Source organism: Leptosomus discolor, chromosome 1, assembly GCF_034619465.1.
Source record: "Leptosomus discolor isolate bLepDis1 chromosome 1, bLepDis1.hap2, whole genome shotgun sequence".
NCBI classification, from domain to species: domain Eukaryota; kingdom Metazoa; phylum Chordata; class Aves; order Leptosomiformes; family Leptosomidae; genus Leptosomus; species Leptosomus discolor.
The window spans coordinates 81,743,650-82,032,007 of NC_141391.1; the positions used below are offsets into that span (position 1 = coordinate 81,743,650).

At 39.9% G+C, this 288,358-nt stretch overlaps 1 protein-coding gene across 2 annotated transcripts; it reads right to left on the bottom strand.

The window, feature by feature from the left end:
- Positions 1-99,608: 99,608 nt before the first annotated feature.
- MID1 (midline 1) lies at positions 99,609-196,695 on the bottom strand. 2 transcript variants are annotated; one of them, XM_086460726.1, is made up of 10 exons: positions 196,036-196,695; positions 165,414-165,497; positions 142,953-143,048; positions 128,475-128,582; positions 125,235-125,383; positions 121,446-121,573; positions 112,668-112,811; positions 103,941-104,102; positions 101,519-101,726; positions 99,609-99,957 (listed from the first exon to the last, which is right to left on the bottom strand). In XM_086460726.1, the coding sequence occupies exons 1-10, from the start codon at positions 196,693-196,695 to the stop codon at positions 99,609-99,611; spliced, it is 2,088 nt and encodes a 695-aa protein (XP_086316852.1). The 2 variants fall into 2 exon arrangements, with proteins under 2 accessions (XP_086316852.1, XP_009960500.2); XM_009962198.2 differs by lacking the exon at positions 165,414-165,497.
- Positions 196,696-288,358: the final 91,663 nt, after the last annotated feature.

Consider the following 288,358-nt stretch of genomic DNA (forward strand, 5'->3'; position numbering starts at 1 on the left):
ATTTATTTGCTACTGAATTATACCATTTTCATGAGGGAAAAAATTGTCCTATTTTAAAATGAAAAATTTTGTCAGCTTCGTTTCTTTTTGTAAAAGTTAAATGAATCAAGACTGGAGTTAAAGGAGCAAGAACATGCTTAAACACACTTTAAAATGTAATGTCCCCTGCTCCCTGCTTTAGCCCTTTGAATTTTATGTTTTAGCATTTCTATCAATCAACCTCCCTTTATTAATGTTGAAATGTGATTTATTTGTAAGGGTTTATTATTTCTCTATGCAATTTTGCATATAAGTACTGTAATATTTAGTATTATGTAGTTTGCTGTTGCAACAGGAAAAAGCATAGAAGCCCACGGAGATATTTTCAAAGGCGCTAAAGGGAGACTGGTATCCATCTCTCATCAATGTTAGTCACAAGAGACTGAATCCCTCACCTGTCTCCCCTTGTGTACATCATCATTTTTCACAAACTAATGAAATTCTGCATTGATTCCTGATTCTCCATTTAGTTCTTGCTATTTCTTGGCGTTTCTCTACCAAGAGATTGCTGAAGTTAATTTAACAGTCACCGACACTTATTCTGTAGCAGATCTACTCTTTATGCATCTGCCAGTCATAGGACTGTGGAATCCCTCTCCACAACACTGTGGCTGGATAAGATCAAAGGGACTGAGATTGCAAATGATGATAGCAGAGCTTTAATTATAGATCTGTTTGTAGTAAGAACACAAGATTTAACAGCCCCTGATAGCAATCTCCAAGTCACTCAGGTAAAAATGCTATATTTTCTTAAACCTTTGTTCTGGCCCTATGTGAGATGCACAGAGTCAATATTGTATGTGTTAACATACTAGCACTTTAGTCAATACTGCTATCACTGACAGAAGACCAAATTCTACTCTCAGTAACACATAATCCACACTGCAGTGTTTGCTTTATAACTATAAGTTTAAAGATTGGAGAGAGGTTGCATCCTAGGTTAAATGCCCTGAATCCCGTTCAGACCTTCTGAGAGCCTGGTCCCTTCATTTAGACGTCTAAGACCTCTGGTATTTTTGTTCAAATTCATACAGATACTGGTAGCTCGAGTCCATTGCATCCAGGCGGTCTTCATGGACAGAAATGAGTGGAGTCCTTTCATGCCAGAAGAGCTTGTTGCTTACTCCAGACAAAAGCTAGGCTGTTGATCCAACATGTAGGCAATGTGCATGATTATTGTGTCCCTGAACTGAAGCAAATAGCCAGGTGCACCCCAAGTTAGATGCCCAAAGTTGCATGTGACAGATTCCTCCTCTTATCTCCAGTGACCCTGCTTCCTTCTGGCATGTGTCCCACTGCGTTCACACAAAATATGTCCCAAATTGTTTAAGTAAAAGAAACAAAAGTGAAGGAATAATTTTAATCTGCTAAGTACTCCATTTAACAATAGTGTTTACAACAGACTGAGATAAATATATGCAGCTTTGGCCAAAGCCCATAAATATTTCAGTGTACACCTTTTGTTATATGAACATCTGCAGTACAGTATATTATTAAAGGGATATTGTTAAAACTATGTAAACTATAGAACTGAGCAACCCTTTCCACCTGAAAAGAGGAAATACAACATAATATTGTTGTTTCTTCTGTTTTTCTGTGAAGCTGTCATCAGCCAAACTCATTAAAAAAAAACAAGTCAACCACCAAACTCATAAATGTTGGATTTCCTCAGTTGAACAGAAATGCCATCATAAGATAAAATCAGTTCATTCTCACAACTAAACCGAAGCAGGACTTAGTACAAATAACAGTTTCTACCCAAAACTACTAGAATCTAAGGGGTTAGGACAAAGATACATAGGCTGAGAGCAATCTTGTTCTGAAATTAAATCTGAAGAACTGTGTTCTACTTTGCACTTTTATAGGTCTTAATACATACATGTTTGATGAAAACTTTCTCCATCTTCCTTTATGTTTACGCAGGAAACAAGAGTGCATACTCTCCCCACTTGAACACTTCTAAATACCTCTTTTGCTCATAAGCCAAGAGAATGTCCTGGTCCCTTCATTTAGACGTCTAAGACCTCTGGTATTTTTGTTCAAATTCATACAGATACCGGTAGCTCGAGTCCATTGCATCCAGGCATTTCATCCAGATGAAATCAAACTCAAGGCTTCACGTGTGTCAGGAAAAAGGAGAGGTCTAAAGCCTTCTCTGTTAGTGAAGGAGATTTTAGTCCATGTTGCATTATAATGTAATCCTCCTCAGAGCTAACTCTGAAGAGCATTCGTTGTAGTGTGGGCAGTGTTTGCTAACGGGAACCAGGATAGTGTATCAACAGTAAAAAACATTGTCATTTCCTGAGAAAAAGACATGGAGTCACCTAACTGAGGTTAAACTGGTCATGAATACAAACTCACTTGTGTATTGACTTGGGTTTTCAGCTTAAACTCGGCCCATGGCTATGCATAGACATAAACTTGTGTGGTTGATTCCCATTAATACCCAGAGGCCTGATCCACTAAACCCACAGTCAGCCCTGTGGTAGCTTGTTGCCTTGTCTTGTTCGACTGCATACGAGAAGCCCTCAGGGCTTAAAACCAGGAGCCATAAAACCAGCGTCATGGTTTTTAAGAAACAGCAACAGAAGGAACTGAGATTCACGCACTTAGTGCGGGTGCAGTTTGACCCTGGGACTACCATCCCAGCAGAAGGCAGGTAAATGGGTGTACAGCTCTTTTCTAACAAACCCGTTCCTCTTTAGATGGAATGGTTTAAATATCTAAGGGGGCATGGAAAAAAGCTTTGAATGTGTAACCATGTACTGCTGCTCTTTGTTCCAGTGTCTGTTCAAAATACTTTAAACGCCCTTAGAGCAGCGAATGATACCTAGCTCTCCAGAAATGGCATAGTCATAGCTAACTTCAGCTGCTTGGCATTATCAAGGCTGAGGTGATGCCACAATGACAAGGAGGGCTTTGAAATTGGACAGACTTTGGTAATTAGAAAACTTCCTCCATGCTACAGTCTTCATTGCTCTTAGCATGAGTGTCTGAATGGGGAACATTCTTATTATAAATTAATAACATGCCTTTATCAAAAAATGCAGTTATGATGTAATGATTTAATGTATTTCCCCATAACAAGCCCATTATCAGTCACTGTTTTCCATCTGTATTCCTAAATATGTCCCAGAAGTTACCGAATAGACCACAAGAGGCATAGATCTCAGCCTTAAGTGTTTATTTGAATTTTTAGAGCTCAAGAAAGTCACATAGACCGATCACTCTGAGAGTTACGTAAATACTTTTAACATATAGTGTTCACTTTATGCAACCTCAGTTCAGTCCTCATATTCAAGAAGTTGGACTTCAAAGATGTCAAAGTAAATAAGAAAATCAAAATCTTTGAATGATGCAAGTTCAGTATTGTACCTTTGTTTTGCATGAACTGTGTTCAGTTACATTCAGCTTCTGATGTGTACTTGAAGCAATTTGTACCAGAAAGTTTATTATTAAAGTACAGAACATGGATGACATTAGCCAGACCCTTTGGCTGTCACAGTGATACTAATTATTAATTCTTATGCTTTGATGAAGCAGAAAAAGAATGTTTAACAATTACAGGAGACCCACTGGTTCTGTGTTGGAATGACACTGTAATTATGACTATTGTTTTTGCTTTGGTTTTGTTTTTGGTTTTTTTTTTTTTTTATTGTAGAAAACAGTATATATGTTGCACCTTATAAAAAACAATGTTTGGACTCTATTTTTTAAATAAAACTGACTTACAGTATGGAAAGCTTTTCCTGAACATTTTATTGATTGGAGAAGTATTTCACTTAATGTCTCTGTATGATTTTGAGTTTTTCTTTTCCTACCTATAGGGATAACTCAAGCCTGATTAATGATTTAGGATATCTAATTCAGCTATGGATTAGCTAATATTAAGTAGGGATTTGGGAAAATTCACGCAGTGGACTTCAAAGAATCAGCCTTGACAGTTGTCTTCTTCAGAGAGAAATGTATTTTACTTCAGCATCTAAATCTAAAAAGAGAAAAGAGAAGATTTCTCCTATCGGGTTGTTCACTTTACAATAATCATGAAGCTTTTTTAAAGCTAGGTATTGCAAAGCCCTTATGATTTCAGGTTTTGTATATATTTTTCAGCAGCGCTTTAATACAGAGCTAAGCTCAAAGACTGAAAATGGCAGGTTCAGTTATACCCGTTTAATCAGATAAAACATCTCTTAAGTCTCTGTCAGAGTCTAACTTTTTAGGTAGCAGCTAAGAATATGGCCTTCATCCTCATTAATGTATTAATCAAGCAATTAGAAAGGCACTATGGCTTTGTGCAAATGAGACCTTAATCAATGGTTTATCCAAAAGAAGCATTACAGATTTCAAGACATGCTCCAGAGAACAAGTTTGATAAAACTGATATATCAGCAATATCCTAGTTTAAGTTAAATTACTTATTTCAGTGGCTGCTGCTGAACTCTCAGGGCCTCCAGCTTCTTCCATGGATTGCTTTGGCCCTAACACAGCCCAATGCACCCACCAAAAAGCCGGGAGGCATCAGGCATGCAACAAGCTAAATAAGTAGTAATAGTCCCTGTAGTTTGTATTTGGTCACGAGGGACTGAGCCTTAGACCTGCCTCTTATCACCTGTGATGGCACAGTTGGGAAACGGAAGAGAAAAAGTTGAGAGGAATTCAGTACTGCCCTATTACAGCTGGGCACCATGTATTGTGGCCTAGGTCCTCATTTTGTCTAAACCAGCCTATTGCCATCCATGTGCCTTCCTCCCCATATATTTCCTACAAGCAACATAATTCCCCTGTGATGTCCTGCTCTTCTACTCCAAATGGGATCTTGCTTCCAGCTCCTTGCCACTGTGGTGGCCCAGATGCCCACCAAGCACGGTCTTCCAGACTCTCCCACACAAGAAAGGTGCACCTGTGGTGGCTGGGCCCCTGACATGGCATGTGGGATTTTGCATTTTTGCCTGCTGGAGGACACAGCAAACACGGTGTTACTGGCACTGATACGCTGCACTGAGTTTTTTGATTGGTTTTTGGCTTGCTTTCTTAATGCAGTATCAAAAAGCTAGACCTTTCAGAAAAATAGCTGCTGTATTTGCACAGATCAACCTGTACATGTTCACCATCTCAATCAGTAACTAGTGACTCCACAGTGAAGGCAAGCAGGAGCTGGGACGTGACTGTGAGGACTGTATCCTGAAGCAGTTACGAGCTCTTAGGGAGAATGAGACAGGAATTGCTGACCTGTAGCTGCAGCTTTTGGTTGACTCTGCATCCCTCCTTTAATCTTTCTTGCGTTCTGCGCATGATTAATATGCTTGGTTTGAGCACATTACAAGCACAGTTTGAGCACAGTTAATGATTTCAACCCTTGCTGTCCTCAGAATTATCTCGTATAGTCAGGGTCAAAACAATCTGAGTGTTCCTGCAGATACAGCGCTTTCCCCAGCTACAGCAGTTAACTGGTTAGGAAGACACCACCATATGTAACAGCCAGATTGGGGAGAGTCAGTATTTGGCACTTCAGTTGTGTTTCATTTGAGAAATGATTCTGCAGCCTGAACAATCAGTGCATGGCTCTTTGTGGTGATTTGCAAAGCCCCTGCAGTCCGTTCCTGGCTTGCACAGCATTTGGAGTGATGTCTGTGTGGGCCAGCCATCATTATAAGAGCACATACCCTACAGATTAACCCGTCTTTCTTAATCCACAAAGATTCAGTAAAGGGCACAGAAAAAAAAATGTGCAGATTGCTTAGGAAACCAGACAGTCTACTACATTAGCTAGGCAGAGTCACTTCGTTGTCTCAAAGTTATGTCCACAGAGCCATCTGACTCTCAGGAGAGACCTCCCCTGAGAAGTGTTCACTGGCTAGTTGCGTGAGTAGGAAGGAGTAATACCTAAAATAAAACTAAAATAATATCTGTTCCTATCAAGTACTACCTATGTTACTATTTTTCTTTCCTAATGTATTCTAAAAGACAACTCCCCTTTGAAGTAAGCTTACTCTTTAAATATTTGCTAGTGAGAACCGGACCGTGATTGTGCTACACACAATTTGATGTGGAGTGCTGCAGAGCTGGTGTGTCAAATGCTAGCTGGGTGTTTCTCCTTTGATAAATGCAGAAGAAACGAGTGGCTACAATAATTGTGCCATGAGAAAGGACTATTCCAAGTTTCCCACCAGGTAACATGGAAAGGTATTTCTCTATCATGAAGCCTTATGATTTATAAGTTTTATATTTAGATCATTACCAAAATTGTATTTTGCCTAGAGACAAATTTTACTCACCTCTCACACTAGATGACCAAGCATGAAAATTTCTGACAGAATTAGAGGGGGCAATCAGACTCTTGAAGTCCCTAAGTTTGACTTAAGAGACACTTAAGCTCTGCTGCAATTTGGGGATGAGGAGGCAGACACAAACTCTACCAAAGGCGTCAAAAGGGCCCTGGTCAGCACTGAGTTTGAGAAAAAAACAAAGCACAGGTGCTCATTACCTACCCTTCACAGTAGTGTCATGGTTAGAGACTCTTGGGATCTGGTAAGGCTGGAATCCAGTTATAATGTTAGGTAAATATCCTAATCCCCATAATACAGGTCTTCTAGGCGTTGCACGGCACCTGACCTCCTGATGTAAGTGAAGCTCCCTCACCCCAGTGCAGCTCCTTCTTTGCTAACTGCTGCTCTGGTTGGCTTTCTGGCAAGGCAGAAGGAGCATTGTCCTACAAGCATTTGTAGACTTCTTAGAGATGTCTCAGCTGGCTATTCTGAGTGATGTTGAGATACAGGGTCTTGATTTTTATAGGGAATTTAGGCTCCTGCTTATACTCTCGTAATTACCACAGGAGGGGGTCCATCACATTTTTAGACCTTGCTGTATGTAACATGAACACGGCACTTGGCTTCATGTAAGTACAGTTAGAAGAACAGAATGGACAAAGTCTGAGTTTGCCTCTGTAAAATTTCTCACTTCCGAAAATCCTGATTTCCAGACTGCTAAAGAGTTGGTTCACAGTTTCTGATTCCTTAAGGTATTTCACTGGCAAAGAATATTCCAACAGTTGAAAAAAACCCAACAAACAAAGCCAAAGAACAGAACACCTAACACCCATTTGTCATTGACCAGAATATTTAATTTTCTTATGCACAGTCACTGCTTGAGATCAATCATCGTTTGGATTATTGTAGTAATTAATGATTTTAAATCTCTGTCCTACATTTAAGCACCTGTTTCATCATATTATGTATTTATTTATTCAATTAACTAATTCAAGTGATACTATAAATAGAGGTAGAACAAAAGTATAAACACAGTCTGGCTGAAGGTTTTCCACATCACAGATAATCAATATTGAATCTGAATTACGTTTTGGCCAGATCCAAACTTTCAAGGAACACTACCACAAAGCACTAGTCATGGGAGCACAAGGAATAAATCATAATCTCTGCTGCACCTCTCCTTTCCAAGCCTGCAGGAACATTCCCTTTCTCGCTGCCAAGCTGGGTTTAGGCACTAGAAATCCCTGCACTTTTGACAGCTACAGCAACTCCTGTTTAGGAAATCTTGCCATGCCAGACTGCCTCACTGTTCCAAGTGTACTAGTTTTTCCCTCTGCATAAGGATAACCAGGTAGGGCAGGTAACTAACACCCTCCTCCCCCTTCTCCTTTTCTCACTTCCTTGCTCTGCTCTGAACACTTCTGTCTTTCTCCCCATTCAACCTCCAGTCTCAGCCCACTCTGACTCCCTACTGCAGCTTTCTGTAATAACCACCAAAACCCTGAACCCCAACAAATCAACATATCTGCTCTTTCTGTTGAAGGACAACTGTGCAGAATGCAGATTTGCCAGAAACAAGGTCATTAACTGAGCACTAGTCTAGTTCCCAGCGTTATTTTCACTGAATAAACATTCAGTGATGGTGAATTGTAAAAGGAAGACAAGCTGTTGAGGGACCAGGACAAGAAGCCAGCTTGCTCATCTCTGTCCTGGTACATACAGATCATAGTACCATCTAGTTTCTCATTTTCTCTTCTTCTGGCTCCATGTTATAATTCTGTCTTCTTGATGTTCAAGCTTCAACAATATGGGGGGAAAGGAGGAATGCCAAGATCCCTTTTTCTCAGGAGAACGCCCCGTTCATGAGCCTATGAAGTATTTTGCTTCTGTTACTGAAGCTGTTTCATTCTCCATGAAAATATCCATTAGGCCAGGGAAGAGCACAGCCTTCTTAACAGTGGTCACATTTGCTCATTGGATGATGATACAAGAACTGAACCCAAGGCTCCTGTTTCCCATCTGCATCCCTGCTGAAACTATCAAGATGTTTGTGTTAGAAAGGTAAGTCTGTGTGTGCAGGGAAACGAGGGAAATGTGAGAAGTGGCTAGTGTAAGTGCCAAACTCAGATGTTATGAAATCCAGCTGGACGTCCTGTCCAGGATAAGACCTGTGGAAAGGCAAGGTTGAATGCACATCCATCCTCCGTGTTTCTAACAGGCAGCACCCCATCAAGATGACCAGCTCCTGCAGTTTCTATTGCACGTGCCTAGAGTTACACCAGACATCATATAGGATGCATGAGGTCTTCACATCAGCCTGTTAACACTGACCATCCTCTCCAGTGTAAAAACCTGTAACAGCTGTTGTCGATCGATAGGTACAGAGGGAGTGAGGGGCAAGACTAAAATGTTTTCCTGTGGCAAAGGGGCACGTTGGAGCACAGGCAACTGCCTTGTGGCCAGCACCTCACAGACAAGTACAGGACCTGCCCTTCTGTGGATCACACAATGTGGCTCTGCAAAAGGGTGAACCCCTCTTCCCACTGTCTTACAGAAGTTTACTCTTGCTTAAATGGAGGATTGCAACTCTCTCTTTAGACAAGGTAAGGGACAAGGAACAAGTGGTTGACCCTTTCCACTCTTGCCCCTACCAGGTTTGTGCCTTCATCCTGTATCCTCCCTCAGCAATACCTCTATGTATGCCTTTGCATGGTTCCTGACACAAAGACCCTCCAGCAAAGCCCAATCTGCACCACTCCTTTCCCTCAAACCACCATCACACTAAGCCCCACGCACAGAAACAGCAGGTGCTCTGCTCTACCAAGAGTGGCATGCAAACAGCAGTTAGAGCAGCAGTGCGGACGCCTCCTCTCCAGCACAGCTGGAGGCCACCACTGCCACCACCTCCTCCCATCTCCATTGTCCTGGCGCTGTAGGGCTCTGAGAACAGAAATGCACAGAGGAAAAAGGCGGAGAACTGTGATACTTGGCTGAGGATCCTCCGTGTCGGGACTGACCTTTTAGCTGATCCTCAGAAGGTCTGGCTGGCCATTTCCTTCCCACTGCTCCTTCCTGCTAAGCTCACAGCTTGTCAGGGGAGGAGTATTTGGTGAGTAACTGCATCACACAACACAGCCATACCAGGAATTGCAGTTAGGCAGACTTGCGTGCATCTGTAAGAAAATAAGCTTTCTCAGATCAATGGAAAACCAAACCCGTCATTGCATTCACCACAGCTTCATCTGCACTGAGCACGATGGGCTGGCAGTTTATCACAGCAGCCAGCCAACATCTATCCTTATATCTTTCCTGCAGGGCCAAAAGGGCCCCACAAATTGTCTTTGCATTTAGATTTTCTATGAGCTTCAAAGAGAAGATCTTTCCAGTTATAAGGATATTCAAGTACCAGAGGACACTTGAGAGAGGCCAACATCCTTGTGCGCAGCAGGAGAACTAGCAGGGGTGCACGGGCTGGAGCAGCAGATGACATTTTGGGCGCCCCTGCGACACGCTGGGGAAAACGCTCCTCTCACCCGCTGCTCCTGCTCCGATTGCTCGGGGTATTTTGTGATCCGTTGCTCCAGGCCATAGATTCGGTATTTATCAGTCAGATTCAGGGTAATGAGCAGGACTCTTAACTTCAGGGCTCCAGCGGGCTCCGGCGGCGAGGGCCACTAGGTGGCATCCGAACCCTGGCACGGCAGCGGCAGCAGCCCTGGTGCCACCAGCCACGCACGGGCTGACAGTGGCCATCGGGGTGTCCTTGCCTTCCGCCGACTACCGATTCCTGCAGGAATCAAAGCTGCTTAATTGTTTGCTCTAAGTGTGTGGTTTTTCCTCATGAATTTTAGGAGATACGCCAATTAAAAGCCAATATATGTATTTTAATTTATTTCCTTATATACTGATACTCCGGAGGGAAAGGGAGGGGAAAGAAAGAAATGTTTTTCTTTGTTTGGACTATTTGGCAGGGCTAAATCACAACTGTCTGCTTTGGCTTCTTAAACCACATATCACATCTGTAAAAACATAGTGGCAAAAGGAGGAAAAAATAATCTGCAATGCTTTCCTCGTTGTTTCTGTGAGGCTTTCTCGCAACCAATACACTTGCATCAATTATGCATTTAGGTCACCCGAATTGCTGGAAGAAGGAATTCCTTTGCCATTTCAAAGTTGCTGTCAGGAAGAAAATCTAGCCAAGCTGATGGAGCTAAAAGAAATGCAGTTTTGTTCTTCTGTCCTGATATTTTTCTTCTTCACTTTCTTCACCATCGTTCCTTATTTGCATAAACATTTCCCCTGGCATAGCAAAATCGGTGTAGGGAATGCACAGAGGCCCTTAGAGCATGGGAAGCTTTTATTTTGCAATGGCAATTCTAAAACACATGTAAACACCATTAGAGAATTGAGTAAAAGGCCTTCCCTTAAAGCATTTGGTCAGATCTAGAAAACAGCATATGCTCCTTGATGGGCAGCATTACTATATGTAACCTTTAGGCTCCTGTGCAATTTACAATGACAAATTGCGCTTAAATACCCCTTTAAAAATATAATGACAATGAAACCTAAGGAACAGGTTTCACTGTAACCACCACGCAGAGCAGGCAAAAGCTGATGTTAGCTACTGAAAAATACCAGAGAAGACCTTAAAATCTCCCCTCTTGCTAGTATTGGAGATCACAGGAGTCTCCTGTCCTGGATCATATGCCTGAGCAAATTCTCAGAGCATTTGCTCACTTTTTTCCTTGTGAAAAATATCTGAGAACTTGTGGAAATGCTTCTGGTGCTGTGGCCCACATCTTACACATGCTTAGAGCATTGGGCAGAAGCAGAAAATGAGGGGCTCAGTGCTTTCCACCCCCCACACTTCTTTTCAGGAGGCTGACACCACCCCCCAGCCACCCCAACAAAATTAACATGGGAAAGGCAGGAGGGAGAAGAGAGATACTACTGCAGTTCATAGAAGGAAGCTCTGCGGTCCCACTCCTTCACCCAACACTGCTCACGTGTTATTTTACTTACTTTTCCTAAGTGTACAATATATTACCAAGATTGGGAACAAGGACAGAATGGAAGTCTCCCATCTCTGAAGAAAATGCCACAGCAATTAGGCTAGAGAGTTCCCCTTTGCATACTGTGGCCCAGCTTCAGCAGGAAAGGCAAAGGCTGTTTTTCTCTTTGCTCTTTCCTAGTCTGAAGGTCAGGGCAGTCCCTTGCAAGATGAGGCTATGGCCACCAATCACTCCAAGCTGAGCAAGTTCTTACAGCCAGGTGATGCTTTTCTGGTGCATCACTTCTTCTTTGGGTCCTGTACCTGAAAGTAAGTAGGTTGTGACTTTCAGCAATGCCAGAGCACCAGCTCAGGCAGGGAGAAGCCAGATTTGTGAGCCTCAACAGGCTGCAGGTGGCTGCCGGAAGGCTGTCTTGGCTAAGACAAACCAAGTTCTCCCATGTGCTGGAGGCTGTCTCCAAAAGCTTAGGAAGTTATGGCAAAGCACAGCACATTTTAGAGAGCTGTAGCTGGTTCTGAAAGATATGGATCCTGAATAGGGGGCAACACAACTTGTTGCTTGGGCTAGCAACAACCCTGCCTCCTAGGAAGGATGCGGAAAAGATTAGTGGAGAGCAAGTGTACCTACAGAGCTAGAATACCCTGGGACCAGGTTTAGTGTCTGGCATAGTTCTGTATCAGCTTGTTTGGATCACCATGGCTGGTAATGGGTAAATCAATTCCTACTGACTCTGAGGGATCTGAGAGAGGTGACAGAGATTTTGTGAAACCTGAAGTTGTTAGGGACCAAAGCTGCTTATCAGAAAACAGGTACCTTTACAGCCCTGGACTGAGGTCTCTCTCTGCTAAGAGTCAAATACAGAGTGTGCCTCTTTAATCCAGATCAATTTTTATTCAGTTGATTTCATTTCTTAACGAAACAGCTAAGAACTACTTCAAAGGTTAAATTCAGCATATTTGTGCTATATATACACAATCATTTAGGATATTTAAATTGATTCTTAAAATAGTCTCCTCAGTAAGCAGAAAATTCTCCTAGCTGGCTTAAAAGAAAAAAAATGTTAAATTCTGCTATAATTAAGGTTACACATGCAAAAGTTAGCAGTTTGCTTATGTTTATGAAATAAATCTGTCCTATGAGACAGGGTATTTGGAGGCAGGGCTCTTTCATGCCTTCCTCTCGGGGGTGTCCTACTTTCCACAAATACTAAATATGCATTTCACAGAATGAGAGTGACTTTCTGGAACAACCTTTGGAATGACTTTTACCTAAGGCCTTTGGTTCTGCTGTTCCCTAGCTTTCTCTAGCAAATAATTAATTATTTAGTCAATGATGACCAGTAAGAACTGAAGACATTAAAGTTCCCTCTGATATCACCTGCTAGTCCTGAGGATGACTCCTAAATCACTGGGCTGCTGACTAGCATTAAGAAGTGAAAATGGCATCTTTGAGAGTAAAAGTCTTCATTTTCTTTACTTTTCTTGCAAAGACAATGAAATGGATCGTGCTGAATGAAAGAAAATCTTTTTGTGACATTTTCGTGAGGAAAGAGCAGTCAAAAAACATCGCAGTCTCCCCCCCACCCAAAAATTTAGTTTTATTGCTTAGGCAAAAGCGTCAGTCATTTCTACAGCCCCTCTTAACCCCTTGCAGGCACTTAGACTCAGATCTTACCATTTCTTCCAAGGCTGTATCTTACTAAATTGGTGGAATAAAATATTGTCCTTTGTTAGAGTAAGTACTAAACCATCCATTTACTTTGTGGAGCCTAAGATTTACAGCCTGTTTATGAAAGATAAGAAAAATCAGGCTTTGAAATTACTGCTAACAAATTTTGCAACAGTGGAAGTATTAGCTTTGCTCTTCTAGTCAATTCCTGGTTTGAATAGTTCTGGTTTACTTTGTTCTAAACCCTGTTTACTTTCTGTTTTCCAGCATTGCTTTTAGCTAGAAATTACCTTTCATCCTAGAACTGTATTTTTTCATTTCTGCACAATAGTATGTATTAAAGTGTCTTAAGTGCTTTTAAGCTATAGACTGGCAGGTGCTATATAAATATTTATCTTTGTTATGATTGCCTGAAGCAGAAGGCTCAGAGGTATATAAAAGAAAAAAAATTAAGTAGCCCCACCTTCTGCCCTTGGTTTTCATGTCTATTTCATAATCAATTCAGTGAGAGAAATACCTCACAGAAAGAAAACTGCCTTGCAGCACAAAACAAGGATAATTTTAATCCATATTAAATTCCCAGATTTACGGTCACAGTTGATTCAGTTTTGAAACGAGCTGCAAAACAGTTTATCCCACAGAAATGAAACTGAATAGTTTTGTAACAAAAAAAACTCCACACCCTTTCATAGTCTCTTCTTTGCAATCAACCCGAATTCTTTTTTCTTTCATTGTGTGGAGTTTATTCAGAATATTCCAGCAAGTGGGATGGTGGAAATGGGAAGGATGTCTTTCTTTGGGGAAAAAGACTGTGTGGCACTCAGCAGAATGTATACTTGCTGGATTGCTCTCACGCTATTGTTCCAGGATCACTAAGGTTTACTTAAAAACCCCAGAAGTTTCAGAGAGACCAGGTGCCTTATGTTATATGCTTGAGTGTCCTTCCTGACGGAGCTGCTTTTCCTGTTAGAATTTTGTCCTGTTCTCCATTTGAGGCTTGTTTCCTGTTCCTTTTCATTTCACCTTAGCTTTTCACTCAGTGACATCCAGATAGAAAGAGACAGTCATTGCCATGGTTTTCACTCTAAAACTGAACTTCCTGGCTTTTATGGCTTATAATCAACCCCATAATGTCCTGTGATTTCTATGTATGAGTGGCAAGAAGTAAAAGGGAGTTTATTTTGCCTGTATGCAGGCAGGCCAACTTTCACACATTAGGAGCAGCAACTAATCACCCACAACATTTCCTAAAGTTTATGGTGCTGGCAGACAGCTGTTTTCATTCTGATATGATGGTTTCTTTGCAGACGTCTGCTGCCAGCAGCGTCTCAACCACTTTACTAGTGCTCCATGCACCGCACATCCTGAGCTACTGCCTTTAAAACTCCTTTCTCCTTTATACACACAAAGGCAAACTAGACTGCCAACAAATACTAAGGAGACAGACATACTGTTACTTTAGCCATGTGCTGTACCAAAGGGAAATTTCAGTTAGCAGCACTTAGAACTAAAAGAAGAAAATGATGACATGTAGGCATGCATCCCAGGTCCCTCAATAAAAGCTTTTAACATTACTTTTTGAGTTGATTTTTTTCTTACCCTTTTAAATCTTGTCCCTTGAAGTGATAAAAATGCATTAACTCTACTGTTATGATATAGAAATTAAAAAAAAATTACCTATGTTCTTGGAAAGATAACCACTGTTACTGTAAATATGTGTATCCCACATCATAAATCTATACAAGTTTGGGCCTTACCTAAGTCATCATTGATAACAATATTTAACAGCTCTTTAATATTAAACTTGATTAATGTTGAGCTTAAAAGACTGGGGAGAGCATCCATTTCAGCTCTGCAATGGTGGTTACACAGCTGTGTCTGTAATCTCCTACCTGCAAACTTGTTCCAATGCTTCTTGTCTTCAAAGACTTCAAAAGTATGTTCTTGAGGCCAAGAAGACAACCCACTGTCAACCAACAGCCCAAATACCTGTCTTTAAACAGAACTAGTCTTGGAAGCCTGGCATCTTATGCCATGGATAGCATGAGGCTGAGTTCATAAATACTGGTGTGAGGCACCCAGAAACGTTCCCTTTAACCAGTTCAGTCTGATGATTGGCAGCCTGAAGATAAAATCTTCTAGGAATAAAACATGGGAAAACCTTAATGAATTCAGTAGATCTCTGAACTGCCATCAATTGTTAAATATGGGAGAAGAAATAAGTGGATTGGGGGAAGGAGAAGAGTTTGCTTTAATGAACCCCTTAAACAAATATTTATGAACTCTGAGTAATGAGGTATTAAAATCTGAACATTTGAAATATATTAACTTTCTTTCGCTCCCACTGATACAGACACATTTATAATTATGCACATTTGTTCAGTACAGTCATGCTGTTTTTAACTTCCATCTAATTATTATTTTTATGATTATAGTACCTAGGAGCTCACTCGCAGACCAGAAGGCTACTGTACTAAATGCAGAAGACATGTGAAAATATGTCTTGAACTCTAAAGATTGTAGGAAATCTGCCCATTAACTTCAATAAACTTTTCCAGTTGGTTTTATAATGCTTCTAATTAATCTGCTACACACAAAGACAGTAGCAAGCATAATTTTCTAAAAGTCAGCACAAAGAACAGATCTTAAACATGACAGGATTTGCCAAAGCATCTAAATCTCTATACTGCTCTGACAGTATAATGTAAGTTACATTTTAAAATCCATTGAAAATCTATAAGGATTTTGTTAAAATGCTTACCAACACAGGTTCAGCAAGTAATGGGTGAAGGCATTATTTTATTTGTCTTTTATGTGAGCGATTGTGCTTATATGAAAAAAAAAGAGCAAGTCTCTAATGCAGGAATTAGAGTGAAATTCGGTGGAGCCTCCATTATGCAAAAGCTCAAACTTGTCAGTTGTAATGGCCCTATCTTGTGTTACATCTGAGGTACATAGATTTAATGAAGCTTGAAATAGATGAATAAATAATGCTTCTTCTTGAAAGTAGCTAATGCACAAAAGAAAACATTGTCCCAAAAGACACCAAAGAGCACTTTTCTCAAATAGCGAAGAGCTGCTTGGCTCTTGCAGAGCTGCTGGGAAAGATTGTCAGAGCCTACTTAACTAGATGTCAAGAGATATCCTCTCTTCAGCTGACTTCTCCAACGACTCAAAGGCACTGCCATAGCTTCTGCCATGCTCCTTTTCACAATAATGATGCAGTTTTCTTGACTGGGGAATATCCACCACCTCAGCTGGAGAACAGCCTTTGGTCTCAGCAAGATCTAGTGCAATGTAATGTTATTGTGGGAACGGGTTTGATAATCAGATGGGAGTGAGGAAAGAAGATATGTTATAGCCATGTTTTAACTGCTAATCACAGGATACAGGGTAGCCGTAATTGTGGGTGCAAGCCTGGTAGGTACAGACAGGCACTGGAAACCGATTTGATATCATCTAGATCCCTGTTAAATGCGTTAAGTGTATTCATATTGGGAATGGTTCCTGGTGGCTTGTTTTAGAATTCAGGCCACATTAGCCAGAGCATCACTCCAGCCCCCAGTGAGACACAGCCCCTCCTTTGAGGCCAGCAAGCACAGCCCCAGCAGAGCTCTGTTGAGCATGACCTGTCCCCGCTCCCCTCCTGTGCTTCATGTTCAATCAGTGGACAGATATCCCCCTGCCCTAAGCAAGACAAACATCTCTAATGGTGCTCCTTCTGAAATCTCAGGGGTCCCCTGCTGTTAACTGTCTGCCTGAAGAAGGTCACTGCGGCCAGTGCCCCAGAAGTAAAAAATGTGGGCTCAGAATTAAAGACAAGAAGCAGTCACAGCTGAGGCCCTCCTATGGGGCCACATAACAGCATGCGTCCTATCCATCTGCACAAAGCAGGACAGGTAATCCTCGAGAGGCAAGTCTTTGCACCATTCATAGCTTGGGTGCCTGTACTCCTGGGACCCTCTTGCAGTCAAAAAGACCATGAGCCTTTCCTCTGAACTACGTGTTGGATGCATGTGCTGTTTCTGCACTGGCTGCCTAGGGAGCCAGCATCCCTCGTCTGGAAACATAAAGATTGTAAATGCCTTAAGTAGACAGTGTGAGAGACTCCCTCCTCTGCTCCGCCTCGACAGTGGGTTGGCAATTGACGGCAATGCACACGAGTGAGAGGAGAACAAAGGAAATCACCTTTATTTTTGGAAGAAGAAAAAGAATGTTCAATTTCTCTTTTAAAGTACACAGGATTACTGATTCATTTATTCATAGTACTTGGTTTTTAATCTGTCAGGGAATAATGACCCATTATTTTATACTTATGGGAAATGACACTTTCTAGTACCTGGTATTTGCAGCTGTCAAATTATATATGTCAGCATCTGTCACTCTGCAGCGGTGCTTAACGAATGAGTTTTGCATATCCCAATGAGCTTCTACTAGAACAGAGAAAAATATTAACACCTTTTCTGGCAACTGTAGGGGCTGACTGCTTTTTTGGCATATTCACTTCTGCTGCATACAGCCTGGCGTGCACGGCCTCTATGGTTGTAACAGGCCTGATTAAATACACTAACATACAGATTTCTGCCTGTAAACTGCAGAATGTAATAACTTCCATATCTTTCTTTCCTAATACAAATGCTTAATGAAAAATGAAAATAACAGCTTTAAAATGAAATATGGAATCCCTAACAGCATGAGGTGTGAATAAAAATTTAAAACCTTTAGGGCTTTGTTCAGTTAGTTTGGAGTAAAGACAGTCCTCTGTGGTCCTCAGGCCCTCCGTGAGGCCGTCCTGTCCAACTTGCACCCAAAACTTTAAAGAGGAAAAAGCAATAAGTCACTCATCACAAAAACAAGGTGGAAAGTAGCAGAAAATCACATATTTACATTTTAAATTTGCTACCCTAAGAACCTAGGAAGTTGCTCAATTATCACAAAGAAACCACCAAAATCCTATCCCAGATAAGCATGGCAATGCAGTGTCTACAGCATCAAACATTTCCAACTCTGAACAGCTTCGTCACTTTCAAGGATATCATGTCAAACTTATAGCTGATCCATACACAGAGACAAGAGCCTTCCTTGATAGATATTCTTTACACAAGCTCACAGAAAGAAACTTTTCCTTTTTTGTCACAAATTCTTCATCTTTTTTTTTTTTTTTTTACATTACAAACTGATACTTATTTTATAACAAGTTATCTGCTGCAAAATACAACAGTTTACCTAGGCATTATTTCACAACATTGAGTGGGCAAGCACATCATTAGCATACAGGAATAACCTGGCTTATAAGGCTCATTGCTGTCTGACAAGTCAGCCAGCAAAGACTAGGTGATGCTGCTCCAGGGAGGAAGTATACTATTCCCCCACTCAAAGGCATATTAGTATTTTTTTTTTTTTTTACTTTTTTTTTTTTTTTAATGTAAGAAAGGCTCCTATGGCAACTCATATTCTTCACTAACAAGCTTTCCAGGATTGCCAGGGTTTCTGAGCTCTTCATGTGATCTGTGGGCAGGACTCTGAACCTGTCTTAAAGATACAAATCCATCCTCAACCCAGAAACTTTGAAAAGGGCAACATATGGGACTTTGGTCTCTTTGCTGCAGGATGGGCCATAACATTACCCCTTGATTTTAGGGGTGACAACTGTGGTATATTAAAGCAGCTGTATTTTTCAGTATTTTGTTCTGTGTGTTCTAATATGTATATTAACTTTTCTTACTAAAAATTCGATGGGGGAGAAATGTTAATTCCTTGAGTGAGTCACATGGAGGAAACTTCATGCTGAACTTACATGCCAGACACAGCCGCTCCTCGTACTAGAAACAAAACCAAAGTATTTCAGAAACAGTCTTTATGTTTTAAATAAGATTCTGTTTGCTGGGATTCCCTGCCTCTGATGCATGGCAGTTGCCAAATCCCTGCACACTACAGGTACTTCACAAGTTTTCAATAGCTGAATGAGAAGTTGGCAAGAAGTAGGTATGTTCTACCAGGAGCCCATTTTCACCTTGTTTCCTGCTTAGACTGACTTTTCTACAGTTCTAATAGGCACCACAAAGGAATGCAAGTTACTGAATCTTTGCTTATACTGAGCAGAAACTGATATCAGCATAGTTGAGTCCTGGAGATTACACGAAGATTTCTGCTGATGAAATTTGTGTGTGCCACCCACAGGCAAGACAAATCCATACACTACAGACACTACAGGCCCTATGTAACAGACAGCTGGGAGCTGAAGCATGAGGGCAGTAAGACTCATTATCCTGCATAAAGTCCTAGAAACTAAAGCTGAATCCTAAGTCCAACTTAACTCATACCCACAAATACCTGTATTGTTACACAATATACTTAATCACAGAAATTAAGTTGCTCACTCGGTCATACCATTTTAATAACCGAGCAGAAAATGAGCCCAAATACCTTACTTTCCCCCATAGTATTACGTATGAAACAATCTGTGTCAATGAGCTAATAGCCAAAGTGGAAAGCCAAGATGAAGATAAAACAATATTACAAAGGAAAATAAATCAGTGCTGTCATGAGTTCACCAATCACTGCTGTTAAAGAAGAAAAATGATCTTCTGAAATTCTCCTTCCGTAGTTCCTCTGGCCAAAATTGGTTATCAGATTCAAACTGGATATATGAAATTAATTCGTTCCCTGAAAGTCAAGTTTTCAGCAAAATTGCTGTTCTTAAATAACACTTCTTAGTTTCTTAAAGCTTCCCAGAATTGTCTGATACACCCTAATAGCAGTGATTCCGGTTATTTGTTTTGGAGGCTGAATTATAAAAGGTTTTATTCCAAGCCCTTCTTTTATGCTTGTACTGATAATAAAAAGTACTGGTATTCACAGTGATTGGAACAGACCTTAGCAATATTTCAGATATTATCATGAATCATAGAATCATAGAATTGTTTGGGTTGGAAGGGACCTCAAAGATCATCCAGTTCCAACCCCCCCTGCCAAGGGCAGGGACACCTTCCACTAGACCAGGTTCCTCAAGGCTCCATCCAACCTGGTCTTGAACACTGCCAGGGATGGAGCATCCACAACTTCCTTAGGCAACCTGTTCCACCGTCTCACCACCCTTGGGGTGAAGAACTTTTTCCTTATACCTAGTCTAAACCTGCCCTCTCCCAGGTTCCAACCATTACCCCTCATCATATCACTGCAGGCCCTTTTAAAAAGTCCTTCCCCAGACTTCTTGTAGGTCCCCTTCAGGTACTGGAAGGCTGCTATAAGGTCTCCCCTGAGCCTTCTCTTTTCCAGGCTGAACAAGACCAACTCTCTCAGCCTGTCCTCATAGGGTAGGTGTTCCAACCCTCTGACCGTCTTGGTAGCCCTCCTCTGGACCCACTCGAACAGCTCCATGTCTTTCTTTTGTTGAGGGCTCCACAGCTGGACTCAGCATTTCAGATGGGGTCTCACCAGAGCAGAGTAGATGGGGAGAATCACCTCCCTCGTCCTGCTGGCCACACTTCTTTTGATGCAGCTCAGGATACAGTTGGCCTTTTGGGCTGCAAGCGCACACTGTTGGCTCATGTTCATCCTATGAGCCAGCAACACCCCCAAGTCCTTCTCCCCAGGACTGCTCTCAATCCACTCATCACCCAGCCTGTATCTGTGCTTGGGATTGCCTCAGTTCCAGGTGCAGGACCTTGCACTTGGTCTTGTTAAACTTCATGAGGTTGGCCTGGGCCCCCCCTCTCAAGGTCCCTCTGGGTGGCCTCCTTTTCCTCCATCATGTTGACCTTGCCACACAACTGGGTGTCGTCAGCAAAGTTAACCATGTTATTAATCTGACCAAACAGATTTCTGCACTGTAGTTGCCTTCTACGTCTGAAATATTCTGGCTTCCTCTGTATAGAAAGGAATAAAGGCGTCACAGCACAACACTTCTCATCCGAAAGTCAGCACCTACAATACATGTCCAGTGAATCTCACCACATATCTAACTCTCTCTGTTAATGAACGAAGAAAACATGGAGTAACGAGGAGAGCTGTAAGCATCCACGGGACAGAAATTTGTGAGTGAGAGGAATATGGATAACTACAGACCAGTCAGCCTCATGTCCATCCCTGGAAAGGTGATGGAACAGCTCATTCTGGCTGTTATCTCTAAACAAGTGGAGGAAAAGAAGATTATCAGGAGTAGTCAGCATGGATTCACCAAGGGAAGATCATGCCTGACCAACCTGATAGCCTTCTGTGATGGCATGACTGTCTGGGTGGACGAGGGGAAACCAGTGGATGTTGTCTACCTTGACTTTAGCAAAGCTTTTGACACTGTCTCCCACCACATCCTCATAGGTAAGCTTCGTAAGTGTGGGATAGACAAGTGGACAGTGAGGTGGATTGAGAACTGGCTGAAGGACAGAGAGTTGTGATCAGTGATGCTGAGTCCAGCTGGAGGCCTGCGACTAGCAGTGTTCCCCAGGGGTCAGTACTGGGTCCAGTCTTATTCAACATATTCATCAATGACCTGGATGAAGGGACGGAGTGCACCCTCAGCAAGTTTGCTGACATTACTAAACTGGGAGGAGTGGCTGATACACCAAAAGGCTGTGCTGCCATTCAGCGAGATCTGGACAGGCTGGAGAGCTGGGTAGAGAGCAACCTAATGAGGTTCAATAAGGGCAAGTGTAGGGTCCTGAGCCTGGGGATGAACAACCCCTTGCACCAGTACAGGCTGGGGGTCGACCTGCTGGAAAGCAGGTCTGCAGAGAAGGACCTGGGAGTTGGCCAGTAATTGGCCATGAGCCAACAATGTGCCTTTGAGGCCAAGAAGGCCAGTGGTATCCTGGGGTGCACTAAAGAGTGTGGCCAGTAGGTCGAGGGAGGTTATTCTCCCCCTCTATTCTGCCCTGGTGTGGCCACATCTGGAGCGCTGTGTCCAGTTCTGGGCCCCCCCAGTTCAAGAGAGACAGGGAACTACTGGAGAGAGTCCAGCAGAGGGCTTTGAAGATGGTAAGGGGGCTGGAGCATCTCTCTGACGAGGAACGGCTGAGAGACCTGGGGCTCTTAAGCCTGGAGAAGAGAAGACTGAGAGGGGATCTTATCAATGCTTCTGAATATCTCAAGGGCAGGTGTCAAGGGGATGGGGCCAGGCTTTTCTCAGTGGTGCTCGGTGACAGGACAAGGGGCAACGGGCACAAACTGGAGCACAGGAAGTTCCACCTGAACATGAGGAAAAACTTCCCTACATTAAGGGTCACAGAGGCCTGGAACAGGCTGCCCAGGGGGGCTGTGGAGTCTCCTTCTCCAGAGACAATAAAAACCCTCCTGGATGCGTTCCTGTGCAACTTGCTGTAGGTGAACCTGCTTTAGCAGGGAGTTCGGACTAGGTGATCTCCAGAGGTTCCTTCCCACTCCTGCCATTCTGTGATTCTGTGGATTCCATAGTCAGAAAATATTAACATGAATCAGGTTGCATTCAGTTTTATGGTGATCAGCTCAGTACTTATATGGAAACCTAAGTACTTGCTGCTCCTTTCTATCAAATGCTGTATGCAGTAGGGACTAGTTGAGCTACATGTTCAATGGGGAGTAACAGAGTGTGCTACATCAATAAAAATAAGTAACAAGAAAGCTCAACAACAAAAATGAGCGGGTGGAATGTTGAGCTCAGTTGGCAAGGGCTCAAATTAAAGCCCTTCAGAGAAATCACTGATAGTAACCCATGAAATTAGAGCCACTGACCTGAAGCACAGGCTAGACCTAGCATCACAACATTTTTACCCTTCTAAAATGCTTACAGACAGTCTTTCCTGTTTTAACTATTCGGACATTAATTCACCTTATTTTAGTGCAGTCACAAACCCTTATTCAATTGGGCAAATCACCAAAGTAGAATATAAACCAGAAGTGAACTAATGTAGTTTTTGTGGCATTAAAGAACACGCATGATAAATTTTGGGTTTTAAATACAATAAATCAGTCATTTAAATTTAATATAAGCTGCATAATTTCATTCTGCTTCATTAGCCTATATAAACACAATAAAACCTGTCAAATGCAAACAAAGGGCCTCCTAGAGGTGGTATTTTAATTGTAATAAAACTGTCATCTGGATTAAGAGGCCAGCTGAACAATTCATTTCTTCATAGAAGTTAATGCTATTCTAGAAAATGAGCATCAGGTTTAATTTCTCCTGATGCACCGGTGCTTAGGAAACAAGAACTTTGTTTCTGCTTTCTGCTGCAGAAAAATCTGCTCCATGGCCCTAGCATCAGATGGAAGAAAAAGCAGGAGAAAAAAAGAAGGGGAAGGGGCCGGGGGGGGCGGGGGGGCTGTGTTGCCTCTGCTGCCTCCTTCAGACTAATGCCTTTAACATCAGTGTGAGTTTGGCTTAGAGCTGGGATTCAGGGGAAGGCCCTCTAAGCTAGCCAAACATCCTCCAACATGCTTTGGTGAGGTAGGAAGACGGGTTTTTCCCTACTGCCCCCTGCACAGACCAGGGCACCAGCAATGTACACTCACCCTCCCCTGGCATCTTGCCTCCCACTGGAGTCCTCAGCAACACACACTTGCTGACAAAATCATACCTGTGTTTCCTTCCTGCTGCTAGTAAGAAGTATATTGTTTTTCTTGGTTTTGACCCTTAAAAATGTTAATACAACTCGTGGCTTATTTTAGCTGACTGAGAAGCAAAACACTCAGATCTTCCACTGATTGGCTTTAATTGCTTGACTAGATGTCTTTCAGCTGGTAGCTATGAAATATTCACAAGCGACATAATCTGATTCCAGCTGGGACAGCCGACTATCAGAAGCTTATTTTGCTGCTTTACCTCCCCTTTCCCTCTCTCCTCCATATACACTCGTGTGGCTCTTCCATAATTTATTACTTCACCTGAGACCCTGTGTAGCCTATACAGGGGAAAAAGCAGTGAGGGACTCTTTCATTAGCACTAACCTACTTGCACTGAAGGGAAAAATCATCTTTCATGGTGAAGAGTTATGTGCGATTGTTTACATTATCCTTTGAATTTTAATCCATAAAACCATCTCCTCCCTAAAGATAGAGCTCCGTATTTTCTAAGACAGCCATTTAGCAACCAGACAGAAAAACCACCAATGTGCCTTTGACTCTGATTTCTTAATATCACATTTTAAAAAGAAACATCTCAGCAGCTCCTCTAAGTGACTGAAGCAATGGAAAGCTTTAACAGGGGACAAGAGGCATCTTAATTTCTTCACTAAAGAAGAGAATTTGCCGGGGATTTTATGGATGTATTTACATTTCGTCATGAACTACTTCTTAAAACTGTGTCGGTATCTCTGCTGCATGCAGGGGCCAGTGGCAGCTCTTTCATTTGATTAATTGGGCACCTGCTTCTGCCAAAGCCATTAGCCAAAGCCTTTGTAGCTGCGAAGCAACAGTTACAGCTTTAATTTCTGAAGGCTGCGATTTCTAACACTGAAACATTTCTGAGGAGTCCCTCCTGCATTGCCCCCAGAGACTGCACACTTGCTCCCCGGCTGCGGGGGGGGGGGTGTGTCGGGGCAGAAATACCTCCTGTGGGACCCACGGCTGCCCTGGAGTCAGAACTGCTACCCTTTGTTTGGGGGGGGATGGGAGGGGTGTTTGCAAACATGCCCATGGAGCAAGGTTAGACACATTCTGAGGATCGCTACCGTGCCCTGGCGTCTTCCCTCCCTCACACAGCACAGAGCGCTCCCTGCCAGGTATTGCATCTTGGAGCAGAGAGATCATCCATCTTCCTACGACTCAGCTGGGCATTTTTAACAGGGGAATGTCTCGGATCAAACCCAGTTCCAGAATACAATGTGCCATATTGGTCTTACTAGAAAAACTAGTAAAGAAGTCTTTCACACATGTAAGATGTTTAATGAATCCAAACAAAACCATTTCCACATCTCTTTGAATTTCACTGTTAAGGTCTTCTTGGCCCCCAGAGGACTCTCTGATCTTCAGAAGTGAAAGGCCAGTGTATTAAAACAAATATCTTGAGGGGTTACCAGATTGCTGGGTATCACCCTTGTTTTGCAGATGAAGAGAGGGTAAAGACAGTTTGTTTGTGCAAAGAAAAAAAAAAAAAAAAAAAAGAAAGATGAAAAAAAGCCTTAAGAGACGAGGACAATTTTAATGAGTTCAAGATGATGCTTATCTGTTCCTGAGGAGCACAGCCAGGCAGCCGGTGTGCACAGCGGGAGGGAGAGGAGGATTGCTTCCCACCACAGCCTGCCGTCCCTCTGCCCCCAGGGCCACCTCCCCAGGCTCACCTCCTGATAACTCGGCTGTGCTTATTTCTTCACCCAGCACCAGCTCAGTACCTGCTAGGTTGGGAGGATGGAACAGGGGGGCTCGGGTGTCCCTCCTGCCTGTGCAGCCCTGCTCCGACAGCCCCGACCATTCCCAAATGTTTAAGTGTTTACAGAATCCAGGCTAAACCTGTAAGCCATTACAGATAATTACAGCCTCCACTGAAAACATAAAGGCTGTCTCTAAACTGGCTGCACCCCAGCTCCAGTGAGGAGTGGGGCGCAGGAGCACGCACTGGCCTGTGCCCCTTCCTCCTCCAGCCTGGCCGTCTGCCTGCAGACACAAATCTCCGACTCACAGCTGAGATGCCTCCAAACAGCTCTGCGCACAGCCCTGGGGCACATCTGCAGCGAAGCCCAAGACCCTCCCGTTTTGAGGCAGCTGAGCGCCTGAAACCAGCTTGGATCCAAAAAGCCTATGAAGTGCTTTGCCTGACAATAGTCCACCCGGCATCTTTCCACGTTGACATGATCGTATAGCTTTAGGAAGGGAGTTTGTTTTTAGCTAGCCACTTCAGACAGGAACCTGTATAAACACAGCCCTGTGCAAGTATATATAGCCTGTGCAAATATTGGGATATTATGCATGCAAACAACTGTATCATTTAGTTCTCTTCAAAGTCAAAGGTCCCCAGAGCAAACATTGATAATTGCCTATGTGAGAGCATGATGTCATTTTTCCAGTTGAATTTAAAGGCAGTAGCGAGCAACAGTAAAACTTAGCTTCCAAAAATTTGGTTTCAAAATGTATCATCACAGAGGCTGTCAATCTGTGGTCTGGTAGTGGTTTACTACAATTGAATAGAGATCAATACAATCTGCTAATGTCTTTGGACTTTATGAGGGTACTATCAGCTGAAATCAGTGGGTTTTAAGTCATTCATAAAAATACTATAATTGGAAAATATTTTTTCCTTTCTTTGTGCTGCCTTTTGTTTTCCTGGAGTTTAAAATTACCCTGTTTGTGTGGGCCTTTCATCCAGCAAGAGAGATACAAAATCATTTCTGCACCCTTTTATAGCAGGAGGTAGTCCTGAAAAAAAATGCAGTTATAAATCCATCATAAGAGTTTTAAGTTTGTCATAGCAAATTCTTCCTAAAATAGCTGTGAGTCGTTCATGTTCCCTTTGGCATCTTACAGTTTTTACCCGTTGGGAATCTTCACACACTCACTCACATACCTTTTGATTTAATGCTAGAATCCAACCAAAACAGCAGGGCAGCAACCAGCCATTTCCAATCAGTTGAAATTCAGCGAGTTTTTACTCTGATCGCTTAACACAACTGCAAGTCACTTGAGGTACCTGTATAATTAATAATGTGACTGGCGCTGTTAGGCAGAGTACCAGCAATGATAACTTTAAGCACTGACACTGGTATTCATATAATCTTTGGCTTTAGACACATAACAAGGCCTAATAAATGTATCATAAAATTCATTCGGCTGCATACAAACCCATGTAGCTCTGCAGTTCAGCAGCATCGAGGACACAGGGTTTGCTTTGCAGTTTAGAAGAAAAATCCCTGGCTGTAGCGTGATGGCTATTACGTATTTAACAGAGAAGAGATTTCTCCTGTTGCAGGACCTTCAGATAAAAGTTAAAATAGCTATATCTGGATCAATACTAATGAATAGTCTGCTATCTTTTGGCAGTAGAAAATCATATTTTCAGATAGTCAGTGGATGTAAGAGATGATGTAAGAGCAGCTCCTGCTAAATGATGAAATTTTTTGTACAGATATCATTGGATGAAGATTTCACTAATATGTCAAATGTAACTGTTAACAGCAGACCTGAGAAGGAAACTCTTTCCCAATCTTCTGACCATTTGTGAGGTTTTGGTTTGTTTTCCATCTAAAAACAAATTAGAGAATCACATTTTCTGAAATTTCCATTGTCCAGTAGCCCAAAGGACTTTATTTTGGGCAGGGAGGGAAGAAGAAAATGGGAAAAAAGGAAGATCAATAAAATGGAAATAAACCAGAACCAGGATACTGGCACAAATGTAAAAAGGCAAGGGATGTTTTCATAGAATCACAGAATGTTTTGGGGTGGGACCTCTAAAGATCATCCAGTTCCAGCCCCTCTGCCATGGGCAGGGACACCTTCCGCCAGACCAGGTTGCTCAAAGCCCCATCCAGCCTGGCCTTGAACACTGCCAGGGAGGGGGCAGCCACAGCTCCTCTGGGCAACCTCTTCCAGTGTCTCCCCGACCTTATTGTAAAAATTTCCTTCGATCTAGTCTAAATCTACCCTCTTTTAGTTTACAACCGTTAGCTCTTGTCCTATCACAACAGGCCTTACTAAAAAGTTTGTCCCCATCTTTCATATAGGCCCCCTTTAAGCATTAGAAGGCCCCAATAATGTCTCCCTGGAGCCATCTCCAGGCTGAAGAGCCCTGACTCTTTCAGCCTTTCTTCACAGGAGAGGTGTTCCAGCCCTCTGGCTATTTTTGTGGCCCTCCTCTGGGCCCACCCTAACAAGCCCATGTCTTTCTTTTGCTGGGGGCCCCAGAGCTGGATATAACTCTGTTTTCTGACAAAACATCTTATTATTAGTTAACTGCGTGAAAGTGCACCTATATAGGATGAGTCTAGGAACAACAGAAGGGAGAGCTAATGTCAAGGCCAACATTTCTTCCCTGGGCTCTTTCTAACGTTTCCCAGCATCATATATGTGATAAAGGGTGTATTAGGTTCTCTCAGCAGAATTGGTTCTGTCTACAGATGCTTAAAAGACAGTTTTTAACTTTGCATATATACATAGAGATATTTCAGTTTCAGCTGACTTCAGTATGGTTTGCTGGCTGCATGAGAGAATAGAATTTAAAGGCAAAAGCTTTGTATATACAACGGGAGTACAAGAAGGAAATGTAGGTTAAAACCAACAAAATCTCGCTGAGATTTCTCCTGTTTTGTTTTACCCCCACCTTTTCATGGCATAGTGCACAGGAAAACTCCTGGACTCAAACCAATCCTCATCCATCATCTAGGAAATACAGAAGCAGAAGTGTTGTGGGAAAATTCAAAGGTCTGGATTTTTCAGTTGTACTTGGATTTAGCAACATCTGGGATTTTCCTTGCAGATAAGCCAGTGGGAAAAAAATATACAGGGGGAATTTGGGGCAGATACAGTGGAAAAACTAATTAAAGAACACAGCTCTATCAAATATTGGGTGTGCTTATATTAAAGGGCAATGCAGTTTTACAGCTTGAGAGATGGGAATTTCATTATTTCCATAAAAGCCAGTTATACCAACTTAAATTACTTTTTAATTAATTCCTATATTTTACCATAGAAGGATTAGAAAACCCTTAAAAATGTTTAAAGAGGTATATTCAGGGATTTACAGTTGTTCCAAAAATTTTCTTCTTAATCCAGAACCGGACACCCCATACTTTATAAAAAAATGAATTGAAGGCAGCTTGTGTGTATTATGTGCTCTACAGTAGTCAAATATCTGTCCAAAGGAAGAAAAAAAACGTACTTGAAGAAAAAATACCTTTCTACTGAAGAAAATTAAGGTTTATGTGTCATTGAAGGTTATTAAATCTGGGCTCAATGCCATGTTTTGCCTTGATCCTTCAGATTCCAGTAAAAGATTGATTGTTTTTTTCCCAAAAATTAGACTCCCCTGCTTTCTTACAATCACGTAGAATGACACCAGTTAGACTAGTAATAAATTGCTTGTATTTTCCTGAGCATGAGGTCTGTTGATTTTGTAACACTAAGCATTTTCTTTTCCCTGTCATTTATTTTTGGCTATGATAAGCCATATGGAGAGTGTCGTGTATTTGCTACATGACAAATTTGCTATTCTTAGGGAAAACCACACTGGCTACGTTGGAGGTACAATATGTGGACAGGGGCCACTGTTCTGTGGCTTTACCTTCAACTTTTTCTGGTCATTGCTCACTAAGACAAAAAATTTTGCAGACAAAGCTATTTCTCTGAAAAACTGAACTGTTTTTCTTTGGATGGAGGATAGAACAAAGCCCCCAGCAGAAAAAACAGCAGTGCTGTGCAGGAAGCTGTTGTATGTGACTAAATGTAGGGATGAACAGTTTATTTTGCCACCTGTGAAGCACTACATGCCATAAATCTTTTTAGCTTTATGCCCACTGCTCTTGTCTTCCTCTTCCACACATCTTTTTGCCATTTTCTCTGAGTGGTTCATTGAAGTCCTTGGAGAAGGTGCCTCTTCTGGGCTGGCTCCCTCTGGTCAGTGCAAGAGGGAGTGAGGGAGAGCTGCAACTGAAGAGGGCCGTTCAGCAGGTCCTAAAACAGGTGTCCAAGAGAGGTGGCTGAATTACTTTCTAAAGGCTTCTAGCATTTTTTTAAGCAGAGCCTGAAAGGTTCGTGAAGATGGTTCCCACTTGGAATAAGCAGTATAGGCATAAATAACCTGTCCTGAACTGGTGAAGCCTGCTACAGCAATTCGTCTGGGCTTCAGACAGACTGAATTATAGAGATCTGGTTGTCATAGCACATGAGGTTGAGAAGAGCTTCAAAGCAGCTATTTCCCTCTTAGACTTCAGCACAAATTCAGTCAAAGTATGAAGGCTTGCAAATTAATAATTCCCAGATGGCATGAGAGGAGCTGCTAACAAAATTATTTTTTTTTCCTTCCTTCATCTCTGTAGTTACAAGTAAAGCATGGATAACCAGCTCAGACTGGGCGTCTAACCTTTAAACCAATACAGTTGTGTCCATTTTTCATCCATACTTCTAGCTGCAACAAAGCCTACAAGCTGATTTGGTAAGTCCCATATGCAGAATGACTGTCATATCAGATCTAACCATATCTCTCTCAGACAAAGCCCCTAGCGGTCCAAGAAAATCACAGTGGGAGTCAAAGAACAACCCTGCGGAAAAGCCAATGTTTTTTCAACATTTGCTGTCAGGCCTTACCATAGTCCAATCTTTTTATCCTCTATCCCACTGCTGGGCAGTTAAGAAATTTCATACCTCCCTGACACCAGTGGTTGCTGGAGTGGCTGCCCTCCTCTCCTGCTCTTTTTTGCAGCACCTTACATGTGTTGAGAAATGAATCTGCGTGTTGGGAAAGCATTGCTGTTCACACAGCTTGCTCCCTGGCCACTTGCTTCCTATTAGTGTAGCTGTAAGTCGCTTCATTATCTATGTACACATATAGAAACCCTGGTAAAGAAACTCCTTCACAGACTAAGTAGTAAGGGACCGTGGGTGAAAGAGTGAGCTGCTTTGTCTCACGTTTTTTTCAGAGATGGGGGTACTTGAGCTCTGGGAGCTTGAGCTGGAGAAAGCTTCCTGGAGATAAACTTGTGATCTTGCACAGGTTGGAATTTCTGTCTGAGAGACAGCAGATGCCTCTGGCTGGAAATTGCTCTCCTAAAGACTATTTTAGCACCTCAGGTTGTTGCAAACCTTCAACTCATCTTGCCTACCTACAATGTCTCCTATATGAAACATCTAAGCCTTGCATTATTAAAGCAGACTTGTGTACAGACTGGGTACTGAAATTTGCATCCACGATCTGCTTTGTCTTGTGTATTTTTTAATAACTCATTTGCTCAAGAAGGCAGGGTTATCAGCTGAATTCCTATTTTTCATCTTTATTGCATGATTCAGGTGGCTTCAAGACAACTAAAAGAAGATAGACAGAAAACACAAAAAATTAACATTGCTGCAAACGCTAATAGAGTCTTCAGTGAGTTGAATCATAAGCCTCTTCTAGGCTCATGCATATTCCTTTTTTAAAATGTATGTGTGAAAATGTGTATGTATTCTTTCCTTCCTTACCCCAAATATTTACAGCATTGCTTCTTGCATTAAAAATTCTCTTCCTTCCACCATTTTTTGACATAGTCCCCATGAAGTAAAAAATCAGAAAAAAATAATAGAGGGAAAGAGTTTTGGTAAGGACTCCTCTCATGTCACCTGGGGATTATTGGTTTACAAACCCTCAACCTTTGACCTGGTATTTTTGCTAAAGTCTGGGTGAAGAACAAGCTCCCTTTGAAGCTCTCCACATCATGTACTCAGGAATGCAGGATCGCCAGCACTTTGACTATTTAAAGCCTGGATGAGTTATTGTAGCAGGTTTCACTGGCTCAGAATGGGGGCAGGGCTTTTCCCCCTCGTGATCAATCAGGAGGGATCCATCTCATCTAATTCTTTTTTCCTCCATAAAAGCTGTCTATCTATTCTCAGTATTCATCAAGGCACCCTCTGTGGAGACACGGCACCCAGAGAGGGCATTTCAGCTGACATGATAGGATGTGCCTGGAGGTGATTATTTCTCTCTGCTGAACGCAGAGGGAGACCAGACAGATAAAGTCTGATCAGACAAAATCAGCCGAGCAAAGACTCCAGTTTATACCCACCGTTCGAAAGGAGGCCAAAACCTTGTTTCTTTAGTATCTGCAAAAACTCTCTGTTAAACAGCACCATCGCAGTCACCTGTACAGACAAAGGATTTGGCAATAAAGACTATTGCTCAAAAAGAAATATCTTTATCTAAGCATTTTAATATAAATGATTAAAAATAAAATCTTGGGGGTTTTTGCTTCTTCTTGTTCCAAATAAACAAAGAAAGCTGAGGGAGTCTTATTTCTTATCATTTGCAAAATATTAGTCAAAACTTGGTACTCTAAACAGCATTGCTAACTTTCACAGTTTCTGACAGATCTCACAATAATTCACACAATTTATGTCTTGAAATCATCCAATATGCAAGACTTTTTTTAAAAAAAGAGAAAATAATATTTTAGCCGTTATTATTGCAGAGAAAAGCTAAAATATGCATATGACTGAAGTACACTTTAAAAAGTCAAATGCTAAGATATCCAATATTAATTATATTGACATATTCATTCTGTTCTATTCTATTTTGTCCTGATGGCTTTATTCTATTCTACATATTTAAATTAAGACTCAGCCTTGTGATAATGTCTACATGTTTTCTGAAGAGGGAATAAATTAATTAAAACAAAATCAAGATCACAAGCAGTGCATAAAAAAGCAGTTGTGCTTGAAGAAGTAAAAGTATTCCAGATATGCAAGAGTGACAGCAGTTTCCCAGTTGCTTAACTGTGTATTCTAAAGATACTACTTCAAGGAGGTATATTTTCCCAAATATATCTATCAGTAAGCATATTTTTCAGAAATACGAGCTTCATTCCTGTGGGTTAGTGCAGATAGAAAGAAAAAGTATTGGGTGAAAAGAATTAGAGGTGTTGTTTGGAATGGCATTATATTTATTGCCATTTTACTGTACTAGAAAATTAAGAATTTCATAGAATTCATAGGATGGTCTGGGTTGCAAAGGACCTCAAAGATCATCTAGTTCCAACCCCCCTGCCATGGGCAGGGACATCTTCCACTAGGCCAGGTTGCTTAAAGCCCCATTCAACCTGGCCTTAAACACTGCCAGGGAGGAGGCAGCCACAATTTCTCTGAGCAACCTCTTCCAGTGTCTCACCACCCTAACAGCAAATAATTTCTTCTTGACATCTAATCTAAATCTGCCCTCTTTCCGTTTGAAACCATTACCCCTCATCCTACGTCTACACTCCCTGGAGAAAAGTCCCTCCCCACCTTTCCTGCAGGCCCCCTTTAAGCACTGGAAAGCTGCTAGAAGGTCTCCCTGGAGCCTTCCCTTCTCCAGGCTGAACAACCCCAACTCTCTCAGCCTGTCCTCATAGGGAGGTGCTCCAGTCCCCTGGTCATCTTCTCTGGATCAGCCCAGCCCTCCTCTGGACCCACTTGAGAAGGTCAATGTCTCTCTTACGCTGAGGACTCCAGAGCTGAACACAGCACTCCAGGTGGGGTCTGACCAGAGCAGAGCAGAGGGGCAGAATCACCTGCATGAACCTGCTGGCCACGCTTCTTTTGATGCAGCCCAGGATGCCATTGGCTCTCTGGGCTGTGAGCGCATGTTGCTGCCTCATATTCAGTTTTTCATCCACCAACACCCTGAAGTCTTTCTCCTCAGGGCTGCTCTCAATCCAGTCATTGCCCAATCAGTATCTGTGCCTGGGATTGCCCCAACACAGGTGCAGGATCTTGCACACTTTGTATTTGTATTACTCATTCCTACTTTGAAAAAGGACAAAAGGGTTGCGCTCTAAAATGGACCTAGCAATTCAATCATACTCTTAAAAATCTGGAACTGACTGAGTTTGAAAGAAGAGTGCCTTTTTGACAAGAAAACAGCCCAGAGTACTTCCCACTTCTCCCTGCCTTGTTTGAAAAGGAATCCTAGTTTAAAGCATCACAATATGTAAAGTTGAAGGGCACGGGAGCACTGGATGCAGGAGCCCTGTGTGATGAGACTGCCACAACCCTGGAGCAGCCTGGAGTGGCTTGCAGCCACAGATGCACAACCAGCTCCTGGGTCACTCCCTCCAGCACGAGCCAGCTTGGGACACCAGGCAGCTCTTACCTCCTCACAGCCACCCTCTTCAACAGCTGTCAGGTATAATAAGGCTTCCAATTTGTGGCACAGCCTGAATGATAAATCATCTTATGTTTTACCCAGGAAATATCCCAAAACGAGACAGAAATCCACTGTGTTGCACAAGACAACCTTGCTAATGCACTGAGGCTGAAATGGAGACAGTTCTGTCAAATGTGGTAAAAGAGGGAAAAAGCTTACAAGGCAGCACAGTTGGGAATACTAACAGAAAGGATGCATATGTGCTGAGTGCAGCTGAACACCTTTCAACCAAGGGGGAGTTGGGAATAGTAGTAATGTACCAGAAGGCAAAAAAAATCCCTTATCTACTAGGATTTATCTGATACTAACATATCTTTAATAAAAAAAGGCAAATAAAACCTGAACATAATGTTGGCCTGTTATGTTTTCTGTCAGAAAGGGAGAAGATAAGGACCATAGCTTCAAAGACAGAAGGTTTGATAATAAGTAATTATAATGTATTGATTTTTCTTGCCATTGGGCCTGTGACATAGTAAGTAGGAAAACACTTAAGAGAGTCAAGAAGACTTTTCTGTTTGAAAATAGCACTGCTTTTACCCTCCATCCCAAAAAACTGTGTGTGTTCTGTTTAAATGAGATTTGTTGTCTGGGGTACACTCTCTGCCATGGCATCACCAGCATTGCTTTAGAATTATAAAAGATAGGGATGAAAGAGTCCTGTCTTTCTTTTAGCAGCAAAAGAAGACTAATGGTGATTCTATGGTATGATATGGCTAACGTCGATGTGTTCTCTGTCATAAAAACATTTATACCTGGGTTGCTTACCCATACCTCTCTTCACAGTCAGAGAAAAGAAGCACTCCTAGGATTTGGCTCTTGTGGCACGTGTAGAGACACACTTTATGAAGGGAGGTACCTATTTCCAGATGAATTTCACCTGTTAAGTCCTTGCTAGGTAATAAAGCCAGATGACCAACTCAGATGTAAACATCTGCATCTGGTCAGATAAATCACATGTGAATGTCCTGTGGAATGAATGCCTACTGTACTGTGAAGAAAATGCATTGATATCTGCAAAAAGATGAAAGGGTTTAGAAAGAAACTGGAATTCTAAATCATGCCTACCTCATTTAGGAGTACAAAGTTTTCCTTCCTGGTGTAAGACACTTCAGCATTTTTCCAAATGTCTTATTTCATCCTTGATATTTGATTACATATGTAAATATGTTGCCCTTTGTTGGAAGCCCTTAGAAAGAAATCTTCTGTTGTTGAGGTGAAAATGGATTTTAGCAAGAAGAAATAAATTAATGGCTGTTGTGTTCCTGAATTGTTTATGTAATGTTTCTTTTCAAATGTCTACCTATTCTTCTGCAGGTTTGTTTTGTTCCTGACTTGTTGCTTAATAACCGTAATTTGTGACTACCATCTCATTTTAAAACCTGTAATCTGAATGCAGTAGGCAAATGACTGGTGTAACTGATAGGTCAGTGTTGCATACATTGGAAATAGTCTCTGAGTGTGGAATATTTGTTCTGACATTTAGAATGTAGTTTTGCTGCTGTGCCTGCCCTGGAACTATTGGAAGCAAATCCTGATGTCCTTACTCTATGTTATCATGCCTGTTACTGAACCACTGCTGTCCAACACTGAGACTTCTTGCTACAACAATGCATTGCCTTAGACTGTAACATTCATTTCTAAAAAGTACATGTACCTTACACGTTTCTAAAGCAAGTCCCAAGAGATTTAGGCTACTTTTTCTTCTCATTTCAAATCAGTTTTGTTCACATCTTCCCAATAATTTTTTATACTATTTCTTGCTTTATATGACTGTATTAAGAAGCAGAGAAAAATCAATATGGACTGGTTACAACATAATATTTAAAACCACAATATTAAAGAGTTAAAAACAATGAAAAAGAGGAAAGCATTTAAATGAAACAGACCAGGTGAAAAAGAAACACAGCGCATGATGCACAGAGAATGTGTTTATTGGAGTAGTCCCAGTTACAGATCAAAGATATTGTAATAGTGGCTGGAATCCATAAAGTGTTTTCAGTGCCAGTAAGTTTCACAAAACCATGCAGGGAAGTCTAGGGTGTTCTTTTTCAGTATCATATTAAAAGAGGGAAAAAAAAACAAAACCGAAAACCAAAAAACAACCCAGACCAGAAGATGTTAAATCTCTGATCAGGATTTCCTTTATCCTGTAATGTACTAGAAGACAGTTCTTTCAAACACAAATTCTGGTGTGAAAGAAACAAAAAGAAAAAAAAAAAGTTGGAATAAATGCTGTCTGCTGAACAGTAGCCAAAAACTGCAGCAGGAGACTCAGTATCAGAACCACAAGCAATCTCACACAGGTGCACACCAGATCAAGGGAACGACTTTGAAGCAGGACCTTACGTGTGTTTGCTGTGACCTGGAGTTCTCTTTGGCAGAGAAAAGAATGGAGCCCAAAGCAAGAACCTGGGCATGTCGAAAAGCTGTCTAGAACAGGGCATGGATAAGGCATTATCAGCTGTGTTGACTTTGGCTGCAAGCATATGTGATAGCTAGAAATTATAAACCTGTCAAAAGAAAGGATGTGAAAGATGAACTGAGAAAACCTGGTGCTGAGGTTTCTACTAAGCTGCCAAGGTCGCTTTGGGCTACTGGAATCAAATGTCAAGGAATTGGGATTTGTTTCTGAAATATTTCCTCTTTAGCAATGGGTAAAAGCGTGGACAAACAACCTAGATGTATGGAAATGACATCATCTATCACACCAAAGCATGAGAACTTGTCTATGTAGGAGATTGTCCCCATTCAGCTACACCTCATGCTGCTCCCTGGTAGCTCCAGCACAGCCACAGCTTAGAGCAGTGCTATAGAAACTCATTTTTGCAGCTGTCTTCCAAGTCATAATGTTAGATATCACTTTCCCCGGTTGAACATCAGACACTGACAACCTGAAGGAATGTAAACATAGCTACTATGCTTTAACTATGTTTTTGCAAGGTAACTTTCCTATTTGCCTCACTTGCTTTTGTTCTTAATATCAGAGTCAAAATACCTTTGCTTGGGAATTTTATCAATTTATAGTCCCAAAATTTCTTCTTGGCCCAGAACTCTCTGTGGCATTTAGTGTCTACTGAAAGGCAGAGAATAATGTGACTGAAATAAGAAGGGTGAAGTCAAAGCTAGATAAATTACTGCAAACTGCTAGATTTTATTAGACTGAATGTACCATTCTGAGTTTGTAAATTATCACTATGTGACATTTTAGATTTTGATTCATCTCCCCTAACTTGAGAACGACTTCCAGGGGCAGTTCTTCACTTCCAAAAATAGCTGTTTAATACAGGTAGGACAGCTTTGGGATAGGAAGACAGACTTTAATAACTCATCAATGGAATATAGAGTAAGCACAGTAAACAAGGCCAAATACTGATGTTTTATTCAGTTGATCTAGGGTGAAAGGTGTCATCCTTAAATGCCCATCTACATCCCTCATTGCGATTTTTCAACAGTCGCTTCCAGCTGCTCTCTGGACCTGGGAAAAATTCTGTATGCTGAACTATTTGGAAACATTCCCATTAAAAAAAAAAATATTGAAAATGCAGTATGTTGAGGTCAACATCTTTCATCTGAAAGTCTTTGGATTTGATGAGTATTTGAAAACAAATACAAGGTATGGTTTCTGAGGTAGTTTGGTCTGGATTTCTAACTGGTCAACCATCAAAAGTTGCATTGTTCAGACCAGGCACCCTCTTTGCACATATGGTATTGCTATGACTAATTAGGCTGAGTTTGTTTATTTTGCAGGAAGTTTAGGAGAAAACAAAATTTTCCGTGAAAGAGCTGTAGTTTCTGGCCAGCACTAGCAGTATGAGCTATATTACCAGTTATCATAAAGCTCTTCTGCCCAATAGCCTCCTGGCTTATTTCAATATTTGACCTCATCTCCATATTCTGCAAAGGCAGGCAAGTAGTCAGATATTTGGTATCACCCTTGTCTTACATCTCTTTGCTTAAAGTTTTACTTCAGTTATAAGGAACATGCACATACCTAAAGTGTTTTGAGCTGTTGCTAGTCACCTTTGCATTTATCTTCACAACTCTGTTCACACATAACACTACCTGCACCAGGCTGAGCAAGTGGGAGCTGAGCACAGTCACTAAGCAAACATCTCAGCAGAGACCATAAAGGTTTGACAGACTGTTCAGCCACCTGAAGAAGCCAAGCCCCCATTTCAGGAATGAAATATTCACATTCAGTAAGAAACCTCGAAATGTAATTTGTTTTTAAGCCCAAAGTTATCTCACTCAGCTCTGTTGATTTTAACAGTGAACTGAGATCAGAGACAGTAATACCAAAACTCCATAAGAAAAAAAACATTCTCACATGAAATTCAGAGGCAGCTAATGTCAGGAAATCTTACAGGAATGTTTGTCCCATGAAGATACATAACAAGACTCTCGAGCCAAAGAAGACAAAATTAGTATAATGAAAAACATCCAAGAAAAACTGTACCTTGTGCCCTCTGGAAGTTCATCTATCACTTCTGTGTCTCTTAGGCTTAAAAAAAAGGAAGTGATACATAGTTTACTTTTTGTACTGTTTTTGTAATTCTGCTAATAATTAGCAATTTCTCATTAAAAGAAATTCTCATTTGCATTTTGATTCATTAGCTAACCATGTAGATCTCAGCTTGCTGAGATTCAGTCTGAATATGCAGGGCTCTGAAAAAGAGCCATTTGGATAGTAATATCCATGAAAGATATTTTTGTCCTCTCTTTCTTCTATGCCTTCTTTGCTTTTGGGCAGGCAAGCATGTTGGCTGAAACAAACCTCATAGGCTTGTCAGTGAAGGTCTCTCTGTATTCAGACAGCTCTTTCTATGGAGCTTGTGCAAAAAATTGGTGTTCAGAAGTACTATTTTTTTCTCCAACGGCTTGGTCTATTTCCAGCAGAGGCCTGTGACTGGGGAACAACATTAGGACCTGCGTTTACATGTTTCCTCACAGTGTTTATACAGCTCAGCAGGTTTGGCTAGAAATTAATGTCTTTAATACAAGAACACATTCCTTGAGTCTGTGCCTTTCCATTAATAAAAGCAGAGCAGCTTCACAAGTACAGTACCTTTCAGTGAGATCCATCTCTCCTGACTCCAGATAGTAACAATGAAGATATCTGCACCTGAGATTATTTGATCGTCTTAAGCTTCATTTGCAGTCAACACAGAAAACCCCTAGGGTGTGATTCATCAGGCTTATATGTGATTTTACAAAATGATGAATTGCACTTAGAAGAACCTCTTTCTCTCTATTGGCTGCAAAGTAAGCCTGGGACGTTTACCTGAGGTGTAATTACCCACTGCTACAGCCTGTATCATAAAAAGAGAGAAAGAGGGAAAGAGGTGTCTTATTGGAATAATGCCAAGTACTGGTACTTCGGGCCTCATAACTAATACTTCTGACTATGATCTTTACATGTAGGATGTGGTATCTCTGCTGTCTCCTTGTAGCTTGTTTATTGGGTCACTTGTAAGAGCTTATTAGTTGCACTCTCTCCTCTTTTGACAACTGTTGGCTCAATTGTCCAAAACTGGTATAACCTGATTCATGACCTTTCTTGACCTGTCATTAGGATTACAGCTGGGCTCCAGTTTATCAGCAAAAGTCTGAAACAATTTTAATCAGTGTTGACCCCCACAGCCAAGCAAGCAACCCTATTAAAATTAATGAATTGGCAACCCTATGAGAGCAGGCAAGACTGACTGATGGGGAAGCTACCTGATGTCAGCAGAGTCTCCTCACAAATCAGATGCACTCAGGTGTCTTGTCAACTTTGCACTCACTTTATTTTACCACATGAGCCACCAGAAATAGACACATCTGTTTCATTCCACCTAGCACTCACTTCCTCAGGTAAACAACTGCCCAGAGCAATCCAGCCCTATTACTCTCAAAGGATCATATAGGAATTATGCAGCTACGCTGTGGCTACGTAATTCTGACAGTCTGAAGGAACAATTTGTAGGAGAGTGAGACGAAAAGAAAATGCTACAATAGGAGGTGGAATTTTCCTTAAAAAACTATCATTCCACAAGAAATAAAGATGTACAACATTTTTAATCTATGTATTTTTAAAAGCAGAATATTGATTGTTTATGTTTGTTGAAATTTCACATTAGAAATAGTGTATCTGGTACTGAAGAATGTTTGTAAAAAAATCTGAGGTAGCAGCAGTGTCTTCAGAGAATTGCATTTAGGCACTTCATGCTCTTTTACTCCTCAACTGGTCGAGGTCATCTTTCTTCAAAGCACATCACAGCAAGGGATTACTTTACTACTGAGAAGTAAGAAAATGAAGGATCATGCAAGTGAAGTCTGATAAAGAAGAAAATTTAGAGTGAAAATTGTTAAGATTCTCATAGGTACTGTTCTGAATTAAAACTTTTTAAAAAAAAAATATTTAATCGAAAGGTCTTTTTTCTTCCCCCCATGAAAGGGGAAGCTCTGTTTGGCAACTATTTGGAAACATTACAGAATGGCCTATAGATCCCATGCACATACAGCCCTGATTTAGGAACCTAATGAGGTTCAACAAGGGCAAGTGTAGGGTCCTGTACCTGGGAAAGAATAACCTCGTGCACCAGTACAGGCTGGGGGTCGACCTGCTGGAAAGCAGGTCTGCGGAGAAGGACCTGGGAGGTCAGAGGTGGACAGAAAGTTGACCATGAGCCAGCAACGGGCCCTTGTGGCCAAGAAGCCAAATGGTATTCTGGAGTGCACTAAAAAGAGTGTGGCCAGCAGGTCGAGGGAGGTTATTCTCCCCCTCTACTCTGCCCTGGTGAGGCCACATCTGGAGCACTGTGTCCAGTTCTGGGCCCCCCAGTTCAAGAGAGACAGGGAACTACTGGAGAGAGTCCAGCAGAGGGCTATGAAGATGGTAAGGGGGCTGGAGCATCTCTCTGATGAGGAAAGGCTGAGAGACCTGGGGCTCTTTAGCCTGGAGAAGAGGAGACTGAGAGGGGATCTTATCAATGCTTCTGAATATCTCAAGGGCAGGTGTCAAGGGGATGGGGCCAGGCTTTTCTCAGTGGTGCTTGGTGACAGGACAAGGGGCAACGGGCACAAACTGGAGCACAGGAAGTTCCACCTGAACATGAGGAAAAACTTCCCTACATTAAGGGTCACAGAGGCCTGGAACAGGCTGCCCAGGGGGTTTGTGGAGTCTCCTTCTCTGGAGACAATAAAAACCTGTCTGGATGCAGTCCTGTGCAACTTGCTGTAGGTGAACCTGCTTTAGCAGGGGGTTCGGACTAGGTGATCTCCAGAGGTTCCTTCCAACTCCTGCCATTCTGTGATTCTGTGATTTACCATCCTCTTTCAAGTCTTCCATGGCTTGGTATCCTGTCTCATGAAGCATCACACTAGACAAAAGAGGTCATTTTCACAGGAGCATGCTAAAGACTTGAGTCCAGTAACTCTTAGAACAAGGTTGGATTAACTCCACCGAAACTAGTAGAAAATGCTTCACATGTTGCTGATGTCTAATTCTGACCCCTCAATATATAAGACCCCAGCACATATTAGACATGGGAAATTCATGTTTCTTGGATGATGATAAGTGCTGCTGATTGGAGAATTCCTCTGGATAGCATCAGGGACAAAGCTGGTGGTCTCTGGTTTTCTTCAACTTTAATCCTTTAGCTGGTCACTAGAGCTATTTCAGAGAGTATTAGAGAAGAGTACATGGAAATGGGACAGAGGCCTCTGCGCTACGCAGCTTTCAAATCCCGAGGGAACAAACAGGTAGGCTGCAGGGGACCTTTGGAAGGGTGCAATTCATGGCAAAATTGTCAAAGCTTTCATTCAGGGTGACTGACTCCACAGTAAACTGGTGGAGAGCTGGAGAAGTAGCTCAGCGTAAAAGCATCTTATGTTTCTTATCAAACCCTCCAACAGCCTCACACATTTGTACCGGGGCTCCATTAAATGAGATTCCTTCCCCAACAACCCACACTGCCTACAAGTTTCTCTCAACAGCTTTTTGGCTGACCTTCTAGGTAATTGCACATGACCTATAATTGCAGAGTTGTTTTTTTCTTTATTTTAATTCAGTGAACAAAATTGTTTGCCTTAGGTTTTTCAAACTCAGCATCTTATTTTCAGGGGCTGACATTAATATTTAAATACTCTGTGGTTTGTGTAACCTTTATGTTTTGTGCATAGGCAACCTAAATAAAGGAGGGGGAAAGGCAAAAAAAGCAGCAACTATGGGATTGTTTTCAATTTTTAAATAAGCTGGAGCATATTTAGACACCAGTACTTTTTGCAATTGTTTTAGAAAGGAACCTTCGTAGATATTGTATCAGGTTTTGTATTATTTTTGCAAATTATAAAGAAAAATACCCCAGAACTCTGATGGATGCAGTGACCTTGAAATTTCCCATACAACTATACCACAGGCAGCTCCACCACCAGAGAAATATTATCCTTCAGTATTTCAGACTGAATACTTGTGAAGGCTAAACAGAGTGTCCCATTAGAAGTTCTGCAGCTCCATTTGTTAATGATCCATGGAGTGAGCTGGAGCAACCAAACTCAACCTTTGGTTGCAGAAAGGACAGGATGGTAAAAGTCACTCCTGAATATAACAGCTTGGGAAATTCTTCACAAGCAGATAGGAAAGAAGCAGAGCTGTGTTTCTGCAATCAGGAAAGATAACAGGACAACTGTAGATAAACATGGAGGATCCAGGCAGTGCTCTGCAGCATCTAATAATAGTTTGTTCCCTGCACCTGGAGAAAAGAAGACTGTGTTCTAGGGGGACAAAGCATAGAAGGGATGGAAGGCAAAGAGTGTCTAAAGGCAGTTTGCTGTATGGTGGTTTTTTTTTTTTAAATCTCCTGCTTCCCTCTCTTTCTTTCAAATCTGAGGTACTGAACTCTATTTCCTTCAGACAATGTGAGATAATCTCCCCATCACCCTCACATTCTCCCTCTCAAAATTAAGCGAGGAAACAAAAAGACGGGAACAAATAATCTGATCACTGAGGATGGGAAAGAGGAGTTAGGTCCTCTCTTCTATGATGGGTCTTGGCTTTGCACAGTATCTTTTTCCAGCCTTCTCAAGACTGAGTTATTGACATGGCCTAGAAACATGAGTCCTCTGCTGTTGGAGACTGAGACAATCTGCTTTGGGAAGGAAAGTCTGCAAACAACACTGGTGACTGTTGTCATTAAGATGAACATGGAAATGGAGAGTATTGCTGCACTGCGGGTGTGACAAGGGACTGTGAGTGGCTACCAAGTCACATGGCAACAGCACATCCCTCCTATGGCCCTTTTTCTCCTTCATTCAGTAAACCCATCTCTCGGGTGTAAATAAGAGACACTGCCATGAAGAGTCAAAAAAGAAAGCAGGATAGTAAGAGCAAAGAGCATAGAAGATACACTTTTCTGTTTTAAGCTAGTCATGAGCCAGAAAAACGAGAAAACTCATGCCTATTTATTACATTTCTTCAGTGAAACCCTGGAACAACATGTCTTTTAAACAACAGGACTCATAGCACAGCTGATATTGAGAGAAAATATGTGTGGATTTGACAGGGTGTGCTCAAAGAGCTGTGGGAGCTGTGGAGCACGTGTGACAATCTCCTTTCTGACAGCACCAAAATTTCAGCACTGCAACTCCTAGACACTCTGAAAAAGGGAGAGAAAGAGAGTCCTATGATCACCCCATTAGTGCTTTTCAGGGCCAGGGCAAGACAGCTGAGATGCTGTCAGCATCAGTTGCACTGACACTACGGGAGATTGCAGTGGTAATACGAATTAAAATTGATAGGGATTTGTCTGAAATAAAATGAGTTTCATTTCTGTCAGGGACCAGTATGAGACTAGGATCCCTTAGGATATAGGAAAGGGAGAAAGAAAGCACAAAGCAGTTTTAAGTTTTAACATCAGGTTGGCTACTTAATTCTGAACTAATATGTGGCTGGATGCAGAAATTAGGGAAGGAGAGGATGCTAGTCAACACTCTGCTGCTAGTAGTTGTCAACAGAGGAAAACCAGACTATTGGCATTGATTTTTATGATCAACTCTTACTCTCTTCTTGTCCTGGGGATTTAGTGTTCCTGAAACCTGGAGTAATTCACTCTGATTTTTTTGAGTAAGATTAGGAGTGGAGGGAATGCATAAAACCAGTTTGTGTTGATTTGTAATGTCATGCAGTCTTACTGTCTTTCAGTGTCTTAGGAAGAGATCAGTGCAAAATATTAAAAGTAGTTTCCTTGGGTTTAGGTGAGGATTTGGGTCTTTTTGTTTTCTTTTTGCATTTTTAAGTGCACTAAGTTAAATTGTACCATGTATCTCACTGAATTTTAGTTCTGCTTTATGGTGCTAGTGATTTTGAAGGCAATTTAGTTATGGATTGCAGTCTCAGCTATAAACAGAATTTAAATATTTAGATCACAAGTTGAACTGAATATTTTACATTAGGAAATATTTGCAATGTTTATTTTTATGTCAGCATTTTGGCCTAGTCAGGGGTGTTGGATATTTGTTCAGAATACTTTTCCCCGAGTACTTCTTTTTTACCTCTTCCTGTCCCTCTTACACACATATACACTTTGAAGACTTTCCAGGCAGGTTTTAAGCCACATAAAGGTAGTGTTCATTCAGCTAAGGCAGAGAGCTTTTAGTAATGATTTCTTGAAATAGTTAACTATTAACTAGTTGAATGCCTCATGAAGTCATACATTCTGCCTTAGGTTCTTAAACTCAATGAGTGAAATATTTTACTTTACTTAGAAAAAAAATCAGAATCTTTTCACAAAAAAAGTCAAGGATTTTATTTACCCCTATTTAGCCCATTATGCTCTGTGGCTCTGTTCAACTTCAGGCAACATGTAAATGATCAGCATTTTGGAGAAAAACCTAACAGAAAAAAACGAAGTAACTTATTTACATGCTTGACCAAAAAAATACTAGCCTGACTTGAAACAGTGTTAATCAATGCATATGTGATTCTCATTGCCTTCATTTTTACTCTCGCACCCTTGTTTCCCCTCCAAGTTAGTTCCTCTTCACCTCCCTTGTTCCTTCCTTCTTTACTGCACATCCCTTTATCTGATTATTGTGGGAATACGGTAACTACTTGATATGTTTCCTTGCAAATATATGCATTTATGTCTATCTGGATTTAATTCTTTTCTCTGCTTTCTGACAAAGGGACAATCTATTTAAGCACAGACTACACATTTCAAGCAGTTTCCAACAAGCCATAAGGGCTCAGAAACAGAATTCTCCACAGCAGCTTTGCTTAGGATTTGCTCCACTCCGTCTTCATGGGACTGCCTAACAAATGACATGCAGAAAGTCCATCCTGATGAGCTGCAGGCATACTGTCCAACGCAAACCCACCATGCCTACTCAGACAGATGGATTCTCACATATCACACAGGGTATTTCTCAAATATTCTGTGTCCACATTTGCTCATTTGTTACCTGCACAGACGCCTTCATCAAACAAGAGAGACACTCTCAGCATTACCTTCTATCTATCCTCCTCAATGGTGACCTAATTGTAAAAGGATAATTAGATGCCCACTCTGAGCTACAGCCTCACATTACTTCTTCACCTGAGACTGGCATCTATTCCCTTGGCCCAGGATCTCCTCTTTTACTGAAGCCCTGATATAAAATCAGACTCCAAAAGCTTATTTTTCACACCATTGAACCATTGTTTTCTTTTTGCTTCTTTAGAATTTAACTTCTTTAAGGTATTTGGTCTTCCTCTTAATTTGTCACCTACTATCATTCAGCAAAGAAAACATTTTTTCCATGAAACAATAGGGAGAAATATTCTGTCCTCTTCCTTTCCCAACACACCTAAAACCTGCCATAAGCCACAGCATGCTGCCTCTTGTACAGGACTCGAGACTGACATGTCCCACAACCTGGAAAAGCCCAAAGGTGTACAGGTTTGAGTAGGCAGTGATCTTGCGGGTCAGTCTTTACTGTCAGCTAGGTGATAGCATTAGAAAAGGAAGGAGTGCTTTTAAAGACTCTCTGAACTTATTATCTGGGCAGATAGCTTTGTGGAAGGCATTTTTTGTAAGCAACATACACAAAAGTTTGGATTTTTTAGTTTCTTTGGATGGAGGGAGACACAGAGAGTTTTCCATCCAGCAGGTCATGAGCAAGTTCCTTTTCTGTGATGGCCATACATTGCTGTATGTGATCATAGTAGAGATCCCTCCAGCCAGCCAGCATGGTGGGACAGCTTCCTGAGGAACTTGGCAGTGCTTCATGCCTACATTCACATTGTATTCAAAACTCCTAATCAAAGAAGAATTTCTCTTGATTAGAAACAAGTGTTACGAATCACAGACAGTTGCAAACAACTAAAACTGTGTTGTTTGAGGCTTAGAGCTAGAATAAACCGGAAAAAGAGAGTGAAAAAAAGGGTTTATGGACTCTTCTTTCTTTTATTATTCATCTGCTTGATGTTTTTTTCTTAAAGGAAAAGGATTTTAGCATATGAGGACAGTATTTACTCTGAGTGTACAGAGCCTTTTATGAACAATTTAGGTGCACTTCTCTGAAGACTGAAAAAAATGTGAAGTTTAAAAGCAATTTGAACAGGAGTAATGCACCAAAGTTTTTGCAGTCTCCTTTATTTTTCTATGTCAGGTCATTAAGTAAATTCACTTGTTCACTTTCATAACCAAGGTACCTCATAGTTTAAGACAATTTAGCTCTCTTTAATAATAATTCAGTGTTAAGTTCAGAGACAGAGAAATAAATTTTTAATGTTAATGAACTCACAGTTTGAAAAGGTACGATCTGAAAAGTGATCTACTTTGAAACAATGGGTGACAATCGCACATTACATTTTATATATTTAGAAAGCTGTACAACATATTACATAAGTGACCTTATTGCTATGAGATCAATAGGGGTTATCGTTCCTAGTTTCATAGGTGAGACAAATGTAGCATGGAGATCATGACTCATTCAATATAATATACTATACAAACATCAAGTTTGCCAGTAGATTTTCTAATGCTCTGAGCATGAAGGATCAGCTATGCTAAAGGCACCCAAGTACTTAGTATTTAAATTCACCTAAAAACGAGCTAAGAAACTGGGCCCATACCATTAAAAAAATTAAACAGTGTTTGACATAAATTATTAAATCAACCTGTAAAAGCCTAAAAAACAATGGTGTGGACAACAGAACAGTAAGAATGGAAGAGGGAAAGATTTATGTGGCATCAAGTACTCAATGATGTAAAATTCCTAGGACTTCAGTAGAAAATACTTATGAGATGCATCAGAGACATTCAGTCCAGAAAACATCCTCTGTCAAGTAGCTATCATAGGTCTGAACATGTTTTTTGAATAAAGCGCTGCAGCTTTCCTGATTATTGTAGTCAGACACAAAAACTTCCTGCCAAACATCCACAATGTTTATAATTATCTATTTTGAGAATTATTTGATAGCCATAATTGAAACAGTAGGTGAAATAAATTGTTGAAAAGTGTGTTCTTTAAAATAATGTTGTACATATCGATATCTGAAAAGATAAAATAGAATCATTATCAATCCACCAGCACATTCAATGAATTCATGCTAAAAATGCAACAAAAATAGTTTGCATTAAAGGATATTGGCAATGTTACAAGCACAGGAAAAAGTACAAATTCAATGTCCCCAATGTACTAAAGTTTTCCAGATGTTGACACTGTGTCTCAGATGACTAGACAAATGCTAATTCCAGTGCAAATGGCCAACCAATGAAAGAATACAGAAGCCATCTTATTATGCCCAGCCAAACTGTAGATGCAGTGCTGACAAGAATGTATTTGCTCAGGGAGAATAAAAAGCCACAGAGGAAGAGCCAGGAGTTATGTCTCCCTTGTGGGAGGCACTGTATACCCTTGTAATAAGAAGACTGTCTGCAACTCAGCGGGCTTACGTTTCATGCAGTTTGGCTGTAGACAGTGAAAAATAGGTTACTGCAGCCTTGTGAAGTTCCAATATTGTGTAACTCTTGGAGACATTAGAAAAAAATCACTGTGCAATTAACAGCTCATTTTAAGAGTTCTGAAGAAGCGTGGAAAAATTATATCATTTAATTTTTAAGTCTTGAAGACAATTCATATGGATACCTTCTCAAATGGGATACCTACCTGTGAGAGTAAAAAAGCACTGTAATGCACAGGGTTAATGGAGGAGGGCTGTAGTCTAGTTTTAACACACCTCCCTTTTGACCAGGTCAAAACCTTAAGAGCAAATCAGATATTTACTTCACACGATACTTAATAAGAATAGTGAAACTTATTGCCACAGAATGTTGTAAAAACCAGAATTGACTCCGACGACAAAGAAACTGGATAAATCAATGAAGGAAAAGACCATTGGTGACCATGAACCCAGCGCAGGTCAAGATGGAAAGAAGGTATATAATGATTCAGTCTACTTGTTGAGAAGATGGTTTAAGATGTCTACCTTGCACATGATTCAGAGTACTTTACATTCCTGTTTAAACACTGGAGAGAGTTAGGTGACTCCTGAAGGTCGTTCAAGTGCCTGAAGGTAAACAGTGCAAAGCCACTGGGATAGGTTTCATTACCACAGAATATCAGTGTTTTTAGTGCTCTATGCCCATGTGGCTAAATGGTGAAGCAACAATTGAAAGGCCTTGAAAATAAAAATCTTTTCAATTCTTTGCTTCACCCACCATGTAACTTACTCTCTAATAAGAAAGTGATATGAAGTTAAACTTTATCCTGTTTCACAAAGTTCATGTGCTAGTGTTTTCATTATGCAGCTTAATAAGCAGCGTCTCTCCCCCTGCAAAAGTCAAAAATCTTCTTCACAGTATACAGATCTACATGCACGCAGAGATTTTTTTCCCATACAAAGATAATTTCAAATGTAACCCTATCACATCCCTTTGTTAAGAGATGAACATTCATATCCAGTGTAGGGAAATGCAGTCATAAAAATTCGTTTTCTATAATAATTACTTCTTTAGGGAAAGAGTAATATGCTACATGTTTCAGTTTAAAATGTTATTGCTTTACCCTTCTTTTTCTGTAAAACATTGAGTTGTTTATTCTTTTGATGAGTGGTCAAAGTTTAAAACTAAGTTTTAAGAACAAATCCACTTCTTGATAAGCACCTGCTTTTTCGTTTAAAGAGCTCAAACCATAGTCCAAGTTAATCAGCATGTAGATTTGGGCTTCCAGATGCAGGACATGTTAAATCACTGCGGCTTTTGAGTATACAGGAAATTCTTTTGCAAATACTTGGTGCATATGGTACTTTTGAAGTTGTTAATTTTCTCTCTTCTCCTCCCCCCCCCCCCCCCCCCCCCCCCCCCACTTTCTCCTATGCTTTTTGTTTGTATTTTATAGGCCTTGGATGGTAATGCCGTGGACCTTTGAAGGTCATTTTGTTGCCTGGATACAGACACAGATTTCTGTGTCAGATGACATAGTTTACCCAAGATACATGTGTGGAAACAGCAGAAATGACATGGGACAGCTGGGAAACCTGCATCTTGCTGGAATAGCAGGAGATAGGTGGGACACCCAAACATGCCTAAAACTACACTGTGTGCCTGCATTCAGGCAGCTGAATCCTCCTGTAAATGTTGGCAGCATACTGCAGCGTACATCTACATCTATAGTCAGTGGTCAGAACTAGGCAGGATTCTATCCACTCTACAGCTGGCATATAAAATGCTGTGAGTCATGCTCAGAAGATCTCTGTCTCTCTGTTGACTATGAAAGGTGCAAACAACAAAAGCTAGGTGAGATGAGTGATAACTGAGCAATCTGTGAAACTCCTGGCCAAGTCAAGTGTTACTTTGTATGAACACAGCAAAATTTGGCCCTGTATTACCTCATTTTTATTTAAAATTTTCTGTGATTAATTGTAGTAATGAAATTTGTTTACTTTCCCTTAAGTAAGGCAAATGAAAGGTTTTCCCCTTTTCCACTCACATTTTCATTTGGCTAAATGTGTTTTTCAGGAGTAAGCAAGTAGCCCATACTAATTTGTGAATTATAGAAATATTCAGGATTATTTAACTGCTCAGGCTCTCACAATCAGTATTAAATTAATTCTAGGTTTCCACTACTAGAATTTTCTGTTTATTAGTATGTTTATGTGCCATGATGTGAATAGGATGCTACATGCTTTTTGCTGGGGAGTATATACTGCAGTTCATATATGGTACATGTACTTTTACAAACACTATAGTCATTGCAAATGTTTCACAGATTGAATTTACATGAGATCACAGAGTAACTCATTATATGAAAGAAGCTTTAAAATACTGCAGTCTTCAGTGTTGCTGTGTGAAATACGACATGCACTTTATGTAGTGTATGTGAAACATATGTCTGTCCCATATAAGAATTAAGGGTGCAGCGCTTACATAATAAACACCTGTTACCAATCTATCTAAAATATGACTATCATTATCACATGATCTGAAACCCTCTACCCTCATGGCGACTCCGTGGCACGCTGCTATCACCATTTTAGTGGATATGGGGACAGCACAGCATAGGCTGGTGAAGTGACACCCCAAGGCCACATGGGAAATTTAAGCTAATATGGGCACTGGAAACTTGATCACCCATCTTAGGCTGCACCATCCATGTTCTTCACTTTCCAGAAATATGCACTCTTAACCTGTATCTCTTACTTTTGTGGATTATGGGGTGATGTCTTTATCAGGAGTTTTATTAAACATTCTTCTAAAATCTTATTATAATGTTGCAATAATCTTAATCCTTGGAGCATGTATTACATGCAAGATAATGCTTACTACTTAAATTTGGTGACCATGATAATGTGTTCATAAAGGAGAAATTTAAAACTGCTTTTTTTAAAAAAAGTTTGCTTTGTATTAATAACTCATATGGGGTGACTATAAGAGGGTTTTGAAGTCTGCTGACAAAGGAATTAATTGGTTTGCACTAATCTGAACAAATTTAGCCAGGAAATCAACAATGCTGCAGTGGCCTCCCTTTAGGAGTGAAGGGAGAAAAAGCTCAGCTAGTTTGAGGATGGTTGCTCAGTTTACCAGAAAGGTTGCCTGAAATAGCAGAGGATCAGACCCAGTGACCCAGGAAGTCCTTTCCAAGCCTTTACTCCTCATTTGAACTTTCATATTTCCTGCCATTTGATTACTTTCTTTTTTAAACTTCTTACAGGAATTCTCCAACATTTTCCTTTCTAGCTTTTTATTTTTGTTTAAAGAATGAAAAGATTGCATTTAAAGGTTGAAGGTCTGAACTATCTTCTCTTGATTCCTTGCCTTACTCTCTTTCGAGTACTTATTGTCTTTGTGTTGGTATAATTTACTCAATTCCACTGAGTAGCTTTTCCTTTTAATTCTCTGCATTACTCATTCTTTCAAGGCATTATGTATCTGGAGGAGATGAAATATAATGCAGCTTCAGTGAAGCACTGTATTTTTTCTTCCTATCTTCTTCTACTCATCCACCTGATGTATGTGCATGGGGCACCAGCAGGAGATTCACATTCATAAAGAAAATCTAAGAGAAGACAAGTCACTTTTATTAAAGCCAAGCCTCTGGGATTTTTTTTTTAATCCAGGAAAGAGACAGGTTCCTGGTAAAAATCAGAAGTCAAAGGCTATGATTCATTCATCTTTGTAAGGTCAAAAGTAAACAAAACTCTCCCAGAGACAATATGAATTATTGGGACGTTATCCATCGGTGTAGCTGCTCAGCCCCGAGTGCTATGGAGTCAAGCAGAGGATCCAGAGCAGGAGCTCCTGTGACAATCCACAACACTCCTGTTCTGACTGGGAGGGTAGAGATAGAGGATGGGGGATCTGAACTGTTTGAACGAGGCTGTTTCAGATTCTGCTTCTCATTTACTGTTATTCACTACCGAAGTGGTGCAAACTGGGAGAGAGCTTCTTAATGCAGTGCAATAGACGCCAGTTTGGAAGACACTTTTTAGATCACTCTCCAGAACCAATGAACAGCAACCCTTTTCGACTAAAGGCAATAGTCCAGCTGTGATAAAAACATGGTCCAAGTCAGGTCTGAAAAGCATCAGCTGGATCATCATGCACTATTCAAATCTTGGAAACTGCCCTTCTTACACGAGTTATGAGTTGTGCTGATTCTCTGATCACAGCACAGATCTGGCCCATTGTGTTGCAGAATTTCCACAGAAAATGTGTGAAGATAAGGCCTGCGGCAACAAAGTACGGAGCAAAATCCATTCCTCATGACATCTATTCAACAGCAGTACAAATAGAGCCCATCATGTATCTGGGAGCAATTCAAAGGGAAATAATGAGAAACCTATGTGCTAGGCTTAGGAAGAAAAATTGAAAGTTACTGTATGAGAATGGAAAAGAAAATCTTCAAACTTGGCAGGTTTCACCTGTTTGGGTTTTTTTTTTGTTAGAAAAAATAACAAAAGTGGTTTTAACAGAGTATATTCTAAATAAAAATGAGTATTTCAAGCAGATCATGCATTAAAAGTAATCACACACATGCTTAGAAACCCAGCCCAACTGGCCTTGTTTGGGCAAAAGCCCATCCACCAACAGAGTAGTTCTTGCCTGAATAAAGCATGCTGGATTGACCCCTCTAGTATAACATAAGGTAGGATTCAGTTCAAGATCAGGACATCTGAAAAAAGATAGTATTAACAACAGGCATGCAGCTACCTGGTGGTAGATGTTCAAACATCATTTTAGGTGCTATAGGGCCTTCTTCATGGACCTGCATCTCCAGAATATCTCCCAAGACTTCTGCGTCATGCCTGCTGGTCCTTTATGGATACACTGGATGTTCTGGCACATCTCAGTTGAGATGAGGCACCTACCTTCAGGCTGAGTTTAGCAACTGATTTTCTTCTGTAGATCAAACATAGACACCTCAATTCACATGTCTTAATCCCAGGCTGAATCCTGCCTCCATATTGTCCAGTACATCACTGGAAAAGAGCCATGGTGATACTACCTGTGGAGTTCTAACAAAGCTATAAATCAAGCAAAGAGCAGGAGCGTTACTTAGTAACTGCAGTAATGACTGACAATAATTCAGCTGGAGTAATTGCACTGATCTGCAAGAAAAGAAGTGATGAGAGGTCAGTAAGACAGAAGAGATATGAAGCAGCAAGAGCATTTATTGACATTTTTCCTTAAACCACATGATTTAACAAGGAAAAACTTCTCTGAGAGTATAAAATACATAAACTGAAGACCAGGAGGCTTTCTGTTGTGTTTTTGGTGTTTGGTATATCACATCTGTCATTCAGGTATGAGGGCAACTCTGAAGAGCAGGAGGCACTCATGTGATAAAGCTTCACATAGCACAAAGTCCCTTTATTCATAAAACAAAGTTATTCATAAAACAAAGGTCATAGAAACAAAGGTAGGTTGATTGAAGGAAAGTAATAGAGATGTTCACATAAGAAAGTGTGCAGGACAGAGGCATGAATATTATTAGAAAAATTCATGATGAGTCCCTGTGGTGAAATGAGCAGCAGGTGCTAGACTGCTGCAGGGGAAATTAAGCAGGGAGTTTGAAAGGGCAGATAGATACCATAGCCATGGGACACATTCATTATAGCAGAGGAGATGTGAACGCTCTCCTAGCACATGCAATTGCACTCTGCTGATTTGAGAACTGCTGATTTTATTGTGAAAAATAAAGTAACGAGTAGCCAAAAAACCAAAAGAGCTCTTGGTATTTTGTGAGGGCAACAACTTTTCTATGAAAAGGAAGCACCAGACAAGACTGGAGCTGTTAAAGGAGTGCTTTGGGGAAGGCATGATTCTTAGATTTCAGGACAGAAGCAGTGGAGAGAGCTGGTCAGACAAAATTCCCCAAATCCAGAGGAAGGGGTTTTTTCTGAAGACAGTCATTGAAAAGGAGTAAGATGATTTAATAATACTGGTACTTCTACAGAATGAACACTTCAGTTTAGATTTTTCTTAAATGTCTCCAACATACTTCTCTTATAAGGTGGCAGATGAAATCCTGGTCTAGTGAACGCCAAATACTGCTCCCCAGGAGATAAATTGAGAATAAATTCACTGACCTCAGTGGAGCTAGTGTGGATTATACCATCATGTCATGAAATGAAAGTACAGTTTGGCTTTTGGTCTCCTAAGCAAGGGAACTGTCAACTTTATAAATGAAACCAGTCACATAGCAACAGCCTGGTTTCCCTCATCCAGCACACACTCTGCTTTTAATTTCCATTTGTATTACGGAAGGTTTATTTGGGTCATTAAGCATTTCTGTCTTAGCACATCTGCCTTTGACTATAGAAACCAGTGATATGGCTTCCAAAAGTAGCAGGCGTGTCAGCAGTGAAGGAAGAAAAGGGAAGTTCCAGGAGAACAGCTTTAAAATGTTGTAAAATGTGTTAGTTATAACTAATTATTTTAATCCATATATTAACTGGCTGAAAATACAAGATGAGTTGCGAGATTTTATAAATACATCAAAGACTTCTGCTTACATCAAAAGACACTCACATTCTTTATCTATTATGCTTAGGGCTTAAGGTTTCCTATTCAAACCAGTTGTCATTTTTTCCTTTGAAGAGCAGATGCTCTAAAAGAGCGTTGATACTTCAAAAGGATATACCTTGTACATGGGGTAACACTTAGTAAAAGTTTTGTCTTCTTCTTCTCTCTCCTCATCTTGCAGAAGAGAAACATGAAACTAGTTATTACTTACTGTCAAAAACTCTATTACCATTATGTTAAAAAGAAAATTCCTCATGTTTTGCCCCTATTCAGCCTGTTCTATGCTTGTTTGAGAAATAGGAAGGGCCTGGATTCACACCTACTTGGACAGAGGGGTGAAATCATTACCCTTGCACTAGTTTATGTTGCTAAGCCTCATGCTATATGTGGGAAACCTTATTGCTGTGCAGTCTTATTGAACTTTTACTGCTGGAATGGTCAATACATTGAAGAAGGTCAGAATTGCTCACCCGAAGCTGAAATCAAATCAGTGTTTTTGAGACCTTTCCCATAAAATCTTAGTTGGTCCCTCAAATGCTTCACAAGTCAAGCAGAACTGAGAATTACAGCATAGAAACATCACAAGGTAAGGGGAAATGCAATGCTTTTCCCCATCGGAGAATATTAAAAGGGCCATAGACTTTGGAATACAGTGGTGTCAAGAAACGTAACTAAGTGGGAGGCAATAAAGAGGTAGAGAAAGCTATATGACTGTAAGTGAAGAGCAAACCAAGTCAAAACTTGCCAAAGTGGCAAACCTGCTAAGGAAAGGTTGCTACAAAGATGATGGACCCAAGCCCTCTCAATTTAGGGTAAAGCAGAGGGCAATGCCCAGAGTGGGAGTTTAGTTTGGATGTTAGGAAACTCCGGAAGGCAGGATGTATGAAAAATCTAGGAGGGCAGTGCAGTGCTGGAACAGATGCCCAGGGATATTGTGGGATATTCCTCTCCAGAGGATTTCAAGATGTGGCAAGACAATGCCAGGGCTGACGACTGGCAGTTGCCCAGCTTTTTCAGCTAGATGACTCCAGAGGCTTCCTCCAAACACCATTTCTGCAACTGTATGCTTTGTTGACTGAAGGGCAGCATCTGATTAGTATCATCATGTATTTTCTTGGCATGAATCTTGCTTACAATATGGCAATATTTTGTTCATGCTGAGCATGAAAGGGCAGGTCTGGTGTACCGAGGTGTGTTTGTACTCAATATAAGCCTGTCACACTATCGGCATTTTGTCTGAAATTTGTGTAGTAGAAAGCTTCCAGTCAGCTTTTCCCAGCGTCCTTGACACCTATGGAGAGGTTTCACAAGGATTTTCGATTCCAGGAAAGAAAAAAAATATAAATTTAATCACAAATGGGAGCTGGCCTTGCAAGTCTTATTGGTTCCCCTAGCCAATGATGGTGAATACCTTACCTACTGTACTCATTATTCCAGAGAAATTGCTAATCTTAACATGAAACAGTCATTAAAAGGAAGCATAACTATTTCATATTTTTGTATAAGCTTTTTTCTGATGCCACTCCAACTCTTATCAGAGTAGGTAGCTACCAGCTTCACCTCTCTGCAGCAGAATTACCTAATTTTTCACAGGTCTAGCCTAAAGCATTTTGAATAATCTTGCAATACATCCAATAATATTAAACAAACAGTTTTTATTGACTGACAGGTTTACTAGGAACACCTAGTGTAACCTAAATACTTCACTGAGTTAATTTCTTCTCTAAGATAATGCACACATTTTAGAAATGCATGCAGTCTTGATTTTAAAATTGAAGCTGTTCCAAAGTTCACCTATTCTGGCTACTGCAATTTTGTGTTGTACTTCTAAGTTGATTTTATTTTGTTTCAGCTTCCGTTCACTGTATTTCATATTTGTGTATTTTGTATTTATATCAAAGGTTGTCTCTATATAAATAATGTCTAAACAGTGCCACTTCTTAGGTTAGTTTTCAAAGATTTATAAAAGCACATATTAACACTATGATTTTGTCTCTTATGTGCTTGAAATCATACAAACACTTTAAACACTGAATAGGAAAACCAATTCAGGTTTCTCTTCCCTCTATTATTACAAGTAAATGAATACCAAACAAACTAGAATGAGAAAAGAAATCTATGAGAGGAAGTCCAGTACACGTATGAAAGCTCCTTCACGTGAGTTTATAATGATGGTAACATTGGCTGGCTCATTTTTAATTTATATCAAAGGCATTATTTCGGCATATAGTGCAATTAGGCATCTAGTGCAATTCAGTCAATTGGAGATCAGAGTTTTGCCTGAACTGTTTAACTCTTCTATGAGTTTAGAAAGGAAGGATACCAGAGGTGCTTCTCTCCTGAGTAATGAGCAGAGGTTTAAACCCTCTGACTCATATCAAGTTTAATGCAAATTGTGTCCCCAGACTCCCATCTGTCCCTCCCCCACTCCCACTTGATAAGGATAGTATGTGTAAATAACAAGAAAGTGACTGACTTGCTTTGTTTAGGTTCCCATTGATGTCTGAAAGGGGCTATGGTTGGTCTTTATAAATATAATAACAAAAGAATTCCCATGACGAAGAAAATGTTATTTAGGTTAAGGAACTAATATAACCTGGCCATAAAGAAGCTTATGCTGATAATTAGAAAACTTCTAGACATTATTACAGGGAGAATCTGCAATACCTTTCTACTTGGAGGCATTAAGGAAAAAAAAAAACCCAAAACCTAATTAGCTGTAAAATGGAGCTTGATCAATTTAAACCTATGGGGTTACATGATGTGACTGCCAGAAATGACAGGGGACTGAACTCATTGAAGTTCCTCTACTGCTTTGATTCTTACTGGCGTATTTCAACCCCTCTCAGTTGTTCTCCTGCTTGGCCAGAATTCCTTGTGTGGGATACTAGCTGTATTCATGATATGAGAGAGAAGATAATTCCATGAGACATTTCAGCCCATTACATCATGTTCCTCTCTGACCCAAGACCTCCAGAGTGGTAGATTCATCATCCTTTTTCACAGCAAAGTGTGCACTTCTCCAACATCAGTGTGTCTCTCTAGAAGCATGTTCACTATGTAGGTGTAAATCTATAGGTACATTTACTACTCTGCCTGACCTCTTCCTCTACTAGTGACATTACCAACTCAAGAATTGCACAGATTTTTTTCAGTGATGACTTTCCCTACACTTTCCTGAGGAAAAGGAAAGTTTCCTCTGTCTTATTTTACTGCAGTTGGTAGACATACCCCATTTTGTCATGCTCAGAGTATGACCTCCTGTCATCTGCGCCTTTTACCTGACACAGGGCCAGCTGCCCATCTACAGCCCTATGCGCTCACATGTCCTCTTGCAGTGGAGAGCACTTCTGAACCTCAAGGATCCCAAGGAACCTGTGACCATGTATTTTTGTTACATTTTCCTCCACAGGGCTTATCAAGTATGTTAATGTTAACACCAAAGACAGCTGTCCAGCTGTATCTGTGTACCCAGCTGCAGACAAAGCAGGCACGTACTTCACAGGATTGCCATCACGAAGGTACTTTGGGACACCCCAGAGAAACACAGAGCTTCCCAACCTGACAAAACTTTTTACAAAGGACAGAGATACAAAATATCCCATGTCTCTTCTAAATTCACACATACAAAAATTACAGCTGGTGGCATGTTTAATAGTTTATATTTACTCTTTCTCTCTCCTACTTTATTATATGGAGTCATTAATCTTCTTGAAAATAGGTCTGTGCTATAAAGGAATGGCTGGCAAGAAGTTTTATTCTTCATACTTTTCTTAATTTGAAATGTTTTTGCATTCTTTGCATGTCAGGAATTTTGAAATAGAACAGAATAGGAATTTGATCTTACTATATTTTAATGTGTTTTAGGTTTGGATGGACACGGTTACCCTGGAAAGTGTTCTGGGCATGGTATCCTTCAAACATGCTTTAAACAGAATTGGATAACTAGGTAGAAAGAATTACCTGCATTCCATGGAGCCTTGTCTGTAGGCACTTACCTTATTCTACCCAATGAAAAAATGAGGCAGATCACCACAAAGGTAGACAGGGTGACAAAAATAAAATAGAAATTTATCTTTAGCTATTTGTGCCTTCTTTTACTGCACACTGTTTGGATTTTTCTGTTAGCTAGCTCTCATTTCCTCCTCCCAGCTTGCAGAATCCATTCACTTTAACAGGACATAAGCCACCCTAGAGCCATGAAGTTGAAGAGGTTACAGAATTTAATCAGTTTGTTTACATTATTCATGCTTTTAATTTTTAGCAGCCTACATTTTCTCTGTCATTCTCCCAGGGCATTATGGCAGCAGCAAAGCTTTTCCAAAGCTGCCAAGCCTGAGCTTTCAAAAGTTCTCCCTTCACAGCTCAGGACGAATGCCACTGTGGTCTTACTGGAGGAGGCTCCAGATCAAAACAGGAACTGTTTCAAGCTATAAGGTGGTCTACAATGGAAAAAAGGTTGAACTCACTGTGGAATTAGGATATCTCCTTGTTTTCTGGTCAGTCTGCATGGGATATATCCCAGGAACTTCTCTCCTGGTGCTTAGAGCTCCACTTTTGCTGAGGCCCCTGCCTCCTATGGAGGCTCTCCCCAGAGCTCACATGCCTTTCTAATCTATCCTGCTGCATCTCTCCTGGACAAGCAGTGACTGTCACTGCCATGCAGGATTTACCCTGGAGTCAAGGGGCCCGGGGGATATTGTTATTCTTTATCTTCCACTTGTAGCATATGCCATGGCAGAGAAGTTTTTGGGACGACAGGCACAGGAGAGAACGCACTCATAAGTGTGACATGCAGGGAGCTTATGGGAAGGGATAAAGAGCTCCTTCTTGGCTCCAGAAAGTATAACAAGAAACTAAGCAAAATAAAACCAGGAAGCGTTGGAGAAAGTCAGAAGAATTATTCTCTAAAAGAAGAATTCCAGTCTCTGATGCAGGGATTTGGGATTTTGCAATGCATAGCCTATGACTGTCAAAAACATGACTGTTTGTGAAGTAACGACCATCTGAGGAGCTGCAACCTCCTAGCGCTTCAAGCTATAAAAGCTGCAGATGTCAGGAGTATCTTGAAGGGAAATAGCTTTAAGAATGAAGTGTTTGAAGAAATCTTGTTGAGACATACCACGCTGAAGATAAATCAATGCAATCATTCCTGGAAAGCCTGGCTGACAAATTTCCCTATCGCATAGTTTGTGGGGATAGCATAAAGTGTTTCCTGCCTTACTCATGCAAACATTCCCGGTAATTTCAGTAAAACACAGACTAAGTCTCAGAATACGGAAAATAGCATTCAGCCAAGAGTTTTTTAGTGCTTATGAAAATTCCCCAGGAGTCAGAAGGAAAATTATAGCTGGTTTAAGGTAGCCTAGAATATAAGAGATAATGCTTGTTATGGACTTTTCAGGAGGATTTCTAATTTGATAGAAAAGGTGTTATTCTGATTAGATTCATTAGCTACAGACAGCAATTTCTACAATACTGCAGTGATTTTGGTTGGATAGTTTTTCCCCCATACTATGAAAACAGGTTTCTAGAAGACAAAAGTGAGGCATACAAGAATATGGTGTACAGTAATTGAAAAATTATGTGTCTCAGTCTCACATGCATTAAGCTGATATAACTAGACTCTTATTTACAAACCTTTAAAGATCTTCAGCAAGAGGTGATACAGTTGCATATCACAGATAATAAATATGTATACTGTGGAGGACGTTAGGTTCAGCTGCAAAACTACTAAACTACTCAGCAGACAGCACGGTTCTTCTGCGTAGTTTATGTCCCTTCCAACCAGTGGCGAATCAAGGCAATGCTTAAGCAAACAGCCTAGCCACCATTTATCCCATTTAGGGAACACGACTACCCGTGCAGATTGGAAGTTTATTTTTACTGCTGAAAGTATCATTCTTTCAGGACAAAGAAAGTTCAGTTCACAAAAAATTATCTGTTCTGTAGCAGCCTGGTGCCTCTAAAATACAAGTTGCCAGCAGTTCCCGGCAGCAAGCTGGATGCAGAAGACAGCTGAGGGGAATGCTGAGGGGAGGAGCCAGGCTCTGAAAAGGCAGTGCAGAGAGGCAGCATCTGGCAGTGGGGAGCTGTGACCCCAGCCTCTGGAAGCCACACACAGGGAGACACTTCCCAGCACTTGCAGTCATATCCTTTCCAAGGAGATCGGCAATTCTTGTTACGGACTTCCTTTAGGACTTCAGTAATCACCAAGACTTTTCTTCCCATTCACTGTTGAATCAACATCAGAAACAGAAAATATTTCATGACCCCTTGGGAATGCTTGTTTGCTACCTAAACAAAGACATGATATTACTGTGGGTATTGAGTCATTTCTTGGATCAGTTTTATTTTATTAGTGACATGTAAAGTTTTATCAGGGTGGTCACTTGCTCTAAGTCACACAGTAAGAATTAAAAAAGGAAAGAAAAAAAAAGTGTCGTTCAGGGTACAATTTCCAGCGGTAATTATTTTGGCCCAGTCAAAACATTATCTTTTTTTTCTAATATAAGAGGATGAAAAAAGACAACAGATTTCCCCATGGCACCTTTCTGTGCTTCCGCTGCATCAAGTTGACATGTCACATCTGCTATGCATCCCATAAGAGAAGACAGTCAGGATCCTAACCCAATTCATCCAAGAGCAAGAGACCCGAGACGCTTCTTTCTGTAACCCTGGAAGCAAAGTCATTATCATGGCCGAGGTATGTGACTGTTACTTACCTCCTAGACCTTTTCTCTGTACCTACAAGGATTCACATAATTTAATTTTCTTGGTTTTCCATTCCAGCATGTATAATAAGCTTTTTTTTCATAGGACTGCTAACCTGGTAACCAATATTTAATATGTACCACACAAGCATATGTATATACATCTAAGGCATAATCAAGAAAGGAAGTAAAAACGGAACCCGAAATTAGTCAATGAAATAAAAGAAAGCGTCTCAAGTTGCCAGAACTATTTCTAATAAGTGATAATAGATGTAATTTTTAGACTTTCAAACTAGTAGCTTTGGCTTTTGAAAAAAAGACTCTATCCCCCCAAACAGTTCGACCCTAAGTGGAAGAAGAAAGTTTTGGCTCAGTCCTGATCACAGCTTTTAAAAGAATCATTCAGCCTAATCCATTCTTCAGGAAGAACAAAAATTGTAATGCCAAATTTCTGTTTCTAGCCCAAATTGTTATACATAGCATGCCAAAAATTTGTCTAGAAGAACTACCTGCCTGAGGTTAAAATGTTTTCCCCGATTTACAAAGTTTAGTTAAAAATGTATTTAGGTCGATGACAAGCAAAGCAGGGTGTAATTTAATTTGAAAATAAATTAATCTAATGCTGTAAAACTTACTGAGAAAAGCCAGATTCGTAAAAGGTAAAGGGAAATGCTGACAAACCATAACTATCACAGTGTTAAAGAGTAAACTGGTGTTAAATAATGTGCGTATTTTGTGAGGTATTCTTTTTATAATTGACAGTAGAAACATGTATACTTTGCAAATTCTAATCATGGCAATCACTGCCAGATCAGCAAAGGTTTATATGTCACTTTATGTCCATAAAGCAATTGCAGTGGGCTTCATCCTGTCTAAAATTAATGAATTTACAGATCAAGCCAAATGTTCAAACCCCTGTATTTAAATGTCTACCCTACCCTCAGGATGCGAGTAAGGTGTTGCAGCGAGTTGAACCCAGTATCTAGAGTTACTTTTCATCAGCTGAACAGCTCTTTAGGGAGGGGGAAAGTTCAGTTGCCTGGACAGGCCTTTTGGGATGGTACATTTTTTCTCTGTTTAGGAGTTTTCAATCACTCTATGCGGTTGCAGCTGCTGTTGCAGAAAGTCATAGGTCAGATCTGCCAGCTCTGAGTGGTGAAGGCATCGGGTGCCCTAGGGCTTCTCATTTGGCACTAGGTGACAAAGTTTAGGTGACTGAGTCTCACCTTTTGTTTACTGTGGTTACTAGAGGCTCAATTCAGTTGCCTAAATAAGGGTGGCATAAAAATAGGCCATTTCAGAGGACTTGAGAGGTCAGGAAAATCTACTGAGGTACGGCAAATATGGGTCAGGCCTTACAAGCGACCCTCGCTATGATGGGCAGGCAGGTGGCCAAAATATCTTACCTAGGGCTAGGTGTTTAGTTGGGGTAACTGAATGGAGCTGCCAATTTTCATTAATAGTAACAAGAACACAAAAGTCTGAACCTGGAACTAAATTTCTGGCTGAGTCGTGTGTTTAAGCTGGTTATCTCAATTCCCTTCGTTGTCAGCAGAGAGACACGCTTCCAGGGTTCCTCGCTTTAGATGTCTATTTCAGTGTGGAATGAACCTTTCTGCAGGAAAACCTCCCTCACTCTGCCTTGATTAGAGGGGGAATCTGTATGAAAATCTTACAGGAAAACAACAAAGGGGAGATGAGAAAAAACCTGTGTTGTGTATTATTATTTCAGCACATCAGCCTCTTCCATTTGTATTGGTTCAGATAAGATCTACGGAGTTCAAAAGAAAATCCTTATGTTTTAAAGAGAGCAAATGTAGGTCCAAAGAGGCTTTGACTCACTGAACTTAAAAGGATTTCTGTGTAATAATATGCCAGGCTGTTCTGTTTTTATAGCCCACCTGTTGTAAGTGAAATACTTGGTGGCCCTGTATTGATAATGTATTGACTTTCTGGACAATTGTAACAGAACCACATTTCAGTACCAAATCCTTTTGCCTTTATATCCTTACACAGGCTGCCTAGAGATTAAATTGGCTGATTCTGTTCCTCTACAGTCCCTTACTATAATTTTCAGAAAACCTCTGCAAGGAGATGTAAATTCTCCTGCACGAGCAGGTCTCACTCCAGAAGTTGTCCAGAGGCAGAATCCTACCTCTGGTTATTGCTGTTGCCAAGCTATAATAATCCATTTTTAAAGCAAGGATGGTTCTACCTTTTAAAGCTATTTCAAGACAAGAGCTGTTTTTCCACCTTCTGAAAATTGGGGTGGGGAGTGTTGCTGTTGGGTTTTCAGCTTTTTTAAACACAGACAACCAAGCTACTTTTGTGACTGTTTCTAGACTATACTTTGATTACATGCCTCCCTTAAAAGTAAGATCTACAGCAGAAAACTGAAAGGGTCATCTTTGTTTCATGGGTTTTTTTACACACACACCCCCACCAAAAAAAACCCAAAGGAAAAAGCTGCTTGCTGCAGAAAAAAACACCTCTGCCTCTCTCCCTAAGACATAGATTTAAAAAAAAAATATTCCAGTTTTCTGGTATTTGAGCAGATGGACAGTTTAGACTAAGTGATGTGTCTTTACTTACCTAAAATATACAATTTCTAGGTGTCATAAAGCAAGTAAATGAAATCAACATGTACTCCTGTACTAAATTAATTTAAATTGCTCTGCTAATTAGTTTTCCTCGGTACTCCTGATTAGATTTCTATGGGTTTTACCACAAAAATACTGAATGTCATCCGTATTTTAGCACTAGTCCAGACTCATTCTGACTCAATTGTGAAGTATCTTGCTCTTAGGAAGCTCTCACACTGATGAAAGGTGTTCTCAAAATGGCAGTTCATCAAGTGATTTTGAACCTGCTATGGTCATACCGGGTAAAAAGCGCACATGGTTGATATAAGATACATACATTTTTAATGCTGTTTATCACAAAGGTGTATGACATCATTGCAGAGGGTAAGAGCTATGCACTGATATTATACACCTTTGTATTCAAGCGGTGTTTATTAAGATCAGTGCTACGATTTACTATGAAATTGGAACTGAGTTTTGTGTTGAGGCCTTGATGAACATGAGAATAAGATTGTGATTTGCTAAAATATGAGCTTGAGAGAACAAAATGTAAAGGAAGTTAGCAGTAGCATCTGGCTGAAAACAGGCATCTTAGTTTTAGCCTTTAGGAAAAGGAGAATACCTAATTTTGATTCAGAGCAGATTCATAATTCAGCTAAATCTTCAGACTGTACCTCTCCTTTTGAACCATTTGAATATGACAAAGGACTTCACTAGGGTGAGACAGCAGCTGAAGTCAAAACTTCATTATTATTTACTTTCCCACAGTGATCACACAGCAATGAGTGAAAGTGCCCTTGCAGTCTGTACCACCCAGCAGGAGGACAGGACAAGCCCCCCTCAGCAACCATCCTCTGGGGGAGGATTTATGGGAGCAGAACATCTTGTCCTGAGGAGAAGCTGACGAGATGCCTTTCAGCTGTTACAGTATTCCTCTCTGCAGCATGTTTCACAGCTGAGCAAGGACCTGGTAACAACTAACGGGCATCTAATGGCCCAATGTGGACAAAACCAGCAGTAGTGCACTTGTACTTAGTCATATTCTCTCCACTCTACTAGATGTTCTTGTATTGGCTCAGTTCTGAAAACTCACCGTTTGATGTTCTGATGTGGAAACAGAAACCAAACTAAATTGTGCGACTCTGGGAGGAGGAGCCAAAACATGCCAGTCCATCGAACCGCTGTGTACTACCTCAGCCTTTGCCCCAGAAAGGGTGATTTCATTCCTCTTCAAAACATATCCTCTAAATTGGTTTTAAACTCATACTTTTTAAAATATTGCCATTATGTAATTCTTTACTTTTTGCAAAATATGGGAAGGTGTGTTAAAGCCCCAAACACTACATTTTTGTCCCTGAAGATTTGATTTCCAACACTTGAAGCAATAAAGCCCCACCTCCACACCCCACGCATTTCAGTTTTATCCCTCTGTTTTTCACTTGCCCATGCATACAAATGAAGACCTAGGTAAACCTTTTCAGGATGCTAATGGCGAACTCTCTGGTTCCCACGACGGTGCTAGCAGGGTGCAAGGCTATGAGGAGAAAAGAAGGAAATTAGCCTGTCACTCTGGGAAAGAAATGCCTACTGATACAAGGAGCAGTCTAATCTCAGTAGTCTTTCTAAGTAGTTTACATGGAAAAACAACAAACAGAGGGAAGGAAGGAAGGAAGAAAAGGATTTCTGTTGTAAATTGACAGGAATGGCAGTATTTGGTTTCCGCTGATGAAATCTCTCCACAGCAAAGGGTTGGAAGGAATAAAGGAGGCTTTATGCTTTATTAGGGTGAGAGAAAACAAGACATAATAATGAAGGTGAATATGTAAGCAAGCTTCTCAAAACTTATGTGAATATTTGGGCATTTACACTTTATGTTTCTGGATAAGCAATACATCCATCAGTTTCTTTTTTTGGTAATTTTGGTGGAATTTTTTCTGTACATGGCTCAGATATTTATGAGTGTCCAAAACTATAGTTAGAGATGACAGCAACTCACTAGGATGTTTTAAATGCAAATTGAAAGTTACTGAAAGCAGACTGGATTCTGGATAACCATAGCAGTCGTGTGGTAGTAAGAGCAAGTTATTTTAATATAGGCCACACAAATCACATGTATATATACAATCCAAATGTTTGGTCTTTACTGTACCAGCAGTGTGCAAAACAGAATGTGTTTGAGAAATCCCTGGAATAAAGTAGAATGTATTTAGTACCAATAGACTCCACAGAAAAGAGAGGAACTTCCAGATGACCTTTTGGACATGAGATCAATATTCAATAAGAAGAGGGTAAAACCACGAAGTTTTAAAGAATACAAATGTGAAATTCCTTACATCAGTCTGCAGCCATGCAGTTCAGAGATACATTAAAATGTCAATATTGGAGCACTGGCACTTATGGAAATACTAGGTCAATGAATAAGTGGATCTGATTTGATGAACTGGATAACTGGATAACTTGAATATGATTTCCTAAAACAGCAAGAAAGACAATGAAAATATGAGGAGAAAACTTAAAGCTTTCAATAAGGAACATGATGACCCAGGGTACATCAATTAGATGTTCTGCCCTTAGGAAGATGCAGGACCTGTGCTTCTACAACATGAAGGCTCTGGCAGCAATACTGGGTGCAGGTATTCCCATTACTATCTTTTCCTGAGTTCATCTGCACAGTTTCTGGAATGGATAAACTGTGAATCAGGGAGCCAGTCAGTTTAACATATTTTTTGACAGGTTTTTAGGGTTTGATTGTTCGGGTTTTTTTCAGCTCAGAACAGCTGCACAAAGGCTTGTGCTGGAGCATTAGGCAGAGCTTCCTCCAGCCACTACTACTGTTTCACACTTTGTATTACGAAATCCATTAGCCTGTATGTAAAAGCTTAATATAGCAAAGCTGGTGTCTTGCTGATGAGAACAAAGGCATTGCATGAAACAAATGCATTAACACCAGTAAAAGATAATTACCCAGAAGCATTCTAAAGGTTTGAATGCCATCTTTGTCTCATACTCTCAGTCAACCACCCCACAACCTTAAATATGCAATTTCAGTTAGTACTTGCTTATCCTTTACTGATCATAGTTCTGACTGAGTTTAACCAGCCAATTTAATTTTAAAAGATAAGTTTTACATTCTTTGTAACTCCAAGGATTTGTGTGGGAACTTCAAAAGCTAATTTTACAATTTCAAGAAAATTTCCATGATATAATCAACCTCCTTGCATACCAGACATATTTCACTTATTGGAAATGCTTTCGCTAGGCTGCTACCCTGCATAACCAAACTGCCTGCCTGCATCTCAGAGCTTGTTGCTGCCCAGTATTTTTGGTGTTCTGGACATGACAAAAATTCACCAATAACCGGTTTAGAAATGCTGCTTCGGAGAACAAATTTCCTCAGGTTTAGCCAGCCATCCTAAAGTCCTAATTAACATGAGAAAAGTGGAACATAAATAATTTTATAATAACTGCAAGGATTAAAAAGTAATTATTATGTTTAAAGACAGATGCACGGAGATAGGTAAAAACCCTGCTTATTGACTCTGAGTTTTGGTAAGATCTGTAAGGGTTTCCTACTGCTATTTCAACTAAAAGGCTGTCAGCTGTCAGTGAGGATGCTTTTCTTCTAAACAGGGTAATGCACAGAGGCAAAAGTCCTCTCATATATTCAGTTCCATACAGAGTGATCCACTACTAAGGAACTTTTCCCAGCTCGTGCTTGTTATGATTAATGAACTTTCTCCAAGTGTCAGTTTTACCACATTTTGCAGCTGCTTGCTGACCATCAGTCTAGCTTCTCTTCTGCATTGAGATATTTTCAAAATTTGCTGGGTCAAAGCCAAGCAGAGAGCTTGCCTGTAAACACATCTATTTACGCAAGATAAATAAAATGTCCTGCTAATGGCCTAGTACTTCCGAGTTCTACTCACAATTTTCAGAGAACTACTGGCTTTCTATCAGTAAATTCAGTATTAACTTGTCTGTATTACCTTGCAATAAACAAATGGAGATTTATATTATTCCTTCCAAGACTCTTTATGTTTGTCATACCTATGTATAAATGCTACCCTGAGTGTCTTTATCAATCATCACCTTTCAGATATTCATTGTCTTTGGATCTCTGTTAAGGTCAGGAATAGCTTTTTGCAAGGAGTTTCAAACATGAGTTTAGAGGTACACTGAAGTGTATAGAGAAGTGCCTAATACACTTTAATGAATTATTTATTATTTATTGCAATAATTACCTCAAGTACTGCAAATGCAGAAATTATGATAAATAGGCAGTACAGCAAATAAGAGGTACTAATTCGAACCCTCTGAATCACAATGTGATGCAGATGTGAAATAAAGCAAAGCCAATGTATAGGCAGGAACAAATGGAATTCTTGCATCACAGAACAAATCGCCGTAGGAAACATCTGGAAATTATCAGGAAAAAACAAACAAACAAAGGGGTCCCCTTAAACCCTAGAGCTTGCTAATCACAGGCCATTGGTTAAAAGAAGCTGGAAAACAGAGGTACAGCAGGTATTGTGAACAGAAATCAGTATAACTAAACAAAGAAAGGATACGAGAATATTTGATGGTTGCTACGTATTGGATGGGATATAGTGTCCTCAAGGAGAGGCTGAGCAGTGTCAAGATGACAGTGCATCTCCGAGACATATGTGAACATGGCAAAAGACTGGTGTTTGCAAGGGTTAATTAGGCATATTCTAACATATTAAAGCACATAAGCAGACAAAGCAGAGCAGAGTTCAAAAAGGGCTGAGCTGTTCTAGTTGGATACCAGGGCATCATAAGCGCCTGTACACAGCAAACTGGATCGACGTAGATGTGAGTGCGCCTAACCCTCATGCAGCGTAGGAAACACACCCGTTCCTCTCTAGGTGCTCTGGAGGGGCAGGGTGCTGTGCTGGCTGAGGAATGCCCTCTGCCAGTCCTCTGCTTCCAGGCTCTGCTGCTCAACAGGGCTGTGCCCTCTATGGTGCTACTTGTACAGACACCTAGTCAAAGTGAGCCTCTTCACAAAGACCTGCTGTGTAAATGAAATCCCTGTTTCAGTTAGATTGGAGAAGAATATTTAGCTTTCTGAGTGACGAGTTGGAGTATCTCTTCACTCAGTGCATGGGTTTCCCTGGAAATCTCCTCTGGAGTATCCTGCTTGACTCATACATTGAGAAGAGATTCAAGGTCCTCACTCTACATTTCCGACCACAGTCTGAAAGCCAAGCATCCAACATATATGCAACACCTTACACAACTTGTTTGTGTTTTAGGTCTTTACTGACACTGACCCTACATCGTCCGTAGTTCGAACGATACAAAGATTTTCTTAATGGTCCTGGAATGCACACAAAACATGCCTTTTTTTTTTTTTTTTTTTCCCTTTTTTTTTTTTTTTTCTTCAGTTGCACATTAAATTATTTTGCACTTCTGGGTGTTTTTAAGATCTGCCCCTGCCTAGACCAAAGTTGCTAAAGGAATATATCCAACACGGAATATTTGACATGAGAAAAAAAAGGTAGCTGTGAGTAGCAACATTTGAAAAAAAATACTATAGCAGTCAATACGGGGAAAATGTAGTTCCATTTATATGGTTGAGTCAAATAAAACAAATTAGGTCTCAGTTAGTCCTTCATTTCTTTGCCAAATTTATAGTTCCCATATGTAAGATCTGTCAGTCTTATGAGAATGGCCAAACTAGCCCTGACTACTTCTGGTTTAACTTGAATTTAAATGCTTTTATGTGCCTATTTTTATAGAAATAAAATCTCTTCAGGGTTAGCTTATTACTTTTCTAACTTGACGTTTTTCATATGTGTGGCATTTTAGACCATATATTTCAGATTTCTTTTTCTAATTTAGCTTTAGTAAAGTGGCAAGAATTACTCTATAAAACTTTGCTGGAGGAAAAAAAAAAAGTCTAAATAAAATATTATGAGAAGCAAAGAAATGTGAAAAGTTTTGAGATAAGAACCACAGTCTGTGCCATACATTGTTCTCTTTAGCCAAAATTTGTTGTGATAGGAATAGTGGCAATGGCATTTTAGATTATGTCAATATTCACATGACCAGAATTCATTTCAGTTTGCTTTCTAAGTTTATTGTGATGCTCAAGGTTATACAACTGCCAGCTGTGCATTGCCATATAATGAAGGTAGTGAAAATGCAATTAAGAATACTATCCTGTCTTCAGCAATTTGTTAAAAAGGATCTTGTGTTGGTATACCCTTTACAACCCTCTAAGAGCCATGTTTATTAGCACTGAGCATTGAGACACACCATACAGGCATGGCAAGAGGAATATGTGTTTTTACTTTCTTTGTAAGACTGCTGTTCAAAACCACTAGCTGTTTGGAGCAGATAGGGTAGCTGTACATAGTTAATATGGAAAGTAAAGAATTTATAAGCTTGTGTTTGATGGAGACAGCTCTTTCAAAGAAGAATGGAATAGCACATTTGGGTCTATACTTTTATATGCTTTTACTTATATTAGCGTTTTGCTTATCTTCTTAAAAGCTTTATTGGCCATAATGAGAAACGGGACTGGGATTAGGAAATTTTTACAACTGTATTTTAAGAACATTCTCAACTAACATCTTCCAACTACTCTATTCCAGGGAGAGTTGGGCAGTACATTTACTTCCAGATAGCCTCCAGGAACTGTTTGCTCCTGCTCTTATTGGTTATTTCCACCAGAGAATGACCTTAGAAAGGAAGAAATGTAAAAACTATTTATAGGAGTTCAGTGAAACAGCCTTAAATACTATGACAAAGGAAACTGCCCTAGAAATTATTTGTAAAAAGAGTCTGAGCAGGGAAAGTCTTCCTAGGCTTCAAACTAATAGATGTGTCCAGCACTGAGGTGTTTTATCAGTTAAATATGCAGAAGATAAGCAAATAAATAGGAAGAGTTGTTCGTACTTCAAAATTTGTGTTCTCAGATTCATTCACTGTGACTGTTTTTATTAATGTCCTGATATGACCTTTCAATTTGCAAAACATACATAAATTCTTTTAAGATTTCTGAGAGGCAAGGAAAAATTTGTTCAAAAAAGTAGGAAAACAAATGTAACTATACCAGTCATTGAAAATGTCTTGCAAATAATCTAGCTGCATGAAGTAGAGGCATGCGAATTCAGAGCAAGTTTTTTCTGCGGTTACTAATTTCACAATCAGTGTTGGAAGTTTTTCCCTATTCTTTTATTTTTCTCCAGATTGCAGCTAGCAATTCTTTAAGAAATGCTATGAAATTACCAAATAAACCCATTACCGTTACCTGTTCCTTCAACTAGCTGTTGATCAAGCTTCCCACACTATTCTCCCAAATATTTCTCCTACTCCCCCCGAAATTATTTGGCTTGTTAAAAATCTTTTTTTTTTTCCCTGCAGTATAATACCATTAAAAATATGTCCGATTCCATCAGCTTGTAACGACTTTCATTGCGTTTGTAGGTTATCTTGAACAGTCTTTTTTCAGCTGAAGCTTCATGGTGCCATTTGTCATCCTTGCAGTGGAGAAATCAAACTTATGTCCAACTAAATAAGACAGTATTACAATAGAATAGAAATATGCATTTTGGTTTTCCCCTACATTTTCTCTTCCATCCTCATCCACAAAGTGCTTTGATGGATAGGGAATCCTGTCTTAGCTTCTTTTGGTTCCCAGTCGTATAAGTATATAAAAAGTGAGACATTTCTTAGTGCAATAAAGTAGAATACTTTTTTTGAAATGTTTTTTTCTTGATTCTAAATGTAGAATTATCTCCTGTTCACTAGGTAGAGGAAGGCATAAAAAAGTAAGACTTATCACTGCCTGGTGGGCAAGACACTTTTAATATACTGCTTCATGGGATAATGACTGCTTATAAGAAATGCCTAGCTGTAATGGGAGAGATTTACCCCTGAATAACGTAGGAGCTGGGGCACTCCAGTGATGCACAGAGGTTCAAATTCCAATTTCAAATCAAGCAGAGAACGCTTGTTCCCAGATTATCAGGAAAGTGGATGTATGTGAAGGTGAAAATCACCAGCGCTGCAATTAACCCTGAGTTTATTTGAGAAAGCAATGATCTGCCTTAAGCTTCAGGTGAGGGTGCCTGGCAGCAGACCTGAGCACACAGAGGTGTCCATTCTCTCAGCAAGAGGAAGCTAGTCTGCACAACCCTCACAGCTAGCCTGCCTCCTGGAGGGCAGCGCTGCTGGGTACCAGCCTCTCTCCACAAACTGAAGAGGCAGCAGGTTACCTGTATGGAAGCTACTCATGCCAGTAGGTAGCAGAGAGCCTGACAGTACAGTGTGGCAGTCCCGTTGCACTCAAATCCTGCACAAGTTAATTGTCGGGAGAATAGTTCAAGCACTGATTTTTGTCATGCATTTCTGACTTAATTCCTCAGACACTACTCTGCAACCTCCTCAGCTGGGGGCCTAGAATTTGTGCCTGTGTAAGCACGCTGCTCTTAGAACATATCCAGGCTTTATGTTTTCCCTTATTCCCTGTTGGGAAGCTAATTGGAGAGGGACACTGCTGAGCTGGGAGCTGAGCTCTCTCTTAGAGAGCTGAGTAGGTGTAGAGCAGCACAACATTGACTGTAAAGAACTTACTATGTCCGTCACCGTGAGACAAATTGCCTTCCTATGTCTCTCCCGGGTCTCAGCATTGCAAAGGACACTCAAGTCATGCAATACCGAAGAATTCACATACTGTTTACCTGATATTCATCATTATGCTTGGGCGGGTACCTGATTATATACACCAATACACTCCATCTCCAGTCCTTCAAGCCTTTGAAGCCTTTGTAATTTGTTGATTTTTTTCATTACAGGCTGAAGGTTATATGTGTGTTGCTCCTGGTTTTAATGTGAAAAAAAAGTACTGGTCTTTGCCTGGATGAGGACAACATTTTATCTCTGGCAGGCCAATCTGCACCTATTTAAAACTGAGCACAAACAGAAAATGAAAACCATCTCGGTCACTTCCCAATAGCCACCAAATAAAAAAATTAATACTTTTCTTTCAGCCTTTGATACAGGAAAACCATATGCGTACTCCCTCTACTAATCTATTTGAATAGAAACTTCTTACTTGCCCCATTGCTGTCACTCAGGAGAGGAGCTGCTGGTTGGACACAACAGTATTCCTCTAATCACTTCAAAGACCATCGGAGAATGACTGTACTGTTTTATTTAATACATTGCTTGAAAGCAAAAGCCCCTACTGAGAAGCAGGGAGCAGACCATACGCTCTTCTTTCATGCCTACAGAGACAATTTAGTTAAATTACAAAAAGGTTTATCTCTGACTGGCTCTTTTGCCCGTACTCCAAGCTGGCCAAACATGCTCCAGACCAGAAGAGAAGCACACTGTGCACTAGCAGGGCACAATGTCCAAGCTCATATACAGCGTCACTAAGCACACGGTACCTACTGGCCTTGGCAGATCCGGTACAAGGAGAACTGCAGCTAGTACAAGGAGAGATGCTACAAGCAGAAGAAGAACATGCCTATGTTGAAATGACAAATATATTTTTTAATAAAGGCAAACTCTAAACAGAAAACCACAAGTATACAGATAGACGTTTTTATTGATGTAATGTTTAAGTATAGGCAAATTTATGAGATGTTAGGTAACGACATATTTTTTTCTTGAAGAAAAAAATAAAATCGGTAAATGACAAATTATTGTCAGGAGTAAGACCCAAGTTCCCAGCTAAAGGTACTGAGCAGATTCCATGAAATGCAAACCAAAAGAGGAACAGAAACTGTCAGACACAATTAACAGAGACTCGTACTGCCTGTGTTTAATGTCAAAAAATTATGAGACATCCACAGGGAGACAGCTGTTAGACGCTCAAGAGATACTGTTACTGACCTCAGTAGGAAAGGTTAACATGAACCACGAATCTGAATATCATCAGCATGCTTATGATAATGAAAGCCATCTGACACAATCAATGCTTCAAGGAGATTTAAATTTAATGAAAGATCTGAAAGGCTCAGGACAGAGCCCCAAGGTTCACTGACACTCACAGAGGTTATAACTGAAAAAACTTGATCAGCACATAGTATCAAAAGGGTGGTTATACAGTAAGACCCAAATCTTGTCCCAACCCATGGAGCTTCTCAGATGACAGCTGTTGCAGTGGTGCCAAATGCAGCTGCTCAGCTGAGCAAACCTGAAGAAGATACTCAGAATCATAAAATGGTTTGGGTTGGAAGGGATCTTAAAGAACATCCAGTTCCAACCCCCCTGCCATGGACAGGGACACTTTCCACCAGACCAGGTTGCTCAAAGCCCCATCCAGCCTGGCCTTGAACACTGCCAGGGAGGGGGCTGCCACAGCTTCCCTGGGCAACCTCTTCCAGTGTCTCACCACCCTCACAGTGAAGAATTTCTGATTCTAATATGTAATCTAAATCTCCCATTTCACTTTGAAACCATTACCCCTCGTCCTACCACTGCACTCCCTGATAAAGAGTCCCTCCCCACCTTTCCTGCAGGCCCCCTTTAAGCACTGGAAGGCCACTATACGGTCTCCCTGGAGCCTCCTCTCCTCCAGGCTGAACAATCCCAACTCTCTCGGCCTGTCCTCATAAGGGAGGTGCTCCAGCCTCCTGATCATTTTCGTGGCCCTCCTCTGGACTCCCTCCAACAGGTCCATGTCCTTCTCAAACTGAGGGCCCCGGAGCTGAATGCAGTAACTCCAGGTGGGGTCTGACCAGAGCAGAGTAGAGAGGCAGAATCACCTCCCTCAACCTGCTGGCCACACTTCCTTTGATGTGGCCCAGGATACAACTGGTTTTCTGGGCTGCGAGTGCACATTGCTGGGTCATATTCAGTTTTTCATCCACCAGCATGCCCAAGTCCTTCTCTGCAGGACTGCTCTCAAGACATCCATCCCCTGGACTGTATTGATACAAGGAGTTGCCCCGACCCAGGTGCAGGACCTTGCACTTGGCCTTGTTGAACTTCATGAGGCGCACCTCATGGGCCCACCTCTCCAGCCTGTCAAGGTCTGTCTGGATGACCTTCCTTCCCTCCAGCGTGTTGACTGTGCCACACAGCTTGGTGTCATCAGCAAACTTGCTGAGGGTGCACTCAATCTCACTGTCTACATTGCCGACAAAGGTGTTAAATAGCACTGGACCCAATACCAACCCCTGAGGAACGCCGCTTGTCACTGATCTCCACCCAGACATCAAGCCGTTGACTGTGACTCTTTGAGTGTGACCATTCAGCCAATTCCTTCTCCACTGAGTGGTCCGTCCATGAAATGTCACTCAAGATCCTGGTTTCCACAAAACAACTGACCTAGAAATACAAATCCACCTGGTTATATGCTAAACAAATGGTCAGTTTTAAGCAGCATGTGCTAAAGGATGTGTGGAAGGAAAGACCGTAAAAATAAGTGCAAGTTTTATTGAACTATAGAAGATGCTAAAGGCTTTGTTCCATTCGTAATGGGAGCTTCATATCAGGCTTAGAACATGAAAAAACTGGAGTCTGGTGTGAATTCAGAGTGACTCGCTAAAATAATAAAAATGAGAATTTTTAAACACGATCCTTCCCTAACAGTTCAAACTCTTAAATTAGGCCCATTGCAGCATGGATAAATAATCTTTCCCCATTCTAACAATTAAATCCCTAGCTGTTGGTCTCCTTAGCTGACCAAATTATACATTATGTTACTGGCAGACAAGAAATATATTGACATACTAACTCTGGTTTGAACTCTGATGTAGACTCCCAATAGGGAGACTTAAAGTATGTTTAATTAGATGTAAAGATTTACATAATTTAAGTCATGCATTGTTGTATGCATTCCTGAATATTCAAAAGGTCAATAAACTTTTTCTTCTGTAGAGACGTATTTCTATGACTGCATTGCTCAGCTCTGTCACTAAGATTTTTTAAAGGCTCTGAGGTCATTTGAAAGCTAGGCTGAGCTATTCAATTTAAAAAGGGGTGTATAGGGAACAGTCATTCACAGACAAGGAAATGACTAATTGGACTGGACTTTAACTTCAGTTCAGCGGTATCTCTCTGAGATACTATTTCCTGTCAATGACTTTTAAGAATGCAGAAGTGCTGTAAGAAATTTGCTTCAGAAATACATTTTCAGTCTCTCTGAGAGCATACAGACATCTCTGGAAATCTCAGAATCCCAAAATGGAAAAAAAACAATCAGCACAAAGAGCCCTTGGATATACTACTCAGTAATTAACACCCATCCTGTTTTGGAAAACATGACAGACAATTGCCAATTCCGTGTTTGACTTGCTGTGTGTATTTTTTGCAGATAAACTTCATAGGCAAGATTTTTGTAGCACATTGGTGTAACTGTGCATTTATTTCATTTGTTCTCTTTCTAATTAACTTTTTTTTTTTTTTTCCCCAAAATGAGCCCAGAAAACACATATGAGATATTTTTCTTGTATTTGGAAAGCAGTAAGGAGTCTTCCAGGAAAAGTCTTAAAATAAGAAAAAGTTCACAGAGTTTTATGTACCTGAAATTCTTGGAATATTTTCAGGAATATTTCAGTGGTGACTGGATTGATAACACTTACTGTCCCATTATTACACTGTTATAGCACATAACAAGAAACAAGCAACTACTGGCCCTGGCAAACTTCTAGCCTAGTCCCACTCACAAAAGTCTAGTGCCCTTATTGGTAGAGCAAGTCATCTCTAGTTGCATTTTTTTTCTCTCTTTAAGCTCTTGTTCCGTTTTGTCTGTGAAAATGGTAACTCTCATTGTATTGGAAGTTATTTACTACCAGGGAATATTTTGATTGGAAAAATGCTTCTTTTCCACCCTTTTGTATGTGAAAATTCTCTTGCCTTATTTTCTTCTTTTTTTCATCCAAAACCCACAGGCAAGTCCCACAATTTGGCTTTCACGTCTGCACGCCAGCCCAATTCCAATACGAAAAGGTGGTGCAGGCTACTCTGCTCTCCAGGATCCAGTGCATAGGGCACTATCCTGATCTGTTAAGCTGGCCAGCTGCTCCACTAGGGGACATGTAATTCCGGAGCCCTCAGCTGTAAAAGTCACATAACCACTACTCTAGTTGTCCAAATGAAATAAATTATTTCAGGCACTAAATCCCATTTTCCCAGAACACCTACTACAGAGGTAGCTCTGTAAGCAAACACTGACACTGATGCTAAGACAATCAGGCATGAAAGTATGGCCTGTCTTTGACATGAGAGCACTGGCAGTGGCAAAACGTGGTCTGAAAGCCTAATGTGTCCCCTTACAGGGTCTAGAGCTCTTCAAGCCCCTAAATGAGCCTGGCAAATTTAGCTTAGTGGCTGAGGAAACTGGGGTTGTTTAGCCTGGAAAAGAGGAGGCTTAGTAGAGACTTTATCACTCTATACAGATACCTGAAAGGATGTTGTAGTGAGGTGAAGGTCCGTCTCTTCTCCCAAGTAACAAGTGACAGGACAAGAAGAAATGTCCTCAAGTTGCACCAGAGGAGGTTTAGATTGGACATTAGGAAAAATTTCTTTACTGGAAGAAACATTGGAAGAGGCTGCCCAGGGAAGTGGTAGAGCCACTGTCCCTGGAGGTGTTAAAAAAATATGTAGATGTGGTGCTTAGGGACATGGTTTAGTGGGCATGGTGGTATCAGGTCAACCGTTGGACTTAATGATCTCAGAGGTCTATTGCAACCTAATGATTCTATGATTCAGACATTGTGGCAACACCTGTCACATCACCATGGATCCTGTGCTGAATGCCTGCCTTATTGGATGTGTGCATGTGCGTGTGTGTGCTCTCTTTTATTTAATAGTTTATTTATATGCGAAAGTATTTGCAATATAGCTACATTATTAACCTGTTATTTATACATTATGTATAGACAGAAGTGCAAGGACAAGACTATGAGCAATGCTTCAACAGGTTAGCTTGAGCCCATTTCTCTGTAAGCATGAATAAAATATGTGATGGCGTGCTATAAAAACTTGGGAGTTTTTATGGAGAAGGATTTGTCAGATAACCTGAATGGAGACTGACCAAACTCTGAAGAACACATGCAACTAGCAAAGGCAGCCAACAGGTTCAGCACTTGGCGCAGCAGGTGGTGCTGAAGGGTGAGTAAGAGGGGGACAGAAAACCTCTACAGGTGCTTAGCAATGATGATGACGTGCCACAAGGCATGGTTCCCAGCACCCACTGGAGTAACTCCCCCCTGTACAGCAAAGGCCTTGACCCAGAGTGAGTTCCCCCAGAAGAATGCAGGTCTAGGGCACTGAGGGGTGCCCAGTGCCTGTCTCTGTGGGCCAGGGCAGAGGGGCTCCTCACCTGCAGTCCATGTGTGTGGGGGAGGGTCTATGTCAACAGGGAAAGGAGCTGGAAGAGGAGGTCAGCAGGCTGCATGGCCTCAGAGATGGTCAAAATGAGAGTAACCCAAGCTTCTCTGTGGGTGCATGAGGAGCTTGAGGGGCAGGCAGGGTCTGTGCCTATCAGCTTCAGAAATGGAAACACAATGGCAAAGGTCTTGTATATAAATACCTGATGGGGGGGATTAAAGAAGGAGCTAGACTCTGCTTCATGGTGCCTAATGGCAGGACAAGAGGCAGTGGGCACAAACTGAAACAGGAAATTCTGTTTAACCATAAGAAAAAACTTTCTTCCTCTGAAGAAGGACACTGGCACAGTTTGACCAGAAAGGCTGTGAAGGCTCTGTCTGTGGGGAGATTCAAAACCCGACTGGACATGGTCCTGGGCAACCTGCACCAGCTGACCCTGCTCTGGCAGAAAGGTTGGATGAGATAATCTCCAGAGGTCCCTTCCAAACTCCACTACTCTGTGGTATGCCTATTTAAATTAAAAGATGCTAATTTTTTAGAAATGTGGTTATTCACATTCAAAAAGTGCTTGTAATAAAGCCTTATGCCACATGATATTAATTTTGCACTAGAGAGATGTGGGTAGAGTGGGAACTAACACAAAGAATTATTGCCACGTGCCTGTCATCTGGAACTGAAAAAAAGGTCTATGGCATACTCTTAGGCTTCTTGGCAGATGAAAAACTGAGAATTAGAAGGAAAAATGATGACAGATGTACAGCATAGTTATCAGAAATCTCAGCCAAATCTGCAAAGAGCCATGGGGTAACAACGAAAGGTAGTCATTGCTGATAGTAGCTGCATTTAGATTTCATACCCTGTAGAGAGAAATGCTTCTTGGTCCTGAGCACAAGGTGGATTTTTTTCCTTCCTTGTGACCTATGATGTGTCTCACTGGAAGAATGTACGGTTGCTCCACTGCTGCTTCAATCAAGGTCTTGAACTTGCTGAGAATGTCCTTTCGAAATAGCAAAAAGGTCCAAAAGATCAAGGAAACCTTGATAAAGCTTTGGAGCTAAACGGATCGTTTTAATTCCTCATGATGTCGATAATTTGGTCTGTAATTGCAGCTGATAGAATAATAAAGATAAATGATAGTCAGCTAAAATTATCTAGAAGGATAACTATCTCCTTAAATTACATAAAGACAAGCATTTGCATATAGCAAAATCCCGACTTGTTCTTTAGCAGTCCTGTCATTTGTACTGATTTCCCAACAGTGTACCAGCCTAATTGGTTTTTGATTTGTTTTTAGGTGCAAGTATAAAAATGATTGATCCAGACTCTGGTCATTCATGCTGAGGCTGGATTTGGTTTATGCCACTTTCTGCAGGTCACCCCAGGGAAGCTGAGCAGAAACCAGCCCTTTTCTGTTCCAGGGTTAATATTCCTGGTCCAAGCTGCCCATGTGAACAGGAACAGGGTTTACACTGCTAGAAATGGTTTCCTCCCTCCCAGCAGTTCCTGTCTCTCAGTCAGCTTTGCATGGTCCTGGGAAACACAGATGCCCAGCCCAACTCTCTCCAGTTCTTTAATCTCACACACCGGCTGCAAGACCCCAAGCAGGGCCACAGGGGTCTTGCCACTCTTGGTATTGCCTTGCTGTATAGCACACCACAAAATGGGTAGATCTCAGTTTCTTGGTGCTGCTTTCTCTCCTGAGTGTGACCAGAGCTTTTGCTGGGAACACCGATGCCTTTCTATGCACATTCAGTGGCTGACTGCCTAGTTAAGGGGCTAGCTAATTATATTTTTCCCCTTTAGAAAAGCTGGCAAACAGCTTGGTGACTAGGGATATACTGTGTAGAAGATGAGGAATTGTGGACTGTAGGAAGCTCTATGTGTGACACATCTGTGTAAAAGCTATCTTTGTGTGTGTGTTTCTGTCTATCTATCTATCTTTATCTACTTGCATCTATTATCTGTATTTTCATTTCTGCCAAAGTATAGTGTGATCAATAATCAGTAAAGGCCAGTTACAGCTGACATTCAAAGCCTGAATGTCTTTGAATCAAACCTGAGACCAGCCTGTTGCAAAAAACTCTCATCTTACTTTGCAGAAGAAATAAATTAAATGCGACAGGAACTCACAGGGGCAGAAAAATTTCAGTTGGTCTGGTAGGTATTAACCACCTCACTACCCCAGCGTAATGAAACTTCATCAAACACAATGAAACTCTAGAAGACCCTAGGATTATGTGAGCTGCCTCTTACAATGCAGATTTGTACTCTCCTTGGCTGGTGAAAACCAGTGGAAAAACTACTGTCTGCTGCTAATGGAAATTATCAACACCTTCTTCAAAGAAGCTAGTTTGTCAAGCTCCCTGAAAACAGCCATAGTTTCAAAAAGAATAAGTTAGAAAAGCCACATTACCCATTTCCCTATCTCTAGCCTGGGAAAATTGCTGAGGGGCAGGGAATGAAAAGCATATGACACCTGACGTCATGCTTCATAACTGGGCTGAACTGGTCCTCAAGGTACTATAACATGACTTAGGACAATGAATACCAATTACATCCTAAAGCTCCTGTTTGGTTCTCTGCCGCTCCCGAACTGCAGAGCATGAGTTACTGTCACCACACCTGGAGTAATGCACATTACTGCAGTTTTAATTATTCCTCCTTAACAAAAGTCAATGACTCATGGTAGGCAATAGTCTTTCTAGCCCAGATGTTCTTTTTTTTTCCATCTTTTCAAAATATACAGATAGTATTTGGGATTGTAATGGGATGTTGTGTGATGTCAGGACCACAGAAGGCTGACAACGCTCTGACGTAGCCAGCAACATTATAAGATTGCTTTTCTCTCTAGGAGGAATCAGCATCTGGAAGAAAAGCCACTGACTCAGACTGTCCACACCAGACTTAAATAATGGAAGAAAACAATGAACTAACTGAAAAATCATATTCCATTTCCATGTTTTCCTCTTTTCATGAGGCTGGATAGAAGTGGATGCATTTGACAATTGTCAGTTGAAAAACACCTTATTTTAATCACCAGCAGTAAAATTAATCTCATCTAGTTTAAGATGACTCAAAATAAAGTTGTGAGTTTAGCTAATCATCTAGAGTCCTTCTGTATTCTGTGGAGACTTACAGACATTTTTCAAAGGTGATTCATCCCACCCTGGATATTCAGCAGAGGGTGGAATAATCACTCTTTAGATGTGTCTGTCCTTTTCCCTTGGCTATAGCAGGAAGCTAAGTGCTAGTTTAGGCTAAATGATTAGCATTTAATTGGAAGGCAAGATTAATCCCAGTTCATTTTAAAACTTCCCTGGCTACAACATGCTTAATGCCTTCCCGTGAGTTCTGTAACATACTTTACTATTGCCTAGAGGTGGCAATGAGGCAGTTTCAGGCTCTGGAACACTGACGTTGAATTCTGCCTTGTACTAAACAGCTGGAGCCACATTAATCCTTTATCTCAACTTTCCCCTGGGTTCCAGTTTGTGGCCATGGCTGGTTTGAAACCTGGATTTTACTTTTCAGTGGTAACAATGAGCTGGGTCTTACAGAAATACAAAGATACCCTAGGCAGAGGCCCTAAGAGATATGAGACTTTTTTTTTTCCTGAGGTTCTGTTACTTAGGGTCTTCATGTAGAGAAGTGTGGTGATTTTCTTGCTTTTTTCAGGGCATAAGACTGAACCACAAACATTTAAGTCCATGACCTATCTTGCAAGATAAGGATTAAAAGCAATGCTATATTGAGACAGGATTTTTAAATGATGAACAAGTTAGATATCTGATCAAGAATGTCATATAAGAATGGGTGCAAATCACTTTACTTCCTGCCTCTAGCTTTTTCTTCCTCCCACTCTTTCCTTTCATTTTCAGCTCATGCAGAATTCTGGGTGTATTTTAATAACATTTTTTGCCTTCCAAATTCTGCTTTCAGTGCGAATCTGCTTTGATCATGATAACCAAATGAATTTTTCAATAGTTGTACATTAAATTGCAATTGTGTAGTACTGAGTTTGGATCATAATTCTTCCTAATTTTTGTGTAAATCTGGTGCTTCCTACTGTCATTGTGCAGCACTGAGAAAAGTAAATCACTGACCCTTCCTAGCGGGGAGACATATAATACAGTTTCAGGTTTCTGTTACTGAGTTTTAGAACAGTAGGAACGTAAGAATTCAGTGCTGACCTGGTATATAGGAATAAAATCTTGCCACTTAATAAAGCTATTAAACACTCTCGATTTTTCCCACGTAAGAGATCAAACATACAGCATTACCCAAACTTCCCTGGCACTACTAGTCAGTATTTAATGCCATTGTACAGAATCATACGGTTTGTCCATAGATTTTATAATCCTGGAAGATACTGTGTCTGGAAAGTGTTTTTATTGCAATTCAATGCATCCTAGATACTACCATCAAAGATTAAACATCAGTCTATCAACAGTGCTTGTTAGGGAAAAGCACCTGGTGTATATACAGCAAAAGTTATTATATTTCCCTTTCACAGTAGAGGTTTTCAAGTCTTAACAATGGACTAGGTTATTATAGCTGTGATTAAAGCTGAGAAAATAACAAGCGGAGAGAGGCGCTCCTCTGTTTATTGAATTATCTGATGATTTAAACAGGAGGGGAAAAGATAATTTTCCCCAGAAAGCTGGGGGTTTTTTAAAGCAATCCTATGTATAATGCTGAGTTTTAAAAACATTATTCTTCTAAGAAATTTTCTGCCTCCATTGTTTCAAGTATACCTATTCCTCAAAAAGGGGTTTTTGATTTGTTTAAATGTTGAATTGTGTGTTTTCATGTGCAGCTGAACCTAGAGCAATTAAAAGTGGAATTAAGGTAAGATTTATTTTTTAAAACCATAATTCTATTACATTAATCATTGGAACATTTTTGATATAAAAGCTCTCCATCATCTGTTGAAATCTAAAACCACTCTGAGTGCACACTTAGGAGACAGAATCACACTGGGACTTACTGGTGTAAATCACTGAATGAAACTGAGTTTTAATGCCAAGGGTGGTACGACCCTGGGGCTGGCTCTGTGAGGTGCCGTCATGAGCCTGGCTCAGCACTGCTCCTGCAGAAGTGCTGCTGGGGCCATGAGCCCTCTTCTAAGCTAAAGCCATGTCAGCAAAAAAAAGTGAAAACAAAGACGGGAGCAAGTCTGTAACAGTTAGCCCAGAGCTTCAGAGGGAAATATTGATGTGAAGGCCGTAAAACCAGGTGGTGGCAGGCAGTAGAGAGGCAGATGATGGCAACTCAGCAGGATAAAGTTTCAGCCCTGCAGTGAGTGATGGCACTTCCCTGCATGACTGATGGCTGCAGGGCCAGCAGAGCCTCGCCAGTGACTGATGAACATATTAGTACTTATTAGACAATGAACATGTGCTGTGTACTCACAAACCGCATATAGACCTTCCTCAGGTCTTTGCACACGGTGAAAGACACCCAGTTGATAGGTCCCTCATTACAGCTATGCCAATAGGCTCAGAGGGAGCCGTATCTGGCTAGCAGCTCCCTCCTGTCCCCCCAAGCCAGCCCATAGGCTGCCCCAGCATGCTCACACACAGTTCCTAGTGTCCTCCAAAGGACATGTTCCTGCTTCCTCTTATTGCCACCCTCAGAGCGGGCTTGTGTGCAAGGGGTGAGTCCCCAGCCCAGGGTCTGGCCTCCAGGGCCACCCTCCACAGAAAACAGAGAAGCAGCCAGTCTTCCTCTCTGGTCTTAAACTTGGAAATCCAGCCATCTAGATACCTATCTGCACGAAACTTTCATTCATTTAGGAAAAATATCAAAGGTAGTTAATATGGAGTGTGAATATATACACATTTATTTACTGAATCTATGCCCTGATTTAGAAGTAGACTGGCATAAAAATATTCCTTAAATGGCTTAAGACCCTCACCAAGGTCCTGCAAGCACTTTCTCCTCCTACTCAATGTAAATCATCTTACTCTATCTCTTCCCCTGGAATCTGAAGCTGAGGCTTGCTACCGAGCGTTTCACAGGGTGTGAAGTGTTAACCTGGAAGCATCTGGCCTGGTGATGCTGAAAATAAGAAAAGAAGCCTTCCGTAGTTTAAACAACTTCACAATGAAAATGATGAGATTCTTAGTAATTGGAACATATTTAAGATTTCTTGTCATATTATAGCTGTTCACTGATCAGGAATCACAGCATTCACATGCCTTTTCAGTTTTTAATACTAAATTAAAATTGATCCTGAAACAAATATTTTTGAATCCTTTTTTTTTCTTTAACTATTTCTATTCTGATTTTTTTATTAAAGCATAAAAAAGACATCTCCAAAACAGATGGTAAGTTGGATTAAATCCACAGATATAACTCTGGAAAAAATGTGAGGCTACAAATTTGTGGCCTTTTAAAAAGAATTGTATTTGGAAAAAAGTTGTTAAGTCTTGTTGCCAGGATACTTTAAAAAAATGGGTTTGTTTCAAATCCATTTTATGAAGACTTAGCTTGTATATCACTTCTGTCAATGGACGAGATGTTAATTGGTCAAAGCATGGATGCACATACAGATAGAGAAGACCCACACTCTGGGAACACCGTCTGTAAGCCTGCCTCAGCTGGAAAGTATATGGCTCTGCTAGCTTGGGAATTATGTTGCAACAAAGCAATTAATTTATTCCACTTTGCCTCCTAAAATTATATATTAAGCTCTACAGCTTCCAGACCGCAATTGGCTTGTACATGGCCAGCTTAAAAACTGGGCATTTGCCAAAGTGGACATACCTAAAAGAGAACATAATTATGTGTGTAATGGGTCCTTGCCACACAGATGGTCTCCCTGCTAATGCCGAAGGCAACATGCTGCCATCATTAATTTTGATCCCCACACGTGTATGGCACGTGGGAGACAAGCCCGAACTGTGAAGGCGGTCAGAGCGCACGGAGGTCAGCAGGAGCCCGGAGCTGGGGCTGACACCTTGGCAGTGGTACTGCTGCACAGCCAAGGGGGCTGCTGCAGAAGATGAGCCTTCCCTGGGGTTCTCCAGGCTATAAACAGACGGGACGGCCAGACAGACAGGGATCTGGAAGCTGCATCCTAAGCACATATGTAGCCTCTGTTAGGGGTGCAGAAAGGACACTGCTTTTCTCAGGCAGAGTGACTGGTTCCCCAGAAAAGGCAAATCCAGCTACACCTCTGCAACATGTGCGGAGGAGAGCAGCATGGAGGCAGCACCGAACCTCTGTGCATCTCCAGCTACTGCAGTAAGTGTCTTCTGGGAGCAGAGAGGTCTGGCCTTAAGTGAATAAACCACACGACATAGATGGAGGAATTTGTGTCTTCTGCTCTATAGTTCTTTAAGTATGGTAAGGGGCACCTGTTAGGTCCTTCTGTGCAAGTACGAATTACTTCAGCTGACTTTCTTTTTTCTTTTGCATGTTCTTTTCTAAGATTCCCCATTTGCATCACAGTGCTATTCTGATTCCCACTTTTTGTTAATATGTTCTCTTTTCTTCCTAGGTTAAGCTAGTGATTTATTGTATCCACTAAGGACTTTTCTAAACTGGGACCAGTGTGCGAATCCCCTTTCTTCCGCTTCCTGACTTTTTCCAAACTTGAGAGAACACCAGCCATTCGAATGCAAGTAGAAGTCCTGGGAATGGTTTCTGACTCACTGTAATTACCGGCGCAAAGGCGGGTAAATAGAGCTACTGATAAGTCTGCTATGAAGAGGATATAGTAAAGGGAAAAGATTCTCCTCCTTCTTCCCATTATACATAAAAATAACTGTATTCTGAAAGGGCAGGAAATAAAAAAAATACTTTTTTCCTTTTAGCCTGAGCCTCAAGATGATACGCGCAAGGGGGCCTACCAAAAACAGGGGATCAAAGTGCAGCAGTAACATAAAACTGAATGAGTAGAGATTCCATCAGAGATTAAAATGACAAAATTAAGGTCAATTAATTTAGGTCAACCAAGGAACAACTCAGTTGTTAACTATGGGCCATTTTATGTGTCTAGAGAACCTTGCCTGCTGCTCTGAAGAAGCCATGTCTCCTATAGATTCTGTGGCACATCTACCAGTGCCCCGCCCCGCAGATACCTCCCATGCCCCAGGGTTCCTCAAATGGCACTAGATTCCTATGCTTAGGCACTAGTCACTTACATGTTGGGATTTAGGTTAGTTTTGAGCAAAACTTCTCATAGAATATCTATTTCCCTTTCATCTGCTCTGAAGTTGTTTTTTTGTTGTTATTGTTTGTTTGTTTTATACTACATATAAAGCCCGTGAAAGCTTTTACTAGTTTTTGTGAAAAGCATCACATAATTTTTTTTTAGAATAACAGTCATCATCAGATTTTTATGTGAATGTTCACGTAAAATAAATTGGTAAGCACCTAGAAAATAGCTTCAAAATGAGTAGAAGTTAACATGCATTTGTCAAGAACAAGTACATCTGACAAATCTTATTTCCTTCTGCAGTAGGGTAACCAGATCTGTGAAGAGACAAGAGGCAGTACTTGTCAAATAGTTAGTACTCAGTGAAGCTTCTGGCACTGTCTCCTCTGACAATCTTAGAAACAAAGAAGGGAAATGTTATCAGACTGAAACTACCCCAAGTAGGTAGAAGAGTTGTTAGAAAAATTCTGCTCAGAGCATAGCTATCATTCAGTTCATTGTCACAATAGTAGCACTGATGGGTATTCCCGAGAGGAAGGGAGGGTCTGTCTCAGGCTGAACATTTCTTGGTTAGCTCCCAGACACCCCAAAGAGGTGGAACAGAGGATACATTTGCAGCTGACACAAAGCCAGGCTGTAAATTCATTGCAGCACAGCACTGAAAACAAACATGCTCCTGACAAGGTGAAGACAGACTGGAGGTAGCTCTCCTGGAGAGTCTACAGGAGTTGCAGTGACTGTGACAGGTATGTTATTCAACATTGCCATGGTGACATGAGAAAGGCAAGCACTATATTGGGGTTTGAAGACTTGAAAGATGATTCTTTTTATCATTCTACTCTGAACAGCTGCTAAAGTCTTACACTGGTTTTGCATCCAGTTTTAGGATTTTGTATCCACCCTTTGTAGTAAAAGCAATTCTAGAACAATTGAAAAGAGAAGCAATACAAACGATGACAAATCTTGAAAAACATGTTTTATGGGGAAAGATTGAACCAACTATGGACTTTAAACCTAAAATGAGAGAGAAGAAGAACACCACAGGGGATATGGTATCAGTCTTCAAGCACAGCAAGCTAAAACATTGCCTACCCGTCATATTAGCATGTTTATGGCTCTTGGTATCAGAATTAGCTTCAGTTAAGCTCATTCAGTAGGCCTATGTGCACTCTGGTTAAACCTCTTTACTGGTGGTGGTATGCCACACCACCATAATGGGGTTCAGCATACGCTCTGAGAAAGGCAATGCTATATTCAGCATTACCAGCACTTGGTCCTGGACTAGCCCTGCTTGGGAGAGCTGATGGGACATGAGCACAGGCACACTGAATTCACTGAGTTCCCCTTGACTGAAGTGACCAAATCATGCTAATTCAAGGAATGATTAACTATGTATCATGTCATGCCTCTGCCAGGGAAAAAAGCGTAGAGTTTATAAATCTTGTATTGAGTTGGCTCATGTACTTTATATTCTTTCATTTTTCGGCAATAAAAGGTGAGTAAATAAGTGTGATTCTTCTAGCACGAGCTCAATGAGCAGTTCTGAGACAGTTTAAATGGGGTATCTCTGAGGCAAGGCTGGGGAATTGTGATGGAAACCTGTCTTTCAGCCAAAAGTGAAATTAAACTTTTCTTTATACTGCTGGCTGGAATTTGTGACTCAGAGATAATCCCAAAACTATGCTGATCGAGAAAGAGGAAAAAATCTGTTGAATTTTGTTTTATTCATCTTGCCCACAGCTTGTTAATCCCAATAAAATCCTTCTTTGTTCTCTCCCTTACCTGAGCACCTCTCCAAATTTAGCTTTGCTGTTATTACCCTTGACTTCAACAGCTTTACACCACAAAGTAATTTTGCTCCAGAACTGTTTCAGTTCCTATGAAATTATGGGGAGAAGAAAGCTTCTGTGAGCAGGGAAGAGTTTCAGGGAGACACCTTGACCTAATGTGAGGGTGGGAGGCTGGGAGCCCTTCCCTTCCCCTTGCTATGAATGCTGCTATCCTTGGACACAAAAAGGCAAATCCACCCATGTGTTGACCTGATGTTTTAACTCAGTACAGCTTTCACCGTTTTCCTCAAGGCTATTACTGGGATAAATTTTTAGAAAGCTGCCTCCAGTTGCATATGCCCTGTGATTTCCCTTCAATGGGAATTCCTTAGCGAGGCAGTGATTCATGAACAAATTACTAGTCTGTTGACCATTACCTTAAACTACCACTCTTGCTTTTGTTAAGTTCAATTCTCCCCAAACTAAAATCATTACTGAAAGTCACAGGTTCACTTTAGCAGAAATTAGAAGAGTTAACATTCTTTATTACAAAAATTAAAACACATTCATACAATCCAAAACTTGCTAATAAATTGTTATTTCTTTTCTTATCTAAAATTTCCTTAGCCTGGTAAAAGAAAATCACCGACAGATGGTCAAACACCATCTTTTAAAACCCAAATCATGTAGATTACACATTCATTTATACATACCCCACAATACATCTGCAGTATCTTACTCCAATAACTAAACATCCGTTCATTTACATTTACATAAATTCCATATTTTAACACCATTGGGAGCACAATAACCTTACAAAGATTTTGTCAAAATCCTTTTGGATTACAGTGTCTGCAGTTACATTTCATTAACACCCTTGATAGTGAGACCTTACCAATGCCCCAGCAAAACTTCCTTGTCATCCAGCATCAAACGTTGCACCACCCTTTGGACACATCCCATTCCACCAATTTCACACAAAACCATCCATCATTGCTTTTAACCACTTAATCAGTGCCTGCTTCTGTGTGAAAGAGAGATCAGCCCTACTTCTGCCATGTCAACCCACCAAGCTCCCAAACCTAAAGGCCTCATAGGGACACACTACCCGCCTAGTTACATCATTTAACAAAAACCCTTGGTAGAGCCAACTAGAGCCAGAAAAAAGTGGCTCCATGTTCCCACCATGCTGTTGGAAGGGCCCAGGATTTGTAAGGAGGTAGGATTAGTTCCACACTTGTATGGCTTGGGAAATACCTAAGGACATAAGGCCCTGCTTGCACATGAATCGGGATCGTATACTGACTGAGTTTTAGGCAGCAGAAATGAAGGAACATTTTGTTCGAGTAGTGAAAATTAACAAAATTAATGAAGAATGTTGCCACAAACAATGAAAATAAGTTACAGTTTAAAAGCTGTCTCCATTTCAATAATCATCAATGCTACAAATCACAAAGGTAAAGAGAAAGACTCACTTTACAAAAGCTTTTCATGCTGTGTTGTTTCCTGCTGTTGGATATTTCAAATTTCTTTTTCTTTTTAATGAGTAGAAAAGGATAAAAAAAAATGTTGCCAGTTCCTTCTTTCCTGACTTGTATTTTCTGCTGCTGCTTCCAACTCCAAGACCCTTAAGCAGGATGGGCTAGTGCAGTTTCACAAGCTATTCCCTTATTCTCTGCAAATAGAAATCCTCAGAGTGATCCTTGCAAAGCACACCAAACTATCTCCATTCTGTCCATATTCCACTTTTCACTGTGACTTGAACCCCATTAAATTCCTCTTTGCCAAGCCTTTTCCAAAATATTTGCCTAGTTTGCATGGTTTTCTGTCAGTTTTCCTTAGTTATCCTTCCTGGAGTGCTTCCCGCAGAAACTCTCACCTTTTATTTGAGCAATTCTTTTTCTATCAGCCTGAAAAGCATCAAAAGTTTTCACTGTAACATTTCTCCAGCCTGAGTCATTTCCTCGCCTTTTATGAAGAACAAGCAGTTAACAATACTTTGCATGTGAAGGGTTTTTTCAACTGTGCACTCTATTAACCTGAAGGATGAATCATAACTCACCACAGCACCATTAGATAAATACTCATGCTGTTGAGAAATAGATAAACCTCTGAAAGTAACCTATACAGTGTAGAGAGGTGAGTCTAAGATAAAACCCTGGAAAAAGGGATATTTACATCCATCCACAGAATATTTTTCTCTCCCCGTTAAGATTTTCTGGATGTTAGCCATCCAAAACAATCTGCCATGAATATCAAAAGGACTCTCAGTTATCCTTCAGAGAACCAGCCCCACTTCCTTTGCAGAAGATGCAAATAAATTACATGGTAAAATAAGTCCTTTTGACCTCAGCATCCTACTTAAAGAGCCAGCACTTCTCAGCGGTCTCTCATACATTCCTTTTAACTTATAATGGCTGGCTACTTTTCCGTTAGAAGAGAATTATGCTGAGGAGCTCTCAATTCCATAAACGAAACACATAAAATGGCACAGGCACTGTGAGTTTAATACTTACACTTGGTCTATCATACTGATATGTGCTTACTGTTGTGAGGAACAGATGATGCAGCCATGTCAACCATCAACCGGACTCTAGCTATTCTAACTTCGGTACAATCTTATAGTCACATGCTGAATTCAGGAAATGCCAGAGGAGATCTGATTGTGAGATGTGTTAAAACAAACTTGAAGATTAATGCTAGAACAATGCTAACTATTAATACATAGCATTTTGCAGCACTGGATAAACAACCCCGTTTGGACTCTAAAATACCTGTGCACACAATCAATGCATTAGAATGCATACAAGCACATATAATCTCCAAGGTGATTTGTTCTGTGGTCAAATAGAGGCATTTTCGTTGTTGATTTTGCCTGGATGCTGATTTTACTGAATCATTATTATAAATCACTTGCTTTGAGAAAACAAGGGCTCAGTGGCTAGAACAGTCTTTGGTTAGGGGAGATGTCTACATTTAATATGACTTTGATTTACAATATTTCACCTTGTTCATATTTAAGAAGCCTCTGGGCTTCACTGAGGCCAATGAAAAATTGCCTGCTTACTTCAGCATAGCAAGGATTTTAAGTCAGAAGCTGTCTATAAATTTCTGCATTATATCCAGAGAAATGGATTTACTCTATAATCACCACTATAAAAACGTCAATATCTTATTTGCTAAACATATAGAGTGATAGTCGCTTGATCTGCCTTTAGCTATCGAAAGGGCAGATATCAAGCTCATGCTAGCTGCCTGTGGGTCCTCATATGACCAATGGTGAAAAATCAGTCATGGAGTGGGATTCTTCCTGTTCCGAGTTAGGTTGCTAGAACATCTGAGATGAATATTTGCAGATGTTACTTGGTTCTCATCTCATTATAGAAGCCTAAAAAATATGCTTAGGCCTAGTCAACTAATATTTGGGCATTTATATTGAAGTGTGATTAATTTCACCCACAAAGCTTTGTCTCAGAAACAGCAAGGTCTCTTTTTTCCTCTTGCTGTCCTGTGAAGTAACCTTCCTGATTTCTATAGACCTCACTGCCCATAATCAGGTTGACTGCATTTATTCTGTGTGAATGAGAACCAGCACAAGTGTAGCTGCTTTATACCAAATCCATAAAAATATTTTCCTGTCCCTGTACCAAATAGCAGCTTTGTAGCTGGACAGAATGACGTCTATTCCCACATTTACATAAAATTAGTCACTCCTTTTTTAATGCTACACGTTTCTTCTTGCAGAGTTAAAAATACATGAAAGCATTCATAACTTGATGGCAATTCAGCCTTGAAACTGACTAATGGCTTATTCAGGCTCCAAGACTGGTGAGAAATCTGCACTTGTTCCTACTAAATTTATTCATCCTGAGAGATTTCCAAGTAACACTACTATGGAGCATTGACTACATAAGAAGAGAAAGGCAAAGCATTCCTGTTTCATCCTCTCCATGGAGGGATGCAGGAAGATCACCAGGATTCTAATAAGAAAGGATGGTTTGTGTACAGTTGTTTGAATTATTGATTGTGAATAAATAACTTTGTTTTCTGTTGTTTCTTTTGTGTATATCATTCAAAGATTTATGCTAATCTCCTCAATTGGTCTTGCATTTGTAAGAATTTACAGCATAACTTGGGGCACTTTCTTAATAATACCTCTTGTTTGTCTAAAGATACGCAACGTAGGAATGCTATGACCCAACTGTCAGAAGAGAAACAATACCAACTATTAATTTTACAGAAGAGAGTCTTGGTTTTCAATTGTTTCAGCTCGTGTGCTACTTTGTACTGACATTATTCATGGACATGCCAAGGCTGAATTCAGTTGTGTTTTTCTCTCTTCACCCACACGAATAATTTCAGTTAGAATTGATGGAAACTGCATTTATGAGCAGTATTATGCTGTTCTGAAATCAATCTGCACCTGTACTTATTCTCTAGGTGCTACGTTGTTTCTCACCTCTACCCCCTGCCATAAGCTACTGGCATTATATCAGCAATATTTGTTTTCAAAGTGGTTTGATAAAAAGCTAACAGTTAAAAGAAAAGCCCAAATGTTTTCAACTCCAGCTTTAACAGATGTTCAATAAGCATGGAGATGTAAGCTGATGGACAAATTGAAAGAGCAGTCACGGTCACTTGAAGAAATTAAAAGGAAATGTTACTGACTGTATTAAGGAACAAATCTCCATTTGCCAATTTCTAATTTTGGGTTGGGTTTACTGCTGGTTGTAATCTCTAGTTGTAATTCACCAGAGAGGCTTTCCAGCTTTTCCCACACCCATGAATCTGCATGAACTATTTCATCCTCATTTTGGCCATCACTACTACTTGCATAGAGAAGACGACAGAAATATAGATCAAATTACCCCCCTGCCAGTGGGAGATGTTCTCACTGTGCTAGCACGACCTTCACACCTGCCACAGGGAGGACTTTCCCTGAATTCCATAAGGAATTAGATCCTATGCTTCCCAAAAGAGACTACACTTCTAGGCTGAGAACTATTGCTAGAGAGGACACACAATATTTAAAAATGGGGAAAAACAAACAAACAAAAAAACCCCCACCAACACCGAGCTGACATTAATGAGGTCGAATATATATATTGCTATTAAAGGGAACTTGTTCCAGTGTTATCCTAAAATAATTTACTATTCCTCTGCCTGTGCTCCTTAATCAGATCTCATAATTAGAGAGCAGAATAATGAAACCAAATAATTCAGTAATTGTAGAAGAGTGACAGGCTTATCTGCATTCCTTCTTTAACTTCTACTTCAAAAATATTCTCGACTTTCAAGCTGCCTTATTGCATTAGTATTTTGACTTCTCATTTCATTTTCTGTGAGCCTCCTGAAAAAGGTAATTTTCAAGGAAATAAAAAATAACTCCAACTTTTTAAAACACACACTTCCTGCTACTCTAATGTTTAAAAAACTCAAAATGAGACTGAAAGCAGAAAAGAAAGGTGAAAAAATAGAAGGGGAACAGAGAAATATTTTCAAGTGGAACAGTTTGTTTTCCATATAAAACAAAAACAAGGGAGAAATAAAAAATTGCTAATGAAAACTTTCCCATCGTGTTGTGCGGCAGTTTGCTGTCATTTTTTAAATACTTCAGTGATATAAACAGCTATAGCTTTTTCTCCCTGTTCAATGACTAATGTTATGCAAAACACAAAGCCTCCATTTGCTCTCTTTCAGAGGCTTGATTATAAGCTATTCTATGAATTAATGGATTTTCAGGAATACTCCTAATTACTGTATGTCTGTGTGTATTAAAAAGAAATGAGGTGATATTCCTTGAGAGGAAACATCTTCATACTTTCAAATAATTGTATAAATTAGGACAAACAGTTAGAGGAAGTAGACTTCTAAACGTCTTTAGTTATTATCCACTTTAAAATGGAAGTCCAAGAACAATGGTTTTATGTTACAGCATTATATCATAACTTACGTATCTGCCGTTCTCACGATTTTTACAAAAGTAACAGCACCTGCTAAGAGAATTGTTCCCACCCTGCGTAGAGGAAACAACAGCAAAGCATTGCCTGAACAATTCACCCAAGAAGAATGTTATTGAACCTTATGTTTTAAAAGAACCATACATTTTAAAACACACCTGTGCTGGCCTTGGGAAACAGCTCATGAGAAACTGCAGTTTTGCTAGCAGCTAACATGCTTTCTCCAAAGACATGATTTAATAGGAATGCTGAGCTGTTTGCACAGGGGCTCCTGCTTCACTTGGGTTTGACCCTTTGGAAACTGAAGATTCATGGGCTTGTAGCTAACCTCTATGCAAATCAGGACTATCTCCTTTGAAGTCAACAGATGTAAAAATCTGGGTGAATAAAGGATAATCAAGGCCCAGGGCTGTCATCCCTGCCCTGCCACTTTTATTCTGGTCAGGATTTCAAACATATAATTGCAATATTTTTTTCCTGTCATTTGGGAATGTACTGGGAATGAGCTGTAACAGAAAGGATGAATAGGTGCACACTTGCTTTGCAGAGCTGCAGCATGGTGCTAGGGCAGGTAGCAGTGGCAGGTTTCCAGCTGTCCTGTCACTTTGAATAATCTCTCTCAGCACTGCTCCAGAAGTCCATCTTTTGCTACTTTCATCCCTTTCTCAGGCAGCAGTAATAATGACACTTGATCACATTGCAGTAAAAGACTCCATGCCTTCCTAATGCATTGTCATGCTTCTAAAAGAGAATCGCCCCAATGCTGATGGTATTGAAGCTTATAACTTTCTTATATCATCTTTGTGAAATATATGAGCCTCTCTCCTTGAACTAGTATCACCATTTGTGCTAGAGTTCCTTGCTAAAAGCAAGATGAATCCCACCTGGGAAAGTTATATACACAGCCAATGGCTTAAACATCAGTCCACACATTGGAGGTGATGTTGCAAAGCTCATGGTTGCAGCTGATGTGTTCAGCAACCTGCCAGAGGCACGTGACACGGTAGGTCTTGCTAAAATAAGTATGAGGATGAATGATTGCCTTACTTACAGTCTTGCTAACATGGTCTGCACTTGAATCAGAAAACCAATTAAAAAAATATAAAAAAACCAGAATATTCCACTCCAAAGGTGGAGTTAATGCAAAAGCCTACCTCAGAACACATTTGCAGAAAAAAGAAAAACTTGCACCTGTACTGTTCAACTCCCACATGAATGACAAATCAGTCTATCCTGGCACACAGATTTATGCACACAGATGCCTTAAGCCTCACAGTCCAAACCAAGAGTCTCATATACACTGAAGCAGTGTTAACATCATTGCTCTTTAGTCCCTCATTTCTTTTAATGTGAAAATCAAGTGTTAAATGAAAGGTTAAAATCAGTGCTTGGGAGTAATCAGGGCTTTCCTCCAAGTGGAGAAGACTAAAATTAAGGCCGAAGTTCAGAACACTGTGCTAATTTCTAAATAGGCAACCAACTCAGTAACACAGGAAAATACTGCATTTTACATTCCTATATCTTAATACACACTTCTACTAGAATGATCAGCATGTGAAAAGACACTAGAGATGGTGTAAGAAGAAAATTTCCAGTACATCACTACATAAGCAACCTGTGCACATTTTTTATCACTGGCTTCCCAATGCCACCTCACCTATGGCCTTCAGGTCACGTGTGCCCTGGCCAGTTACTGAGATGGCCCAGTGTGTAATTTCTGTGTGGGTCCAACACTTTTTTGCTCCTAAACCAGAAATGAAGACAGTGTTTCCAATTAAAACAAATAGCCTCAGTTTTAGTGATACACATAGAGTCACTAGCAATCCTCACTTTTTTTCGGTGCATAGGCTTACTTGGAATTTTTGCTGCTGTAACCAAAAGCAGAATCCGGGAACTACTAGACATCTGCTTTATCAGAATAATTAAGAAAGAAATACTTATATTGTGTTTGATGTCAAATATTAGTTTAATGAAATCTCCGACAGCCAATAGTTTTTCAGAGTGCTATAAATGCTGGCCGTTTCAAAACGAACTGGTTAAAAGCTGACACTTTAATTTGTGCTGCCAATAGTGTCTTGTTGCGTTTTCTAACATGGAAAGAATATAGTCTTTGCAATTAAGATGTAGGATTAAAACAGATGATGCACACTGCTGTTTAGTGACCTCCTATTGCTAATATAATGAAGAACATGCATGTGTTTTCACCTGTACTTGCAGATTTCCAGCTTTTCATAGCGTACCCACACCTGAGGGATTTTATGCTTCCCACCCTTGGGACCCACTGCTCAGTGGGGGGTCTCTTCACTGAGCAATTGAGAAATGGGATACCCAAAACAGACAAAGGCTAAACTCATGGCAGAAAATGCAGAAACTTTGTTGCTTTCTGAAAGCCAACAATGGGAAACTACAGTGGGCTGGAGACAATCTACTAAATGATTTATGACATACAGCCCATTTCTGAATGATTTTTTTTCCCTATTAGACATGCATTAACACATAGGAGCCTAACACATGGAAAATCTTATCTGGCCTCTCAGAGAGAAAAAGAGTCCCTCACCCTTCTATTACCTCAAGTTTTGACTACTCTGAGCCGATGCTACTGTCTTCTAAAGAAATTGTGCTATAGTTTGCTCTAACTCTGCTGAATCCCAACTTGGGTTTTAAATACACTTTTGAAACAATCATTATACCAACACAGGCTTTATCAACTACATTCGTTGCTTGCATCTCAGCAGAATATTCCTCAAAAATCTGCCTCTGTTAAACATGGCATTATACAATGCTACCTCATTCCTAGTCACAAAACTTCCAAAAATCAGGGAAAACCCCTCATCTAAGACTGCATGCTACATTAAAGTACCATGTTTTATTTTTACACAAGGATTACTGTTCCCCCGGATTTCAACTGATTACTATGGACCATGCAAAATGCCACAGACCACAGAAGCTACATTTTCAAATGGATGTTTTTATTGATCAATCAGGCATTGAATCAAGTATTGTAAAATAAACAGATTTTGTTAAAAAATGTCCAGAAGAATACCATTCATAGCAAACTTGTTTCCTCATAGTCATACAGAATACGAAATTGTTCAAGAAACAAGCAAAAAAGGAACACCTGACTAGTTACTGTCAGTTTGTGTATACATGTATGTATGTATCTACACAGATTACACACTGTATTTGTGCATATACTGGTGTGTGTGTATCCACACATATGCGTACATATATACACAAGCATATATGCACAGAGTACTGACTGAATTAATAGCCCACTGGAGAAATGTGGCTTGGCTCCAAACGAAGTATTCTGTGTCAAAATAAAAACGATACAGCAAGGCCTGTAGATAACAGACCGTTCTTTTTCCATTGGCCAAAACCATGATCTGTCTTTAGACTCAGTCTATCTTTACAATGAAAATATGTGAGATCATTTGGGATCTTTCCAAATTCATGGTATTACTTCCATCCAGCTCAATCACTGCCAACATTGTATGGCCAAACACTAAACAGTCTTTTCAGTTTGTCCACTACTGAAATCAGCTTCTAGATTTAATTTTTCTGGCAAAAGAGAAGATACACAGCCTTGCTACATGTTCTTTGGTAAACACCCTTTCCTTTTAGGCAAAAGCTTGGCAATAATCCTAGATTGAAACTCCTTTCCTCCTGCATCTTTTTACCACTGCTTTGCATCAGTCATCTCCTGTCAATCCATTACAATAATCTTCATGCCATCTCAGCTACCTCCCAAATATCCCAGGCCTGGTTATCTGGGCAATGTACATCAGACTGTACCAGTAACATTGTGCTCAATTACAAAATGTAATGTTTGGGGATTTATTTACTTTTTCATTTTTGAGGGTATACATTTCTTGATTATTAAAGACACTATAACAAACACTGCAGTTCACTATATGTACACATTTTCCCTTATTTATGTCAACTCTGAAAAGATCAGTGGCTTCTGCCTGTGAACCATGGGATCACCCCAGATAAAGCTATGGTACCAGCAACATACTGCTAGACTTTTCTCCTTTTAATTCAGCAGTTAGCAGGGCAGGTAAAGGGAAGTCAAAGGAACATGGATAGCCATTCATTTTCATTTGAAAAAACACCAAACAGGCATGTATGTATTACTCATCTTGCTCATAAGTTTTCTACATCATCATAAGGCAAACTGTAGTACAGCTTTATACCTGGAGAATCAGTATGTAAAAAATCTGAAGCTGAGCTTGGGACCATTTTATTTTGGACCCACTAGTGAACAAAGTGCATTAAGGCATCCTTTTCAAAAGACACCTAAAGCATGGATAAAAATTACTGAGCAAATCTTTTCTTAAAGCTGATATTCAATTTATCCTTTTTTCTACATCGGCAGATTTTCATCTCTTGCATAGTAACAACAAAACACTGTAAGAAAACCATTCTTCTAAAGTTGTCATATGCCTCAACGATCATTTATACATAAGCATTGTAGTAATTACAAAGGGCTTCTATTCTGTAGAAGGAAAAGACAAAAAAAAAAAAAATGCACCTGATTCAGCTTTGAGATAAAGTAGGAACAGCCTCCGTTGCCTTCACTGAAGTCCATCTACCAACACCAGGATGAATGTAGGGCCTGGCTGTGCAGATTCTTACCGCTGCTGAAAACTTGCTAGCTACTCCTCATTCACAAAGAGAACTGTGCTTTCCCAAACAATCCAGGACAATGATACCTATGAGCAAACCCCAGCTGCAGTGTTTCTCCGTAGAGCACATGTAAACCAGATTTCCTTGCTTTGTTATAGAGACTACATAGTGTATGACAATGAAACATTTGTATTCAATTTAAAAGCAATGGTAAAGTGGTGCATGCCTCACTTCCAAGTTATTGGCTGGGCTTGCTATGTTGAACCTTGTAAAATCAGCAATAAGCATTCACATGTCTACCATCAGAACTGTGACATCTTCTATTACAATCAATCCTTAAATGACGCCGTGCTTTATCAAATTAGTCTACAGTCAGACCTTGGATTGGCTGCTCTCCTCCAGTGTTGCTGATTCTCAGAGATGGTATCAGTCTTTCACATCCTCAGTGATTCTACAATGTTTCCCAAAGACGAAAGCGAAGCACTGGTAGATGGGAATGTTGCCATCAATAAAATAAATCACCAGATGATTTATCCACTCACATTTCTAGGAGATATTCCACATGTTTTTTATGAACAGAGAGAGCACTGCCCAATGAACAGAAGTAAATTAAACTTTCTTCTTTTGCTGTGTTGGCTAGCTCCACTTCCTCACTTGTTTATTTTTGTTCTTTTTGGTTTGCACACTTCCATGTGCAAAGTAGAAATTAGGAGATCTCGCACTCAATAAGGCTGGTAACGAGAGTGCTAATATTGGCACAAGTAAAACTTGCAGTACAGTGACTTGTCCACTGCACAGTTTTCATCCTTCCAATTTCCTGCTTTTATCCACTGTAAAATAAAATGATGTTAAGGGCTGATGAAATTTTAATTAATAGGACCATCAATGTGCAAAACAGGTAATTTTCCAGGTGTCCAAACCAGGCTTTCCCTTCTCTCTCGCTTTTTTTTTTTTTTATAAATAATTTATAAATCTTCCTGTAAGAGACTAAATACAAAGCCAACCAAACAAAACCAACCGCAAAAGAAAGTTCTAATATGTTATTAAAGCCGCTTCTTGACCTTCCATACAAAGTACACAGTAAAGAGATATTCTCCCCTTTTCAGTTCTGGCCGGATTTGGCAGCAACAGCCGGGATGCCACACGGTCCACCAGCTCTGGGCAAGCTCCTGTGGGCAGCTGCCTGGCCGCCCTGGGAAGACGTGTCGTCCTACCTTTTGGCTTTTAGCAGTCATGCAAGCTGCTCGGAGGAATCTAGGTGGTCAGGGATAGGCAAGCCGGTTATAATGGTCAAACACTTATTCCACACAGTGAACGTGGGGCACACCGGCTGCCCAAATGTAATGTCAAAAGTGTAAAGGTGTAAGGAGTTCAAAGCATCATAAAAAGCAAGGGAACCGTTGTCATAGTCCAGCAAAATCCCGACCCGACGGAGATGAGGCGCGGGCTCTATGGGGATTTCTTTGCTGTTGTGCCGCACCACCCACGTGTTATTGCAGCGGCAAAGCACCCAGGAGGCAGAATTCTTCCCAATCCACTCGTGCTTTGGTGCTGACTTGTAGGAAATACCAATGGCATACCTGCAAAACAAAAACCAGCTCAAGGAAACAAATGCTTCCTGCCATGTTTGTCTCTTGGTGAAGTCAAATGTTAGCCCAGAGGCCTCACTAAAATGCCCCAGCCTCTTACTTCTGCTGGTTGAGTTCTAATTAACTGACTTTTCACCGCAATATCTGCACAGGCTTAATTAATGTTTTCCCCCATCTCTCTTTGGGGTCTGAGAGGTCAGGGAAACTTTATTGTCCCTCGTGTTGTTTGTGGCTTGGCTGCTATGGTAATTTTTTGGAGCACTCGCCTCTGGTATTCAAAAGGAAGATTGTTGAGCACTCAGCAACTCAGAGTTTAAATCACCAGGCCTCAAATTTCCACTTCTAAACAGATGAATACAGAGGAATTCATTGATTTTAAAATACACTGCTATCTGCCAGCTAATCTGATCTCTCCTTGCTCCTTTAATATATGGCCCAGAAGAAGGAATGCAAGAGTAAACATCAAAGGACACATTAAAAAAATCCACTTTTGCCATTCCCAAATATGTTTTGCCAGATGTTGGTGTGGTTTTTAGATTCAAATGAGCATTTCTGAGACTGGGTTTTGGGCCAAGTGAAGCAATTGTAGGTGAAGACATTTGCTCTGCAAACCATAATTTATGGCAAGATGTCCAGGGTAAAAGGATTGTGAAAATGTTCTCATTAATGGACACTGAGGGCAAATACCTGATTTCTCATATATAACAGAAATGTAAGAGTTCCTCACGTTCTAGAGACACTGAAGTATTTGTTGGGCTTTCAACCAATAGAGATTAATGTGCCATAAGTTACTCTATTTCCATTCCTTAGCATTGGCACAGGCAAACAGCATTTTTCTTGTTTGAGACAGTGGGCATACCTGAAGACCTTACTGATTTTTCCACTCCGTTAACCTCCATCATGATTGTTGCCTTTGAATCCCAAAGGATGACATCTCTTCCGCTGACTAAAGGGCCCCTGAAATCCACCTCTGTATGACACACAGGACCATTCAGGAGTGGAGGAATGCACTCTTCCATTTCCTGCCCCTTGCTTCATACCCTGCGGCACAGACCTACAGCTCTGCTCCTCCATGCCTCCTCCTCAGAAGCAAATCTGACCTCCACCCTTGTGAAAATGGATCATCAAATTGTCCTATTTATTGTTTTTTCTTACTGAAAGATGCTGAGATCTTTCACGTTTAGTAAAGAAATTATCACACTTACAAAATTCACTCTGTTGTGTAAACAAGAGGAAACTTTCTGAGCTCTCCAATTCACTAAAATCTTAAAATGTACTGTATGTGGGCTCAAAGGACAACTATCCGCAGCCGTGGAGTAAAAGTCCTGTGAAGGTCATTAAATGTAAAGATGCTCTACCTGGCAGATTTAGTTCCAGAGTCCAAAAGTGATGGAGACTGGGAAAACAGTCTGACAAACTATGTGAAAGTCTATGACTGTCCCACTCTTGCACTGTTTCTCAAGCCTCTGCTACTGGCCTCTCAGAGAAACTGTGCTAGGACCCGCATGGTGTGAACTAGTGATTCTTTGCACATATATTTTGACATACATACCACGTACTCCCGCTTATAACCACTTCCCAGTAATGCCGCCCACTGTCAATGAACACGTTGCCAGCTACTCCATAGCTCCCTTGGCTTGTGAATCGCTCCGGTGTGTGACTCTTTTTGGAGGACGTTTCATCACGTTCCACTGTCAAGTTATCATGAGACACTTTCAATTTTCTATGAGCAGATTTGGGGTCCAGTTTAAATGGCTGACCTAGAGACACAGAGACAAAGATGGCAGAAGAATAGTTTGGCTTTAATTTTGAAAAGGAGAGCAGATTAGCAAGCCCCTAAAAAGCCCACAAGATTACATAACCATATTCATCTCCTCCTCTGAAGCATTCTTGAGATAGACTAACCTATTCTGCTCCCTGCAATAGCTAGTTTGCATTGTCAGTTTACTGTCAATCTCATTGTGCACTAACTTCCCCATGTTGATAATCCCTGAAAAGGGCCCTGCATAATCATCATGCCCATTATCTCTGACCTAGAGGTAACTTGAATACCCTAATTCTTGCATGTAATTGAAACCAATATACATGCTAATAAAGGTCTGAGGGTTGCTTTTTTCACAGCATATTAGATTTAGAATAAATTGTGTTCCATTCATTCTCTAGGGATAAAGCTCCATAATAACATCTTCATCATTACTACAAAAGTATGATTTCAAAACCCACAAAATGAGGTTGAAAACAAGAAGAAGCACTAGTCTTGTCTGTTCATTCACTCACAGCTTTATTTATAACAAGCACAGTCAACAACTCAGGATTGCTTTGGAAGGATGCCCATGTGGTGCTGGATACTGTGCATTAAAAAGAAGGAAGTGAACTGTAACTTGGTCCAAATAATATGGTGTAAAAACATTACTGAGGTTGTTGCTCTTGGCAAGTGTCTTCAGCTGTAGCACAAGGTTTGTAGACAATAACAGGAAGATTTTTGGTAAACTGAACCCTGTAGATGTATAAAGCTCACCACAATTCTGACAGGCTTGCTCATTGTGTCAAAAAGCAGAATGATCATTTACCTCCACCAGGAGACAACTAGGAAAGTATGACTCCACAAGGGGTCCAGCAAAAACCCTTTTCCCTTCTTACTGCCTTTCATATCAAGGGGAAAAAACTGTAAGCGCAAGATTTGATGACATGCACAGAAAAAAGAAATGAGCGCTCTCATTAGGTCCGTGTGAGACACCGACACGTGTACTTTGAATAAAACGTGAATTGTTCAGAGTTATCTACTTTTGCAATGTGTATTTAGTTATGTATTATGACCTAGTATAAAGTAAACCCATTGGAAGGCATTTGGGGGCACATTTTACCTGCTTTTTCTTACCGCTTTCTAGCAGTAAAATACCTACGGCCTGCCCCTCTAACTGGTAGGTAGCCTTTGTGTTACTGAAGCAGTATCTGAAGGATTTCTTTCTCTGTACTGAATTGTATCTGGTCACATCATTTCTCACAGTTACCTGAGAGATTGCTTTTGTGCCACAATGGGTAGCAAAGGATAAAAAATTGCAATTTGCAGATGAGTCCTCCGGTTATGCGTTTGCCTGTAGGCTACCAGGTTTAACAATATGCATATTCTTGGTAGCAGATGTGGGGTTTGTACGAGCAGCTTTTACACAGAATTCCAAGCCAGGTTAATAGCAAAAAGGAGAAAATCAGAAACATGTACATGCCATTCCCTGCAGCCTCCTTCTTGCAACGTTCAGTATCACCCCTCTTCGAGCACTCTCCCCTACAACAAGCAGTTTTCAGAGGGTGCACAAATCCCAGTGCTCCCTTTCCAGCGCTCAGAGCTGCCTGTGATGACTACATGACTGAGGGATGGGCTGGAACACGAGAAGAAAAAGGCTGAAAACCAGTCTTAAAATTGCTACACTACATCTGCTAATAATTTGTGTAACCATTGTTTTTTTTGAAGTGGGATCTCTGACTACTCTATCACCTTGTTGAACTCCATAAAAAATGGAGGGGGATGGAGTTAAGAAGTTTTCCAGTGTCCTAAGAAAGAGATAATTTTGGAGGATAAAATTAAACTAGCAATTATCTTATGAACACTATACAAAAATAAAATGTTTTATTGCAAACATATGAAAAGTTTTTGCTTTGTAGAGGAAAAAGAATAGAGAGGACATTAAAACAAAACCACAAAAGAGTATTTTCAATCATTTCACGTGTGATGGCTCTGTTCCTAAATGGTATTTCCAGTGACCAAACCACAGATACATCTCAAAAAAAAAAAAAAGTAAGTTCGGCACTACTGAAGACTGTCAATCTTGAATCGAGTTAAATAAGTGTCTTTCATTGTGGGAAGCACTTTAAACAAGTTAAACTGCTCTGTGCTCTTGTATCTTCCAAAGATCAAACCTAAAAAGGAAGGCAAGAAAGGAGAAGAATGCATGTGTGCTGGATCTCACGTTACTCACTGTTTGTCTTGAGCTTGCCGGGCTCGCTGCTTCTGCTGCCTGCCTGATTAATGGCTTTAACAATGAAGATGTACTTAGTGCCACTCTGTAACCCGTGCACTGTGTAGTGGTTTTGTTTGATATTGGGAACAATCATCCAGCTGTCGGCTGAGTTGCATAAACCTGCAATTTCAAATAGAGCACATCAGTCACAACATACTATACACTCTGTAACAGAGGAACAGTTAGAGCACTCCCAAGCACCCAAGGACCAGTAAGAATTTTGCTTCTGTACCTTTTAAAGTGTTGTTACATTTACTGAGTTGCTGCTTAATGCCACTAACTCATTCCATCAGCCCTCAGTCCAGGTCCCTTTTAAGTTCTTGCTACATGAAGTCAACCATAAAAAACTGACATTCAAGAAATGACTCGGTGGAGGCACGAGCAGTCTGAGATCCTTCATATCCCAGCACAAGGAATTCTTTATTGCTTAAGAACTAGAGGATTATGGAGATCCCATCAATCTACTGTTTGGATTAATAAACTCAGTTTAAACCTCAGAAAACTAACGTAAGCAGTAAAGCTAGGAGGGCTGGGGAGGCACCTTTGCTGACGGTCCCCAGGTATGCATTCTTCAAGACCTGAAGCAGATCATGGAAGGCCAAACAGGGTAGAGCATGTGCTCCAGAGCAAGCTTTGGCTTTTACACTCCGGACTTTGCCAGGATGTAATCTAAGCCAGCAGATTTAATGGAGACAACTTTTTGATTTATGTCCTCGTGGTTGGATGTCTGGGGAAAACCTGGATAATTTTCCAATTACAAACTTTTTTGGGTACATTTGGTGCCTACCACAGAAGTCTAATATACAGGAAGTAAATAAAATAAGGGAGTAGCAATATCATCTTTGAAACAGGAAAATACTCCATTCAGATGAATTTATTCATCTACATAAATTTTTCCTACGGCAATATAACTGCGATGGCAGTCAGTCACCCATATTACTTACTGCACATTTTGAAGAGCTCCTGGTCTAACGGATCTCCTGTCTGACAGCTCTCTTATTATAAATATTTACATAAATAACAAATTTAACATTCATGAAGTGTATATACAGTCACAATCTTTTATATAGTTATACAGCTAGAAAAACATACATGCAGATGGAAGTGTATGCATGCATGTGCATACGTAAGGCTGGAAAACTTAAAAGGAAAATGCTTGACTGGATTAGGAACCTGACAGACGTCTTGATCTCTGCCTTTACTGGGCATAGAATGTGTTATGAAAGCTACTGTGTTATTAAAAAACAGCGTTCAGCTTTTAACTCATGTTTTACCAGCAAGCCAGTAAGTACTAGTGAAGAGAATTTTTTAAAAGTCAGTATTAATTTCAGCTCTGCATATTAGGCAATGCAAAACCTTTACGTAAAGTAAAATTAGAAGGCTGGACACAAAACTTACAAGACCTGTGATAAGGTTTACAGACTCATAGACAATTCATAACCATACTGGGAGATTCCTTCCTAATTTGGGGTCTGCTTTTCGTAACAAAACATCATTAGAAACAGAACTCAGCTCCCAAATTTCAACCTAAGGATTATGTAGCTTTTGTCTCAAAGTTCTTTTGTATTACTTAGCATCCTTGAGAGGCAGGCAGCTATTCAACCTGCATGTGCAAACAGGTAACTGAGGCACAGTTTCAGGTGGGACTCATATCACCTCATCATCAAATGAAGAGTTGCAATGCCTAACCTATTTTTCTGGACTCTGAGGAGAGGCAGAAATCAGCGAGTAGTTTTAGTTTCTTTAACTTCTCCAGGTGTGAATATCCTACCACAAGTGCCTCTTTTTTCCTTGGCCACTGAGGAAGCCTAGGTGACTAGTGTAGGTGAGATCTCTAGCTTCAGGTATCTAAAATGAGGTGAGATGAACCACCCTCCCACCACCCTGATTTGAAGTCTGGAAGTCTAAGCCTGTGGCTGAACTCACACATGGGTTGTGGCCTTTGGACCATGATCTACCAGAATAAGAACATTTATTTGCTGCAGTTTTCTGGCATAAAGTGGGAAAAAAGAATTGTAGTATGTCCCTTATGCTCCAACCAGTGAGCATCTTGACCACATGACAGCTACAGGGGATTCAAAGAGTTTGGTATATGTGAATAGAAGCAGCAAAGAAAAGCAATCTTGAAACATTGTTTTTCTCAAGACTATTGAAAAACGAGATCATGCTGAGCAACCATCTGTCTACCTCCTGAAAAAAAAAGAACTCAGCGTTATACCCATGAAAACCCCAGTTGTGCCTAGCACTTGTAGTAAACTGATTATAGCAACATCAGTCCATGTCTTGTTTCACTGAAACATACGTACTAAATGATATTTATTTTTTGGGGCTGGGTGTGAATAGGTTTCCTAAGAGGAAGAATGGAAATAAAAGCAGCAGTTTCCTGTCATAAAATATTTCGCTGACTCCTCAGAGGAATCCTCATTTTTTCCCAATAAAAATTTGCCACAGGTAGTAAAGGCACGCTTGTTCTGTAGCTGAACTACCACATTGATTTTGCATTGAGACCATCACTTACCTGACTTATAGGCGCTATTGCAAAATAAGCGTTAAGTTACAATAAAACAAAATGAAGCACTGGATTTAGAGTGAGTCCAGGATGACCAAGGAACCCTTAACTTGGATGCCTCTAATGGGGTATCAAATAACATATACCACTTAAGTGGGATGGATCCAGACAGTGGTCCTGGAAGTCTCTTCTCCTTCCACAACCACACTTTGAAACCAAAGGTCTACGGTATGTATAGGCCATATATAAACAAACCCTTATGCAGACTCAAAAATGTCCCGATTTCTGCTAAATCACCTCAAAACTGGATTTGTATTAGACACTATAACTCTCTAAAGGGCACACTTTTCAGGCTTGCATTACACTTTTTATGACACCCTCCAGACGCTGATTGCTCCTTAACAAAGTATAAAACTTGGATCTAAACAGGTATATGAAGGACTGTAAAGGTACAGTTGCATTGCTATGAGTCTCTTCTCCTCCTGTGTGTGTGGATTTGTACATGCCCAATGCTCACTAGTCTGTAAATACTCACACAGAGTAAATTAATATATTATTAAATAATCCAGTTAACGGTTATTTTAGTTTTCTGTGTACAGAAGGCAGAGCCACAATAACTTTAGGTATTGCTATGTCTTGGCTTCTGCTGCTGTTAATGTCAAAACACTCAGAGGCAGGTGTACGTTTATCCCAGCTGATCTTGAACAAAGAGCAGAGATCCGGAGTTAGGACCCTACCTAGCCTAAACATTCTGCATAGTCGATAGAAGGAGTTGGGGATCCTCCGTTTCACCTGACTCATGTTCTAGGGGAAGGCTCTATCCTCCTTGATGACACAATACACATTGGGTTTCTTTTCTTTGTCCTTCCAGTCTTAGGGATCCCAGACTACCAGTGTACAATAGATGTTGGATGTGCAGTGACTGACTCGGTTACTTTGCTTGACAAACCTTGCTGTCCCAACAAGCTTGGCTCTTGCCCGTGCATCAGGGGGCTCAGTGACGTGTCCATGTGCTTCCTGACTGTGAGCTATTTGATAACAGGCTTTAAATTGAACTTTGATTCAAAATCTTGGGAATGAAGTTTTGATGGTGTCAAACTACAAGTCCAAAATCCTTCAAAACAGAGAACAGTAACTCGTGGCAGCCAAGTTAAGCTTCTAGGTATGAAAGAATATTTCGTCACTGCATCAAAAGAATTTGCGCGCAGTTATGCTCTGTCAGGACAGCCTTTCTTCTCTGAATACAAAAGAAGATGATTAAGAGAGTTCAGGGAAATGAGCAAGCAGCCTGGTAACGTGGGCATCCGGAGGCAGTGTCTGCCCTCTCAGCTCCCTGCCAGTGGCAGCAGGTTGAATGGAAAAGCACACTTCTCACTGGTGCAGCAGAAGGAGCTAAAGGTCTCCTATTGTACCCATTCCTAATCCAGGCTACATTCAGGTTTCTTGTTTCAAAAACCCAGGGCTTTTTACAGGGTTATGCAGGTGGTAAAATAACGTATTTTAAAACTGTAGCCTACAAAAATGTAGAGAATTTAAATTACATCCTGGAATGGTGCAGTGAGCACAGTGATGTCCATACAGGATGTGTGAGTTTTCAAAATAAGTTTCTCAGAGTCTGGAGGTAATAATTTGTAAAGCTATTTCCCTGGTGTTGGCTGTTGACGCCCTTTGAAAAACAGATGGGAAAAATCCCAAGGTGTAAATCCTTCTAAAATTTACACTGGTAGATTTTAATAAAATATATCTTCTTGAAAACCAGAAGAGGAACACAAAAGTCATGGGAAGGTTATTTAAACCCTTGAGTATTTAAATTATTTTAAAATGCTTTATTTAAATAAATTATTACTAATTCAAATTGTTAGAACAAATACGGTAGGTAAAGGTAACAGATAGGTCTCCACTCCCACTCTGCATTCCCACATGAAAGAAAATAATATATGCAGGATTTCTGCAAAACACACCACAGTTTCTTTAAGAAATACACTCTTTTTATACTTTTCAAGAGGCAAAAGTTTTCTTGTTTGTTTTTTTTTTTCCAAATCTGTTTTTGTGCCATTAAAAGTTACTCACTAAAATCCTCAGTAGCAATCTGAAGATTGTAAGGAATCTGTTTTTAATAAATTAAACCAAACAAAAGCTAGAATATTCAAAAAATTATTGGTGAATCATAAATTCACTATTTTCCCTGGAAGCTTGGGCTCCTAATTGTCTCAGATCCTTCAACTGAATTTTACCCTATCTGACAGGGAGAGAAACCATGTAACACTGAAAAGGTTCTGACAGTACACTGTATCCTTTATACAGTGATTTTTAGTATTTATGTACTATGTACATGCACTAATTTTAAGATGTAACTAACTGACCTAAATTCTATTTACCAGAAAGAGAAATATTTACTGGTTTTTGCCTTGAAGAAAGAGATGTGTTTTTCATGAAGACACCTTGTATCACAGCTACTGAAAAATTGGGTGTTTAAATTTTAACCTTCCTGAGGCACACCAGAGCAAATCCATGACATTAAAAAAATGCATACTCAATAAATACTTGAAAATTTATTGAAATGGGATAATGAAATTATAATGCACGTTAGCTAGCTAGTGACAAAGTCGTTTTAAAAGCCTTTACAATATTCAGATTGCAGGTGATTAGCTGCCTCTCAGAAATGCAAATGTGTGAATGGTATAACTGAGAAAAATTGCTTTAGTAAAAGCCTGCTTAATTTAAACTTCTGTATTGCTTTTATGCACAGAACAGGGCTGCCAAGCATTTAATAGGCAAGCAGTCTGGCCACATTTGGAAATAATCTTTCCTGTATGAAATAGGATTCAAAATGAAATACTCTATTTGGACCTTTTCCACCAAATGTTAACTCTCCAATTTTTCAGTTAATAAAAAAGAATATAGCTGATTATGTTGGATAGAAAATACACTAGAAAAACATAGCATTGCTTGTTTTTGTTACTGAACTCTTAGCAATCTCTGAATGATATATGCCTCTGGTGGGGGAAATGTACTGAGGAGTGGAAAGTGCAGTCAGTCTGGCTATGTGGTTTTAAGAAACGGATTCCAAAATAACAGCTTCCATTAGCACGGTAGGTGGGTATGTACGCAAAGTGATTCCTATTGTCTCAGGGGAAAAAAAGCTGGTTGGTTTAATGCAGTACTCTAGCTACTCCCTCGTGACTAATTCATAGCTACAAAAACACAGAACTAAGACAATCTATGAACCTGAAGCAGAACATTATCTGCTACAGGCAACACACAATACCAATGGATGTTTTTTGGGATATGACTGAGAAATAAATTGAAAAAATAATTATGTGCAACAGCATGCAAATGTCATAAACAGAAAGAAATCTGTGCTAATCCTAAATCTATTCCATTAAAAGAGTATTAAAAAAAAACCAAAACAACCTATCACCTAGCTTCAGTTCATCAAAACATGAAGGCTGCAGTGCAGTGCCTGCTAATGCCACTTATGGTGAAAATAGCTCTCAGTGTTCAGCCACACTACTAAGGTACACTCTGATGTTCTTGGGACAGTCTTGGAAAGTCATTTATAAAAGTTGGGATATTAAACCCTTCTGCAGGTCAAAGAATATAAGCCAACAAAGTAAAGAAACAGCCAATCAATTTTCTGAGTAAAATCAAGATGTTAGTAGGCGAATCTGCAGTACCAGTGTTAAGTTGGAATGAACTGGAAGAGTCTCATGTGTTAGAAACCCAGGCAGATCTGTAGCAGTTAAATTTGGCAGGAACATCTCCACTGGAGGTGGTCAAGTCTACATTAAATAATGAGGTTAAAAAAAGCTTTACAACATTTAGAAAACCCTTCCATGTATACTTATATATGCATGTATTTAATTTGAGGAAGCATTAGAGCTTTCAATTAAATTGAAACTAACAGCCAGGATATTTGTGTAAGCTAGCTGCATTGAAAAAGGGCCAGTTCATTCTTTCTACTGTCACCTAAGGTCTTCAGAGCACTTTGTAAACAAAAGCTCTTTCAGTGTTATTTTGTTTTCTCTTCAAACTTTTAATGACACATTTTAGCAAAGTAATAAAATGGAAGTTCAGATTGCACACTGAGCACTTGATGCTGTACCCGAAAATTATCATATTGCATCTCTGAAAACAGACTAACTGATACATGTTTCACAGATCAAACCTTTCTCTTCCATATGGGAAGTTTACAAACAAAATACCTTGTTATTTATTCACGAGTAAGCAAAGAGTAAAATCCCACATCACAAAGGTGTGGAAATAGCACTCCTTTTCTGCTGCCATGTTCATACGTAGTGCCAATAAGTGACTTGCACAAAATCTTCTAGCACAAAGCCAGAGATAAAATGGGCTAGAAAACAAGCAATGTACTGTGCCATTATTAAGTCCTGTCTGCTTAGTAGTGATTAATCAGGGAAACCTTTGCTTCCTTATCTACCTTGCTCCAATTTATTCCAAATTACTATCAGACCTTTTTGTTATCCAGCTTGCTTAGATGTAGGAGCATATGTTGAGTTTACTTGGTCTTTCCAGCAGTCTAAAATTTTACAGTGTGTTGTCCAAAATCACGCTGTTTAGTGAAATACTAAATGGAGGTTTTGGCAAAACAGTCATTGAATTTTCAGTAGTCCACTGTATTTTTCAGATAATCCTGAATACCATGATATATTCACAGTATGCTACTTAAAAACAGTGTTTAAATGCCAACACACAAATCCTCAGATATTAGCTTGGAAAACTAATTCCATTTTAATGATGGAGAAAATGAGGAGTACACAGCAACAGAGGAGTCAGTGCAAGAGTTTGGCTCAGTACTGAAACTTGGTATAGACCATACCATTTTTCCACTGTCATGAAGCACATAAACATATCCACAGCACTTACTTTCATCAAAGTATCTCTTTGTATCTCAAAAAAAAATATTTGTAAGAAGACAGACACTTCTGCACTGGATCAGAACTAAGCCTATCTAGACCACTGTGTGGCTGGGGTATCTGATGGTGGACAAAAGCAAGAGCTAGGAAGGTGTTAAGGCACACAGCGATCATTTCTCACCACGCTCTCCCAGACCTCAACAGCTTACAGCTCTGGGACTTCCTGAGCCAGAAGGAAGTCTCTGCACTTCATTGTTCTCAGTGGATTTTTCTTGCATGATCTGACCAGTCATCTCTTGAACTCAAAAATGCAACAACCCTCTGTGACAATGAGTTCCAATTTAAATAGATGTTGACTGAACAACCTCCACCTTTTGATTGATATGGTTCATTTCAGAATCCTTGTTTCACAAAGCAAGTACACGTCAGCTAGTGGTATTCCCATTAAACATATGGGGAACAGGAAGAAGTTAAATGACTTCTCCAAATTCACAGTCAATGATCACTATGCACTGAACCCAGAAATGTTGATTTCCTGGCCAAAGATTAGACAAATTTTTTTTTTATCGGAGGAATAGTTATTTAAGAGCAAAACAATCCAAGGACTAATCAGTAAGTTTGTTCATTAAGGAAAGTCACAGATGCAAAACAGAGAGTGTACTTAATAAAAAATGTGCTACAAATCAAAATATAAAGCAATGATTGTTGATGTCATTATAAGTTGAACAAAGTTACCATGTTAATTGTTGTTCCACTGATGTTTGCTGCCTTAGCCTTCAGTATACTGAGACCTATGCTTTGTAGTCCTGAAGACAGTAAAAATCAGAGGGACAGACTTAATCTGTGTTTCTGACAAAGGTCCAGTTGTCAAGGTTATCTAAATGACAACAGGGCTGCAGTTCCAACTAATGACCAGTTCAACACAGGCTCCCTAGTGCCTGACAAGCCCAGACAATGGAACTGAGGTCTTTGTCCGTGCTACATCTGCAACAAGAGACAAGTCCTGTTAACATGGACCATACTTGTGCCTTTGGGAATATGTGTTTGTTTTAGTCTTTGAAAGCTTCCACTACATGGCACTCCCAGAAAAGACACAGGAAATTTTAACTGATTTAATTCTGCATTTTAAAACATTTTGAAATCGTTATTGGTTTGGATTTAAAATTTTAGCTTTTAATCTTCCTAGAAATATGTTTTACTTTCGTTCTTGACATATGAGTACATTTATATGTAAAGGCACTCGGTTTATAGAGAAACCATAAGGAAACAGAAGTAGAAAAAGAGAAGGTTTGTACTTACTAACAACATTAGCTTGTCCAGTGAAGATGGTGTACTGCAGCTCGTAAGAGACCACACTGAACTCATCATCTGACGTCCAGTGGACAGTAATGGTATCATAAGAAGCTGTACAGAGCTCTTCTCGAATGGTGGGTGGGTTGGGAGCTGTGAGAGCCAACAGAGGAGGCTTACTGACACAATCAATAAGACATTTCCCTTCTCACCTGAGATTAGGGGGTGCATCTGATGCATGTGTTTGTAGCTATACCATTCAACAGACTTTTCAACAACTTTTTGCTAATTCCAGTAGTAACTTTGATTATCAATAAATTGTTGCAAAGGAATTCTTACTATCAATATAACCACCTAGGAACTCCACATTTTGAAAATATTTTGTACTGAAGTAGCTTTAATTTTGGATGCCCTAGCACAACTGATGTGATGGTGGTCACACTAAACTGTGGTTAAATTGGTACAAACAACTTTTTCTAGCATTGTTCTGACCATCACACCAAAATTATCAAAGTTTCATTGATGCACGTATTAAAATATCAAAAAGGAGAGTCAACACTCTTCACTGTTGACTTGAAAGCAGTGTTTGCCTAGCCTGTCTTACCAGAGATTGGCATAAGTGGTATTTAAATAATGTAATTTTGGGGAAGCCTCCAAAAATCATGCTTTTATGATCAATCTTCACCTCTCTCCAAGTTAATTTTTATTCATTTCCTAGCCATCCTTTCTAATATAGATGCATATAACTTCTGTTAGTTATACAACTCACTTTTTTCCCAGCCTTACATAAAGAGTTCTTATCATAACATCATGACTGTATGACTATTACAACCTATAAAGAGTTCTTATCATAACATCATGACTGTATGACTATTACAACCTAATCTTCAATGTCATTACTAACTAAATAATTCTAGAAAGCAATCCAAACACTTTAATGAAAAGTTGTCCTCCTGCTTATTTTTTTTTAATCAACAAGCAAGATCTCTTTATGCCTGTATGTATAGTAAGCTATACATTCTTCTCCCATATTAACACACTGGTTTGTTTTAAAGACCTATTTAAAGAAGTGAAACTTGAAGCAAACTTCTAACATCTAAATTTTCCTTGTTTGCATTCTTTACAAAGCCAAACACCTAAATAAGAAACAAATGAATCTTTCTTGAAAGATTGGTGGGCCTTCCTGCATGCTTGTCTCAGTGGGAGCTTCATTCCTAATCATCTTCCCTAAAAAAAAAAATAATCTTTGTGCGTAATAGTGTTCCTGCCAGCTGTCACAGGGTGAGGAAAGAGGGCACTCAAGCTGAAACAACCAAAATATGCCTGTATTAAGGGAAAAGGAAGGCAACTCTGAACGGTATTTTTGCTCTCAGCTCTTTTAACTTTTGTTAGCCACAAATAATAGCCTCAAAAAAGTCCCTCTGAAGGAATTCCACCTTTACTTTTACAATATCTTATTTTTATGAAGCATCTATTTTACTTTCTGTTAATAATTTTTATAGTTCACGTCTCTCGTTTACCAATGTATGTTCCCAAGGATTAAAGTGCAGACGCATTTCCAAGCAGCCTCTTTCAACCAAGGGGCATACGGAAATGTTCAGATGTGTTTCACAATATGACCATGATTTGTGATGCTCTAAATATTGTAGCACAGAAGCTACCAATGTCTTTTATTTTTAACTCAACAGAGTAACCCTTGGGACAGATGGGTATTAATAAAGAGAGAGAGAAATGAACTAAAATAAGAACAGTCAACCAGGAGGGGAATATAAACAAAAGGAGGAGAAATAATCCTGCAATCTTCTGGAAAGATCAGGACTGCAGTTTAGAGGTTGTGTACTAACTGAGGACAACTAACTGTTGTGAGAGCTGTGCAGTACTGCATTGGTCCTATCAACTATGTTTCAAAAATGTATCCAGCAGATCAATCACTGGAGCTTTTTTTTTTTTCCCCCTAGCTGAGGCTTCATTTTCATATTTTTGCCTGTCCTTTAAAGGCAATAAATTAATTTGAAAAAAATATTAATTAGAAATGCACAAGTGGATCATTTTTTTTTTGATAGTCTTCAACTAAAGCCTTCTTCAGTCATCTCCTGCACCTAACAGAGCAAAAGCTTTTATCCAAGAAATGTACTTATTATTACTACAACACAGATAATAAATATTAATTTATGGAAAGCAACAATTACTGAAGGTTTTGTTATTGTAAATTGTAAATTGTATTTCGATAGCACCTGTCTTCAACTCCTTTGAAAATGACAGCCTAAGTTCTCTCTTCATATGCTCACCTGGCTGGCCTTACAGATGGAGATTTACAGGCCTTCACGTAATGAGAACGACAGAAAAAGATTTTACCTAAGAAGGACATCTTTTCCCTTGCTCTTGTGATTAATCCACACCCACCTATGACTATACTGCATGAAACTCAGCTCTTCAGCAACACTCATTTCATAAACCACTCAGAATAAACCAAAACATACCCGCTTCTCCTGCAGACAGTCAGGGATGTCTACATGTAAATGGTTTGTTATGAATTTCAAAATAGTGTAGAAGTCTAACTACCAAATTCATCATTCCACAGCACATACTCCTTTGGAGAGTGTAAGTCCGTAATGCAGTTAAAGAGATTGACCTTAATCAATCAGCTTCATTATTACATTTGATAGTGTGTGATTTGCTTATCAAATTTACTAGTACTGCTACAGAGCTTAGGTTCCACGGGGAAAGCTCTACAGAGACTCCAGAGTGATCTCAAGGCTGCACCAGCAACTTCCTCCATGTGGCCTTGACTCAGGTGTGCTCCACCACCGCTCATGAAGGGGAAGCCCAGCGTGCTTCCTGCACAGCAGTGGAAGACACAAAGCCTCGTATCCACCCTTCGGTCCTGTTTCCTGGTGGAGAAGCAGTGATTGCCCATGAGCCTTTCCAGTCCATTTCACGGTAAGGACAGAGCACTGACTCACTACCGAACAAGACTGAAGTTTGACAACTGATGCTGTTAATACTCTCAATTATCGGCAGCCTCCTGCCTACAAACTGCTACCCAATGTCAGGGAGAGCTGGAAGAAATGCAAAGCAGCTCTTGAAAACCCCAAACTTACAGATTTGAGCAATGAGGGAACCAGGAATCAGTGCCAGAAGACTTAGCAAGGCACAATGAAAGCTGCAGTGGTTTAAGGAATTGCTTCCTAACATCTGTAGCTCTCTGGTCATGGAGCAATCTCCATAGAGGACCAGGGCAAACATCTGGCTGCTAGTGACTGCTTCAGTCACTCTGACTTCCATCCACCTGCATTCATGAATCAACACTCTCTGTCAAGAGACAAAATCATTGCTGAAGGCTGTTTTAGTTCATTTGTATGGCTTCAACCCAAAACTGAGCAGATGCACTTAGGAAGTCAGGAATCACAACTGAAGTGCCTGAAAGGCAGTAACTAATATTAGAAAAAATTTCTTAAATTTGCTCACAGAAGTAACTGACCTTGTGAGCACACCTGCTCCCTTTCAACCAGGTTAGTCTAACTCACCTTCCTTTCAATGTCACCTGCACAGCTTTTGCTCTGAAGTGGACTGAAAGGACTCACATGGTCCATACACCTGAGAGGCAGTTTAGGGAGACTGCCACCTGTCATTGGTGATTCCCAGCATGAATGCAGTGGCTTCTATTGAGACTATATCCAAATCCTCTCAGAACAAGGTCACAGGCTGACTAAACCCACTTCAACTTCCTTTTGTTTGCTCAGTCTCCACCTCCCTGCTGTCATGGGGTGATTGCCTTTGTAAGGGTTCCTTACTGATTTTGATACTGAGTATAAAAGGAAGATCTAAGCCATCTCCTTGACTTAATGGTGCTAGAAATATTTGTATTGCTGGTACAAACGTGAGGGAGTTGAGGAAGCTGCTCTGAACCTCTCTCAGCTGATCATTACTGGCTCCGTGGTGTATCATGATACTGGACTGAACCAGCAAGCAGGAGTTTGAAAGGCACAGTTACATCAGATGTGGATACAAATTTGATGTATTAGTAACATGTCATGCATGAGTTGGCATCAAGTGCTTAGTCATACAACCATCTAAATACAGTCTTTGGGTAGACCAGAACTGTTCAAAAAGGACAGAATGAGAAGAGGTTACACTCAAAGCATAAGACTGAGCTGGCTGGAGGTGGTTTTTGATCTCTTAATACTAAAAGAGTTAGGAGGAAAGACAGGTTGTGAAGGGTTTCCAGAATGAGGTTGTTTTTCTAAGAAAAAAACACTGACATATGCTAGGTAATATATATTTCTTTGTGCAGTCATAGCTAAAGTGATGAAGAGAATTTTTCATTGTTTCAGATGGAATTTCTGAAGCAGGGCAAACTGCAAGGTCAAAGAATAGATGTTCCTTCAATTGATTTCAAAGTATTAAGACACAGAACAAGTATTTTTTATTCACAATGGATAAAAAAGGTCCTTATGTGTGTAATACTGTGCATACAGTTTGGAAGTCATATGCATTGCCTGGATCAAGCTAGATACAGGTTTAGAAAAAGATAAGTTCCAGATGAAGAGCTTGAGCAACTGGCAAGATAATAAAGCTTTCAAAAGACATCAAGGCTACAGAGAATAGAACAGCCAGAAGAAGATTAAGGGTATTGTTTTAATATACTGAGCCTGACATCTCAATGTCTGGCTGGCAACTTTCAGACAGGTATCAGAGATTTTCATTTGGATAGCAGAAGCTTTGGACAGACAGCTGCATAAATGATAAGCACAAACTAGTTAAATTTGTATTTGGGAAGGAAATAACTTAGGAACAAAGAAAGATGCAAACTTCAATGTGCCACATAGAGAATTGAGGCTGGGGAGATGGAGGATAAAGAATATCTGACAAATAGTACTGGGAAGAACCAAAGGAGAAGAAAATCTCCAGAAGACAACCAAGGTCAATCACTTTGAAGGTAACTGACAACAAAGAGAATGAAGCTGGAATTTAGTCTTTGACATTTTGTTCAGAAGCAGTACAGATGATAGATATAAGATAGGCTTCTTCACTTAATTCACAACATAGATGTACCACTAGGACTTACAAATGGTCTTCATTTTACTTAACTGTGAAACATGATAAAAATTAAGCCCAATTCACTCTGTCACACAGTTTTCAAAGAACTTTGAAGATTCCATGCACCAATCTGAAAGAGGGAAAATAAACTAAGTCTTCCTCTAGAGTTTCTGAACAACAATAGAGAATAATCAAGTGCATTTGACTCTTGGGACTATACATATACACATATACATTACATATATACATATATTTACATAAATGTATTTTAACTGTCTGCATAGGTTGTATTTTATGCTCAGATAATTCGAACATGTGCTTTGGATTTTGCCATGGCAGCCATATGCTATTTATTAATGTGAAGTGAAACAGTACAAAGACAGAGCCAGTTTTAGCACTGTTCTTCCCTGGTCATCAAGGGCAAGGATAAAAATGGTAGATCAGGAAAAACCAGCGAAACTTCTTGATACATGTGCACGTCCCCTTACACTGCATTGTGAGCAATTTTTCAAGACTGTGGATGAGGTAGGAAGAAGGCAGAGAAGGAGGTGTGTAAATGACACAGCCAGCATGATGGACCATGGAAAGGATCTTTGTAGCAAGACCACCCTTCATTTTGGTACAGATACAACCTTCATTTTCTGAGGTGTACAGCAATCAGGCTAGTAATATTAACATACGGGGAGAAGGGGAGAAGACCTTGGGCGTGCGGGAACAGATTGCCAGATAGAATGTACTTCATCTAACTTGGAAGATCTAAACCACAATTATCTGTATTTGAGTGAATACCTCTAGCCTTTGTTTGGAGCCAACTGGGAGAAACAGGCACCTCCAGAATGGAGTCAATTAACCTGATATATATGCTTTAAAATGAGGTGGTTATTCCTCTTCTTTGACTATAAAGGAAGCTGAAGCTGATTATTTTACATGTGCATTCCTAGGTTAGGGCAAATAAGTCTGGCTTTTTCTTCCTTCTTTTCATTTCCTTGGCTTTTTGTAATTTTGGGGTGAATACTCAACATGGTGGCAAAATTCCAGCAGACTTTGGGGAGAGGCAGACACCATAACATTTCACTGTATAAAAAGTTCAAATTACTCTCACCACATTATTATTGTGTATTACTTACTAGAGTATGTGTTAAACACTGATTGTATTCACCAGTCACACAGTGAAATTTCTTGCAGATAAAATCTCTCTTTCAGATATGGCAAGAACTCCACAGCTCTATAAGGCAAGGGTGGTGCTGCCCTGTGCATGCAGACAGCCTTGCTCTTTCCAGTATTAATCTGTTCACTTATTCACAGAATCATAGAATAGTTTGGGCTGGAAGGGACCGTTAAAAGTCACCTAATCCAATCCCCTAGCAGTGAGCAGGGACACCTTTAGCTAGATCAGGTTGTTCAGAGCCCCGTCCAGCCTGAACTTAAATGTCACCAGTGATGGGGCATCTACCACCCTTCTGGGCAGCATGTCCCAGTGTTTCACCACCCTCACTGTGAAAAATTTCTTCCTTATATCTAGTCTGAATCTGCCCTCATTTAGTTTAAAACCATTACCCCTTGTCCTGTCACAACAGGCCCTGTTAAAAAGTCTGTCCCCATCTTTCTTATAAGCCCCCTTTAAGTATTGAAAGGCTGCAGTAAGGTCTGCCCAGAGCCATCTTTTCTGCAGGCTGAACAACCCCAACTCTCTCAGCCCATCCTCTGAAGAAAAGCCAGCCTTCGGCATGGAAAAATTCCAGTGGCTGGCAATGAGGAGACTCTGTACTCTCACATTCTTCAGAAGTAACACGGGTATACCTCCTGCAAACAGGGCTAAGAGAATGGGCCCAGGAAGAGCTTTCAAGTGCTTTTCTAACAGAGCTTTGTGCCTTTCATTGCAAATTTTCACTGTTAACAGCAGATGCTTAAAGACCCTGCAAAATGAAAACCTACCCCGTGTCTCTTCTGTTTTCAATTGAACTGGAATGAATTGTTCTAATTCTGGCATTGAAATCAAAACACCCTAAATTACAGTAATTTGTTTCTCTTTGTGAGTCATTATATACTCTTGAGATTGCACATTACTCAGGCCTTCAGTAAGTGTCTAATCCTGCAGGCTTCTTCAGGCCAAAGCTCTCAGTTAAGTGAGCCGGGGCTCTGCTCTGCAGAGAACCCATCCCACACCCTGGCCCAGAGCGCACTGCGTGCTCTCGAGTTCTGGACACAGCTCCACTTCTGGGGTGGGGGAAATACACAGTGTCACTGGCACGAGAAAACAACTTTCATTGCTGAGCCCTTGATGCTGATTGCTTGAACAGCTTCTGGTTGGTCATGGGAAATCTGCCAGGCTGCAATCTGCCACAGCAAGGAGGCAGCCCTAAGGGAGAGACGGTAACACATGCAGCATCTGCCTCCTGGGAAATGGGATTTGGTCGCTGCTGTCCCTCCTCTGGCTGCTCCAGGCTGAGCTCCAGATGTTCTGTCATTTCACTCTGCTGCAGTGGCTTTTAACCATTTCTCACTCCCACTTGCCCACGCCCTGGTGGGGAGGAATGCAAGGAGAGGAGGTAGGAAATGCATCCCAGCTGTGCTCTGTAGTGCCTAATGCTTCCTGGGGCATTCTGGGGCTGCTGAGTGTAACATATTCAGGATTAAGAGGGAGAGTATACTGGGTTTATTTGACAAGCTTTTGGTAGTGGTTGGGCTGCAGGGGTGACTTCTGTGAGAAAAGACCAGGAGCTGACCCCATGTCGGACATAGCCAGTTCTAAGACAGACCTGCTGGCACCCAAAGCTAAGCCCATCACTGATCCTGGTAGTGCCTCTGTGATAACATATTTAAGAAAGGGTAAAAAAAGATTGTGCAGCAGCTGGGAGAAAGAGGAGTGAGAAAACGTGAGAAAAACAGCCCTGCAGACACCAAGATCAGTGAATGAGGAGGGGGAGGAGGTGTTCCAGGCACTGGAGCAGCGATTCCCCTGCAGCCTGTGGAGAAGACTATGGTGAGGCAGGCTGTCCCCTTGCAGTCCATGGAGGACTACAGTGGAGCAGATATCCACCTGCAGCCTATGGATGACCCACGCTGGAGCAGGTGGATATGCCCTGAAGGAAGCTGCAGCCTGAGGAGAGTAGCCCACACAGGAGCAAGTTTTCTGGCAGGAACTACGGCCCATGGGGGACCCACAATGGAGCAGTCCATTCCCGAAGGACTGTACCCCACGAAAAGAGCCCATGCTGGAGCAGTTCTTGGAGACCATCAATCCATGGGAAGAACCCATGCTCGAGAAGTTCATAGAGAACTGCATCCTGTGGGATGAAGCCCATGACGGAGATGGGGAAGAGCATGAGGAGGAAGGAGCAGCAGAGAGGTATGATGAACTGACCCGTGCCAGTCGGGGGGAGAAGGTAGAAGAGTTGAGACTGAAGTTGAGCCCGAGAAGAAGGATGGGGTGTGGGGAAAGTGATTTTAGTTTTCTTTTTATTTCTCAGTATCCTACTCTTACAATTAATTGGCAATAAATTAATCTTCTCCGACTTGAGTCTGTTTTGCCTGTAGCAGTAATTGCCAAGTGATCTTCTTGTCCTTATCTCAAGGCACAAGCTTTTAATCTTATTTCCTCCCTGTCTTGCTGATAAGACCAAGAGCAGCTTGGTGGGCACCTGGCAGTCAGACAACATTACCTGACCACAGAGAGGAGTGAAGATAATCCTATCCCTACTATTTTATGAGGAACTTATAATAGTAGCACCTTGAAAAAAAAATTACCTGTAAGGTAATCAAGGCATTCCAACAATTTCTTCTCCCTGGTAAAATCAAGTGCGAAAGTATCAAAAGTATCGTTGAGATTAATTTCAGGAATTAGAACCTGGGAGGATGCCGTTGCCATGGAAACCCTATAATGAAAAGAAAATGTCTTTTAACATGCAAGACACAGTAACTTTCACATCAAGGTAGGATCATTATGATTGTTATTGCTTCTCAGAAAGCTTGACAAATACTTTTATATGTATTTTATTTATACGGTTCAAGTTCGGAGCTTCTCCTGCACTTCTATTTTTGCGAGTAAAGTCTCCAGTAAAAATCTATTACTTAGCTTTTGACGAACATGCATTATCACGTAAGTTTTTAACAAAATATTGATTAAGCAACAATATACTTTGAATCGTTCTTTCTAGTCACTTATCAAACCAAAATAGCAATAGCACCATATATTTATATATAAGCATTCCTGACAGTTACTGCATCTCTCCCAACCCTTGTTTTCCCAATCAGTTTCTTGCTCCAGGCACTTCTTGGCACTGCTGTCCCAAGGGCTTGGTGCAGATCCCCACACCTCCTCAGCTGTTCAGCACAGCACACTGCTGTTAACTTCAAAAAGCATAGGGGGGAGATAAAACAAATAGATATCAGCAGAGTTTATTTTGAAAGGCTTTTCCCTGCAAAGCATGTGTGCATACTTACATTTCCTCCAGAACTGAAAAGTTTCCTTGCCTGCCTCATTTCAGGAGCTACATCCACTTTTTGTCTGTCCAGCTGTACTAATATAAAGAGATGAGCTTTTACAAGAAATCTGCCATCAGGACGGATTTTTCAGATCCTTCAGCCTGGTATCTCAAAGTACATGTTACTGGAGAGCTGGATACTGGATATGTTTACAGAAAGTTTGGTCTGTTTAACCAAAGAGATCATTAAACCTCATTTTATACAACAGAAATTTGTTAATTGTTTCAGTTTGGAGGTAAACACACACACAACCGTGCACACAATGTATGTCGGTTATCTGTCATTCATGACACATGTCAGATCAAAATATTTTGACTGCTTCAATTAACAGTTTCCCAAACTAGAGTATGTCTGTGTAGACAGGACTCAAATGGCTCCAGGCCAAATGCTTGCTAAGAACTATGTTTTCATATATTTCTTGTGTAGTATTTTAGGAAAATACTGTTAGGAAAGTAAAAAACAGCTGCGCATCTCATTGACTTCAGCCTAGTTTTCAAAAACCGAGCTGAGGAGGTTTCCTAGTCAATATTTCTTGTTACACAGTTTTCAGTACTGTATCCCTTGCAACTATAGTTGTAGAACTTGGTTTAAAGTAGATCCTAGCACAGACTTTTTTTCTAGAGAGGATATTTGACCTGACTTTTGTCCCATGTACTTAAAGGGAAAAATTCCCTGAGCTCTTTTGCTTCTTTTATTTCTCCCCTACAACCCACCAACCCCCAGTAGTTCATCTGCAGTTCCACTACGGTGTTTTTACATCTAGTAGGAAAAAGACATGCATTTCTTGTAGGGCCTGTGTTAGGGCAAACTCAGGGTGATACACAACTCCACAAAATTAACAAAGGCCTTGCTAATAAACCAGCAGGCAGGTATCTAAGATTAAGAGCTTCTTTGAATGCCTCCATAAAGCACATGTTTATAGTGAAGAAGACCGTACCGGCAGGCCCTTTAGGACTATTACCTGGGGCTACGCAAAGGGTGCACTGTGAGTAAGCGTTTAAAGTCAGTTTTCAATGAGCTCAACAGTTCACAGTTTCAGACAGTATGTCACCATATTAGGTTCAGAGGATCAAATTTCCTTTTGTAATTCCGCCTGCTCTGTCTGATACTGTACTTGGTTGGAAGTGGTTTTTCTAGGATAAATGCAATTCACCCACTGTAAATACTGCACAACCTAAATCATTGTAGCGTGTGTAATGTCTTTGCTATACATAGTCACCTGTTGTGCTTACAACAGAGAATATTTTATCGCAATTACTTTGATACATGTGCATGAAGAAACGCAATAAGCATCATTTCAGAAGGCTGTTTCAGCTGCTGGAGCTCAGGGCCCTGGTGAGATTGTTACATGAGCAGTCTAGAAGCAAACAAAATATTGCTCACCACACTAGATCTAAGAGAGTTACTTGTGGGGAATAATTTATTAATCAGATTTAGTCTCTTTTTCCACTTGCAATTTGTCTGCAAGCACATGGTGGTTTTTTCCTCTCAGATTTATTCACTGCTTGAAATGATACTCTGATTTTCAGGGTGTTCACAGCCATCTCATTACAGACAGCAAACTGTGATAGCCAGGAATTAGAGTAGATTGAGCACATATGTCAGCTGGTCTCATTTCTGCTCTCTGAGTGTCTCTCCTGTAATGGTACTTATGATGCAACTATTCATGTTTACAAGGTGAAAATGGAGATTCTTTGAATATTCTCTGGTAGTCAGTTAAAAAGTTTTGTGTGTCCACAGATGTCTGCCCCACTGCTTGTTCCACCGAATACTGAAAACCACCAGACTCTCACCTTCAGCTTTTTGCTCATGATATTCATGTGTAGTTTTACTAACATCTTCAGCTGGGAAAAGAAGTCTCACAATGTAGCTTGATGACAGAATACAAACCAGTGTTTGAGTCGGACAGATTAAATGTAATCCATGGCCTTGCCTTGCGTTTCTCAACAGATTTTCAGTTCTCTGAGCCTGTAACGAGCAACCCAGTGGTGCTGGCTTATATATAAATTGATTAAATAGCTTTAGTGAAGCCAAATATTCAGAGAATCTGCATTCAGCACTCCAGAGTAAGTGATAGACTTTAAAAAAAAAAAATAAGAGCAGGGAATTTCATACTTCGGATTAGGTGAAAACTGGCTGGACAATGTGAAGATAAAATGTGAACTCAGAGATAAAAAAATAGGTGAATAAATGAGCATCCTGAGTTTTCTTCTTTGTCCAGACACATTCTCCTTTTTTTTGTTTCTCTGATTGACGGCTAAACAGCTGGTAATTCCAACAGAGCATTTTTTCATCACAAAATACTGCTGAAATTCAGTAAGAATGTTTCAGCATTCACAGTATTGCAGTGAAAACCAGATCAAATTTTCTGACGGCACAGTTTCCTGGGAAGACTTGCTCCCTTGTCTTTGGGTCCTTGATATATCTGGCATGCTGAAAAGGAGCTAGGATCCTAGAAGTAGTAGAAATCCTCTGCACCCAGGGACCCAACACAGCAGCTGCCATAACTTCCAGACACCCAACCTGTTGAATCTCCAACTCTTCGACTGGGCCACCTCAGAGATGCATGTTGCACGTTCCCAAATTACACATTTCATTACCTTGCCTCTTGCTATTTTGTGAAGACTATGAACCCATTAAGATAATTCCAAATTTCTTGAAGGAATATACTCACTGCCTGATTTTTTCCTTAATCTCAGAATTTTTCATGGAATATGAATTTCAGCCTCCAGAAACCCGTTTGTTTTTTAGGGTGTTTAGCATCAGGTATCTGCTTAGCGTCTGTGCTACCTCCTTCATTTGCACATGCTATTATTGTTCTAACTCTTCATATCCTTTTTTGACTGCTCCTCTTTCCAAAGGAATGTTTTGGTTTAGCATGACAGTAAGGTCCTTCCCACTCTGGTACAGCACAAGTAGTATTTCGGGGGAAGGTGTCAATTAACACCCCTCCCCACTTTGACCACATCTGTGGTGGGAGAAGACAATACGGCAACGATGACAACCCATTTGCCTTAAATTGAGGTTTTGCAAGAGGAACATCTTCTTTACCTTTCAGTAATATTTTTAGCGGTTTGCAGGAAACGAGCATGATCGTTCTCCTTCAGCGACTGTTCAGCCTGAGAGATGAGGGATGTTGAGCGCTCAATGCACTGCTTGCAGTTCGCAATCTGCTGAGCCAGTTTTCTCAACCTCACCACCTTCAGTGGAAACATAAGAAAGCAGTCACATCTCTAAGGTCACAAATCATGATTGCATTTGCACTTCCGAGGTAAAGCTGGAATGCAAAGGGGGAGTTAAGATGTATGGCTTTGTTGACAAGAGCTTCTTTCACACTAGCTTGATGGTGAGCCCATCTAGCCATGTAACATTTTTAATAAGGGGACAGGCACAGCCTTTCTGCCTCAATATTTTCCACATGGAAAACAACAGGGGAGAGCCAAAATAAGCACAGCTGGCCTATTTTCCAACAGAAAAAACGTCATTTCCTGATACTTTCTGCTTACATGATAACTAAGGGCTATTTAGATAACAGTTTCCCTGAAGTGATGAGATCTGCATTAAAGGGAGCTTATAGATTAACTACTTTTTTCTTATTACTGTGGTGAATTTCATAAAAAATAATCTGAAAATAAAACTTGACAGAAAAAGGCTGTCCAGTTCTACTAACAATACACGCCTGCCCTTTTCGTTACATGCTTTTAGTCAAACAGGGTGTTTTCTTGTCAGATATTTTTAACTGGACAAAAGCACAGTAGTGCTGGAGAGCTGATTATTATTACTGCAAACATATGTGCTGGAGATAAACAAGGTAGATGTGACTGTAATCATTAGCTGAAATGTTAGGGAGGGGCACAGTCAACCCTCCATTTAAAGACAATGTTGGCTAATAAAAGTAGTTCCTGAAAGGTCTGGGAGTCCTTCCCATTGTTATCACATCAGGTTTGAACAGGAGTAAGAAATAGGAAGGAAATTAAATAATTCTGGAGTTTAGAAAGGCATTAAGACACAGTTACATGGAAAATGAGGAAGATAACAACCAAGTGGATTGGCAGAAATATCCACATTTATAATCAAGATAACATTCCCAATCTCAGCAATTGGGGCACAAGCCACAAATTTGCTGAGTTGAATTTCAGTTATAGTTGCATCCTAAGTAGAGATAAGGGTATCTTAGTGCACCTACCCAACAACAGAAACCTGTACAAAAAAAATATTTTGGAAAACTTTCAAGAAGAAAACACTGGCCAGACCATTAGCGTCCTGTAACTCAGTATTTCTTCCAAAGAAAGAAACAATAAAGGGAGAAAAATGCTGGGAAAGCATAAAGATTTTGATAAAGCTAATGATCTGATCAGCTTCTACGATGAACTACCGCCACAATGTTTTCTCTAACTGTGTATTTGCTGAGATTACAATTTGGTCTACACCAGTCTAACCAGGGACAGGTTCATTGCAGTATTAAGTAATTAATCTCTTTATTTACTTATTAATTAACAAAACAAACAATGAACAGAAATGTTACCTTGTGAGCTTTTAGTAAGCAGAAGGCATGTCATGATTTGTGAGGTCTATATACGAACTAAGGTTTTTGTTTGCTTGATTCTTTTTTATATATTCTTCAAGAAGACAACTGACGCTAAGCTTTAAAAGGTAGCGCCTTGTCTCACCCACTCCCCACCCCACCAATGGCAGGAACAATATCTGCACCAAAATTATCTTACCTGTTTGATATTAGGTTTTTTTCTCCTGTTACATGCTCTGTGGGATTTTATAGGTTTCTGGTGACAGGTGAGATTAAGGATGGAGCTGCACCGCATTGGCAGACTCATATGCCTGAATCTGCAGCCTTGCACCATAGCTAGAACTTTATACCTGAATGTTTCCAGCTCTGTAGCTGTAACTATAGTCCTACAGACAAATTTGCCATGCCCTACCTTCCAGAAAGACTCTTAGCTACAGGCCCTCTTAAAAGAAGGTACGTTGGGCAGAATTTCCTTTGTCTTTTCACTTGGGTCTCTTGAACTCCTGAAATCTTTCAACATTTGGGGGAAAGGATTCCAGATCTGTACTGGACCTCCATTGGTATCACTTTCGGTTGAACAAAGTAGAACAAAGAATGGGGGCAGATTCTGGTATCAGCTACATTCAAATAAATTTGGAGTCAATTGTATTAGAAATCTTACATGCTCTAACGGACATTAGAAGACATCTTTGCAAACAACAGATTTTTTAAAAGCAACATATGTGTATAGCACAAATCCAAATGAATGCAAAGTTTTCTACTTCATTGGAAGCACAGCTGGTCCCACTGCATAGAGAAACAGTTGAGACAATAATGCAGAAGGCCATCTTTTCCATTTTGAAGGGAATTACATTTTGTTAACAGCATGAGGAAATTCAGGTTCTGTCACACAATGTACAGGACTCGTGGTTTCAAAGAAGATTAAGGCAGGGCTTGCCTACAGGCTTTTTATTTCAAGTTAATTGGAATATCTTGACAGCCGCATTAACCATTTAACCTGCTCTTGACTTTATTCCTTTCTTCAGCTTTTCCCACACAAGAAGAGTTTATATTTGACTTACTTAGTTTAGCAGTTAAAGGGTAAACACCATGTACCTAGAAAATAAGAACATTAATTCAACTCTAATGTGTTTCTGAGTTAACAGGTAGCTAGCAAAATGTGGAAACTTGAATATCAGAGATTTTTCCTGCTCAATATGTTTGTCATTTGCCTGTCAGTAATTAGAAATGCACACTTCACTTAATTTCCTGCATGTTTTTTTGAATATTTTTTTGATAAATAAGTTAGACTTCCTATTCTCAAGAATGACAATGATTGAAACATTTTTTTATGCTCTAGTATTTTAATAAATAAATAATTAAAGTATCTGTATGAAAATATTCATGTAGATAATTGCCAGCCACGATACCAAATGTTGTGAAAGCGAAAACTTTGGGGAAAACACTGTCAGACATATAATGGAGTGAAGGAATCATTAATCAGTCATCATTTTATTACCATTTATTGATGGTGACATAATTTCTGTGCTTATCCTTAAAAATCATAATCGCACATAGCAAGAGAAATGCCAAACAAATTGTTGAGATCTAGTATATTAATCTTGATATATTTAATTCCTCTTTACATGAAAGTAGCAATAGCGCAGGATGCCAGGACTATAAAAGGACTTTCACAAATTTGTATTAATAGTACCTGAGGTCAAAAAGCTGTAAGCAAGAGGAAGCACTGTTGACCTAGTTTTGATTTAAAGAAGAAAAGCTTTTACCTTTCCTTCCTTGATTTTGGTTCCAATTATCTGTCGTCTTTGCTGGATTATTTCAATGAGCTGGTCACATTCTTCCATCAGCTTGGTTTCTTGGCGGGATGCATTTACCTACAAAGCAAACCATGATGATTAGCAAAACCTTTTATGACATCTTCCTTTTCCCTTTTCTAATTTAAAAATTGTATTTTCTAAAATGCTGGGTTTGGCATTTTTTGCTCCTTTCTGTGTGTAATCTATGTGTTATTTTGTTTTCCCTACCTTGGATTGTGTGAAATACTGAAACAAGTCTAAATGTCTTGTTTGTAGGAGGTAGGACTTGGAAATAGATACTCATCAGGTATTTCTAACTCAAGTGAGAAAAGCCTAGTACTGTGAGTACTGAGTGCGAACATCAGTCAGAAGTGAAGGCTCTTCAGGAGGTGCTTAACACATCACAGTTTCAAGCTGTATATAGGACTCCAGTGAATACTAATGCACATAAGAGCACAAGTACTGGATCAGACAGTCCATCTAGCATGGTATCCCCTCTCTCACTGTTGCTAGTGCCAGCATCTGCTAACAAAGCATCTTAGGAAGAAGTCACAACAACTGTGATGATTCCCATGAATATTTTCTCATTTCCCAACTATTTGCAGCTCAGAGTATTCTTGAACCAAATGCAATTCCTACATCATTACTAATCCTCAGAAGAGTTATCTTTTGTGGATTTATTTAGTTTCTTCTTCAACCCTGCAAACTTTAAGTACCCCATCATCCTAGAGCAATGAGCACCACAGCTTAACTCACAGTCATGTGAACTGCCTCCTTTAGAGGGATTTGAACCTGTCTCCTTCCAGCTGCATTTAATGATCCCAAGTTCTTTTACTGGAGAGCGACCTACTGATGCCTACCCATAATCTCCATGCTGCTTGTGCTTTTATAGATCACTGCTTTGTCCTCCAGCAGGACTTATTTTCTACATTGACGAGTCTTAAGTGACTGAGTTTTTCCTTGTATGAAAGCAGCACCATACCTTCAATCATCCTTTTTTTTCTTCTCTGAAAATTTGCCAGGTCTATAGTCTCCTTTTTTGATAAGGGAAACAGAACTGTACTAAGCACTCAAGGTGCAAACAAACTATGGAGTCATACAGTGGCACGATATGTTCTCTACTTCCATTTTCTCTACTTCATTTTTATTACTTTCATAATGATTCCTAATGTTCAATTTGCTGAATTTAACACTTGAAAATATTGTTTATTAATTTCAGGGTCCATATAGTGGTTCCTCAAAGATTCAAATTACCAAAGATCCAGGTGACACTACCAAGTAAGGTCTGTTGACTGTCTTTATTATCACCACTTTGCCTCAGCAACGAATCAGAAGATAATAGTTGCACTCATGAAATTTTCTACAGTATAAACATATGAGCCAGTGAAACTGGTTTTAATGCAAAAAACCTCAAAAAGAATATTAGCTTTCTATGGAAAATGTTGAATTTTGTCAAAAAATAAGAAACTTAAACTAGGAAAGTTTTGGTTCCCAGCCGAAAATGTTTTATTTCTGGGGTAGACTGATTTTTTTCAATGAAAAGTCAACATTCTGTTAGACAAGCAACATGTACTTCTCCATCAGCAGTAGCGTGTATAGCTTACATGTATACGTAAAGAGTCAGGAAAAAAAGGCAGGAAGTTGTAATCATATCTAGAATAAAGAAAAATGTAAAGGAGTGATTTCAGAGTTGTGTTTCCACACACACTTTGCTAAGAGGGCAATGCAGCCTTCAGCACTGCCCAATTGCTCCTAGAGCCATGTCACCTTTTCCATTGAGCTAGTAAGAGCTAGTGGTGAACAACAGGGAACAGCTCCAGGTAACAAGTAACTATATTTCTTCCCTTGGTTGTCTTTCAGTCCGATGAGCCCCTTGATCTGCCTTAGCCTTTTTTTTTTTTTCCTTTTCTTCCAACAATGTGTTTAAACATGCATTTACCTGTAAGCACATTATGGAACTCATTAATATTAAGCAAATGCTTATGTATCCAAATTCGGACCAGGGCCAATTTTACTTACATGAAATACATTTTGTCCTCCAGGCAAAGAGAGGACTTGTTTACAAAGGCCTGCTTTCATTAAGGTTTTGGATTATCCTTCTCAAACCTTCATAAAATTAGTTTGTTGCATATTTTACAGGCTTAATTATTAATTACTATATCAGAATTATAAAAAGAAAACATTTATTTCTGGAAGGGGTCAGATGGTACTTACAGTGCTGAGGAGATCTGCACGTGATGTGAAGACGTAGAAAGTACTTCCACTGTGCAGTTTTAGGTGCTTATTTATCTCCTTACATTAGCTGTTTGCTCTGCCTGGCTTCCCCCACGGTCCATGAGGAGAGACAGACCACAGAGCAGGAAACCCAAAGCCTCTGGCAGTGCAGTGTCTCTCCACTGATCGCTCCGGAAGCCTAGAAGAACTAGTCAATCAACACTGTCCCTCCTATTGTCCCTCTTCTCATCGTCCCGCCACCCCGGCTGCATCACACCCTCCTGTCATGTACCGTACTTTGGCTTGAAACTCTGCAGAGCTGTTTTCAGTGAGCTGTCCAGTGCACAAGTTTCCGCAGCCCTGACTCCCGTTTCGCTCATGACTGAAATTCCACCAAAGAGTGGGGAATCCCAAATGGGCTCAGTTAGGGGCAACGATCACATCCACTGCACATGGGCACAACTCCTTCTGTGTCAATACTGAGGTCTACTTTCGCCAGAGCTGACTTTGGCACTTAATTACAGCAACACTTCACAGGATTTTTGAGTAGCTTCCTCTCAAAGTGTTAGTTCTATCACCACCTCCATCACGTATTCATTTTGTCAAGCAGATCTAATTAATCTTTTGGGTAACTGTCATGAAACATAGAGTTACAGGAAGGTTAAGTCAACATTGTTTCATTTAACGCTCTGGTTGGTTTGAATAATAATGTATTAATTAAATCTTAACTTAAAAAACTCTAGACTAAGAAAAACAAAATGCTTGGAAAAAACCTCTGGATTTCTTATGCACTGACTGCAGACTTTTCTTTTTCTTTGAAATCTGAAAAGTATACTCCTTCATAAACTTAATTTGAAGACATTTCCAACTTTATAGCTTGCACAAGCTTATTAAAAGTAAAAAGAATATTCCAAAATTATTTGATATGTCTGAGCTTTGTATGAAAAAAAACCCGCTTAATGTGGGGGCTTTTCTCAAGTTGAAATACTCCTTAATCAAATTTTCAGCCTACAAGGCCTCTGATTCAGTAATAACTTTATAATTGAGCACATGCCTAACTTTAAGTGCACCATATTAGCTGTGGCCCTAAAGGGACTATTTGTGAGATTAGCATTGAATATTATTTACTTGTATGTTTCTGAGGAGTCATATGTCAGACCAAAGAGCCACAGGCATGGAGCAGGGCTCTGCTGTACAGGTGCTACAGAAATACCAGAATAAGGCTCTGCCTTCTGCTTGAGTCCTTTGATGAACAGCAACCTTGACAATAACTTCCAGCTGGGGCTGGCCAAGGAATGCAAGTTCTGTCTGGTGAAAATATTTGAGGTTTTACGTTCTACATTTTTCCACATTAAAAACAAGCCCTCTTTCCAAGGAGTTCATTAAAAAAGACTGAGAGCTGCATTAGAAAAGTCTGGAGACTTCATTGCTCACTTTGGTTGTGGGAGGCTCTGATTCATGCAAAGAGCAGACTCAAATCTGGGCTTCCTTCAACCCAGATGAATGTTGACTCCTTAATCTGAGATATCTATTGCCTGAGAGTTTATGCTGGATTCGGGGACATCTTTGTGTAGAAAATTTCACTGACATCAATACACTTAGTTTTGGCATCAACAAATTCCTTAAAAATCCATGTCAGAACTACTTCAAACCTAAAGCTTTGTGTTTTGTTGGTAACATTTTTATAAACTTCTCTTCCATGCCACAAAAAATTTTTAAAAATGACTAGGAGGTTTTGTTATGATTTAGCAAAAATGATGACTTTCCACTACAAACAAGCAAGTAAGGACTAATTATAGTCCTGCTGCTTATGCAGGGAGTTTATTCCTACTTCTGTAATATCCAAAGACCTCAAACAGACAGTGTACTGAAAAAAAAATATTGTCAGGGTTCTTTCCAGGTCTTCCAGACAGATGGATAGGGGCTGCTGGCCTTTGTCTCACAGAGTGGACGTAGAAAAAAAAAAAGAAAAATGGGGGTTCCTCAGATGTCTGACAGGGAGCTGCAAACAACGAGCCCTCCCGACCCAAAGGGGAGAGCAGGCCAGCTGTTCCCAGCTCCACAAGCTGAGAACTGCTTTGGAAAGTGTTCTGCTCTCTGCAGAGGCTTCCTTGGCTTTCATCTTCAGAGACCTGAGTTAAATTGCAGCTTAAGTCATAAGAAAATGAATGTGGTGGTTTCAAAGTCCCCAGCAGATGTTTGGGAAATCACAAAACTACAACATGGCTTGAGATTCATGGTTACAGGGGAGCTTCTATGGTTAATTCAAAGGCAAACAGAGCATCAGAGGGCTAGATTCATACCCAGGAAAACTTCCTCAACTAATATTCTGGAATCAAAGGATTTTTTAGTGTCTCAGCAGGATTTTCCTTGCAGTATCAAAACTCTCCCTCTGAGATTCCTCATGGATGAGGCAATTTTGTCCACAAGTGGAAGTGCACATGTGTCTTTTCAGCAAATATTCTCTAAATAACAACCAAAATAAGACATCCTAAATTAGAGGTGGCCTGCTTTTTTAAAACTACACTGTCTGGGATAAACTCTTCAAAACCGGAGTAATTTTTATTCGCTAGTCCTCTGCTGGTTATGCAAAATGGAAGAAAGTAGGTTGTAGAAGAGTTGATCTTTGGAAAGTGAGGTATGAATTTGGGTTTCAGCTTTACTATTTAAAGCTGGTCTCAATGCCTCAAAAAATGACTTCTTCGCAGTTGTGGCCATACAGGTTAAGAAGAGGTATCAGCTTTTCTTTATGGGTTTGAGTTGATGGTTATAGAACTACTATATATTCACAAATAAACAAAAACATCAGAAAAGCAAAATGCAATGATTCTACTTAACTGTAATAACATTGGCACATATCTCAGTCTAGATTTTGAGCCTGAATTCCTCCTTACACCAAATCTAGAGATCGAGGGGGAAAAAAACACTAAAATTATGACATATAATGTCTGGTACCTATTTACTCTAGGAACACTTTCTTCATTCTTTTGTCCTGTAGATGTGGAACACACTTTCAGGGATTAGAGTCTCCAGATGAATTAAAGGATTATACCCATCCAAAGAGAGAGTCCTATTCACTTTTTAATTACTCCATGTTGTAAAGTGAATAACTTAGAATTACAATACATTGAAGTCATAGTTTAACATCATCCATGTTTCATTTATTTATTTAATGGAAAACAAAGCATAACGATTAATGTGGATTTCTGAAAACATTTCTTCCCTTTTTTTTTTAATGGATGGTTAGACTGAATGCGAGTCATTGATTCGAGCCTCTTTCATTTCATATTCCTTTTTGATATTGCAGGTTATTCAATTCAGTCTTCTGCAGAGCAAAAGAATCTTTTGGAATAAAGCTTTTTCATACTTTATCTAGCCTAAGTGTAAAACTGATTTTATCTATTATGACAAACTGTGCCTTTGGAAATATATGATATTAATCAGCTTGCCATCTGAATGGATCATCTACAACTCCTTACTCTGAATTGGCGCAAGAGAAAGGAATGGTCATCTCCCATTTCAAGTGTGCCAGAGGCTTTGTTTTTATTTGCATTCCACATCTATCTCTAAGCAGGAGACCCGTGTTTAGAGGCAGTCTCAGAGCAGGTTAAACAAAGGTCAGTACAAAAATACAGCAATTTACTCTGGCTACCTAGGAATTTTGTGAATGAAGAATCAATTGGCCCAGGATAGCTAAACCTCTTTTGGTCAGGCCGATAAGACTATCTGCCGCAATCTTGACTGAAGGCAAACCTCTTTAGAAGTTTGAAATACTCACGTTACTTATTAAAATATTATTTTAAAGTTTTTTGTCCCACTGTGCTTTGAAGCACATTGTTGAGAAACTAACCAGCAAGATACTTAGCAGTCCTCTAGTGACATTCAGAATCTAATCACAAAACAAAACCAAACCAGAAGTTTCATGGAAAATGAACAAACTGTTTTTATAAGATTTCCATTAAAAACATAAAAAAAATCTTAAAGTTGGATGATCTGGAAAGTTCTCATAAAGAGCTACTCCAGAGACACTTATGCTGACAGCTGTAAAGCCCATCGACCAGGTTTGCTTCAATGAACCAAGTATTTTTTTATAAAACACAAGTGCTGCAGCAGCATCTTGAAACTACAGCAGGCTTTTCTCAGCCGGTGTGGCCAGCTGGGGAAACAGCTCTGCTCACCTGGCTGATGGGGATGTTGCACAAACACACGGGAAGCAGGTAGAGAAACACAGTGGGGGGACGCTGAAGCAGAAGTGTGGAGACTTTTGGCAGCAACGAGGATTAAGGTCAGGTAAAGCTGTTTGTGAAACTAAGCCCTAAGAGGGATGTGGGGTTTTAAGATGCAGTAAAAGGGTCACATTAATCGCTTATTTTTCAGTCATTATTTTTTGTCCTTTATGTTAGTCCTTTCTTTGAATGTAAATAACGAAAATATTTTTTGAATTTAACAATGTTTACTTATTTATTGTTTTTGTTTTTCCTGCTGACATTAAGCCTTTGTTTCACATTGAGCAAAATATTCCACTTAGTGTGTTTCATTTAAGGTAGAAAACCAAAAACAATTAAATAATCACTGAACTTCAAAGGACTGCCCATCCTTTGATGAAGATGAAGCCAGTGCCCTTGTAATGAACAGTTCAGTACTTAAAAATCTCCAGGATCCAGGGTCTTCAGCTTAGTGTTTAACATATTCACTAGAGGACCAATGCCTTTGGTCTCTTTGCTGCTCTAATTCCCGTTTACCTATTTACGTTAGGCAGAAAAAGGAGGAGCTCAGCAGTATTTTGCTCCCATAAAGGTAAATGTCTCAAAGACAGAGGATTACAGAAAGTAACAACATTTTGACTGACAAGTTATATTTTCTGATGGCAAAATATTACCTGCTGGATTAGTTAACCAGTGCTTAACAGTGAACTAAACCCCATTTTCCAGTCTAAGGACAAAGTTTTGTAGGAACAGGAGTCTAACAAGAATAAGAACACATACATGTGTATGAATGTGAGACAGAGGGAGAGATGGAATGAATGGGAACTGGTCCCCTTAACAGGCAATGGCAAGCACTGCTATTATTTATATACAATCCATGTGACCTGTTGTCATAATTATGACTCCAATTCCCAGAAGTTATAAAACAGTTGTAGGTGGAAGAATATATTCCAGCACGTATCTAATCTGTACATAAAACATATGCATAAGTGCTGCATTTCTCTCTATATAGAGGACCAATTATACCTTTAATTAGTAATTAGTGAAAGCAATTAAATAATTCTCTAGGCAAATAATATCTGACTGCTAGGCTAGGGCTTACTAGGCATGCAACTTAGGACATCCTTGAATGAATATTCCATATTGCCATGTGCTATGCATCATGTTTTATCAATTTTTATTTCTGAAGTTTCTGTTTTCTCTAATGTTATATAAAATTAAGATTCTGACTAAAGCTTGCCTGAGATTTTCATTGAATGAAATCAACTTTTATGAGAGTGAAATTAAATGTAGAACTGAAGTAATTAGAAATCAAAAGTAGATCACGTCATGTATTTCATCTAAACAATCTTAATAGAGAAACTGTCTCTTGTACATTCTCTCATTAGAAACTGTCTTAGGAAAAAAGTGCTGTAAACTCCTCCTTAGGGTTTTATGCACATCATGAAGTTTGCTAATTAGTCTCTTATTGAGAGTAAGAACTGATTTCCTTCAAGTCATATTTTACTGTCTGTTTCACAAATCAAAAAGTGTCAGTTACTTCTAGCACTTAAATACAGGAAATAAATTTAGCTGCTGAATGAGCATCTTCACAGAAATGGAAGATACTGGGGCAGAAGAAAAAGCAACTTTCAGTGGAGCTACTTTCCCACATGTTTCACAGTGATGATAAAAACACTTATTTAACTCACCGCGGTTTTCTATTCTCTAAAGAAAAAACCCAGCAAAGTAGATTCATTATTCCAAACTACTAGTGGTCACCTTTGTACAAATACAAAGGCCATTTGCTGTGGTTCAGACAACAGGATTTACATACAGGCTTTCCACCTAAATTTTCCTAATGAGAACTTCTTCATTTACGTGGGCTTTGACTGAAATGGTCCCAAATCTCAGGAAGGAGCGAGTACCGTGAAACTTAGTGAAAACAGAGTACTCACTGTTTTTTACTGTCACAAAGTTTCCTTATTGTTTGAGAGTCCTCAGGGAACCACGCTAACAGCCAAGTTTTGATTTTGCTGTCCCTCAGTAACAGAAATGCTATATATATCCTACATAAAAACTGATGGAGACATTTTGCCACAAAATTTGAAGAAGCTATCTTGTAGCTGAAGTCTTAGCAGGAACTCGATTTTTTCGTTATTTATATTTTTCCCATTTGGCTCATTTCGTTTTGATCAGCCACACGAAAAAAAGGCAATACCAGGATGCCATCTTCATCACTTTTGCACTACTGTTGCTACACTGATTTAAAATGTGTCTGTGATTGTTCAGTATCTGTGCCACTGAAATAAAGGGTCTTTCAATGTACTACTTTTTTTTCAGGTGATTATATAACATGTCTATAAAAAACACCCTTTGACACACACAAAAACAATTACTGACTGGGAACTTTATCCTGAGATTTAGCCTGCAGCAGACCTTTAAAAATGAGCTAGAAACTGAGCATTTCCATTACAAACAGAAAGCAAAGGATGCAGCAGTTTGAGGGTTACGCGGTTAGAGGAAAATGCCTTCCCTTTATACAACCGAAAATGATTTTGCAGCAGTGTCCAGAATTTGCTTCCTATGACGTTTGGTGAATTGAAAACAAAACAAAACAAACAGAAAGACTGAGATACAGATGTTACAAAGCTGTCTACAAGCAAAACCTATTTCCTTTCCCCTCCCCGCTAGATAATTGCTCCAATTTTTTCCTCCAGCTGAGTTCAGATTATGTTTCTGTCTAACAGATGAGAGAAGCTTCATGGTATTGACTACACAACAGACGTTTAATCATATATTTCCTAGAAGAGATGAGAAAAAAGTCCAGAAACAAAACTCAAATTGCTTAGAAAAAAGTAACTGGCAAAAGAGTCTCATGCTCAAATTTGTGCCTTATGCCACTTAATGTCATGATCTAAAAGAAGTTCGCAGAAGCTTCACACATTCATAGAAGCAATATGCCCCGGAAACTACGACAAAGAAGAAAATTTGCTGTGACATAGCACTTTGTCAGCCAGAGAAACCTGTGACATTAAAACCAAGGGGAGAATATGCATAGCACATTTGTTATGAGTAAATTACTGCAGCCTCATTTCACCCAGTGGGACTGAATCCAGCTACAGCATCTTCTATCTCAGCTGAGGTAGAGGGCTTGTACCTTGACTGTTAGTTTATGCCAAAGCATAAATATTTACACTACTTCCTTTTCCCTCAAACATCTTCCCCGTATAATAGCTCCAGAACTAAGTAGCTGCTTTCCTGACAGGCACAGGCATTTTTATGGACTTTTGAGAGCCACACGCTCATTTATCCACATGCTAGAGGGCTCCCGGCTGAAGGTCCACAGAATTTAAAGATAAAATTCTCTAGGACAGTTTTTAATACTTTTTAAAAAGTTTTCTACAGATACTATGAGATGTGTGAATGCTGTGAACTAGAACTACAAATAAACATGTTTCAGATTAGTAGCCACTTCTCTTCCATTTTCTCAGTTTGTGGAGAAAACCGTATTTTATCCTAGGAATCAGATTATCATTCTACATAGCCAAGCCTGCTATCCCTGGGGAGGCAGCCGCAGCTGCCTTCCCTAAACAGTGAGGAGCAGAGCTGGCTCACCAGAGCCAACCCAGTGAGCTGCCTCGAGCGAGGGGGTGCTTGCTCTGTAGAAAGCAGCCTGGCCAAAGCATGAGGTTGTAGACCTGCCATCGTCTCCAAGGAAGGAAAACAAAACTTTCCTGCTTAATAGCCTTCAGGGTTTCTGCAAAACCAAGAAATGACAGACAGGATTATAGAGGAAGGGAGAGTGGAAAGATGGAAAAATGAGTGTAAAACAAAAAACATGTTAGGGATGTGTCTGAAAGATGAGCAAAACCAGTGTGCCAGGGTCCTCCTAACAAAACAGAAAGATTTGGGACAGAAAGGAATGTCATAATCTCAAGCATACACTTTTCAGGGTGTGGTTCCCTCTGAGAAAATGAGATTTTTTAAAATGAAGCGTTACCATAAACTAAGTTTTAGCACAGACTATACTTTCATACTAGGCATGAAATCAGACATTCAGATACTAAAATTATTATAAAATGCTTAACAATATCTCTGCTGTACTTAAAGCAGTAAAGAACACAAGTTTGGCTTGATTTATTCACAAAAGTTTTCCTGCTGATATGCCCAGAACCACCCACAGGAATGCAAGACTGGAAGTGGCCTTCTCAAGTCTCCCAAGATCAGGTTCCCCATCAGGATAAATCCTGTCATAAATTGATAAACTCCATCTAAAAATAGGCAAGATTTATGTCTCCGTTGCTGTGACGAAAGGCAGCCCTAGCTGCCCCCTTCCCGGTAGCTGGAAGGCGTCCAGCTTCCAGATAATGAACGTCCCTGACCAATCCTTGCCTGCTCATGTGAGAGAAAAGTGAAAATAACTCTCTTTCAGAAGGGAATAAACATCAGTTTTAAAATACAGAGAGACTGGGATTAGGCCTTTGCTATCGATGAAGTTACAATTGCCTGATGGGAAGGATGTATGGGTAGATAATTAATCTGCAGTGAAGCTGGTTGCTGGGAAGCCATTAATAGCTCACTTGGTTGATGAGAAACAGTGGCTCTGAGACAACATTTGGTTTGGCTGGCGAGGATTCATTTACTCAAAAGACCCAGAGCCTGTTTGCTGTTCATTTTTGGAAACATCCGCTTCTGCTCCATATCAAAAGCCAAAAAAGACATTCCTTTTTCATTTTTCATGTAATATTGAATGTTGCATTTTATGACATGACAAAGGCTGTAAAAAATGTTAGTGTTTATTTCTACAAACAAATGTTAATTAGCATAACTTTTAAGTTTATATAACCCTTAATAAAAACTTGGTAACTTTAACACAAGGAATAATAATTTCCTTTCCTTCCTTGTTTTTCAAAGTTCAAATTAGGTGCGAAACCCAAAGCTTCTTTTCTTTTTTTTTTTTCCCCCAACTGGTTTTAAACCCCCCAAAATCCAAATCAGCATTAAAATAACATTATTTAAATGGTTTAAAATTAGGTAGGGAAAACCAAAGTATGTAACAGCAGTTTTTAAAGTGTAGTACCTATGCTATTACATGTTTACAAAGTGTATACAATATACTGCACATCACTATCTGTAATATATTCTATCAAAAAATTAAAAAGAAAACTTTTCCTATGAAATTAACTACCTATTTCGTTTCAATCTTTGAGTGAGTTCATACAGCAACACCAACACAGCCATTGGAAACTTCCAGCTTTTCTCTTCCTAATATTTTGTAATTTTAAATTTGTAACATTAATGTTACAACCAATACACTCTTTGCTTCATTCGGGTTCTTGGTTTGGGATGAATTTCTGTCATGAAGAAGCACAAAGAGAGCACATTGACTTTTAAAAAAAATATCTAAGGCTCAGCTTCTCTAATGCTGAGATATTCACATCATATCTGAAGTTTTCACAGAGCTCTGAGAAACAGAGATAGCTTTAAAGTTTATTTCCACATCCTCACTTGCCTGATTTCCAGTGTGGCCTAGGTCCAGGGTTTTGACTGAAGCTCATTTCTTCCTATTTAGCTAATTTAAATGCTAATTAGACTAATTTGATGAATAAAACGTGACATGAATTCATTAACAACTTTGCTGCTATTGCTTTATGTCTACAGAGAAATTTTCTAAAACAGGACTCCAGGGACAGTAGCGCATCTGTTACCAGTTGAACAAGTTGGATTTTTTGTAATACTAAACCCTAGAGTTGGTAATATATTGCAGAACTGCAGAGGAGATGGAGAGCCATTGTAAATTTTCCAGATCTAGCCCATCTTGGCCATAGGCCACCAATGAAGAAGAGGCTTTATGCTGTTCTGAGCCCATCTGCCTCATGGGTTTTGCTCTGAGTTTTACATACAGAGGAAGAAAACGTGCCTTGTCTCTGTCTCATTACCTACTATGGTTGTTCCAGCTGATACTGCAGTTGTTCTGCCTGACATTATTGCTGCCTAGACAAACAACTCAAACCATTCACCTCATGTCTGATACTGTGGATAGACTTTCATGGTTTTGTTGAGCCCCATGAAGTCAGTGAGGCTCCACAGAGGTGGAACAGACAGAAAAATGGATAAGATGATGTCTCTGGAAGAACAGTCCTGCATTTTTTGGTTTGCTGTGGTTTCTGTTTTATTTTATTTCCTTTTTTTTCTGCAGCATGTGCCATTACCACAGTCAACAATGCACTTAAGCAGATGCCAATTTTTCAAGATGTTACTCTGAATCTATTCACAAGCAAAAGTTGCTCTTAGGCTTAATTAGGTCACTGAATTTTAGTCTGAAAAAGACACAGAAGAAGTGACCCTATGGAGAACTTCCATGGGATTTTGTGAAGAAGAAAAAGAGGCTTCTCTAAAAACTAAGTGCCTTTCTGCAGAGCTTGCAGGTGGCTGTATTACAGCAGTTTATGTCACAGCTAACTTTCTCTTCAATTATATCCACGTTTCAGAAGCTCTGGTTTAAGGCTACCTTCCTCTCTCAAATATCCCAGGGCTATTCCTCAGGTAACATTGGAGAAGAAACCTGGCTTCCTTTCACATATACAGACAACCATACTCAAATTGGAATACCTTTTCTACACAACACTGTTACTATTTAATGCTGCTGGTCTGCTAGGAACATACAGCACGCCCTTCTCTGAATAAACGAGGTTGCTGCAGGAATTGCAATGCAGTCAGAAGTGAAACAGTCCTATGTAGAAGCCTGTCAACAGACGGCATTGTAATATAACCAAAACCCCAACCATTTTTCACAAGGAAAATAAGTTTTCCCTGCTAATGTGACTAGTAATTAGCTGTTCAACTGAAAATATCTTTTTCTCTGTGATTGAAATCTAAAGCTTGTTCCACTCTAAATTAGTAGTATTTATGTTGTGCCAGCTCCTCTTGATTCCTACCCCATTAACTTTTCCGTGCCATCTTAAGTTGAGTTTAGAACTTATGAGACCTGATAGCACTGCAAATAATGAACTCGGTGTATCTCAGTGAATCCAGTATAGCTGTCAAGAAGCACATACACCTCACAACATTGAGCCTTTCCTTGTCTTCCACTGTTTCTCAGCCACAATTTACCTGGAGGAGGGGTATAAATGTTTTGTATCTGATGTGTCAGCTAGGACTCATGGCTGAGACTGACAATAAGGAAAGCACTGGTGATAAAGTTTTGATGCCATGGGGATGTTTGTATAATATTTTCTGGCAGAAAGCATGAACTCATGTTGTCTTTTGCATGTTTTTTATGATACGGAAGCTTTTTGTTCATAGTAGTTTTGGCTTGGTTGACCTGAATGTACTATAAGGAAGAACTGAGAAAGTCTCACAGCATGGCAAAAAGTAAAAAGGAAAGTTTTGCTAAAAAAAATCGATTTTGGACCCTGTTCTCTTCCTGTGTCAGCTCCCATGTCTGAATTGGTCTGTGATTATTTTAATTTGCATGTAGAGCAGCAGCCCCCATGAGGCCACCTAAAAAATCCCCCAGATTTTGGGGAAATACAGATTCAGATACCTCCCTGCTAAAGATTTTATGTGATACTTCAAATATGTAACTGAGGCAACTCAGAAGCCTGTAAGCATCTTTATTCTTCTAAAGATAATCGTATCTCATGTATGACTTTTGAGTCCACATATGTATTTAGGTACTTAATTCTGATTTAAAAAAAAATAATCAGTGGCAAACAGAAACCTAAATATCATTGTGAACCTGGGCATTACCATTACTTTGCCTTAGCTTTCTACCTATAAATACTACTCTACCTCACAAAGGACCCCAAAAGATAAATATGCTACAGATAGTGAGCGATGTGCTCAAGTATAACAGTGGTGGGGGGCATACATATAATTAAAAAGGGATAGGAAGGAATGTAAAGGAGGTATTCTGTATTGAGAATAGCATTTATCAGTGAAAAAGCTCTAAATCAGTTTACCACTATTTTAATTTAGTTCCGCGCTTGTTCCTGAATGCTAGAAATTAAGTTTACAAGTATTTCAAATGGAGGTCAGTACTCACTTCTACATGTTGACAGGTCTGAATGAGTTTTGCCAAAAGAGTTTCCAGTTCAGTGTTCCTCTTAATAAGGTTGGTGAGGTTACTCTCCAAATTTTGCTGTCAAAAAGAAAGAAAAGAACACATTAGCATTTTGAAGAACTTAATGTTTAGGTGAACAGTTGAAAAATTGATACATTTTCAGGATCTGAATTTTGTAATTACACAGGTATGAACATGAGACTTTCATTCTGATATGCTCCATTATATGTTTTATCTATGGATCAAATATGGCATGAGAAGACAGCAAAAAAGTTCAAGATAAGAGCGAGTTCTAGAAAATAGACTTTCCATGGACCTGCTGAAAACTAGATTAAGCAACTAGTTTTCATCAGAGGGAAAAAAAAAAAAGAGTAAGCAGAAGACCAGGGAAGCTAGAAACATTTCACCAAAAGAAGTGGTTTATTTTGGCTGAGAACGCTTTCTGACTCCTTATTTGCTGCTCTCAATCTAACAACTGAATTTAAAAGCCTGCTGCTAACAGGTCTCTGAGCCTGTGCCCCTTTGTGACTGTACTTGTAAGGACCCAGTAGATGGGTCAGCACTTTCTTCTTGTGATTTGCAGTGCATGTGGGGGATTGATCTAATTGAATTAATCCCCTAGTTCAGTTGAGTGGCATTTTTAATAAATAATTCTAAAGAAAAACATCCTTTTTATGAGTAAGAATGAAATATCTACTCACAGATTGTGCCTTCCCTAAATGTTCTTAAGAGGGAACTTGTGGCTTTTGTCTGTGTTTATCAATTGACCATGGCTGCAAGAAATACTTGCAACTGTAGGATGTCAGAGTGCTTTCCAGCTTCCAGACCTGAGGCCTCATCCTGGACACTGTGCAATTGCATGTAAGATTGAGATCTAGCAACAAATGTTCGGCTATCCTTCTCCCCTCTATCCACAGGAAAAAAATCCAAGCACGTGAGGAGGAGGTCTGTGACCTGCTCCATGGTCTGGCTGCCTTGGGACCAGAACCCTGCCATGCACCATGGAACCTGCAGCTACCAGCTCCTCGATTTTTACTACACATCCCAAGATAGATGCTGTTTTACATGAAATTCCAACTTCTGGAAGCATATGGTCATGAAAAAGCCCTTTTCATGCATGAAATGCAAAGTTTCCACAGAGATAAAAAAGCCCTGTAAATATAACTTAAGAACACCAAAAAAAAAAAAAAAAAAAAAAAAAAGAAGAAGGAAAAAAAGAAGCAAGTCATTAAAGTGAGTCCTGTAAACACTTGTTTATTGCAGTAACTTCAGGGGCGTATATTCCCTTTTGAAAAGCCTGGTGACTGTTGGCATGACAAGCTGTTTCTCATAGTTATTCATCTAGGTAAGTGTGTGAGACTAGTGCCCTGCTTAGTATTCCTGACAGGCTGACAGTCCCTGCCTTTTAATTGTGCTTTGTCCTCTGAGCAGACCCCAGTATCTAGGAAGTACTGAACAAGAATACCAGAACTGAGCCCTGTACTCCTCTCCCCACAAGGGCTGTCATGTCTCTGCAGAGCTCTCATTAATTTCATCCCTCCTCATCTTTTATTAATGGGCTTCTTTTCTTCACACTACTACTTTCCCCCCGCAATGTATCTCTTCCACCACTTAAGTCCCTTCAGCTACCATTAACTCACCTGACTTCTCTCATCTTTCCCCCCTCCCTTACCACCTCCATGCATGCATTTTGTGTGTGTGTGTGCCCTCCCTTTCTGCAGCCATGCAGATTCCTTACTCCTTCTTGCACATGGGTACAAATAAATGAAGCTGGCAGTGTTTCATTGCTGGACCATACGTACTTTGGCATTTACCCGGGCTGATGCTGTAAACACCAGAGGAGCAGTCAGTCCTGTTCCATTAAAGACAGCAAAGGACTTTGATGGCTTTACATATATAACCCTTCTGAGAAGCATGATGGGTGTTTGAAGTACTTAATTTTGGCATTTTCCTCCCAGCACAGTCATGCATATCATGTATCACAAGTTCTAGCTGTAAAAATACCTTCTACACTGCATTTATTTTACAGCCCATTAAAACAAAGAGTAACAAAAACGGGCATTCTTTACTGAACAGTTTGAGCTGTATCTTATATTTCCATAAGCTGTACTGTGAACGATCATTTAATTGCAAAGGCATGGTTGCTGTGCTGTTAGATGTCCCTTTGCAGAGCTGAGACTCCCATGCAAAGTCAAAATACCATATATAGTTACAGTATCAGATAACCTTTGTCTTTAAAAACTAGTTTGTTAAGGGGATCCAAATGTGCAAATACTCTTGAAATCACATTTATATGCCTTCTTATTGAGCATATATTAATTTTGTACATGTTCTAATATTTTATACTAAAAGGTTTAAACTGAAAAATGTATATTCTTGATTGAGATTGTCTAATTTAAAATACAACGCTAACAGTTGGGACCTATATGTACTATGAAGAAAAAATGTTCTCAAAGCTGTTATGGAACACTGCAGTTATTTTAAACAACCTGAAAGTGTCTTCAGCTAAGGCCATTAATACATGAAGAGTATTTTTCTCTGAAACAGAAATTTATTTACTCATCGATGATATAGATTATTATATCCAGGATATTTTCAAATCCTGGATAAAGAACAAAATTTTAAAGTTTCCTATCCAGTGAATATAAACATAAACCCATATATATTATTATGGTTTCACACAGGAGTCTTGATGTCCTCTGCATTTCCCAACCATGAAAATGGAGGACAAGTACTAAACAAGTGAGTTGTGTTACAAAAAATTGGAGCTAATGCATTCCCGTGCTCTAGCTCCTTGAACTGTGTCATTTTCAAACTGGAAAGCCTGGAATTTTGTTTCAAGAGATTAGGTTCTTTTTAAGTCAAGAATTATCAGAATTTTGTTAAACTTTTGTTGAAGAACATCAATTTATATTAATGCTTTACAAGACAGCAAGAACCTGGCAGCTGCTTTCTGAAATGAATGCCAATCTTTCCAGTTTCACTAGGCAAATACTGAATGTCAGCTGTTAAAACTGGCCTGACTTGAAAGTTTTAAAGGTCATAAAACTCAATCAACTCTTACAGTGTGTTTAGCTGGATTTTCTCTTGGCAGTATCTTCCTCTAGTTCCTTCCCCTATTCTATTCCCATATGGACCATGGTACCACTTTGGCTACCACATGGTAGTAGGTACCAGAAGCAGAGTCCAGGCCCTGCCCTCTTTCTTTACTCTGTATAGCGGGAGCCAGAAAGGGCCTGAAAGACATTTAAATTTCGGAAGCAGACGTCTGCTCACAGACTTTTCCAAAATGTCGCAAACTCATTTCATGTCCACACCTGAAACTTCCCAGGCTATGTAAAACTTCAATGCCAGATTTGAAGCTCTGGCCGTCTTGAAAAATTGATCCAGTATTGTAGACCAGAATTCCTGGGAGAGTGAATTGTTGCCAGGTTTTATGTCTGGAAAAAGTGTGCTCTCACATTATGATGAGTACCTGTGAAAACGAGTGGCAGAATAAGCTATTCAAAGTATCTTCCTTCCTCCCACCTAATCTGCTGCTGTTCTCTTAGGTGAACCAAATTACAACTAAATTTTTGAAATGTTGTAGGTAAATCATAATTTCTTAAACATTTGCACCTGCCTGTCCTTATCTTTTTTGTCACTTGCCAATCTTCATTGTTACCTGTCTATTAAAAACTGATCTTAGGAATGCAGCAGTTGGTTTTTAAAAGAAGGACAATAGTTGCTGTGCATTTGCTCTGTGAACAGGCTTCACGCATGTTAACTCGGCGGATGCAAACTGCTTTCAAAATGCAAAAGCCAGGCTGAATGCTTCCTGACTTAACCATGCAGACCTAGCCCAACATCTTGACATTCCATGCGTGCTTTGCAACTGTTTTTACAACATACAGTATAAAGTGAAAAGAATGCTTACTGTGCATTTAGTATGGTCTGACCACTACACAACATAAATATTCCTATAATCTTGGGATAAATCCAAGTAGATGAAATCACAGACATGTAATTGAAAAGGACAGTTGAGGATGATGTTTCATTTCGACTCTGCATGCCTATAAAATGATATGATCCAGGGACTGGAGTCTGAAGTTGGAAAAATTAATGGTAAAAATTAGAGGAAGGCAACTCAGGACTGGATGCCTTTTTTAAGTTGCTGTCTAGCTCACACTGAAGTAATGATCTTGTTGCAGTAACAATTGCGTGAGGCTTGTGCCCTGATTGAAGTGGGAGGTCACACTAGATGATCATAATGGCCTCTTCTGGCCTTTAAAACTATCAGCCTATGAAAACCAAATGTGAACCCATGCCCTTTGCCAAATTAACAGTCTCACGCAAAGCATTTCTTGTCTAAAATAGAAAGGTAGCACAAACAGATAGTCCTAAGCTACTACATCAGTTGGAAATGCTGTCAAAATAAATTAATGTAAGCTTCTAAAGAAGAAAAACGCTGAGTTGTGTGCTCCTGCCTTACGTCACAGCAGAGAAAACAACATCCCCAAGATCATCTTCTCGGAGGCATTTATCTGCTCCATAAAAAATGCCTATGCAAAGGGCCACAAAATAAAACATACAGCTATCAACTAAAATGAGATTTTAAATTACATTTGAAATAAAGCCACTGCCTTTGTCTCATTAAAAATTTTTTTTTTCCTGCCACTGGTAAACCTAAGTACTCATTTGTATTTTCCTCTCACTGCTTACTGGAAGGCTTTGAGAACTAGTCCACTGAAACTGCAGCACATGCTAAGACTGACACACTGTAGAATAGTACTTTATAACAACAGCCTTGATCACCATTTACATTAAATCCATCACAATCAAAGCCTTTTCGCAGCAAGCATTGACAGCAGTTTGCATTTCCTTTGGTCCTGGTGTAGAACTGACCAGAGCAAGGCATATTTTGAGGCTACCTCCTGGTTTAAAGAAGAAAACAACTTTGGAGAGCCTTCTGGGCTTGAGAGCCCTGCCTAGTGGAAATTAGGTTTAGTAATTATATAGGTTTCATGAAAACCACAGCCACCCTCTCATCATCTCTTTACAAATAGTCAAACTGAAACAAAGATTATGTATTTTCAGATTTGGTTGGTTAAAGCATGTAGGCAAAAGCCACACAGTAAAACAGAGATGACGAATAAAACATCAGAAAGCAGAAGTGTGATTGTATCCTAACTTACTCAAGTCAAGCTAGCAGGGCAACCCAAGCGGTGTTGACACGGCAGACCAGTCTTCAGTACATGCAGGCTGGCTAGAGATCATAAATACACGCCCTGTCACTAACAAAGTCCATGCAACCACTTCTTCACTGCAACTGTTTTTCCTCCTAACTTGAAGAAGTTATGCTTGCATGTGCTCCGATTATGTTTCCACCTCGTCATGGTGATGTACCCTATGAACTAGGCCTGTTGCCTCCTGGACTTGTGTCTAACCTATTAAAAAAGTTGCCAATCAGTTCCAGAAGAACTGTCAGAGTATCAAGCATGGTTTTGAGCCAGGTTTGGGGTGTATGCAAGTTTAACGTTTCCTTTGGTGTTCTTTATTTAAATGGACATGCCAGGTGCACATGGAAAAACTTAAGCTAATTTTTATTCTGTGTACTTGTCCTGAAACAGATGACTACTCTTCCTAGGATACACACGCTCGACCCTGTATTTCTCCAGCCAGAGAATGGTAACATTTGCGGTTAATAGGAATGATTGACCTCAAGTCTCAAATGTGTGGAGCTTGACAACTGCACTCCACATTTCTACGTGAAAAGAAATAACAGCTATGATGTTGATACACTTCTGGGGACTAAGATTTTTACCTCAAGTGATTACAGTATATCACAAGGAAAGACCCATGAGATACTGCACAGTTAATTAATTGACCAGGACTATTTTTATTAAAAGTGCAATAAAAATAGCTGCATTTGAAGCCACTGTGACTTAAAGGATGTTAACTAAGTTGGGTCGATTTCCATATTTCATAGGAATGTTGCTTATTTTTTTAATTAACCCTTATTTAAAATGGTACCTTGTGGAAATGAAAGGAAATCCAAGCATTTCCGATTCTTGACCAAATAAAATCTTTATTAACTGACAGGACAACATTCTAGGGAAAACCTACCATTGCACTCTCACTTCTCTGCAAAGCCATGCCCTCAAATATTCCACGGGTGCTTGCCACTTGCAGCCATAGCTCTGCCCTTTGATTTAACTACACTACTCTGCCTTGTAACTTCCTTTGCTGCAATGCACTTTAGTTTTCCTTCACTGCTTCTTCTCCCCTCCTCAGAGTATAAGAGAAATTTCACCACTGGGGCCTCTGAGGAAAAAGGACAGGACAGGAGCTATATAATAGTAGACTGTAGAAAAAGTTTTCCTTTGATGTGTAGTATAGGTTTGGGAAAGAAACAATATATAAACTTGAAAATTATTCTACCTGTAACAGGTACCATGATTACCAAGAACACAGGCCAGTGGAACTGACACTGCTTAGTTATTTTTGATACTATCATGTGAAACAGATATACAAAAAATGAAAGAAAAAGAACAGTTTCTTTTAAACAAAGAAATAATTTTTTTTGAGGGCATTCAAACATGTTACAAGAACTTTGTCCCAGTTTAGACAATGACAAAACTGACTATATAAGACAAGCACATTTTTTTTGAGAGATTCCCACTTCAATTAAACTATTAGAAGATACCCTACTGTTGGCTTGGCTGGGATCCGGAGGCCTATTTCTAATGAGTCATTAATCAAAGAAGGACCAGAATACTAATCAGGAATCAAGGATCAAAAAAGACTAGATTAAGCATTTAACTAAGTTAAAAACAAAAACCAGTCTTGGACTGATAAGGGAGTTAATACAGGTTTGCAAAACTGTAGATACATTTGAGGCCCAAATATATTTGATTTTCTTTTTTTTTTTTTTGCTTCAATTCAGTAGTCAAATTGGAAGCTGAAGTGTTAAAAGAGAAGAACAAATACTAGACACCCTGCATTTAAAGCATGTCATTAAAGATTCATTGTGGAGAGCTAGAGTGTTCTTAAACTCATTCGTTTCCCCATGGGCTAATCCAGTGCAATGAAGGGGGTTAAAGAGGACTTGAACTGTTGCGCACCTGTCCTGCAGCATCCTGGCTGCATCCACTTCCAACTTCCCAGGACATGGAATGTACTTCAAATCAGAAGTTCAACAAGAGCTCTTGCTCATGAGATGCCTAATCTAACCTTGAGCAAGCAAGATCTGGGAAGTATTCATTCCAAGTTCTGAGTTTTGCACATAACTAATGACAGCTATTTATACGAAGAGAAAGCAAAAAGCTCATCTAAAGAACCACAATTTATGCAGTGTTATTAAAGTCCTGGCTTCTACAGATGTCTGCCTAAACATTTCTGAAAGTTTGTATTTTATTTAAGAGGTTGTATTATGGAAAAAAATCTGTTTTAAATCAGCCAGTACATATTACTGCATTTTGCGGTTGAAAAATTCCATCTTATCTAACCAGGTATGTATAAAAAGCAATTCATCATTATGCAAAATTGGCAGGTTAGAAAGGACGGCTAGATAGGCAAGGACTAGAGAAGGTCAACATGGTGATTTGGTCTGTGTTAGGTAGCAGACCAGTGGAGCTGTCACAAACCTAATTCAGCTCTTTCTGCTGGCCTGTAACAAAGCTGACATTTGAGGCAGCTGCACACATCTGTGTTTACATTTCTCAGTATGGCAAACAGCATTTTGAAGGACCTCTATAGATTGCCCTCCTGAGGATATTAATTATCCATCCAGAGGATGAAGCTGTAAGTCCATCTCCTGGCATGGCTGGAAGGACTGGGACACCCAGGGCACACACTAGCTTTGTCTGCTACTGGTGCAGCATCTAGCAGTTGGGCTAAACAGACCACCAGCAGTTCCTATTCAAGAAATGGGAGTGACTTTCTGTGCAGTTCCTCTATAGAGAGGGAACAGTGCACCTGTGAACACAATATATTCCCAGCTGTTGCTCTGGTGGCACGTTAGGAGCCATATAAGCACCATGGGTAAGCCCAAGTGAAGGCAGAGCACAGCAGCTCTTTGGGAAAATGCCGATCCCATTGTCCAAGGGCATGGTGCGTAAGGCAAATGTTAACCAACCAGTCAACAAGAAAGATGCAACTCTGACTTAGCGTGAATCATACTAAACGAAGCACCACTTATAATTACATTTTACAGTGACTTTTTTTGGTGTTTATAAACTCTCCAGGATTTTGCCAAGAGGTACACCATGAGCTAATTCTTCCACTCTGGAGCACTCTGGTCTTGCGTCACTGAAGTCATTGGTGGCTCTGCCTTTTCCTTCCAGTGAATAGGCACCAGCTGCAAAAGGTTACTCGAAACAAAAAAATTGGCATCCGTCCAGTTCAATGCTCATTCTGGCACATGTTCATTGCCTTGCTGCCCACAGTTAGAGCTTGGTCTAGACAGGAGTGTAAATCTCTCTGTGTTTTCTTCTCTTCATTTGCTCTATTTCTTATTCAGTGTACTAAACCCCTCTACTATATTGAGTAAATGCCCCAAAAGGAGTTTGGCATGGTGAACTTGAGTTACTCATGGTTTTAAAGTTCAGACATGGGCTTAAGTCCTTTTTCTGAAATGAAGGCTCAAACATTCATCTAAAATACTTGTCAACCTGGCCTGATAATATAATTTAGCAGTATTTTTCTGTACAAAGCTTTTGACCAAACACCAGATCTTGAATTTAGGAATCAGGGAAATAATTATCCTTGATTCAGATTTCAGATACAGAGTAGCTGTTATATTTAAATCTTTTACTTTAGAAGTTGCTATGAATAAAACCAGAGAACAATGTTAAATAATCTTAGTACATTTACATACTTAGGTACTTATTAAAACAATGTGATGATGATAAGCTATGTTTAAACTAAATAATGAGTATAAATTGTGAGGTACAGAACATGATTTGAAATCAGATTTTGTTTCATATTTCTGTCATACTCAGGTGAACTATCTGTTCTGACCTGCCTAAACCTTATCACCAATACTTCATCAGAGATCAACTCCAGATTTCAAATTCACCAACCAACCGAAAAAACCCAACAATAACAAAAAAACCCACAAAAACTAAAAAGGACAATAACTAAATCGAACCACCACCACCACCAAAACTTAGGAGCTTTTGGTTGGAAAACAAGGTTCAAGTCTGAGTATAACTTAAATATTGATCCACTGGAAAAATAACCACAACAAAAGTAGCACTTCCTTTTTGCCTTGTAGTTGCAACTGATAAATGAAAGAAAAGCATACCAAGGAAACAGTCAGCAGGCAGAAGTGTCATCCTCTTTCATTTAATGTACAACACTAAAAGCTATTCCTCCCCTTTCCTCAGCAGTAGACCAAACTCCATTCCCAGATATCCTGATCCCCCTCACCACTCTTACCTCCAAAACACGTATGTATTTTGCTTCTTTTTCTTTGGTCATGCTGTGAGCTGCCCAGCCACTGCTACAACACGCCCCTCACCTCCTGCTAGATTTTATAAACCTGAGTTTGTACCTGAGTATGACAGAAACCTGAGTTGAAGTCAGTTGCTGACTCTTGCCTTGCCGGCAGTGCATGGTGCCAAGGGTTTCTGGGTGGAAGGCCTGAAAGTAACTTGGATGCTCAAGAAAATGCTCAGGGGGTGAGGGGTGTGTGCTACAGCCAGGGGAGCACCCAAAGAAACAATTGCTTTCCTTTCCCTGGTAAGATGTGCACGTTCACCCAGATTAAAATGCAATAATCAATTCAATGCTAATCCAGCTATCATCTGAGGGGCCAATAATTCAAGGGCAGATTATTATTTAAAAGCCCTTGACAATTATGGAATGGTTTAAAAAACCAATAAGCCAAAAGCAAATGGTTCCTTGTAGAGGCCACAGCAGACTTACGTATTTCACTTATTTCAGCATTGCAGATAACCACAGATGTGTTTCATTTTACTAATATGAACTAATCAATTAGTATGAACTAATAAATTGTTCATAATAATATGAACGATTACATGAGGATACTCCGAAGTAGTGAATTTTAGCCCAAGAGAGCATGTTTGCAAGTACTTTTGTATTTATTTTTACTATGTTCCTATGATGATAAATCACTTGCAGCATGCCAAACCATAAACGTAACGCAAGCCAGTTCTACTTCATCAATACTTGAGGTCCCATCATTATATTCCATATGTTGTTTTCCATTTTGTTTGCTTCAGCTTACACCCAGACTGAAAGCATATCTGGGGCAAAACTTCTGTCAGTAAGAACCAGTGGACTGTGACAATACGTTCCTAGTAGCACCACAGAAATCTGGTCTCTCAAGACATTTAAAACATACCGTTAAATAATATAGATTCTGCTGCAGTTTGGCAAGGCGATAGATCACATCATAAGAAATCAAAGGACATCTTTTGAAAAAAAGTGTAAATAGAAGTCCAAATAAGTGGAACTGTAAGATTTCATTCTTGCACTGAGCAAGCACAGGCTTATCTATCACTGTTTCAATTTCTAACACATTATTTTGTACTGCAGCTTCTGAGTTGGAACTTTCTGTTTTCTTGACATTTCAGATTCTCAGCTGAAAGGCAGAACACTCAGTAAAGATCTACGTGTTCTCTTCCTAAGAGAACTGGAACAATTAATAAGAGACCTGCGTGTTCTAATATGAAGAGACTTCGAACATTTTTTTAATGAAAAAAAAGACAAGATGCTTTGTTTTTGGCCTTAACATTAAGCATACAAATTTGCATTAGTAAATTTGGTATATCTGGCATCAGAAAAGAGAGCATTTAATGCACAGAAAACCAAAGCAATTTTAAAGTACATATATATACACTAGAATTTCATAAATGCCCAATCAAGAACAAAATACTTATGAGTAACAGAGAACAAAACATCTGAATCCACCATCCCTTTCTATAAGAATAGCAAGTGATAGGCACAACCCTACCCTTTAAAATCTTAGAAACCTAAGAAACATCAAAATTTTAAAGCGTCATTTTCCCGTTACCTCTTCTTCCTCCGGAATGCCGAATGCAGAAACGATGGTCCTCTAGATGAACTCATGTGTGAGAAATGAAGCCTTCTAACTTACCTTTGAATCATTTACAAAGAATCTTAGACCCTTTCATCTTATCCAGTCCAGCATATCTAAATTAGGGATGCAGAACTGAGCTACTCTTACACGGCCTGCTGATCATCTTCACATCAGGTGGCCTAACAGTAGGAAAACGTAGAATCAGCCTGCCTGAACCCTCCCATATAGCTTCGGCCACTTTTCTGTAACCATTTATCACAACAGGCATTCAAGTAATGAAAAATACATGTGCTTATATTTTAGAGAAAAGACTGGCAATTTAGAGAGATGTGCAAATCCAATTATTCCTGAAGAAAGAGAGAGGGAGATCTTAACATTTAATTTGACACATTTAGATAACGCGACCAATTTATACAGATTTCCTCTGGAAAAGTTATTCATTTGATTTATCACAGTCTTTGAAGTTTTCCATACTATCAAGGCTGGCAAACTTTTTCCACTGAAAATACAAGCTAATGCTGACTATCTAAGTATGGTTTTCATGGCGCTTTGAGAAGATATAAAAACTGTAAAGCTCATGGAAGTATTTATTTGGGGCCTTCAATTAACTAATTTTGATTTTCATCTCAGACAAGGTTTTCTTCGGAGAAAAGACATGGACTTGATTCACCCAGTACATTACCTCAGGTCTATTTTCTAAACCCATTGTTTCTGAGTCAGACCTACAGATTTTGTGAGAAACACCTTCTCTTTAGCCATATAAAACATACACAAACAAGCATGCATTTACACAGGTACTCACACATATTCTGTAACATGGAAAAAAATAAGTTACGCAATGTGGAAATGCTGTAGAGGGAAAATGCAGATGGAGGGCTGAACCTGATTTCATACACTCAACAGTTTTTAAAACATCCTATGAAAATAAAGCTCTTTAATTTCCTTTTTTCTTTCCTTGACTGAAGGAGCTAAGTTTGACCAAAGGAGTTAGATCTCTTCTCCTTGCAGAAGGCTCACAGGGACCTCCAAGTATTTAAGTATTCCTGTACTTAAAGGGCACCTACAAAGAGCTCACAAGGAGCCACATGGAGAAGACAAGAGGCAACAGGTGCAAGTTGCACCAGGAGACATTTCACCTCGATGTAAGAAAGAAGTTTTTTACAGTGGGAACAACCATTTACTGTAATAGCCTCCCCAGGGACATGGTAGAGTCCTCATCACTAGAGGTCTTCAAGATGCAATTGGACAGATAGACTAAATAACTCCATCTAACCTCCCTTTCACATGAAAGGTTGGACCAGATCATCTTTTGAGGTCCCTTGCAAACTGGGGTGTTCTATGATTAATGACTTAAGTACTTTTACTAGTTAAAGAGCTGTATCTGTAATTGAACCATTCTTTTAAGTGTGGCTGTGTATGTGTACATGTGCATACACATCTTTTAGCAAAATACTCCAGTGAAATCAACCTACAGGGGCTCTTATTCCAGCTCAGTGGGCTCTCTGCCTGTATTTTGAGCTGATTTGCCCAGTTTGAGCTGTTTTCAGTTATCCAAGTCTTTCATGATTTTGAACACTATAAGATCAGTCAAAAGTGAGTTATGCAAGGAGAGGAGAACTGACATATCTCTAATTCCTACTGGCCTGGTCCACTCTTTCCCTTATCTCCTGGAGTTTGGAAAGCAAAGCCTGGCAACACTTGTCAACTCTCAGGTTCTCCCAGACTGAGGGGCTTCAATTCCTTCTTTCTGCGCACATGCCTGTTTGCCCCGTGCGCAAACATGTAAGGCTGTGAGATGTCCAAGAAAATAATTGTGCAAATAGCTGAGGGGGTGGCAGGAGGACTACGGCATATATTGCCCACGTAACTGATGTCAGGAGTGGCTCTATTTTCCCAATTGCCCTGCTGTTTCTAGAAGTGTATACATTTTGCTGTTACAGTGTGACAGGAAAAGCAAGTTGGCGTCAGTAAGCCTTTCACTTTGTTGGAACTGTTCATGCAAGATATGTGAATTACATCTGGGAAATTACATATTCTAGATAATATTATTGAATATTGAAATGACAGCTCCATTAACTTTCATTTTTTCCATTTGTTTCTGCCAGAGTGGTTCCTATTCCGCAGACTTACAGTATAAAACTAGATTTTACTCAGGATTTGTTAATTAATAAGGATCTTATTCTACTTTATAGCTCAATATCTCAGGGCTTTTTTGTATTCATAATAATGTATTGGTTCCCAAACCTAACAGCAACTCAAATCATGCAATGTCTTTGTTCCCATAGTAACCACTTTGCTTCAACTGAAACAAATGAAATGCTAAAAACACATGGCCTTCAAATGCCTTAAATTACTCATTTAAGTAATTAAATAAAAATTGATAAAAACAGTTTTTCTTAACAGAGATAAAACAGTAATAGTGCATACTTTGTACTTTCCCTCTATGAATTTCAATTACTTTTACAAGAGGGAAACATTATGATCCTTATTTTATAGATTATTCAATTTCCTTAAGATCAAATGCCTTTAAGCCAAAACCCACTGAGCCTGCAGCTATACTAGCTTTTCCAGTGAGTCAGTGGGCTTTGAATGAGATTCATCAGAAGCCAGTAAAGTTAAGAAGAAAGCCCCTCCTGTCATAGTTACCATGTGCTGGCAACACATGCTTGTACAGTCAAGTAATCTGTGCACTCAAGATATTAATTAATTATTACTTTGTTGTCAGAGTAGTATTGGTATATTCAATACCAAACTATTGCTCAAAAAATGTATACATGACTACCAATAATGCCTAGGTTTGAGATAACAGAGGGACATTGCCCTTGTCACAGTCCATTGACACGTGATTGAACTGAAAACTTGCTGGATGAACACTCCCAACTCAGACTTCTAAAACTAGCACTTCAAAAACGTTTTATAAAAATTTTTGTCTTGCTGCTGAATGTAATTTTGAAACTGTATGTCTGAAAAAAGGAGATTTCAGTAGTTCCTGATGGGTTTGTCCAGACCTTTAAGACTGTACGTTCCTGTTACTAAACATGTGCTGCGGTATGTCTCCAGTGTATGACACTAGCTGCTGGGTGCTTTTCAAAGTAAATATAAGTCTGGTTTGTTTCATTTTGCAAAGTTCTCTACAGGTACCTTCAGAAATCTCTTAGTTACAAATGAAATTTGTACATCAAAACTGCTTTCGAGACTCAAGGTCAAAGAACTAGCACTAAAATTAAATGTGAATGAAAGAAAAGGAAATCACCATAAAAGCAACGCATCTAATAGCACAATTTGTTGATTTTCTTTAAGAAAACACTGTACTTGGTAAAACAGCTGTTCACCCTGACGATTGCAGAAAAGGCCCCATGGATGCAAACGATCAATACCTCTCCTATGAGGAAAGGCTGAAAGAACTGGGGTTGTTCAGCCTGGAGAAGAGAAGGCTACGGGGAGACCCTCTTGCTGCCTTCCAGTACTTGAAGGGGGCCTACAGGAAAGGTGGGGGTAATCTTTTCAGTAGGGCCTGTAGCCAGAGGATAAGGGGCAATGGTTTTAAACTAAAAGAGGGTACATTTAGACTAGATATAAGGAAGAAATCTTTTACAATGAGGGTGCTGAAACACTGGAACAGGCTGCCCAGAAGGGCTGTAGAAGCCCCATCCCTGGAAACATTCACAGTCAGGCTGGATGGGGCTCTGAGCAACCTGATCCAGCTAAAGGTGTCCCTGCTCGCTGCAGGGGGTTGGACTAGATGGCCTTTAAGGTCCCTTCCAGCCCAAATCATTCTATGATTCTATCCTGGTGGACAACAAGCTGACCATGTGCTCTCACAGCAAAGGTGGCTGTTGTCACTTTGAAGGTGTTCAAATGTTGCAAGAGATTGCCCAAAGAGGCTGTGGGGCTCCATTCTTGAAGATATTCAAAATAGGTAGCCACTAAGCAATCCACTTTCATTGTGCAGGGGGGCTGGACTAGATAACCTCCATAGGCCTCTTCCAAACTAAATTATTCTGTAATTCTGTAATGAAGGTGCTTATCTTCATAAATCATAATTTTACTGAAATTGTGAAAATCTGAAGACCTTTCAAGATAGATAATTGAGCCTTAATTGATTTATATAAAGAATTTAATGAAGTATTTTTATTTAGAAGCTTTCTTATACAATATTTCATATTTCACCAGAGCTACAAGACCTGTAATATCCAAAAATGAAGTAAGCTAATGTGCTTCTTATAAAAGTACAAGGAACTAATAAATATCTATGAATTTAAGATTTTGTTTTAAATATTCAAGTAGACAGATTTCAGGAAAATCAGGTTTTAGGACTTTTTATAAGCTTGTGAGCTTTATCAGAAATGCCTAATATACCCATCATTATAGTACATGGCTGCCAACTTTGTCTTGTACATTTGATTACACTATTTGTATGTTGTAAACCACGAGTGAATAATATGGCTACATAGCTTGTTCTATTAACTTCATTGAATCTATTCTTTGATTTCTTATCTTCTGCAGGATATCAAGTTTCACTGAATAATACACTTTCTGGGTAGTGCACTATTTCAGAAACATCACACCTTTTCTACTTCACCTGGAATCTGTCACAAAGAAAAGAGACTGTAATTTATTAAGGGATGTTTTCAGTTCTCAGGGCAATGGTGAGAGATGATAAATAAAACAGAACAGGAATTCCAAGGCATCTTCAGCCTTTACTATTTCATGTACTGTACTAAAAAGCAAAATCTGATTTATTTTCCTCCATTCAGCACTGGTTGGGCACTCCAAGCAAGGGTAGAAAAATTGCTCCCCTTTTTTCAAGACTTGGTCTGTCAGCATGTGGCACCAGACAGTTGTGGTTTAGTGCTCCTGGGCTGCACTGATGGGCATGAAAGTTTCAAAGAGCTTTAATTTTAAAACCCATCAATGGAGAAAACAGATTCAAGACTGCTTTTAACATTTGCTTGCTTGATATAAAAGCTGTAGGGCAAAAGGAAGAAAAAGCCTTAAAATGTGTGTGGACTGCTTTACACAGAAGTACAAATTCAATTAAGATAATTTAGTACTATACAGTGTTAGAAAAGTGTAAAGAAAAGAGCACCACCTAAACGATTTACAAATCCTTTTATAAAACTTGAGCCTATTTCTCAGTTTTCCCTGAATAGCCTGACTGCCCTGTTTTTCTCTGTCCCATTAAATTCTGCTTCTTTTCCCCAGTCAAAAACGCCACTTAGCTGAAGCGAAATCCTTAGTTCTTTTGACGTATACAGTGTGGGTCTCCTAATTAGGACATGCTGTAGAAACACAATTTAAAAAAAGATTGGAGAAAGAGAAAAGAAATACTATATAATACTTTGTATTGAAATAATGCACCAATTAAATAAAAATGCACGCTCTTCACTTTTCCCTGGAGGTCTTGCAAAAGGCTGAAAGCATTTTCCATTTAATCCCACAGATTTAAAAATCTGAGTGTTATTCTGCATCAGAGCTGTAATTAGGCATTTTTATACTAACAATGGAGTTTATAATTTCACACCAGGCTGATCATCACTTAAAACCACTTATTTCAGCTGAGTACATTCCCTGTTAATTGGAATGTTTTGCTAGTGGTGTGTTCCCATTAAGATACAGTCATGTCATTATGGCCATTAGGCTCAACCTCTTCTCTTGAATACAGCCCAGGAAACAGCCCCCCCTCTCAAATACATGCATATTGATAGCTGGATTTAGATACATCAACAACTATCTTCTTCTTCAACTGTGAGGCTTAGGTGAAATAAAAGACTTAGTATGCAAAATGTTGCAGTCTCTCTTGCACATGAGGTCAGATTCTACAATTATTGTGGTCACATCTGGCCTTAGAAAGCTGAGAATTTATGTCTGCCTGCAGCAACTTTTAAAAAGTAGTTTTGCTATACACAAAGGGGTAAATTCAGCCATTAGTTGAATGTTAGAATCAGATGATTTCCAGAGATTTAGCTCAGTTCATAATTTATCCTCAACTATTTAAAACATATTTCAGACTTTTTAAAGCTGTTATATCTGCAGGGATTGTAGTTTCACCTATGATTATACATATTTGACATTTCCCATAATTAGATCCTGATTTCACATAGAGTAATGTCAAACTTTAGTTATTCCAAATTAAATTTACAGTTACAGTGTTTCCTTGGCCTGATTTTATTTAATTTTTATTTTTATGAAAATGCCAGATAAAACTACCAGCTAATTTCACAAAACAGGCTAGGGGAAACATGCTGCCGTCAATGATAAAAAGTCTTGCTCTGCTGCTTCAGTGTTTTGAAAGCTGGAGTTACATTTGGCAGGAGAGGTTCCTGTGCCAGGTATGTGCCTTTTTGCCTTTTACTGCCAGTCATTCCAAATTTAGGCAAGATCTGAAAAAACTGTGTATCACAGTTTTGCAACTAAAAGCTCTGAAGATTGTCAATGCTAGCTGAGCTCCAGACTCCCAGTTGACCAGATAGTACCAGATCATGGTACAGCTCAGGGCTACTAAAACCCAATATCCTTGTAATGACTTCTCCCACCTGACGACCCAAGGCAGGGTCATATTCCAGAGCTAAAAGCTGAGAGTTTGTCTCTCCTGTATCCTCAGTTCCCCTCACATGAGGACCCACTAGTTAATGCAGAGAAGTTCAATTGAAAACTGGTATGAAGCAAGTGCCATAGTTTGATTAGAGACAGAGAAAGGAGTTCAACAAAGACATGGGACTAGCAATGCATAGAAATTGCTCCTGGTGAGTCTATATTGGAAGGAGGGAAGAAATGGGGATGGAGAGCTGGAAAAGCAGAGCAAGCAAAGAGTGACTTTGGAAAAGGATGCTGAGACTAGGAGTTGGGTGAGGCGGAAGGCTCTTTGGAAGTACAGCCAGACAAAACAGCCAGGAAGTGAGAGGGTAAAATAGCAGGGTAGATACTGGACATGATAATCCCAGGAGTGAAAAAGGGGCAGTGGTGGTTGAAAGATAAAGGGAGGTAACGAAAATCAGAAGAAGGACCAGTAGAAAGTCAGCATGAATTAGATGAGAATCTGCATATGGGGGGGAAACTGTATGTGGAAAACAATTAGTGTGGTGGGGAAATAGCTGGGACTGGGAAGATAAAGCCTTGCAGGGCAGAGTCACTGGGGCAAGAGACCAGGAAGGGCAGAGCACTCAGCAAAACAGTGGAGGGGGGGGGGGGGGGGGCGGGTAGCAAAACTAGATGAGCATCCACAGAGATCCAAGCAGTCTGGGAAGGTTCAGAATAAATACAGATGTAGAGCCAGGGAAATGGTACTCTTGGGGCATGGATGCTGAACATATAGAACTGGAAAAGGATCTGAGCAGGCAAGAAGGCAAGGAGACAGACTGGGTGTCAGGAAAGGGGAAGACTGAGTCTAGGGAAAGAAGATGGGGATTAGAAATTACTCTCTCTCAGAGGGAGAGGCCTCTAGGTGAATAATTTTACAAGCCTTTGTCTGGGCTTATATTGACAGAGAAAAAGTCAGCTCTAGACAGTATTCTTATAATTCTCAAATTATTCCTATGATATCAGCTATACTTTCCCATTTAGCAGAACATTTCCATCTGCCAGGAGAAATGCAATCATGTATTACAACAGAATCGTGTAAATGAGACCAATAGAGGCAATATTCTCTTTTAAACTGTTTCTCACAATTCTCTTTTGCAACCTTGGGAATTCTGCTTATATACAAAAAGTGAGAAGTAAAACCCATAAACAGTCCAATGGTTTGCTGCTCTTTTGCAGACACTGAAAAAGAGAAATATCAAAGGATCCTTCACTCTTCTAAATTACCAACCTGCAATTTCTCTTTCTGTGAATTTTGCCACTGATTATATCTAGGTAGGATTTACCCCATCTTTCTTTGAAAAGAAAACTGAAATAAAGCACTTGTTCTCCTAATCCAGCTTTTAATTAATAAAAGGCTGCAACATTAATATGATTGGTTTACATTTTTGTTAAGGATATTTCAGTGTAAGGATCAGCTCCTTACCCTCTGCAAGTTAGCAGGGTATTAGAGAATGATATTATTTCCTTTTACCTGCCTCCAAGTGTAATATATAACGCAATGCAACTTGTCATCAGCTTTAGTTAGGTTTAGTGTTCTTATTAATAAGCTCTCCAAATAGAAGACACTTTTTCTTTTTCTTTTTTGACATTGCCAGTCAAAGAAGAAATTAAAGCGGTTTCATTTCCCATATTACAATTGTTTCATAAAATGTGTTTTCTCTCAAAATGTGTGACTGTTTTGGCCTACAGCAATTTGTTGCTTTGGAAAGTGCCTAGAATTTTAAGCATCTGCTTTTAAGAAGCAGGTCCTTGATTTATGTAAATTGTGACTCTGATAAAGTTATTTAAATCAGCTGAGAAAGTGTCCCTGCTAACTAGGCTGCTGATATTTACTCTGGAAAACAGATGAGGAACCTTATTATATTTATCACGACAAATGTCCCACAGATATCATATTTTTGAGGCTGTGCTACTTAATCTGATGTACAAGCCTAAGGTTCTACATGAGTCATTTAACAGCTTGCATTAAAAACACAAAGAGCACTGACACTTCAGGCTAATATAGGACAGTCAAGGATATCTTTATAGTACAATTATGACAGCTCTGAAGCGTAGGATTTAGCCAAGCGGTGGCATAACTTGGTCATAATAATGGGAAAACAGATCAGAAAACTACAGGTGGCATTTTTTTAGTGTGCTACTCAGTGGACACATATCAAACACATTTAAGGTGGGCAAGGCTGTAGCCATCTCTTGGAGCAGCTCCCTCTGGCACCTGGGGTCACAGTAGGAGAGACCTTGCTCTGCCCTGTGTGCTACATTACAATGAATTGTCCCCAGATCAGCCCTATGCCCCACACTGCCCTGACTGAGCCACTCTGCCCTCCCATCCCCATATGTTGTGTGGTCCTACAACCACCAGCACTCAAAACTTGTGTCCAGCCACCTGGCAACACTTTGTCTCATGCCAAAAAAGAAGCAAAAGTCTTGTCTATCAAAGTGCTTCAAAAACGTGCTAAAATGTTAATTATGAATGTGTGGGGTTCACTGAGTTTCAGTTCTGTCTTTATTACCAGTCAAGGATGCCACAACAGCCCAGCTGTCCCTGTCACCCTTCTATACCAGGTTGACACTTTCAGTGTGGACAGTACTGAACTGCACAGTTTCCCAGTCTGTCTGTATATTCTGTTCTGGGGCCCTGGTTTCGATTGCAGCCTAATAAAGAGGCAGCTTGTGTTATAGCAGGCTCAGTGTGTTGATGTATGTTTTTCAAAGGTATGTTGGCTGCAATTGCAACTGTGTTCTTTGTGAGATATTCATAAATGCCTAGAGAAGCATGCATCTAGAATATGGATCTGAAGAAAAGTTGTTCGTATATGACACTTCTGAATTTCAGAGGGACTTATATTCCTAAACGCAATGCCCGCTTGAACTTTTGAAAATATCAGGTAAAAATCTCATTCTCTTCAGTCATCCATGTTGCTATAGCCAAAGACTATTTCCCTATATCTTCTACTGAGGCCAAATCTAGTGAAAATATTGCACAGTGGGAAAAAAAAACCCAACATTTCTAGGTGCTAATACTGTGATAACCAAACCTGCCTGTGTTTCTTACATCCAAAGACAAGTTAAGACCACTTAGGAAAGTCACAGCTTGACTCTGCTAGCTGGTTTAAAGGCATTTTAGTATTCATCTAACACTTGCTGTATGCCAAAGGTGAGATGTTCTTCCTCAGTGCTTTTTATTCAGTACTAGCCATTTCTCTTACACTTTTAGATACTGCTATTTGTTCAAGGAGTAAGTCACTGTCTGGAAGAAAAACTGCTTTTGAAAATAGAATTCAACTGTCTGTCTTGACTCACACAGAGATATCCTAGCAAATCCCAAATCCCTTGCAAAGAAAATACTTAGACAAAACAAGATTTACCATTTCTTTAAGAGATTTCTGGAAATGGCATACAGCTCTAGTGCACAGAGCATACTTTTAAATAGAGCAGGTTTACTATGTTACTTTGAGTACTTATCTAAGGAAAAAGCATTCCCGACTGATAACATCTGGCAAAGAAAAAATAAATTTGTTATGAAAGCCACATTATTTTGAGCACAGGCTGGTAGGAAACAAACTACAGAACAAGTTTTCACATGTATTTTGCCTTGACTTTTATTCCCAGGAGTGATGTTTATTCTCTGGCCTTTGCCACATCACATCACTGAGTATTTCAGTTTTTTCATCCATAAAAGTAAAAACGTAATACTGGCCCAGCTCTTTTTAATGAGGCAATGCAAAACTGGCCTCAGGGCAGCACCCAAAGGCCTTCCACAGCTACCCTCCATGAACTGCCACTTGCTGGTTTTCACGGGGTAGGAGCAGCCGCTACAAATGTTCTGGCAGCCTCTGCAAATTAATTCTCAGCGTGCACCAGTCAACTGATTGGGACTGGTTAGATACACGTGTTACAAGAACACGGCCACAACGAGTCCTGTAGTCTTTAGTATGATACTGTCACTGGCTGTGATGACAAGGGCCAGTTTAAGACTATGGGCCTGCCCTACCCCTGCTGGCACCACTCTGTGCAGCTGCACTGTAAGCCAGGTCTGCGTTAAAAAGAAAGGAGGAGGAGATGGGAATACACATTAGACCAATAAAACAGATCCAGTTTGCAACACAGCTCCTCAGACAGTTGTAGCAGAAAAACTGAGGAGGTGATGAGCTGTAACAGAGCAGGGGAGAGCAGGGTCAGAGAGAGTGCTGAAGGGTCAGAAATTGCCAGGATGCCTTCAAACCCGCATCTTGTGGATTCACTAAAATGTAATCTTGACTCACTAAGTCCCTTTAAGCAATGTAAAATATAATTATATAGACCATTACTTTTCACTGATGTTGTGATACTAAAAGGAAGGAGGAAGTTACTAAAGAAAAATGGAAAGTCAGCATCTGATACTATATGTGATGATAAAAGAGAAAGGGAAGGAACAGAGTAACTGTGTAACTGGTGCCAGTTCTCAGAAAAGCATAAGCCAAGGTGTGTGATTGTGTCTCCTTGGTTAAACAGTATTCAATTGGCAAAATACCTAATCAAATCCAGCTGCAAATTAATGTTACTTACTCACTAAACCTGATAATTTAATGATGTTCTATTTGCTTATTTTGAACTGGTATGATGAATGCATCTTAATTCTCTTTTAAGATCTATTTTAAATTTATGTACGTGGCTAAAAGACTTGTTCTACTTTAAAGTACAATAGACAATGACCTCATTTACTTACATTATCTGACACTGTTTACTTCACATGACCACTGAAAATGTACCCATTACAGGATGAGTATATGCTTGTGTTCAGGAAACTGAATTATGAATGCAGGTTTCCTTACCTGGCCTATCATGGCACTACAGAGTGGTACTGCCACAGCTTCTGAATTCTCAGCAAGGTCTGGCCTCCAGGGTAGGGTTAGTTCCTTGGTGAGAAAGAAATGAATTGACACAGACAGAGTTTACGGCATCCTTGCATCTGTTATTTATGGTAGATGCAATTTTAAAGAGAGGAATTAGATAGCAAAGTCAGTGTTGTGGAATGTGATTCAGAGACTGGTTTTGAAACTCCAGAAGAGTCTCCCTCAAACAAAACACCACACTGTTCCTCTGAGCAGAGGAAAGACACTGCTTAAGTTCCTCTCCCCAGATAATCAGACAAGAACTTTCAGTTTTATGTGCCTTACTCTTCTTTTTTTGGCAGCTAGAGTTAATTTCAAGTTATTAAAATAACTTAAGAACATGCCATTGTTGAAAGGCGCATTCCTACTCTCACACTTTCATCAGCACTACAGCATGTGGGAGCATATAATCAAGTCCATTAAAATATTAATCTTGCTGAAAACAAACCCCTCCCAAAGGTGCATGATTATAACAATCAGCACCAGTAAGGCATTGGATAACAAGTTATCCCAAAGCTAGTGGTGAAGCAGAACCATCCCACCTATAGATGAAGTCTCAGACTAGCTGAAACCACTCACAAAACTCCTGTAAGAAACATTTTCCTCAGAAGATTCTAGAGCTTACAGTATTTTCTTTAGGCTTATGGCTGTTGAAAGACTTACAGTCCCTCAGAGAATTAATCTACTTTTACTTAGAAATGTTTTTCCAGATGCCTTGGATTTAAAGGACACATTTACAAGCCATAGATTTTACCAAACACTAGAAAAATTTTGCTACCATGAAGCATTACATTTTGGACACCCTAACTCCTGAGCAAGTTTTTTCAAAACTTACATAAGCTCAACATAATTGATTTACATCCCCCATTGTAGCACCTATATGGTTTGCCACACAAAGAAGCATCTTACTGCTAGCTCTATAAGCAAAGGGTCATGCAGATTTCAGCTAGCCAGAAATATTTTATCTACATGCTATTATAGTTTGCTATAACTGATAACAAGTTGCAACTGTAGAATGGTGAACATCCTCAGAACACATATCTCTAGAAGCACGGGGGTCACTCACAAATACAACAGCCACTCCCTGAAAAAATTTGGTCCAAGTAACTGCATAGAGTTGTGCTGGGGAAGGAGGGAAGAGTAGTTTTTTAGTGTTCTAGAGGGAGAGAATATACTGAGGATAGAAATGGTTTTGTTTCCAACAGGGTTTCATTTAAATTCATCCTTCTCTCTAACTTCAACCTGACAGCCTGCTATCTGCCACATCTACAATAGCTTACAAACTGAATGGCTACCTGCAAAAAATCAGAGACAGAAGTCTTGAATACGTCAAAGTCCTACAAACTTCATTGAAATTGACTGCTGATTAGTGGACTGAGCACTCAGCTAATGACCCTGCTGAGGAGGGAATCGGTGGTGTGAACCCAGCTGGCCCACAAGGTCTGCCGGAGCACACACCTACCCTGAACACACTCCCTCTGCCACACTGCTGCTTGCCCAGGTGACAGCGTAAGGAAGGGATGAGGCACTGAGGAGCCCCATGGCATTTCAAGAAAGTACTGCAAGAATCTACTGAATCCATGGAGCATGAGAAGAAACTGGGCTTATTTGGAAGGGTTATCAAGGCATAGGCCACTCTCCTTACAGCTTTCTTAGTCCTGTCACCCATACAGCTACTTTACAATGCTCTTGCCACCTTTACAGACTCTCCAGCCTGACTGGGGCTAGGTTATGCACACCAGGAAAGGAGCTAAACTCCGGCCACAGGAGAAGTAAAAGCAAAGAATAAATTCTTGTCTAAATTCTTGAGCATTCTCCACTCTCAAACCAGAAAGTATAGTATCAACCTCAGCTTCAAAGTGCTACAATAATACCAGCTGTATCACCAGCAAGACCACAGGGTACCACTATATATCACTATGTAGTATACTAAAATACATATGATACTATGTACTATACATTATTACATGGTATACTATATTGCAATATTGCAAGATACTACTACAGTATCACTAGTTGTAACAGAATGAGTACAAACATAGTCCACGGCCTGAAAAGGATTACAGTCAAGTATTGCAGCGAACACAGCTTTGCATTTTTAGCACATTTGTCGTATTATCAGAGTTTCACGTACATGTTTGCAATATTTGTGTGCCTGTCAAATTTGGGAAAAGTGTCTAAATTAATGATAAAGATCTAAATTATCAAAATAATGCAGTTAGATCAACAGACTGGCACATCTCCTCCAAGCGCTTTTTAAGAAGCTTCCCAAGATATGGTCTATCCTAATGAGCTGTTCTTTAGCTAATTCCTTCCAAAGAATAACGCCAAGCACTCAGGTAATCCATCATATCTAGGTAGGTTGACTTTGCCCTTTGCAATGATAATGCCTCATTTCTATATCTGCTGAGTGGGAAGGGAGCCTTTTTCTTGCCTCTTGGAATGGTTCAGAAGACTTAGGCTGGAATTCATCAAGTTGCATAAATATGTGCCCACCCTTAAGCTCCTTTGTAATTATGCAGACACTTACCCAGCACTAGGAATCCATCTGAACTACGCCACTTCTACGACATGCAAAGACCATGTGAGTCTTCAAATTATAAAAAAATAAGCACATGAAATAAATCAATATTCAGAGAATCAGTTAATATACTAATTATCCACACAGAGAAAAGGACAAAACACTGAATTTTGAGCCTGCTAAAAACCCTTTCCTTCTTTAGCGCATAAGACATTTATCTGTAAATAAAATGTCACTAGTGAATAATTGTGAAGTTAAAAGAAATTTGTAGTAATTAAGGGCAGAGCCGAGCACTGAAACATTCCCTCCAGGGATACTTACTCAAATACTGCCTTGTTTAAATGTTAGAGAATTTAGGCTAAAACTTAAATAATTATAATTATCCATAACCCACAGATGACTAAGTGATTACTGATGAGTGATAGTTGGTCAAAATTAGACTAATTTATCACTTTATATGTAAATATCACAGAGTATGCTTTAAAAACAATAATTTATGATTAGAGAACTATCCCAAAAGTTTATAAGTAAAAAAATCATAAAACTAACATTTAAAATTTTCGCTGCAGTTTTTAATACTTACTATATTGTTATCTAGTGGATCCAAGACTAAAAGTGAATTCGCCAGTAGTTTTGAATACCCGCAATAAAGCAATCAATTTACAAGCAATTTATAAGCAATTGAAGTGACATACTGTATGCTTTCTTCTGCATCCTGCTGCAGAGTCCTGTCACACATCAGAATTCCACTCTGCTAGACACCATATAAATGTAGGACAAAAATTTAATCCCTGCCCAAAAGTAGTTAAACACTACAAGAAAGATCCTAGCCTTAAAAAAGAAAAAAAAAAAAAAAAGAAAAAAAAAAATAATATTACCTTTTATTAACATTAATTTTTAATTCCTTGACAGATGACATTCTGAACAAGCAAATGTACTGACTTCACTGCTTTGGATGTGCCGTCTTAGAACATGAATTGACCTCGCCTTTGGTCACTGAGCTTTGTTCTAGGTAAGGGGACTAAATGTAAGAAATGGATGTGTATTCGGAAAACGGCAGCACTGAGACAATGAGAACAGGGAAGCTATAGGAGATGCGGCAAAAGTACCACCATGGAGGCTGTTCAAAGGAACCACGGGAAGGCTGCAATTCAGGGGACATCCGCACAGGAGGATACTAAAGTGATGGCAAAGTAACATGGCTGAAGCAATAGCGAAGACATACAATTTTGACAGTAGTACCTTGGACAACGAGGTGGAGTAAAGCAAGGCTGGAATCAACATTCATGAGGAGGCAAGGGTAGGAACCTATACAGGGACTGATCAGCATATGGACAAGCAAGGACATGAGCACGTGAGCAGCTGTATCAGAAAACAAAAGGCTGAAAATACGAGAAACTTCAGCCTGTCTGAAACCGTTGTTTTAGATAAATGCATACATACTTACATACATACAGATATATAAAATATGTATGTATACAGACATACCCACACACATATTCGTATTTGTCAGTGGTCAAAAATATCTTGACAAAATTAAATAACTTCCGTGAATGTGCATTATTCAGTCCATGTGATTGGTGTATTTTCTCCAGACTCCAACGATTTTTATTTTTGTTTCAAACTGTGTTTGTTTCTTCCCAGCTCCTTCCACTTCAGAGCTTGTTCCCAACTGATCTCAACTGCAATAAGCTAAAACCAGGCATGCTGATGAGAAGTACTGCCTGAGTGTATGGGATGCTGAGATATGACTCTCAGAGAAAGATGTCGAGCCCCACAAATGTCATTAAAGTTCAGAGTGTCAGAAACCTTAGAAATCAATTTCTTCGATGCATATTCTCTGAGGGAAAGTTTTAAAGAAAGCAGTAGACAGATTGGGACAAGGAAACAGTTGCAGCTATTGAGAAAGGAAGTCCACGTGGTTTAAGGAACAAAAGAAAGTGTGGGAGCACAGGGAGGGAAATGTCTACGAGGAAAATCACAGCTGGCTGAATGTAGTCTAGTAAAAAAATCAATAAAGAATGTAGACCTTTGTAAGAATGACGGTAGAAAGATAACTGTATTTACTGAATACACTGGTCAGAAGCTTCACAAGATAAGCAAAAAAGTAGGCTTTAGCTTCTATGTTTCCTCTTGGCCTCAAGACGAGTCTTTCAACACAGCTACACATATAAGAAGCTATGTTTTCTTTCCTGAATTACACAGCAATTTTCTCATCGTGTATGACTATACTAGTGTGAGGTCCGTGTAGCTGCCATGATTTCAACGTTTATAAATAGTTACATGTTGAACATATACTTGAACTTTGGTATCCCATGTTATCGATTTGAACAGTTGCCTTAAATATCAATTAGTAGCCTACCTGTGACAAGCATGTAGCTCCTATCATCCTCTTTCACAAAGTCCCCCCTTACATATATGTTCACTTATAGAAACAGTTACAAACTTCCAACAGGGAGGTCTCCCTAATCATTACCGAAGAATACAAAGGGTATTCTTCGTTGATTCTCTTTTTCTCTTTCCCTCAAGCAATTTCTAGCACTCTCTGCAGAAATTTTATTAAAAATGGATCATTCCTGGAGAAAAAAAAAAATTATATATACCAGCATTTACAAAGAACAGCAACACAAAGTTTGTTCCCAAATTCCTAATTGTCCCTGCTCACAATCCCATACACAATACTACCATCCTGATATCTACAGAACTCTTTAATAACAGTTCTGTAAAGACAGGTAGGGTTCACCTTTCGACTACCTTTTTAATTTGCAACACAGATTGGAACGCCTTCATTAAGAAAAAAAAAAAACAAACTAAATCACAAGTGTCTCTATTTGAAAGTTTACACTGGAATGGAAATTGCATCTTTCTCACCTAACAATGTGTATAAGCGACAGGAGATTCAGTTACTAGTTCTGAAATTATGAAAAACTGTTTAAGTGAATTAGAGCATTAAAAGTAGCTCTGTGCCCAGGCATTAAACTATGTTTAATATTTTTTTTTCCTGCAGACTGAAGAATGGCACAGGATGCTAGACAGCAGACAATAGAAGAGAACATACTTTATTAAATAGTAAGGCTAAGGATGGGAGGAGAGTATACAATTTTATTTCATTCAGTCTTAGCTTTGTTTTAAATAAAGTAATTTAATAATGAATTCCCCTGTTAACATAAATAATAAGTTTCCAATGCTTATCTCATGTCCTCTTTGAAAATAAAAGAATACAAAATGACTATCATTATTTTCCAGACATTTTTGGCTCTTGTTCAAAGATAAACCTGATCTGGTCTGCCTGTGCCTTATCCTGAGATTTTCTATTGGAAGTTACACTGCAGCATTCATCATTTGTAAGTTTCAGGTTGCTCTATTTGTTCCACTAAGACATAATGCTTTGTCAGACTTGTAAGATATTTCTATCTAAAATTATTAAAAATAAAACATTTGTTCAGCTTCCTTGTTTGATATAAACATTGAAACATTTGGAATAAAATAGGTAATTCAAATCTGAAACCTAGATAGTAATTGAGAAATTTTTTTCAGTTACTTGAGGTAGCATTGTTTACTAGTTGGTGTATGAGCACAGTATTCGTACTTGACTATTGACAGAAGAAGGTTCCATCTCAAGGCTTGGCAACAACTGTGCATGAGATGAACACAATGCTTTCTGTTCTTGCTTTAAACCTAAGGGTACACTTACAGAAAATGTGGGAGTACATATGGTTTTGAAGTGCTTCAAGAGGAGACAGCACAATAGAAGTGATGAAAGAATGTTTGTGGTGTTCTGCAGTGTCACATTGCTTCCACTTCATGCTGAGCTTTTCTTTGAAGTTCCAACAAAGCTTTTCTCCCATCTAGCCTAAGTTCCACTAGTACTCTAACTCAAAAGGTTAGATAAAGAATCTAAATAAAAAGGTTCAGACAAGAATCAAGAGATCATAGCTATACCTGTCATTGTGTCCCAAATAATTTTGGGTCTCCAAAATTCTCCAAGAGTAATGTTAGCAAAAAAACAGTTGTTTTTCAGGTGCAATCCACAATATGACACAAAACCTGCATGACCTCTGTGATCTCTGCTGCAGCCTTTGATGGTGACTCACAGGAATAAAGTCACAGCTAGTAGTAACAGGCTGTGTCTCTGATTTTCAGGTTGTTTATACATTTGGGACGTGCTACACTCCTACTTTGCAACGGTGACTTACAAGACACAATAATACTAGCTGTAATGCTTTAAATGGATCACGGCCCAGACAATGTTTAAGACTCAACAATTTTTTATTTAAACCTAGGATATCAAGAAATTTAGAGGATAAAAGTATTAGACTCTTCTATTTTTCATTTTTCTAGAGAATCTGTCCTGCTTTATGCAGCCCTACATTTAAATAGTACTTTTTTTTTTTTTTCCTAACATGTCTCTGTCATGTGGTGGAAAATACGCCAAAGAGAAAGGGATGCTTTCAGATTGTTGTTTCTTGTACTCTGGTAAAAAAATGCTGGTTGGAGGAATTCCTGGAAAATACCATTATTTAACAATTCTGCTTAGTGCTTTGAAACAGCAGCCCCAGACTTTATCCCATAATCCCACACGAGTGACCCTTACTTTTGCAAGTAGTATAACTAGAGATGGCAACAGATTGCTATGTACAACATAATTCCTTTACATGGGGCTGATACACTATATTGTTTTTTACTGTTCATGCCTCTCCCTTCTTAAAAGCTTTGGATAACATGTGCAGTCATTAAAAGTTTCTTTCTAAATAGTACCACAAAATGCAGGATAATTTTTATTTGCAAGCAACATGCGTTGAATTGCTGTGACCTCTTCCAGGTAGAGGATCCATCACAGTTATCCCGTCTCATAGGTCCTAAGCACGCTGAAGGGGCAGGTTACCCATAAGGGCAGAATAAACAGCTTCCCATTATCCCTAGACTAGGCCAACAGATAAATGTCACAATTTATCCAATGCTTGTATTCAGAAAAGTTGACCTTATCTGAAAACATAGCCTTTTTTCATTTGAATTAAGTCTTGAATTAACTATAATCCTGAAGGTTTCCACATTGCACAAGTGCAGAACAAAATACGTGAAATAATTATGAACCTATCAGACAAATACTGCTAGTAAACATCCATCTCTAAGAGTCCCAAAGCAGAGGTCTTCTGTAATTTGTGAAAGACATGAGTGTCAAATAAGGAGGTCACTCAGTCTGGCTGCTGAGGAATATGAGTCAAGGAAACCATGAACCTTGTGAAAGTCAACTGACCTCCCTATACCTCAGTCAGACTACAAGGATAATTAAATAAAGTAGAAGTGTACTAAAAATTAGATGCAACATTTGCATCAAATATGCCCGAACTAAAAAAAAAAAAAAAAATCACATACGAAACCCTGCTCTGCAGACAATTATACACCTGGATTTAATAATACAGTGTTTCATGGCCTCCTGTAGAACCTTACCTATGAAGAGCTAATCTTAGAATTAGACCCTCCATCACCTGTATATGGTAAAAGCACCCACGGATCTTTACAAAACCAGAGGAGACATGATCTCTGCCTCGTAAAATTTAAATCAAATGGCCAACAGCAAATAGAACAGAGTAATCTGAAATAGTGTGTGTATATGTACTACTTTTTTCTGCAAACCAAACACTAAAAAATGTATTTTAGAAAATCACGGTATTTTAAAGGTTTTCAAACACATATTCCATGGAACAAGACAAAAGATATACGAGAAAAATACTATAAAATGATATTATTAGTGCTTGTAGAGGAGTTACCTAATTCACAGGGCAATATTCATGGTACTTGGGCATTTAATTGCTTGATTAAGCGCTCAGTCAAAGTACATGGTTTTTGCCGCAGTGCTCTTAAGTGGTTTGTATACAGTTTGCCTCCCTGGACCTCACTTGAGACTTCCCTACTCAAGATGCAGGCAAAACACCCAAATTAATTCCAGTAAATTTTTCATGGGTATAGCCATCGATTCCCTGTGGTACTTGTGCAGTGGCCTCCAAAGTAATCTAGGGTCTTTTCCACTGACACCAGCAAGCCTTGATCAGGCCTGTCATCACAGAATAATGTTAATACCAACCTCAAAAGAGTAAGGCACAGAAACTAAAGCACACTCCTAAAAATGGATGATAAAAACTCGGTACTTTGAAAGGAGTTACAACCAGAGTAGAAAGAATCAGGGTAATATTAGTTCTAATTCTCTTAACATTATCCACAATATTTACAGTATGATTTAATTTGGTGATTCTGGATAAAACTTTAAGTGAAAAAAATTGTAAGTCTCTCATTGAATGTCCCATCTATATTCACTGAGTTCTTCAGTGTATTTCAGAGCTGTAAATACATTTCACATCAATACCTAAACGTTGAAGTAGGTACTAAGTTGAGCTAGATGTCTCTTGCTGTACTCTGAGGCCCAGAACAGCACAGAAAGAAGAAACTGCACTACTTTTAGTGAATTAACTTCAGATTTGACCTACAGACGCAGGTTTCTACGGGGTAATGTTAAGTAATTCACTATAGGCTCATTTAATCCTGAGGTCTCTTGCAAACAAGGCTGCCAAATTGCAAAGGTGCTTTGTGAAATCACCTATTGTACATCAGATGCCGAACCGAGACTCCAGTGTTCATCCTCTGCCAAGTCCTCAGATGTAAAAAGCTCATGTTCTACCTCACTAAAGATCCTTTTTTTTAACAGCAGAATGAGAGCTGCAACAGACTGCAGGTTGCCAATAAAAATCAGAGGTTTACTTAACTTGTTTTAGACATTAAATGCTAGCCTGGCGGTCTTTAGCTCTTGGGTGTTTTCCATGATGAGAAAAAAATACGGCAAATACACAAAACCATTTTACACAATGACAGTCCCATATCTTGTAAGCAGTCATTCTGCTAAAGGGCAAGTTCCTGCTCCCATTTAAATCAACAGCAAAATTTTTACTTACAGGATTGGAGCCTTCATCCAGCTTTTGTGTTCATGAATGAAATAAAGAAAATAAAGAAGAATGAATCAAAGAAATAAAGAATGAAATAAAGATCAAATGCAATATCCTGGTGATAGATCTCCTTGCACCACACAGTCATTCTTTTACCTTCAAGATTAATATAGACAATGTGCTTGTAGGGCATTTATGTAAAATTTAAATACCCATCAGGAAGGCTGGGATGTCCTGACAGCATCAAAATTCCTGTGCACGGATGGGTAAAGAGCAGCATGCACATGGCTGGGTGGTGATCACTGGAAATCCCAAAGACGTTCAGGATTCCAGAGGAAGAGCAGCCAAATTAGAAGCGCGTAATCCATTAGAGTTACCATCTGGAAATTCTGGGCACTCTTTTACAGCCTTCAAGATTTGCACAATCCAGAAGGAGAAGACTCACCTGAGAAAACCCGGGCGTATGTAACCTTTTTGTTACAAACTTGCCAGGGATAAGAACATGAAAAATACATCATCACAATGAATGCTGCTGAACTTCAGTTAGCCAGAATCAGGGCATCATGGTAAGTTTCCTGATGCCATCTCTCCCACAAAGCCCACTTGAGCAGAATGGACAAGACTAATAGAAAACGTCCTACTGATCTGACGCAGAGTTGACACACAAAAGCTGTGCTGTTAGTATACCAGCTAAACTCAGCTGAAAAGCTGGGTAAAAACTAGTACTGTAACTTCTTCATTGTTAAGAAATTACACTTAAACTAGTAAGGTGTTATTTTCCAGAAATGGATAAATGCTATCAGCTGTCTACTAGAGTATCAGTATCTGTATCTTGCAAAAAGTGTTAACTTAAAACAGACAATCTCTCATTGGGAATGGACCTCCGGCTCACGCTCACACACAATAACTATTGCCAAAAAAATTTAAAAAAAAATAAAATTGCCCATTTAACTTTATTCTGTGATTGAAACTTTGCAATTGTAAATTTCTATTTAAACAAGAACTAACCAATAGAAAGTAACATTTTGGATGAGAGTCCTTGTAGAAATTAAACACCGGTGTTTCTCAGGAGAGGTTCGTTATGATAGCACTTAGTTTTAATGAAGAGAAATCAACCAAAAATTTGACCAAATCAGAAACACAACTTTTTTCCATATTGCTTATTACTAGGACTGTACTTCATAGGCTGTTAAACAAACCTCCAGGCTTCTGGATTTTAGCTGCAACCAATGTGAAAGCACAGAAGAGAGCAGCACTCTTGGCTTTTATCACTTGGTTATGTCCTAAAGCTATCAAAAATCAGTGGTTAGAAATCAGCCCTTTCCCAGGACACCACAGAACTTACTGCCATTTCTTGATTGTTTTAAACACCTTGGCATCAGAAATATTTCTGTCCTCTGCCACATTGGGAAATGTGGTGTTGGGTTCCACAGGACTTGGCAGCATCCCTCCTGGTCCCTTCTGCTGTTAAACTGCACGCTGCCCCAGGGTTTCCAAACCAGATGCACATCAGGCTTCATGGCATGCCTCCAACAGAAAAGGCTTTGAGCAATTCAGCTCTTCTACACTGTGTGGGTCCCAAACAACACAAACCCCTCAAGTGCCCTGAGGCTGAAATAGCGCTTGCAGGGACAAGTCACTAATAGACAGTTTCCTAACGCCAGTAGGACAAAATGGGCCACAGAAGCCACAGTAAAGAAAACCTCCCTTACATGAAGGAATGAAACATTGCTATGTTACTTCTGGTGTACAAAAAAGAACAGTGTAAAATCTTTCCGTCTTTCTCTTCCAGCTATTATTAATTTGTAATGCAAAAACATACCATTCAGTAATCACAGTGATAACTCATTGAAACACCGAAAAAGCTGATAGCACAGCACAAAGTTTTTTCTTCGAACCCTGCGAGAAGCTTCTCAACCTAGGATTTAACTTTGGGATTTGCAAAGCTACAGAAGGCTGATTTAAATATCCCTGTTCAGAAAACTTGGCCCACTAGTGCTCTCACTAAATTACAGCTGGTCAGTTGGTTAAAGATTAAGGTATCCAGAAATTACCGGACCTGAGGACCACAAAAATCCAGCCGTAACAGCTGGGCCAGAATAGCCCAAACTTTGACTACTCTTTACTAATAAGTGTCCTTGTTAATGGTCTCTGAATGTAAACAGCTGGGATCAGACACAACACACACAAAGGCAAGCTATAGATATGAGAAAGCAAAGATGGGATGTTGCAAAGATATTACAACGATCAAAACTGAATGGACCGCAAAACTCAAATCAGGCTGTAAAACAAAAGGGCTTTTTAATGGGTGGAAATTATTTATAATATATTATTCTCCTCGCATAATAAAGAGGAAGTCTCTTTTTTTCCTTTTGCTGTTCTCTTATATATTGGATTGAAACACTTCCTTCTGGTCCTCTCTGCCAAGCCTCGGTATCAGAGGAAATATCAGCTCGCTATTGTTAGTATATAAATTAGCTGAACTTCATCTAAGACCAGTCTGTAGAACTATTGTGCCAAAAAAAAAAAAAAAGTTGGTATTCTCTTAAAGTACAGCATCTCTATTTTAAATAAACCTGCACAGAAACCAGGATTCCTTTGGAGAATGTAAAGGACTATAAAGGGGTAAATAAGGTAGCACCTGGAAAGTAGCCTCCGCAGGTGTCTTAGCTCCACATAGGCCAGATATAACCACCGTCATACTGAATATTACCTTATTCTGCACTATGTAGGGCTGTGACTGGAACTGGTTTTCTGGGTCAGCAGCCAAACTGAAATACTGGAAGCAAAAAAGCGGTTGTGTCTTTTTGGTCCTGTCCCCACCCTGGACTGGGAAAAGAATGAACTTGACCTGGAGTTCTCACTTTTTCAAAGACAGACTGAACCTCCAGGCTCTAGGACAACCAAGCAGGAAGGCAAACATGGCCAACTAAATCTCTGCTGTTAAAGCTGTTTCAGCAGTGGTGTGGGTGTCAAGGCTGTGCACTGCAGGTGACCTCGAGTGCCAAAGCAGCCAAGAAGAGCAGGTTCTGGACCCTGGGGACAGCAGAACCCAGCACCTCTGGCTGGCTGGGCACAAGAGACACCATGGGGGGCACCAGGGACAAATTATCCTACTCCGGTTTACTGAGGAAAGGGTCAAAGGAAGAATAGCATTCTACCCTCACAAGTGAAAGATACAAAGCGCAGTGTAGAGAGAAAGAGAAAAGCCCACCCCAAATTCCCTCTAATTTTCTCCTTGGAGACACTGTCTTTTGCAGAGGGAGGTGTGGTTTCCAAGACTCTCATCCTGAGATGAAAATTAAATTCCATAATCCCCAAGTTAGTGGGTAAAAGAGGGGTGACACGACTAGAATTTATCTCCAGGCTATTTTTTTTCCTCACCTCAAAATGATTCTGCAGTTCTAGTCAAAAGTGGAAACAGCTTTAGGATCAAAACCCCATTTGTGATGAATTTGCAGTCACTAAAAATGTTACCCATCTCTATTGATTAAATCGCAGGATAAAGCTAGTCTGATCCTTCCAATAAGCACAAGATTATGCCAGCATTTTCTCAGTGACTTTGCAGAGCTTTACAGCAGCCAATTAACCTGACCAGACAGGCCAAAACCAAAGTCATCACCCAGTAACACTAAAAAAACCACAGTGAGGTTAAGAAACTGCTACAACTTTTTTTGGGTATGGCACAGGATAGAGGCAACCAATTGCCTTCAGCAATGTTGAAGGTATTACATATGAAATCCAGGATAACTGTAAAGCTTATTGTGAGCTGAGACAACATGGCAAAAAATTACTTCAGCCTCTCACTAAGATTGCTAGTGTGCTGTCATTTGGCAAACCCCTGAGAAGACATGAATATTTGTTTTTCTAAATCTCAGACAGCTTTGGGTTTGCAAAGCTACATAAACAAATGAATTACATGAAATCCATGACTGACCTACAAATCCCACCCTGCCTATTTCTCTTTTCACTTCCCCTTCTGGCACTCCAAATTCAGGAGACATCAGTCTGTTGCTAGAGTAGATTTATGTTTCTGGAACATTTACCTGAGGCCAAATGTTAGCTCTAGGAACTGTATTTAATTCCCATCCAAAAGAATGTTTATTGGCCAATGCTGAGCCACAGAAGGATACAGCAGGCTCACTTTGTCTTCTTGTTTTAAACCTTAAGGTAGAAAGAATATCAAACATCAAAATATAGTTTTTCTCTAAGTATATACACACAACAGGGATTCCCACCTACCTCTGAAATCTTTTCTTTCAGTATTTTTTAATGTTCTTTCCACATCAAAGTTGTTCTGTGTTAGTCTCTAATCTCAAAATCTGATCTCTACACTTTTCTTTCTTTAGCAAATGACTTCTGTTTTTCATCAAAAGTCTGAAATTTTCCTGCACCCCACCCCTCTTTTTCAGTTATTTCTCCTGACACTGCTGTCAGCTGCTGCTTCCACAATTTTGCCAGTAACTGCTATGCACTAAGGAATACTAAAAAAAAAAAAAAATAAAAAAAGAGAAGATAATGTGAAGGACTTTGTTGGCATCATCTGATCAGCTGTCCCTGAGCTGAAGTGTTAGGTAACTCCTTTGGGAACATGTAATGTTAAATATTCATGGATACCAATTCTGAAGCCATAATACTGAATATTCATATTGGAAACACAATCCCAGGAGCTTTGCTTAGCATATAAACGAACAGAAACATAGCTGTTAAACTAAAGTGTGCTCTAAGCTGCAATATTTCATATACGCTTAATTAGAATCGGCATATTAAGGATCATTAAACATAAACATTTAAAGGGTTAGGCTTGGCCCAAATGCAAATTTCTCTCCCCTGAAATTAGAATTTGATTTGGGGTCACTTTTAACAAAAATTAGAAATAAAATTTGCTTTCTGACGGGACAGGATGATCCTGGTTTTAGTTTCACAGTTTTGTAACCAAGAAAATTATTGTAGCAGTCACTTCATCATAATCCTTGACACTTTACTGACAGCTTGTTTGATCTTGAACAGCCCAAGCAAAGGCAATGTCGGTGTCTTCAGCACAAGTTCACCACGGAAGTTTTTACAGGTGTTTGAGTTGTATGTCGTATTTCCATGTGCCAGCCTGGGTCCTGACAGCTCCAGGGAATTCATCACACAAGAGGCCAAGCTGCCCAACATCACTGCTTTCCCCCAGTTGGAGGTTAAGTTACAATCAAGCACATACACACTCACTACCATCATTGGGGGGATTGGGGGGTGGGGATGTTTTTGTAGGGAAGCAGGCAGGGAGGACGAATCACCTCTGGGCATGATGTCCCAGAACTACCCTTGCCCGATTAGGGGTTGTGACTCTTCTGACCCTGATGGTGGCAAAGCTGTTGCTCCTGCAGGCTCCCTTTGGTGGACCCTCTTTCCTTGTTGACCTTGTCACCGCAGAGCATGGTGGAGAACTTTTCTAATGTGACCCATCCAAAGTTTCTCCTCCTGTCCTTCCCTTGCCTTCCCAATAGGCTTTCCAGCATGGCTTGGATTAGCCTTAAGATCCTGTGGTTTCTTGTTTCAGATTTCAGTCTGGCCATTTGTCATCCTGGTTCTGTTTCTCCTCTCTCTGTCCTTAGAATGACAGAACACAGGATCACCTCCCTGGATAAGATTATAAATGCTTCTCTGTCGAATTGCCAGTAACGATTCTCTGCCAAATTTATATTCTAAAATTCCCCAAGCAGCAATTTAATTACGTTATTTTGGATACAGCACCATAGCAGCTGCATTAATTTGATGAGGATTCATTACGGTTTATGGCGAAAACAATGGCAAATTAGCTCTGATGTGTTTTGGAATTCGCTCTTTATTTAGTTTAGAATAGCCTTGTTTTAGTGAGCATGACTCCCAAGCCTATTTGATCCTGCAGCCTGTGAGAAAGTGGGAAGTTCTTGAAAGTCAGATATATTTACACCTTCGCAGATCAGCTGTTGAAGTCCTGATGGTTTGGCATTAAAAGAGAATTAACAGATAGATACATTCCACTATATTTCAAGGACTATTCCAGGACAATTTAAAAAATCATGTGTATAAATCTAAATAAATAAATAAATAACAAATCCTAAGTTTTGTCCATATTTTTCATGGATGAACTTTTCCCAAAGCAGAAAAGATTATATCCCTACTAGAAAGCTAGTAAGGGTTCTCAAGGAAATCTAAAACAAATTTCTTCTGCGACTGCTTCCAAGTTCAAACTTTAAGCCAGATTTGTGAAATGTGTGTTCATTTTTTTTGGAACTGTCTGGAAGACTCTACAGAAAGTTCTAAGTACATACTAGGGGGTGACATGAAGCTTAATCACACAGCAAAATTCACAGCAGGAGTGTAAAAACCTCCAAAGACCAAATTTGTTCTCCTACCACTATTCCCAAGAAAAGCCACAGCTTCACATTAGAAGCTACTTTAGAACCTTTTGCCATAGCACTAACATCATGTGAGGGCCATAACTTCTACAGGAAATTTTTGTACTAAAGAAATCTTTGTATAGGCATAGTATAGCACTGCTTTTGTATCTTTGTTTATCAATACAGTTGGCTTTATTGGCAAAAATACTTTTCGGCCACTTAATGAGACAAGGAAAAAGAAAGCTTTCTTTTCTAAGCTTTCCTCAAATTCTGAAGGGTTGACTCAAAGTCAGAGTCATCTCTGTACACTGTAACAGCTATCTGTGGTGATAAAGAGAACAACCCTTAACAGAGCTGGATGTAGAGAAGTTGCTACATCCTGGTTTTATACACAGTTAAGGGCTACAGGTCAAATTGCTTCTCCTTGCTCAGGACAATATTTAAAGTCCATTCAATCAGCTTCCTCCCTGTCCAGCTCTGCAAGATCCTCATCTTTACTTTACGCCAGAACCAGAGTAAGTCAGACCCATCACTGAGTCATTTCAGCTTGCCAGACATCCATAAAATTACTCACTTACTATGTGGAGTTGCTTTTTACCAATCTTGGCATAGCTTGGGGTGGGATCAGACAGGCATGGCACAGATGCTGAGGAGGAGGTAGGGATGCACTGCTACAGGAGGGGAAAATGTTGGACACACAGAAACCAGCCATTAAATTGATTTTTTGGAAATTGCATTTTAGGCACGTGACTTGTGCATCTACTATCAGCATCTAGCACAGCAGTCTTCCTAGAGTACAGCTGTGTTGTCACCCAAGACAGCTGGGTGCCTAAAGAGGGAGAAAATGGAGTAGACTCAGTGGTCCCACCTCAGGCATTCCTGCACCGCTGCACTGCTGGGGCTGTTCGCTGCCAGCAGAAAACACAGAGAGTCAGTTCACCAAAGGGTCACACAGGTGCCGGAGCTGCTTCAGCAGGACAACAGTAGTGTGCAGAAAAGACAGAGAACGATGTAACAGGATGAATCAATTTTTGGCAGCAGCAGTCTTGTTAAAGCAGTTCAGTGATCCCATAACGTACTCTTGGTGCTAACAGTATAAATAAGAAACCCCTCAAATAGTCAATAATAAGTGCCTAATAAATAACTAATTAATGAGTAAGAATAATGAAAAAATCCAATAATATTTGCTGAAGCAATGTGGGATTCTGCTGGTGCTCCAGCAGCCAGAATTTGGTATATACTCTAAACATAATACAAAGCAAAACCAGTAACAGCGACATGTTTTTAACACTGGGCAGGAGGCCTTTTGCTCACGCTACCAAGCTGTTACTTCACTAGAAACAGATTACACAAATTCTGACTCTTAAACATGAATACTGAAATTACATATATACTATATAATAGAACAAAATCCCGAAGCTTCAAAACACTGCTCTTCTACCCAGCATGCCCCATTTAAAATGGCTTCCCATTACTGAAGTGCTTAGCTACACTCCAGGGTTTCCGACAGACTTTCTCTATGAATTTTTCCGTAGAAATAATGACACAGAGACAGGCAGCTTCCAAGACTGGATATTTGCCTGACCTTGAGACCTCGTCAGGAAGGAAACGAGTTCCTCCAAGGAAAACACATGACAGCAGATCCAGTGCCCGTTCTGCAAGTGGGAGTCATTCAACGAGGCACTCTGGTCTTGAACTTCACGGTGAACTGGGGTTCCCACCATGCTTTATAACGTCAGAAAAAAAAAGGTGAAAACCAAGCATCCTCCCCCTTCACTTTTCTGTTGTTTTCTTCCTTGGAGTGACAGTTTCACTGCTAACTATAAGCAGAGCTATTACAAAATAAGCTTTTCCACATCTGAATTTGTAACTTGTGACAATCATTTACCTGCAACCCAACAATTTACTTGTACCACTATACTGCAAACACTCAACTCTGCACACAATAGAGGCAACAATTAGACTAAAATAGCTTCCTAATTTATTCAAAATTATTTTGATTGTGTACACCTTAAAATGTAAAGCCTAGTGCTGAAATTAAGAAATTAATCTTTAGTACAAAAATTTCCTGTAGAAATTATGAGACTTAAGAGCAGAACTCCAAATCAGTTTTGTTTCCTGGTTTGTTCGTTTTTCTGATTTTTCCTAAAGAGTAGTAGTGATTTATTTGACAGAAAAATTACATTGCTTTCAAGTGAGAACGTGCAAACTGACTTAGGCAGAGCAAGAACCCATTTAAAACGGCTCAAAATTCAGGCTTCATTTAAATGTTTTTCAGGTGTTCAGAAAAATATTGTATTAGCTTATCACTCTCTTTAACCAGCCTTTTTTTTAAAAAAGACATTACAAGAAAATTATTAATCTAAAGAGGTGGTATTACTTAGAGTAATTCACTATATGTTCAGACAGAGGTTTTCAATTTGTATAAATATGGACAAAGCTGGAAGTAATCAAGTAAATTAAAAGGGTAAAAAACCAGTTCCTCTGATAATATTCTTACCCAAAAAGAACTACGGTAATTCATAGCATCCTGCCTGAGTAAGAATTTCAGTGCATTGGAATTTCAGGAGAGCTGGAGCACGTGTCTACCAAGTCTGAAAAGAAAGCTAATTCAGCAGAGGGAAAGACAATGTAAAAACCACAAAAAAGCTTCATGGTTGCTGCTCTAATTGGTGGATCTGAATAGAAAGGTCACTTTTTCCTCAAGAGTGATCATAAGAAATGTGCAAAAGAGGGTGAAAAACATTATGGAATGTCTAATATAATGCCGCTTCCCCCCAAGCTGCAGTGTATTTTTTAAGTTGAAGGTTGTAATCAAATGCAGGGGAGATAACAATGCCCACCCATATGTAAGGCACATCAAAGAAAAGATTGCATCACCATATAAATTCACTCAAAGTTTGCATAACCTCACCAGGCATCTCGAGTGGGTCCTTTCAGTACGTGGGCACCTATCACCCCTTGGGATGAAAAAGGGCCTCAATGCAGGAGCTCCCTCACATGGCAGAGTTTTCAATGTACAGATGAATTTTAACCCTCAGTGCTAGCCTTCCAACAACAAGCACGCACTTGCAGAAAAGCAAACGCGGCTGCTCCTGCCAAGCTGGAGAACTCCCTCTGCAATGGGAGAGCTCCAGCATTGGTAGAGCCATCCTGGAGTGACCCACTACCCCAGCAGCCCCCAGCAGCCATCTGCAACGGGGAAGCAGGAACCACAGGAGAGACCATACAGCAACCAGGAGATCCATGGCTACTGGAAAAACACAGGAGCTTTCTCTCCCAAACATTCTTCTCTACCAATCTCTTGCATACATGCACATATATTTTCCCCATTTTATAGTTCACAGAACATAATCAGGTTTGGCGTATTGGGAAAGGCATTGAAAACATCTATTTTTGGATCGACAAATTTTATTTTTTTTTTTAAACTGATGCTGTCAGTCAGGTATTATTTGTAATATTTTAATAGTTCCTTCAATTATTCCTTTGAAAGGATTTCTAGCATGTATGCATTTAGAGTCTTCGGGCCACAAATAAAATATTTTAAATACTTACTCAGAGGAACCATCATCCATACACTGATTAGTACGCTTTCTTCTCTTTAGTAACTTGTTATTAAGATTGATATTACTGAAATTCAGTTTGAATGAGTTATATTTTCCATATGCTGCTGGCTTAATCTGGAAATAAAGTTTGCACACACTGTCATTAGCTATACCCTAATGAGTCTGCTTAATGCTTCCACCACGAGACAAATATGTTGTGAACAGCTGCCTGTCTTTAATCTTTTTTTTTTTTTAAAGTTTGACAGTATCATAGCAGATAACGAAACTCAGGCGCAGAGCCTCATGTTTCAAAATAGCCAGTACGTCTCCTGAAGCGCAGAGATGAGTTTCAGTGGGAAGGCTACTGTAACATAGGAACCTACTGCAACTGCCAGCCAGTCTTACAGTAAAGCACTGGGTGCTTACCAAGAGAACATTAATCTCTACATAACCAATACAGCAACACAGGTTTTTCTCTTTTATATTGTCACAGGGTGTTTTCATTCTCTAGCAGTTAATGAAAGAGAATGTCTTTTCTTTTTTTACCTTTAACTCATTTTACCTATCAGCTGGACTTAAATATGGAAAATTTGCATTACAGGCTTGAATTGACATTGTTATTCATAGACAGCACGAAATCTCAATATAAACTGCATGGGTTAAAAGGAGAGTTTGACAAGTCTTAAGTTTTGTTTGCATATATGTGGATACTTTTAGAGAAAAGAGAAAGAAAGGCTAGGTTATTTTGATCAGGGAAGCACCTTTTTTTTTTTTTTTTACTTCATCAGCTTCAAATCAGCCACTGCTTCCTTCAGCTCTGATACTCTGAGCATGCTAAGAAATCTTCCAGTACTAGCTGCCATCAGAGATGTTTCAGCTTATTTGTAGCTGAACAGGTTAGCATTTATCTTCTGAGGCAAAAATAGAGGTTTAATACCTTTAAAATATGTATTTCAAAATGTGTGTGAATTACAGGTGGAATTACAGGAAACAATACAGAAGAAATGCTGGGGTGGCTTATGATTTTAGGGGTACCCCTAAACAAGAGGTATATTAACAATCCCATCCCTGGACATTAGCCCAGGGACCCAAAAGCTCCGTCCCCCTCTCACTCCCATGTTTTCACTCAGCCTAACAGCAGATTGCTGCTTCCATCTTCATCTGTCCTGGTATTAACAATGATTTATCACCCACAACTGGAGAGCCTACAGTAAATAATAGTGTAAGAAATGATTTGTGTAGTATGGCACTAGGAAGTAATGGCATTGAAAAGGCCCCTTTGTACTTTTTAGCTTTTTAAGAAAAGACTATACATTTTATTACTATTTATTGTAATTAGATGAGCTGTTGCATATGTTACATGAAAGATCTCTTCTCATTCTACCAGGTTTTTATTCTCATTTTATATAGAATACTCCTTTGAAAAAGAATGTGATATCAAACCCATAATTTCACTAATAAATAAAAGCTGAAACACTTATGAGATAGAAGATAATATCTATCTCATATAAGATGTGAGATAGAGATTCTCTCATATTTTGGAATCTCTCATATTAAAGTTCTTTCTTCAAATTCAGAGAGTGTAAATTTTCAGACGATAGAGAGTACTGTTATAACATGTTTCAGCATCAGAATTAATTTGTTGTTAGACCGGCACTTAAGACAGGACACAGAGCCAGGAGTTGCACTAGGACCTCTCCTAGATGAAGGGTACAAGAATCCAGGCCTTTCAGCATTGTGACAAGGGCGAGTGAGGCTATTTTATTTGAAACCAGAATAATTATAAGAAATCAAACAGTAGTGCATCTGTTGACTAATGGGACTAGTCAGTATTAATTTAAAGCTTTTTTCTTATTTAACCTTACCTATTACATGATGCCAACAGCTTGCCTGAATATTACTGTGACCATATAAATTTTCTACATACCTGTCATGCTTGCTTTTGTATTTTGTTCTAAGCATAGTTGAATGAATATTCCTTGAAGCTGATATCACATCTCACGTACTTGTACAAAATCTTACATTACAGGACTTTTTTTTAATGAAGCCTTTGGGAATTACCATAGTAAAATTAAGTAAAATAATTTCTATACTTTACAGATACGGCTGGCAGAGATGACAGTATAGTGGAACACCATCTATGCCAAAGTCAGAAACGCCCACAGAGATTTCCCTTTTTTTAAAAAAAAACAAAACAAAACCAAAAAACACTAAAACCAACCCAACTTCTATATAGATATGAAGTTGTATATTGTATATTACTCCATGAAAATATCCTTGCCTTTTCAAATGTTTAGCATTCAGTTTCTGCAGCCAATGTTCAGTGGACCACTAAAAGGCTATGGATGAGGGGTCTGTCGTAGTTTAAAAGATCATTCTCAATATCACAACCAATTGAACAGATAAATCACAAAGGAATAAGCTAGCCGTAGGCACTCCAGTTACATTTCTCATCTGTGCTGAATTTGATCCCTCTCATACTGTAAAAATAATTATAGGCTCATACAGATACTTTATGTTATTATGGCCAACATACTGTAAGGGAGCTAAAATTGCAAAGTTTCAAAAGGAAAGACTGACAATATATTTTGGCAGGAAATTTTCATTTCTCCAAAAATGTGGATGTGGTGAACATGAAGAGAAACCTGAACCACCAAACTATGCTGCTTTCAGAGTCAAACTGATGCAACTTTGAGCATGCATTCAATACAAATATGTAAACAGCCCAAAAATTCGGGAAGTGCGATTAGTGTCATAACTGAGATGGATAAGGAAATATTTCTACAGAGCCACACTCCTGACTATGGACCCACTGCTTGTTCCTTTTTCTTCCCTTTCCAGTTTTCAGTGCTCAGAATCTCACGGAGCTCTTTCAGAAGAGACAAGGTGTATGTGCAAAACCATTGTTTCATTAATAAATAAAAGCTGAAACACTTATGATATAGAACAGAATCTCTATCTCTTCCCCATATTTTGGAATCTCTCATATTTCAGTTCTTTTTTCAAAGAGAAAAATGCAGGCAGCACAGAATTTTCTAAATTTTGCAGTGCATTTCTAGCTACAACAAAGTCTCACATCTTGGCAACTGGGGACAGATGAAAGCAGGTCGGTAAGCTCTATTGGAGAGGACTTGTAAGGTAAAGTTTTTATCTGAGGCATTAAAACAACCCTGCATGTGCTCCCCTCCGACAGTCATACACCAGGATATTGCTTAGGACCAACACCCCATCCCACATAAAGAAGAAATTGGTAAAACAAGTGCTACTTCCACTCCAGCCTGCAGAAATAAAAAAAGGTTATCATAAAAAGCAATGCTGCTGGCACCATAGGCACATCATCAAGAAAGTCAGTGATATACTATTTATTAGCTACTCAGCATGTTCTAAGCATTTTACTGATGAAGACAATGTGCTTTCAATTGAGCATTTATACTGTAAAAGGCTAAGAATTGCTTAAGTAAGCATTTACAAAAGGTCTAGGAATAAATCAGTATAGTCACACTATGATAAAATAATCTAATTTCCCTTTTTTTTTGCTCCTCCTTCATTTTTCACTGACTTTAAATAGCTGGAAAACAGAGCAGGCTCTGTCTGATTTGTGAGAGAGCATTATAAACAAGACGTGAAAGCTGTGAAGGGCAGGAATCCCCTTGCCCCATGTCCTCGGTGTCACTCTCGACAGCAACATCCTTGCCAGCAGAATAAAAGGCTTCCCACATGGAGGGTCAAGGGATGCCAAGGGAGATAGGGGGCTGGATAGCTGGTTTTGGGGAGAAAGAGGTAACATACAGTGTTAACACCCAGCCTTTGAGTCCAAAGCGTGCTTTAGCAACTCAACATGGCTTTCCAGCCTGTGACCTTCTGGAGCAGATTACGTCTCCATGGACTATTCAGGCTTTCCACATCAGGCACCGTTTCTGATTGGTATGAACTCCTATGTATAGGTTCACAGTGCTGAGGATATTTACAAGTATTACCATTTTGCTAGGAAGTGTACATTTTGCTGAGAAAAGAGGGCCAAAGAAAATCATAACAGATGTACACATGCAAAATTGGAAATGGAAAGTAGGGTACTGGGATCATTGCTGGATTTGTGTTTTAAGATCAGACAATATGAAGAAAAACGTAATAGGTCATGAAAATTGTTCAACATAAGTTGAAGAACTAAAATGCTTTAATCATGCTTCTATGATTGTGTGTCATTACAGGGCAGAATTAAAGCAATTTGGATTTCTCTTCATGGAGTAATTTAACATATTAAATTAAAGCTTGAGAGAAATCTGAATATTGAGTGTTCTGCAATGCCTATTTGGGAGATATTTTCATCCAGGTTTTGAGGTGGGTTTTTTTCCCTATTTAAAGCATACTATTAACCACCTTCACATTTGTCTGAAAATGTCAGATGTCACATTATTTTTTAAAATATTTGCATTAAAATAAGGTTATACCTTAAAATAGGTTCAGAATACATATACCTAACACATAGACATACATATTCATACCCTTCACACACCTCTCAATGCCACCAAAGAGTCTGAGTTTCAGCCTACTGTCCGTCGTTGTTTTTAGCCATACTCCCCCAACTAGCTTTGTCATTCCCCAGTAAAGTACTAAAATAATTAGCTCACTCATTCTATTGATCAGTTATAAGAAAATGTACTGTTATACTAAAACCTTTAATGTTCTGCCTTTGAAAGGTTACTTGTTTGTAACTTTCCCTGTTACCAGCTCTATCTTTGTCACTCTGGTGGGCAGACACTACATTTCCTAAACAAAGGGTCAACCTCTGCCCAATGTTCTAAAACTGTTTGTTATTTGCCCTTAATCTCACCTATTTGCTTCATTTCCATTTTTATTGCTTTATTTTTTATCGCTTTATTATTTATTGTTTAAACACAAATTCTCTTTCTGAGGAAATATCTGTCATGCCTTATATTCCACCACCAAATTTCAAGCATCATATTATCTAAAAGTGCACAAGCAACAAAGGATCGGTCAAGAGGTCATGACAATAAGCAAATTCAGAGCTAGAATATGGACTTAAAGTCCGTTATATGAATAGTTTGGACCAGATTCATGGAAAAGTATTTAAATACATTTTACTTAATGCCTAGTCTGGCTTCCCTGGAAACCAGAGTAATGAGAACAAAGATAATAATGTCATACTATTTACAATTTTATTTCATTCTCCTGTTCTTCCTGATTATGCCTTCAACACCATCATTTCCACTAAAAACTGAAGGAAAAAAGTAGCATGCAAATATTTGCCAACTTGAAAAAGACTTGCCAACTGTCAAATTTGTGACAGCAAGTTTTAAAATACAATGGCTTATATTATTTAAAGGATTTAGGCAGATAAAATGAAAAAAAAATCTCATAATACTTATAACTGTTTTAATGTCATAGTTCATTATCTACAGTCATAAACACAAGGAACTTCAAACTACACTAAAATAGTGTAAAATTTACAAAAAACCCCAACCAAATAACTGCCAAAAAAAGGACTAATGTTGCTACTACTGTATTGACATTTTCTACTATCCTTCTAACTCCACCAAAGAAATACCAGATTGAGGAAACACAGTCACTTGAGATAACACCAGACTAAAGAGAGAATGTTCTAAAGTCCCCTTAATATTTATATATTAATGTAATAAAATAAGTGTAGCTGGAAAACCTTTGTAATAAAATAGTCCATTCCTACACCGATCCTCTTCCATGCAACAACTTGATATTTTTGGATCTTTGCAAATACTGAAGCACAGCCAGTTAGTTATATTTTTGCATCTATTTCTGGTTGAATAATATCAGATAATAATCTATATTAACAGATGTGACCATCCACATTTAAATTTCATAAAAAAATTAATACACAGAAATATCTGTCAAGCAGTATCTAATCTAATAATAATGTAATATCAAGCTGCATCTAATCCAATAATAAACTAGTAACAATGAAAGTCTACGAGTTCCACATTTTGTCAGGTTGGATATAGTGTTTTAACTATATGTTAAACCTGCATAACTGGCACTATAGAATTTAACTTTCTACACTCTGAATCCATTAAGTACAACGTAAGTGAAAGTGCCACTTATCTAAATGTGTAATAACACATATCACTATAACACTGACATACTATGTTTTTACCTATCAGTTGGATTTTTTTAGTTAAATAGCTTCCACTAAATAGGAAGTTAGTAAGTTAAGGCTACACAAGGAAACTAAATTCAGAAGGGAAAATATTGAGCTACTAAAAAAAGATACAGACATGGAGTATTAAAAAATGTATACCAAGTAAAACAACATGTACTTTATATATATATATGATCAAATATATTTTTACTGACCTACACATATATGAAAACTGTATATATTTACTTAAAATGTAGACATACGTGTATTTATTCAAATTCATGAACTTAGACATCACTAGAAATTACATATATCTCTACGCTAGACAAACAAGTCTACATAAACACACATACAAACATACATAGTATTGCCTTTTTATACTAACACAAGCACTATAAATATGCACATAAAATGAATAAAATGCATATAGATGCACATTTACATGAATGTGCATAATATATTTATATGTAAGTCCAGAAACCAATGTTCCCTGATTGTCAGCCCCACTGCTTGTACAAGTATAGATTTGTAAGTGCTGGATTCTTATCGTATCACAGTGTTCCAGTTAATGATCAAGCTGTAACTACAAAACAATGCAAAATAAAAATAGTTGGAAAGCTTCAACATATTTTATCAGTATCTCTGCAAAGACATTTAAATATGAAAGGGTTTTTAATTCATAATATACATAGCAGGGAAGCAGACATATTTTTGCGTTCTATTTGTAGAAGCTGTGGACTTGACAAAGTCTCCTACCTTTACACAGCCAAAGTAGGCTTATAAGAGTTGAATACAATTCTCCTTACGTGGAAACAGTTTATGGCTGCTTCCCACTAAAAAAACAGTTGTGAGCAACTGAATTGATGCACTATAGAAAAATAAATCCTTACAGCCTGAATCAACAGTGTAGGAAAGATAGATGTGCATGGATTCTGCCACTAAAACTAGGTAAAACCCATACAAACAAGAAGCTCCCTTTTGTTCCTGGAATTGCTGAGTGCCATTCAGAGGGCTGCCCTGCCTTCGTGAACATGCCCAATACACGTCAGCACTAATAAAATTCAAACAAAAACATGGAGAACCACAGCTAACCTACAGCAGTTCGATCCAACAAAAGATCTCTCTTGACTAACCAGAGCAAAAATTGTGCCAAAATTCTTTTTTGTCAAGAATATATGGGTCAGCAGACAGATTTTCAGTAAATAGGACGGCAAATAAAAACATTGGTTTCAATGGAGTTATGCTAGCTTTACCTCATTTAAAAATACGGCTTACCGTCTATCTCTTTTGTTACACCTCTTCATGGCTCTTCTCTAATATTAAATAAGCAATATCTTTCCATTCATACTTTGTAACTCTCTTGTTCAAAAGAAATCTTGTTTTTTAGTTTTTCTTACCATGTTCTTGAGTATAAATATATCTATAGAACGGTAATTTTATGAATTTTTTCTGAAAAAAATTAACATACTTTTAAATAATCTTTTTCTTTTCATTGCAACAAGACAAAAAGCAAAGAATCAGTATCAGAAGTAATTAGCCATAAATATTTTCTTTGTGTTAATACGGTAGGCTATACACAAGCATTTGCACCTTCCATTTTTAAAGTCTAATCGTTTACGTAACTAAATATTATTCGTAATTTATATCACAGTTTTGACCACCACCTCATAAATTCACTAGAATATTTCCTGTTTTCAATTTCAGTCATGGTTTATAATTTTTCCATGTTTAATATGCATATGTCTATGATCTACTTTAGAAAAACCCAATACCACATCTATAAACACTAAAACAACTATAAGGGTGAAGGTACATCATGTGGTCATGTAACTAAGCAAGAAAGGACCGCTCCTGGAAGAACACAAGTGCCCTCGACCCCCTCCACCCCAGTATAAGTTGAGAAAGAAAAGCACCTCTCAGGGCTGGAGGCGTAGTTGCCAAAGGAAAACACTTTCTCATTTTCAGATGTCCACAATTGCTATTACATTGACTGTTAAACACACTTCAGCATAGACGCCTCTGTTGGACAAGTATACAGAACTCCTAATTAAGGGGTTTCATTTTTGCCACAAAAGGAGCTAGATTGTAATGGCATCTTTTGTCCTATGCTTAATGAAGGGTGAGATATTGTTTAAATAATTAGTAACACCGCTGGAAAAGAATGCAAGTAATTAGCATAGCTTGACACCCAGAGCAACACCAGTTGCTGTTGTTAGCATCAACAATGCGTTGATTTGAAAAGAAAACCACAAAAAAAGAAAGTGTCACTTGAAATGGTTTTGCTTCTTTTCTAAAGATACAATTAACCACTCATTTTTTAATGAATCCTCCATACTATTGGCTACTGCATGCTCATTCTTTCAGATTTTTTTTTTTTTTAAGATTTGGGGAGCCTATCTATCAAACCCCATGTATTTTAAAACCCCACAACACCAATATAGGATGCAACAAACCATTTTTTCAGATGGGGATTTTCTGATCCACTTGAACACTGAATTTGCCAATGGCGCATGCACATTATCTGTAAGCTAACAAAGAACATCTGCAAGCTCATACCTAAGATTTACGTTAGCAGCATGACCAGTGACTCAAGAGGTCATATCAGCATCTATGAAGGAAAAGACCTGAACATGAAAACGGTCCTGAAATTCTTGCCTCTCAGCGACAAAATGCTGGTGCGAACAGGTATCATTCCTTTATTCCTGAAGGATAAATGCCAATCTACGGAACTGAAAATATCATTCTTGGAGTTTGATATATAAACCAGCACAAATTTCTGAGACGTAAGAGGCAATGAGCAAAGGAAAGACATAGTTTTCAGATTACCCGCTTACAAACAGAGAATGGATGATGGATCTGGATGGAAACCACCTAGCCTACTGTTCCTGGGCTCAGAGCATAAATACGTCATAAGCGCAGGTATAATTGGCATGAGTGATGCCATTGTTGGCATTAGCAAAGTGAAATAGGTTGCCTCATTACAAAGAGGACAGGAACTGGATTTCATGCAGCTTAATAACTAACCGTATAACATACTTTTAGATAGTTTGAGTCCAGAGAAAGTCCACATCTCAAAAAAAACTTGTACAGATATTGCAAACAATGATACGAGTTGCCATTGCAAGGAAAGAGTTATCTGACCCAGGCCTACGCTAACCATTAAATTAGTATTTGAATTACTCTTGGAGGTGGCTGGCGGAAATTACTTTATTAGGCTTCTGCCAAGTTAGCTGAATTGTGTAACATCTAACGTCAATGTTGCCTGCCTGTGTGAGATACCCATTCAGAGTCTGCTTAGGCATCTTGGCACAGAAAAGCCATAGATGACATACAAATCTGAATCTTTTTTCCTATCTGCAATACGAAGTTAATGATGTCAGGAGAAGATACATGCCTTTTAAAGTCTTCTTTCAAGATTTGCCATATGTAAGTACACCAACACTAAGAAATGTCTAATACTTGTTCACATCCACAAAAATATACTTATCAGGTATTTAATTCTGAGGGTATTTCATGTTAGGTAGTGCATTCCTACTCATATAAAGTTGATAAAAAATGCAATCGCTCAATCACTGTTAGCTTAATAAACAGCAGACCTGTTAAGAATATAAACCCATTGGACTATTGAAAAGTACTGTAAGTCCAGGGACCTTCTATTCACAGTTATAGTCTGTTCCCCATTTTATCAATGGCTAAACTCTTACCTATTAAAATAACAAATCAGTTTAGGAAAAAAAAAGAAAGCAAAAATAACAACTCCTCCTTAGTAAATGAAAAAGTCTTTAAGAGATGAAAAGAAGTTATGAGGACCAGGTAGTGTCTTTCATTATGTTAAAATAATCATAGAATACGATCTGCATGTTCGCACATGCGCAGAGGTACAAAACCCAAACAGCATGTGTATGCAGATTTCACCTGCTCACATAAAGTTATCACAGACGTGTATAGCCACGGATTTTTGTCTGAAGATATTTTAAAAAAAACCCTTCCAGTCAGTTAAACCTACTAATTGAGTTTCTTTTTCCATCTCCAAAATTCCAAGTGAGAAGGCTGACAGATAAGCTTTGCCCTCTGCACTTGTGGTTTCTCAGTTGCAGTCCATCTTTTTAAAAAATCCCCCCATGCCAGCCACGCACAGGCACATACGAACTGTCTGGAGGGACTGGGTGAAGGAAAGTGTGGGGTGCTTAACTCCTGTCTTTGCTCTGCACAGCACCTAAATCAGCATGAGAGGAACATACACACAGGTAGGCGAGAGCCCACTTGCCATGGCCCCCTGTTCAGTGGGAGCTCTGTCTCCACCAGCAGCCTGGAGATCTGCCAGAGCACCCTACGACCTGGACGCCCACTGCCACCCCACGCAGGGCGCCCTGCACGGGGTCAGGGGGCTGCTGGAGCCACCCGGCTACCTGGCAGGAGATGTGCCAGGAGCTCACCGAACCTTGGGAATGCCACAAGAAGCTCAGAAACAATTCTGGTTTTGTTTCCAGGACTGCACAGCCTGTGAGCCCAGGTGGGAGGCAGTGCGGGAAGAGAGGAGTCAGCATTTGGTCTCCCTGCCTGGACAGGCAGCTGGCATCCCTGAAGCCAGCATGGATAAATACATTGCCTGTTAGCAACGATGAAAAGGACTTTTCACAATGAAATCAACCAAACAAAAAATAATCAACTGCAGAGCATACGCAAAGAATGCCTGACATTTCTGTCAGTGCCTGTATCTGTGCAGTCAGCCCTAAACCTTGCGAGTCGCCGTGAATAAAGCTGTAGGTAGGCAAGAAAATTCACCTAAACGGTAGTATACGCTGCATATTCCCTATGATAGCTATAGAGAAATCAAAGCACGACCGAGGAATCTTTCTTTAAGCAAAATCCAATGCCATTTCAATGGTGATGAGCAAATGCACAGCTAGATCTCTATGTGTGTCTCATCTGATTAGAGACCACGCGCCTACCTTTCCCAACCCCTGCCCAAATGAGCAATTTAGCATACAATTGAAGGGCACTTTCCTTCCCAACCACATGCTGCTTGGCTAGAAAGGTCGATAGGTAGCACTAACCTTTAGCTTGTCATAGCGTTCACTTAAAGCTGCCACCTGATGGTCACGGTGTCGCCCGACCAGTTTACACAAGGCACAGATTAACTGGTCATCGGTCACGCAGTACATGTTAACTTTCTCATCCTCATGCTCCAAGCACATTAATCCCCTGATGTGAGAGTCCGGGATGGGCTCGATGAGACGGTGGCCAGTGAATGGCTTCTTGTTGGGGTGAGTGGCTTTCAGACACTCCTCGCAGTAGGACACCTCGCAGGTAACGCAGGTTTTCACCGCCTCCTGGGCAGGGTCCTGGTCGCAGAACTGGCAGAGGACCTTCTCACAGGACGACATACTGTTGCTATCAAATGCCCGCTCCCGGCGGGTCTCGCTAGGGGAATTGGGCCCGCTTACTGAGGCTTTCTGAAACCTGTCGATGATGTTCTGCAGGGTGACGTTGCGCTTGAGCCCGTCTAGACCGCGCTGGCTGAGGGTGATGACATAGCGGCAGGTCGGGCACTGGAAGGCGGTGATAGACTCCACCGGCTCGTTGGTGGCGCAGTGGGAGACCAGGATGCGGTGCGCGCAGTTGAAGCAGAGGCTGTGAGCGCAAGGCAGCAGCAGCGGGTCTTCAAACAGCTCCAGACAGATAGGGCAGGTCAGTTCTGACTCCAGTGTTTCCATCTTCAGGCAAAGCTTTCCTGTGGCGTCAGCGAAATCCAGGGAAGCTGATCAGCTATCTGGAAACACACGTAAAATTCGATTAGGCGAGAGAGAACATGAGGGGTCAGCCGTGGGGGGTTGTCAACTTTCGCCACTGCTCCTGGGGCTATCAACCCACCACGCCGGGCGGGAGAGCAATCTAAAGTTTTGAACCTGCAACATGCACACATAAAGGTATTTAAAACTGGACTGCTTTATTCCCCCTCCCGCCCCCCCCACCCCGTTCACTTAAGAATGCAAACCAAAAGCTCCTTCTTAATTTCTTTCTCTTTCCCTTTCTCTCTTATGCAATCGAGGAAAACAGCGGATGTTTCTGTGCATTATTAAAACCTGAAATGATGACCTTCAAACAGCCTATTGCAGCAAAATCAGATTTCTTCTGCAGATGCTGCTTTTGGCTTCATCACCTAGTAGTAAAACTTTTTTAAATATCTTCCCCTTTGTATAGCATTGTGCAAGGATTAGTCCAGAGTATTATAACCAATAACCTTACAATTATTATTATAATTAACAATTATTTTATCAGATTGAAATTTTCATTATTTCAAATTTGCAATAGCACAGAATTTAGACTACATGTCTGTGTTTACTCATGTAAGTATGTATCTGAATATATACAGGGAACAGTGTTTCTAGAAAGCATGTAATTTTTAACATATATGTATGATATAGACATAATATACTAATATACTTCCCCTACATATTTCAAGGACATATGTAACTATTTATATGTACCTGTTCTTCTGTGCACATGTATATGCCCAAAAATATATCATGTACATGTTGGTAGTAAGATAAATATAGCTACAGGGTTGCACAGTGTCGTAACTGAAATGCCGAAAGAAGGTGGCTTAAGTAAATGATAAACTGTAGTTTAGCCCAAACTTCTGATGATCCTAACCTCTGGTAGAAGAAGAGTCTCTAGAGAGCAAGACAGTAAAATGTAGCGAGACATTGAAATGCGTGATTTGCCTAGCAGGAGTTTGTGTGTGTACGTGCTTCCATTTTTGCGTGAGTACTCACTCTCTACTGCTAAAACTTATGAACTACCACTTGCTTTAAGGGCCTTATTAATCACCTGAAGTGGACTGGGAATCAACGACTTTTAAATGGAGGGCATGGGATTTTCTGGAGAATGCAGCAGTACACCCCCGTCAGAGATCAACTGAAACTTCATTTTGCTTCCTTTCCTGTGCTTGGCGTTACAGAGAGTGGTTTTGAAAGAGTCGCCCTACGCAGCTCTCCCTGCCTAAGCTCCTGTCAGAGGCCCATCGCTGCCGCAAGCAGACAGGTCAGTGAAGCAGAAGCAAAAGCTATGCTTCACACTCACAGAGCTGTACCTCTTCACAGTACAATCTATTTAAGCTTTGTTGCTCATAACTGAGGACAGCTTCAGATGGCACAGCTGCATCGCCTTTACACTGTAAAGTCATTGTTTGGTTGTGTGAACGCTTGCCTCTTCCCCTGACCAGGCAAAAGGAGGGATGGACAACAATCCCCCACAAACAAACCTTGGTTCATTAAGGGTGAGAAGAGCTCAGGGCTCATTAGCAGCCTTGGGAACCAAGCGTGCTTAAACCTTCTGTACTTTATGACAATTAGCGTTGGGTGCATGGTGGCAGTGACGGGAATGCCACCTATAACCCCAATATGAAGCACAGGAAAAAGGAAAGTTCAGCAAACAGAGGCAAGATTCAGACTGTCCATCGGTATTTGTCCTTCTTGCTCTGTGGGAACAGCAGCAAGGCATCTGTTCTAGAGGTATGCTTAGAAATTAGGATACTCTACTTCTTTGCACTAATGTGTCCTTTTATCCTGTCAAGAAATCTGAGCATTTAAAAAACACACTGATCCCTTCACAAAATTTGGTTTCCTCTATCTTCTGTGATGCTGATCTTGAAATAAAGTTCAGGTTGCAAAGACTAATTAATTTATAGCTATCCATCAGCTGCCATAATTGCATGGTACATCTGGTCAAAATTAAAGGCCTGGCAATTTGATATAAGCAGGAAGACAACTCCTCTCCTCTCTCCTCAGCCATATCCACACAGCATAGAAGAGATGAAAGCCTTTTCTGCAAATGAAGAACATTATGTCTTTCCTCCCCTTCACTCTATGTATCACAGAAGTCCTAGACATCAAAATCTCATTCATGTTGTTTGAATCCCTTCCACACCACAACTGTGTACCTCATCATCCACTTATCCTGCAGGCTGAATGCTGCACTGCAAATGGGAGAAGGGGATTTGGGGTTGGCAGGAGATAATATTTTAAAAAGGCAAACTAACCATTGCTCATCTATCGGCAGTCCAGTCAAAAACCTGCCAGCCTTTTGAGTTTGTTTCTTAGGACTGTGTTGGGAATAAGAGGCTTTCTTCCATGCTATCCTTTCTGTACACAATCCCTCCTGCTCCTCCATGTGCCAAACAGTTTCATTCATTCCATTTCCTTCTTAAAGCACTCTTTTCAACCAAAGGGTTTTTTATGGTACTTATATAAAAAAGAGATACAGATAAACAGATAAAAGCAGCAAAAAAACATTTGCATCACTGCCTCATGGAAAGATGTTTGAATCGCCGTCATGGCTCTACATAAATACCACCGTCTCAATTGATGACTAATTCTGATCTATCTGACCTGAATGAGCAGCAGCTCAGCCCTGACTAATGCTATTCAGTATGAGCAAGGGTGTCGAAATCTGATCTTAGACTGTAAACATCTTGGAATAAGAGCCTGTCTTCCAAGGTAATCAAAGCTAAGCATACTGATAGAAACAAAAAAAAAATACATTTCCCTGTTTTCTTCTGCAGTTGCCAGTAAGTCAAAACACACTGCATCTGGGACTGAATAATGAATCCTTTAAGAGGCACTGAAGAGGGGCTGTATTTTCTGGGCAATCCAATGATTACTCTTTAATCGACTGCAATTCTGCTTTTACTTTTAGGTTGGTGCCTGAAATACAGAGTATGCTGCTGATCCAGCTACAAAACCTTTCAAACTCACTGGCCCTTGCCTTAAAGTTTCATATTCAGCAATTCTTTTTTCTTGAGAGTGGTAGAGAAACCATAGCTACAGTAAACTACAAGATTAGGCAGAAACTCAATATGCATGGTTTATATATGCATATGGTTGTATTCCGTATTCCATATTCAACATGGGCCATAAATTGAAAGCCACACAGACAGCCTCCAGACACAGAAAGGACAGAAGGAATTTTGAGTACACAATTTCATATTTACAAAAAATTGGAATTACTGGCAGAAAATTATACTATTACCAAAGCATCATTGAAATGAGAAGATTTATTTTTCTACCCACGAGAGGTAGCTTTAGGAACAAACATCAAAGTAAAAGTGATTGTCGAAAGACAAGTGTATTTTAAAATCAAAAATATACTTAAGTAACTTTGGATTAGTGATATCTCCTCAGCACATAACAATTAGTTATGCATTATGTGGTAAGCAATGCAGTAAATGAAATCATGATCTCAATGTAGCTCATGGCAAGACTTCTACTAACCCTAGCGGAATTAGCATCTTTGTACCTCTTGTTTTAAGCATGGCATACTCTGCAGGTGGCACTAATGCCACAGAAGAGCACCCAAAACTTTTCAGAAGTTGAGACACATGAGAGAAATTCAAGCTAAAGCTGAACTAGATAAATATCAGTATGTTAAGTACCAGTAAAGCTGAACAGAAAAAAAAAAAAAAACCCTCAAGTTATTTCATAACTGGATGCAGTGCCATGCTGCAAAAATGCTGTATTAAAGCTTCCATTTGTTTTAAACATGAAAAATTATGTATCAGAGATACCACCAAAGTTCAGAAGACTGTTACCACTGTTCTCCATGAGATCCTAGTAATCAAAGCCCAAAAACACATTTCCTGAAGAGGACATAAAATATGCAGTTCATCATTCTGAAACATCACTCCTTATGTATATCAAAGCAGCAGGATAAAAATACCAGAAAGTGTTGCTGGAGGAAGACTTCCATGAACCAGAACTGTAAGCACTTCCTCACAGGAAGCAACACACTTCTATATTCTGAAGAAATCACCTGCTATTAGAAAGATATTGCAAACCACATGTTGCTACGTGGAGCTGTTCTCACAGCAAATACCCCTGTATGGCTCCTGTACACAGCCTAGCACTCTCTGCATCCAAATGACAATCAGAAAATTGCAATTAATGTCCAAAACAATTATCCTACTAACCTCCTTGGGAAAAAGACAAATATCCAGTGCTAATACCATAGGACCTGGTGATGCTACAGTAATGAAATACTTCAAGGAGGCTAACAACATTCTTTAAAGTTGGATCCGAAATGGACATTTCAGCCTAACTAGTAATGTTCACCAGAGAGACAACTAGTGAGCTGATATGGTCTTTATACTTATCCGGTTTTCATTGGTGTTAACTAGTTGATCGATAATATTGATAATTATTTATATTTGTTGTACTAACAAAGTAATTATAGTGTGATATTGCCAAAGGACATCCTTCACCTTAACTCAGTACACTTACTCAGGCAAGAACATGGTATTTCTGAAGGGTATTGTCTGAGGCAAAACACCTAAAATATTGTATTTGGTTCGTGTGGCAAGGTTTCAGTAGCAGAGGGTCTACACGGGTGTCTGCTGCGAGAAGCTGCTAGAAGCTTCCCCCATGTCCAACAGCGCCAGTGCTTGCTGGCTCTAAGACGGAGCTTCCCCCATGTCCTATAGAGCCAGTGCCAGCCGGCTCTAAGATGGACACGGTGCTGGCCATCAACAACAGTGGTGGCGCCTCTGTGACAACATAGTTAAGAAGGGGGGGAAAAAAACTGTGCAACGGCAACTTCAGCCAGAGAGAGGAGTGAGAATATGTGCGAGAAACAACATAGTAGGCATCAAGGTGAGCGAAGGAGGTGCTCCAGGCACCAGAGCAGAGATTCCCCTGCAGCCTGTGGTGAAGACCATGGTGAGGCAGGCTGTCCCCCTGCAGCCCATGGAGGGACACTGTGGAGCAGATATTCACCTGCAGCCCCTGGAGGACACCATGTCAGAGCAGGTGGATGCCCAAAGGCAGCTGTGACCCCATGGGAAGATCGTGCTGGAGCAGGCTCCTGGCAGGACCTGTTCGAACAGGAACCAAGCAGGTTCGAACAGCATTTTTGCTAATAATGTTCTCTAACAATTTGTTCCGTTAAGGCTACTACCAAATGCCTATTACAGTAAGGCTATTTCAGCCCTGGTCCCCCAAACTCATATATAGGAGTGTCCATAAATGGACATAAGACCACAGGCTAAATTAAAGACCAAACACTTCAAGATTAAGTGTTTTCCTAGAAAAAACTTGCCAAATTTTTCAGTTAGAAAATCAGATTTATTAAACTGCCATTATACAAACACGAAATGAAGTTTGATATAAAATACGAACATGTGTGTATGAAATGTAATAAAATGTGTTATGCATGTATGTATGCTTGTGTGCATACTTATATGTATCCTAGGTTTACAAGAGGAATAACAGTCAACGCACACACTATTCCTCAGTAAACTATGTAGTGGTTAAGCAGGCTACTATCCCAGTACACAGCTGTAGTTTTCAAAGTGGCAGTATTTTTCTGTTAAGTGCACTATAAAAGGAAAATTTTAAATTTACGTTCTTGTCATAAAATCTGCTATGGGCAATAGAAAAATACTGGCAATTTCTTCTGTTAGCTCTAAAAAAAAAAAAAAAAAAAAAAAAAAGAAAGAAAATGCTATTCTTTTTGCCATTTTCTATCCTGTTCTATGTTATATACAAAATTGTCTTGGGAATAACTTCTCCTTCCAAGAAGCGAATGTGATTGTTTTGCATCACATTCACTAAACATTTCAAATGTGATTAAACCAATGGACTGCTTCGTAGCCCACGTCGTCCCAAGTCCACTAACAGCTTCTACCTTCTGCAGCACGGACATTGAAGTCTATGAGTACTGGTGACGTTAGTAATTGCCAGCAGTTCAGTTGGTGAGATATTTGTGGAAGTAGTGTAATTTGTGTAAGCAGTATAAAACCAACTAATAGTCAAAACTTGGAATTTTTTCATTAGAAATGTTTAATGAAAACTCCTGTAATGCTAAAGAAAGCAAGCTGCAAACAGTCTGAAGCAGGCAAATACTTGTTTTCCCACTGCTTTTTATCAAAGTAGTGTAAATTAATAAATATTCAAAGGATAGTGCCTGTTCAACAGCTCCTGATATGCAAAAACAAATACTCAGCATAAAAGAAAATGACTAGTTCATCCTATTCATACATTTTCATTGACAGAAGAATGATTAGCTGCCTTGTCTAGAAGTAAGTTACATGCAGTGTTTCCATGATGCTGAGATAGTTGTTTGCAACATTTAAAGGATATTAATACGGCAAAAGCACATCTGCTATGCTGTTTGTAGTTATACAAAGCCCAGACAACATCCCTTGCTGGTTGAAACATATGCTAGTAGGAGAATGTATTTTCAAAAAGCTGAATGTTATTCAGTGAGACAAGAACATCTCACAGAATTAGGGTCTTTGGCACAACATCACATATTCCTTCTCATGGGAGCTAAAACAAGAACTGAGCCTCAAAAGCTAACAGATAATAATAAAAAAAAATCATGTCCTGTAAATCCCAAAGCAATCAATAAATAGCTGATTTAATATAATCTATAGTAATATATTAGATACAATATTACTCATGTGTGCATAAACCTATACTAGTATACATTTGGAATGCTTTGTGACCTTTAATTTTAATATTCTTGCAACTCTCATAGCTTTACATTCTTTAGACACAAGATTTAATATTTCCTCAAAATGCTTCAGGGGAAGAAAAGCAAAGGATTGTTTAATCTTTAGCACATGTGAATCAGCATAGGTCTACTGGCATCAGCAGCGACCTCCCAACAAATTTATGGCTGAAGGTCTGTTCCAAAAAACCCTTCAACCAAATTAACGCTGTTCATTTGAGAAATCAGTATTTATTCCGGGGTGTATCATAACTACACAAAAACAAATATTGAGGAATCAGGTTCACATCTTGGTGGATACTGGCAGCATGGCAAACAACAACTGGAGCAACCCCAAAAACTTTCCAAAGGGGACAAGTTGCTATATACCACACAAATTTTTTTCTCTCTCATTTCAAGCTAAGGGCTTACTAGATGGTGGCTACTACTCTGCAAAAAAAAAAAAAAAAAAAAAAAAAAGGGTAAAATAATTTTACTCAAAGAGTAAATACTAAACCCCATCAGCTTTCATAGGGCTTTGGTTGCACAGTAGAGCTGGAAATCTCTCACATTTCCCCAGCTGGGAATTTCACTTGTATAATGCCTTAGGTGACATGGTACTCCCTGATCTTTAGCACAGATTATACAGCAATAGAAATAGCCAGAAATAGTTCAGGATATTCCTTCTAGTCATATGTGTTCACACACATGGATACGTAATTTAGTGCAGCTTGGAAACACTGGGGCCCTTAAGCTACTGCAAGGTTTCAGGGAAGATCTTAGTGTGGCTTTCCACCAAGTTGTCCTATGAATTTTTCCCTGCAGCTAAGTAAAGGGAAACGTAAATACTACTTAAATTCATAATCATTGCCTCCACCTAGGTAATGACATTATAAGTTCTCAAGGAAGAACCCCAAGGTCTGCTTTCTTATCAAAGGGAGAAAGAGTGTGTTTAAAATAGCAGCAAGAAACGTCCAAGGAAAAACAAATATGAAGGTGTGATTTCACCTACCACGCAAGACTCTGAATTTAAATTACCTACAAGATGCACTTTTGCTGAACTGACGCTCCTTTTGTTTATAAAGCTATCCCTACCACATTACAAGGCATACATTAGTCTCTTGCTGTCCTGCTCTCTGCTCCTCATATGCGATCGTTAAAAAACCTATAAAAGCTTTTTAATTTTTTTGAAAAGAACAAACACACATTCTTGGAGTTATATTCTGCACGTTTGCAAAGACTACAAAGAGGTTCTAGCGACTGCAAAAAAACCCACTGTCCGACATTGAGGAGCTCCTTCTAATTTATGTCTACTGTACTCTCAGCACACTGAACTCCGTAAGATCCATAGTGTACTTAAAAATCAAGATTGTAATCAGGTAATTAGAAGGGGAAATTAGCTGTGAACCGTGGGAGGGTGGAGGGTAAGGAACAAATTACATCTGTGTTCTGAAGGTAATCTATTTTAGACCTCTGACAGACACCTCTGTGGCTGGTGCAGGAAACACCCAGCTTGGGCTTCCTGGGCCCGGGAATAACAAAATGGGAACCGGCAGGGCTGCTCTTCCATTTGGGTAGCAGAACACTCATACGGGCCACTGCCAGACCGCGAGACTTGCTCCAAGAGGACTGGGGGTGTTTCCCGTCCTACTGGTGTCACTCGGGCCACAATGTAGATGCTTCTGTCACCCCACCTTGGGGTACTAAGTTCCTGTTCTCCATTCACAGAATGATTTTAGGAGCATTCTTTGGCCCCTAAAATCTGCAAATACCTTCCAGCAAATCAATAGCACAATAAATATGAGAAACCAGTTCCACTCTCTTGCTGCACCATTGTTCCTAAACACAGACGGTGGCATTCATCTGAAATGGTCTCTGTAGGGTCCCTTGGTAGTCAACAGAAAGAAATAGTCATCAGCCCATCTCATTTAAACTATTTTAGATTATCTTTAGGATTAAGTGATCTGTGCTTTCTAGATGTGCTTATTTCATTCCAGGTATGAAAGGTACTAAGAACATAAGAAATTAAGATGACATCAACTAAAAAGTAACTATTTCCAGTGTTCTTGAGCTTTAAAAAAAGAAAATGCAGAATCTACATCTATTCTTTGTTATTCTTATGAGCTCAACAATCACTTGTTTCGTAAAATTTGCTTCCAATAATTCTCTTCCAACGTTCCTCATTTCTATCACTCTGTATTTAAAGATCCAAGAGGATATGCAAAAAACTGAATTGAGTTGCAGAAGAATGGTCCCAAAGCAACCCGTTTCCAGCCACCACTACTGAGTGGGGATTTTTCTAAATTCAAATGGTTCTGGTCCCTGCTGCACATGAAGAGCACACAGTTCCTGTGAACCAGATACAGTGAGGTCTGCACTAAGTCTTAAGACCAGCCCACTTGACATAACAAACCTGGCTTCAACTTCTGTATTTTATTCACAGTTTTTTAGCAAAACTGTAGCTTGCCTTCTTATACTGCAGATCATTAACAGGTGCAAGACCCCTGTCCTTCCAACTGTTCATCCCTGTCCTTCCTGCCATCCCACTGCAGCTCTCTAACAGGCTTCAAAGGGTTAAGTTTCTCCCACTCACAATACCAAGGAGTGTAGTAACTACTTTACTAGTCTTCTCTTTACATTGCTTGACATTATCAAATGGCACTACTAACCCAAATAACGTAAATTGGTTAGAGCATGAGTAAAACAGTGCAAGAGTAAAAATTCTGACCTCAACACAACAGGACAGAAAATGAAAACAGCAAAATCAACTGAGAAGAGAAAGGAGCACAGAGTTGTACGAGGTGGTTAACAAGAGCCGGTCATTCTGCCATTCTAAGCCACTCAAGGGTTTGGCATCCCAACCCAGCCTGTTCAGTGAGGTACCACCCCTCATTCACAATGAGATGCAAAGTCTCAGCCTTCATTCCCCGCTAATAAAGCTAAATCCTAAGAAGGTGGCAAGCTTCCACTTAACCTCTCTTGAGGACTTTCTAAGTCATGTCAGGTGGTGCTTTTGCAAAGAGCAAGTAATGCTTTATTGCTTACCAGAGGTACGCCCACACATATTTTATTTCTTGAGAAAGTGTTACTTAACAGAAACACACCACAATAAACTCTGGTGATCTCAAGTATCATCTTCTATACATTCACATCCTTTAAAGACTTTTTAAAGACCTGAGACAAAACCAATCATTAACCACAGCCTTATAATCTTGCCTCACAGGTTTTTAGTAACCACACCACGGCAAAAATTCATTGCTTCAAGCAAAGAAATTAAGAGCAGCAAAGAGCTGCACTGTATCAGCAAAGTAATTTACAGCTTAGAAACTGAAGTGGTAAATAGTACTAGTCTTTTTAAACTCTGCTGATGACCAGATTGGTGCTCTGGGAGCTAAAGTAAATTAGGAAACCAGGTTAACACCAGTTTCTAATCCAGCTGCTGAAGTGATAAGAAAAAAAGGATCCAATTTACCTGTGCTTCACTTGACATCAACCAGAAAACCATACAACAGCCAGAAGATTTAGTATTAAATTTAAGCTCACTTTGTCTTTTGGAGCTGTCACTACAGAGTCTTTGTTACTTAGTCTCAGTTCCCTCCATCCCTAAGATGTGGGTGATGTTTGGTTCGTACAGCTCTTCTCTTGTGCTCAAGCAGATCCTGATCCTGGGAAAGAGCTTGCTGAGTAGCCTCATGAAATGAATGGAAAATGTTTTTTCACTACCGTGCTATGGCTGTGTTCTGCCAAACATACACACACGTATGCATATGCACATGTGCACACAAAAAAGATCTATTGCCTATAGGTGGCTGGACTACTTACTAGTTTGGTTGGACTATTCACTAGTTTACTTGACATCCTCAAATTAATTGTCCTGCAGATACTCTTCAGAACATCCCAAAAGGGAGTAGGAAAAAACAACTAAAATGAGTGATTGCTTCTGAATAACTGTATCAATACCCCAGATAAGCCTCTCAAGTAAAAGGTTCTTAATGTCACTCACAAAATAGTTTAGTAGCTTTTAAGATAGCATGGAAAGAGAAAACAATAGCTTAATTCATCCCTTTGATTCCCCCCTACATCCTCATCAACAACATACAGCCTCACAGTTTATCTCAAAAAACTGGAATAAATTGTACATTTCCTGTCAGCTAGCAAGAAGGTCATCATTACTGTAATACAGAGAGTAGCACTCGTGAAAGAATTACTGACACGCGTCTGCACAAACTCCAGCCTCAAGCCTTTTCTTCCAGGAGCTTTTTAAATATCTACTTTAAAAATTGACTGAATGTCAGCTTATCTTGTTCTCAGACAATTGCTCAGCTTGAAATATACTGGGAAAATCACATTAGAAATTCTGTACCTGTGGACTACGCATGCTTCCGTGGCCTGTTTTGTGGGCTTTTGTGGCTACAGAACTTGCGTATAAAATAACTGTAGTGACCAGACCATCACCCTAAGCATACCTGTGCCAAAAAGTACACCCTTTGAAAAAACATCGTCTCTTGGCCATCATACTTGCACTCATCATCGCTTAGGTTATGTAACTTCATCAGTTATAAATAAATAAATAAATGGGATTTGAAAGACTTTGCACAAGGAGTGGAGCAGGCTTTAGGGAATAAACATTTTTTTTTTTAATTCTTCTCATATAAACATGTATCTCAGCCTTCATGTGATATTTTTAAAACTATCATAATGTTCCAGATGTTATTAACAGTATGAAGATGCTAATGCCCCCTTTATCTCTCTTACCAGTTTTACGACAACTAACAAGACAACAATAAGCCCTTGTTTGAAAGCACAAGACAAAAAACACTCTTGGATAAAATGTTCCCTTTTTTCCTGAGTTTTCAGTACCAAAAAGATTATTCATCACAGCAACAGCAAACCTCAGCTCCTCCCTTACAATTGCTAAACGCATTATAAAGTACTTCCTAAATTACTTGCAACGGCAAGCCTACATCGGCTCCAGCTCCCCAGAAGCCGCTCAGCTGCATACCCACCGCTGGATCCCGCCCTATATCTTCTGGCTGAAACATTGCTGCAGAGACAGGGACCATGCTGACCCTCTCGGAAAGCACCGGCAGCTCAGCTGGGACAGGCAGTAGCAGCCATCACTGTCCCAGTAATCCTGTGGCAGCACCGACTGCATCTGCAACTGTGAGACAAGTCGTGGCCAAAACACAACAGGAAAATCTCCCCTACAATTGCAGGAAAACCCGCTCCACCTAACCGCCTCCGCCAGGATCCGTGCTCCCAAAGCCAGCCGTTCATGCTGCGTCCACAGCAAAATACCTCCTCTCCCTCACAAGCCTCAGTGGGGTGAGAAGGCAGAAAGAAATGGATCCTCTCACAGAGCATCCCAGCAACGCACCCGCCAGCTGCAGTGGGAGGCTGCAGTGAGACAGTGATGCCTCACAGCCCCAGCGAGGGCGAGCACAGCCCTGTGGACGATTAACCCAGCCCTAAGTGAGGGCTGGCAGCGTCCAGGCCCGTAACAGGAGGCTGACCTGGACTGGCCAAACCTGTCACAAGCAAAAGGAATGTTTCTGAAGTTGCTGTTCTCCAGAACAGCAGAACTCTACATGACAGACTTGCAATAGATACTAGTTCACTGTTTTTTACTATTTTCTCCAAATATTACTAAAAAACTTAATAACATGAAGTCCAGCAGGAGTTTCCCAAAAATGGGGACAGTCTAAAAGAGCCTAGTGCCTGAGGGAAAGACTTTTCTTCCTACAAACACCATGGAGACCCCACTTTCTGAAATTCAGCAGATGAAATACAAGATGATAGCAGCTGCTTTATTTTTTTATTTTTAGCTAAACTTGCATCTAAGCAGCAAACTGCAACAGAAAACTACAAAAACTTCAGCAAAGTGCCCAGGAGAAATCTTGACTGAAGTCACACCAGACATTTGGTCTCCAACAAAGGTGTTAAAAATTCATGCAAAGCAGAAACAGCAGGAAAGAATTGTTTCCTTGTGTTCTTTGTTTTTCATGTTGCAATGCCCTCTTTCATACAATGGTAACACAACAAAGTGAAACGAAACATATCTCAGACATTTGAACATAAGGTTGCAAATCCACAGCCTTTGGTCTTTCTTCCAAGGATGAGCCTGCACTTTGTTCTTATTAAAACAATAAACAACTGTTGTGATTATTTCATTTCCTATTCCTTTCATTTCCTCGAAACAATAGACTGGAGCCCTCACAAATGCACACTCTTCATAAGGTTTTTAAAGGTTTCTGCTGGCAATGTCTGTTAGCATGTGTGTGGAACAACAGCTTGTAACGGGCGAAATAAGCATGCAGAAAGCAAGACAGATGTGCCGAGGGATTACAACTATTGGAACTTTCTTCCATGATATTAAATGTCCATGGATAATCAATCTATAGTCAAGTCAAGTTATAAGCAGCCCAGCAGGGGCCATAGCATAAGTCCTAGCCGGAAGGATTTTAGATTCTTCAGCTCATATCGTGTCCTTGATCTTTCATTATACAGCATCATGCAGTTTCTTTGGACTGCCCCTCCAGCCACACTGGCTCACACTCATCCAGACACATTCAGGATCAACCAGTCCAATGCACAGTATTATTAGCAGGTGCTGCCCTGCTGCTCTGTTTGCCCACATTTTAGTCAGCCCGAGTTTTTCATGCCCTTTGCTTGCAAACAACCAGCCGTAGTCTGAAGTAGAGTTTCAATAAATAAACAGGTGGGTTTATATTTAAATCTTCTCCTTAATCAGCTAAGAAAGTGAGGCAAAACAATTCCAATAATCTTAATTCTGCTGATACATCTGCCTTGATTTCTGCATTTGTGCTTCCTCAGTTTGAGGGTAACATTGCATATGTCTTAATAGACAACACCAGAAGAAGCTTTCAAAACTTATCTGAGTATGTCTGCACAACGGTATGTCTGCAAAGGCTTCAGTGCACTTTTCACTGCCCATACACAAGTATGCACATGCACATGTGTGCAAGTAAATCATAGGTTCGAACCCATAGCCTCAAAAACTCCCACTTGCGTCACTGGCTACACTAGTTTGTTCCAGTTATCATTCAAGAACCTTACCTTAAGATAAGGAATGCATCTGACAAATATCCACATCCCCTAGCATACTAATCTCCCTTCTTCCACTTCCTGAACTTGTGTATCAAGTATAAAACAGGTGACTTCTAGCCTTTCTCCTCTGCAATACCTACTGAAATTCATGAAAGCCCCACTAGACAAGTCTTTGGACACGGAGTTAGATTCTTATGTATCAGACTGACATATATGACTGAAAACGATCAAATTATCACAGTTTAACAAGACACCATCTTCAGAGCTCAGAGCCAGCACAGCTGTGCATTTGCATACTTACGGTACCCACTACGAGCTTTGGTGAATCTTACTACAGAAACACAAGATGTGTCAGCCACCAATGGCCCCTTTCTGCTGAAAGTTCCACCTTCACCAGCGAATCAGTAGATTATGTGCTGAACCACAGCTCATGAGTTTCTTCGCAAGGTACAAACTAAAAAATGATTGCTTATGGTTACAGTAAGTTACTGTAGTGGGAAAGAAGCAGATAGCTGGTGACAGTAACTTCTTAAACTCTGTCCAAAAGATTCACTAGAATTCAACTGACAATGTCCCTAGCTCAATCATGCTATGAAGGAATTCAGTCTAAGACTCTGAGCTAATATATTACTAGAGAGGTAAGTTAATGTATCTAAATTTAGCATAGCTTAAGGCTCAGATACTTAACGAATACCCATCTGTTGAACCACTGTAAAATTATTACTTCATCATGTGTGAGTTCTAAATTATGTATTTCTGATGACAGAATCACCAGAATATATCTATTTGCTGTGCAGCCTTCTGGTTCTGTGGAATTCAGGGTCAGTTCTGCATGGAAAGAGTTTGGTCAGTGCAATCCTGTTGTTTAAGGGAGTGCCAAATAGCATGCTTTGTATTCTGCACACCTCATAGCTGTGCTGTATGGTAACTCAGTATTAGTCTGGTTACAATGCTCTTGCAATCAAGAAACAGAGCACCTTAGGAGCTGGAGCAGCTCAACAATAGGATAGAAACAAGAAGTGCCCAATTAGGTTAGAAGAAATCCTACTTCCACAAAGCATTCAAAGTCCTAGAAAAAGGACTGACTCGAAGAAGCAAGTTAGACAGGGCACAAAACTGTACCCCAATGTCACTACTGGAATTCACTCACTCACAAGCAGCCAGTACAGTTTTTTGTTGGGTTCATTTGTCTTGCTAATAGGTCAGTCACAAATATCTTGGTAAAAAAAGCTGGACTTGAAAATTGATCCAGATGTTTAAGAAAGCTAGAAAGGAGGACTTTTACTTGTTGGTTTGGAAATCCTAATATGCAGTTTTTAAAACCTTGTTTTTACTGCTTTGTCATTTGCCCACAAAAGACAATTCTCTACGCCAGTCATTCCATATGTAGAACAGAAATACAATCTTTGTTTTAAAGCTCATTACTCATGGAACTTTATTTTATCTTATTTTTATGGACAGGGGACATACATTTTTAGATTGATAGGTGCTGCTGCCAGGCACGTACTCCGAACAATCAGTCCACTGTCTACAGAAAGCAGATACCACAGCATAGTATGATGAGATCATAGTGGAGCTGTAATATTAACAAATGGAACAAATATGCTAATATGTCTGCAGTTTGTAACTTTCTCACAGGCAAGCACACTCACCTAAGTTACTTATTCTATACAGCTAATCATAGGATTTCATGATGAAGAAAAACAACAACAGTGGATTGCTTAACAATAGTATCGCTCCATCCTTTCTTCTCTTGCCATATTGTCTATCAGTGAGCACAGAGGGGCTGATCCAAAAGACATTTACCACTCTTTTGCTGAACTGGGCCAGAGTTAGAGCAGCCTCATCACTGTTCTGAACAGCATGTTAGAGGTGTAGTGCTCTCCTCCTCTGGGCAAATACCTTCAGTACATTAGTGATTAGTCACATCCTCTGCCCACCCCAAGTAAAAGAAGTGGAGAAAGTACAGATGCTCCTGCCTTTTAGTCAGTGCCTGATTCTCTCTGCACATCAAGGACATAGAAGGAAGAAAAAGGTAGTCCAGCTTTTTGGAAAAATTAGGAAATGTCATGTCAGCGAGGGCAACTCATATGATACAATATGAACAACTTCTTAATATGAAACTCTTTTGTGTGAATGGTGAGTACCAATTCTCCTTCTAATGGTTGTTTAATATTAATTGCTCTTTGAGCAAATTGAGTGATAAAACTCCTCTGTTGTCTCACTGATGGAAGTCTTAATACAACAATGGCTGACTGTATGCAGGTATGCCATTTTCTCCGCTAATGCTTCATCTGCATTTTACAATGGTATTTAAATATCATTTGAATTTGGCCCAATAAGCCATATTATAAATGACCCACCATTAATGCTCTCTGGAGAAAGGCAAACCGTAATTTCAACAGCAGCATGTGATCCCCAAAGACTTTATGCCTTGCTGGAGAAGCACTGTGTAGTACTTGATCCATATTAGATGAATAGATTGTGAACTGCACAATCAAATATCAGATTTCCCTTATTCAGACAAAATATATCTTTCTAAATTTCCAAGTAAGCCACAAACAAAAAATCCCCTTGCTTACAATGTACAGCAGCTACTTGCAATCTTGGGGGGTACGTGAGACAGGCAGAAGGAAAAATAAAAGCTACTCCCATCCCATTTCACTGCTGCACAGGACTTGCTTTTAACAATTCCCTGTTAAATGAAGGCAACAAAGCCATTTGCTCAGTGCTGCATTTTGGGTTTTGAATAGAGAAAGAGATTAATTACGCTGTTCCCAATTGTTAGATTAACGACACAGCACTGAATTCTATTCTGTCTCCTTGAAGGACATTAAGGGAATGATTAGGGCAGACGGATGAAAACATCAGTAGGATCAAATTATTCAACTAAGATTTGAAGAATATCAAGTGTGCAAGTGTAGGCTTAAAAACAGGGAAAAAAAGACAAAAACTACCCCAGCCAAATCCACAGGAACGTGTTCCTTTTTCTGTCTTCTCCTGCAGCACAGCCTAAAGGATTGTTTACCCATTCAAAATCATCACATGGAAAAGGTTTTGTACTGAAAAGGTAAGAAAATTGTTTTCTCTTGCTTTCTTGTTAACTGCTTTTTAGCAGTACGATGCCAAAACAAACTTGATCTGAAACTTACCAAACATGAAGCCTGAAGTTTCTAAAGGCATCTTCTGAAGTCAAAGTGTCTGCTACAGTATTTGAAAAAGCAATTAATCCTAACTGGTGCAGAGGACAACAAGATCTCAAATCCAGGAAGCCTCAAAACTTCAGAATGTTTAGAGATCAGTCTTGATTTTGAGGCTGCTGGCTATAACTAAATCCCCCAGTGTTTTGGTTTTTTTTTTTAAATATTTTTTTTTAGCATAACAGGCAGATTAGTGTTTTTGCTGGAGGTGCTATACAAAGAGGCTATCTTATTATGCTTTACCTCTATGTGATCCATTTCAGAAAACTGGGATGCGAATATCATGTTAACAAACTTGAGAAACACGGCTTGAATCTGTTCGTGTTTTTATACAGTGGCCACGAGGAAACGTATTAGAGAACCAATTTAAATTTTTGTTCTTAAGCATTGAAACACAACCCTTAGTCTCACAGGAAGATTATGTGGTATTCATGAGTAGCATTACAAATCTACACTTCCAGTAATTATAAGTGTATTTTAGCCTCATACCCAGCTCTTAGTTTTGCTGAAGGCAACAGTGATGCTTCAGTGTTAAAAATCAAATTACCGGTTTTCCAAAGAGCTCTGCAAGTGTAGGTTCAATGCTCAATGAGAAACAAATAGTATTTCCATGTTCAAGTGTCTTAGTAAGTACCAAATTGTCTTTATTTTTTGCTTTTAAGCCAACATCATTGCTGAAAATGATGCAAGTTTTGAGTCACGTAAAGAACACAGAATTATGTCAAGGTTTCTTTTAAAAATTACATTTTACTCAAAATTCCTGAAGAATTGCAGAAAAGTGATCATGACTGATAGATATGAAACACCCTCATTAAACTCGATATTAAGACATAGTATGTTATCTTTAGTGACTCGGACACTGTAAGTTTACAGGCAAGTCCAACTATGTTTTTCTTTGCCACACTTAGCTCCTACAGGTTATACTTTGCCTTACAGAAATGAATGCATTCCCAAGCAACTACACAATAATTGGAAAGTACATAGCTTGCTCTATTACCAAATTTTTACTTTAATTCCAATCTTAGGACTGCATACTGGAATCTATTATTTGCACATTAATAAAATGTGTTTGAAATGACTCACAAAACTATGTTATGCCTCACCTCTGTCCTTGGCAAGATCATGGACCAGATCCTCCTGGACACTATGCTAGGGCACATGGAAAATAAGGAGGTGACTAGTGACAGCCAACATGGTTTCACCAAGGGCAAATCATGTCTGACAAATTTGGTGGCCTTCTATGATGGCGTTACAGCGTTGGTGGATAAGGGAAGAACAACCAACATGATCTACCTGGAGTTGTGTAAGGCGTTCAACACCGTTCCACACAAAATCCTTGTCTCTAAACTGGAGAGACATGGATTTGACGGATGGACCACTTGGTGGATAAGGAATTGGCTGGATGTTTGCACTCAAAAGAGTCACGGTTAACAGCTCAATGTCCGAGTGGAGATCAGTGACAAGTGGTGTTCCTCAAGGGTTGGTATTGGGACGGGTGCTGTTTAACATCTTTGTTGGTGGCATGGACAGTGGGATTCAGTGCACCCTCAGCAAGTTTGCCAACGACACCAAGCTCTGTGGTGCAGTCGACACGCTGGAGGGGAGGGATGCCATCCAGAGGGGCCCTCACAGGCTGGAGAGGTGGGCCCGTGCAAACCTCATGAAGTTCAACAAGGACAAGTGCAAGGTCCTGCACCTGGGTCGGGGCAATCCCAAGCACAGATACAGGCTGGGAGATGAATAGATCAAGAGCAGCCCTGCAGAAAAGGACTTGGGGTGCTGGTGGATGAAAAAGTGAATATGAGCCAGCGAAGTGTGCTCACAGGCCAGAGAGCAAATTGCATCCTTGGCTGCATCAAAAGAAGCGTGGCCAGCAGGTTGAGGGAGGTGATTCTCTCCCTCTACTCCACTCTGGTCAGACCCCACCTGCAGTGCTGTGTTCAGCTCTGGGGCCCCCAGCATAAGAAAGACATGGACCTGCTGGAGCAGGCCCAGAGGAGGGCCATGAAGATGATCAGGGGGCTGAAGCATCTCCCCTGTGAGGACAGGCTGAGAGAGTTGGGGTTGTTCAGCGTGGGGAAGAGAAGGCTCCAGGGAGACCTTATGGTGGCCTTCCAGTGCTTAAAGGGGGCCTGCAGGAAAGATGGGGAGGAACTCCTGATCAGGGAGGGTAGCAACAGGACAAGGGGTAATGGTTTCAAAGTGAAAAAGGTTAGATTTAGACCAGAAATTAGGGAGAAATTCTTTACTGTGAGGGTGGTGAGACACTGGAAGAGGTTGCCCAGAGAAGCTGTGGCTGCCCCCTCCCTGGGAGTGTTCAAGGCCAGGTTGGATGGGGCTTTGAGAGCAACCTGGTCTAGCGGAAGGTGTCCCTGCCCATGGCAGGGGGGTTGGAACTGGATGATCTTTAAGGTCCCTTACAGCCAAAACCATTCTATGATTCTATGATGTCTGCCTTTCACATTTGCATGTACACTGTGAAAATTGAGTTCTGTTTCCAACTAAAGTGATAGTTCAACAACTGTCTTACAAAGAGAGTGTCTCCTTACTGCAAATACTAGTGGCAGTTGCTCTGCAGACACTAAGAGACAGCATCACAGATGTGAATTTCCTGGGAATGCTAAATAAAGTACACAGACAAATACTTATAGGATTAGAACGAAAGCAAGTGCTTTCTAATGAAGCGATCTTTAGTCCTGAGGGTATATCTATTGTCTTCCAGGGATATGACTATATTCACTGAAGTAGTATATTTTAAAATGAATGAGGACGATTAGCAAATTGAAATGAATAGCCTTGAAATGTATCAGTAGAAGAAAGCTGTGCCTTTTAATAAAGAACACTAACTCATGCAAAACAAAGCAAAGCATCAGGGAACACAAATCCTTACTTAACAGCATAGGGCCTATTGAGTGACTTAAGCGCATTTTATATTTGCAAAAGACTGCAGGATCAAGAGGATCGATTGGTACGGAAACACATACACCCTCCTTATGTTATTTTGCACGGTTTATCAAGTGAAGTTATATAACTATTTATGAATGCAAGTGTTAAAAGAAGAGGATATTGGATATTCAATGTTCTCAATGGAAAGCAAATTACCTAAAACACAAAAATTATATACTTAGTCTACAGTTAGTTCAAATACTAGTTCATGTAACCTCATATAAGATGAATTTAAACACAGACCTCCAGAGACTGCTAAAGAAAACATCTCCATAAAGGCTGGCCGTGCTGATTATGCTTGATTTATGTATTCATTCATGTTTTTCTGATTCTCCAAAGAAATATAAATCACTAATGTATTACATATTATTTTTCATATGCACTACTGACCTGTTCATCTGATTTTTCCTCTGTTCAAAAACAAAAAAAAAGACAGAATTCATAAACCAATATAGATTGCAAAATGCCTTCTTACAAAGTTCAAGTTTTAATTAATGAGGCCATTATAGCTAGGAGCACTTGTTAAACATATAGCTGTAATTAATCCCATCAATCACTCTCTCCCTTTAAGTACTCATGATTGGCAAGAAATTAAATAAGCACCAATCTTGAGTAACAGAGCAACCAATTTTTTTCTATTTATATTGAACCTCTAATGCTCTGACAACTTTCCTCTATGCCATACTCTTTATTCTCATCAGTGTCTTCATCAGGGTGATGCACCTGCATCTAGGCAGAATAAACACAGCTCGATGCCAAATTACAGATTAAAGACTCACGTGAGTATTCTCCCATTAGCCTGAAAGAATAGCCTGTCACTAAAGTTGCAGGGTCTCCAGAGTCCCTGCAGTTCTCAGTATCACTATAACTAGTCTATGTAAAGGAGTTTTCTCCCAAACGCAATGCTGACCAAGAGACAAGGAAAGAAATACAATACAGTATTTTCTGATTTTCTTCAAAAAAAAATCTCCTGCTACTGTAACCTGTCAGAAACTACAACATAAGTTACATGAAAAGCAAACCTCCCAGCTCAAAAGCAATGGGAAACAGTGCATTGGTTCTCAAGCAAGAGAAAACAAAAAAGCTTAAATAACAACAAAGTCTAGCAGGTAAACCTAAGAACAAAGGCTCCAGTAGTGATTCAAGACAAAAAACAGCTGGTGTCACAGGTTAGGGCTGGGCCAGCCACTAACAAGTGACAGATGCTCTCTATTAACCCCTCTCCCTCAAACCATAACAGCTGGTTATTTAAGCAGTAACAATATCTTTAGGGAGGAATTGTTATGAAACTTCCAGATCTAGAGTATGAAATTTTCCAGCCTGAAAGCAATGACGAAGCCCTCTAACTGGTAGGGATGTTAAGCTTCGAGTTTCTGTCAATGAAGAAGTCATCACAAAGGCAAGTACATGTTTCAAAAGCTAAAAATCATACAAGACTGCTATTAACATGCCACTGAGAAGATCAGCTGAGAATAATACATGTTGCAGCTATTGACTTTAATCTCTTTGAACCTCAGATTTTTAATACAGACATATTTTTTCATAGGAAACAGTCATGCTTAATTAACCAAATGTTCCTCTTCACCATTGTCATGGAAAGGCTATGTCCCATAGAAGATGCGTGAGTTAAGAGAAAACTGAGGAACTGAGGAACAAACCTCTCCCGGCAATAGCCACTCTACTGCTGGCAGTAGGCAGCTGGACAGCCATCCGTGTGCCCATCTCCCAACAGTTATTCCTTTGAGAGCCCTTTTATACTTTGGGCATCCGTCAGATCACATGCCGAGGAGATCCACTGTTAATTGTAAGCTTTGGAACAGCTAAGCAATAATTTCACAAAAAAAGCGGATGCAATGCCTAGTAGTGCTTTACACAGGGAAGCTGCACAGCAATTTAATACTAATTGCAAATTCAATTTTCCATTCCAGGTAACATTTATTTGCTACAGCTACCACTGATTTATTCTACCCATCTCTCTTTAGATCAAATAGACAAAGCAGAAGTTCCTTGAAAAAATAAAGTTACTGGGCTGCAAAGAACGGACCAGGTTGGGTTATTCTTAGCCACGTTTGTTGACTTCACTCAGTTTTCAGTTGCCAGTAGAGACAGACGCTATGCTCTGCAATTTTCCTCTCCACTTGTCAGTCCTGTATGTATTATCAGCTCAGGAATGCAATAACTTCTCTTTTCTTCTCTTTCTCTCTCCCACCTTCTCCATCTAATTAATGCCAACCAGAATAAATGTGTCTTTGTGAACTAGTCACGACACAGTAGTGGCTGCTCCAGGTAGCTGCTCCAGGTGGCAGTTCGTGCCCACCCATATTTCATAAAGCAACCAAACAGGTTCAGCAACATCTGACATCTGAGCATGACTTTGGGGGGGGGGGGGGGGGGGGGTGAGAAAAAAAGACAAACCAAACCACCCACCTTTGGCTTACTCTGCACTAACTTCTGTGAATCTGTTGTAAATTCAAGATCATGATGATTTTTGTGTAACAAAGAGAGTATAATTAAATTTTTTCTATAACAAACAAAAAGAATCTGCTCAAAAGCCTGAACGATGGCCACAGTGCACTTATTAAATGGCAGCCAGTGTGCAGGAATTTCTTTTCTGGGAAACCAATCTGGCTGGCAGCTAACTCCTGACAGGAGAGTTGCTGTTATCAGTCTTAAAACCACAGGCTCTTATAGATGGATGTAAGGATGTAAATTTCACATCTTCTCACCATCTTTGTTTTCTGCTGGATCAACCTAATATTGCCTTCTGCTTGCATTTGTCCTAGCTGAGAAAATCCCATAGCAGAACATGAACACTCATCATCTCCCTTCCACCCACAAGAAATGATGAAGAGGTATTACATTACCTGAAGTGCTGGAGAAAAGAAATAGCTACAGTATGCCAGAAAGAACATTATTGCTGCTACTGGAAGTTACAGTAAATATAATTGTAATATCCTACGAGACTGATGCGCTAAGGGCTCTGCTCCTGCACTCTGTTTTGCAGTGTTTTCCACTCCTTCCAAGTTCCTCGTGAGCACAGACATCCACACCCACAACAGTGTCAGAACCATCATCTGCCACTGAGTCACACCTAGAATATAAATCCACGCTTTGATCATTCACTCCATGATTAGATTTCTTCAGATTCTTTTCCCATTGTCAGTTAGGAAAAGACAACTTCAGTCGTCTCTAGTGACACAGACAGGATGAACTGCATAGCATGGGGCTGATTATATTGTCAAGAAACAGGTCTGAGAAAGGACAAATTGGGCAAGGGGGCAGAGTAGTAAATATATGTTGCTTAAGTTAGGTTTCCTGTGTCAAAAGACTGATAGATAAGTTCCTCTAGACATGACTGAGAGCAAAACTTTAATTTTAGCCATTGAAAAGCTAAACAAAATTTTAGCCAGCTGTTTATGTTCTGTCTAGAAAATGGAGTGAAACAGGCACCCCAGGACGGGATAAATCTTACTCTGGAGATAGATGTCCAAAACAGATAGCATGAGCATCCTTTTGCGGGTAGCCATCTCTTCCACTGTTAACTCAGAGAAAGCCAGTACAGCCAGAATGTTCTGGGTTCCTGACCTTCAAACAGCTAAACCAGTCCTCTCTGGAAGAGAGGGGGCCATATAATTGCAGTGAACAGAGAGTTGATATCCAGTTTATATCACTTCCTTTAAAGCTCGCTCAGGTTCCTGGATTGCTATGAGGAATGGATGACCTAGCATTCCTTCAAGACTTTCACAAAGGCCAGACCTACTTAAGTTAAGCAGAAATGGGCAGAGCTTGTTCCACTGCATGTTTCCCCTTTCCACTAACTTTACAAATGCTCTTGGAAGACTTTCAGATGCAGCGGTGAGGGGAGATTCCATCTTAATGACATAAAAATAGTCACACAAGACGGGGCAAGAAATTAAGTCCATTTTCAGTACCTTACTTTAGCCCAATTTTGAACAGTATCTAAAATACTGATTAAAGCAAATGGCAACTCTCATTTCCAGCTCATAAGAACCAAGCCTCAAAAAATGCCTCACAGAAGTCACTTCTACTTTTTTGCTTGTCTTTCAACTCAATCAGCAACATTGCATATGTGAAAGGGCCACATGTGGTCATCTTATTTGTTAAACGTTACACTTTTACGATATTTTCTGGAGTGCTTTCCTCCCCAAAACTATGGACACCTCCAGAAAATAAGAACTAGTTTCAATCCTTGTCAAGAAGCATGGCAGGTCTCCTGTCCAAAAAGATATAAGCAAGATACAAAAGATGAGGTGGTAGCAGCTGAGCCTGGCACAGCTTCCAGCTCATCCAGCTCACTATATGGCCTATAAATTAGCACTGAAACAACAGTCCCTAAGGCAGGGGAAGACCAGATTCTGCAGTGTTATTCTGAGAAAGACCCTGTGTGAAACACCAAGTTTTGCAGTCCTAAATGTGTAGAACACCCTGCAGCTGCTTTGCAGACCATTTCTCAGGTGGCAATGCCAAATGAAAAATAAAAAGAAAGAAAGAAGTTAATCTGTGGGAAATAGAACTAATAGGATTCAGGGGTTTTAATCTGTATACCTAAATTTAACTATATACTGTACTCTGAATGATCTTCTTTGTTGCCAACTTAGGCCTTCTACTTGACAAGATACTAATTTTTCTCCTTTCTCTCAAAGGAAATCAGTCTAAAGGACAGAGGGAAGTAATACATGGCATGCTGCTTTGTTCTATCAAAAGTGTGTAGTCCTTAAGGACTCCATGTGTTTCAGCTAATCTGAAGTAAATCTATCAGACTAAAACCATCAGCAATACATTACCCTCCCTGTTCAAGGAGCTGAGCGTACCAGTCACTCAATGAGATATTCTCTGGAAAAGATCAGAAACCAACACATTTTCCTCCCATTAGCATGGATGAGATGTGCAAGAAAGCCTGAGAGATGAAATATTTTAGCAGCCATGTGTGAATTCAAAAGGCAGCAGCACAGCCATCATTTACTTAAACGTTCAATGCTGAAAGTTTTAATGCTATGCACAGTAAATCTTCATTTGTTTTAGTTAACCAGAAAACAAATGTATTTTCTCCACAGTGATTTTTTAAAAGTAATTTAGTATTAATTGAATACAAAAAAAAAATCTACAAAATAAACTAGCAAACAGTATAGAGATATTATCTACATATCAGAATCACCAGCAGGGGAGATGGGAGGAGGTATTTTTCCTCCATATTCACACTGAAGACTATGTTATTCTGTCACCAATGCTAAGCTCCTTTGACACAAAGAACCTACTTTAAAAATGGCAGACACACATGAGAAGACAGAGTAAAAAGTCCAGCAAGTGTTTCACCAAGAGCCTTGCTATCACTGCTAAGGTTACCATTTCAGCATAAAGCCTGTCTCATTTACAAGATACTTTTCTCCCCCCCCCCACCCCATGAGGACTTCACAATCTTGTTTTCTCTTTACAGTAGTGATAGTGGTTCTCTTTACAGTAGTGACAGTGGGGTAGCTCTCTTGTGAGGAACTCCAAATTTATCATTATGTAACTGGCTGAGTTTACTGAAGGAAGCTTTGCTCCCTCTCCTTTCTCCCTTTCGGGGCCAGCCAAGTTTTTCCCTCTTCCCCTCCCTCTTTTTAAAATTCCACTGCTCAAACATCAGCCATACATACATAAACGCTCCTCTTCTCCACTCCCTTAACTCCATCCCCACAACCTGGCACATCAACATCCAGAAACAATTCCCTGGATGGGTGATTCTTAATCACTATCTTGACTGGCAGCAGAGGGATTAAGCTATGGTCCACTCGAGAAGCAGCTTTAACACACATTAGCCCCCTGAAGTGCTAAACTCTAAACCTCTTTCTTCTGCTATGTCTATTCTATCTTGCAAAAACCTTTATTGATGGTTGCAATGCACAGCTTTACACCCATACTTGGTTACAGAAATGGAATTAACTGGCACAGTGTTTTTCAAAAACTATAATAGAGCTTGCTTTTCAGAAATTAATAATGCAGGATAAGAAACACGCCTTTTATAAAGAAATTCTTTTTTTGTGGCCTTTATTACATAAGGCCACATTTTCATTTATTCCAATATAAACTTATTTAAATGAATTTATTTATTATTGTGGAGTTTTACACTACCCTATCATGTCTATTACAACTTCAGGGTGGGTCTGACGTAAACCCATGATTGAAGATGTTGATCAGTCAGCATGTTCTTCACCTAGCATAGTTTTTGACCTGATGGTCACCTAACAATATAACATCTGGCCAGATTCTGCTATACTGATACCTTTAATAAACCAGTGCAAATCACTTTTACTATAATGCAGTTCCTCCTACTGAGGATTTCTTTTCCAGCAGTACCAAAAGCTTTGCCATTTGTAATGCAGAAGAGTATCTTCTGAGAGAAGAGAGGCATCCCAATCCAGTGGGGAGGGTTCGACTTTGCAAAATTTCAGTAAATGTTTGTGCTGTTTCAGAGAAAGGAATTTGTTGGATTTTTTTTTTTTTTTAAAAGGCAAGTTTATACTCCATGCCTCTTTTACTGAAGTTATGCCAGTGTGCCTCAAAATGGGTCCGTTATTGCCATGCTCAGCACTGTGTTAAGTGCGTGACGGTCATTTCACAAACAAGGAACTAAGCTGAGATCACTGAGCTCTTTCAATTGTCACCTAAATCAGATTACAACCTAGGCTTTTCAAAGGTGAATAGAAGACTGTAGACTAAACATCCAGCATCACTTACATTAAATCCCACAGGAGCAAAACGTTTTGAACTCTCAGGAAGAAAAGAAAGTTAATACTTCATTTTGCTGTGTGTTCATGCCAGGATTTTATCACACACACAGAGCACGGAGTGCCTTTAGCAGAGAAGCTCTGCTCCCCTTACCACTTATTTTATTGTAAATTATTTTGAAATGTTCAAGTGCTACTACTCAAAAATCATTTATTGTTAAATCTATGGCATTGCATTATATTTGCACTTGGGATTTTAACAATCATATAAGAATTAGCAGTTCCTAGAAACCAAAGTACTAAAACGTGATTCTGTGAGAAAACGTCCTTGTCTTCCTGAGTGCTTTATTATCAAGTCAAACTAAGCATTGTAACTGTCTGTAGGCAGAAATCTGGCTGGATCTTTTGTACACAATCAAGATGTGGTCAAGACAGTTTATAATTACAAACCATGTAAACAACTACAAGGTATTATCAGCCTTTCTTTAGATGTCACCTCTTTAATTTGTGTGGAAAACTCAATATATTACACGCATTCAAGGAAAAAGCAACAAAACTAAAACGGTGCAAGAGAGATACTTGAAATTACTCAACTATATGGTGAAAAATTTCAAATCCAAGTGACTGACCACCATGCCCACAATGATTTTCACCTCTAGAAGCCCATAAAGTAAATTAAATTATTCAGGTTTTATACCCAAGTAACAGGGAAAAGCGTCTGACAATATTATGAACAGAAATGTGCATGTGTCTGCCACCATTAACGGTCTAAACAGTGAAAATCTGACATATGAAATCTGAGCCCTCAATCACCGAGTGATATTAATTTTTCAGCAGCATTGGTGTAACACCCCTCCCGCAAAATAGTCAGACAAAACCCTCTGTGTCACATACCTTCATACTGCATCAGGAACATGGATATCCTACCATTATATTTCAGATGCAAAGCAAAACAGGGTTTAAAACAATATATAGGAGAGAGAGGAGAATATAAATCATTCACAGCATAATACTTACCATCCACTTGAGAGTCTCTGATAAATATCTTTCTTTACTTTGACTCAGCGCAGTACTCAAAGGACCACAAGGGCTTAAAAAGAAGATTTGTTCTGTCTAGTCTGAAGATAAATATCACCCTATTGTACCAGATGAAGCATACCAGTTCTCACGATGGATTGCCTGTTTGGAAAAGATCTCTAGTACATTGGGTAGTGCTTGTTCTTAGGACTAAACATTTCAAAAATACAATCTTTTAAAGCATTCTTACATACATATTCTCTTACTTCACATACTAAAGAATCAGGGCCACAGTCTTGCCTTCAACTTACATATTTCAGAAGCAGATGTTTGTTTATATTGAGAAACGACATATTAAAAAGATATAGTTTAGATATAGGAGGAAGGGGTGTCTTTTTATGGTGAACATTACCTTTTATGGTCAATATTACCAAGCCTCCCTTCAGCTCCCCAACTGCTTTTCTCAGGTGCTTGGGGAGCAGAAAGGAATTGTGTGATGGTACACAGCAACTGGAACAGGCTGACTTTGCCAGGACAGCCAGTTTGTGAATTGGTTAGCAGAGCGCCTCAGGAAGAATGGGTCCAACGTTCACCTCTTCCCGTAACAGCCCACAACAATGCAAGCACCATAGGCAAGCAGGAGCCCCGTTATCACAACCCTCACATGGATGCAAGTCAGAAACAGGATTCAGAAAAATTGCTTAAAAGCTATTGCTTTATTACATTTGACATAAAATAAATTGAGAAATCTTTTGATGTGATTCCTGGACTTTGATTCATTCAGGTTTCTGCACCGCAACATGAATTCAACTCTTTTTCTGCGTGAAAGCGGAGCCTGCGAAAGCAATGCAGTGAGTGACATAAGCGAGCGTTACTCTCACTGAGGGTAGAAGTCATCATGCCTACACCTGCAGCAGGTTGAAAGTTAAATGTCCAGATATCAAATTCACGTTAAGTCTCTCAAATCTAGAGCAGGACAGGTCTGCTTGGGGCAACTGCACAGCCAATGACCACTATCTTGTCCGAGCCATTGTTTCCTTGGCTAAGGAAAGATACTGCTCTGGCAGCAAAAGAAACCTGGAAGGAGGCAAACGGGAGAATCCCCACACATTGTGCTAAACTGGTGTTTGACAACACCGTTCTTTCACCAGCCTCTTTGAAGATACTTCTGTGTCTGTCAATCTGGACACACCACTACAGACAGAAATCTGAACAAGGCTTATTGGTGAGTTTTACCAGATGTATTTAAAGTTAGGAGCATGTCTGACACTTAAATTAATAGTAAGGTTGGATTCCCAATGGGGAAGTGGTGGATAAATTGTCTGATAGAAGTCACAATCTTTCTTACAGAAGAAAATATGGATGCAGGCACCTATCTGAGCTCTCAGTCTTTGGTTTTCTGATGCAGCAGCCTGGACATATCTTGGAATGGTTTTGGTTATAGTATTGGTTTATAATACATATGGGAAAAATGGAGACAGATTTCATTTTTTTCCCCTTTCTTACTGCTGTGTCTTACATTTTTGAAAGGGCATACGAGAATATAGATTTTTTTTTTTATACATCCAGCTCACGTCCAGTTTTTCAGAGGAGTAAGTTCTCAGTACTAGTTAAAAAACAGATCCATTTAATACGTTACTAGTAACTCTTGAAAATATACACTATTTTCTCCGCCCATTATCTTGAGTAAGCAAAAATGAAGTTGCAGTCACATAGCCAAAAAAGTGCTGTTTGCATCTTCCAATGCTCGGTATGCCACCACTTCCTTCCTGAATCAGTTTTCCCTCTTTAGTTTCCAAAATACTCAGCTAAAGATCAGAATTTGATGGATGTAATTCTTCTAAATGATAGCCCAACACTTTGAAGTTTGATTTTAAACACTAAAATAGCAAGACCTTAATGGAACATAAAACGACTACACCACTGTAGTTAGCTCTTTGCTGCCAGCCATCACTTACAGTCTTTGCCATGCATGGCTCATTACACAGGAAACCATTCCAGTTTTCTTGTGCCCGAGCCCCAGTTGGTATGTGCTATTCCTTCATGGATCATAACATCAGCTTTTTTTATTCACAGATTTTAAAACACCAAACTGCTAAACACATTTTAGTATTTCTTGGAATTATTGGCATTAAATCACTACATTCAAACAGCCAAACAAACCAGATTATATATGACTGTTGTCTGAAAAGAGAACACTTGTTCACCTTTTTCTCAGCATTATGAATGCAGGAAAAGCATAAGGTGTAATTTTGGAGGCTATAAAGAAAATGGCATTCAAGCAGAACTTCAGAAAGAGTTTTAGCCATTGAAACTCAACAGCCGAGGGCAACAAAAATTTCCCATGGATTTAAAATTCATAGAATTGGCAGACCTTTTGTAGAGGCAAGGGGTAAAGTTCAGGCGTTTCATAGCTTCACTAACTCCAAGAAACAACAGTGCCTTTATGCACTCCTGAGTTTTTCTATAGAAGAGATCCTTCTATGGTTAGCAGAGATAAGAAATAATGCAACACAGATACAATACTCCCATACTTCTGAGCAGTATAGCTTCCTAAACACATTCATATGCTCGGTCAGCAGATATTCTGTACCTTTGGTTGAATTGCAACGTTTTAACAGTAAAAAGCTGTCTGCCACCTTGAAGAAACACTAACTGCTTTTTGCAGTTAGGCTCCCTGTTAACTCTGGAAGGAGGCAGCTCTGCTCAAAACGGATGCCTGGGAAGACAGAGCCAAATCTGAATAATCAGGTCCCAATAGGGGTCTGGCAACAAAGCCCAGAGAGGAAGTTAAAAGGATTAGCACTATAACACTGTTTAGCATTAGTACTCCTCTCTCTCAGCCTGAACCAAAATCATCTTCCTCCTACTAAGTCTGCCCTTCATGGTCTTCACTGTGCTCAGAATACCTAAGTTCACTCATGTATAACTTAACCTCCTCACTTGAGGGATAATCACACCATTGTGTCTTATTAGTGGTTTGAGTGTGGCTTGCTCTTCAGCTGTATCTGCACTGTTAACATCATCACTCAGGATGAGCCTGGTTTGGAAAGCAGTATTAGGGAAATGAGCAGTTCAAATGCTAATTCAAGAATATCTGTGCCTTTGCAAAGCAGAAGCCCCTATGCTTGCTGTAGGTCTTCCCTTTAGTTCTTTAGTTCAGGTCATGAGAACATTTTTAAGCAATCCCACAATCCTCTCTGTTAATCAAGCTTTGGTTCACATCTCTGATGCTGGAGCACATGAAGTTTCATCCACTCAGATGAAATAACCCAGATGATGAGCTCTAGATGAGCACTTAATAATGACCTTCAGCAGCTAATGAATATCCAGTCCTCAGGCCCTGACCAGGAGTACAATATGGGACTAAAATGCATGTACATAGTTTGAGTATTGGGTTCTCTGCATCGATCATTTCACTCCACAAATCTCCTGTTAACCAGTCCAGCATGACTTGTTAATGTGGATAAAGGCATTGAGTATGTCAAAAGCTCAGCACCTTCAGGAAAACCTGACTGAAGATTCAGCCAAGTTTGGGAAGCGGGGAACACGGAGTTTCAGCAATAGAACATACAGGAATATGTGAAGTCATGGGAATGGGAATGAGTGGGAGTGGAAGACACCAAAAAGGTGGGAGATACTCGTGATTGGAGTCCTGGTTTATGAAGATAAAAATGTGTGGTATGAAGTAGGTAACACTTGTTGCCACAGGTGAGATTCCTGTTAGGAGGCCTACAGGGTATAATACAGCTCTCAGCCATACTAACATTCTGGATGGGAGAAATGTTTCTGAAGTTAACATTTTTGAAATTGTCAGTTTGTGCCCTTGCTCAGTTCACCGTGACTAAATATCATAGAGTAGCACTTACAATAAACTGTAGGATAAATTCTGCTGAAGAAATCATCCCTGTCTGCCAGGAGACTGTAGTAGCACTCTGCTAGCCTTAGTTGGTCACATCCTCTATAAAGGCTGAAATTCATCTCTCTGACTTTAGGTCACAAAGACAACATAAAGCAAGATTTTCCTGCACGTCTTCTACAGCCATCTTTGAATGGGATATAACAGGTGTCAGGGAAAACAAAGCCCACTCTAAATGATACTCAATGTTAGGTCATCTGATGAAGTAGAGGTGTCCGTAATATAGAAGGCTACAAATCACTAGATCCTACTAATCCTGGGATCCTTTTATACTCAATAAATATTTTAAGGAAGCAATTTATCTAATTAGTTTTAGACAGCTTTAGTGCAAAAAGGAATCCTGTTCTGGAAGTATCTATATCCATAGACTATAAAATGCAGCAAACGGGCTAAGACATAGATGTCGCATTCTCAGTGACTGTATTATCAGATGACTCCCATCACAAAGTGCAGCATATCCAGAATATTTCTAGTTAAGTTAGTAAACTTCCTGGAATGCAGTCATGATTGGTTTAATCGAGATTAGAATGGCTTATTGGAAGACAGCATCTCATAATATTGCCTAAAACAGGGCCTAAATAAACAAAAAGGAAAAATCATAGAACAGTTTTGGTTGAAAAGACCTTTAAAGATCATCTAGTCCAACCCCCCTGTTGTGGGAAGGGACATTACTAGATCAGGTTGCTCAAAGACTCATCTAGCCTGACCTTTAACATTTCTAATGATGGAGCATCCACAACTTCTCTGGGCAATCTGAGTGTATGACCATTCTCATTGTAAAAAATTTCTTCCTTATATGCAACCTAAATCTACCCTCTTTCAGCTTAAAACCATTGCCCCTTGTCCTATCACTACAGGCCCTGCTAAAAAGTTTCTTTCCATCTTTCTTATAAATGCCCTTTAAGTATTGAAAGACTGCAATAAAGACTTCCCGGAGCCTTCTCTTCTCCAAGCTGAACCACCTCAACTCTCTCAGCCTTTCTTCACAGGAGAGGTGTTCCACCCTTCTGATCATTTTCATGGCCCCTCTCAACCTGCTCCAACAGGTCCATGTCTTTCTTGGGCTGGGGACCCAAAAGCTGGATGCAGTAACTCCAGGTGGGGTCTCACAAGAGCAGATTAGAGGGGAAGAATTACCTCCCTTGACCTGCTGGCCATGCTTCTTTTGATGAGGGCCAGGATATGGTTGGCTTTCTGGGCTGTGAGTACACATTGCTGGGTCATGCCCAGCTTCTCATCCACCAGTATCCCCAAGTCCTTCTCTGCAGGGCTGCTCTCAGTCCATTCATCACCCAGTCTGTATTGATACTTGGCATTGCCCCAACTTCATTAGGTTCACATTGGCCCACTCCTCAAGTCTGCCAAGCTCCCTCTGGATAGCATCCCTTTCCTCATACATATCAAATGGGTCATTGAATGTCTTGCAAATGTTTAATGATTTGCAAATACTTAAAAAATGGACTTATTTTAAACCTACAGAACATCACATTTGGATTTCCTGTTGAAGTCAGTTTTAAAAGGTATGTCTTACAGGCAGCACAGACTTTTGCTGTCTCATTGTGTAAATAATACTTCTGTCTTAAAAACAAGAACTCCTATTTTAATCTTTTTAAATAAGAATGAGGGGAGAGAACTGCAAACTAAGCAAACTATTGGATTTAAGGCTAGCATGACTTTTTATTGTTTTCTTAAAAATGCCAAACCTACTGGAAACATCTTTCCCCCACACCGTTCCCTCATGCTTTATTAGACCTCGCTGAAACACTAGCACAGCACTCCTTCACTAAACCTGACTTCTCGGACAGCAGTAACGCTTGATATTATTTGTAGAATCACAGAATGGTTTGGGTTGGAAGGGACCTTAAAGATCATCCAGTTCCAATCCCCCTGCCATGGGCAGGGACACCTTCCACTAGACCAGGTTGCTCGCAAAGCCCCATCCAACCTGGCCTTGAACACTCCCAGGGAGGGGGCAGCCACAGCTTCTCTAGGCAACCTCTTCCAGTGTCTCACCACCCTCACAGTCAAGAACTTCTTCCTAATATCTCATCTAAATCCACCCTTTCTCACTTTGAAACCATTACCCCTCACCCTATCACTGCACTCCCTGAACAAGAGTCCCTCCCCACCTTTCCTGCAGGCCCCCTTTAAGCACTGGAAGGCCACCATAAGGTCTCCCTGGAGCCTTCTCTTCCCCACGCTGAACAACCCCAACTCTCTCAGCCTGTCCTCACAGGGGAGATGCTCCAGCCCCCTGATCATCTTCATGGCCCTCCTCTGGGCCTGCTCCAGCAGGTCCATGTCTGTCTTATGCTGGGGGCCTCGCAGCTGAATGCACTACTGCAGGTGGGGTCTGACTAGAGCGGGCTAGAGGGGCACCATCACCTCCCTCAACCTGCTGGCTGCGCTTCTCTTGACGCAACCCAGTATGCAATTTGCTTTCCATTATTCTGTATTGTTCTGCCTAGATCAAACCTATGTTTAAAAAAAAAAAAAATCTTTCACCACAATCTATTTAAAGCCTTCCCACCACTTTCCTTCCTTAAGTTAAAGTGAACATTCCACATAACACCAGGAGGCTACAGCTCTGTATCGCAATCCATACATACTTTGAAGATAAAATTGCACAGATGATAAAGATTAGTTATGTAAGGTTTTGTTGGGAAAGGCCTGATTCCGCAGGCCCTCTTTTACATTTCTCCTCCCTTCCTTGATATAAGTAATATGCCACAGATTTAGATGCAGACATCTAAAATGCAGTTAATAAGGTAGATAAACTTGTGCTTACTCAGGTATTTACAATTTTTACTCCATTGTTTTTTCACACCAGTTTTCAGACTGAAGTTCCTGTGTCTGTTAGTAAGATTTGTTGGGGCAGATCCTGTGGTTCCTCTAGCTGCAGCTGAACCACTCCATGATGCTTTCCACTTGATTGCAGTAAGGCTTCCACACCTTCTGTGCACTTGGAGGGAAGTACAGACAGGTACTATAGCAGCATAAACCTATTTAATCTGCGTTGTCCCCCTGAGGTGAATAGGGGATGGATAGTGGCTGACATGAAAGTAGAACTAGGGGCCTACTTCATAGCTATGCCTACGTCATTAGCTTCGGAAAGTTGGGGGTCACCACACAAACAAAATGAATAAGTAGATCCTCAGTTGCAGCATGGACATATGGAGACATGAAACTGTAAGAGAGCCACAAACTGACCCAGTCCAGGCTTCCTGTCTCAGCACATTTGCATTTAAATGATAAAGATAAACCTGCAATATATTAAAAATACAACGATGTACCAAACCTTTAACACGATGCTTTAAACCACAGCCAAATTTCAGCGTAATAAAACATCTGTGAATTATTTCATCCACTGAAACAAAATGCTCTGAATATCTGGAAAATGTGGTCAACACATCTTACATGCTCAAAGTTAAACCGATAATGCATCTAGAGTCTGGACAGAAATTCCCAGGTCAGATTTGTGGATTTAGAGTATATTTTGTGGAGCAGCCTTTCTTACTATGAGCATAGTCCACTTCTCACCATCTTGCAATTTCCCCTCAAGGAATTTTCTGCTAGTGCGAGGACACTAGCAATTTATCTCCCCCATTCTGAGTCATTCTAGAGGCTTTCGGTCTTTTATACCATCTCCCTTAAATATTTTATGAGCTATTATAACTCATTTCATTACTTGTTTAATCAGGATTTGGGGAATGGATGTTCCTTATACCCTTCTGAGCTACTGGAACATCATTGCTGGAATTATATTTAAGCAACTATATTCAAGATTGGAAATGGTCCCTTGTTCTCATCTACATATCACTACTAAATTTTGCACCAGTTTCTGCTTCAGGACAAACACTGAATGATATCTGAACATTACCCCCTGTTGATGCCTCATGCAACCTTTAAAGCCTTTCTTCTTCACCTAGAAAGATAGGTCCATGTCAGTCTGGATAATGGTGTGGAAAGAGAGGAAGAATTCAAAAAAGAAACATGTTAGTTATCTTGTTATAAAAGCCTATGAGGAAACAAAGTACCTGCAATGTTTACCTTAAGGTAGCTAGGAAGATCCTCACTATAGCCTAGGCTAAGGATGTTTATCCACCATATCACGACTTTTTCCTCTTCCAGAATAGCCAAAATGTAATAATAATCCAGTGATTATTAAAAAGACCCATTTTGTTATTACTGGGTTCAGGAGACCTGATCAGATTAAGCGCTTCTAACTACTGGAGACTTGTTCTTCAACAATGAAACACCAACATTTTTAAGAAAATTAAAGTATTTCATATTTCACATTTCATAAAGTCTCTTTTATATTATCTGGCCTGACACAAGATTTCACAATGAAATAATGTTTTTAAAAATTCATGTGAATTCTTTCACCAGATGTTTTAATTCCAATGAGTATTTCAGTCTCATTCACAGATCACAGGAATAGATCAATTTTTTTTTTGATAGAACAGCTCCCCGCTGAGAAGTTTCATCATAATATACACATTTTACAAGAGTATGACAACTTGAATGAAATGTTTTAAGGAATAAGTCAAAAATAATTATTTCAATTAATTTTCCCATTAAATACAAATATTTTTGGTTTACATATAGTATGTACAGTGGCATATTTAGTGTATTAATATAGTCAAGTTGAACAGAAAACAATTGCTTAGTCCAAATACATCCCATAACACAGTAACTTAGCTTCATTTTGGGGTTCTATCATCTGAAAATGAAACAGTTTTAGCGTGCTGATTGGTTTGGAAGGGTTTTGTTGGTTTGGGGGATTTTTTGAGGGAGTTGGGGAGAGAAGAAAGACTGGATATTGCTGAGGAAGTTAGTACCATTTTAAAAGAAGCATATTCCGCAAAGACACAGTATACTTTTCAACCCTATGGTAAGGAGCTGTGTCCCGTGCCTTCTTAAATCATCAATATCACCAGTTCTCACTGCTTTTTGTAAGTAAAACTGTAAGTAAACTTCAAAACATCTTTCAAAGTCATTATTATCTCCATTTTCAGGTAAGATCAAGGCATGACAAACTTTTCCAAAGGCTCTTCAGTATGGCATTGTTCAGCTACCCTTCCTGATTAACAGTTTGTTTCAGCTAGCTAGTACAGAGTGGCCAACAAAGGATTTGCTGTTCTTGCAACTCTCTCAGCAGCAGTACACCAGAAAGTCATAGCTGCCCTGGACCACACATCGGCCAATGCTCTACTCACAAAAAGCATCCTCTCCTCCAACTCTCTATGTAAACAAGCTTAGCCAACAGTGCATATCATCAACACAGCCAAAGGTATGATGTTAGGTCATCATTTTTATCCATATACAATCTTGCAGCCTTCTCATACAGTACCCACCTCTCAGCCTAGGGCAGAAGTGGCAACAGCCATGGGAATTTGTTCAGTTATTTCCATTCTCCTGACCTCTCTCTCTCTGAAACTTCTGCCTGCAAAAACGATTTAGTGTGGCATGGAGAGTCTCCTACTTCATGTAAGCAGACTTTCACCAAAAGCCTTCCTGCATTTTCTTTTTAAAAAATCATCGTCTTTCAATAACAACAACAAAACAGAAACAAAACCCCCAAATGCTACGGTTTACCCATGTGCCATTTTGTATCCTGTTTCTGAAACGAGAGTTGACAGGCCAACATATGTGACCAATAACTGCTATTCAGAGTTAAGCTCTGCAAATGGTGATTGACGTGGAGCCAGGCATGCCATTAGCCAAGGGAGTGATGAACTATAGAGCAGTCAAAATAAACTCCAAGAAATTTCCTCTGGGTGTTAATCACTCTGAGTATCTTTCTTTCCCATAGACTAGGCAAAGATTCTTGACCTTCTGATTTTGAGCAAAACCACTCCTATTAATTAAATAATTTGTCCATTACAACCTGAAGACATACATAACATTTTCACCCTACATAAGAAAGAGAACAATGTAAGTAAACAAACACCTATTGTAAATATGACTAAATCCCCAAGCTTGCTTCATTTGCTACAGTGCATATGCCATCCCAATATCACTTAGTGTATATCTGCACAGCAAAGCACATTAACACATATTTTTTAAATCTCTAATGCACAGCACTTTCAAATTAAACAGTCCAAAAGCTGGGAAAATTAAGTCAACTTTCAACTCTAATGTCTGAACTTATGCCTGGCCTGAAGTACAGCATTATACAATATCTGTCCATATCATATAAGCTTCTAACTGGTGTCACATCTTTCACAGTACTTTTTACTGAGATTACATATCACAACATCAAATGTCTTTATGATAAAAACTAGCTTTTCTCATATAAATGCAGTCATGAAATTGTGCGGGAAAAGTTTCGTTTTGAGGAGTAAGACTTTTGCAAAATAAAGCAATATGAGTTTGTTTTCTGTCTGCTAAAAGCCAGAATGTCATTTCTGCAGTGTGAGTCTTTGTCCACACAGTGGGAGACCTAAAGGATCAACAGGAGTAAAGGTCTTATAATTGGAACAAAGCCCTTTTTTAACAGCAACCTATGGTAAAAAAATTCCAAGAATTTTTTACATCAAAAATTTTAGAAATTAAGATGCATGAAGTTATTGGTACATTTGAGTTTTTAACGGATTATGTATACCTCTAGCCGTCTAGAAAACCTACCCTAGGGTTTCAGCCCCTGGTAGAAAATGTTTATTTATACACACTATGTAATGACCTCAAGACTGAAAAAGCCAAAAGCCTTGCTGTTTGATCAGAAAAATAAGCCTCATATTCTACTGCTTTTAAAGATGTTAAAAACCCAACACCCCTGCATATTAGTGTCTTTTTAATATCCATGAAAAAGAAAAACTTGCTAGGAAAAGCTTTTTCCAGAGGATTTATAAAACAAAACTCCATTGATCGTCCTTTTACACTTTTACATTGCAACACAAAGGCTCCTGTAAAGGACAGGTACCATCAGGAATGTTTTTTTCAAGAAGAGATACCTCAGACAGTTTAATGGAGCAAGGAAGGGAAGTTGCAATGGCTGTTGTGAGTGCTTAACCCCCCTTGTATGCCTTCAGAGGTCTTCATTATCCTCCTTACCTTTCTGTCTGCTGCCTTCCTTCTCATTGCCTCCAAGCTCTTGAAGTTTATGAACTAGTCCTCTTTCTTGCATCTGTGCTTACCAAAGCAAATTCTGATTCTGTAGCACTAAAAAGTCCTATTTTCATCCTCAAGGCTTTTGAACAACCTTCATTCACAATTTCTATATAAAGGCTGCTTCCTCTGCTCTCCTAATGCAATTTTAAGAAGAGAGTCTGATAATCTTTTCTTTCTCTGCAGTCTCCTCCTGGTCTCCTCTCCCACATAGTTGTTTTCCCTCTGGAACTCTCTCTGTCCCTCTGTTTTGTACTTTACTTTCTAAGTAACCTAGCCTAGTCTCAGGAATGCACCCCGGTATTTTCAAATGAACTGCTGTTGAGAAAAAGAGAGCTGCTTCCCCTGTTGTCATGAATGAATAGCAAACAAACAGCCAGAGCTACCCCTTCTGCTCTCCCTCTTCTCAAGTACGTCAAAAAGGCAAACCCATTTAGCCATCCCCTGGCATAGAACCATCCAATGGCACAAATGTCAGTCAAAAGATGTTCAGAAAGACTAACAAATATTTTCAAGCTTAGGATTGTCAAGGAATATTTCCAATTCCAGTTCAATGACAGAACGAAGAGAAGACAAAAAAAGTGCTACCAGTTTTCTTCTTTGTCATGCTCAAGCTTCCAGCTGCACACTGACAGGGACAGGAGCCCTAGGTTGGCAAAGCCTACTTCTCTGACAAGCTTAAAAGCACATTTGAAACGGAGAGGGATTGAGATGCCATTTCCCCTTTTTCTTCAAGACCCCCCTCTTCCCTCTGGGTTTACCAGTTCTGTGAGCTCTAATGCTGTCCAGATGTCTGGGGAAGGAGTAGGAGGTTAAAGACAGAGGCCAAAAAACTGGGGACAGGGAAGTGCAGAGGCAGTAATAGAAATCCCAGAGCATGGTCAGGCTGGGGGGCAGGAAGGCTCGATCCAAAGAGGTAAAAAAATCACTGGACTAGGAGAATGTACTGGAATTAGTCTGAAAACTCAAGGCAACCTTAGGAAAAAACTCAGCACCATTGGTTATTAGTCTCTCTTGGGGCATACGTACCACATCAGTTCAAGACAAACGGGGAAATAAAGTGCCTGTCTCCACAAACCTGTTTTCTCCGGTAACAGTTTCCAGACTTTCTAGACCACAACGACACAATCTGTCTTCCTAAAGATAACTCCTCTACAACATTTATAGGTATAAATTCATAGAATCAGACAATACAAAAAAACATGGAAATAGAGAAATTAGACAAGATCCATGATCTAATACCCTAGGATTTTTGGTCCAGAAAGACAGATGATGCTTGAGAAACAACTAAAGCCTTTTGTGGGCAATCACGCAATAAGATCAAGCTAAAGGGGGAAAGGTTTGGGTTCGGGTTTTTTTTGTTATGTTGGCCAGTAAGCCTCTCTTGGAGGCTGTAAAGTAACTTTCTCAACACAGCCATAATATGAGCTTTAACAAAGATAAATGTAATGTCCTGCACCTGGAAAGAAGTAAACCCAAACAGCAGCATGAGCTGAGGACTGATGGGCTGAGGCACAACTCTGCTGAAAGGGACCTGGGGGTGGTGGCAGGCAGCAAGCTGAACAGGAGTCATCAGTGTGCCCTGGCAGAGAAGTTGACCAGCAGTCTCCTGGGCTGTACCAGCAAGAGTACAGTCAGTAAATCAAGGAACACTGCTATTTCAGTCTACTTGGCCCTTATTAGGCCATACCCGGAATACTGTGACCAGTTTTGGACCCCTCAGTTGGAGAAGTTGGGAAGGGACCAGCAGAGGCCACCAGGATTATTAGGGTGTTGGAGAAACCAGGTTTGCTGATCTTGGAGAAGGCTCAAGGGGGATCTACTAGCACTTCTTGAATATCTAAACTCAGTTATAGAGGAAACGGAGCTACTCTCTTCACAAGGATGCCCGCTGACAAGATAAGAGGCAGTGAGCACAATCTGCTCCAAGGGAAATTCTATCTGGATATTAGAAAAAAAACCTAAAATTCTTCCCCATGAGAACAGCTGGAGATTGGAAGAGGCTGCCCAGGGAAATGGTGGTCTCTCATGCTGGAAATGCCCAGGATTGTTTGAATAAGTTGCTGTAGTGACCTGTGTAGAAGAGAAGGCTGGACCAGACAATCTCTAGAGTCCAATGAGGACTTTCTGAGAAACCCTATCCCTGCACAGTCTTGCTAGCTATCTGAATTGTCAGTCCACAGCTATCTGAATTGTCAGTCCACAATTATCTTCTCCCTCGTCCATGAGGCTTCTACTATTCTGGGGATAACGTGGTATTTATTTCCAGTCATCACTCATCTTTCATAAGCAATTTACACTTTAGTCCTCTTTAAAGGGAGGAGGAGCATGGGAGACAAAAACAGACTTCTCCCATGACAGTTTCTTCTGCAGTCAAGACATTCAAGGAGAGTTATATTGTGGGAGGATTTTTTAACCTATATAACAATGCTTAATGAGGTATCAAGAGCAAATGTTATAGCACAGAAGAGGCACCTCTGAACGCTCATTCTTATTGGGCTTTTGTTCCAATTAAGCTGGTTAACAAGGGATGTAAGAGCATTTGCATCTAAAGTATACTCAAGGACTTCAGATAGCTATTACAATTTTACTTGAGCTGAAAAATCTGAGTAAGCAGGACCTTTTGAAGATTAGATATATTTGTGAAGAAATGCTGAGGAACCTGTACAGCTCTTACCTCATTAAAATATTTCAATGCTACAAGGAACAAGCTCATGCTGAAACCCAAGAACAAATTTCCTATTATTCAAGAAAACATGAATGAAAATAAAAATTGTAGAAAAAATAAAAATCAGGAAAGAAAGCCTGAGTTTGCTCTCACACCATCACCTAATCTGTTCAGCATTCATCACAAGGGTGCAAATTCACTCACAAACATACTTCAGTAACTACAATAAAATAGTACTTTGAAGGGAGAATCCACCCCACCTCCCCAATCCCATTGACTTCAGGAAAAGCAACATCAAGCTTCTGGAACAAGAAAGGATAAGAAGCAAAAGGTGCAACCTTGCAATACCCTGCATTGGTTCCACACCAGTAAGGGGCATAGCTGTGTGTGGATAGGTAAAGCTAAGGAAAAGACAGAGTGCCTTCCTTTGCTAGCACTTACCAAATACTGTAAGAGCAACAGATTACTGTTCCATTAGAGCAAAGAACAGTAGCATTTAATACTCTAGCTGTTCCCTGATGTAACACAATTTGAGTCTTGGCAAACACAAAGTCTTGCCTCACAGGTCCAGATGGTAGGAGAGAAAAAAAAACAAACCGCAGTGTAAACATAAATATGAAGGAAAGACCTTGCGATTTTGTTGAAGACTAAAAAAACCACCTCAGTTTTTCCAAGAGAAATACTGATGACTTCATGTAAGACCTTACATTTCACAAGGAAAGTATACAGTATGATTCCTTTAATCCTCTGTATTTTACATAAGCATCCACGTAAAGTTAAAAATGGTATTTTCTAGCAATGAAAAACCTGCACGGGAAAAGTGTACATGGCTATATGAGTTAGCACAGTCATTCTTTATTCATGAACTTTAATGAGCTTTACATGCAAAAGAGACAAGATACTTTTCAGAATTTGTAGCTATAATTTTGCTGTGACTAAATTCACTCCTTTTTGTTCCACAGAGGACATATATAAAAGGGAAGCCAGTTTCAGGAGGTTTTGTTTTGTATCAGTTTTTCCCAGATCTCTAGAATTAGCCTGAAGGATCCTTTTAGAGAGCAAGTAAATATATATAAAATATTAGGACAACACTGCAATGCAAAAAGGATGTTAAATTGCTCATCCAAGGAGATGACATAACGAATACTGACATAATTTCCAAGCAGCAAAGCAAAACTAGGTCAAATCACATTGACCTATCTAACATAATAAGCTTTTTTTTTTTCAGATTTTTACAATGTAGACTGTGTCTGCAGGCATTAACGTCCCCTGTTATCAATGTATAGCGTTGTCACTCTGCTTTAATGTCTTATCACCATGTTGTGTTAATTAGACCAAAACAATATAGTGCACTTTTGAACTGCTTAACTCCCAGTCTGAAATCTCTGCCTAAACTATACTTCTGAGGTTATCCAGTTAGAAACGAAGTCATTAACTCTTCACAGTCACTTGTTTCAATAGGTGCTACTAGGGCTGGTGGAATAGCATAACTTTGCATAGAGGTCAAAATCTAAGCTTCAGAAGTTGCATATTATTTGCCAAAAACAAGGGCCACATAGCTAATATCTGTCAGCCAGATGCAAACTGATTTTGATGCCACTTAACACAAGGCAGAACCCAGGCACATACACTCTCCTGAGTATCACGTGGACAAATCTGCTCCGTGCTTGGTCATCACGTGTCCCTGCCATAGAGCTTTATCCACATGCGGTGCTCTGAAAGAGATGGTCCTTTTCCCCGCTCAAGGCAGCCCTTCCCCTACTCTTGGTTGTTCCTCTGCACATCAGATTTACAGTGCGCATATTTTTCAGTGAGGCTATTAACAGAGTTGTGTAGGTTTCCACCTACAGCCTCTTGCGACTCCCACAAGAAACAGGAGAAGGGAGAGCGTTATCTGTCTGTATCCCTGCCTCCAGAGCTGAGGTGGGACCAGAGACCACGCTGACAGCTTGAGGCCCCAACTACCCAGGGAGTTGGAAATGGTTGGGAAGGGGGAAAAAAGCTGAGGCAGGAGACAGAGGCAGACTTCGACAGTCCACAAAGCAGAAGTTGTCAATAGAGTTTACATCTTCCTGTAGAACACACAGATTTTGCAATAAGGGCATAATCTTAGGGGCAAACCGCTATATGTTCCAATGATAAAACCCCCTCCAACACTTTTGAAGCTTGCTTGGTGATGAAGAGTACCTTGAAACTGGGATGATGGCTGTTCTTATGAGGGAGTCGCTGCATTTGGCTACTCAAATTCAAAAAAAAAAATATATATATGTAAATGTGTGGTGTTTCTCTTCTTTCTGTTTCCATCTTCATTTTTTTAATGTCTCCAATTACCTCCCAGGAAAAAAAAAAAAAAAAAACAACCAACACTACACAAAACAAACCAGATTAAAAAATAATAATTAAAAAAAAAAAAACAAACAAAAAAACCATGGAGGGATCATGTTTCCATATGGGACAGCTACTGAAAAAAGAAGATAAATTTTTGAGAACCACTTTGTCGTAAGTACTGATTTCTCAGTATTTTTTGGAAGAAAGCACCAGTCTCAGCTAATGCTCAAAATAAAGGTTCTAAGAAAAAAACAGAAAGGGATATCCCAGAGTAGTCGGAGGGGGTCTCATCCGAGCAAGCTCTCTCTTCACCTGAGTCCAAGTACTGAATCAGCTCGCCAGTATCACAAATGAGTCTGACCTACTGCTCCGGTGGGGGGGGATGGGGAGGGGGGGTGTCTCTCTGAACTCCTGCTGCAGCTGCTCAGTAATTAAATACCTGCAGACCCAAAGAGCCAAGTTAATGCCATTAGTCACCGGCACCTGCTCGGGATGCAGGGGTGCCAAAGGGAGGCGGCCGGTGATACCGTGGGCCCGCAGGCACACGGGCAGCATAAGGTGGCCAGGGTGCAGCATGATGGGAAGCTGTTGGCGCTGCCAAAGGCATGAGAAATATGTTAGCCTCCCCGCCCCAAAATGTGGAGCGACTGTCATAGCATGTCACCAGCTCCTTTCTGGGGCCATGAAATATCCCTCCATAAATATTTCCATTACAGTCTGTCACACTACAGTAAAAAATCCTATCAGTAGATCTCCTCATTTACTGTCCCACTAAGCCAGAAGTAAAACCCTGGACTGTCTTGTATTTGTTTTACTATCTTAAAATTGTTCTTGCACCCAGCTATCTCAACAGTTATGCAATCAAAAAAGTTTTATCATACTTCAGGGCCAAACAAACATTGCCTATTTGCCAGCTTTTTTGTCCTCCTACATCCCTGTGGGAAGATATAAATAATAGTGATAACCAGCCATGACACGACAGCAAATAGGAAAGAATTTTAAAGAATTAAGAGCTATTTTTATTGTTTAGAAAAGAGATCAAAATCAGCTTCCTACCCTTTAGTGCCTTTCCCAGCTTTCAGACGGGGTGGATTTTGCACTGCAAGCCAGGGATCTCAGGGATATACAGTAATTTCTTACAGCTTGCTAAAGCATTACAAGCCCTAAGCTGCACAACTGCAATAAAAGACTTTGAACTCAAGAACAGGCTAAAGAATGGAGTACCCTAAGAAGTCTGAAATTCAGTTCAAAAACTCCAGCGCACATTTAAAAGACTATTCACATTTGCATGCGAAGGCAGGTCTGCTCCTTTCTTTCAGCTCAGTCTTCACCCTCAGCCAAATCAAATTGTTTGTTTCTCCAAATCAAATTGTTTCTGCAAATCAGATTGTTTCTCCAAACGCTGAAGCCTTTACCACCGCAAACTCCTCATTCCCAGCAGTTCATTTACCTCAACCCAAGGCTCCAGCAGACCCCTTACCTCTGGTGCTACTCTGTGAGGGACTCTGAGGTCTGACAACTTTTTGCACAGCTCGGCAGCTGTTGAAGCCCTCCTTGCCGCTGCCTGCCTCCCTGTCCCTCCCCAGCGGGGAAGCCCTGGGACCAAGCAGCGGTGGGAAGCCGGCTGCCAGCACAGCGGAGCGCCGGGCAGGCGGGAGGGAGAGAGCCGGAGACAGATCCCATCAAAGGTAGGAGGCCTGGTGGGGATCAGAGAGAGGGAGATACACATCTAAATAATTCAGGCGCTAATAAAAGCTTTAGGTTGGGTTCTGTTCAAGATGTGCGACGAAGCTGAATCTAGATGTATTTCAGGCTGATATCAATGCAGAATGTAGTGTTAGTTAATAACCTGACACTGACAAACCAACATTATTTTAAGAGTATTCCACATAAAGTTAATGAGGGAAGTGGCTATGCCTGGTTTTGCATTTTTATAGCTTTTGCTTTAGGTTGAAATTCTATCACGTGAAGATTTTGAGAACTTCAAGTCTGACCTCTACAGGTAGGCTGCTGAAATAGGTACAGTATCTTTTGATCATAATTTGTACACAGGACTTTCAGAAATTGGGGGAAGGTAGTGGATCAGATGTACTACATAACATCAGGTTATCACCATTGCATCTATAAAGCCATATTTTAGATATACTACTATCTGTAGCATCATCTGTGGTAACTTGCTTCCTACAAATGCTTTCTTAAGAAATACATAGACGATGCAGCAACACCAGAAAAAGCACATCCAGCATGAACATTTCTACATTCCAAAGTGTTACGGGGTTTTGCTTCTGCTTTTTATTATCCCTCCTCCTTCCTCCCCAATCTTCCATATGATCTGCTCTTTCAGAGCTACAGGAACAGACGTTACTTTGAAACCGATAACACCCATTTGCGTTTTGCAAAAACTGATGTTTTTAAATGCCCTGATTGGTGCCACCTTTTTCTAATCAGAACCAACCACTCTAACAAACTACCCTTTGTCCGGGATCCCGTCCCCTCTGTTCCCACCAACCTACAGCACATGTTGCTATAGCTACCCTGCATGTCTATTTACCACACAAGTGATCAAAGGGAGCAGACAACACACATACACACACGCACAAAAACCTCGCCAGGCTTCCTACCGAGCAATGTCCAGCCACTAATTAACTGATACACTCCCAGCCTGCGGACTCTGTACACTTGTTTTCTTTATTCTGCGCTGTACACACACAAAAAAAGCAGCATTCTCCGAGATGCTCATTCTTCCCTTACAGACCAAACAAACAACAAAACGTCCCAGGATTAACTTTAAAAGCGAATTTCCTAAAGCAAGCCTAAGGATTGCAGCACTCCAGGATAAGAATACAGCTTTTCTACTGAGGAACTCATTAAGAATTTTAAAATGTATGCAAAAGAAAATAGGAAATAAGAAACACATGCTAAGAACTTAAACAGCCGTAAGGAAAGGGGATGATTTTAAATTTTGCATGTGTTTTGTACTAACATTGTATGCATTTATTCACTTGGTGAAATATACGCAGGCTAAAAGCTATATGACTGAAGTCATGATAAGTAATTGTAACGGCTTTATGTGCCTTGGAAACACAGTTTTTCATTTTTAGGTGGCCTGTCAGTTAACAGACGCTTTGTTGAACCTCTTTATGTGATGAAGGGCTCAAGTCTGCCTCGATCAAAGTCAATGAGACTTCAATAGGAAGAGGCCAAAATAAGGAGCTACATTTGTTGTCAATGACACTCCCACAAGCTGCACTTCAGGGATATATTGTGGGCGAAAGCAAGCGAAAATGAAGTATTAAAATTCATCAGTTGATTTTCTGTGAAGTAGGCTTAGGGAACTTAAAACAGAGCCCACAGTGCCCTCTCCAGTTCTGCAGCAACGAGGGAATCCAGACACTTAACTGTGTCCAGCCACACAAAACGGCTGCTCTACCACATGAAGGCTGAGCACCTTCTCAGAAGTTTCCATCCCTTGCAAGTCTCCTTACTTAGGATTTCTTTTTTTTTAAAGTAATAAACTGAACCAAGCATTCTGCAAAGCAGAAAATGTGTCACCTGCAAAGGATTTTTTCTTGTCCGGTTAGTTGTTTGGTTTTTGGTTTTGGGTGGTTTTTTGTTTTGTTTTGTTTTGTTTTTTTGTCTTGCAGCCATGTCATATCTAACATAAAAATACTGCACTTCTGCTTCCCAGAACTAGTCTGATAGCTTGCTAGCACAAATAAATGGGTATATTTCCTGTAAACTCTTACAGGAACAATATGACCAGTATACTTTCCCAGATGTCGCATGCACAGCAACAGGATAGAAATTTTCCCATTTTGGTTACTGGAGCTTATACATGAGGTCATTCTATAGACATCAAGGAGACATCTCTTGCTGAGGTTTTCAAAAAAACCCCAAACCTAAAAATGACCTCTTCTTTAAACTGTCCCATTTACAAACCCCAACACAATATTTATGCCAACCCCTGTCATCTGCTAGAGACTACTAGCCTAGCACAGTGGTAGAGTAGGCTGAATCTTACTAACTCAACAGATTGGGTTTTACTTTTCTACAGTAATTCCTGCACTTCTATTGGGGAAATCAGTGCGTTTGTCTTGCTATGTGCTATTGTTCTGTACCTGTGGGCTGCCTTTGGGCCAGATCAGTCACCAGCATAACACACGGTTTCATTCCGACACCTGCGACACACTGTCCGCTTGATGGTTAGCTCTGCAACCCCAAATTAAGCCACAGCTCCCACCGAGAGACTCTCAAAGTGGGAGCACGGGCTCCCAGAACCTGAGGAGAGGAAGCAGTCGGTGTAGGGGTGGGGAAGGGACCACCAGGGGAGGGCAGGGAAAGCAACAGGACGGGCAGGGAGAGAGGGCTGCAAGGTGCAAGAGTAGGTAAAAAAAGCTCCGAACTGGAGGGCCAGAACAGGGCCAACAGAAAAGCCACCTTCTGCATATTCCCCTTCCCCGTGACCATTTCAACCTCGAAGCAGAAGCAAGGGCTCCCGCGGCACATGACTTCCCCTCCCCAAAGCGCCTGCTCTGGTGGATGTCCTAAACACCGTGTACGGGGAGTCCATCACAACCCTCCAGCTCCCACTCAAACACGGACCCTGCTGCCGGGGGCCCGTGCCCAGCGGCTCTGCTCTGCCCTCCCCCCCGCCCCCCGCGACCGCCATCTCCCCGGTGCCCTCCCTCAGGCCCCAGCAGCTCCCTGCCGGCTTCCCCCGCCAAAAAAACTGGAAATATTCGTGCGCAGCAAACCACTAACCAAACCCCAGGAAACACTCCTGAATTGCTCGCTTGGCACGCCGGAGAGAAACCCCACTCGCACGCAGGTGTTTAAACAAACCCTGGCCGGGTTCCAGCCGCCGCTCCCCTCCCCACCCGCCCCCCTGGGAGGCGGCACTGGGGGGGGGGGGGGGGGGGGGGGGGGGCGCGGAGCCGGCCCGCCCCGGGGCCGCGGCTACCCCCGGCTGCGCTCCTGCGGGGGAAGGGGGAGGCGGGCAGGCACCTACGGGGCCGGGCCGGGCCCTGCAGGAATAAGCCCGCCTGTGCCTGCACCTCTTTTGAGGCTGGAATGTCTGTCTCCTTCCCTCCCGTCCTCTTTTGGAGGGGGAGGGAGCGGTCGTGTGGGCATTAACATTCCCCCCCGCCCCCCTTGTGACTTCTTTGCCTCGCTCTTTTAACCCACCGTCTCTTCCTTGCTCATGCAGCCTCATGCCTTAGGTAGAAATATTTCAGGAGAGTAAAGCGCACGTTTCACAGGGCGTTTTACTTTTTGTCATTGCCATCCCGTGACATTTCTGCTGCTTTCTCACTCCTCGTTGGCAACCTCCTGTGCCAAAGTACCCTCTTGTGGTGATAATGATTTCTAATGACTACGTGCATCCAAACTGACCAACTTCAGTACATAAAACGCCCTTCGTTTTGCCTCACAAGGACAAGAATTCCCCTCTTTCTTTAAAGAGCTACAAAAGTATTTTTTTTGGCTAGTGGGAGAAATACCTTTACTCCTTCTTCACATACATTCTCTCTTTCTTCACCCATATTCTCTCTTTCTTCACCCATATTCTCTCTTTCTTCACCCTTCCCCACCTCCTGTAACTTATAGAAAACTGGTGTAAGGAAGCTGAGATTTCCCACTATGGTTTCAGAAAGTGAGTGGAAAACAAATGTTCCATTTGCACTTACAGGTGCAAAATCCCCACACATGTGTTCCCTGGACATGTGCTATGAAGTCCCACTGAGAGCTGAATGAATAACACCCACACAGAAACAGACCTAGAAAACTTCTCTCATTTCCTCATATTTACCCATTGCCCACCTAGAAAATAATGTATTAAGTGCAAGTTTCGCAAGTAGACTGGCAAGGCTTTTTAAACTGGGACAGATCTCTAATTCAGTCTTAAGATACAGCCCAGCCAGTTTTCCTTGCTCCCACAAGGCTCTTCTAACCGTACATTGTTGTAAAACTACGAACAGTGAGAATCAAAAACATTTTGCCACTGTGCTTTTTAACTGCGAGAAAGAGAATAAAGGCTCTTTTTGTCTCCTCAGGTGAATAGAAGTCTTAAAAAAAAATCTCATTTGAATAATCTTAGAAAAAAAAATCCCTAGAAAACCCTTCTTAAAGTACTTCTGTGAAGCCGTAAGACAGCTTGAAACTACTACATTTTAAAACAATCAGAAGATTAAAGCACTGGCAGGCAAGGAACTCATGCAGAGCTGTTTAATAAATTATCCCCGGGCTGAATTATTGGCATATTTAGGCTTACGACACAGCAAGTTCTTTCCTTTCGCATGTCACAAACAGGGCTGCGAGACAGCCTACACAATGCATTTAAACCATGGCAAACTGGAATTGATTTACATCCCTCGGAAAACCGCCTTCATGCCCCGTACAAACCCGAAACACACAATGACCTGCGTGGCATCACTGCCTGCTGGGAGGATGAACCAAAAAAACCCTCACAGCGGTTATTTTTTTTTTTTTAATTTTCCCTTTTTTTTTTTTTTTTTTCCACTCCGGAAAAAACTTACTTTTGACAAGGCTAAGAAACAAGAAGCGGGGGGGGGGGGGGGGGGGGGCGGGAAAAAACCAGCCGGAGCTCCGCAGATTGGTACCGGTACTACCCAGGGTCGGAGAGGCAAGGCGAGCCCCAACAGCCCAACGGGCAGCTGCTCCTTACCTGCCTCATGGTGAGATTCCCATCATCCATCCAGCCGGCAAGGGGCTGCTCACACCGCGCTGCTGTCGCCACGGCAGGAATCCATCAAGTTTCCCACCGTAAGCAAGTTGTTTCCTCCTCCCTGTCTATTCCCCCCCCCCCCCCCCCCTTTTTTTTTTTATCCTTTCCTGGGGAGACTCTTCTTACGACAATGTCAAGTTTCCCAACCTTCCTTCCCCAGCCTATTAAAAGTCAGGAGCAGGGAGGCAACTGTCCGCCGGGCTCTTATTTCAAACCGCAGCCCAGGGATGCAGTAGTTGGCTGAATTAGGCCATGAAATAGCCTCGCCAATCAGGAGGAAGGGGAGGGGAGGCAGAGCACATAAAAGGCTGCCTACATGAGGATTAGGAAAGCTTTCAAGGCTTTAAAAGACTGGAAGCAGCTGGAAACAGTGTCTAGGGCTACAAAGAGGGAAGTCAATTTGCGGTGGAAGAGATTATTCCTATTCTCATCTAACTGCTTTGGGTCTGCTTGCAGCTTAACGGGCTCCCAGGACTTCAGCAAGAAAATGTGAATGTCCGGTTGGAACTACTGAAACACCAGAGTGGCGCAGAGACACTTTACCTTCTACCTGGTAAAGTGGCAATATCCTGTATGAGTCGGAGCCACATACGCTCCAGAAGCACTAATTTTCTCACGTCAGATTAGAAAGTAAATTGCATAATGACACGAGGAGGAAGTGGTAAAATACAGTCTGGCATCTACATCAAGAGCAAGTGCCTGTCTGCCGGAAGGAACAGAAGTATGTGTGTGAATCCGTAGGCTTTGGAAATGTTCCGTGGCAAAGCTTTATTTGTCTCGGTGGCAAATGTTTAATCAGACTTAGCATTAGTGTATTGTCTGCTTTCCCTTCTTTGAGGAGAGTGATCTCCTCATTCCTGAAGCTTAGTTCCTTGTGCAAGATCACACTAGACCCCAAATTTAACTTTAAAGAAAAAATAATAATAGATTTCTTTTTTTGTTGTTGTTTTAGATTTTAACAAGATCAGCTTCTATCTGCTGCCCCTTGGTGGCTCTCATTATAATAAACAGGCAAAAGACAAAAAGAAAAATCCCAAATCTGAAGTGCTATTGCTGTTTGAGTTACACTTTTCCTGAATGAAAAAAAAAAAAAAAAAAAAAAGCAGAGAAATACAAACCTGCAAATTCATACCGCCCACTCCTCTCCAAATTCTTTGCTCTAACTTGGTATCAGTTCAGAAGCCTGTTAGTCTCTCTATTCCACTCTAAATGGAAATCTGCCTTTTGATCTCAGAGGACTATCAGGTAAATCTGATGCCTGAAGAAAAGTCCCAATATCATGGATTTGGTTCTGCAAGGGCTTTATCTACCAATACAAAAAGTAGTCACTATCCAGAAAAATTCCTATCAGTACAAGAAATCTTATTGAATTGAGCTGCAGAAAAAAAAAAAAATTACAATGATGTGCTGCCAGAATTTTAATTAAAGGCTTCCTAAAATATATTTCCTTTCAACTTATGATAAGCTCCAGCACTGGCTATGTCACAAGGGAAAGGAAGAAAAGGTCTGGAAAATTTATTAATTTGTTTTCCTATTTAAAGACAATAATGATTTTTCTCATAAGTGCAACCAAGAAAGGAGTTTGTGTAATATCGGCACTGTCCAGCTCAGAAGTAAGGCATGGATGTAAGGAAAACTTGATTTAAAGCACTATTGCACTTTATCCAGGGCCGACTGTGCTCTTGCCTGGTCTATGTCCTCAGGTGGAAGGACCCAGTTATATGCTTTAATGTACAACACAAACCAACTGTCTCCAGGGATTAACACAGCACACAGCATGAGGGTGAGACCAGCCATTCACACTAGCCAACGTGGAGACAACTCAGTGATCCTCCAGTGACCGTCTAGTCCTGCACACTTGCACAACAGCTGCAATGCACAGAGTGGTGCATTAAGAGCACTTGACAGGGCTGCTTGCCCTCTGTTCCCCAAACATAGCTCAGTGGACACGTGTCGCTTGAAATGAGGTTAAATCTAGGAGAATCCTCTCCAGGATGCATTCAAAGGAAGCATAAAAATGCTTTTCTGAAGTAATTAGAGCCTTAGGGATAAATTTCCCCAGTGAAGGTGATTTAGCAAGAGGTGCAAAACTTGCAAAATTAGTAAGGATTATAAAGGATTCACCCCAAAACCTTGTATTTGGTTTTAGGGCTTTAAGAAGGGGATTCTGAGGTCAGTTTAAGAGTTTCATGTGGAAATTTAGCAAAAGGTTCAATAAGAACTTAAACATTGCAAAGATAAAACATTGCAAAGATAAAACAGTTGCAGAACTTTTCATATACAACATGCACTCCTTGCAGCATGGGAATTGCATTTTTCTGAAAACTCAGTAGAATGTGGCATCAAAAATGAGTTAGTTCTATAGGATGAAAACATATTTTTAGTGTTAGCAAAAAACTAAAATAATGTAAACAAAAAAATTGTCAGTGGCACGCATTCAGGGTGGGATGCAGTCTATTTTTTAACTGAAATAACCAAGTGTCATACACAGCCCTCATTCTAATTCTGCCATTCTCTTTCCACCTTTGAGGCGTGTGCTTTGTGATCAACCTCCATGGCAGCAGTACTATCACACACAGTGGATTCAGCAAAGTAGTTTCTGAGCTTAACTTCTTAAGGTCTTCTGAGTGGCATGAGAGAGAGAGAGAGAGGGTCCACATCTGAATTGGTTTTGAAGGTAGTCAGTGTCCACAGACACAATGGTACAGCTAGATGTGAGGAAGAGGAATTGCCTCTTGGGATGCAAGAAGAGACAGGTGCTGTGTCTTACACCTTCCTCTAAATATCCAGTTTCACATCTTTAACCCAAGTGTATGTGCGTGCATGAGATAGTCATACAGTCTTTGAGCAAGTGAAAGAAGATTCTGTCCTTGAAGGAGGCAACATTTACAGTCTCTCCAGTGGGAACAGCAGCTAGAGGTGGTGATGCCAGGTGTAAGATCAGGCATCACTGGGAGCAAAGATCTGTATAAACAAGACTAAAGTCATGGCTGGGAGCCTGACAGTTTTAGAGGATTCTTATGGAATTAATTCAAGATGAAAGACAAATGGCCACAAGTACACCAGACCATTGGCAGTTGCACGTTCTGTGAAGTCTGGTTATCAGCAGCAACGGTCAGATTCCCCTTACCAAAGCTCAGTTTAACCTGCTCTTGGAGTGATGAGTGACTCCAGCAGACACAGAAGTACCAAAGTAGCTCTTGCTGCTTACTGCAGGTGTCTGCCACACTCCTTATCACACACCAAGCACCTCCCAGGCTAAAAGGGCAGGCACACAAGCCCTTCATCTAGCCTCATGTCTCGAGCACCACGTTGCTCCATTCACTAAAGCAGAGGTAAGGTAGGACAACTTCAGCTGGATTTCCATCAGCAGCAGCATTGACCAGCAAGAACTTCAGTGTGGTCCACGCTGTTCTGCTTCTGACCCAGCAAAAGTAGTTAGCAGGTACTTGTGGGAGCTCAGGGTGTTGGGTACTAACTCACAATCCTGCCTCCTATTGCTACTTAAGATAAAGAGGTAATTTTAGCATGTGTCTTGAGCTGGCTCAAGCAGCCAAAAAGCTTCAAGAGTTCTTATAAATGTGCAGCAAACCCTACCACTGTGTAATACCAGTTACAAATTGTACATTATGTACAAATATCACATATTTTTACTAAACCAGTAAAGTTGGTGTTGGTGTTCTTTGTCAGCACGTTGACACTCATTCTAGAAAGTTTCAGCTGAGCTTAGTGAGATGAGGCTTAGTTCAGTGCTCATCAGTGAAGTGGACAAGTTTGAAGGTTTTAAGTTGTGACAAGGCAAGGACAACAATTTTGGTTACAAAAATTTAGCACTGTTTCAAAATCTGAAACTTTGCTTATTCTGATTTGTTAACTAAACCTTCCTTAATTAGCTTTATTCTTTCCAACAAATTACCAAACACAGCAACAGTTTTGAACTGGTGGACCAGATGCAAAGCAACTTAATGTGTAATTACTCGGTCACTGGAGTTTTTTTGGTGTAACACAGTTTTAGGTAGTCCAGACCAAGCTCAGTCTGCACCAGCTGCAGGGGGAGTGCAGAATGGGAAGTAGAGAAAAGGACTTTCTGTCATTAGCTGAATTCCAGCTGCCATGGAAATCCTTCTGCGCTCAGAGAATTCAATATATGCTAAAGACAGAAGAACCACTCTGTCTCCTCATGGAGCTGTGCCAAATAGAGACAGACTAGACCCCAGGATATGATTATATGGTAGGAGTGAAAGCCTTGCAGCAGAGAAAAATATGACCCAGCACATAGATTAGAAAGAAACAAACCTAGCTTGAAAATCAACATCTTTAGGTATGAAGTCAATCACAAATAGATTGCCTTTCATTTGCAATATAGACAACTGATAGAAACAAAGACATACTTTTTTAAATTAAACAAGCAGCTAAACTGTTGCACTTTGAGAGGAAAAGGTAATATTCACACCCGAACTATTGGTGTTGAAATTCATTTCTAATGGTTTTTATGGTCCCTCCCTTGGCAGTTTCGAATTGGCACCTGCAGGAACAGCAGGATGTTCAGAATACAAAATGCTATTTAATAACTCCAGATAACACAAGAATATATAACTTGAGGCAACACTGGAATGTGAAAATAACCTCCAGAAGAACTGGCACAAAATTTGAGGTTGATGAAGACGAATTTCAGAGAAGATAGTATAAAAAATGAAAAAATTCTGAAATAGTGTTAGTATGAAAAAACTGCACTCAAGATGTGAAAGTGTCACATAGTGATTGTAAAATATATAGTTAATATTTGTGAATCTAAGAATGTGCAGAGCTCGACCTCACAAAGTGGTACTTAACTGCTTTTATCAACATTGCTGCAGTGATGTAATGAAGATAAACTAATTACCCTGGCAGAGCGTCTGACTCGCGGGTATTTAAGTACACACATATTTTCCAACAGAAGTTTAAAAATAAGGCCAGCAGTGTCAGACATCTTTACATTTACAAATACACACTGAACTGCCACAGTGCACAAAGATGTCCTTAAGGCAGACCTTTGGGAAATTCATTGCCTTTCAAGCAAGATGACTCAGCCTTTTGGCAGGGTATTGCTAAAACAGGCAGAGATGAGAAAGATCAGAGCATCCTGCAGTCCTCTTGGTGGAGTGGTCCTTAGATGGCCATTCGCCCTCCCTTGGCTCTTTACAGCACCCCTCAAACTGCTCTGATCTCACTTGAGGCTGCACCAGCCGCAGGCAAGAGGGAAGGTGTTTTCAGGACAACTTCTTCCTCCATCACTTATGCAATTTAAGTAACCCACAGATCAGACAGACAGAAAGGTGGTTAAAAACCGATCCATCTGCACTTGCCTTAATGACAACACTGACTAGACTTTCTGATTAAGGCATTTTAATCAAAAGAGTAATATCTGCTGGATTTCATTTTACCACATCTGCTACGAGGCAGATACTTGATCTGCTAGGCTGAACAAGTTGGTGCACATTCATGTGTAATTAATTAGTGATAAGAAGGCTCTGAGTCTATTCCAAAATTATATGGAAGTACAGTAAGTTAAAAAGACTGACAAAGAAGGATGCTATAAGGGTTAAGAGTTTCTAAAACATCTGTTCTCTAGTACGTATATACAGGCAGAATTAAATGGAAATCACAATTAGTTTATGGTTGTTTCTCCATTTTATTTCCTAGGGTTTTACAATTAGTTGATACTTCAGTGATAATTATACTTCATTACTCTTAAAAGTAATAGATAATAGTTAAATTACACCAGTTTTTTCTTAATATTTCAATCTTAAGAAGCCTCCATGAAAACAAAAAAATATCAAGTAACAAGATAAAGTAACAAGATAAGAATTGCCTAATGTTTCTGTAACCCCTATTAGCCCATGAAAAAAAGAGTAACTTTATTTCATTGCATTTTGCACCAACTACTTATTTAGTGACTGATTGCAAAAATCAGTCATGCAGTAACTTAAGCTAAGCAAACAGAGATTCAGGCAAATAGCAAAAGTTGTATGATACATGCCTTTTACAGCCAAACATCAAACAATAGCTGTCAAACCCGATACTGTTCTGTTATTCCAGGAGTTATATCCAAACATATGATCACAAAGTTTCGATGAAGAATCATCTGGCCACAATTTCACTGAAACAAGTTAAAACCTAAACTGATAAATTGACACCTGAAGCAAGCAGGTACCTGCTCAAACTCTCATTATCTGTGTGTTAATGAGACCATCAAACCATGCAAATCCTTCCTTTCCAAATCAAACCCCCTAACCACAGGTTTTAAAAAAAATACGTAACATTCTCACAATTAAGCCATTCTGCTCTAAAAGAGGGGTTTTATTCAACCTGCACACAGCAGGTTAGACGTATCATATGCCATGCAGAAGTCTGTGCCAGAAGTGAGAAACTCTAAGTACTGTCAGGACTATGCTATGTCCAGGAAGAATTACAGAGCGATCTACTCTGTGTTGCAAAACTTTCCAAGACTGAAGAAATGCTGGCATTTTAATATCTTTTCAACCCCCCAGCTGAGGCAAGGCGTTAACATGAAAAACTGGAATATTTCTGCACTATTTTTTCTTCTCCACATTTTTTGTTCTCAGAAAACATTTGATATTTCAAAGTTCTGCTGTATTTCTCTGGAATGACACTGCACAGCTTTGGTCACACTGAGGTAAAAAAGGAGCTCAGGCTTCTCTCTACAAATCCTATGAAGCAAATGCCACTGGAGGAACAACAAACCAATATTTCACTGACTTGAAATCAGATGATTCAGCTCAGATCAACAGAGCTGAAGTTGTCTAAAAGTTCAAGTCAGACTAAAATCTTTTGTTCCATTTTTCTGGCTAGAAACATTTGTCAACAATCTGCATTTTCTCATGAAATCTAATTTCATGAGAAAATTACTTTTTCTGATTGAACCTCCCCAAGAATATTCCCATAGGGAACTCTCATTTATCTCCTCTCTCCAGTGCCCTGGCTACCCATGCCAGTTGCCTGCCACATGGAAAAAGGGCTTCTGTGAAACAGGCAGCCTCTTGGGACAGGAGATGCAAAAGTCACTTGTCTTTCAGCTATACAGCAACGGGGTCACATGAAAACCTTGTGAAGTAAAACAACGCAGGATTGTATCTTAAACAATAGTAATACAAACTGCAACCTGTAAGCTGCTTGTGTGTCCGCGGCAGGGCATTTAATCTTCTCCATTTTAATACTCAAACTGTGTATTGAAGCTATCTTTATTTTCCTGAGTATAATAAAGGAGAGAATAAATCCATAAAACCAAAAACATCTTTAAAGCATTATGGTAATTAGGGCAGCACAGGCTCTTCCATAAGCAAAAATGAAAGACACAAAGAGACTAATCTTTGTAGATGTGACTACAAGTTTCTGGGCTAAATATAAGTAGCCAGAGTGGGAAAGACAGTATTAATCAGACAATACAACAAGTAGACTACTGAAATTATTTCTAGAAAATGGTTTGTGTGCATGCACGTGGACATGTAAGAGAAATATATTCAAATTCTTCAAGTAAATATAATGTATGTTCTTGTTAAAAGGAACAAATCTTAAGGTTGTCTTCCTTACAACTGAGCGCAATATTTCCCTAACCAGAGTTGCCAGTGGATTGCAATGTTTGTGGTGAGATGAAGTCTGTGGGGCATGGGCTGGGGAGTGACAACAAAAAGCCTAAAATCAAACCTGAAGCCCTTAGACTCTGCCCAGGAAAACCTCTTTATACAATGGAGAATTTGCTAACATATGTGACTCACGATTTGACTCATAAGCTTCTGGAGTTCACTGGGGTTACCATCAAGGTCAGATTACCTATGAAATATTGAATTACTATCCCCTCCCACTGCTTCAGCAGGGCCCTTGGTACTGACTATGTAACGTATTTACATGGGAAGTTTTATGCACAAAAAAAATCACATTCTTCTAGTTTCAAATGAGAAAAGCAGGCAAAGAATTTAGAAGAAAATCCAAAGAACCTTCTTACCAGAGAATTTTAAATTAAGTAATTCAAGGACGTGGGCAGATATCACACAGCATTAATCACTGCAGTAAAATAAGAGACAGTTTCAAAGAGTCTTCCCTATTGCATTAACGCTTTTTCTCACCAGGAGCATTGCTTAAAATTATTTATGTGCACACCAGCTGATGAGGGGTTTGAAACACTACACTTATAAATTGGCCCATTGGGAGTACTGGTCTGGTCAGGTCTCACCCTTCTATCTGTGCCAAGTAGCCCTTTTTTAACCTTTAAACTGTTTTCAGATGGTACTTTTATGAGCTACTGTACCTCATTCCTTTTAATTACAGACATATATAGTGTAGATTTACCAGTCTCCAAAAGAATTTTTACTTTATTTAGCTCACATTTCCAGATGCGTCCCCTCTTCACGCCTCCCTTTTTGTTAAGTGGCACTAGAAATAAGAGACAATGACTGCAAAGATAATGTACTTCTCCAGGTTCCAGGCAAACCAGTTTTATAATCCAATCCTTTGATTCTCATTTTCTAAGCTACTCTTATAAAAAATACTAAAACATAAAAGCAGACTGGTCCTTGAAAACTGTATTTTCATAGTTGGTATTAAACTTCCTCACGAAGATCCAGTAACTCAGAAAATCTGATTCAGGTAAGACTTGGAATATGAAGGCCAGCACAGAAATAAAATGCTCACAACGAGGCTTTCATTTTTGCATCTTTTACTTGCACAGTTTATTATTAGTCCGCATTTGTCACTTCAATGCTGAAATTCGCAGATATCGCAGATATTCCTGAGTACATGTGGTTTTTACAGGGACATCCAACCATTCTAACCACTGCCTGCAACATAGTCTCTCACATCATTATTTTGCACCAACAGCAGGGAAAAAAAAGTACAGAGGTAGCTGCTGCTGCACATTACCCCAACAGTGAAGGTTAATGCATGCCTTCTAAGCTATTTCATGTAAATTTTGATCCCTAGGGCTACACTTTGTCACATATGCTCATACTCACTCTCCTTCTTGTTCCAATATCTTCCTTAGCTTGTATTTTGCTAAAATACAGTATGAAACTGCAATGATATGTGAAGGTCCTAACTCCCATTCCATAGAAGCCTTTTCCACATCTCTTGGGCACCAAGAAGGTCCTTTATGTTGGATAGGAATGGGGAGTGATGTCCTGATAATCCTGTCAGCTCCAGCCACCCAAACTTTCAGTGCTCTCGGTTTCCCATCTACTACCTACAATTAAGAGTGAAGGACTTGGTACTACATGGTGCTGCAGGCCAAAATTAGTCATGAAGATGCCTCAGCACATATAGAGGAATTAGGCTGAATTGTGCAGCCATGGTGCCTGATTACCAAATCACTTGGTAATCATTGATTTCGCTACCCTCCTTCTACATGCACACACAGGAGTGGAAGTATGTATACACAGTGTACAGCACTTCACATTGAAGTAAGAAGGAAAGAAGAATCATATTGAGGATTTCAAATGAAAAATTTTCATGATTTAAATGCCGTTTTCACATATTTTTTATCAAAGGAACTCTGAATTCACTGGGATCTTCAGATAACTGATAACCACCTGCCTCTCTGAGTAGTTTATAGACTGGGAAAATGAAGTCCACCACAACAAAAAAAAGGGCAAAGCACAGAGTCCTTTGGGAAAAGGTGACAATACTTCAGCAGGGGAGTGCTGCAGGCCATCCCAGTGTCCTTAGCTTTAGGGCTGTGGGGTACAGAAATAACACTGCAGAAAAATTCACCTGCCACACCCACATTTTAGACTTCAGAAGTGTAAAGCTCTGACTGGTTGCAGCTTGCAAGCTGAAAAGGAAGGGAGAGCACCTGAAATGCAAAGTCCGAAATGGCAGAAGCTGTCACTACAGCCAGAAAGCTCATTATTGTTACAGCTTTATGCGATTCAGAAGCCTGCAAAGGAAGTAATTGGCACAACTGTCTTTGTAAATTGGTGACTGCTTCAAGGGAAGGATCTGGCTTACCTCATTATTTTTGGGTGCCTTCCTGTGAGATCCTATGTTCATCCCTCTTGGGAAACCTTTCTCTTTACATTGCCTCTGTTTGGCCACCACAAACCACTAAAGCCTTCAGAACACTTACCTGAGGGCAGCCATTACAGGCATGCTGTGGGTGACGAGTGATGTGTGTCCACCACCCTGCTCCCTCCAGTGTCCCCTTGTACCCATTTATCTTTCGCTTTTGAGAAACTGAACTAATATATATAAACAAAGTAGAAGGGCAAGGAGAAAGCAGATAGTAGACAGAGGAATCGTGAATCTCTGGCATTTTTACACATTTATCTTTCCGTGGAGCTCTCTCCAAGAGATATCATCAGCGTTTTACAAATACTAGCAGGACATTTGGTGCACATTTCGTTAAGATGTTGCAGTGTCTCAAACAGGTGATAAAGGGTTGCTATGGTTACTATATTCTCTTAAGCTGAATACTAAATAGTTCACAAAATATATATTCTTACTTGTTACGTAAAATATTAGTCGCCCAGCTGGCGACATTTGCTAACACACCCCTTTTATTTTGCCAAGGACTTTCCACGTCTTCATCTTTCAAATGAGGTAGATTTTGGTACTGTTTAGAGAAAGGAGAGGTCACTAACCATTCTCTTCCTTCAGAAAAGGGGACAAGTTAGGTAGCTCATTATGTGGCCTGTTTATAATTAAATTGAAAAAATGACTGCTCCACTGTACTGGAATTGTGAGAGCTTTTATTTCAGAGGATTTAATGAGTCATGGAAACGTGTTTATGAGGCAACAAGCCGGCACTACACAAAGAACTCAACATTAGCATGGCAATAGACCATATAGCTTTTAATGGCCTGAACCCTTTGTCTCACATTCAGATGTGGCCCTGAGATTGTCCCATCATCAACATTTGATCCAACGTTTCTTTCAGATGGGTTACTTTTTTGCCAATGGACCCAAAGGTGATATTTAGGGAGTCTATTATCAGCCATGCAAATTGGGAGAAAAATGTGTCACATCAAATCATGACAGTTTAATAAGATATTACTCATAGGCAAATGCTTTCAACCACTGCCTACCCAGAAGGGCAGGTTGAAAGGACTTGCTGTAAAGTCAAATTTGGTATTTTTATCCTTGTCTGTCCCTTTCTTGATACAACTAAAGGAAAGTTTTAACACGCTAACTTGATTTAATTTTATCTTGCTTATTCAGATATCCAGAATGTAAACAAATATAAATTTTCCTGATTTTTTATTATGAACAAAACACCACTGTTTGACTTTCTTTGGACCACTGTGACTATTATATACCTGGTACCTTATTTTTGAAATTTTCATTGTCATCAGTTACAGTCATAGGGTGGGATCCTGCTACTATGAAACTCATTTGCAGTACACTTTTTACTGAGCTGAATATGACTAGGATTTCATCTATATGCCACTGATAACCTGATTGTGATAAGAGAAAAAACCTTATTCCTCCAAGCTAGGGTAATAACTTGCTTGTATGTATTTGAACACCTGTTTACTATACTAGTGTTAGTAATCGGTTCAGTTTTGATTAAGATGAAGCAAGAGCAAATGTGCTTGTAACTTCCAGGTCTGTTTTCACAGCTTGTACCCAAAGAGATTCCTGGGAAATGAATTATTATTTTGTAGTCTGAGGCAGCAAATTTTTATAGCAGGAATGAGCAACAGGGAAGGAGTTTGTGGAAGATAATATATTGAGCAGATCCAAGTACTAACTAGGCACTTACCTTACGTATTTTTCAAGCCCAGAATGCTGCATATTTCTAGAGCCAAAAATGGACATAACATATTGTTCTTGCAAGGTGTTACCATGTTAACAACTAGAGCACCTTCTGTTAAAACTATTAATATGTGGCTTATCACTTCATAAAAGCTTGAAATCACAACATAACAACAATAAGCACATGTGGTACATATGAAGTTGATCTGCAAATACAATAATAAGCATTCAGCAAGAAGCATTTTTGTGCTGTAGTTAGCCGGGGTAAAACTGTCGTGTTTGTTCTACAATCGCCGCTTTTGTTAACCATGAAATAACACGTCCATACTCAGTCTGTATTTGGGTTCCTTTCTGAAGTGTAAGAGAGTCCAGCGGAGGGCCATAGAGATGATGAGGGGACTGGAGCACCTCTCTTATGAGGAAAGGCTGAGAGACCTGTTTAGCCTGGAGAAGAGAAGGCTGACAGGAGACCTTATCAGCGCTTACAGATATCTAAAGGGAAGCTGTCAAGAGGATGGGGCCAGGCTCTTTTCAGTGGTGCCCAGCGACAGGACAAGGGGCAACGGGCACAAACTGGAGCACAGTTAAGTTCTGCCTGAACATGAGGAAAAACTTCTTTACTCTGAGGGTGGCAGAGCACCAGAACAGGCTGCCCAGGGGGGTTGTGGAGCCTCCTTCTCTGGAGATATTCAAAACCTGCCTGGACATGACCACATGCAACCTGCTTTAGGCAAACTTGTTTTAGCGAAGGGGTTGGACTAGATGATCTCCAACGCTCCTTTCCAACCCCTAATCTCTGTTCTGTGATTCTGTAAAGTCTTTTGTCACCTCCTCAATCCTCAGCGCACACCAACCTGGCTTGCGAAGTTTGAAGGTGACAGTGAAGTCAGCTGCCAGAAGGCTTAGTCATTTTAAGGAAAGCTGTTCCCAAACCTGCAGCTAACCCTCTGTTTACCCAGACAGCTACCATCTATCATAATGATTCTGTCACTGGTTTCAGTATTTAGGTACTTATGGCACTTACAGAACAAGAAATGGCTGTAGGAACAAGCATGAAAATGCAGACGAGGTGATAAATGATGAGGCAGAGATGTGGGAGAAGAAAGAACTGTAAGTCTTCTGCGCAAATAGACTGACAAACTCATGAACGCCAAGCTCATGACTACACCAAACCCGAAAAAGCACCTGGAGGATCAGGAAGAGGCGCTGCCCAGGAAAACACACCCCCCCCACCCACCCCCCCACCCCAAAAAAAAAAGAAACTTTTCTCACATACAACTGAGGAGGGGGAAAGAAAAAAGGCGGGGGCGGCAGCAGCAAGGAGCTGGTTTAGGGTTGGCCTTTCAGTGGCAGCTCCCGGGCAGCACCAGTCCTGCCGGCGGAGCGCACCGGCAGCGGCGGGGCGGGGGGGGTGGGGGTGGGCGCCCCGCCGGCCCCGCGCCCGGGCGCACAGCGGCCCCTGGCGGCCGCCGCCCGCCCCTGCGCTCGCCTCGGCTCTGCCCTCCCGCCCCACCGGCACGGTTTGCGGTGCGAGTTTGGGCGTCAAGTGGCCCAGAAGGAAACGGGGAGGCTCAGCGGGCTGCTTTAGAGGGAGCCGTGACACCGGCTTCTTGTAGGAACTGGGAAACCTGCTGCCAAACTGGTGCCTGCACATACTCCCTAATTGGAGGGGAAAGGTGAAGTGCTGCGGTACTGGTTGCTTCTCAGCCGAGCTGCAGGTCCAAATTTAGAGATGTTAAAAGAAATCCTAAAAACCATGCACGGCAGGCAGCTCTGTTGAGTCTTGCTGATGATGCCATCAGTACCACCGTAAGGCACATCTCTTCTTCCTGAGATGTGATGTGGACTCTGCTTCTAAACCTTTCCAATGCATGAAGCCAATTCCTACACGCAAAAAGAAGACAGTGTAGGTTCAAAACAGAAACTATTTTTCTCCTAGTTTGAACGATTGTAAGGGAAGTAAGGTCCTGGTTCATACCGGGAGTACACTGTATTAGACTTCATGCCCAGTGTTACTACCACCATCAAGCCTCTATGCTGTAACTTCTCTGCAGTTACAGTCTTACAAGCCCACAAGAGTTTGCATACTTGAAATTTGTGATACGTTTTCTTCCCAGCATATGCCTAGACCCTTGGGACTAAAAAAATTTTGTTAAGGACCAGATTTCTGCTTGTGAAAATATGATGAAACCGCTGAACTCTGACCATTAAAGCAGAGTGCATTCCACATTAGCCTATAGCAACAGGATATCCTGACAGTCAGCATAAAGGGGATAAAACCACCAGCAAGTAAACCTCAGGATAACTCAAACCATTCTATTTAAAGTATATGGATATCAATCCATCTTGCTCATTTTCATATTCCTTCTGTCTTTCCTGATTTTTTTACCTTTTTTTTTTTCCCTTCAGAAGAGGTACCCAGCAAACCCAAACACTAAATTTTTGTGTCAAACAAACAACATAGTTTTATATGGCAAGTCTAGACAAGTAAGAAATTAGTTCAATACCAGGGCAGCTAACTTGAGTATAGTGACTCTATGGAAACAATATTATTCTGTTAATTACTATGTCCTCCAAGATTCACACAAAAACCAGGCGTCCTTATAATTAAATTAACTTTTTTCCCGGTCTGCACTCACAGATTTCTGTTACTCCTTTCTTCCTAGATGCATGAATAGTAAATATTAGGGAATTTTAGCATAAATCCCACTATTTCCCCCTTTGTGAATAATCAGTTTCATACCATTTGTGGGTGTGAACAGGCCAAGTCCTTACCTCTGTGCTCTGAAAACATGTTGACCTAGAATAAGCTTGAACTCCTCTTAGAGATAAATTGTATTCATCCTACAAAAACCGAACAAAAGCAATACAACCTAACCTTCAGACTGAGGTTCCTCTCCAAGCTCATCTATTGATAGTATTTCCTTCCAGGAATTCCTCTGTCTTAATTCAGTGAATTCTTCCTCTTATTCATGCTTCCTTTTTTTCGGGGGTAGTTAATGAAACTGCATTTGCTATAATAATTCAGCAGAACATCAGCAGCTTTGTGCAAGATCTCGACACTTGTGAAGAGGGTGGGACAACAAGAGCATCCTGTCACTCCTATCTGTGTCCAAGAGCAGTGGTGCTGACAAATGACTAGCTGACATCTTATTGTTCTTCTTTTCAGTCTCACAGAAAAGACCCCTCAAAGGAGGACAAATTTTATTCAGCTGAGGTCTTACTATTTCTCTGTATTTCATCAGCCCTGGCATTAATACGATATTGTGGTGATTTAACCTAGGAGTGTGGGAATTACTGAGGGATGTGCTTATTTTTCTAACAAAAGTTCAGGCATGCTATTATTAGCAATCTATGGTATGTCATCAATGTCAAAGGCCAAATAGTTTCTTGAAATGTTTAGGAATCAAGTGTATTCTGAATCTGAGGAGCCTCTGTTCTCACTCTGCCATTCACATGCACACACAGAGGCATGCTGCAGAAAGACTCCATCTTGCCAGTACACTCCTGAACGCTCCCAGCACATCCATTTTGATAGCGCACCCAGGTTCTCAGCAGGACAAACATGTGTTTCAGAGAGCAGACTAACCTTGCCAGCGGGCAGTTGTCAAGGCTGCATCTCTTTACAAACACTGGACCTGGGAGCTCGAACCCAACCTATTTTAGAGGCCAGTTCCCACCACCTATGGCTCCTTGCATACACAAGCCTATTTGCCAGTTTAGTACCTCAACAGTACTCAGTCAACTGGCTTAATATGTCACCAAGAACCGCAAAGAAAACATGCAGAGGGTATCGACACGAAACCCTTTAAGGAATTATGTCAACAGGTTATGGGTACATCAAGGAGAAGTGTGGTTTTCTGAGCACTCCCCAAGATCTGTCTCTGAAAGCAGTGTAGATCTACCACATCGCTATGATAGTTGGCTCTTAACAGCTCTATGTTTCTTTACAGACTTTTAGATTGAGCTTTCCCTTTTAGATTTTATGAACAGGGAGGGTGGCCAAACCAAAAAGCAATGCCAAGAGATGCAGCCGTTCTTTCATTTAAAACTGGCAATGTATTTTTCAATCAAAAACTTTCTTCTTATTTTCATCATCAGGATCATTAACAGAAAATACTAGTGACAGATACAAGACGCTTCACAGAAATCAAGAGGTAAGACAGTGAAAAATCAAGCCCAAACCTTTTCTTTCCCAAGGAAAGTTTAGGTAATACAATTATTTCATTAGAAGCAGTGGCCATCTGTTATGCTTTGTAGAAAGACTAGCAAGCAATGTTAAAAACATCCATCACATGCAACAGAGAAGAGGAAAAGATGTTTATTTAGCAAATGTTAATGTTTCTGAAAGATGTTTGATTAGAGTCTGGAATTTAACAGCATTTGCTAGAGCTCAGCCTAGAGGACAAGCACCATCAACGCACATTGTCAATAGGCATTAGCAAACAGTCCCACCTCCATGTGAAAAAACAGTGATTCAGTTCGTCCAACCTCAATACTAGGTGCAGCATCCTCCACAAAACATGATATATGTTTTTTTACATCCCCTTCCAAGAAACATTTTATAGCACCTCCCCAATCTGTTAGCAATGGCTTTTTTCCTATGTGGTATGAAGTTAAAGATAAAAAAATCTGTCCTTAGAAACAGAAAGACAGGAGGAGGCCTTTCCAGCAGAAACATGAGGCTTTAAACTTTTAAAGGAAAAATTTATACAGGAAGTAAAAATGATGTCATTACACTTCAGAAGAAAACTGAAATAGTTCATTAATAAAAAAGACAATGTGAAGAAGCATGTAGCACATAAGCAAAACTGAAAGGAAGCCACTGTTTCTATTTTGATTGAGTGGTTGTTTCTCAACAAACATATAAATACTTTTTTTTTAAAAAAAGGTTAGTGGAGCTTGCCTGCTGCTGTAGTGGCTGCCAGATGTCATCATGGATATACTAATGGGAGAAGAGGGAACGACACTAAATTGTAAACTGAGATTTCCTGTGAACTTTTGATTTGAAGTCAGCCCAAAAATAGAAGAAGGAAATACACTTCTTTCTTCAGTCCCTCCATAAGAATAGCTACACACCAGTACTGTTTTCTTTGCACTGCCCCTCAACGTAGCCTGAATGATTTACTTTTTGTTACGGTGCTGTTTTGCTACAGCACAACTTAGTGAAAGCAACAGCTTTTTTATTAGAAAAAGGAGAGGAAGATGGGAAGAATACACACAGCCTTGTTAAATGTGTAGAGTTATATAGATATATATACACAACGGTCCATTCGAATGAGAGAGTAGATGTCTGCTGGCTGATCTGCTGTCCATGCATGATGCAGACTTTCACCAAAATCAGAAATCCCTGTGTTGGGAGAAGCATAGCAGAGGGACAGCAGGGGTATATACAACAGGAAAAACTTTCCCACGTGTGCATCATTGTATACTCTCAAAGATAAAAAAAAATCTCTCCAAATAAAATTTTGTTTTGCACATGGTTGGTAAAAGGGCTGAAAGCAAGCTCTTCCCCTTGACTTCATTTGTAATTATGGGGATTTGACAGTTTTCAGGATAAAGCACCAAGTTGTCCCAGCAGCAATCTACCTGTTCATGGGCTTGTTTGTGAAAGCCTGAAAAGGCAGGTGATGCCTCTGGCACATCACTGCACCACACCTCGTGGCTGCGAGTTTGCTCTGCGCAGGTCCTGATCGTGAGAGACCCTCACTGAGGAACGATATTCACCAGGCCAGGAACTGCAAAACCCTACACGCGTGGCTGAGAAAACTGTGTAAGTCTTATGATCCCTCTCTTGGGTACATATTGCTGCTTTCTGCCTGCTTCTGAATTTCCCATAAGCAATTCCATATACGTGATGTATACCTACCTATCTTGAAACAGCTTAAAGCAGCCATAAGATTTTGTTTCCTCTCAGACTTTTAGCAATAATTAAACTTAACAGGCTTTAATATTTGAATCAATTTCAAGGGAATGAGGATACACTGGAGGCTGTGGGGAGGGGTGTATGCTCTCCAAATGAAAAGAGCACATGGAAATGCTTTTATCCCATTAACACAGGCACAGAGGCTGATGTAACGCAGCTGCAGCTGTTGGAGAAGAGTGTGAAGGCTGAGACGAGCTCATGGTTGGATCTGAATGGGACAAGGATCCTGCTATCTTTTTAAGGAAAGATTGTCAAGGGAGGACAAGGTGTTCTCTGTGTAGTCACTCCACCTCTGCTCTTCTCAAACTTTCTAGGGATTTAATATCAAGCAGCCGCTCATAACCAATTTTGGCCCCATCCATGCCCATGAGCCATTGACTTTTGCACAGTGTCCCACGTTACCACTTTGCACACCACAACCACCCAGTTTAACTCCATGTAATGCTTGAGTGAGCAGCTATAATATGTAAGAGCCTGGAGCACAAGTGACAATCACTGACACATGCAGCATGGAAGCAGTACCAGCTCCTGTCACAGGGACTGTATCCTTGGTCATGTGTCTCAGGGAACATTCAAAGACTGAAGGGGTCCTTTTTGGTCCATTTTAATACCATAACTGAGACATTGCTCCATGGGATAATGAGGACTTGCCATCGCTTACAGTTCTATCACAAGGCTTAGGCTATTTGATCTTTTCTGTGAAGCCTCAGCTCCAAATACCAAGTCATTATGTGAGAACTGAAGATTTGTTTTCTTTTTTAAAAGGGATTTAGCCTTTAGACTGTTGCAGAGGGAGAGAGCTGACAGTCTGACCTGAATATAACCCCACAATTTGAAAGCCAGAGGCTAGAGAAAAGGAATGCAGAATTGTCTTTAATGTGTTATGATTTTTAAGCTAAAATATTGTGATCATGAAAGAGGTGGAACCTGGTATGAGAGTAATGGTTTTTGAAAGCTAGCCATCCTCTGCAGGTAAGAAAAGACACCCCCACCCTCCTCCTGCTCATGCCAGCCTAGGCAGGGATCTCCTGGGGGGTGTCCTGCTACAGCTAGAAAGGCTGCTGCAAGCTCCCTTCCTCTGTGAAGCAGATGTAGAGGAGGTTGTATAAAACACACTGTCTTTCAGGTTAAATACCTGTTGCTTTAAACAGCCTTCTGACTCCATATCATTCATCACCTTCAGCTCACACTTGCAATCTTTTTAAGTATAAGGGACTACAGAAATCTTTGTTTCTGAAGACAACCCACAAACTATCCCATTTCCCACACCTATTTGCTGTTTGGGAGGGCAGGTACCAATAAGGCACAAATCACATTGCTCAGCTATACATTACCTTTTTAAAAAAATGTTAATTCTACAGTCAACATTACCAGCATTTTAATTAAGACATTCATTACGTGCCCTCCTGACTTACTCTGCAGCCAAACGCTGGCAAAAGCTTCTGTGTAACTGTGTGTATGCAGTTCCGGGGTTTCCTTCTATCTGTTCCTTTTTCACCAATATTGCACAGACCATACAAGCCATGCCAGCCAGCTCTAGGCATGGATAAGGGAAGCAGCCAACTGCTGGGGGCAGGAAAGCAGCAGCAGACTTGCTGCCTGCTTTGCCAGGAGGCAGTGGGTGCTGGCAGGTGCCCCACAGGAGCAGAGAGGGGTGGCTGGGCCTGGGGGAGGATGCTCCTTGCCAGCAGGCTCCCACATCTCAGTCTTTCATGCCCCTTCCCTCAGCAGCTAGAGCAGCCACAGGTCTCTTTTCACGGAGATCTTGCCTTGGCTCTCTCCTTTCCAGCTTTTCTCTTTCTCCTAACACTTCCCCATGGAGAAGCACCCTGACCCCGCTCCACTTCATCCTTCATGAGATGACTTTTGCCTGTGACTGCTGGCATAATCTGAAAAGGAAGGAAAATTTTCCCTTAACTCTGGCTAAAACACTATAGTTTAGAAGCTTTTCAACTTCTTATCATACTTCTTCATATTATTTCTTCTTTAGCTTCCACTGCAACAGCAAAGGGCAAAGCTACAGATTAATAGGGAGCCTTGTTAATGCGGCAAAATGGGCCCCAGTCACTACCCTGGGTCCTGCACCAGCAGTGCTGATAGCCCTCACCTCCACATATAAAAGGGAATATCTTAATAGATATATATACACATATAAAACAAAGGGGAGCAGTTCAACTAATTACTGTAGAGCTGCTAAAAAAATCAGTTATAAAAAGTGTAAAGGTGTGTATGGATGCTTGTAGGTATATAATATCCTATTATTACGATCACTACTTAAGGGCACCTCACATGATCCTGCTTACTGTAAAATAATCAGCAAAAAAATCTGTGATTGCATCCAAATTATTCCACCCAAACTACAAAAGCAGCAAGTTCCTGGCATTGCCCAAGACCAAATCCTTCCACTTCAAAAGGCAGCAGCAGACAGATACAGGTTACTGCTCATTTTCATAGTGAAAATATTGAGTACATCATTCCAGAAATGTTCTATTAAATGTTTTAACAAATTAAAACAATTAAGGAAATATCATCAGATAAATCCAACCCTGACGTCAGTAATATGAATTCAGACTGCATTCAGACTGTTCCAAGCAGTGAGAGCTATACAGTCACTGCAAGAGGGCTTACTCACAGAGCGATTTAAAGGAGAAATTACAGGGACTCTCATGTTGCACCAGCAGCAGAAAATGAGAAGCTGCAAATCCTAAAAATTGTTCAGTTGGTGGTGTTGGGAACAGTAGGCTAAACATAGTGTACCCTTGACTAACTGACTCTATCCCCTTCCAGACTTAACATTGTTTGGGCTTGAGTGGCTTATCAACTCTTGCACTATCCCACCTACCCCCCATCTTGTAATGAGCTTTAGAGAGGAATCTGCTGGTTCACCATTTCGCATGTGCTTGGTGTCTCTATGGTGGGTGGGTCTTCATCGCACCATGGAGCTTGACACACATAGCTTGCTGTCGAACCTACTGGGTACTTGAATTAGGGCAGCACAGTGAAGATTTACTCACGTCATGGCAAGAAGCTACCTAGGAGCAGTCCAACATCTTGGAAGTGCTCGCTAGCCCCTGCTTTGCTCACGCTGAATGTGACAATATTGCTTCTGAATTTAAGCTCCCACACGATTTGTCAGCTCAGGTGCTGTGTTGCAACGCGTACCCCTGAGTCCCGAGTGAGCAGAGCCAGCGCCAGCTCAGACGTCTCTGCTCTAGCAGTGCAGGTTGCCCTAAAGGAGCTGCTGGAAAACTCTGCCTACCTTGTTTAGCTGCTTGGGACGGTCTTTTCTCGAAATGACTGCACATATCCTACTGCATAGATGTGCACATGACGTCAACATGACTAGACTAAAGCATTTGACACTGTAGGGCTGAGACTGAGAAGGCATTTTTTTTCTCAAACCTAATACCCAGGTATTGCTGGATGCTTAGAAGACAAGGCCAAAGGAAATTCACAAGAGTGGGTTAAAAACTCTAAAATTAAAAATTCAATGGCATCTTTTGTGCATGTAAGAGACAGAGGGAGGAGCAGGAAGGAAAAAACAATAGCATCAGTATTTCTGGCTATTGCTTTTCTTAATAAATCAAGTGCTGGGTTTTGAAACACTATGTCATCTTCTACTAAGCACCTAATGTCTTCTCAGCCTTCCTACATGCTCCCTGTGCTAGTAGTATCTCATTTATATTTCCTTGTAAGATGCTTTGAGCCATAACAAGTATGAAAGGGGTTATACAAAACCCAATTCTATTCTCTAATTTCCTAGTTAACTTTCAGAACCAAAATACTGCCCTTGAATGCACATATGCAGCTTTGGCTGTAGCCACGTGGAGTTTTTTGCAGGGATAAAACGGGCTTTGATGCTTTCAAACTGCTCAAATATTGGGGGGCAGGGGAAAGGGGGAAGGGTGCTTTAGCCTTGGAGTAATCTTTACAAAATGTCTGCATCATACTGTATCCAATTGAAACCCCTAAATGTTCATATCCATAGCAGTTATGTAGCCAGATAGGACCTGTAAAGGTCACCTGTCATGGAAAAGAAATTTCCCAGGACAAAAAGGTCTTAAAATATTTTATTACAGAAATATACTTTTCAGACCTTAAAATAGATTAAATATATGAGAATTCCTAGAAGTCTATATTGTTCCCCTTAGGGGTGCCAGACTTTATTTACAAAGCTTATATATTGCTATAGCAAGGAGTTTTCATGGATGAAAAGTGCTCAGGGCATTATGATGGATAGGCGGATGGCAGTGAATGGAAAAAAAAATGACATAGAAGCTCCACCTGGCTCAATGGCATTAAGATTTCCCCATGGGAGTCATATTAGGATGCAAGGTTTTTCTCTACTGTTTGCTCTAACAATGACATACATACATACATACATAAATGAAATCACCCACAGCACTCAATAATTTATTTGCTTCATCCTGGCCATGAATGTGCTAGAATAATAAACCACCATATGGGTGACAGTACAGTTACTACTAGTGTTTCTACACTATTGTAGCTTCGCAATAATATAGCTTAATCTTTGGTTCCTTTGAAAGATCAAAAGCAATGGACAGATATAGCCCTGCTTTAACTCACAGTTTCTGTCATACATGTTTTCTGGTATTAAACGGGCCAGATTGAAGCCCGTTTTTAATAACTACAATCTCCAGGGCAGAAGTAAATCTAGCAGAACAAGGACTTCTAATTCTAAAGATGCTAATGGCAAATGCCCACATGTGTGTAAATAATTAATTGTTTTCTTGTTAACAAGCCCAGGTTTTTCATTCTTTGGTTAGTGACCCCAAGGGTCATTTTTTCTATGAGAAATAGAAACATTTAGGATTCTATCTTCCTAGCCCATAACTAATTTATAGGCCCTCATGGTGTCAGGTGCAAAGATTCAAGACTCAATTTGTCACCCTAGGCAATTCCCACTTTAAAAGCCAGTGCAGGTATTCTGCAGAAATAAATGAAGGGAAGCATTAACGAAGTAAAACCAACAGTAGCATCCCCTACAGAGGTCACATCTTTCAGATTCATAGAGACACATCAAGATACAGAATGTCTTTTGTAGTGATCTGGAAAGACCATAAAGCCCTTTAATGATCTCCTACAGAAAAAAACCCAGAGAGAATTAACACCACATTTTTCACACTGAACAGTATCGACTACAGTCGGTTGTTTTTCCTTGGGCTGCTTTTTCTCAACTAACAGATTTATTTTTTCTTACTTTTACCTTTCTCAATTTGATCTAGCATTTCCCAAGCCCACAGTGCTATAGAAAGATGACAGCATAGAAATAGCATAACAGAAAGAGTCAGACACCTAACTGAAACAAAATTAAAACATGGGCATTTTGGTCCCATTTTCCACTTTTCCCAGCTAGATCACCAGTCATAAATATTACTTTCTGTGTATGTTCAGCTTAATGGTTGCATTGTTAGTGACTATAATAGTGTGCAAATAGCCTTGTTTCTTTTCAATAAATCCCCACCTGCTCCCCCAATATGTCTCCCTGGGACTGATTCCAGGAGAACATCTCCTCATAAGGGAGAGAGAGGATCATCTGTGAAAGACGTCCAGTACTCTGATCATCAACACTAGTGACATTCTTGTCTCAGAAATGCCAGAATCATGATCAAAACACTGAACCTCTATCTTTGTTTTCCTTTCCGTAAAATGGGAGCACTTCATACAGATTTCCTTATCCTGAAATCATTGTGTAAATGCAAGTTAATTATGGTCTTGTTACTTGACTGTTTCTGGGAGGACAACTGATTACGATACCTCAACACAATGAATTCTGTGTATAATACAAGATATTTTTAGATTTTTTACATTGTAAGCACTTAAACTGAAAATCGTAGTACTGTAGAAAACAGTTGTTTGCTCTTAAGACTTGCAGACTAAGCATCTTAAGCAAATCTGCTCATGTCACTTTACCATATTTTAATATTTTGCTTTGCTTCTTGATTGCATTTACTTGAATTCAGTATTTAAGAACTCAAAAAAAAAAAAACACCTTAGAAAAATAATGTTCTAGAATCATTAAAAATCAGCACTGCAATTAGACCTTTCCAGAGAAAAACAGGTTTTACATTAGCAAACACTCTTCACTGTTAACTGTTAATTTCAGTGATTAAATCTTTTGGGTGTTTCTCCTGTTTGAAAACTTTTGCACTCCATTTATGTAGGGATGGTATTTTATGTTCTTTAAATGTCAAGATAGTTCTTCAGGCTTTAACATTATAATTATACCAATTTAAGTCATTAAAGGAGAGATCCATCTCACTTATTTTAGATGTTGTAGTTAGGGGTTAAATCTAAGTACGTGAGCTTCTGCTGTAATGGAGAAAGACACGTACCTCCAGAAGGTGTGGATGAAAAGACTTATCCTTTAGAATTAACTATGAAACTATCTAGCATTTATATTCACGGAGGTTAGCAGAGATAAATCTTAATTTTTAATTAGTTATCCAGGATGGATACCAGAAGGAAAGGAAATGAGGAATAATATAAAGCATACTAATAATACGGATCTACCAAAAGACAGAATGGAGACTAAGCACAGTTGCGTCCACTGGTGATGCAGAGTAGGTAAGGCTGAAGTTACAACCTGCTGTTGGAAAAGGTTCCTTCTGGATTTAGAGGGAACAGATTTTCCAGAGCTATTGTAGCCAAAATAAAAGTAAAATATTAAAACTTCAAATACTAAAACCACTTTGAGAATCAACATTTACAGGCATCATTTATAAGCTGCTTTCTGTTATGTTTTTCAGCCATTAAAAACTGGGTTTTCCTAGGTATAGTCATGTTACTCATCCAAACAGCCATTTTCAGTTGCCACGTGACGTCTGCAAACTGCACTAGCTTCAGCAGCAGATCTGTCTCTATGTGTTTAGGCTAAAAAAGATTGTACCCATCAATGTCTTTGTACTTAGGTTAAGAAGTATTGGTAGCATCCATATTAATGCAATATGGCAACTGCAGATAGCTGCTGATTTTTTTTTTTTTTTAATGTTTGGCTGCATGAAGATTAAAATTGCTCATTTTTAGCCTAAGATATTTCAAGTAGTGCATGTCAAGGCAATTTCTAACACTCCATATTTCAAGGCACGAAATTCTTATTTTATGGTGGTAAACATTAGGGCTTAAATAACCTTAAAGGTTAGCTTTTCACAAAAGGATTCAATACAAATTCTTACCATTCATCTGAAACTTACAGTATATTCAGAAATGTAATAAAAATGTTTTTATAATTACATACAGAGTACTTCTTTTGTTTAGTGACCCGAGTTGAAGGGAGAAGGATGATTTGTACTACAAACAGAGGCATGAAGTTAAGCGAACATTTAATACCAAGAAAATAATTCTCTAAATAAGGGGCCAGACTACCACTAAAACCTACAAGGATGGGTTGAACATAATGAAGCCTTTGAGAGGATGTAAGAAATAACAAGGTATTGGCAGGCAAATAGACCAAGGAAGCTTCCTGGGTCTTTTCCACCAATAAATTCCTGTTTTGGCAAGAGATATCTGTAATTTGTAAGTGGTTTTGATCTCAGGGAATTTTTCTTTATTTCCGTGGTGAGGGAAGACATACTATATGGGAGGCTGTGATACTAGTCCCCTGGGTGGAAGTCCAGGGTAGCGTCCGACACTCATGCAGTGACTGGTGCTGATTCCAAACACAGTTCCTACCTCTCCTCAGAAACCAAGCAGAAAATCACAACGTTATGTCCAAAGATAACAGAAAATAGAAGGCCATAAATTGCTCCCTGTTCTGCTCAGCTGTCAAGTCCAAACAACACAGCAGATGTTTTTCTCCTTGTCACCACCAGCGGCTCTTACACCAGCTATCATGAAAGCAAGGACAGAAATTGCACACTGTGCATGTCATCTGCACTTTTATTCTCCACGCTTGTGATAGTGGGAACATATAATACCAGAGAGGTAGAGTTTCCGGTTTCATCAATAAAAGAACTTCTTCCCATTAAAATAAAATGTTTCATAACAGGATTTTCCTTTTAAAAATAAAAATAAATATACATAGAACATTTCCATCTATGTGTCACTGGGTGTATTTTGCAGCAGTGAAAGATGTACAGCAAGGAATCAAACGGCAAAATTCTGAACATCTCCTAGTCCCACAGGGAGTTAGTCATCAGTCAGGCTAGCTTTTGAAAACAATATTTTATAGTATTCAAGGAATTTTAAAACATATCTGTATGGAGAAAGTTGATTTTTACTTGTAAAATAAATTAGCTGCAGACTAGTAAGCCTTTAAGCAAAATATCAGGAGAGACATTGTTAGCAGAGATGAAGTCCTGCCCAGCAGGTTACTCAGCTACAAAGGCATACTTAAATTGTGCTTATCCTGATTCCGTGTGGGCTCCTGTGGAGAGATTCCTGGGGCTGTGTACATGTGGAACTAATCAATCAGATAAAACCATCCGCGGTTCTTAAAAAACATATTCTGTGCTCAATGTGTTTTTGGCACAGATCTGTTATTTAATATCATACCTGATCCAGGTTACAAATTGGCCAGGCTCTGCCCTCTAATGAAGATGCTATGCTACCTCAGGTGTTCTACACAAGGCTAAACAGTTTTTAACTAACTTCCCTCATTAGAGCAATTAAGGTCTTAGCTTTAACGATGCTATGGAAAACAGCTATTGAGGAAACTGAATGTGCTCGGAAAAAAATCTCAGGGGTTTGCCCTGGAAGACAGGCAGCAATGCCTCATGATGCGCTTCTGGCTAATTAAGATGTTAACTGAGCCTACGTTAATCATGGTCCATCAAACTATGTTTGATTAACATGTAAATTGGTAAACTCTTTTCTGCAATTGCCCTACCATCTGAGCTCTAATTATGGGCCTCAAAACAGACAATACCTGGACTTGTAATTTATATTGTTCAGTGAGGGAAATTATTTCCTGGCACGCACAAAAGAATTGTGAGGTGGACTGCATATGTATATTGTTTCAAAATACACATGAATACATTTGACAAACGCTATAGATATGCGTAAAAAACGTGGAAGTTTAAAGATATCTCAGCAAAAGGATTTCATTTAAGTAGTGCATAGCAAAAGGAAAGTTTCTACCCTCAGATTAATTTCTCAGAGGCAATGGTCCTATGCGGTATGAAGAGAGGTAGGTATATCTAGAAGTCAGTTCAAATCATATAAGATAGCAGTTATGCCAATGTCAGATAAACAGAATAGAATAACAGATATCTTGAAAACTGTTGCGTACAATCTCTTTTAGTCTGAACACATATTAACAGAACTTAGAATAACCTTAAGAAAGTATATCATATTCAGATGACTTAAGCTATAATGAGCATGCCTGATGTTTCCTGTCGACTAGTCCTAGATGTTACCAGCTCAGCATCTTACCAGGGCCACCCAAATCAGCCCAAGGAGACTTAATTTCCCCTTGGCTACGGTTTTATACAGAATTTGAATAATTCAGATAAGGTGACTCTCTCGATTACAAAGCAGCCCAGTGTCCCAACTTAAGCATTCAAAGTAGATGCCTTTAGCAGATAGGATTAATACACTTCTCCCCTTCCTTCCTGCTTTCTTTCCTCCTATTACCATAATGAACAGGAACACTTTAATGTTGGTCCATAAATAACTCTGCTCTTTTTCTTCAAGTGTAGTAACATAATAAAAAGATGTAAAAAATCAGCAGTTATTCAAATTGTGGGTAGCTGCCTGTAGACAAGCTAACTGCGAAAGGTGGCACCATAGCCAGTGATGATCTAGTCAACATGAGCAGTGGAATGAGAAGAGCTACTGAGCTGACCACCTAAGATGGCCTCCCTGTTCAGAAGCCTGTACATGGGTGCCTAGCATAATTTCAGATGCCTTGGCAGAACCACTTCTCCAGAAAGACAATGTGTCCACATGTCCTGTGCCACCTCTCCCATGTAGATGTCCAAGTAGATGTCCAAGTACCTTAATGCATCTGTAATGGCATTAGATGCCTGCATGTGGACAACTGAATTGAATTATAGGTGTCAGCTGTCATTTGAGCTGAATCACACGTAGTAGGCATTTACACATAGGTGCCCAAGTTTTAGAGTCTTTATCTGGAACTGAATCCCACCCAAGTTGTATTGTACATGCTCCCAGCTTTCACTATATCGTTCTCTCAGCATCTACTCACGTTTCAAAAACATCTTTCTAGGCAATTTATTAATTTAGACTTTAAAAAGGTATGGAGTACAGAAATAGTCTTATAGAAGAGAGTAACACCAAGTGCAAAGTCCAATATTTGGCCTTGAAACTACAAGCAGCAAACCAGTCATTGACAGAACTACCAAAGGACAAGCTATGTCTCCTCGTAGGACACTACACTAGTATCAACAGGGTGCACGCATCTTTTCCACAACCCGGAAGAAAACAGGCCACAAAGGGCAATCACAGTAATTGCCTAAATCTGACCCAGTTAAGCTCATCAGAAAAAAACCAGAAGTCTGATCCAAGTCCTAGCATAAGCCCCATCCCTACCAACGTGCCTGCTGGAACTATTTTGGGAGAGGTACAGAGGCAGTCAAAATTCATTGTTTCTTTATTTTCCACCTGAGAACTCTCTGAAAGCCCCTGGAGACCTGAAGTCTGGGTTTGCACCAGTTCTACAGCTGGTTGCACTGGATAAGAAGGACCAGCACAGGAAAAAAAACTTCACACATTTTTGTAATGTAGATGAGTTTTGACTGACAGGTTGACCCTTAGCTTCCTTTATTTAGCACTGAAGTATGATACTCCAGTTCATGGAAGTAAAAATAATCCATCTCTTTTCTGTCTGCACGTAATCCAGAAAGCTTCAAAAGCTCTTACAAATCTCCAAAGATGTCAGCTAATAATGTACTGGGCTTGGAGAGACTCAGGTACGGTTGGAAGCTAATAGTTCTTTCCCCTTAGGAAATCACTGGTGGTCTTTCCCAAAGTGTCAGCCAAAAGACCATTAACATTTCAGTCAGTTTTAATTGAATAAGACTACACGTCTCAATAATTTAATTCTGCATAAACTATGAGACTTTGACAGACAGCATCCTGTCCAGTCTACCACACTGTGTGGGCTGAATTTTAACTTATAATGGTACCACAAGTCAGTCTCTTAAAACCTGAAAGTTTATCATAGAAATGGATACCCTTTTCTAAGAGACTGAGATTTTGAAGATGGAAGATACCTACTACATCGAAAAGAAAGGGACAACATCCTTGTATACGTTACAGCTTTTCAAAGATGAAGGAATATGGCCACACATCATTGAAACACACTGGGAAGATAGCGGGATGCTTGTGAATTTTGCAACGATATCTGGCTGAGGTTTGCAATGTCTCACAGTTCTCGTGCTCAAATCATCCTGCAGATGATCTCCTACTCAGCAGTTCAATTTCTGTCTGTTTATATTGGATTTAAAAACCCAAGAAAATCTCAAGCTAAGGAACACATTGCGCTTCCAAGCTGCTGGAGGATGTGCATAAACAGAAAGAAGCATCAGCAATCATGCAGAATTTCATCAAAGATTCTGAAAATTACATCGTTGCATCTAGAAACTGTAAGTATCATTTAAATATCTATGACAAAAATACTCAGCCTGTTCTATATTCTATTATTCATGAGTAAAAATGTCCGAATTAGTATCTAACTACTCTAACAGCAATTAAAAAAAAAATGAAGATGATTTTGAGGCAACATTCAAAATCTCTTGTGTTGTCAGGCATTCAAGTGGGAAGTGTATTCTCTAATTCCTATCCTGTTCCATCAGACTGGATCTCCTACTGCTTACTGTTTGTAAAATGGCAGCTTCCCGTTTGAGCCCAGATGTGTCCAGTTAAGCATAAGAAAAGTAGAATTCTCTTACACTGTGTTTAGCCTGACTTACAGTGACATTCACTTCAAGCAGTTATTTCTAGTAATTTGAGTAGCCATGAGCTCTAAGTGCAGGCTTTGTGAATCCTCCATGTAATAATGAACACAGAAAGTGGTTAGTTAACATACAAGATGCATGATGTTAGCATGCATATTTACAGGTCTGTTAAAACAACAAACAAGTAAGAGTACAAGTAAAAGAACACTAAAAAAACAGCTTGAAAATAATCTGCAGTCTGCCAAATACATTTTAATAAATAGCCACTAATGTTATACATATAACTATGTATGTATATAGTACAGAAAACACACCCTTTTTTTTTTTTTTTTTTTGCTATATGCTCTTTATGTGACATCTGGACTGAGTGAAAAAGCTCACAAAAAATCCAGCAAATTGCAACACAGCACTAGTATGGCAGCCCCAACCTTGCAATTTCTCTTACAGAATTGTGTATGGGTTTTGAGAAGAAATATTACAGTTTCATCTGCCTAAACCTTCCAGTTGTGACAAATAGCTGGTAGCTAATGACTGCTGGAATATGTTTAGGTTGCTCTAATTTTATGAGTAAATGGATGTTCAGTTTATTTATATGTGTTTCCCTCCACCTTTGGAATTAATTTTGTTCTGCTTTAACTTAATAAAAGAGATTTATAGCCAAGATTTACTTCTTTATGTATAAATGTGATGTTGGTGGTGATCTTTCATTTACAATTAGAGGCCCTTTTTCCAACAATAATGGCCATATAAAAGTATATGTATTTCTGCTTTATAAAAAATTATAGGATAGCCACTTTTCTGTTTCAGGAAGTTGATTTTGGGGCTCTCTTGCACAACTATGCTAGTATAGTTCCTTTACCATCTGTATGGATAGATACAGTATCAGTTATAAGTTCTTTTAAGTTAGGTGCCCATTTTTTCTTCAAAATCACGTTTGGAAATTTAAAATTCATGAAAATTAGGAAAGAAGTAGCAGCAAATACCTCTGTAAACAAAAGGATGCTGTCAAACAGTTTACAAACAGTGAACCAAAGTAATTTCTCTACTAGAGAACTACGGAGCCTTAACTGGAGTATCAATAACCAGGGAACACGTCCTGCCTTATTTGCTTGCAGTGAAACCAGGGATGTGAAAGTAATAAACACTGCATGCTGGAGATACTGTACCTTTGTCTACAGAAAACCAGGAGAAGCCTCTCCTGAAATATCAGTTTGTTGTCATTTGCCAGAACTGACAGTTATTACTAGGAGTAAGGGGGAGTATGTGATAACGACCACACTAGATTAACTTTTGTTCTTAAAGGGAGGAGTAACTCATAGTTGTGGTGGTATTTCAAGGGTCATGGTCATATCTAGTGGTGCAGCACGAAGACATGAATTATGTTTCCTGTGTTTCTAAAACTGTTAATAAGCTGAAGAGAGAGAACATTTTTATCATTCTTTTTGAAATACTGCTGTCATGGATCTACCACATTCTCAAATGGGTGAATTTGTCTGTCCTTGGGCCCCTGTAACAAAACTCATTAGTAGTTGTTTTAATGGAGATTTTTGTTTTTAAGCCAAAGGAGAACCATAGTAACTGTGCACTTCCTAAACCATTTCATTCATGAATGGGAAACGAGTCTCCAGATCTTTACTCACATGAGTAACCACATTGATATCCTTGGGCCTTCCATTATTAAGAGCTCGAACTGTGAGTATAAATTTGCAGGATTTGGATGAGGCACTTCATTACTTCATAAGAGTGAAATCTGTAGCTGAAATCAATAGCTAAGCATGTGAGGCATATAAAAGGTACACATTCTTTCATGGAGGTCTGATTGCAATGCATCTCTCAATTTTGTTTCAGCATCAACAAATAAGCATATCATTGTAAAGAGATGTACTGACTACAGGCAGTAGTTACAAAGACACATTTTAGATAGACATGCTAGCCTCAATAGGGGAGTTGGGAATAGTCCACCAGAAAGGACAGAATAATAGTGAAAAAGGTCAACGCTTCCTGAAAAACTAACATACTAAGTCACGGATCAAGTTTTTGGTTCTCTGTCAATCAGTAGTGTAACTGTTGTCAATCATTCCCCCTTACCTTGTTCGCAATTTTTGAATGGCCACAAAAGAAACTTTTGTTGGTAATTATGGTCTTTACAATTCATCTGAGTCACTGGCAGGATTTTCATAGCCTGCCTGTGGAATAGACATGGTATACCCCAAGCTGCGCTCATGTATGTGCAACCAATTCAAGCTAAAGTTTCCCACGATAATATGAAAGGAAATAAAAGACTCTGACAAATACAAGTCACTACTCTAGAAATAACAAGAAGAGGGGAAAGGGACAGGATAGCCAGGATCTTCTGGGTCTCTTTTCTTGTTTGTTTTTTTTTTGGTTGGTTGGTTTTTTTCTTGTTTTATTCTGCATACCCCACCCCCCCCCACCCCCCCCACCCCCCCGAGGATAAATATGATAACTCTTTCTTTGGAAGGGTGCAGTTAGACAGGATATGCACCTGTGCATTTTGAATCTTCTGAAAGAGTATCTATATTCTCTGCCTAACCACACACTTCATATTACACTGATCAGGAGCATTCTGCTAAAAATCAGTGCCAAGAATTAATGCTCTTTAATTTATTTTCTAATTCCAGATTTCCCCTAGGACCTATCTTTTCCCCAAATATTCCACCTTCCACAATACATTTTTGTTTTGTTTTCTTTGGCTATCAACTCAAGTGACGTATCTTGTCCCTGCTGAAAATGTGAAGAAAGGATTTGTGAGAGAAGGTTCTCATATAAAACCCAGTTTAGGAGTCAATCCAGCAGAGTAACAAATCCGATAACATCAAAGGAAGAACATCTGAAACTGGGATTTAGGCAGAATAGCTTTTTCAACAAATTGCAGCTTCTATAAATATACCCATTTCTAAACAACCAAGTCCATTTATTTGCTGATTTGCCTAGCTTTGCTGAAAGAAAGGCTGAAACTACTTTGGAAAAATAACGCAAAGTTGTTCAACGGAAACCATCCCCTCTACTGTAAACAGTGCCTCTCCCCAAACTATGCAGCTGCACAAAGCAGAGACAATGCGGGGGACCCTCAGCATCATTAACCAACTTCCCTTCCTCACCAAACAGTCGCTTCGATAAAGCAATTACAATAGCATCGTGGAACAGCAGAACAAGGAAAAAAAAAAAATAACCTTACCAGCTTCTCCTACAGTATATAGCTGAAAGGAAAACAAAACCCCCAGCTGCCGTATCGCATGCAATTGGTCTCCCAGAATGAATTGACTGAAAGAACTATGAAAGGCTAAAGTCTTTCGGCCCCTCTGTTCAGCCTCTCTTCAGCTCCCTCTCTCCGAGCCTCCTCACAAAGCCATTCTCCTACTCCCTAATCCTCACACAGGAAAAAGCAGCGCGCACCAAATGACTTCAGCAGAAGCGATTCTCCCAGGGGGTGGGGGAAGAGATGCTGCTGCCACTCAGTGTGTGTGTGTGTGTCCCCCTCCCCGGCTCCCCGCCGCACGGCCATCCTCAGGGAGGGTATACAAACAAGCTCGCCGGGCACTTGGGCAGCACACCCCGTACGCAGACAGTGCGTCAGGACAAGGCACGGAAAAGTGCACATCTCCTTTCATCACCCTCTCAGCCGCTAATTTCTGAAATGAGCACACCCCTGGGTACTTGCAAGAGTTCCCCGCGTGCCTCTCCGTTAGCCCACGGTGAAGTAGTTAGCCTTTTTTTTGTTCTTTTTAAATTAGCTACGTGACTTCCTAAAGCTGTTGTCGGGCCTAAGAGTTTTCTTTTTAACAATGAACATGTGAATAAACCTTTAACATTTCAAATAGCAAAATAACAGCAAAGATGCTCCCCCCGAAAATCAATAATAAAAAGTACAAGAAAAAAGACCCCAACAGAGACAAAATCAATAATATTAGGAATCACCAAATTAAAAGCAATATAAAAAAACCCAATTAGTGCCTTCCTGAAATGCTTTTGATAGCTCGAATCAGAACAATTGCATTTTTCACAACAAAAATAGATTTCTATCTACATTCCCAGTTCATGTAAAAAGAGACGGCATTTTTTTCATATGATTTGTCTTGAAAGCATGCCATAGATACTGGGATAACATGCCCTGCATATTCTCTGGTTTTCAAGAAAGCATTAAATCTTTGTTGAAGAAATGCTGTTGGTGTATTAGTTTAACGCAAGTTTTACCTCTCTGTGAGATGCGGAAACTCAGAAACAGACAGCTGCCACAAAGTAAATCAAAGACCTAGAAAAGCAGATGGCATAATTTCACATCTTAAATGATGGCTGTGAGCCTTCCAGTAATAATTTATAAGGAGACTTCCTCCTGCTTGTTCCTCTGCTCGGCAGCATGCTGTTTGAGCTTTTCAAACAAAATAAATAGACTTCAAACCACCAGCTTCACACACACTAACACTTACCAATGCTATTTCAACCTGACACAAGCTGACTTTGTTCCTCTGTGACCCTGGACAGAAAACTGAAGTGACAGTTTGATGGATGAGATCTTTTTTTCACAATATGGGTTGTGACTTCACAGCTCTGTCTCCCCATTATTGCTTAGCCGAAGGAGGAGACAGGAGCAGAGGAGGATCTTCTACATACAGAGCCATTTTAACAGTGAAAATGAACCAAACGTATGTAATAAATGCTTGGAACACCTTTTTACTACCTCAAAATTGGGATGTTGGAGGAATCCCTTTCCACTTCTTTTGGGGTTAGGGTGTAAGGAGATAAGGAAGAGGCTCCAACGGTTTACTCCAAATCGTATTTTACTTTAAGAAAATGGCAACATCAGCAGAGAACAAAGGAAGGAAGGAAGGCAGGAAGGAAGGAAACAAGGAATTCTGTTTGTTTCTTTTATGACCAAAGAACACTTAGACTGTGAATTTTGAACTGTCTCTTAACCATGTTAATTTAGTTACTTAACCAGGAGTCTTGGACAATTCTTTACTGGACAAAGGCCTCACTACAGTAACCCGAGTCAAACAATTGCAATGCAGAGTCTTTTATTTATTACCTAAAAATTATCATAAAATATCAAAGGATTCATATATATTAAAATGGGTGTCTGCAAATTCAATATTTGATTCTCTGCTAAAATTAGTTCAGAAATCTTTTTACAAGATTAACATATTTAACATAAAACCTGCCAGATTTCACAGAACTCTCAATGAAGAAATTGCCTTTCCATCAAAAAGTTGAAAGAGGAAGATGGTGAATGAACTCCCTGAAATGTAAGGCTCCACCTCCATAGGCATGAGCTCATTAACAGACTCCCTAAAGTGCGAAGTCAGCCTCTTATTTCCTTAGAGAGGAACACAGGTTGCTAATATCTTTATGTCTTTGTTTCTGCTTGTTCATCTGATCAGGTGGGTTCATTATGATAATACTGGAGGATGTCAAATCTCTGATTTCACATGTGGATACTGAGGCCAAATGACATGGCCCAAGGAAGTTGTGGGCAGCAAGCCAAGTCTCTGCTGTTCCACATTAATGCACCTCATCTCCAGTGATCCTCATGCTCTGAAAGCTGATTTCTGAAAACAAGGACTAGTCTACCCTATGTTTGAGATAAAGTTCTTATATATTTTGTATTTGTTATCACATGAATTACGTTTCTAGTTTCGGATTTGATATTCATATTTCTGTCTAAAAAAAATACATTAAATCACTCCAGTGGCAAAAATTTATCATAAATACATGCGATTCTTATTCATTCTTTCAAAAAATACTATTGTCTTTACAAAAACATTCACTTTGTTTCAGATGACGATATTTACGTGCTTTCATATTTATGAATAGTTTTCTTTCTGTAGAATTTCTGTGAGGCAGCACCTAACTCATGATAATCAGAAAGATAATCAAACAGAAGCCAGAGATTGATTAATACACAAAGAAGCAAAATCTGACAGATTTATACAGAGGAATACCTGCAGTTATCTTCTTTCATCAATTTAAATCCAATATTTAAATTATTTTTCTTTCTGAGAACCACCTTAGAATTACACACTTGTTTTAGGTGACCTCTTTCAGGGATTTAGGTGGGACTCGAGCATGGTGAAAGTCATGTGGTGTGAATTTCACCCCTTAAAAAGGAACTTTAAGATATGTACTTGTGAACCACTTATATCCCAATTACAGCTTCTAAACTGCTGTCATTGTTTCTTTGTCTCTCTAACCGTCCTAAAGCATTCCCATTATAAAGAAGGAAGTACATTAGATGTTTTAGAAACAATAAGACCTCTTCACCATAAGACCATTTTATATAAATAAATAACCTCTAAATAACAAAAGTTACCATTTAGCATGTAGTTAACTATGGTATGCACAAATGAGAAGAGCTCTACCTGTCAAAAGAAAGAATGAAGCGTGAAACGTGCAGACACATTGGGGGGGAAAAAAGATTTCACAATAGGACATAATACCAAAAATAACAGGCACTAAAAAATTGGAAGAACTCATTTTTCTCATTCCTGTAGCAGAACGTAACTTTCAGACTAACTCATGACAAATGCTTGAGGGAAGTCTGAGCTTTATGAAATATCAGCAGGTTTACACACTCTGCTCCATAGTTTTTTCTCTACTTACAATAGTGTCCTCTTTTATCTCTATCATCTGTCAAAACCACCTTTTGGCATAGCATTTAGTCCTTTTCGTGATTCTTGGATTAACAAAAAGCATAAGAGAAAGTCATTTGGATAATAGCCCTGCATTTTTAATAGCAAGTGCATTTCAAATAGTCTTTTCTACAAGCAGAGTGGTGCGGGCAATTGCACTGGAAAAGACTCCAGCAAAACTAAAATTTAAAGGCTACTAAGCTCTTTAAGACTTGCTGGTGTGACTGATTAGTGCAATCCACTGCAGTTCTTTGGTTTTTATTTTTTGCTTACTTTCTCCTAGAAAGAAACTCACAGTAATTCCTAAAGGCAGTGTAAAAAAAGGAGGCAGCATATCTCTATAAACAGAAGGAAATGCCCATTTTAAGGGTACACACGTGACCTGACTTTTAAGCATTTGATCAAGAAGCGTAAGTTCCATAAATGGTTAGTAGATGCTCTAGAGAACACACCTTTTAACAGACTCCTTAACACAGTCAATTAAGACTAAAACTTTACCATTCAAAGGTAAGGGTGTTTAACGATCTATGCTCAGACAGGCTGTAACATGTATGTTGAATTTCAGGGATATTCTTTGGCTACTTCTCAGGATCTGTCTTCTGAGAAAGCAATGTGGTGGCAATTCTGCAAACCGGAAGAGGAGTGACCTGGCAAGAAGGAAGAATGACTATTAGCAATGAGGGAAGAACACAGCAGAAAAACATAGTTGGGTAAAGGAAAAGAAATAAGAAACTCGGATGAGTTTAGAGAGTGGCTCTAGCAAGAACATTACTCAAGTCAGTGTTTCACTTTGACAAGGGTTTTCTAATAGCATTTCCTTTGGGTTTGATCTCCATGGGCTCAGTCTAAACCCATTCTCTCTCTGCTTTTGTTTCCAAGTTGGATAAAAGCAAGGATTCAGCAGTGCAGCTGGGTTTACATTAGAAGTGTATGTGTGAAACTGAGGAGATCTGGCTTGGAACTTCAAAGCATGTCATCCAGTGCTGACATCTAGCCTGCAAACTTCAGTAAACGTGTTAGTCTTCCTAAAGTTTGACAGAAGAGCAAAATTAAAACAGCAAATGGAAAGAACAGCCTGTGGCTTGTAAACAGTTAAAATCTTTACCCCTCTTCTGTCCATAAGATGTAAGCAGCAAGAAGGATGTTGCTCTATAAATTGGGCAGAAAACACATTCTGAGTACCTTTTCAGAGGCTTTGGCATACATGGCATGCTGGTCAGAGAGCAACTGGTCACAGATAAGCTAACATTGTCATTTTAGACAGTGGGGTGTTGCTCTTGTGCAGGCAGGAAAAATCCCCATAATCCAGCCCGTCCTCTGCAGCCCTCTGCACCAGCCTGGGGATGAATGGGCAGCCTGGGATCAGGAGACATCCATGGTATGGACATTCACTGAAATTTTTCTAATGATCAGATATTGTCATCACAATTGTGCTACAGACAGACTGATAGGAACAGGCACACAGACACAGGCACTGAGAAGACTGGGAGGCCTTTGAAAGCCCAGCCATCAAGATTTTTGTAACCCCTTCAGTATTTAAAGACAAACATCTGCATAAAAAATTCCTAGGCTTGAAGCCTCAGGCTGTTAAGTTCTTCAGAGGAGATACATACATTTTCCCTGTAGTTCAGAGGTTTGCAGCACAGTTGGAATTCAAACTTTTGGATATTATTGCAGTGAAAACACATACACGATGATTTACATAGTGGTATTCTTGCCCATTTTTCCAAAACAAAGAGAAATTAATATAGTTAACTTGGGTGTATTTGCGGAGAGGGAGGAGAAGTAAAGTGGCATACTGACATATGGTATAAATAACTTAAGTGAAACCGCCCTGCAAACTACTGCAAATACAAGCATCATCAATGTCTTACAGTTAATCAGACTCCATACAAGAAATCTATTTATGTGAACAAGAATTCGTAGTACTGAGCTGTGACATAAGCACTGCTGCAGATTTACCCCCTCATTAAAGATTCATCCTAGGAGTTGTCATCACATTCACATGACAAGAAAAAAATAACATATGACTTTACCTGGACATTATCCAATAATGTACGCAAGAAAAGCAGTAGAATATTAGGTGCGAGAAATGCCTGAGTTAATACCATGCACTGCTCTTTCTGGGAAAAAATGTGGGTGTTTTTTTTTTTTTTTGTTTGTGCAGAATAATGCAAGATAAACCTGTTGCTATCCAGGACAGATTTCAGAGAATACATTGAGTGGGCAGAGGATTCAGAAAGAAATAATATGGACCAGAAGTGGAGTAACAAGGGGAGAAACTTGGGAAAGCAGCTTTGCAAGGCTGGAGCAATAGTAAGACTGCACTTTCCTGTTTGAGTCTGCTGTGAGCTCTCACTTCAAGCACTGCAAGCACTATGTGTCTCTATGGTATCTCAGCAAGAATCACCATCTCTCATTTAGAGGCCACTCCAGCCCCAGTACTCCAGATCAGACTTGTAAGATGAGGAAGAGGATGGCAGGCCTGATGATCAAACATCAGACAAACCTCTGCTTACCACAAAGGGGAGACTCAAGCTGACTCACCAAGCACAAGTAACCTAGGAAACAATTTCTGAACACAGAAAATCTTTAAGGGTAGCCTCGTTTAGATCTCATTTATATAGATTAAAAAAATTTGATTATCTAAAAAATAATTTAATTTGGGTATTAAGCTCTAATAATCAGTCATTTTAAGCCATTCTTTCCTCAAGCTTCTCTAACTATTCTCTGTTTTTTCTCTCTAATGATCTATTTCCCTTCTCCATTTATTTAGCAGTTTTTAATTCAACAGATTAATTTCTCCCTCTCTTACATCAGCTTATTGATCCAATTCAGTGTAATCAGTGTGGACATAAACATATTTAAATATACACACACGGGTTTACTTCCACTTAATCAACTCCATTAAAATACAAATTTTATTTTGAACTGTGTAAACTTTGTGCATAATAAATGGACAACAACCAAAACATTTACTTGTCCAATAACAATTTTCTGCCATGAAGACAGAGATGCCATGGAAAAGACTAGAGTACAACCTATGCAGCCTCAGGTAAACAAGCACTCTTTCCTGCAGCAGCTGCAGTGATGCTGGCAGATACTTATGTGACCCAGCTGTTTTCTAACAAAGACTGAATCCCATTCGTGTTCAAGTATGATCACACTCTTACAATCCATTGGGAGCAGGTTTGATAGCTTCTGCATAGCTGTTTCTTTGACTCCCATGTAAATGTACCTGCCTTCGAAACTGCAGTGGATCAGCCTTATTGGAAAAAAAGGAAGCATTTACACCTCTAAACGCAAACTGGTAGGAAGATCCCTCCCAAGGCCCATGACTGCATCTTCCTACTTAACTTTGAAAGAAGTGAGGCTCCCTCCTATGGATAAACCGTGTAAAGCTGCGAGCACCATCATGAGCATGGATTCTTCAGACATAAAGTCACTTCATAGATACGCTAGCGAGCACACCATCTCAAGAAAGAAAACTATTTAAAAAAATCCACTATTACATATGCAAAACATCTGGAAACGGCCAGAAATCCGTATTTTGCTTACACCAAAAATGATGCTATAATGATAGTATCATTTAATAATAAAGACATTAATCTTAGTTTTCAAATGAAAGCTTAATGCCAGCCACAAGCATTCACATCTCCCCACCGAAATTCTTTTAAAAATGTTTTGTTATGCTTTTGTAATGTTTTAATAGCTAAAATTACATGCCAGCCAGAGAAGGGTAACCTTTCTGGAATAAATATTCCAGAGATAGAGAAAAATAATGAAGATACATTGCATAAAATAACCAAATGCATTTAACACTGTATCAAACCCATCAGGCATGTAAACTTTATCAAATGAAGTGTAACACCAGAAACAAATAGATTATATTATTTGATGCCTATTTATGACTCATTCCTAGCTTTTACATTTAATTTTTCTTACACTGTAAAGCAAAGATGCTGCAACTACAAACTTTGAATTAATGGACTGAAGGGTTCAGAAACAGCGCAGTTTTACTTATCTAAAAGAAATGGCATCTGTATCCTGAGTCCAATAATGCTACTTGCCTCAAGAGCATAGGCATGCCAAGAACAGGGAAAAAATATTTAAGACGATATTCGGTTGTTCGTTTTTGACTTGAAACAGATTGTGGATTTTAAATTTCCTTTATTACAACTACAGCAAGCAAACTCTTTCACCAACTCTCTCTGGGCAGCTCAGTTTACATTCAAGTCTACCAGACCTAAACTGAGTTGTCAAGGGTTCTTGGTTTCCATTGTTTTTACGGCAACAGTATTTATTATGTAAAAAAAAAAAAAAAAATCACAGATAGTCTGCTTAGAGATATAATATTGTTTCCTCTAAATTAATCATGCATTGTTTTGCATATGGAAAAAAGGCAGTGTCTAAAAACATTTAATTTATTTCCCATTTTAAGAGGCTCTAATCTCGTTTTTCATTTGTTCCATTTCAGTTTCCGTACCTGGGAGTACAACAGAACATGTGACTGAGTACAATAAACAACCTCTTGACTGCTAAAATTTTATTGTGGTACACTCAACACCTGCACTAGTGCACTTTTCATTAATGGAGTACAGTAAATGTTTATATAACTACTAGGAGAGTTTATTAATGTGAACAAAAATTCTAGCAGATACACCATCCTTTGTAGCAATTAAGCTTTACAATAAAATGCAGCCCGACGTATGCACAGTTCTCAGAGGCATCTTAGATTAGTGAAAAAGGGATATAAAATCAACTCTGATCATGTGGTAAGAAATCCCATTTGTCCTACGTACCAGCTTTTTGCAGACAGTTTAAGCAGTTACAGCTTTTATGAAAAACAAAAAGGACAGCTTTAATTTTCATATAAATATTCAATTCATCTACAACTAAACTTCATATTTCATTTGAGTTTTGACACACCAACAATCATTAGTTTTTCTGAGAGGGCAGAGGGTCTAT

Bases quoted from the DNA above. Each gene is read 5' to 3' on its own strand.
- MID1 (XM_086460726.1), bottom strand. From the start codon at position 196,695: ATGGAAACACTGGAGTCAGAACTGACCTGCCCTATCTGTCTGGAGCTG. The intron at 112,812-121,445 runs GTAATTTTTTTT...TGGCTCTCACAG, and splicing joins ATGCCTTGATTACCTTACAG to CTCCCAACCCACCCACCATT. The intron at 101,727-103,940 runs GTGAGTAACGTG...CTGTGTCTCTAG, and splicing joins CGGCAAGCTCAAGACAAACA to GTCAGCCATTTAAACTGGAC.